Source organism: Oncorhynchus masou, chromosome 15, assembly GCF_036934945.1.
Source record: "Oncorhynchus masou masou isolate Uvic2021 chromosome 15, UVic_Omas_1.1, whole genome shotgun sequence".
NCBI classification, from domain to species: Eukaryota; Metazoa; Chordata; class Actinopteri; order Salmoniformes; family Salmonidae; genus Oncorhynchus; species Oncorhynchus masou.
In genome coordinates, this window is record NC_088226.1 from 16,286,867 (window position 1) to 16,519,475 (window position 232,609).

At 43.5% G+C, this 232,609-nt stretch overlaps 7 protein-coding genes, 1 long non-coding RNA gene and 2 other non-coding genes across 20 annotated transcripts; 6 read left to right on the forward strand and 4 right to left on the reverse strand.

The window, feature by feature from the left end:
- Positions 1-26,783: 26,783 nt before the first annotated feature.
- Positions 26,784-30,619, forward strand: LOC135555756 (gap junction gamma-1 protein-like). Its single transcript, XM_064988457.1, has one exon. It carries the CDS (start codon positions 26,785-26,787, stop codon positions 28,234-28,236), a length of 1,452 nt encoding a protein of 483 aa, XP_064844529.1. The 5' UTR covers position 26,784; the 3' UTR covers positions 28,237-30,619.
- A 15,402-nt stretch (positions 30,620-46,021) lies between these two features.
- Positions 46,022-57,999, reverse strand: LOC135555757 (alpha-2,8-sialyltransferase 8F-like). 6 transcript variants are annotated; one of them, XM_064988465.1, is made up of 8 exons: positions 57,741-57,999; positions 49,475-49,558; positions 49,254-49,331; positions 48,407-48,551; positions 48,198-48,310; positions 48,004-48,096; positions 47,370-47,843; positions 46,022-46,964 (listed from the first exon to the last, which is right to left on the reverse strand). In XM_064988465.1, the coding sequence occupies exons 2-8, from the start codon at positions 49,516-49,518 to the stop codon at positions 46,883-46,885; spliced, it is 1,029 nt and encodes a 342-aa protein (XP_064844537.1). In that variant the 5' UTR covers positions 49,519-49,558; positions 57,741-57,999; the 3' UTR covers positions 46,022-46,882. The 6 variants fall into 6 exon arrangements, with proteins under 6 accessions (XP_064844537.1, XP_064844533.1, XP_064844532.1 ...); XM_064988461.1 differs by lacking the exon at positions 57,741-57,999 and adding an exon at positions 51,504-51,770; XM_064988460.1 differs by lacking the exon at positions 57,741-57,999 and adding an exon at positions 51,075-51,770.
- Positions 58,000-79,942: 21,943 nt separating this feature from the next.
- Positions 79,943-82,604, reverse strand: LOC135555758 (large ribosomal subunit protein eL19-like). Its single transcript, XM_064988466.1, has 6 exons — positions 82,509-82,604; positions 81,387-81,493; positions 81,111-81,233; positions 80,850-80,970; positions 80,345-80,455; positions 79,943-80,147 (listed from the first exon to the last, which is right to left on the reverse strand). Exons 1-6 carry the CDS (start codon positions 82,511-82,513, stop codon positions 80,021-80,023), a joined length of 594 nt encoding a protein of 197 aa, XP_064844538.1. The 5' UTR covers positions 82,514-82,604; the 3' UTR covers positions 79,943-80,020.
- An 11,271-nt stretch (positions 82,605-93,875) lies between these two features.
- Positions 93,876-131,350, forward strand: LOC135555759 (voltage-dependent L-type calcium channel subunit beta-1-like). 2 transcript variants are annotated; one of them, XM_064988467.1, is made up of 14 exons: positions 93,876-94,127; positions 97,780-97,866; positions 114,406-114,525; positions 114,876-114,998; positions 115,302-115,438; positions 115,923-115,990; positions 119,384-119,412; positions 123,141-123,221; positions 123,326-123,384; positions 123,534-123,643; positions 126,059-126,210; positions 126,345-126,440; positions 126,646-126,831; positions 129,072-131,350. In XM_064988467.1, exons 1-14 carry the CDS (start codon positions 94,038-94,040, stop codon positions 129,624-129,626), a joined length of 1,893 nt encoding a protein of 630 aa, XP_064844539.1. In that variant the 5' UTR covers positions 93,876-94,037; the 3' UTR covers positions 129,627-131,350. The 2 variants fall into 2 exon arrangements, with proteins under 2 accessions (XP_064844539.1, XP_064844540.1); XM_064988468.1 differs by having other exon boundaries at positions 93,876-94,121; positions 126,646-129,151.
- A 4,372-nt stretch (positions 131,351-135,722) lies between these two features.
- Positions 135,723-141,145, forward strand: LOC135555760 (ADP-ribosylation factor-like protein 5B). Of its 3 annotated transcripts, none has more exons than XM_064988469.1 (6): positions 135,723-136,125; positions 136,893-136,953; positions 137,063-137,210; positions 137,710-137,793; positions 138,842-139,048; positions 139,186-141,145. In XM_064988469.1, the coding sequence occupies exons 1-6, from the start codon at positions 136,080-136,082 to the stop codon at positions 139,507-139,509; spliced, it is 870 nt and encodes a 289-aa protein (XP_064844541.1). In that variant the 5' UTR covers positions 135,723-136,079; the 3' UTR covers positions 139,510-141,145. The 3 variants fall into 3 exon arrangements, with proteins under 3 accessions (XP_064844541.1, XP_064844542.1, XP_064844543.1); XM_064988470.1 differs by having other exon boundaries at positions 138,897-139,048; positions 139,186-139,358; XM_064988471.1 differs by lacking the exon at positions 139,186-141,145 and having other exon boundaries at positions 138,619-138,971.
- Positions 141,146-141,533: 388 nt separating this feature from the next.
- Positions 141,534-141,605, reverse strand: trnac-gca (transfer RNA cysteine (anticodon GCA)). The gene has a single exon. It is a non-coding gene; the product is annotated as a tRNA-Cys (tRNA).
- Positions 141,606-148,387: 6,782 nt separating this feature from the next.
- On the reverse strand, positions 148,388-148,459 carry trnac-gca (transfer RNA cysteine (anticodon GCA)). The gene has a single exon. It is a non-coding gene; the product is annotated as a tRNA-Cys (tRNA).
- A 524-nt stretch (positions 148,460-148,983) lies between these two features.
- Positions 148,984-169,170, forward strand: LOC135555008 (plexin domain-containing protein 1-like). Of its 3 annotated transcripts, none has more exons than XM_064987385.1 (14): positions 148,984-149,115; positions 164,239-164,393; positions 164,953-165,096; positions 165,408-165,477; positions 165,663-165,785; positions 165,877-165,995; positions 166,123-166,222; positions 166,320-166,412; positions 166,569-166,650; positions 166,732-166,792; positions 166,911-167,037; positions 167,318-167,353; positions 167,441-167,598; positions 167,726-169,170. In XM_064987385.1, exons 2-14 carry the CDS (start codon positions 164,241-164,243, stop codon positions 167,843-167,845), a joined length of 1,386 nt encoding a protein of 461 aa, XP_064843457.1. In that variant the 5' UTR covers positions 148,984-149,115; positions 164,239-164,240; the 3' UTR covers positions 167,846-169,170. The 3 variants fall into 3 exon arrangements, with proteins under 3 accessions (XP_064843457.1, XP_064843455.1, XP_064843456.1); XM_064987383.1 differs by lacking the exon at positions 148,984-149,115 and adding an exon at positions 150,205-150,452; XM_064987384.1 differs by lacking the exons at positions 148,984-149,115; positions 167,318-167,353 and adding an exon at positions 150,205-150,452.
- Positions 169,171-169,575: 405 nt separating this feature from the next.
- Positions 169,576-213,280, forward strand: LOC135555761 (LIM and SH3 domain protein 1-like). The gene is made up of 7 exons (XM_064988472.1): positions 169,576-170,075; positions 186,565-186,659; positions 192,227-192,311; positions 203,670-203,777; positions 207,384-207,462; positions 208,233-208,345; positions 209,543-213,280. Exons 1-7 carry the CDS (start codon positions 170,007-170,009, stop codon positions 209,714-209,716), a joined length of 723 nt encoding a protein of 240 aa, XP_064844544.1. The 5' UTR covers positions 169,576-170,006; the 3' UTR covers positions 209,717-213,280.
- Positions 213,281-217,717: 4,437 nt separating this feature from the next.
- LOC135555762 (uncharacterized) lies at positions 217,718-232,290 on the forward strand. Its single transcript, XR_010457897.1, has 2 exons — positions 217,718-217,888; positions 232,191-232,290. It is a non-coding gene; the product is annotated as an uncharacterized LOC135555762 (long non-coding RNA).
- The last annotated feature ends 319 nt before the right edge of the window (positions 232,291-232,609 follow it).

The following is a 232,609-nucleotide window of genomic DNA, read 5'->3' on the forward strand; positions in this document are numbered from 1 at the left end:
CAGACGTGGCTGCATGGGCTCTGTCTCTCTCTGTCCTCGTCAGCAGGAGAGGAGAGCTGAGCACAACAGCCAATCTCAGGGGCCACCGCAGCAGAGACAACCTGTTACTCCCCGGCAGCCAGACACAGCTACACAGAGAGGGAAGGAAAGGCACAGAGAGGGAGACATTTGATTTGCTTCTTTGCTGACACAAGTGTTTTAGCTTATAATATTAATTCATGTCAAATCTATGTCAAATCTGACATAATGATCTTTTAACGAATAGATGTGAATGAGCAGCTGAAAACATACAGTACACTGTATATGTCTAGTCTGAAACCAAGGGCCTTGCAACTCTGAGTTGTCCAAGAGAATCCTTTCGGTCAATTGAGCATCTTTAAGGGTCTACCAAAATGGTAGAGAGAGAGAGACAAGCTGGTACAGGGTTATTTTTAGCCACTGCTACATGTGCAGTAAGGGTTATTTTTCAGAGACATCCCATTGTCTTTGGTCACGTAGCTGTCCATCCCAACTCCATATGGTGGATAGGCAGACAGGTGGATAGATCTCTTAGATGATATAGACATTGTCTCCAATGGGCTGAAATATTCAAGAGGGATTTCTCCCTTTATACTGCACATTCTCCACAACTCTTCTCCCTGAAATAGGCTACTACTACTATGCTGATATGCCATCAGCTTTGTAAGCATGCATATTTTCCTGGCCTGTCTCGCTGTGGTGTGTCAGTTAGAAAATGACTCTGTTATACTCGAAAGATATGGGTATGGTTGTAGAGAATCCAAGGACCGTGAATGTAAGAAGAAACCTTAGGTGCTAGCTTAAGGCCGGAAGCAACCGCTACCAGCCTAAAGAACAAGGATGAGGCAGATGTCCAGGTTAAGGGGAGTTTAATGGGAGGAGATGTCCACATTCATACACACATCTGACCACTCTTGGTTCAGATAATTGAGAATCCCATCCAGTGAGAACGGACATTAATTGTGTCTGAGAATGATTGTGGTTCTGAAAAGGATAAATACATGTAGGCTGTAGCACTGATATGACATGCATGACATGAAAGTACAAGCTAACGTACAACACTGTAAAAAGGCCTAGCATAAATGAACTAGTAAACGGGCTCCATAAGTTCGAGGTCCTGTTTATAAACGAATATATAGGATATACAGCAATGTAGAAATGTCTACAGAATATAGACCAGATTATAAACCGGGTGGTTCAAGCCCTGAGTGCTAATCAGCTGAAATCTGTGGTATATCAGACTGTGTACCACAGGTAGGACACAGAATTACTATTTACCGGTCAAATTATGTTGGTAACCTGTTTATAATAACAAAAAGGCCCTTCGGGGGGTTGTGGTATATGGCCAATACACCATGGCTAACGGCTGTATCCAGGTACTCTGTGTTGCGCCGTGTGAAAGAATAGCCATTAGCCATGGTATATTGGACATATAACACACCCTCTTTGGCCTTATTGCTTAATTATAGCATGAGCATTATACAAAAATAATATAGCCTGGCACCATGCATGAGAAATGCTATCAAAGGGCTAATCGCTAATAAGCATGCTAAATCCTAATGCATTCTGAATACAAATGCTAATGCTAGCACACGCTAACGGGAGCGCGAGCTAACTAACAAGCTCAACACAATACAATTATTTACAACAGACGCTACTTGGCTCCAAACCCACAATACATAAAGATCTCTATGTTAAACTGCATGCACAATAAAAAATCCAAACTGCAAAGGTATGTGACCTCATGCAGGAGGACGAGTAGCGTGACCTTGACCAATAAGAACTAAAATAAGTTGAGGACTTTCTGAATGACTGAAGAACACCAGTAGAGTGTGCTAGAACAGCTGACTGAAGCTGGCTGTTTTGACACAACTCTTCTGTCCACTTCTGTTCTTTCGCTCAACTTGTCTGGTTTCCTCACTCTTCTGCATAAGTCCATTTCTCTCCTCTTCAAACTCTAGGGAGTCAGCACCAACTACTTATGGAAGGCTACTCCATGATCTGAGTTGAGGCAGAGAGAAGGGGAGGTCAATTTGAAGGGTCTTAGCTATGGGTTACGTTTAAGGCTGTCACAGTAACATTGCCCTAATCTAGGCATCTCTTTATCACTCATTGACCTATTTTCTTCAAATCATCTGTCAATCAGTTGTCAGGCCCCTGTCAGATAATGACCTTTCATCTAAACAGATGATGGAACAAACAAACAAACAGACACAGCCATCAGCTACGCACAGAGGCAGGTCGAAGAAGTATGTGAACCCTTAGGAATTACCTGGATTTCTGCATAAATTGGTCATCAAATCTGATATGATCCTCATCTAAGTTACAACAATAGACAAACAAAGTGCGCTTAAACTAATAACACACAAATGATTGTATTTTTCTTGTCTATATTGAATATATAATTTAAACATTCACAGTGTAGGTTGGAAAAAGTATGTAAACCCCTAGTCTAATGACTTCTCCAAAAGCTAATTGAAGTCAGCTAACCTGGAGTCCAATCAATGAGATGAGATTGGAGATATTGGTTAGAGCTGCCCTGCCCTATAAAAAACACTCACAAAATGTGAGTTTGCTATTCACAAGAAGCATTGCCTGATGTGAACCATGCCTCGAACAAAAGGGATCTCAGAAAACCTATAGATGAAGAATTGTTGACTTGCATTAAGCTGGAAAGGGTTGCAAAAGTTTCTCTAAAAGCCTTGATGTTCATCAGTCCACGGTAAGACAAATTGGCTATAAATGGAGGAAGTTCAGCACTGTTGCTATTCTCCCTAGGAGTGGCCGTCCTGCAAAAATGAGTGCAAGAGCACAGTGTAGAATGCTCAACGAGGTTAAAAAGAATCTGAGAGTGTCAGCTAAAGACCTACATAAATCTCTGGAACATGCTAACATCTCTGTTGATGAGTCATCGATACGTAAAAAACACTAAACAAGAACGAACAGAAGAAAAAGAAGAAGCCACTGCTGTCCAAAAAAGATATTGCTGCACTTCTGAAGTTCGCAAAAGAGCACCTGGATGTTCCACAGCTCTACTGACAAGATATTCTGTGAACAGATGAAACTACAGTTGAGTTGTTTCGAAGGAACACACAACACTATGTGTGGAGAAAAAAAGGCACAGCACACCAACATCAAAACCTCATCCCCACTGTAAAGTATGGTGGAGGGAGCATCATGGTTTGGATCTGCTTTGCTGCCTCAGGGCCTGGACAGCTTGCTATCATGAATTCCCAAGTTTATCAAGACATTTTGCAGGAGAATGTTATGCTATCTGTTCGCCAATTGAAGCTCAACAGAAGTTGGATAATGCAACAGGACAACGACCCAAAACACAGAAGTAAATCAACAACAGAATGGCTTTAACAGAAAATACGCCTTCTGGAATAGCCCAGTCAGAGTCCTGACCTCAACCTGATTGAGATGCTGTGGCATAATCTCAAGAGAACAGTTCACACCAGACATCCCAAGAACATTGCTGAACTGAAACAGTTTTGTAAAGAGGAATGGTCCAAAATTCCTGACCGTTGTGTAGGTCTGATCCGCAACTACAGAAAACATTTGGTTGAGGTTATTGCTGCCAAATAAGGGTCAACCAGTTATTAAATCCAAGGGCTCACATACTTTTTCAACCCTGTACTGTGAATGTTTACACAGTGTGTTCAATAAAGACATGAAAACGTATGATTGTTTGTGTGTTATTAGTTTAAGCAGACTGTGCTTGTCTATTGTGACTTAGATGAAGATCAGATCAAATTTCTTGACCAATTTATGCAGAGGTCCAGGTCATTCCAAAGGGTTCACATACTTTTTCTTGCCACTGTACATCTGCAGTAAGGGTTATTTCTCTGAGACATCCCACTGTCTTTGGTCACGTAGCTGTCCATCCCAACTCCATATGGTGGATAGGCAGACAGGTGTATAGATCTCCTAGATGATATCAGAGATGGTAATTCATGTTAAATGGTTGACCAATCACGCTAAGTGAAGCTACTACACTGTTAGTCCTTCACATGCTAGATCTGATCAGACAGGTACATTGTCTCCAATGGGCTGAAATATTCAAGAGGGATTGATCCGTTTATACTGCGATCAGATCCCAGACGAATCACCAAACTGACGTCCTCCACAACTCTTCTCCCTGAAATAGGCTACTACTACTATGCTGATATGCCATCAGCTTTGTAAGAATGCATATTTTCCTGGCCTGACTCGCTGTGGTGGGGAGGGTCAGTTGGAAAATGACTCAAACACCGTCAGTCTACTCTTCTGTTCTCTCAACTTTTGGGCTTTAGTCACCCTGCATGAATCCCTATCTTTCCTCTTCAAACTCTAGGGAGTCAGCACCAACTACATATGGAAGGCTACTCTGAAGGCCCTTCCTGATTGATACTGTCTCCATGATCTGAGTTGAGGCAGAGAGAGAAGGGGAGGTCAGTCTTAGCTATGGGTTGCGTTTAAGGCGGTCACAGTAGAAACAATAGTTTAACATTGCCCTAGTCTAGGCCTCTCTTTATCATTCATTGACCTATTCTCTTCAAGCTGCCAGTCAGGCCCCTTCAACATAATAACCTTCAATAACAGATCATGGAACAAATTAAATCAATGTTTGTTGGTCGCGTACGCATAGATTTGCAGATGTTATCGCAGGTGCAGCGAAATGCTTGTGTTTCTAGCAACGACAGTACAGCAATACCTAGCAATACAAAACAATACACACATAATCCAAAGTAAAAAGAAAGAAATGAAGAAACGCCAGAATGAATCCAATGAACAACCCAAATAGCACTGCAACAGTAATCCAAATGAAATCTGTATGTATCTACACCAGAGGAATTTACACAAGATCTTCTAAGAATGATATCTACAATACATTAGTATATATATTAGAGTGAGCTATGTCAAGAATCCAGTATATAAATAAATATGTGGTGTGTATAAGCAGTGTCACTAAAATGCAATGTACAGTAGTAGAAATATTAGAATGGGCTATGTGAAGAATACAGTATATAAATAGACAGTTCAAAACCCCATAGCAAAATAGATAGAATTGCAGGAACTTAGCTTCCGGACCTGAGTATAAATAATCTATATGTATGTGATTGGTGTGTATAGACAGGATGAATAGAAAAGCTGTGTACTGCAGTAGTTATATAGGATGAGCCTTGACTAGAATACAGTATATACATATGAAGTGGGTAAAACAATATGTAAACATTATTAAACTGACCAGTGTTCAATCAATTTATATGGCAGCAGTCATTAAGATGCAGGATAGAGTACCGGGTGGTAGCCGGCTAGTGACGATGTCTGAGGTTCAGGACAGGGTACTGGGAGGAGGCTGGCTAGTGGTGACTATTTAACCATCTGATAGCCTAGAGATAGAAGTTGTTTATCAGTCTCTCAGTCCCAGCTTTGATGCATCTGTACTGTCACCGCCTTCTAGATGGTAGTGGGATGAACAGGCACAGCCTGTCGGCCTGCCATCAGCTACGCACAGAGGCAGGTTGACAACAACATGAAACGATTGGGCAAGAATTTTAAACAACAACAACAAACTAATGTGGTACGCTCGTCATTTTCCAACGGCCTTGTTACATCACCGCCATGAGCTAGCTCTCTCAGGATGGTCCGGTCCAGTCCTCTCCCCACACCCCCACAGTCTCTTCTCCTGCCCCAGTCTCTTTCCCTCTTTTCCCCCCCGAGTCATGTTTAAACAAAGTAATACAAGTGTGTTTCCATGGCCACGAGGTCTGGCGATTATCTGGTGGTGTGATAGATAGGGAAAAAGGCCTAAAGGGCTACGCAGATGCTAGCATGCTAGCTAATAATGGGCGTTAGCATCAAAGCAAACTTTGAGATTTAATGTTTTTTTAAAGAAAAGATGAGCTTGACAGAAGAGCTCAAGGGCTAACTTGAAATTGGATGGTCTCCACCGTCACATGGGAAGGGCATGGATTCGGGGAAGGGAGAGAGATGTGAGGGAAAAGAGCCTCTCACATAAACAGCCTTAACTCAAGAGTGTTTACAGTACGACAAAGGAAGGGCTGATGGGGAATGTGTTCTATCTGAAGGTGATAAAGTATATGTTTTGGTGTGGGGCATGGAGGAGAGACTGAGTAGGGGTCCTTGGCTGGGGCAGTGGAGTTATGTCTGGATCTCATCTCAGTCTACTGAACTTGGCAGCAGAGGACTCCTGGAGCAGCCGGTCCTCTCTCCTACACTCTCCACTCCAAGCCATCCAGTTATTGACCCAGTGAGGGACCTATACTGGAAAACTGGTCCGGTTATGTGTGCGGAGTCACTGGTAGCCCTGGCAAGGCTACACACATGAATACTATCTGGAGTCAGAGAGACACATAGTGAGCCAGGACTGTGCTTCTTCAGTCCAAGTCTGTAATCCTTCAGCGCGTCTCTGTTATCATTACTGGAAAGGAGCACACTTCTCCTTCAAACACTGGTTTCTGTGGAGAACGACAACAATGAGATTACATGAAAACTGAGACGGCCAATGAACATGCCTTTATTCGTCTGCTTGCCTGAACAATAAGCATCAGCGTGTGGTATTGGATGTGAGACTGCACAATGTACAACAGTAGTCCTTCAATAGTGTAGTCATGGTATACTCTTATGCTTTAGCCTACAACGTTTTTTTTTTTAGGTGAATAAGGGATTTTTTTTTGTGAATTCACTTTTGTTAACATTTTTGGGAGAGATCTGATGTGCCCCCATTTTCATTCCATAGTGACTCTACCCCTCCTCCCTTACTCTTCCACTCTGTACTCCATTCCTCTCTCCTCCCTGGTGCACACACAGTCTTTTGTGGAAGGTAAAGTGATTGCTTAGTTCAACATAATGCTTTGCATCTGTTGAATTTGGCTTCTATTAGTTTCAATTGAATAAGTTGGTGTTGGAATCTTGCTCTAGGGCCTTAGGGGTCTCACTTAATAAATCCAGGGGAAAGTCCTATACCTTTCCATGTTTTAATCCCTTACTTAGCTATGGGATGTCACTATCAATTACCTTTAACTATGAGCTGCGTTTTCCTCTTTTCTGAAACAGGGAACTCTTCCACATCAGAAACAGATACACTATAGCTTATAGGGCATCTCTACTGAATGTCTCTCAAATGCAATGATGTTGTTTGATAAACCTTGACCATGTTGATCATTTTTCTCTTAGAGATTTGGGTCCTTGATCAAAATTCCTAGCCACTTAAAGGCCTAGGCTATTGATGATTGAGTTAGAGACATGCGTGGCCACACAGTCATGGGTGAACAGGGAGTACAGGAGGGGCCTGAGTACGCACCCCTGTGGGGCTCCCTTTTTGAGGATCAGCGTGGTTGAGGTGTTGTTGCCTACCTTCACCACCTGGGGTCAGCCTGTCAGGAAGTCCAGGACCCACAGGGAGGGGGGTTCAGACCCCGAGCACTGAGCTTAGTGATGAGCTTGGAGGGCACTATGTTGTTGAAAGCTGAGCTGTTGTCAATGAAGTCAACAGAGGTACAGACCACTGGATCTTCAAGTTAACTCACCCTTCTGTATGTAAGATGTCTATTTTGACTCTGCCAGAGGGGGTAGCCAACATTGATTCATTCATTATTCAATGCTAATTAATTTCTGTAATAACTCATGCGTGTTTTGAAAGGATTTAGTTATTTTCACACCCCAAATTAAATGTTCACAGCTCATGACAATAGCTTATGTGCCAATTTGGCGCTAGTGAAAATATAATAAGTTCAGCTAATGACATGTTATAAAGTGAAATGTCAGGTGCTCCTCCATCCTATTGTTAATAATATTACACTCATTTCACTCACTAATCAATTTCTAATTTGTGTTGTTACGTTTTTACCATGCCATGATATCATCAATCATGGCAATTGGCAACACACCTTTTTGTATTCATTTCTCATTCAGTCATTTGGCTTTAATTTCAAAGGACATGAAACAGCCCATACAGATTAGCCCTCCGCTGGTATCTGGAACAGAGATGGTGAATATGTTCAGATCCCAGGTCAGTTGGGAGTGTTCAGCTCTGTGACAGAGCAACAGGGGGTGAGCACATTTAGCAGGTCTCAGGTCTGCTTTGGCCTCAGGCGATATACCAACTAACACAATAGAACTGGGCTTCTGGGAGCTTGAAATCATATCCAAATGCTCTTTATGGCCTCTCTCCTGACTCTCATGACCTATTTCTCCTATTCTCTTCCTTCCCATCCCATTGTCCCATCCCATTGTCTCTCAGGTTAATCTGGGTTTGCTCTGCTCTGACAGCGTTTTGCGGTTTGTCCAGTCATAAATCACCATTCCAATCATCTTTAGTCTATACCAAACACTGCTGTAATGGACTCACTGGAAATCAATCTCATCAATAAGGGAATCTTCCCCTGTGTGTGTGTGTGTGTGTGTGTGTGTGTGTGTGTGTGTGTGTGTGTGTGTGTGTGTGTGTGTGTGTGTGTGTGTGTGTGTGTGTGTGTGTGTGTGTGTGTGTGTGTGTGTGTGTGTGTGTGTGTATCGACCCTGGTTCAGACTCTGATTCCTGCCCTGTTTAATCTCCAGGGGCCTTTCCTGCACAGCTTGTTAGCAGCACATCTCACATCAGAGGCGTGTCTGCCTTAAAAAAATACCCCCCCCCCCCTCCCCGCCCTGAATTCAGGAGTCAGCTACAGAATAATGAATATGTGTTGGTCTGTATTTGGCAACATTTGATTCACCTAATTACTGAACACAGAGGGTAAGAGTTGAATGACATACTGCACATGCAACAAAGAGGAATAGACATACACACTGATGCTGTGTGTTTGATGTGGAAGGAGGGAGTCTATATCCTCAGGGTCTTTGGTGGATGATGAGGAGTTCTGGTGAGGAAAGAGGGGGATGGGAGAGGAGAAGAGAAGAGAGGAGGCCTCGGAAGAGGGGGATTAGGAAGGGGGGCTACAGCTACACTACAGACATGGTGTGGTGGACGGGGGCTGGGTAGCGAGGGGTGTTGGGGGATGGGGAGTTGGGGGAGGGGAAGAACCTTGTTAGAGAGCTGATGATTTCCCCTCTCGGAGTCCACACACACAGCTCCATTTTGTGCCCTGGATGAAAGGCTGTGAATGAGTTGGTAGGGCAGAATTGTGTCTACTGGGTCCATGGTGCCATGGGCTCACAGACAGACACAGCTTTCCATTCATACACACTCTACTGGCGTAAGACTGTGGGCTCCATGCGTGCTAGGCTGTCTTTGTGTGGGGGAGTTGGTGTGTGTGTGTGTTTCGTGTTGCCATGTGTGAGAATCGCTCAGCTTTCAGGTTTTTCTTTGCTAATGTATGTAGGTATGCATAGGGCATCATTTCACTATCTGTGGTTAGCACGGCTTAAAAGATAGTCGGCATGGAGAATGAGGGATGGGGGGATAAGATAATACCACTGAGGAGGAAGGAGAGAAGGGGTGGATGGTTCTCTCTATCTTTTTCTCTCTCTCTCTCCAAACCCAATCATCAAGACTCTGTCTTTCACCCCTCAGGCCCTTGTGGAGATTTCTGCATGCTTTGATGAGTGCGATAAGCTCACAGTGCCTCTTCCCAAAACGATGCAGTGACTCTCGTAGTGTGACCCTTATTTTACAACAGTGCCACATCACCCCCCCCCCAACGGAGTCTGTTTTCTATCACAGTGTATACATAGAGTTGTAATAGGAATACATTCCCATTCACATACTGCTGTGTAAGTCAAATGCAACACCCTGTACAGTTCAATGGTGTCCACAGAGATACCATCATATTTCTGCTTTTTAAATCTGTCAGTGTTTCTTTCAGATGACAGAATGTCTCTCACAGTACTAGAGACCCAGTGTGCAAGCTGCTGCAGCTGCTACACCCCCCACTCCATACATACACAGGCACACACACACACACACACACACACACACACACACACACATACATATACACTCACACACCCTCATGCACATACATACAGGCACACACCCACACGCCACCGCTGCACTCGTTGCCCCTCCCCATTTGTCTGATGTTTCGCTTTGCTTTAATAACAGGACTGATGCCATTTAAATCTCTCGCTTCAGTGGAACTCAGTGGAAATCCAGCGGCATAAGTGGGTTACTGAGTTTCTCCTTTTTCACCAAAATCTGATAAGGCAATGAATTCAAGTCACTGTGTGAGCGCAGCTATGACAAGCTGTAAATAAACCTTATATTATTAATACTAATAACACTACTGCTAATAATAGTAATGACATATCTTATGAGCTGTGTCCTGACTTGGTTTGAAGGAAACCTTGCCACCCTCACTGCCCTCTCTTCCCCTGCCTTCCTCCTAGGGGTTGTCAGCCACAGTACCCAGTGCCTAGGCTGTACCCCCAATTCACCCCAATTCCCCCCTCCCTAACCAGCAGCCAGACTGTGCACCTCACCCACCCCCCCTTACCCAGTGCCTAGGCTGTACCCAAATTCACCCCAATTCCCCCCTCCCTAACCAGCAGCCAGGCTGTGCACCTCACCCACCCCCCCTTACCCAGTGCCCAGGATGTACCCCAAATTCACCCCAATTCCCCCCTCCCTAACCAGCAGCCAGGCTGTGCACCTCATCCACCCCTCCTTACCCAGCGCCCAGGATGTGTCCCCAATTCACCCCATTCCCCCTCCCTAACCAGCAGCCAGGCTGTGCACCTCATCCACCCCTCCTTACCCAGCGCCCAGGCTGTGCCCCCAACTCCCTGGACATTGTGCATCCCAACACAGCCAGATGGTAGTCCATCTCTATAACTAAAACACATCCTCATTTAGGAAACAGATTTGACGTTAATGAGTCTACAGGATGATATTTAATAAAAAGAGCCCCTCCTCCTACATCTATGTTTTTCTCTACCAAACAACCCTCGTTCAATGGAAGGTATTTTAAGTAGTGCTTATTAATCAAGTCACCATCAAGTCAAATACTTTGCAAGGTATATTTAAATTTAGACTAAACAAAACCAGGAAACTGCTGAGTGATGTATTAAATCTTATTTGAATGGTAATGGTGGTTTGGACCTGGACATTATGCATCCCAACACAGCCAGATGGTAGTCCATCTCTATAACTAAAACACATCCTCATTTAGGAAACAGATTTGTGTTAATGAGTGTACAGGATGTTATTTAATAAAAACACTGTCTCTTACATCTCTGCCCCAAACAACCACTGTTCAATGGAAGGTGACTTGAGACCCACAGTATAAGTGCTTATTAATCAAGTCACCAAAAGTCAAATACTTTCAAAAATTGCCAAATCAATTAAACAAAACCTAAAACATTTAATAAAACTTATTTGAATAGTAAAATGGAAAATGGAAATGAGAGGGCTACTTACATGCTGTTGGGAAGGGACCGCAGCAGTAATTAAACTAGTTGATGTGTTCAGAGGCTTTCAGTGCAGGACAAGGGTTGAGGTGTTCAGAGGGTTCAGTGTAAGGACAGGCTCATCATGGATGGATGGTATTGGAGAAGAACTCTTCCACTGAGGGCAGGACAAGATTTGACTGGGAAGACAACAAACAAGAACACTACACAGTTAGACAAAAGAGTTAAGAATGAGTTAGTCCAAGCACGGATTAAAATCACATTGATGTGAAATAATGGGATTTAGTGATTGACTCTACATACAGTAATGAGAGAAAATTGAAAGGGAACATTCAATTTGTCAGATGAGACATTGTTTCAGTTCATATCAGGAGAGAGTTGACACTGGTGGTGGAGTGTTCATCCCCTCTTAGTCAGGGAACAGGAGGGGACTTGGTTGTAAATACAAATAGCAGCGCCATCCTAGGTTTGGTCAACAAGTTTGGGCAACCATGGAGTTAAACTCAGAATTGATATTCAAACACAGACTGCACATCTCGCCCACTTGACACATCAAAGTAGCCCAATAAACGTTCCTGAATAAAGCCCCGATCATCCACATACCTGATGATAACTAACAACTGCGAGCGACACCTGATGTCTGGGGTTTCATCCATTTGCCATGCGTCAACCTCTCTTTGAATCTCATTTTTAATGGATGATGCGATAAAAATGATCGGATCATTCTGAATTGATTTCTACATCCCGGAGAAGACAGTAGAAACTTCCATATGCTCAGCAAGTAAAGCATTGTAACATGAAATGACCTTTTCAAGTTGCACTAGTTGCCCTTGTTAGCGGAACTTTCCTTCTCATCATGCCCCTTTTCTTCACAACGTGTCCAAAAAGCCCAAAAATGGAGTATCCCTTTTTCTTCTTATTTTTTGTTGCGCAGTTTGAATACGCAAACCTTCGTCCATTACATGATCAATGTGTCTTTTTCTCAGAAGCTTGAATCTGATGTGTGCAATGAAAGGGGTTCTTCAACAACAATTCCACTATGTTGTTCCACTACAACGTTAGTGTTAACTAGCCATTCTGGCGAGAAAAAAACTCCACTCGTCTAGTATCTAAATCAAATCAAATCAAATGTATTTATATAGCCCTTCGTACATCAGCTGATATCTCAAAGTGCTGTACAGAAACCCAGCTTAAAACCCCAAACAGCAAGCAATGCAGGTGTAGAAGCACGGTGGCTAGGAAAAACTCCCTAGGAAGAAACCTAGAGAGGAACCAGGCTATGTGGGGTGGCCAGTCCTCTTCTGGCTGTGCGGGGTGGAGATTGTAACAGAACATGGCCAAGATGTTCAAATGTTCATAAATGACCAGCATGGTCGAATAATAATAAGGCAGAACAGTTGAAACTGGAGCAGCAGCACAACCAGGTGGACTGGGGACAGCAAGGAGTCATCATGTCAGGTAGTCCTGAGGCATGGTCCTCCGAGAGAGAGAAAGAAAGAGAGAAAGAGAGACTTAGAGAGAGCACACTTAAATTCACACAGGACACCGAATAGGACAGGAGAAGTACTCCAGATATAGCAAACTGACCCCAGCCCCCCGACACATAAACTACTGCAGCATAAATACTGGAGGCTGAGACAGGAGGGGTCAGGAGACACTCTATCTAGCTACTTACTTGCTACTAAAGTTAGCAGGGCACTAATGGCACTAACTTGACACCAAAATAAAGTTATAAAACCAAGAAAACAACATATAATCTGAATTTGAATGGAATAATATTTTTTTAAACGCTCCTTTCACTATTCACTATTTCAATATATCCAACAATGTCACCAACTCACCAAGCTTCTAAATCACACATGCGTAGTACTAGGTTCATTCTCTGATCCTTTGATTGGATAGACAACATGTCAGTTCATACTGCAAAAGCTTTGATTGGTTGGAGGATGTCCTCCGGAAGTGGCCATACTTACCATGTAGGTCTATGGAAAGAGGTGAGCAGCACGAGCCTCCTAGGTTTTGTAATGAAGTCAATGTAGTCAGAGAAGGATGGAAAATAGCTGTCCTCCAGCTACACCCTAGCGCTTTTGAAACTACTGTAAACCTTCATTGCAAAACAGTGGGTTTTATTCAGGTATTTGGTGATGTGAATATAGTTAGTGTATAGTTTTATCTAAAAATTATCACTTTTGTAATGTTATTTTATTTGTAGTTTTATTCACTGAGCAGGATGGTCCTCCCCTTCCTCATCTGAGGAACCTCCACAGCACCACACACACACACACACACACACACACACACACACACACACACACACACACACACACACACACACACATACCTTTCATGATCCCACCTCCCCACCCCCACACAGACACACAAACACACACACCACACACACACAAGCAATCTTTTACACACTTCCAACGGAACATCTATGAACCCCTTTGCCTTTACGATCCTGTCTGTCACAAACGATGTAAAAAATATTTAAGAAATAAAAAGAAACAATAAAACAACAACCTGTATTTAACCTTTATTTAACTAGGCAAGTCAGTTAAGAACAAATTCTTATTTACAATGACAGCCTACCCTGCCCAAACCCGGACAACTCTGGGCCAATTGTGCACTGCCCTATGGGACTCCCAATCCCAGCCAGATGTGATTCAGCCTGGATTCAAACCAGGGACTGTAGTGACGCCTCTTGCACTGAGAAGCAGAGCCTTAGACCGCTGCGCATGAATAGAGTTTCAGACAGGGGACAAATATATGTATACAATAACTCTCTAAACTGTACGCAATCACATGTGCATTCGCTTGTACACTCAAATGAACTCTAAGATCTCCTCCCCTCCTCCTTCCCCCATCCTCTCCCCCATATCTTCCTCCCTTCCACCTTCCCCCATCCTCTCCCCCATATCTTCCTCCCTTCCACCTTCCCCCATCCTCTCCCCCATCTCTTCCTCCCTTCAACCTTCCCCCATCCTCTCCCCCATATCTTCCTCCCTTCCCCCATCCTCTCCTCCATCTCTTCCACCTTCCCCCATCCTCTCCCCCATATCTTCCTCCCTTCCACCTTCCCCCATCCTCTCCTCAATCTCTTCCTCCCTTCCACCTTCCCCATCCTCTCCTCCATCTCTTCCTCCCTTCCACCTTCCCCCATCCTCTCCTCCATCTCTTCCTCCCTTCCACCTTCCCCCATCCTCTCCCCCATATCTTCCTCCCTTCCACCTTCCCCCATCCTCTCCCCCATCTTCCTCCCTTCCACCTTCCCCCATCCCTCTCCCCCATCTTCTTCCCCCATCCCTTCCACCTTCCCCCATCCTCTCCCCCATATCTTCCTCCCTTCCACCTTCCCCCATCCTCTCCCCCATATCTTCCTCCCTTCCACCTTCCCCCATCCTCTCCTCCATCTCTTCCTCCCTTCCACCTTCCCCATCCTCTCCTCCATCTCTTCCTCCCTTCCACCTTCCCCCATCCTCTCCCTCCATCTCTTCCTCCCTTCCACCTTCCCCATCCTCTCCTCCATCTCTTCCTCCCTTCCACCTTCCCCCATCCTCTCCTCCATCTCTTCCTCCCTTCCACCTTCCCCCATCCTCTCCTCCATCTCTTCCTCCCTTCCACCTTCCCCATCCTCTCCTCCATCTCTTCCTCCCTTCCACCTTCCCCCATCCTCTCCTCCATCTCTTCCTCCCTTCCACCTTCACCCATCATATCTTCCTCCCTTCCACCTTCCCCCATCCTCTCCTCCATCTCTTCCTCCCTTCCACCTTCCCCCATCATCTCTTCCATCTCTCCCTCCCCTCCTCCTGTCCTGCCTGCTAATGAGATATCTTTCTAGGAGCTCACAAGTGAGTCGGAGCTCGGGGGTGCGGAGGTGTGTGCCTGTGCACTTTCGTGTGTGTGTGTGTGTGCTTACAGTGCAGGCTGATAGTGCTCCTAGCCTCACTTCACCCCCAGGTCGACTCATTTCCTTCACACTAATTACAGACAAGAATCTCAGGAAAGCTTTTGGTGTTTAAAGGCTTCCATGAAATTACAGTTTTATGGTATGGTTAAAGTCTGCATCTAATAAAGTAATTAGATGTATAAGATATAAACTTAGAACTGCATACTTGAGTATAGGTATTTAAAGGTAATGGTTTTCTGTACCATTATATTGGTGTGCCTTTATTTATTAGATAATACATTTATCAATTATAATAATTTATAAATAAACCTGGCAAACTAACCAAGACCAGTCACAAGTGACAGATCACCACTAAGATAACAAGGCTACCAGACAGAGTCCACATTTGAAATAGGCTGTGGATTTGTGAGATGTGATTTGAATGTTAATACCCAGCGATTTGTCTTTCCGTGTGAGATGCTGTGAAATGTGGTGATGGGAATCGGTCCACTCTCAATAGAGAGATAAGAACAGAGTAGAGCGATAGCTCTTAACTCTCATTTACACTACACCGGAACCACTGGTGAGTGGATTCCTACAATACCAACAAAATACTTCTTATTATTCTCAGCAGTGAATGATTATAACACTATGAAGGTTTGAAGACGGGAAGGAAGGGATGGAGAGAAGAGACATTGGAAGGATGAAAATGCTTATTTTATTCATATTAATTGCTGATATTAATTGCTGTCTGGACACTTACTGTACCCTACATTCTAATCATGAAGTATTTCTTCCCCATACACTGTCTATTCTAATAGATTCTACAAGGTCAGTCCTTCTGCCGTGGACGGTTAGCAATTATACCACTTACATATATTACCTTCTTCCAATACCCCCTCTGTTACCACCTTCTCCCCCACCCATATCACTGTCTACCCCCCTCTTCTTCAGGGGGATTTACCATAGAACCCCACCCTACCCCCATCCATGACCCAGTTCTGAAGATATGAAGGGTAAGTGGGGAACATTGTGTTTGCCTCAGAGAGACGGGATGCACTCTCTCCTCTCTCTTTCACCAGCGCCTCACACTTGGTTAGACATACACACTGCTTCCTTGTTTAAGCACATGGCTCCGGGGTCATCTGTGTTTTGTGTTGTTTAGTGCGCTTGGGATTAAGCCAGGGCACTGGGACGCCAGCTCAGGTTAGTTTAAGGAGTTGCTAAAGGAGACTGAATAATAACATTAAGGAGATAAAGAGATGCAGAGAAAACACAGAAACAGGCTCAATGACAAAGGAGAGGCTGACTGGGCGAGGAATGTGGGCATGTCACCTCCCTATTCCACCTTGCTGTACCTTTTGTTTGTTTGTTTGTGTGTGTGTGTGTGTGTGTGTGTGTGTGTGTGTGTGTGTGTGTGTGTGTGTGTGTGTGTGTGTGTGTGTGTGTGTGTGTGTGTGTTTGTTGTGAAAGAAAGAACCAGACTGTATGTGTGAGCCCTTTTGTTTGTTTACTTGTTCATTTAATATTGGAGCCTTTGGCAAAATACAGTCTTTTATTGTTCCTTTAATACTGGAGCTCTTGAGGAGATAGTCTTTTCTTGTTCATTTAATACTGGAGCTCTTGAGGAGATAGTATTTTATTGTTCATTTAATATCAAATCAAATCAAATTTTATTTGTCACATACACATGGTTAGCAGATGTTAATGCGAGTGTAGCAAAATGCTTGTGCTTCTAGTTCCGACAATGCAGTAATAACCAACTAGTAATCTAACTAACAATTCCAAAACTACTGTCTTATACACACAAGTGTAAGGGGATAAAGAATATGTACATAAAGATATATGAATGAGTGATGGTACAGAGCAGCATAGGCAAGATACAGTAGATGGTATCGAGTACAGTATATACATATGAGATGAGTATGTAAACAAAGTGGCATAGTTAAAGTGGCTAGTGATACATGTATTACATAAAGATGCAGTAGATGATATAGAGTACAGTATATACGTATACATATGCGATGAATAATGTAGGGTATGTAAACATTATATTAGGTAGCATTGTTTAAAGTGGCTAGTGATATATTTTACATCATTTCCCATCAATTCCCATTATTAAAGTGGCTGGAGTTGAGTCATTGTGTTGGCAGCAGCCACTCAATGTTAGTGGTGGCTGTTTAACAGTCTGATGGCCTTGAGATAGAAGCTGTTTTTCAGTCTCTCGGTCCCAGCTTTGATGCACCTGTACTGACTTCGCCTTCTGGATGATAGTGGGGTGAACAGGCAGTGGCTCGGGTGGTTGTTTGTCCTTGATGATCTTTATGGCCTTCCTGTAACATCGGGTGGTGTAGGTGTCCTGGAAGGCAGGAAGTTTGCCCCTGGTGATGCGTTGTGCAGACCTCACTACCCTCTGGAGAGCCTTACGGTTGTGGGCGGAGCATTTGCCGTACCAGGCGGTGATACAGCCCGCCAGGATGCCCTCGATTGTGCATCTGTAGAAGTTTGTGAGTGCTTTTGGTGACAAGCCAAATTTCTTCAGCCTCCTGAGGTTGAAGAGGCGCTGCTGTGCCTTCTTCACGATGCTGTCTGTGTGGGTGGACCAATTCAGTTTGTCTGTGATGTGTATGCTGAGGAACTTAAAACTTACGACTCTCTCCACTACTGTTCCATCGATGTGGATAGGGGGGTGTTCCCTCTGCTGTTTCCTGAAGTCCACAATCATCTCCTTAGTTTTGTTGATGTTGAGTGTGAGGTTATTTTCCTGACACCACACTCCGAGGGCCCTCACCTCCTCCCTGTAGGCCGTCTCGTCGTTGTTGTTAATCAAGCCTACCACTGTTGTGTCGTCCACAAACTTGATTTGCAAACTTTGGGAACTCTTGAGGAGATACAGTCTTTTATTGTTCATTTAATACTGGAGCTCTTGAAGAGATACAGTCTTTTATTGTTCATTTAATACTGGAGCTCTTGAGGAGATACAGTCTTTTATTGTTTATTTAATACTGGAGCTCTTGAGGAGATACAGTCTTTTATTGTTCATTTAATACTGGAGCTCTTGAGGAGATACAGTCTTTTATTGTTCATTTAATACTGGAGCTCTTGAAGAGATACAGTCTTTTATTGTTTATTTAATACTGGAGCTCTTGAGGAGATACAGTCTTTTATTGTTCATTTAATACTGGAGCTCTTGAAGAGATACAGTCTTTTATTGTTCATTTAATACTGGAGCTCTTGAAGAGATACAGTCTTTTATTGTTTATTTAATACTGGAGCTCTTGGCAAAATACAGTCGGACAGTTTGTTTACACGTGTAGTGTTGTTTTCTCAAGTTGAGGAGAAATCCCAGATACCTACAGTGCCACTCAGCCCCAGAGAGGGTCAAGGAGAGCCTGCGAGATTGTTCAACTAACAAACATATGGAACAGCTTCATAGTTGCCTTCACTCCCTTTTGGATGCTGTAAAACACAGAATTCCTCACAATCTGTAGGCCTACTTTCCCACGAACACAGAGAAGCTGACACTTCTCCCTCCTTCCATCTGCCCCCAAATGTCTCCATCCATCTCTCCAAAGATGTCCGCATTCTCCACCCTGATTCCCTACTTGAACCACGGTCCAATATATCTGACTGGATGGGAGACTGTGCTTTTCATAGAAAAGGTCTGAGGTTGTCCAACACTGTATCCATGTTTACCCTCTAAGGAGAAAGATCTGTGTTATTCTTGGTGTCTCATAGTAAAAACAAGATCTTTTTATAGAACAGTTGAGGCCCAAATGAGGGTCCCCCCATCCATCTTCTCTCCACTGGGGAATAAACTGTTGTGTTTGCTTTTGATTTGTGTGTGTCTGTACATGCTTGCTAGTGCAAGTGTGTGTGTGTGTGTGTGTGTGTGTGTGTGTGTGTGTGTGTGTGTGTGTGTGTGAGTGAGTGAGTGAGTGAGTGAGTGAGTGAGTGAGTGAGTGAGTGAGTGAGTGAGTGAGTGAGTGAGTGAGTGAGTGAGTGAGTGAGAGAGAGAGAGTGACTGTGTTAACTATAAGTATGTACAGGTAATTGACAAAATAATGGAAACACTTTAGTAAATGAGATATACAAAGTATGTTGAAAGCAGGTCCTTCCACACAGGTGTGGTGCCTGAGTTAATTAAGCAATTAACATCCCATCATGCTTAGGGTCATGTATAAAAATGCTGGTCAGGCCATTATTTTGGCTATCGTGGCTATGCCCCCATAGGATGACAAGGCCTCCATCCACAGGGCACAAGTGGTCACTGAATGGTTTGACGCGGATAAAAATGAGGTAAGCCATATGCCATGGCTGTCTCGGTCCCCGGATCTCAACCCAATTGAACACTGAAGTATATAGGCCTCTAGCAGTATGTTTGCATTAGATATGCGGAGAGAACTGTCTGAGAACATGACATCAGCTCGTTGTAATGTGTGATCATAAACACTGATAACCGGCTCAGTTTAAACCCAGCTGTGTACACTCATTTTTGGCAGACATCCTTTACATATCTGTCTAATCCACTCCCAGGGTTATTGGTTGGTGCTTAGACAAAATAACAGGCAAGGAGACATGATAAGAATTCCTCTACTAGATATGAGGGGATTTTGAATATTCCTGAACATTTGACCAAGGGGCTAATCCAAACCCCCTAGCTCAGATGTGATAGAGTAACCAAGCAGGAGAGAAATCCTGTGGGTATTGCCTTAAGGATTTACCATTGCATTCCCCGCTGGCTAGAAGAAAACAACTTCCTCCCTCAGCCAGCGGCCTCCAACAGTCCTGGTTGGGTCTGTGCTCACTAACATTAAATCACACAGATGTGAATGACCTTTTGAGCTCTATCCTCTCTCCCTCTCTCTCTCCCCTTCTATCTTCCCCCCTCTCTTTCTTTCTCTCTCCCTCTCCGTCCTCATAAGCATTTACTCTGGTGTTCATTGTTGTCACACCGTATTGGACATTCTACTGTGCATAGTGCTATGTGTGTTAGGACTCTGTATTAGAAGATGGCTCTCTCACATGAACCTAAATATACCAATTTAACGGGGTTATCTCTTTCATATGCCATCCTTGCTGTCAGTCTAGCAAATTACTATGGTGTGTGTGTACTCGCGCGTGTGTGTGTACGTGCGTGCGTGCGTGTATGTATACTGGCTGGTGCCATGTGTGCGTTTATGCATATGCATGTGTGTGTGTGCGTGTGACGCGGACAAAGTCTTCACTACACTGAACTCTGGAGGTGAATCTTGAATGACGTAGAGAGGCCAGGTTGGCACTGACCCTTAGAACAAGAGCAGTTCCCTCAGAATGGTCCCCAACCACCATCCTCAGATGCAGAGAGGGAGGTCCGTATGGATAAAACAGAGCTGTGTGCGACGGTGTGTCGGTTTGTGTCCGTGTGTGTGTTGCTTGTGTGTGGAATGTGTGTGTTTTACATGTGCTGAAGCCTGTTTCTGATTTGGGGCGTACAATCAGACATCGACTGCCAACTCCCCATATGGTAGTGACAATTAGGACATGGAAGTTTGGAGTGGATACAGGAATGAACCTGAGGGAGATTTGGCATGGGTTAAGGAGTGAGATGTTGGGACAAGTGGGAGAAGGGAAGGGAGAGAAGAAGAATGAGATGTGATGACAAGTGGGAGAAGGGAAGGGGGAGAAGAAGGATGAGATTGTGACGAGTTGGAGAAGGGAAGGGAGAGAAGAGGGAAAGGCAAAGACAAAAGGAAGTCAACATTGATTTCCTGTTAGTGTCACATGTCGCCTGAGAGAGAGGCTGGCTCTCCCATGGCGAGCTCCAACAGTGTGCTTTTAATTAGGAGGAGGAGCAAGAGAAGGAGGGATGGAAGGAGGAATGGATGTGTTCACCAGGCTGGGACCGTGCCATTTTGTGTATATAGGCTTCATGCTACAGCACTTTCACTTCCGTGAAGTGTTCCCTCCCCAACTGGAGAGACAATCACTATTTCCCCCTCACAACTCACTGTGGATTTATGTTCATTATCCAACTGCCCGCCCACATTTTCCTTCTAATACACACAGTAGCAGTGTGTATGTGTGTGTGTGTGGGGGGGGGGGGGGGGCGTGTGTGTATTTATGTGTGTGCTTGTGTGTGAATATGCAGTCCCCAGCGGCAGTTAATGTAGACAAACAAATGTAAAGTCTCTTGTTCCCTTTGGGGGTGAGTGTCAATTCAACCTTGAGAGAGAAATAACACAAGAGAGAAAGAGTGAGATAGACACAATATACTGCCATGGGGAAAGAAAGATGAGAGAGAGAGAGAAAGGACTGCTATGGGGACACAGGAAAGGATGATATGAGAAAGAGAGAGAGCGAGACAAAGAGAGAGAGAGAGGACTGCAATGGGGACACATGAAAGGAGGATGAGAGAGTGAGATAGAGAGAGAGAGAGAAAGTGCAAGAGACGTGTACTGCCATGGGGAAAGAAGAGGGAGAGAGAGACAGAGAGAGCGAAAGACTGCCATGGGGACACAGGAAAAAGGAGGATATGAAAGAGAGAAAGCGAGACAGAGAGAGACAGAGACAGAGACAGAGAGATCCGATTGCCATAGGGCCACAGGAAAAGAAACAGGAGAGAGGAGAAAGAGAGATGGAAAATAAACATGCATAAGATAAATGGTTGTTCATCATGTCAGTTTAGTTGACAGTTTATGGTGACTCCATGTAGTTATTTGTCTAATACAGCCTATCTCCTGCTCAACAACACCCATGTAGGATATATCTGGATATATCTGGGCTCTCCTTCCATCCCATCCACACACCTCCATGCTCAGCTGGCCTGCCTTAGGACAGGGTTGGGGACAAATCCATTTCAATCTCATTCAATTCAGGAAGTACACTGACATTCTTATTCCAATCCTCTACTATGCTTTTCAATGAGGAAAATGTTGAATTGGAATTTAGGGCTCGATTCAATCCGTAGTGCAGAAGATCAGCGTTAAAGGCGATGCTTCCGTGTACATGGATACTGCATTCACGGTGAATGCTGCATATGTTGGCTCAATTGGAAATTACATTAACATTTCAACCACGCTACAACACAGACCTTCCATCATACGGACTGGATCTAGCCTTTGGTTAACTTTCTGAATTGACTGGAATTAATATGGAATTGACCCCAACCCTAGTCCCAATGCTCCCTTGTCCTGCCTCAAATCCAACCCCATGCTCCCTTTTTCTGCCCCTACTTCCAGCCCCATGCTCCCCTGTCCTGCCCCTACTTCCAGCCCCATGCTCCCCTGTCCTGCCCCTACTTCCAGTCCCATGCTCCCCTGTCCTGCCCCTACTTCCAGCCCCATGCTCCCCTGTCCTGCCCCTACATCCAGCCCCATGCTCCCCTGTCCTGCCCCTACATCCAGCTCCATGCTCCCGAGGAGGACCAGTGTTTCTCTGGCTGCTGAGGTTACATTGAGACACAGCTGTCCCCTCAGTCCTCACCAGGACACACACTCCACTGCTCTGCTCCATCTGTTGGGAGACTACATAGACAGATGGTCCAGAATATGTTGTGTATGAGGATGGAGTCTGGGGTTTCAAATGTCTGTCGGTCGGTCCATCCAGACCTGTTCAATGCAGGGTATGATATGATGGCGGTGGTGTGTGTCCATAACAGGGAATCTAGTGGCATTGCTGCATTATGATGCATCGTAGAAAGTGCATCATCACCAGGGGGGTGATTTTCACAGAGTCTGCGCAGTGTGTAGTAGAGATTAAACTAGGTTATGTAACCAGCTATCCCCTAGGACTCAGACCTAACCCATCTGACCTTGCTCCTAACCCCTCTCATTTGGGCCTTAGTTTGTCTGTTTGGCTCTGAGCTATGCTACGAGTGTTGTGGAGTTGATATAAGAGGAGTGCGTACAGAATGATGATACACTATTGCATGGTCTGTGACATCTCTGCCTGTGGCTTTAAAATCATTGATCCGGACTAAAAAAGTTCAAAAACACATTCAAAGGTTAGGGGTATTTTCTGCTAGAATGATTGAGAAAGGGAAGGCCAGGATGTGGGGGGTGGTAGGATGGTAGGGGGAGGCAGCTGGAGACGTGCCCATGTTGGAGGCTCTCGCATGGGCAGCTGGTGGTATGACGGCCCCAGGCTGCTAGTTCTTTCCATGGCGCTCCAGGCCTGTGAGTGCAGGAAGAGGCTAATCCTGACTGCAAGGTAGAGGACACTCTGGCCATCTAACATGGTGCCATCTAACATGGTGCCATCTAACATGGTGCCATCTAACATGGTGCCATCTCTCTGTTCGCATTCACTTTGTGTAACTTTTACAGTCATACATAACGTATTCCACCTCTAGCTCACACACACACACACACACACACACACACACACACACACACACACACACACACACACACACACACACACACACACACACACACACACACACACACACACACACACACACACACACACACACACACACACTTTGTTCACTTTCCTCCTCCTCCTCCACATGCACAAACACACACCTACACACAGATATAACACACACACATTCTAATCCTCACACCTTCCCATTCCAGAGAGACAGTATGTTAACATCCAGGGGTCTGTTACCCAGATCTTCCTTTCACATGGTGGTGACTCAATGACAGGTGTCACTCGAGATCCCCCTCTGCCACAGCTAGCGCTGACAGATAAGAGACTCAAAATACACATTCAAGTAACAGAAAACTGGACTGGGCTTACACAGCAGAAACTTCCAAAAATAACAAATGTATGGTTAACAGGTGCTGGAGCACTCGAAAAAAAAACAGGCAGACATATTTATCTTCTTACACTCGGGCTTTATTCAAACACGTATACTGACATCTGACAGATCCTCAGTGACGTCTTCCTCAGATGAAAAGATCTCGGTCTGTGTCACACTGTACTGTAAATTACAAGTCACTTAGTGCCGTTTATTAGCCTCGGACTGGGTGAATGTAGAGTATGTTTCTAAGTGTGTCTTGGCAATGTGAAATCATGTATTGAGCATAGCAGAGGGATAACGGTGATGGTTGTATAAAGACGGTGTGTTTAATGATGTCATGCAGGAGAGGAATGGCCAGAGCCAGACAAGAGTCCAGACAGTTGAAGGACAAACTGCCTAATGGCTCAATGTGTTGATGTGCAGTACTCACTTTTCCGTTTTGGGGAGGAATATATATATATATATATACAGTGGGGCAAAAAAGTATTTAGTCTGCCACCAATTGTGCAAGTTCTCCCACTTAAAACGATGAGAGAGGCCTGTAATTTTCATCATAGGTACACTTCAACTATGACAAACAAAATGAGAAAAAAAATCCAGAAAATCACATTGTAGGATTTTTAATTAATTTAATTGCAAATTATGGTGGAAAATAAGTATTTGGTCACCTACAAACAAGCACGATTTCTGGCTCTCACAGACCTGTAACTTCTTCTTTAAGAGGCTCCTCTGTCCTCCACTCGTTACCTGTATTAATGGCACCTGTTTGAACTTGTTATCAGTATAAAAGACACCTGTCCACAACCTCAAACAGTCACACTCCAAACTCCACTATGGCCAAGACCAATGAGCTGTCAAAGGACACCAGAAACAAAATTGTAGACCTGCACCAAGCTGGGAAGACTGAATCTGCAATAGGTAAGCAGCTTGGTTTGAAGAAATCAACTGTGGGATCTTTTTAAGTGGGAGAACTTGCACAATTGGTGGCTGACTAAATACTTTTTTGCCCCACTGTATTTACAGTGTTACTGTACTACTGTAATGTGAGACTGGTGTTAAAAACACTAGTACACAATTGTGGGAACATACACACTCACACACACACACGCACACAAACACACTCTAAAACAGCAGTATGCACAGCATTCCTGACATCTCCTCTATCCCAGGCAGGCCTTTTATGGTCACAGTGATCAATACTGCACATGTTTTATGGTGAGTCCAGGCAGGCAGCTTCAAACATTCCCATCTCTAACTCTCACTCCCTTCCTGCTCCTCTCCTCTCCTCTCACACTATAGGAGACACTAACCAGGGGTCTGAGGAGCTCCAGCTCAAGCTTCCCTATGGGCCCTGGTGAAAAGTAGTGCACAGTGTAGGGAATATGGTACCATTTAGGACACACCCTACAGTATGTCTACTAACAGCCAAGCATCCACTCCCTCCAGCGTTCAGCAGACCTGTATTGGCCTCCCTCTATCTGAGTTCCCAAACTATGAGGGGGAAGGAAGGCGCTGTGGAGCTCCTTTTAAACCTCAGCCTAAGCTCTTATTGCATGGTTGGGTTTACCTTTCAGTCCGACTCACAATGAGCCATGCACCATTGGAGCCACTTAGCAATGAAATATATATATTTTTTTTGGTGGTGTCACTCTGTGTCACTCTGTGCAGAAGGCAACCTGGCTCTGGACACCTGGCTAATGTGGGTCTGAGGTGACTCCATGCTCCACTTGTTTTGGCCAGGCCGCCTGCTGGTTTAACTGGTGCAGTTGGACTGGCTGCCTGGAGCCCACGGCTAACTTACATAGACAGGCTTCTCCTCTCCCACACACACATACATTTTAATACAGCACTACACACAACACAACACCACCACACTACACTACACTACACAATGCCATATACACACCAGAACAACACCGTTAAGTCAATACAATCTGCACCTCACACAGAGGAGGGAGGGATCACTAAGAGGATTCCCAAAAAGAGAGAGAGTGTGTGTGTGTAAAATGTGTTCTGTGATAGCTCAATTCCTATTGGGATTATTTTGGCTCCTCTCTGGTACATTTGAGCATCTTTTTCTTAGGTTTGATATCCTATTGTTTGGTTTGATATCCTACAGCCCCTCAAAATAACCCCATTTATTTCACTGTGCTGAAACTGTGTTGTTGGATTGGAACGTGTATTCTTTTGGGGTATAGCAGAGACTATAATGGATCTAATACATGTGGAGATTGCAGTCTGTCTCAATTTCAGAGAGAACACTTATTTGGATTTATGCTTTTCTATCTGTCTCCTCTCCTTCGTAATTCATCTCTGACTCCTGCTGTTGAACTTGAAGAAGCAAAGCTCATTGGTCTAACTCGACTATCTCTACATTCTCTGTCAAAATCCTCTCACTCATCCGCTTTCATGATAAGATATTGCACGCTCGTACTTCTTTGCTCTTCCTTCGAAATTTTTGAGACATGTTGGTAGACAGTACGTTATGTATAATCTCCTTTCATATTGACTAATTCTCTCTTTTTCTCTCTCTCCCCCTCTCTCATCCCTCTGTCTTCATCTCTCTCCCCTCCTCTCTCTTCATCATCCCTCTCTCTCTCTCTCCTTCCCCCCTCTCTCTTCATCCATCCCTGTCTCTCTCTTTATCTCTCCATCTCTCCCTCCATCTCTCCCCCCACCCTCTCTTTTCATCCACCCCTGTATCTCTCTCTCTCTCTCTCTCTGTTTCCATGTCTCCATGTAGAGTCTGTGAGCAGGTGAGTGCGGGACCCTGTCTGCCCCACTGTCCAGCGACATAATGAGCTGGAGCTTCCTCACGCGGCTGCTGGAGGAGATCCACAACCACTCCACCTTCGTGGGGAAGCTGTGGCTCACCGTGCTTGTCGTCTTCCGCATCGTCCTCACCGCCGTCGGGGGAGAGTCCATCTACTATGACGAGCAGAGCAAGTTCGTCTGCAACTCGGGCCAGCCGGGCTGCGAGAATGTCTGCTATGACGCCTTCGCGCCGCTATCGCACGTCCGCTTCTGGGTCTTCCAGATCATCCTGGTGGCCATGCCATCTCTCATGTACATGGGCTACGCCGTCAACAAGATCGCCCGGCTGGACGAGGACAAGGGCGGGGGAGGGTTGGCCACTGAGACAGTGGGAGGGGATGGAGGGGGCTACACCCACCGGAGGCCCAGGAAGATCTGCTTTGGGGCACGTCAGCACCGGGGCATAGAGGAGGACCAGGACCAGGACCAAGAGGATGACCCTATGATCTACGAGGTGCCTGAGCCTGAGCCTCCTCGCCGGGTCGACCCGCTGGCCCCGCGGCCCAAGCCCAAGGTACGCCATGACGGGCGGCGGCGTATCCAGGGTGATGGGCTGATGCGTATCTACGTGCTGCAGCTGGTGACTCGCACGGCGCTGGAGGCAGGCTTCCTGGCGGGCCAGTACCTGCTGTATGGCTTCCGTGTGATTCCTGTGTTCGTGTGCTCCTTCGAGCCCTGCCCCCACAGCGTGGACTGCTTCGTATCACGGCCCACAGAGAAGACCATCTTCCTGCGCATCATGTACGGTGTCACGGTGCTCTGCCTCACCCTCAACGTGTGGGAAATGCTGCACCTGGGCATCGGGACCATCTGTGACATCCTCCGCCGTCGCCGCTGCCCGCCCCAGGAGGACGAGTACCAGCTGGGGCTGCTGGGACCCAGCGTGGGGGTCTCCGTGGGGGTGCCCGGGCCGGAGCTGGGCGCAGGGGGAGGGGTGGTGGGGGATGGGGGTGCTGAGTATGTGGGGTACCCGTTCTCGTGGAACGCCCCGTCAGCTCCACCAGGCTACAACATCGTGGTGAAGCCGGAACAGATCCCTTACACTGACTTGAGCAACGCCAAGATGGCGTGCAAGCAGAACCGGGCCAACATCGCCCAGGAGGAGCAGCAGCAGTTTGGAAGCAACGAGGACAATTTCCCCACGGGAGGGGAGGTCCGCGTGGCCCTCAACAAGGACATGATCCTGCATGCCCATGACCAGCTAGAGGCAGCCATCCAGGCCTACAGCCAGCACCACAGGGCAGAGGAACACCTGGGGGACAACCATGATGACAAGCCCCAAAGCAACATCACCCAGGCACAGCCTCAGCCTCACAAGGAGCGCAAGCACCGCTTCAAACACGGCAAGGGTGGCAGCGGTGGAGAAGGGACTGGAAGCAGCAGCAACAGCAGTAGTAGCAAGTCAGGGGTGGGCAAGCCTTCTGTGTGGATTTGACCCCATACACACACAAATAGACAAACAGACACACACACACTCCAGCCCTGGCCTGAGCCAGCACTGACGGAGCCCCATATCCGTGTAGTGTATGTGTCAGTGAGGGAAGGGGTGGTCCCAAAAATGCCAGCGCCAGCCCTGAATGGAGGGCTGAGGTAGTGGGATGTCATGCTGTCTTTCTGTGGATATTTCAACACCATGTTGTGCCTTTAAAAATCCCACAAGCTGGAGGAGACTAGCCTACAGTAGTAATATGTCAGTGTGGACAGGTGAGGAGAGGTGTGTCAAGAGCACTAGGGATTTTTCAGCAGGCAGTTGTGTGTCTGGGTTGTCGCTGTCTAACCTACAAGACCCCAACACAACTCTCTGAAACAGTCTCTAGTATTTCTGAACTCTTCCAGTTCTGAAGCAGACACTTGTTCTCTGTTGTTTCCCTACTGTCCCGTCTTCCAGTAGCCTGACGACTCACACTAAATTATTCTGTAGTTCGCTGCATACTTTAGTCTGAGCCTGCCATTATTGAAGTCGTTTGTGGTGACGAAGGGCACGTGGGGCATTGTACAAACAAAGTCATTAGCGATTGGATCGTCTCTAACCAATCAGAGTCCATGAGGAATTTTCAAACTGAATGTGTTGGCATTCGGTGAAGGGTTGGGTAGGTACTCAGATCCAGACTCATTGAGGAGAAGAAACTAAAGTCTGTGGGTGTGGTGTCGCGTTTGGCCGGAGCAAGGATTCTGGGCAGCCAGACAAGTCTTCCAGAGGATATTGGGCTGAGAAAATTACTAAATCGTTATCACCATCTCTTTTTTGGGATTTCTGATCCATTTATTTATATCCCGTCCATTCTCTTGGTGATCCTGATTTCCATGTCACATTTTGATCAAGATAATCTGCTGGCTGACTTTCTGCAAAGTCACAGACTTCATAATACATTGGCATCAGAATGAATGGACATCATAATGCAATGACATTGCAATACAAAAGACCGTATAAAACAATGACTTTTAATGCAATGACATCATAATGCAATGAATGACATTGTAATACAAGGGCAGTATAAAACAACGACTGTATAATGCAATGACATCATAATGCAATGAATGACATCATAATACAAAGACAGTATAAAACAATTACTTTTAATGCAATGACATCATAATGCAATGACTTCCTAATGCAGGGATAATATTGAAAAGGTCAATCACAATGTAGATGTTCAAATTCCCTGAAGGCTATTGTCTGTCTATTTTCTCTCCAAGGTCACTGATGTTTAATGTGTGTGTGACTTTATATTTGACCCAGGCCAAGTCTTTGAGTGCATGTATCTTCCAGGTGGAGGGACTGATCATGGCTTGATCAGATGAAAGTGGTCAGGGAGATGGTTGATGGAGACAGTCTGGTGAAGAGGGCTACTCTCGTAGCCACTGGAGTTCTCCTCCTTCACAATGTGTATGAGAAGCAATTATTCTCACCATTAATTATTACCATTTATTGACAACTCCCTGTGTAAACCTGCACTCTTTTCACTTTATTTTCTCTGTGTTTCTCTGTCACTAGTTCTCTCCATTTTGGACCTGTGTAAGGTTTTCTCAGTACTGGGTTGACATTTTATCTGTCTGGTTATTGAGTGCCCCCTGGTGGTACAGCTTTTAAACTAAGGATTTATCATCCCGTTAGTACAATATTACTTACTTTAATTTGGTATCTTCCTAGTACTTACTAATTTCGAGTTACCAATGATCACCCAACATTCCAAACACCTGAAGTTAGTCTCTTCAGTTACACAGGAGCCCACTGTTTCCTTTTCAACCTCTTCCTTCCAAGAGCCTTCCTCACAGTGTTCAATATGAGACCAACAAGGCTGGAATAAAAACAGCTCTCCAAGCTAGCCGTGTTGATGAAGATCTGCCTCTCTGTTCTCCTCCGTCCAAGTATTTCTCTGAACTGCCATATAGGCTGTGTCCCAAATAGCGCCCTACTCCCTATGGGCCCTGGTCAAAAGTACTGCAATATATAGGGAATAGGGTGCCATTTGGGATGAAGCTATAGAGACCAAACACTGTTAGTGTGATGACGGCAGCGTCACTGCCATTGCCAAGACAACGTTAGGCTACTATGCAGCCAGGTTGTCATGTAGCTTTGCTAAGGAATACTGTGGCCATGCTACCTGAATCACAAAGGAGAAGAACCTGTGTGCTGTATGTAAGACCAATCCTTTGTATTTTTTTGTAAAAGTCGCTCTGTTTTCTATTATGTGTAAGTGTGTTTTGGTGTTTTGGGAGGTCTAATGTAGCAGAAGTTAAATTGGTTTCCGTTTTCTTTTTTTTGACCAGTGGTGTTTTTCAAACAAAACTTTTTTTTTTCTTCAATAAAGATTTTTAAAATAAACAATAAAGATTGTTTTTACAGATAATTTCTTATATAATTGTTTTTCTTTCATTGGATTCAAATTGTACAAATAATATATTTTTATAGGTACAATAGTTGTGTATCATGTTGTTGATGTGTAAAATAAAAAATGTAATTGCCAAATGTATCCTTGTTTGTAAATAGACTCGTATTTGCCATGTAGCAAACTTCTGGGCCCATATTCAGAAATCATCTCAGGGTAGAAGTGCTGATCTACATATGCCATGTAGCAAACTTCTGGGCCCATATTCAGAAATCATCTCAGGGTAGAAGTGCTGATCTACATATGCCATGTAGCAAACTTCTGGGCCCATATTCAGAAATCATCTCAGGGTAGAAGTGCTGATCTACATATGCCATGTAGCAAACTTCTGGGCCCATATTCAGAAATCATCTCAGGGTAGAAGTGCTGATCTACATATGCCATGTAGCAAACTTCTGGGCCCATATTCAGAAATCATCTCAGGGTAGAAGTGCTGATCTACATATGCCATGTAGCAAACTTCTGGGCCCATATTCAGAAATCATCTCAGGGTAGGAGTGCTGATCTAAGATCAGTTTGTCCTTTTAGATTGTAATTACACTCAGTGTACAAAACGTTAAGAACACCTGCTCTATCCATGACATAGACTGACCAGCTGAATCCAGGTGAAAGTTATGATCCAATATTAATCCCACTTGTTAAATCCACTTCAATCAGTGTAGATGAAGGGGAGGAGTTTTAAGCTATGAGACAATTGAGACATGGATTGTGTATGTGTGCCATTCAGAGAGTGAATGGGCAAGACCAAATATTTAAGTGCCTTTGAATAGGGTATGGTAGTAGATGCCAGGCGCACTGGTTTGTGTCGAGAACTGCAACGCTTTTGGGTTTGATGCTCAACAGTCTCCCGTGTGTATCAAGAATGGTCCACCACCCAAACCGCATACAGTCAACAAAAGTTCTGAGTAGTGCTGACCAGCTGTGTGTATAGGAGCGTGCCAGGTTTTGGGCATGGGGGAGAAACTGCCAAATCTTTCTTAGCTCTGCTCGACAGTAACTTTTCCCAATTTTAGGACTAATAATCCTGCTCTTTCTGTCCGAGTTGTACTGTTGGTTCACTATGGGTAGACCTTTCTCCTGATAGGCCTCTCTTAAATCTCACTAACCTATGTAAATCAATCAATTAATCAAATTGATTTATAAAGCCCTTTTACATCAGCCGATGTCACAAAGTGCATTGCAGAAACCCAGCCTAAAACCCTAAACAGCAAGCAATGCAGATATAGAAGCCAACTAACAGTACTTCATAACCTATAGTAAGCAATTCAAACGAGAAAAAAAAGCATTCCTTGTAAGTAATAATCCTAAAGCCTATTGTACATGTTCAGTGCCACGTGTCCATGGTTATAAGGCAGCCAACAGGCAGGCATAAATCACAGGAAGGACTCCGTCCAGTCAGCTTCTCTTCTGGCAGTGATTGGCTGATTGGTATGGACGCCAGGCAACCACTCACTCTGCTCTGATCCCAGCAAGCCGCAGGTGTTATATCAACCGCCCAATGAAATGAAATCACATTTTATTGGTCGCATACACATATTTTGCAGATATTAACGCAAGTGCAGCAAAATGCTTATGTTTCTAGCTCCAAAAGTGCAGTAATACCTGACAATACAAAACAATAGATACAAATCCTTCAAAAAATGACGAAAGGAATTAAGAAATATCAGAACGAGCAATGTCAGATTCAGGAATATAAATATTTCTGTGTATAGACATTATGGACTGTATATGAATAGAAAAGGTGTGTACAGCCGTAGTTATATAGGATAAGCTTTGACTAGAACACAGTATATACATATGAAGTGGGTAAAACAGCATGTAAACATGATTCAAATGACCAGTGTTCCATGACCATCTACAGTGCATTCGGAAAGTATTCAGACCCCTTCCCTTTCTCCCCATTTTGTTACATTACAGGCTTATGAGACTTAAATTGAGCTCAGGTGCATCCTGTTTCCATTGATCATCTTTGAGATGTTTCTACAACTTGATTGGAGTCCACCTGTGGTAAATTCAATTGATTGGACATGATTTGGAAAGGCCTACACTTTTCTATATACAATGCATTCATTAAATATTTAGACCCCTTCCCCTTTTCCACATTTTGTTACATTACAGCATTATTCTAAAATGAGTTAAATAAAAAAATCCTCATTCCTAGAGCTGGCCGCCTTGCCAAACTGAGCAATCGGGGGAGAAGGGCCTTGGTCAGGGAAGTGACCAAGAATCCAATGGTCACTCTGACAGAGCTCCAGAGTTCCTCAACCATCTCTGCAGCACTCCATCAATCAGACATTTATGGTATTGTGGCCAGATGGAAGCCACTCCTCAGTAAAAGGCACATGACAGCATGTTTGGAGTTTACCAAAAGGCACCTAATGGACTCTCAGACCATGAGAAACAAGATTCTCTGGTCTGATGAAACCAAGATTGAACTCTTTGGCCTGAATGCCAAGTGTCACGTCTGGCGGAAACCTGGCAAGATCCCTACGGTGAAGCATGGTGGTGGCAGCATCATGCTGTGGGGATGTTTTTCAGCGGCAGGGACTGGGAGACCAGTCAGGATCGAGGGAAAGATGAACAGAGCAAAGTACAGAGAGATCCTTGATGAAAACCTGCTCCAGAGTGCTCAGGACCTCAGACTGGGGCGAAGGTTCACTTTCCAACAGACAACAACTCTAAGCACACAACCAAGACAAAGCAGAAGTGGCTTCGGGACAAGTCTCTGAATGTCCTTGAGTGGTCCAGCCAGAGCCCGGACTTGAACCGGATCTAACATCTCTGGAGTGACCTGAAAATAGCTGTGCAGCAACACTCCCCACACAACCTGACATAGCTTGAGAGGATCAGCAGGGAAGCATGGGAGAAACTCCCCAAATACAGGTGTGCCAAGCTTTTAGCGTCATACCCAAGAACACTCAAGGCTGTAATCGCTGCCAAAGGTGCTTTAACAAAGTACTGAGTAAAGGGTCTGAATACTTATGTAAATTTGATATTTCAGGTTTGTATTATTTATTTATATCTTAAAAAACTGTTTTAGCTTTGTCGTTATGGGGCATTGTGTTTAGATTGATGAAGGGAAAAAACAATTTAATACATTTTAGAATAAGGCTGTAAAGTAACAAAATGTGGAAAAAGTCAAGAGGTGTGAATATTTTCAGAATGCACTGTACATAGGGCAGCAGCATCTAAGGTGTAGGATAGAGTACTGGGTGGTAGCCGGCTAGTAGCAGTCTGATGGCCTGGAGATAGAAGCTGTTTTTCAGTCTCTCTATCCCAGCTTTGATACAACTGTCTCGGCCTTCTTGATAGTAGCAGGGTGAAAAGGCCGTGGCTCAGGTGGCTGAGGTCCTTGATGATCTTCAATGTCAATCTCTCGCCTCCTTTTTTTTTTTTACAAGGCAATCAGCCCGCATTACATCCAGCACGGGAGAAAAAATGTTTTTTTTTCATTTAGATCCATTTAGTTTCAGTTACTTTAAGGGTCATTCTTGAATTACTGTGGCATTTGGGCAATGCATTTCAAAAATAAAAAATACATTTTTCTCTATATATTTGTTTTTACATTTGGGTACATTTTCCCATTCTGAATCAACTAATATGGTATATTAATAACTTTAAATCATTTTTACCATTATGATAACATTGTGCCACCAGTAGGAGTAGTAGCAATGATGGTGACACCAATGAGACATTTTAGGTAAATGAGGATTTTCTAAAATGGAGACCACAAGTGCTCAAATCTAAGTGAATCAATCCTTTAAAAACAATTTCCCTTCATTTAAATTGACTTATGCCACATTCGCGTGCTAGTCAGAACAAGGAAACTCTGAAATGTCTAACAGGTTGTAGTTATACACGTGCCCATGTTCCACCAGTTAGCAAGTTGGAAATGTCAGTTTCCTACTTCCGACTAGCATGTGAATGCAGCATAACACCAAGTGACACTTTGTATTTAGACACACCAAGTTATCAATGGAATCCTCAAATTTATGACATACTAAAATGGTATGATTAGCTAATAATTTTCTTTAATACATAGACCCCTCTCCCGATAACAGTTTGCCAATGGAGAGAATGCTCAAGGTCCTTGATATCCTTGCAATCAGTGATTTTAAAGGCGGTAACACCAATGGCATAAAACTGAGGGCCAACCCACCCGAGTGGCGCAGCGCTCTAAGGCACTGCATCGCAGTGCTAGAGGCATCACTACAGTCCTGGGTTCGATCCCAGGCTGTATCACAACCGGCCGTGATCGGGAGTCCCATAGGTCGGCGCACAATTGTCCGGTTAGGGTAGGGTTTGGCCGGGTGGGCTTTACTTGGCTAATTGCGCATTAGCGGGCCGGGCGCTTGCAGGCTGACCCCCGGTTGTCAGTTGAATGTTGAGTGTTTCCTCTGACAATTTGGTGCTTCTGGATTAAGGGAAGGGGTTAAGAAGCGTGGTTTTGCGGGTCATGTTTCGGAGGATGCATGACTTGACCTTCGCCTCCCGAACCCGTTGGGGAGTTGCAGCGATGAGACAAGATTGAAATTGGGGGGTAAAATAATAACAAATAATAATAAGCTGAGGGACTCACATTATACTAGTACAATAGTTTTTATTTGAATTGCCTTCTTTGTTTTTATTCATTTTATTCATATATTAATACTTTTGTTCACTGTCTAGCATTCAAAATGATAGATATCTCTAAATACCTAAAACATCACCTCTATACATCACTAGTGGGACAAACGAATTTGCAAGCCATCAGTAGTTTCTATAATACATACAAATAAATACATTGCAGTATAAAGGACTTACATGTTTTGTTACTAAATAACAGTTAAATAAAACGGAACATTTATTTTTTGTCATGTTTTGTCATGTTTTTGTTTTTACATGGTGCCAAAATCAAGAGGCAGCATCTGCCACCGCAATTCAAGAATGACCCCTAAAGAGGCAGGGGGAGAGCTGGGCCCCTCTTTGAAATCAAACTGTGTACAGTATATAGACTAAATGCCACAGAGAAAAGGCCCAGACTGGGTTCAAAGTGCTTGGGTGCGTTAGGGGCCCTTACAGGGTCTGTAGAGGCTCGACAGTGGCTCTATAGGGGCCTAGAGTCTATGTATGCATCCCAAATGGCACCCTATTCCCTATATAGTGCACTACTTTTCAGGTGCCATTTTGGGATGTATCCTGTATAAGCTGTGTGCAGTAGGGGGAAGCTGTCTCTATGTGGCCCCAGCCAGCAGAACCTCAGTGGGACCCGGTCCCAGGCAGTATAGGGGCCATCTCAGAGAGAAGGAAGGCTGAGGCCCCATCTGCTCCACATCTGAGCATCAGTCAGTGCGGACTGGGGTGACTGATGGCTCCAAGATGGGGCCTGTGTGGTTTGGATTTGTGTGCATGTGTACGTTCATGTAGGGGCGGACTGGCCACCTAGCATTTCAGGCAAATGCCAGATGGGCTGGTCCATTTTTAGCTCAGTGTGCTTATCTAACTTTTGTGCAAAATTATAATTATCTGGATAATAATGGGGGCCTCAAGGAACAAAATGGGCCGATGTGGGGGCCTCAAGAAAGAAACCGGTTTGGTGTCCTCAAGGAAAATAATTATCCGGTGTGTTATACAGTGCACACATTTTGTTTTGTTACAGCCTGAATTCAAAATGGGTTAAATATTTTTCACCAAATATCACCCATTTACACACAATACCCCATGATGACAAAGTGAAAACATGTTTTTGAAATGTTTGCAAATATATTGAAAATTAAATACAGAAATATCAAATTTACATAAGTTTTCACACCCCTGAGTAAATTATTTATTTTAACTTTATTTAACTAGGCAAGTCAGTTAAGAACAAATTCTTATTTTCAATGACCGCCTAGGAACAGTGGGTTAACTGCCTGTTCAGGGGAAGAGCAAGAGATTTGTACCTTGTCAGCTCGGGGGTTTGAACTTGTTACATTCTGGTTGCTAGGCCAACACTCAAACCACTAGGCTACCCTGCCACCCTCCAAATACATGTTAGAATCACATTTGGCAGCGATTACAGTTGTGAGTCTTTCTGGGTTGGTCTCTAGGATCTTTGCACACCTGGATAGTACAATATTTGCATATTATTCTTTTTAATTCTTCAAATTCTTCAAGCTATATCACCCATTTTCAAGTCTTGCTGTAGCTTTTCAAGACGATTTAAGTCAAAACTGTAACTAGGCCACTCAGGAACATTCAATATTGTCCTGGTAAGCAACTCCAGTGTACATTTGGTCTTATGTTTTAGTTTATTGTCCTTCTGAAAGGTGAATTTGTCTTCCAGTGTCTGCTGGAAAGCAGACTGAACAACAAAGGGGTTCATAACAAAGGGGCTGCATACTTATTGACTCAAGAGATTTCAGCTTTTCATTTGTAAATTAAAATGTATAACAATGTCTCAAAATATAATTGCACTTTGACATTATGGTGTATTGTGTGTAGGCCAGTGACACAAACTATCAATTTAATCCATTTTAAATTCAGGCTGTAACACAATAACATTTAGAAAAAGTCAAGGAGTGTGAATACTTTCTGAAGGCACTGTAAATGCCAGGGCCAATTTCGGGTCCTCATCCGCCCCTGCATGCTTGAATGTGTGTGTGTGTGTGTGTGCAAGTGGATTTGGGCACTCTTCCTGACTCTGTGTCAACATGGTCTCAACATAGTCCCATGGTGCTTGGTGAGTGGGGTTGGAACTAGATGGCGACGGTATTCAGCAGAAGTGCAGATGTGACACATCGCTTTCCCAGCACTTTTCATTCCAGCAGGAGACATAATGGCTTGTGATTGGCCTTGTAGGCTGTTTGTCTAACTGTGTGGGTTCTACATTAGACAGATACTTTTCTCAGACGTCACATTGTGTTGATGTCAGGCCCAGAATATAAACTGAAAAAAATAAAAGATCTCCAGTCAGACTGAATCAAAATGAAGTTTTGTCAACTGTGTCTACTCATCAGGAGGCTACATTATCTTCCTTCAGCATGTGTCTGTTGATGTCTATGTAGTTGAACCCTTTATGTACCCTTTACGCAGGGATCTATTTGTCTGATGATGGGTAGTCTGTTAGAGGTCCTCTATGTTTGTCTAAGTCACCTTTTGGGGATTTCATCACAAACCAACAATAGAAAAGCACCGTTTCATAAATAACATAATAACATTTGTGTTTTCTAGCCTTTTGTAAAGGATGTTTCTGAGAGTTACAGTTTGGTATCCCCATCAATGTACTGTATGTCTCCCTGATGCCTGTCTCTTCAGTATAGAAACACCACATCGCCAGAACAAGACAAGACTGACATGGACTTTTGGGATGTTGTTGTATTGTCCTCTTACTGTCAGTCGCGTTCCCGTTTGATTTTGATTGGTGGAGAGCAACGGGCTGTACGGTCCTATCAGAAGGATTACAGTCTTACAGGCTGATGCTGTGTCACTATTCCAGGGACCCATGAAGCAGACGGGCCTAATATGTCACTTCTTCTCATGTCAGCTATGTCATATTTATTTGGCAGTTGTTAATTTGGTGACAGTTGAGTTTCAGGTTGGTATGAGAACATTTCAATCCTTGAGGGAGGCCTTGATTGACTGTCACAGAGGCCCCACTGGTATAAAGCCATTCTTAAAATAGAGGGGATTTTCTATTTGCAATCAGCTTGCTTATAATATCATTAATCATACAACAATGCACCAGTCGGAGACGGAGCGGAGCTGAGAGCAGCAGTTGGCTCTACACTGAGGTCACAGTCCACATGAATGGAATCTCATGAACCCATGTTCTTGAACTGCAACATGTGAGGACCACTGCTTTCAAACAGTAACAAAAGTCTTTTCCTATTATATGTCCTCGCTGACTGAATTGGCAGTAAATAAGCTATGTTACAGGGATGCAAACTGGTGAGGGCCCAAAAAGGTGGGACTTTTTTTTTTTGCACTGAAACATGCAAAAATTCCATGCTACGGGGAAATGCAGGTTTTAACTAATTAAACAACAAATAATATGATCCACATGGTCAGGTTCTGTGTGTAAAATAAAAAGTGGTTAATGTGAACCTAACTCACAGCTAAAAAAATTGAAAGAATTTGTATTTATTATGGATCCCCATTAGCTGCACTCTACCTGGGGCCCAGCAAAATTAAGGCAGTTTATACCATTTTTAAAACATTACAATACATTCAGACTGTGTGCCCTCAGGCCCCTACTCCACCACTACCACATATATACAGTACAAAAGCCATGTGTAAGTGTGTGTATAATGCGTATGCTATCGTGTGTGTGTGTGTGTCTGTCCCTATGTTTGTGTTGCTTCACAGTCCCCACTGTTCCATAAGGTGTTTGTTTTTTAAAATCAAATTGTACTGCTTGCATGAGTTACTTGATGTGGAATAGAATTCCATCTAGTCATGGTTCTATTTAATACTGTGCACCTTCCATAGTCTGTTCTGGACTTGGGGACTGTGAAGAGACCTCTTGTGGCATGTTTTGTGGGGTATGCATAGGTGTCTGAGCTGTGCTCCAGTGGTTCAAACAGACAGCTCGGTGCATTCAACATGTCAATACCTCTCATAAATACATGCAGTCATGAAGTCAATCTCTCCTCCACTTTCAGCCAGGAGAGATTGACATGCACATTATGAATATTAGCTCTCTGTGTACATCAAAGGGCCAGCCATGCTGCCCTGTTCTGAACCAATTGCAATTTTTCCTAAGTCCTTTTTTTGTGGCACCTGACCACACGACTGAACAGTAATCCAGGTGCAACAACATTAGGGCCTGTAGGACCTGCCTACAGGTAGAGCAGCGCCTTATCATAGACATACTTCTCTCCATCTTAGCTACTGTTGTATCAATATGTTTTGACCATGACAGTTTACAATCCAGGGCTAAAGAAAGCAATCCGATGTTATTTGTTGCCTAGACTTTACTACAAATGACACTCAAGTCTTGAAAAAAAAAATACACTAATATTACAGTTAGTCATGACAGCCTTTATAATATAACGCTTGTGACCACACACATCTAAATATTGCACTATTTTTGCTCTATTATAGCGGCCACTGTAGACATCGATCAAGTGCACAAGGCTACATGTGTGCAAAAATAACATTCACAGAGTAAAACAATTCAAAAGTGGTACTGTCAAGTTCAACACAACAAAAGCAATATCTTTGGGCTACACTGCGTTAATACATTGTACACGTTCTGCCTGTGGACATCTGTTCTACAATGTGTCAGCAGAGCATGATGCCCTTTCTTGGCATAATTGATCTTTCAGGCAAAGAGTACACCTGCCATACCCCTTTCATCCACTGTATTGAAAAAGTGAGAAAGAGGGAAGTGTGTGGTGTTCCTTTCACCTTTATAGTGACATCCAGCTCCAGCTACACTTCATGCAACGCCTCATTTTCACCCCATTCTCTCATTCTGAAAATTAACCACATACTGTAGAGGGAAAACATTAGTTCACAAGATAGTAGTTAGTTCGTTAACATTTCACGCAGATTGACAGGGTCCAGTATGCAAATAACGCGTTATAACTTGAGGAACGAACGGCAAGGAGTCGTACAACGTCACCAGTTAATACTATAGCGAATTGGTTAGGTTACTAACGTTAGCTCATCTGTTGTTGTAACTTTAGCTAACACCATAAACTCAATTATTTGATCAGTTAAGTTGGCTAATGTTGCTCAATATATCTGACTAGCTAACGGATAATTCGATCCAGCAAGCAAGATACTTAACAATACTTGTTCCACCACAATTTCTCCCTCAACTCAAACTTTCCAAATGCCAGTTGTTTTTCGGTTACAGTTCATGAAGTACGCAACGTCACCTTCTCACCCCGGTCTCCTTACCTAATCGCTGCTTGCTGTGCGTTAACCGACAAAAAACTGCCTTCCCACTCTCCCGATGTCTCTTCAGTCGCGTGCGGCTTTCTGCCATGTGAACGATTGGCTGAGCCTTGGATACAGCATGTATTACTCCAAACGCGCATCACTCGTTCTCATACAGCTTGTAATCATCCCCCCCCCACCCACCCACCCACCTACCCACCCACCTACCTACCCACCCACCTCATAGCTTGGTTTTTGCTCTGACATGCACTGTCAACTGTGGGACATCATATACATTTACATTTAAGTCATTTAGCAGACGCTCTTATCCAGAGCGACTTACAAATTGGTGAATTCACCTTCTGACATCCAGTGGAACAGCCACTTTACAATATCTCCTCAGACAGGTAGGATGTAAAGGCTGACAAAACGGCAGTGCAAGACATGTTCTCCATCTCTGCTGTGGGTGGTGAGCAGAGGTAGAAAGAGGGCTCTGGATGGATAGGTGTTATAGCAGCATGGACAGCATGGACATTGCCATTGAGGGCTATGACGAGCCATTTTTCTACCTCTATGGTGAGGGCATTAAAAGTGAGCCATAGTCATCCATCAGAGACGGGCATGTTCACATGACACCAGATGTCCCAGCCCAGCGCCAGCCAGTCAACACAGGTGTGCGCTGTTGCTGTGAGTCACATTCCTGTTGTCTATGACTGGAGGAGGGAGTCTGTCTGTCTGTGGCTGGTTTGAGGTCAAGTCATACTAACTGTACCAGGCTATTATCAGTGGAAGGAAAGGGGAGTTACAGAAGTACAGATCTGGCAACAGAGTTATGCCAGAAAGGGGAGGAAGATTTAGCTAGTCTTTAAAATACTTTACATTGTTATTCCCTCTCTTGCTCGAGGAGCAGTGTGTGTGTGTGTCACTCCTGGTGTTCTGTTCGAGGGAGAGGCTCCCCAATGCCACAGTCTTCCCATTTCTCAGAAGCGCTCTTGAAAACGGCAAGGAGACGAATGTTCTTTTATCAGAAATAATATGATAGGAACCAGTAACCCTGACGACGAAACCAGATGATTATATTAGCATAAACAGAAACTGATCTTGAGACATTTGGCGACCATGAGGGTACAGACTTACTGCACCAAGCATGACAGCACTGTTTCAACATGAATGTTCCCTTCAGAGGCCAGTGTTGTCTTTAGGAACAATAGCGCCACCTACAGGCAAATGTCTATGCACAGACCCTGACAGACGCTTATAGCTTCAGAGTTATATTTTTCCCATTCTCCATTTCCTAGTATATTTATATAATGAGGGCGTAGATGCTCAAGGATGTTTGTGTTTGTGATGCGTGGGTGAACTCTGTTTCCTGAAACCTGAACCTAACCCACTACTTTCACAGCTCTACGCTGCAGCATCCATTCACAGAGAGAGATACTGCTGGCTCCATATCACGGTTACTATGTACAGAAAAGTAGTATCAAAAAACTATGATCTAAAAAGACACAGGAAGTGAGACAGACTTGCCTTTAAAAGCTGCTGCTGTAACTTTCTCCAGATGCAGCATCACACTACGATTGAAACCAGTGAAGCCTGAACGAATCTAACAGAGCCAGGAGCAGGTGAACTACAGACTACCAGACAGAAGGCCGGGCATTAGAACAGACATCTGAAGTCTGGTGTAGCTAGAACACCACTATCGCCCATCATCATCACCACTATCGTCATCACTCTTCGTATCATCATTGGACATGATAGAGTGAAAATGGGAGACTGTAGAGGTAGAGGGAGGCAATGAGGGAGAGATGGAGGGAGGAGTGGAAAAGAGAAGGGCTTGGTGTAGCAGTTGGGCAAGGGATGAGGGACATGCGATGGAGCAATGGCGGGAGGACTAACGAGTGAGGTAAGGAGGGAGGAACGTGACAAAGGGTGGAGTGAAGGGAGAGAGGAGGCTTGTGTAAGAGATGAGGAGAGGGAGGTGGGAGAGTTGAGGAAAAGAGAGGTTAAAATCTCTGGCCAACTCTCTTCTCTGTATACATCAATGATGTTGTTCTTGCTGCTGGTGATTCTCTGATCCACCTCTACGCAGACGATACCATTCTGTATACTTCTGGCCCTTCTTTGGACACTGTGTTAACAACCCTCCAGACAAGCTTCAATGCCATACAACTCTCCTTCCGTGGCCTCCAACTGCTCTTAAATACAAGTAAAACTAAATGCATGCTCTTCAACCGATCGCTGCCTGTACCTGCCCGCCCGTCCAGCATCACTACTCTGGACTGTTCTGACTTAGAATATGTGAACATCTACAAATACCTAGGTGTCTGGTTAGACTGTAAACTCTCCTTCCAGACTCACATCAAACATCTCCAATCCTGAGTCAAATCTAGAATTGGCTTCCTATTTCGCAACAAAGCATCCTTCACTCATGCTGCCAACATACCCTCGTAAAACTGACCATCCTACCAATCCTCGACTTCGGCGATGTAATTTACAAAATAGCCTCCAATACCCTACTCAATAAATTGGATGCAGTCTTTCACAGTGCCATCTGTTTTGTCACCAAAGCCCTATATACTACCCACTACTGCGACCTGTACGCTCTCGTTGGCTGGCCCTCGCTTCATACTTGTCGCCAAACCCACTAGCTCCAGGTCATCTACAAGACCCTGCTAGGTAAAGTCCCCCTTATCTCAGCTCGCTGGTCACCATAGCAGCACCCATCTGTAGCACGCGCTCCAGCAGGTATATCTCTCTGGTCACCCCCAGAACCAATTTTTCCTTTGGCCGCCTGCCTTCCAGTTCTCTGCTGGCAATGACTGGAACGAACTCCAAAAATCTCTGAAACTGGAAACACTTATCTCCCTCACTAGCTTTAAGCACCAGCTGTCAGAGCAGCTCACAGATTACTGCACCTGTACATAGTCCATCTATAATTTAGCCCAAACAACTACCTCTTCCCCTACTGTATTTATTTATTTATTTACTTTGCTCCTTTGCACCCAATTATTTTTATTTCTACTTTGCACATTCTTCCACTGCAAATCTACCATTCCAGTGTTTTACTTACTATATTGTATTTACTTCGCCACCATGGCCTTTTTTTTGCCTTTACCTCCCTTATCTCACCTCATTTGCTCACATTGTATATAGACTTATTTTCCTACTGTATTATTGACTGTATGTTTGTTTTATTCCATGTGTAACTCTGTGTTGTTGTATGTGTCGAACTGCTTTGCTTTATCTTGGCCACGTCGCAATTGTACATGAGAACTTGTTCTCAACTTGCCTACCTGGTTAAATACGGGTGAAATAAAGGCGAAATAAAATTAAAAAACAACATTCGAATGGTGTGGAAAGCATATTGGAGTGGGGTTGAAGAAAAGTATTTAAGGGATAATCAACTAGGGTTTATGTGTTCCATGGAAATAATGAACGAGGTGGAAGGTGTGTTCCATGACCCGCTAGTTGAGTGGAACTGACCTTCCACTGAATTGCATTATTTTCCAGAGAACGCATAGAGCCCCGAGTTGATTATCCCTTTTATACCATGGCTATAATTTAACACATTTGCGTTAGAAATGTGTTCATTTGACGCTAGAAATGATTTCAACATCCACTGAAGTAGCTAGCAAGTTTACTAGATAGCTACAGTAGTTGTCATGGTAACCAAACAAACAGACTTGCTAGTTTAGCCAATCAAACCATCAGTCTGAGTTTACCACAATGAAAATCTAATAAAAAAAATGCCAATAGTGTTTTCATTTCGACTTTTGCTTTCAAAACAGTCCAAACATATAACATGTAAGAATGAACTATAGCCATTGAATTCTACCTTCCAAATATATCTTGCATTATGGGGAAATAATACAAGCTCTAGAATGCCCTTCTTACCCATGCATCTAGTTTTAACCTATTACTTACAGCAGCTACGGTGCTAATAAGTGAACTGTCAATCCTACACCCCCCCCACCACTCCCTTGCTAATGTTGTTATTTAGTAACAGCACAGTTTCTTTACTGTCACCATGGTCACAGGGGGAGAGTATTTGTTGTTATAATGCTTTGACCTGTGAGAGCTGGTAACCATGGAAACCCTTTTTGAAAAAGGACTCCCCAGAAACGTTTAAGGGTGTCATCACTTCCCTGGTCTCCTTCTGTTCCCACTTCTGTGTTTTTGCCCAAGGCTTCTGTGTCTGGGAGGTTGTGTTGCATTGTGCCAGTGTGGGCATGGCACGACCCAGAGAGCCAACCGGGAGACTGAGGCCTGAGACTGAGAATGGGGCCCAGCCATCTTTGTGCTACATCCAGGACTGTCAAATGGTACAAAGAACCAGAATGGAAGAGATTTCTGTTTGAAGGGTTATGTAACATCAGTGTGTTTATGTTATTTATAAAACACACTGTGCCAGGTCACTTTCAAACACTGGACTAACATTGGACTAATGACACTCCCTAGATCCTTTTCACATTTGTTTTAAAATGATGTGCAAAGACAATTTCGTGCTCCAGCATCATTACTCTGAGTTAGTTTGGCCTGGGTAAGGTAAGAACCCCCCTTTGTTGTTATTTTATGTTTACAGAATCATCGAAACACTGTTTTTCTTTCCCAAAATGTATTTTGAAATGATGAAACAAATAGTGTTGGTATAGTAGTAGGGTCATTCCAGGAAACGAGTCCCTTCTGGTGACCTAATGAGACTCTTAAGGAAACGTTCTCTAAAGTTGTGGGAACATTTGTTGTTAGCTGGGTTTTGGATAGTCTAACTTGGAGAGAAAATAAACGGTTTTATTTCACCTAATTTGAACATTCTGTCATGAAGAGCACATGTTCAACTTAATAAAAAGTGTGTTTTCCCATCATAAGAGGTTAAAAAATGAATTAAAAAATGACTATAGTCAGTGCCTATTAAGTGCCAAATAAAGTATCGGGGTTAACCGCGACAGGGTATACCATTTAATCTGAAATCAGCCATTTCTCCTTGTGACAGGAGGAATGGAAGCTTGTTGTGTGAAACAGAGAAGGGCACTTTTACAAAATGTATTTTTTTTAAATAATTCTAGCCGGTTCCCATATGGGTAACAGGGTTGACATGTTATGTTCCACCCACTCAGTTTTCCACCACAAAACACCAGAAAATAGCCAAAAAGAGTAGAAGCAGCTCTGCTTTTACACTATGACTTGACTATTAGATATTCAAGGTCTCTTTTCAGAAACATTTTTAAAAGAAATTGTTTCACCATATTAAAACGAGAGTTCAGTTCATGTAACAGGGTTGACCTTAAAATGACGGCCAAGTTCTTTTTTTTTTAAACCTTAAAATTAATGAACTAAATCATGTGAAATAAATAATAACCTTCAGAAATTACTTTGTTAAAGCAATAAAATAACTAAGGGCTTTACAATGATGGTGAAAATTGGTTAAGTGGGGTTAAGTGGGTTAGAATCCTTCTTGAAGTTACAGAGGGTGCACAAAGGGCGATCTAAAATTCTCAGAAGTCTTTATTCATTAAAAAAAATATGATTTATTGAATTTTCCATGTGGTCTATATTAAAGGGCACTTCATTTAATTTAACAGTCTTTCAAAATTCAATATTGGTGCACAATTTCTACTTAAAATATCAAAGAGACAAAAAAGGGACTCATTTCATGGAAGGACCCAGTACCACATTGAATGTATTATACACTATGTCATAATGAGATATAACACATTTAATCATCATTGATATTAAATAGAAATCTGAATGTAACAGTCCAGCTAAGGATTGCCCAATCCAGGAGGTATTAGATTGACATGACCATACATTCAGTTAACTCTTAAAGGCTTGCATGTGTTTTTTTGGCTAGGGTCAGGAATGTGAGTCATATTAGGCACTACACTGACCCCCTCTGTAGTTGGGAAGGCCTCATCTAAACCATACATGTTCCAAAACACTTTGTATTTAAAAAAGTCCAACAAAACAAAAACATTCTCTAGATTCCAGCTAGAATACTTGATGATAAATACATAATTGTACACCTATACAGTATATGATATGCATATTTCATGTATTTACACCCATTTTGGGTACAGTACAAATTATTTGATTGCAGATCAACCTGTTCTGCAGACTCTCACACTGAGAATCTACAAACGGCTGCTGGGAGACTAACAGTCCCAGTCTCTCCCTTGCTCTTCCACTGTGACCAGACATACGTCACATAAAACATGCCCCTGTGCTGAATACCTGTTATGTACTTGAGTGAAGACCCAAAAGCGGTTTTAACAGAAAACAGAGTTCTTTAATGAAAAACAGGAATGGCATAAATCCTCTTCCAACGTTGTCAATGGAACAAAAAGAACGTTAGTATAATGCAGGATGCACCTGCCAGGCAGACTCCGACAGGATAGGACAAGGTGGAAGCAAACGAGACGACAGCTTGCTTCTGGCATCAAAAACACAAACAAGAATCAGACACTGAAAGTAGCAGGAACAGAGAGAGAAATAGAGACCTAATCAGAGGGGGAAGAGAGAACAGGTGGGAAAGAGTGAATGAGCTAGTTAGGGGAGATGTAGAACAGCTGAAGAATGAGAGACAGAGAAGGTAACCTAAAAAGACCAGCAGAGAGAGACAGAGTGAAGAGAAAGGACAGGAACAGACATAACAAGACATGACAATACCAGCATGTTCTGGGCCAGTCGGGGCCATCCCATCTGGCAGGTAGCAAAGACATGACTGGGTAAGTGCATGACTGGGTAGGACTCCTGAGAGAGCCTATAGGAGAGCCCTATGTCCCTGTTGTGTCTGTCCTAACTGTAGGTAAAGTTCCAGTAAAGGGGTGGGGCCTACCTGGCCATGGGCGCACACTCTCCCAGGTGTATCCTGAGCACGCCCTGGCTGTGGAGTCTAAGCAGGTGGTCAAACTCAGCGGGCATAGCGTGCACCGTCTTCTTACTCTGCCTGTCGTCGTAGTAATGGTTGGTGAGGGGCTGGTGTCGGAGGGGGTGTTCATTAAAGGGCCAGAACCCATAGAGATGCACGTTGGCACACAGCTCCAGCGCCAGGCTAGCCACGATGAGTCCTGTGCTGAGGCGTACCGTCCGCAGGCCCTGGCCCTGCCAGAAGTGCGCCAGACTCTGTAGGTACTCTGGGTTGAGGAAGACAGGCCGCAACGGGCTGTCAAAGTCCTGGATGGTGTAGAGGGCCCGCAGAGACACAGGCGTGTTGGGGCCATACGAGAAGGCTGGCAAGAGCATCAGGGAGTCGCCATAGCTACGCAGGCTCTCCACGAAGGGCCGACGACGCTCCTGCAGTCCCCCATATCTGAGAGAGGATGGTATGGAGAGAAAAAGAGAGCGGTGAAGAACAGCTGGAGGAGATGAATTTGATCAGCACCAGAATATATGATCAGGTAATTTCTTAATCCACCATAAAACACCAGGTGATAAGCAGTATGAGAAGCCCAATGAACTCCGAAACTCACTTCTCCATGAGGATGCTGGGATTAGCTGTCACCAGGTCTGTCTTGTTGCCCACGTCTCTCTCATAGCCGTTCTCCAGAGGAGGGAGATTACACCTGAGAAAGGGAGACATAGAGGGAAGTGGTCAGTGAATTTGTTTCTAACAATGTTTAAGAGGAAAGGGTAATTATTGTGGAGTAATTCTTCTGTCTCACACCTGATAACAAACTGGGCGGAGTCGATTTTCTCTCCACAGCTGCTATTAGCTAGGATTCCTCCATTCCCAACAACAGAACACGTATCCCATGTTGTATTCACAAAAGGATCCTCCTGTAGGCAACAAAACGTGTCATGTCACTCTCTTTCTTAAACACACACTCACACACACTAATCATTGAGGTGACACTCTGGACCAGCTCAACAAACCTTAGCAAAGGTGCTGAACAGTTCAGGGGTCACCTGAAGAGGCTTCCTCTTCTCTCCATCGTACACAACCTTTGACCCCAGAGGAGTGTTGGCCTGTGTCACCATAGCCTTGGTAAGTCCATGACATCTGTTACTCAGAAGAGACCTGAGAACACAACAATAACCTTTTGATTATAAGATAAAGACACAGTATTAAAAGCGAACTGTAAATGAGTCATGTACTTCAAACACACATTTCTCTTATTTTGAAACAGTCTATTTGATAAGTTAGGTATAAAAACCTACTGGTGATAAATGTAAGAAAAAATCAGATATAGGAATACATAAACAAGGCCTCATCTTCATCTTGATATAAATATATAAATTGGAAAGGAATGTTTATTGAAAAGTATTGTCTTTTAGAATGTTCTTCCTTTCAAGTGTTTATTCATTTACAAAGTTCCTTACAGTTCTCTTTGGTGTTGTTTGGTGTGGTCGAAGTCTCTGTATACTCAGCTTCCTGTCTCCGCCAGAATTAGCCTGCGGAGACAGGAAGCTGAGGAAGATAGCCTTGAGAAGGGAAATACCCACTGACTGACTGACGCATTGTGTCGCAACAATCTTATATAACGCTGACCTCTACTTCTACTGCTACTAACAGCATGAAAAAGTAAACGCTAACATTTCACAGGTCACTTCTCCTGCTTTGAAGCACACTTCCACGTGCTTTGCATCTCATTCTCCTAGGAGTAGAAAGGAAACATCACCTTTGTTATGGTTAGTGACCCTCACAAAGTGGTCTTTGGCTCATCTTGGCTGGCTTTTAGTGGGGTTCAGAGTCTGGGTTTATAGTGTGGTGATGTTTCACCTGAAATTTCTGAACTTGTCCTCCTGCTTCTTCCAGCTGTGAGAGTAGCGCTCCACCACTTTTTCAGTAACTGTATCCCTTTGACACACACATAGACACAACACAGAACATGCAGTTATGAACCATGTAATGAAGTTAAGAACAGTAGAGAGACCGATGAGGTGGTTGTTGAGCAGAGAGGATTGTGGGTAGTGGTTGCCAGGGCGTGTATCTAGTCTCACCTGCAGCCCTTGCATGTTCCGGAGGGGACTGGCCCAGAGTTCATAATAGTATCTTTGTGGGGGGGTCTGCCAGGTTGAACATTGCTATGTACACCAACAGGGACAGAGGAAGACAGAGAGAATAGAAGGATGAGTAGACCTCTGTTTGAACCCAGTACACCACTTATCTTGTCAACGCTTGTATAGCTGCATTGTTTGCTGTTGTATTTGCAGTGTATTGCTTGAGTTTACCATGTTACCTTCGTTGAATTAATTGTGCTGATGTGGTAATTTACAGTGTGTTTACATTAAACCAATAGCTGAATGTTGTGCATACTATAAACAACAACCTGGTGAGCTAAAGGGTTACTGAAGGGTAAACACAGATGTTTAAGTGTGTTTTACTCTTCAAACAGGAAACCTGAACGCTTGAAGGAGTTTTACAGCAGCATTACAAACGGCAGTGCCAACCCCAAATTAACTGAAAGACAAGGGACTTTATCAAAAACAGTCTGAGAAGAAATCCAAGGGCAAAGGTCAAGCCTGAAATTACTACATACAGATAATCCCCCTTGAAGTGAGCTATAAAGAGATATTTTAAGAACACACCACAGAGGGTACATGGGTTTCCCTGCTCCACAATGTGACACTCTTGTAGACAGTTATTTATGGCGGGATAATTGTCATATCCTGCAGATGGTGAATGTCAAACAACACTTAGTTCTATGATTCATCTGAGTCTAACGGGCGACATCTTCCTTTCCCACAGAAAACAGATCACTATTTCAAATCAACGTCTAACAGAGCACACCTACAAGCACATGCTAGGTTCGTATGTTTTTATAAAACAATGGGTCGAGGGGAGATAAATCTGCTATAATATTTTTTTTGTGTGAGTATGATATTTCAAAATGCACCAACGTTGAGCCTTCCATGTGCCTTTGCAACACCTTCCTCTTATTCTACCTACACTGTCAAATAAACAGTTGAGTTCGCTTCAGCACAAGTTGTAAAATTAGAACAGGTTGTCCAGAGTCCATTAATAGTGGTCTGGTTTAAATCCACAGTCAGTTAAAGACTTTGGGATTTATGATTTGAAATACATCAGCTCTGCTGGGGCACAAACAGAAGTTTCTCTCTCTCTCTCTCTCTCTCTCTCTCTCTTCCACCACATAATCAGGGTGTGTCAGTGGTTTAATTAAGATACCCACAGTAACAAGCATTGAGAAAAACCAACCATTGCTCTGAGGAGAGAGAGAGAGAGAGAGAGAAGAGATAAAAGGGGAGTTGGTGGAGGGGGTACCAGTGAACAGGCATAACCACCAACACTAAACATATCATATTTCACCCCCTGCTCAACTCTTAACTTGTTCCAGTAGAGCAGCTACTCACACCAACCGATGTGAAACAATCACACATTAAAAGCAAAAGTGTGGAGACTCACTCCCTTCTGTCCTCTCTGTGCCTGTCTGGAGTATATGATGCTAGCTACCACCAGCCAGGCCTAATCCCCCAACCTAGCCCGTGGCTAAAGGCTCCAACACCTGCCCATTCGAGAGGGAGGAAGTTGGGGAGAAGGGATGTGAAAGGGAGTGGGACTCACCGGTCTCCGAAGACATACCAGACGAGTGCAGTCAGGACAGTCCCCAGGATGGACAGGGTGAGCATAAAGCAGAACAGTCCCCTCATGCCTCTCTCCCCCTACTACGTCCTCTGGCTGGCCCTCTTCTCTCTCTCCCTCTCTTCTAGTGTCCCTCACTCAGCACTGACACATTAGTTTGTTTTGGCACCTTTCCCCTCTTTCATTTTCTTTTTTTTTACCTCTCATGCACCCTCCTCCCTCCCTTGCTTTTTCTCCCCGATTGTACTTCACTGCTCACTCTCGCTCTTTCTGACTGGTTAATCTTTCTGTCTCACTCACTCCCCCCTCCTTTTCCACCCTCTCTTTTTCTCTCTCTCTCTCTCCCACTCGCTCTCTTTCTGAGCGTTTCCAGGCACACCGCTTCTGTAAGCAGGCTATCATATCTCTGTCTGTGCCCTATAAAAATACCTCATGCGCCTCTCTCCTTTCTTTCTCTCCTTTCCCCCCTGTTTTCTCCCTCTCCACTCGGCTCCTGTAGAACTACAATGTCCGTCTTGTCCTCACGCCCTCCTTTACGTAGATTGATGTGTCTTGTTTCCTTTCATCTCTCTTTCTGGCTTTCTCTTTCTCACTCCTTCATTGAGAGCACACCATGCTCTTACTTTCTGTCCACTGTAGTCCCAGAGCTCAAGCTGTTGCTCCTTCTGCATTTTCCAACCCCACCCCTGAGCCCCAGCCTTCTCTGCACTTTCCCCCGCCCTCCCTCTCTTCCTGTAATATCCGTCCCACCCCCATCCGAACCCCCTCTTCTCTCCCCTCCTCTGCATGTAGAGCAGCCAGTAATATAATTCCCTGGTACTGAATTAGCCCAGGGTCTGCCTCTTGACTTGTGTGTATGAGTGTGTGTAGTGTGTGTGTGTGTGTGTGTGTGTGTGTGTGTGTGTGTGTGTGTGTGTGTGTGTGTGTGTGTGTGTGTGTGTGTGTGTGTGTGTGTGTGTGTGTGTGTGTGTGTGTGTGTGTGTGTGTGTGTGTGTGTGTGAGCGTCTGCTTGGCAGGGATTTATTTTTCCCCTAGCCAATGATGGTCAGAGTAGGCTAGGGGAAGGGGCTATCGGCCAATCAGATCGACGGTTTCCCTGTTCTCTATCTCGTGCCCTTCTTTGACTGCCCCGTTCCATATCTGGCTGGCTCTGCAAGTTTACTTTCCAGGTGGTTTGCAGGCTCAAGCTCAACTTTGTTTACAGCATCAGGCATCAGTTCTAAGAAGCTATTAATTAATACAACTTTTCTCACCCTGAGAGATGATGAGAGAGAAAGAGGGAGAAAAACATATACTTTGTGTACAACGCAAAACCCCAAACAATGCATGCAGAGCAGAATTAGGACTATATCTGCTAGTTATCAAAATGTAATTCTACAACCACCTAAAAGGAAGCAATGCCCACACATTCCACCACAAAGCCCTCACCTACAGAGAGATGAACCTAGAGAAGCATCCCCTCAGCCAGCTGGTTCTGGGGCTCTGTTCACAAACACAAACAGACCCTACAGAGCCCCAGGCCAGCAAAACAATTAGTCCCAACCAAATTATGAGAAAGCAAAAAGATAACTATTTGACACACTGGAAAGAATCAACCAAAAAACAGAGCAAATTGGAATGCTATCTTTTCCTAAACAGATAGTACACAGTGGCAGAATAACTGACCCCCGTGACTGACGCAAAATTAAGAAAATCCTTGACTACGTACAGACTCAGTCAGCATAGCCTTGCTATTGAGAAAGGTCGCCATAGACAGACCTGGCTCTCAAGAGCAGACAGGATATTTGCACACTGCCCACAAAATGAAGTGGAAACTGAGCTGCATTTCCTAACTTGCTAAATGTCTGACCATTTTAGAGACACATATTTCCAATAGATCACACAGACCCACAAAGAATTTGAAAACAAATCAAACATAGATCAATTCCCATTTCTGTTAGGTGAAATACCACAATGTGCAATCACACAGCAAGATTTGTGGCCCGTTGCCATGAGGAAAGCGCAACCAGAGGAGCACATTGTAAATACCACCAACATTTCTCTATTTTTAATCTTCCCCCACTATTCATATTACAACTATTTACACATTGCTAAAACACTGATAATATAACACTTAAAATGCCTTTTTGAAACCTCTTTGAGTGCAATGTTTACTGTTTATTTCTAATAATTTTGCTAAATATGTTTCTTCTCACTTTCGTTTATTGTTTATTTCACTTGCTTTGGCAATGTGCACGTATGTTTCCCATGCTAGAGTGGTAGAGGGCTCAGGGATGAGTAGTCTGTGCTGATGAGCTGTGTGTGATGAGAACCTGTTTGTGACATAGCACTGGAGCCAGTTCAATCACCCGGGAAACTAAAGCAACACCCCCAAAATGACTGAGGGGAAGAAAGAGCGAGGAAGAAAGAAAAAAAGAAAGTGAGAAACAGATGTCCTGAGGAATAATACTGGTTTGTATGGGATCCTGTTGCTTTGTAAGAAACCTGTATCCACCTCTCTCCTGTTCTGGTGGAGAGAGGGGGGAGTCTGGAATACAGAGGCAAAGAGGTGGAGGATAATGTTCAGGGTTTGGCTTTAGGAAAACCGTAGGCACAATGAACAATAAACACCTAGCTAATAGAGGCCACACCTAAATCATGTGTATTATACACCATATATACAAAAGTATGTGTACACCCCTTAAAATTAGGGAATTCGGCTATTTTAGCCATACCCGTTGCTGACAGGTGTATAAAATCTAACACACAGCCATGCAATCTCCATAGACAAACATTGGCAGTAGAATTGCCTTACCGAACAGCTCAGTGACTCCAACGTGACAATGTCATAGGATCCCACCTTTCCAACAAGTCAGTTCGTCAAATTTCTTGGCCTGCTAGAGCTGCCATGGTCAACTGTAAGTGCTGTTATTGTGAAACGTCTAGGAGCAACAATGACTCAGCCAGAAAGTAGTAGACTACACAAGCTCACAGAACGAGACCACCGAGTGCTGAAAATCGTCTGTCCTCGGTTGCAACACTCATTTCCAAGTTCCAAACTGCCTCTGGAAGCAACGTCAACACAATAACTGTTCGTTGGGAGCTTCATGAAATGGGTTTCCATGGCCGAGCAGCCGCACACAAGCCTAAGATCACCATGCGCAATGCCAAGTGTCGGCTGGAGTGGTGTAAAGCGCACCGCCATTGGACTCTGGAGCAGTGGAAATGCGTTTTCTGGAGTGATGAACCACGCTTCACCATCTGGCAGTCAGACGGACAAATCTAGGTTTGGCGGATGGCAGGAGAACGTTACCTGCCCGAATGTATAGATGCCAACTGTAAAGTTGGGTGGAGAAGGATTAATGGTCTGGGGATGTTTTTCATGGTTTGGCTAGGCCCCTTCGTTCCAGTGAAGGGAAATCTTAATGCTACAGCATACAATGACATTCTAGACAATTCTGTGCTTCCAAGTTGGTTGCAATCAGTTTGGGGAAGGCCCTTTCCTGTTTCAGCATGACAATGTCCCTGTGCACAAAGCGAGGTCCATACATAAATGGTTTGCCGAGATTGGTGTGGAAGAACTTGACTGGCCTGTACAAAGCCCTGACCTCAACCCCAATCGAACATCTTTGGGATGAATTGGAATGCCGACTCCGAGCCAGGCCTAATCGCCCAACATCAGTGCCCGACCTCACTAATGCTCTTGTGGCTTATTTTTAACAAGTCCCTGCAACACTGTTCCAACATCTAATGGAAAGACTTCCCAGAAGACTGGAGGCTGTTATAGCAGCAAAGGGGGGACCAACTCCATATTAATGCCCATGATTTTGGAATGAGATGTTCAACGAGCAGGTGTCCACATACGTTTGGTCATGTAGTGTATGTGATCAGATTTTATCAACAAGAGATAAGTCCTGTCTTTAACTTCCAGGGAAAAGCCCCATTGATTATGAGTAGGGCTCTGTCTTAAAAGCTACCGTTAATCTGGGAAGTTGCCCAGTAGGCTGGACTGTGCAGTCTTAAGCCTCCCAAAACAATAGAGCTCTAAGAGAGGTTCTCCTGGCACATCTCACAGTATGCCCCTGCCCATGCAAAGATCCTGCTCAGTTATATAAGGGCACTAAATGTGCTACATTATGATTATGTGCAGTAAGGCTAATAAAAGATCATGAAGATCGGTCTGTTAATAACACACACTAGGACTAATAGTGTTGCTAATGTTGGAGCTCACTGAGACAATGAGGGAGCATAAGGGCAATCTGACAGTGCTATTAGCTTGCTCTGTGTAGGCAGGGAGGAAGGTGAATGGGTGAGTTGTGTAATGTTTTTGTGTACGATGACTGGTGTCTCTATGCTATGCTAGGCTCATGGATTCAGAGATTTATGTAAGCAGCTGGGCCTCCCATGGGGAATGTTTGCTATGTGTGTGCTGTGTGTTCCATTGGCCTAAGCCGCTGTACCATCTGGGCTTGACGGTGGTCAGGAGGAGGGGTGGATGTTATGTCCTTCTAGTTCCGTTGTGTCATTTCCTATTGCAGACAGAAGAACGGACAGACAGACAGACAGACATACACGGACACACGCCGACTCTTCTATCTCCTATACACAGATAACAGTATTCCCTCTCAGATAATAATATGTATCCTTTCATGATAGAAGAGGGAGTTCTGGGAAAGCTCTTTCTTCTTCAGACTGTATGAACTATGAACCTTGTGTAGACGCCAGATAAATGACTCAGCCCTAGAGCATAAGGCCTGTGTGGAGAAGTACACGGCAGCATGCATGCCTACAAAAATGATATGATCGGAGAAGGACTGTGAAGCACTGATAAGAAAAGACAGCTCTAGCTTGGAACTCTAAAAACAACAAAAGCAGCAGGCAGCAACACTGAGTATATGATATGCTGATAGTAGAAGGAGGCAGTGTTCTCTCTCTGTCTCTCTCTCTGTCGCTCTCTCTGTTGATAAAAGTCTCATCTCATTTTCCCCGTGTTACATGCTGTCCCACACACAGCACTCCAAGCCACATTAATTCCTTCTTGTTCCAAGCAAAAATACTTTTTTTCTAAGGGCACATTTCTAATCTTATTAAAGCCTCGCTCTCTGGGAACAACCTGCTCTCCTCTCCCCCGCCTCCCTCACTTCCCCCGCCTGACTGAATAATTCATAAATTATCAATCTAATTCAATTGAGTATACTTTAAAGTGATTAATCTATTATTCAACAGAGAGAGGAGGAATCAGTCCAGTACACTCTCAATAAATTATCAAGATTTGTGAGTGTGTATGTGTGTGTTTACTGTTGACCTATTACAGTAGATTTGTGTATGGATAAAGGTCTGTTTGAGAGTTCTAGGTTTATCATTAATGGTTTTCTGTGTATTTAGGTGAGTGTATTTTGTACCTGTATATTTGTGTAAGTGTACATAAGTGCTGCTGGTCTTGATTGTCAAGGTGTTGGTTAAGTGTTGCTGTGTATGTTTCCAGGCTGATATAGCCCAGCTGTTCCACACAGGGAGCCTGAGAAGGAGCTTAGCTGTGGGGGTGGGATGGAGGGGAGGGGCAATTACTTCCTGCCTGTGCCCATGTGACATCACACGGCATGGCTGGGCAGCTTCTGGATACAGGACAGACGGTAACAAAAGGACCCATTGTCCCCCGGCAAATCAAATCAAATCAAATTTTATTGGCAGCATGCACAGATTTAGCAGATGTTATTGTGGGTACAACAAAATGCTTATGTTCCGAGCTCCAACAGTGCTGTAATATCTAACAATACACACAAATCTAAAAACTAAAAGAATGGAATTAAGAAATATATAAATATTAGGACGAGCAATGTCGGAGTCCAGAGTATAAATATATATGTATGTGATGGGATGTATAGACATTATGGACAGTACAGTGGCTTGCGAAAGTATTCACCCCCTTGGCATTTTTCCTATTTTGTTACCTGGAATTAAAATGGATTTTTTTTGGGGGGTTCTAAAGTTAATTTTTCATTTCACCTCAGCAAGTTGGACTATTTGTATATGTCCATTACACGACATCCAAATATAAAATCAATTTAAATTACAGGTTGTAATGCAACAAAATAGGAAAAACACCAAGGGGGATGAATACTTTTGCAAGGCACTGTATTTGGATATAACATGTAGTATATCTGTAGAACACGATAGGACAGAATAGTATATGTACAGCAACAGTTAAATAGGATAGGCCTTGACTACAATACAGTATATCCAGTGTATTTGGAAATATTCAGGCCCTTTGACTTTTTCCACATGTTGTTACTTTGTTATTCTAAAATTGATAAAATGAAATATTTTCCTCATCAATCTACACACAATACCCCATAATGACAAAGTGAAAACAGGTTTTTGAAAACAGAAATACCTTATTTACATAAGAATTCAGACCCTTCGCTATGAGACTCGAAATTGAGCTCAGGTGCAACCTGTTTCCATTGATCATCCTTGAGATGTTTCTACAACTTGATTGGAGTCCACCTGTGGTAAATTCAATTGATTGGACATGATTTGGAAAGGCACACACCTGTCTATATGATGTCCCACAGTTGACAGTGCATGTCAGAGCAAAAACCAAGTTTTGAGGTCGAAGGAATTGTCTGTAAAGATCTGAGACAGGGGGGCCCACAATGCAAATAGTCCGTGTAGACATCTGATTACCTGTTCAGGAGTCTTATGGCGTGGGGGTGAAAACTGTTGAGAAGCCCCTGTGTCCTAGACTTGGCCCTCCGGTACCATTTGCCATGCGGTAGTAGAGAGAACAGTCTATGACTGTGTTAGAGGAATTTTATTCCTATATGTTCATTAAACAATTCAATTATAACAAAGCAAAACACCTGGTCCGTTTCTAAGAATTTGTAAGATTCTTATTTGCATAAAATAGATAAAGATCAGTCTCAAGATTAATCAATAGTGTTTATTCCCGAGAGCTCTGAACATAATCCCATGTACATTAGTTTATATAACACACATTGCGTCATGTCTTACGAAAATGTCCCCCCACCTCCTGGATCATGTCAAAACTGCTTTTCAATTCTGTTGCAACACATACACATTGCTTATCTTCTGCTACCATATGTTACACAATCTACTGCACGCCCAACGGTTTATCCCCTCCCTGGTTGGGGACCAGACATATTTCTTGTTGTTAGTTTCACTGTGATCACGAGTTGTCTGTAGACCAGGGGTGTCAAAGTCAAATGGACGGAGGGCCAAATAAAAAATTTAGCTACAAGCCGAGGGCCGGACTGTTCGAATGTTCATTGAAAAATTTTTAAATGACGCATATAGTCTAGTGAACCTAATTGAACCTACTGAAAACCTAACAAATATATTCCAATATGATCAGATAAATAAAGCAATATTTTCTTATGGCTCTGTCAGTAATCTTTAATTTTCAACAGACACAAAAGACAAATTTCCTTTATATAAAAATCCCCATAACATGAACATTAAATGAAAGAAACCGGTATTCAAGGCACCATCAGTAGCCTATATTTTCTATTTTAGCAAAAGTGGGCTAAATTTACTTCAAAGAAAAAAACAATAATAGCAATTTTCTATCATCCACTCAACTGAAATATTTTTAAAATATAATTGGATTGAAATACAATAAAATAAAGTGCAAAAATCTATTAATCAAAAACAACACTTTGTTCCTCACGAAGCTCGAAACATCTTTGAAGCACCTTTCCCTGGCTTAGCCATCGCACCTCTGTGTGATAAGGCAAATCACCATGCTCCGTTTCTAACTCCGTCAGAAATGCCTTGAACTGGCGGTGATTCAAACCTTTGGCTCTGATAAAGTTAACTGTGCGTGATGATGCTCATTACATGCTCCATTTTCAAGGCTTTACCGCACAACGCTTCCTGGTGTATGATACAATGATAAGCTGTCAGCTCACCTGTCGCGTTTTCCTCTTGCATCTTTTCCCGTATCTTCGCCACCAGTCCGCTCCTGTGTCCACACATCGCAGGTGCTCCGTCGGTTGTCAAACCCACGAGTTTTCCCAAGGCAGCTCCATCTCATTTACACATCTTGACACCTCTTCATACAAATCATTAGTTGTGCCATTTACTCCTCTGTCATAGGCTGGAGTCCACGGATGAAAATTGACAACTGGGCAATGTCAGAAATGTCGGTGCTCTCATCCACAGCCAAGGAATATGCAATGAAATCTTTTCCCTTTTTCACAAGCTGCTCTTTTAGATTGATGGACAACTGCTTTTCAATGGTGTTTCTGCTCAGACTCACATTTAAAAAGAGTTGCCTTTTTCTGGGCAAACCGTCACAAACTTTAATCATGCAGTTTTTGATGAAATCCCCCTCCGTAAATGGCCGGGCTGATTTAGCGATCTCTTCTGCCAAAATAAAACTGGCCTTGACAGCAGCCTGGCCTTGTGATTTGGCTTTTTGAACAGACGAGATTTGAGGCCTCGTTTTAATTCCTCTGCCTTTTGTAGCCTTTGTTCCATGTCCATATTCTTGTTTTTGTCCGCGTGTTTCGTTTCATAATGTCGTTCAGATTATACTCTTTCAGTACCGCCACACTTTCTCCACACAGAAGACACACAGGTTTTCCAGCTACCTCCGTGAACATATACTCCGACTCCCACCTTGTTTGAAACCCCCGGTTCTCAGTGTCCACCTTCCGTTTTGCCATTTTTGATGGGTATCTGAAAGTTAATTTTACTGTGATGCTGACGACTGCTGTGCCAATAAATATTGAAATGAAGCAGCCTACTGCTCGGTGCGTCACCGTTGCATTGTGGGAAATGTAGTATTGGTGCGTGTAAAAGAGTTCTAATAATAAATCAAGATCATCCCAGGGGCCGTAAAAAACCTTCTCGCGGGCCGGATGTGGCCCGCGGGCCTTGACTCTGACATATGTGCTGTAGACCCTTGCTCTTGGCTTATGTACCAACATATTCTTCAACAGACAACAGATAACTCTGTGAGTTATAACTCTACGCCAAATGTATACATTATTTAGTCATTATTGATAAAAATCCTTCAACAGACTGGGGTGGCTGGGGTTGTTGACAATTTTTAGGACCTTCCTCTGACACCGCCTGGTGTGGAGGTCCTGGATGGAAGGCAGCTTATCCCCAGTGATGTACTGGGCCGTACGCACTACCCTCTGTAGTGCACTGCGGTCATATGCCGAGCAAATGCCATACCAGGCAGTGATGCAACCAGTCAGGATACTCTCGATGTTGCAGCTGTAGAACCTATTGAGGATCTCAGGACCCATTCCAAATCGTTTTAGTTTCTTGAGGCGGAATAGGTTTTGTCGTGCCCTCTTCACGAATGTCTTGGTGTATTAGGACCATTCTAGTTTGTTGTTGATGTGGATACCGAGGAACTTGAAGCTCTCAACCTGCTCCACTACAGCCCTGTTGATGAGAATGGGAGCGTGCTTGGTCCTCCTTTTCCTGTAGTCCACAATCATCTCCTTAGTCTTGGTTGCGTTGAGGGATAGGTTGTTATTCTGGCACCACACGGACAGATCTCTGACCTCCTCCCTATAGGCTGTCTCGTCGTTGTCTGTGATCAGGCCTACCTTTGTTGTGCGTCGGAAAACTTAATGATGGTGTTGGAGTCGTGCCTGGCCATGCAGTCGTGGGTGAACAGGGAGTACAGGAGGGGACTGAGCACGCACCCCAGTGGAGCTCCAGTGTTGAGGATCAGCGTGGCAGATGTGTTGCTACCAACCCTTACCACCTGGGGGCAACCCGTCAGGAAGTCCAGGATCCAGTTGCAGAGGGAGGTGTTTAGTCCTAGGATTCTTAGCTAAGTGATGAGCTTTGAGGGTACTAGGATGTTGAATGCTGAGCTGTAGTCAATGAATAGCATTCTCAAGTAGGTGCTCCTTTTGTCCAGGTGGGAAAGGGAAGTGTGGAGTGGATCTGTGGTCATCTGTGGATCTGTTTGGGCAGTATGCAAATTGGAGTGGGTCTAGGGTTTCTGGGATAATGGTGTTGATGTGAGCCATTACCAACCTTTCAAAGCACTTCATGGCTACGGATGTGAGTGCTACGGGTCTGTAGTCATTTAGGCAGATTGCCTTTGTGTTCTTGGGCACAGGGACTATGGTGGTCTGCTTGAAACATATTGGTATTACAGACTTAATCATGGACATGTTGAAAATGTCAGTGAAGACACCTGCCAGTTGGTCAGAACATGCCCGGAACACGTCCTGGTAATCCGTCTGGCCCCGCAGCCTTGTGTATGTTTACCTTTCTAAAGTTCTTTCTCACGTTGGCTATGGAGAGCGTGATCACACAGTGGTAAGGAACAGCTGATGCTCTCATGCATGCCTCAGTTTTGCTTGCCTGGAAGCGAGCATAGAAGTGATTTAGCTCGTCTGGTAGCCTCGTGTCACTGGGCAGCTCGCTGCTGTGCTTCCCTTTGTAGTCTGTAATAGTTTGCAAGCCCTGCCACATAAGATGAGTGTCGGAGCCAGTGTAGTATGATTCAATCGTAGCCCTGTATTGACGCTTTGCCTGTTTGATGGTTCGTTGCAGGTGATAGCAGGATTTCTTGTAAGCTTCCGGGTTAGAGTCCCGCACCTTGAAAGCGGCAGCTTTGCCCTTTGGCGCAGTGCGAATGTTGCCTGTAATCCATGACTTCTGGTTGGGGTATGTATGTACAGTCACTGTGGGGACGACGTCCTCGATGCACTTATTGATAAAGCCAGTGACTGATGTGGTGTACTCCTCAATGCCATCGGAAGAATCCTGGAACATGTTCCAGTCTGTGATAGCAAAACAGTCCTGTAGTTTAGCATCTGATTCATCTGACGACTTTGTTATAGACCGAGTCACTGGTGCTTCCTGCTTTAATTTTTGCTTGTAAGCAGGAATAAGGAGGATAGAGTTGTGGTCGGATTTACCAAATGGAGGGCGAGGGAGAGCTTTGTACACGTCTCTGTGTGTGGAGTACAGGTGATCTAGATATTTTTTCCTTCCTTTTTTCCTTAACATGTTGATAGAAATTTGGTAGAACTGATTTATGTTTCTCTGCTTTAAAGTCTCGGGCCCCTAGGAGCGCCGCCTCTGGGTGAGTGGCTTCCTGTTTGCTTATTTCCTTATACAGCTGACTGAGTGTGGTCTCAGTGCCAGCATCTGTCTGTGGTGGTAAATAAACAGCCACGAAAAGTATAGCTGAAAACTCTCCTAGGCAAGTAAGTGTGGCCTGCAATTTATCCCAATATACTCTACTTCAGGCGAGCAAAATCTAGAGACTTCCTTAGATTTCGTGCACCAGATGTTGTTTCCAAATATGCACAGACCCCCCCCAGTGTGCTGGTGCAGCGTATATCCCGCTAGCTGAATATCCATGTCGACATTCAACCACGATTCCGTGAAACATAGGATATTACAGTTTTTGATGTCCCGTTGGTAGGAAATTCGTGATCGTACCTCGTCTAATTGATTGTCCAATGATTGCACATTGGCGAGTAGTATTGACGTTAATGGCAACTTTCCCAGTCGCCTTCTCCGGGTCCTGACCAGGCACCCGGCTCTTTGTCCTGTACCTGCGTCGCTTCCTCTTGCAAATAAAGAGGATGTCGGTCCTGTGGAGTGTTTGGAGAATGTCTTGTGCATGGTCTTTGTTGTAGAACTTTGTGTAATCCGAGGTGAGTGATCGCTGCCCTGATTTCCAGAAGCTCTTTTTTTGCCATAAAATACGGTTGCAGAAACATTATGTACAAAATAAGTTACAAATAACGCGAAAACCCCCCCACATAATAGCACAACTGCTGCCATTTCTTCCGGCGGCCCACGTTGGGGGCACCGTATTTTCTTCAAAGCATGCAAACAAGGTGTTTAGCTTGTCTGGGAGCCAGATGTCAGTGTCTGCGATGTGTCTGGTTTTCCCTTTATAATCTGTGATTGCTTGGAGTCCCTGCCGCATACGTCTCGTGTCTGAGCTGTTGATTTGCAACTGCACTTTGCCTCTGTTCTGACATTTCCCCTGTTTTATTGCCTTATTGAGAGCATAACTGGACTTGCCGAGGTTAAATGTGGTGGTTTGCACTTTCAGTATTGCACGAATGCTGCCATCTATGCACGGTTTTTGGTTTGGATCAGTTTAAATCGTCACAGTGGGAACAACATCCCCTATGTACTTCCTGATAAACTCAGTCGCCGTGTCAGTGTTATTCTTAGAGGCAACCCAGAACATATCCCAGTCCACGTGATCAAACCAATCTTGAACCATAGACTCTGATTGGTCAGAACATTGTTGGACAGTCCTTACCATGGATACTTGAGTTTCTGGAGCAGGCGTGATCTGATTTGACGAAGGGACAGCGGGGGCCTTGTAGCCGTCTGAGAAAGGAGAGTAGCAATGATTGAGTATTTGGTTCCATATTTGTAGCATGCAATGACTATGTTAAGTTTGTGACTACAAACTCATTGGATGCATTTGCAGTTTGTTTTTTAGGATGATTGTAGGATTTTTAAGGAATTTATTTGCAAATTATGGTGGAAAATAAGTATTTGGTCAATAACAAAAGTTTATCTCAATACTTTGTTATATTCCCTTTGTTGGCAATGACAGAGGTCAAACGTTTTCTGTAAGTCTTCACAAGGTTTTCACACACTGTTGCTGGTATTTTAGCCCATTCCTCCATGCAGATCTCCTCCAGAGCAGTGAGTGATGTTTTGGGGCTGTTGCTGGGCAACACAGACTTTCAACTCCCTCCAAAGATTTTCTATGGGGTTGAGATCTGGAGACTGGCTAGGCCACTCCAGGACCTCAAAATGCTTCTTACGAAGCCACTCCTTCGTTGCCCGGGCGGTGTGTTTGGGATCATTGTCATGCTGAAAGACCCAGCCACGTTTCATCTTCAATGCCCTTGCTGATGGAAGGAGGTTTTCACTCAAAATCTCACGATACATGGCCCCATTCATTCTTTCCTTTACACGGATAAGTTGTCCTGGTCCCTTTGCAGAAAAACAGCCCCAAAGCATTTCCACCCCCATGCTTCACAGTAGGTATGGTCTTAGTCTTTGTCCTCCAAACACGACGAGTTGAGTTTTTACCAAAAAGTTATATTTTGGTTTCATCTGACCATATGACATTCTCCCAATCTTCTGCTGGATCATCCAAATGCTCTCTAGCAAACATCAGATGGGCATGGACATGTAGTGGCTTCAGGAGGGGGACACGTCTGGCACTGCAGGATTTGAGTCCCTGGCGGCGTAGTGTGTTACTGATGGTAGGTTTTGTTACTTTGGTCCCAGCTCTCTGCAGGTCATTCACTAGGTCCCCCGTGTGGTTCTGGGATTTTTGCTCACCGTTCTTGTGATCATTTTGACCCCACGGGGTGAGATCTTGCGTGGAGCCCCAGATCGAGGCAGATTATCAGTGGTCTTGTATGTCTTCCATTTCCTAATAATTGCTCCCACAGTTGATTTCTTCAAACCAAGCTGCTTACCTATTGCAGATTCAGTCTTCCCAGCCTGGTGCAGGTTTACAATTTTGTTTCTGGTGTCCTTTGACAGCTCTTTGTTCTTGGCCATAGTGGAGTTTGGAGTGTGACTGTTTGAGGTTGTGGACAGGTGTCTTTTATACTGATAACAAGTTCAAACAGGTGCCATTAATACAGGTAACGAGTGGAGGACAGAGGAGCCTCTTAAAGAAAAAGTTACAGGTCTGTGAGAGCCAGAAATCTTGCTTGTTTGTAGGTGACCAAATACTTATTTTCCACCATAATTTGCTAATTAATTAATTAAAAATCCTACAATGTGATTTTCTGGATTTTTTTTCTCATTTTGTCTGTCATAGTTGAAGTGTACCTATGATGAAAATAACAGGCCTCTCTCATCTTTTTAAGTGGGAGAACTTGCACAATTGGTGGCTGACTAAATACTTTATTGCCCCACTGTATATATATATATATATATATATATATATATATATATATATATATATATATTGAGAGCATGTGACAGATCATGTGACACTTAGATTGCACACATGTGCTAATTATTAACTAATTATGTGACTTCTGAAGGTAATTGGTTGCACCAGATCTTATTTAGGGGCTTCATAGCAAAGGGAGTGAATACATATGCACACACCATTTTTCTGTTTTTTTTTTCTTCTCACTTTTGTGTATGTATGTCCATTTAAAAAAAACTGTTTACCTTTATTTTACTAGGCAAGTCAGTTAAGAACAAATTCTTATTTTCAATGACGGCCTGGGTTAACTGCCTGTTCAGGGGCAGAACGACAGATTTGTAACTTGTCAGCTTGGGGATTTGAACTTGCAACCTTTCGGTTACTAGTCCAACGCTCTAACCACTAGGCTACCCTGCCACCCCATGACATCCAAATGAGTATCAATTTAAATTACAGGTTGTAAAGAAACAAAATAGGAAAAATGACAAGGGGGTGAATACTTTTGCAAGGCACGTACGTCTTGTGTCTGAGCTGCTGAATTGTGACTACACTTTGTCGCTATACTGACATTTTGCTTGTTTGATTGCCTTGCGGAGGGAATAACTACACTGTTTATATTCTGACATATTCCCAGTAATTTTTCCATGGTTAAATGCGGTGGTTCGCACTTTCAGTTTTGTGCGAATGCCATCCTCTATCCACCTTTTCTGGTTAGGGTAGGTTTTAGTCATCACAGTGGGTACAACATCTCCAATGCACTTCCTTATAAACTCACTCACCGAATCAGCGTATAAATCGATGCTATTCTCTGAGGCTGCCCAGAACATTTCCCAGTTTTGTGACCAAAACAATCTTGAAGCGTGGATTCCGATTGGTCAGACCAGAGTTGAATGGTTCTTGTCATGGGTACATCCTGTTTGAGTTTCTGCTTGTAGGATGGTAGGAGCAAAATGGAGTCGTGGTTGGATTTGTCCGAAGGGAGGGCCTTGTATGCATCGTGAAAGTTAGAGTAGCAGTGATCCAGTGTATTTTCCACAAGAGTGCTAGAATCAATATACTGAAAGAATTTAGGTAGCCTTGTTCTCAAATTTGTTTTGTTAAAATTCCCAGGTACAATAAAGGCAGCCTCAGGATATATGGTTTCCAGTGAAGTTACTTGAGGGCTGTCGTGGTATCTGCTTGAGGGGGGATAACAGATCCGCTTCGGGAAAGTCGTATTCCTGGTTGTAATGTTGGTAAGTTGACGTCGCTCTTATGTCCAATAGTTCTTCCCGGCTGTATGTAATAACACTTAAGATTTTCTATGCTAACAATGTAAGAAATAATACAATACAACCACCTGCCAATCACACTCATAATCATGCAATCCATACTCATTATCATCCATACACAATGCTGATAATCCTATATGCCTCTTCCGGTGCATTCACAAACACAAACAGCCACTCACACACGAATGCACACAGGCAGTGACACCCACCTTCTCCCCATAGCACCTGATACGTGTAAGTGTGTGTGGGTGTGCTGGGAGAGCTGGCAGAGTGTACACCTGTTACATTAGACCCTGGTCTGAGCTGAACTGGTCTGAACTGGCCTTAGTAGAGCAACATGGAGTGACTCAAACCAGACCAGAGCTGCTCCATCTTATCTCTCTCCCTGCCTGTGTCTGCTTTATGAGACTGGCCTGGATTGCAAGGTCACTGCCAAAGAACCAGCCGGCCCTCAGAGCCATACGAAACATACTTTACGTATTTCCAAGATATATGATACCAACTAAAGGTTTAGTTACTTGAGACAGAAACAAAAGTAGGGAGGTTGGTGGGGGAGGATGGGTGGGCTTAATCCGTTCAGTCGAGCAATCCATAGGACGATGGTAGCATTTTAGCTAGCCCTTCCCCTAACCCTAATTCTAAACCTAACCCAATTCACCTAACTTGCTACGTAAATGTACCTAACCTTTGTCGTTTCAGTTCTACTAACCTTTGTTGTTAGTTCCCCTACAGCGGCTCAAGCAACCTGTTCTCAGATAAAGACATGCAATACTAAACTTTGTACAATATGTATGATAAGTTTTGTGATCCAATTCCTATGCTATGCTATTATATCACCGACGAAGACATATGATACTATACATCCACTAATTTGTATGACATTGTACAACCGCTATTAAATTCATAATGTAAGCTAACGTAACATATCATACTAAATGCAGTGTCACAGATTTACGTACAGAATAATACGAATTGCACTGAGACCACGTTGAAAGGCCAGAAGCTGTATAGGGAACACTGGATGAAGATCAGTGTGCCTGTGAACCTGTGTGTTTATCAGTGACGCCCATAATACATTTGGAAAAAGTGAAATGCAAAACCAGGCTTGATAAAGGCAAAACACATTACATGTCTTGGACTGGCGGAGATAAAGATCATTAATAACGAATTGCAAAAATCACTGAAGTTGGAGACTTATATCTCCCTGACTAACTTTAAGTATCAGCTGTCAGAGCAGCTTACCAATCGCTGCAGCTGTACACAGCCACCTACCTCATCCCATATTTCTTTTTGTTTTTATGCTCTTTTGCACACCAGTATTTCTACTTGCACATCCTTATCTGCACATCTATCGCTCCAGTGTTAATTGCTCATTTGTAATTACTTCGCCACTATGGCCTATTTATTGCCTTACCTCTTTACTTCATTTGCACACACTGTATACAGATTTTTCTATAGTGTTATTGACTGTACGTTTGTTTATCCCATGTGTATCTCTGTGTTGTTTTTGTTTCACTGCTTTGCTTTATATTGGCCAGATTGAAGTTGTAAATGAGAACTTGTTCTCAACTGGCCTACATGGTTAAATAAAGGTGAAATAAAATCAAATAAATATGATTTATGAATGCAGAGTAGTCAGAGATGTTGAACCTGAGAGTTCATTAAACAGCAGCTATTCATAGAGAGCATAATGATGTTAATAACTAATTGTTACAACCTGGCTCAAGATTGTAACAAAAAATGGGAAACCACACGCTGAGTAAAGGAATAACAAAAGGTATTTATTTCACTAATAAAGTAAACACTCACAACAATAATCCGATGAGGCATGAAGGTCAGTAAATTAGGTGTCAACTGCCATAGCCACAATGAAACAACCAAAGGTATGCATGGTGAGAGGAATCTCTAGCTGAATGGGGAATAACACACAGTGGCTTTATGACACAGCTGAACTTTCAGAGGTGTGCCCCATCAGCACTGACGACACTCCCAGCTCCATCCACCTCACCTACTACACCCACCAATCTCCTGCGGGGAATAACCGCAGCAAATCCCAGGAGACAAGAGCAGGAAGTGGCCGTCACAATCATGTATAGAGCGTTTCACTAATTTCAGTAGAGGATATTTCTGCTTTGCAGTTCCTACCTGCACCTGGATGAAGTGAAGCCTTGGCTCTCAGATAGTAGGTCCATCCTGCGCCTCACGGAGCCCAGACTATAGGGTCTTCCCAGTATGAGAGGAGTTGCTAGAGTTATTGAATAAATCTTTTTCCATAAAGTTAGAGCGAATTAAGATGGAATCTCAACGTAATTTATAACATCCTACAAAACCTAGGGTATCCATCAAACTAAGTATCATTGCGGGATTAATGTGGTGTAGTAAAATAATTGAAATACGTTGCATGAGAACATAATCTGTTTTTATTAAAAAGTGCAAGATCTGTTTCCTAGTCAATGAATGTCGATTTACCGCGTTGAATGGTAATCTATTCCTTTTGCGTATGTAAGAATCTCTGCGGAGAAACGCTTGGACCTTTAATTAAGGCTATTTTCTGGGAATTGTGCCGTTATTATGTGCCTGATGTTATGACTACAGACAATTGTAAATTGGGTTATTTGCGGGATTTCAATAGCATTGGATCTATGTTATTGACTAAAATCTAGGTTTCTGTTGGTAATTAAACTATTGGTATTTTTTGCCAGGACAGATACAGTCGCCAGTGTTTGTTAAGATATATACTGAACGTTTTAACAGTTTGCTTAGTTCAAATTGAAAGGCCAATTTATTCAACATAAATAGCGAGCCGATTTCGATGTAACACGTTGTCTGTCACCTGAATGGTCTGCTGGAATAACATATTGAGAATGGAGTCCTATTTAATGAATTAAAGAAGAGACGGTTACCTAAATCTAATGATTTCTAATAATAGCGAATAGGTGATTGCGATAGAACTGTTCCCACCGAAATGTTTTTTTTTTCTTCTTATGGATTGACTGATGAATTTTATAAATTTGGCGCATTACATGTTACTTTTAAAGTCTTGGACATTTCATAAGTAGGAAGCCGAAAGAGAAGAGATAATTGAGGCAAACGCAGAATTTTTTTTGATAATGGGTTATATTTCTTTCCTACTGGTAAATGTAGCGGAAATGTAGCCTAGTGGTTAGAGCATTGGACTAGTAACTGAAAGGTTGCAAGTTCAACTCCACGAGCTGACAAGGCACAAAATCTGTCGTTCAGTTAACCCACTGTTCCTAGGCGTCATTGAAAATAAGAATTTTTATCTTAACTGACTTGCCTAGCTATTTTAAAGGTAAAAAAAAAGAATAGAATAGTTAGTCGTGCTTGCTGGGCTGTAAGGGATTCAGTGGGATATTTGCAGTAGAGGTCTGAATAGTTGAATCGGAAACGTTCTGTGATCATTTATGATTACCTAAACTATAAAACCCAGAAACAGTAATACCAGAGAATTTGAGCAGAAGTTAATGTATTCTACGTTTCCATTACGTGGAACAGTGTCGTCATTAAAGTGGATTGCAGGTTAGTTTGGACAATTATGTTGATGAGACAGCAGCAACTTTTTAACAAGTATAGAACCTTTAAACAACAGATTTATATTTGTACTAAATTAATGCAACAGGTTGAAATTATTAGATTACTGGAAAGGGGTTAGGGGTTTGTTAATTGTTTATTTTAGGTGTTAGTTTCACTAAATGAAACACTGTATTATGAGGTTTTTGAGTAGCATTATTCCTTCCGGGACTGATGGAAGTCCCCTACAGTATGTACAGTGGGGCAAAAAAAGTATTTAGTCAGCCACCAATTGTGCAAGTTCTCCCACTTACAAAGATGAGAGATAGTCCTGTAATTTTCATCATAGGTACACTTCAACTATGACAGACAAAATGAGAAAAGAAAATCACGTTGTATGATTTTTTTAAATGAATTTATTTGCAAATTATTGTGGAAAATAAGTATTTGGTCACCTACAAACAAGCAAGATTTCTGGCTCTCACAGACCTGTAACTTCTTCTTTAAGAGGCTCCTCTGTCCGCCACTCGTTACCTGTATTAATGGCACCTGTTTGAACTTGTTATCAGTATAAAAGACACCTGTCCACAACCTCAAACAGTCACACTCCAAACTCCACTATGGCCAAGACCAAAGAGCTGTCAAAGGACACCAGAAACAAAATTGTAAACCTGCACCAGGCTGGGAAGACTGAATCTGCAATAGGTAAGCAGCTTGGTTTGAAGAAATCAACCGTGGGAGCAATTATTAAGAAATGGAAGACATACAAGACTACTGATAATCTCCCTTGATCTGGGGCTCCATGCAAGATCTCACCCCGTGGGGTCAAAATGATCACAAGAATGGTGAGCAAAAATCCCAGAACCACACGGGGGACCTAGTGAATGACCTACAGAGAGCTGGGACCAAAGTAACAACGCCCACACTACTCCGCCAGGGACTTAAATCCTGCAGTGCCAAACGTGTCCCCCTGCTTAAGCCAGTCCATGTCCAGGCCCGTCTGAAGTTTGCTAGAGAGCATTTGGATGATCCAGAAGAAGATTGGAAGAATGTCATATGGTCAGATGAAACCAAAATATAACTTTTTGGTAAAAACTCAACTCGTCGTGTTTGGAGGACAAAGAATGCTGAGTTGCATCCAAAGAACACCATACCTACTGTGAAGCATGGAGGTGGAAACATCATGCTTTGGGGCTGTTTTTCTGCAAAGGGACCAGGACGACTGATCCGTGTAAAGGAAAGAATGAATGGGGCCATGTATCGTGAGATTTTGAGTGAAAACCTCCTTCCATCAGCAAGGGCATTGAAGATGAAACGTGGCTGGGTCTTTCAGCATGACAATGATCCCAAACATACCGCCCGGGCAACAAAGGAGTGGCTTCGTAAGAAGCATTTCAAGGTCCTGGAGTGGCCTAGCCAGTCTCCAGATCTCAACCCCATAGAAAATCTTTGGAGGGAGTTGAAAGTCTGTGTTGCCCAGCAACAGCCCCAAAACATCACTGCTCTAGAGGAGATCTGCATGGAGGAATGGGCCAAAATACCAGCAACAGTGTGTGAAGACTTACAGAAAACGTTTGACCTCTGTCATTGCCAACAAAGGGTATATAACAAAATATTGAGATAAACTTTTGTTATTGACCAAATACTTATTTTCCACCATAATTTGCAAATAAATTCATTAAAAATCCTACAATGTGATTTTCTGGATTTTTTTCTCCTCATTTTGTCTGTCATAGTTGAAGTGTACCTATGATGAAAATTACAGGCCTCTCTCATTTTTTTAAGTGGGAGAACTTGCACAATTGGTGGCTGACTAAATACTTTTTTGCCCCACTGTATGTTAAGGGAGACGTAGGAGATCATGTCTCAAACAACTTATTATTAAATGCCTGGGATCAAATATCACCGATTCCTTATGCTGAGAATTTGACTACATTTGCCACAGAAAGTATTGGATTTGGATTTATTATGGATCCCCAGCAAGCACATCCCCACTACTCTTCCTGGGTTCCAGCAAAATTAAGGCAGTTCATACAATTTTAAAACATTACAATACATTCACAGATTTCATACGGTACCAGGGTGAGATGGCTCCAGTATGGAGTTGGGGGGCCAGACACTGGTCTCTACACAATTAGAACTGTTTTAACACCAGATACTTTCTGCTGTGATTTTCTAGTATCTTTCATACAAATTTTAACCTTGTGACCCATTCCATACATCTGTTGTGTGTCGTGGACTTAGCTATAAAATTCTGTGGCTCAAACCAGCTCATTGAGTTCTCAGTGGTCACCTCCAGGGGGTGATTACTGACGAGCTCCATTACTGCAGTAATTAAGTAATAAAGTTTGATTGTTTTGAAGAAATCTAAATGTCTCTCCTTTTGATTACAATAATTCCACCACATTCACCTTCCAACCCTAAGCACACAGCCAAGACAAAGCAGGAGTGGCTCCGGGACAAGTCTCTGAATGTCCGTGAGTGTCCCATCCAGAGCCTGGACTTGAACCCGATCGAACATCTCTGGAGAATCCTGAAAATTGCTGTGCAGCAACACTCTCCATCCAACCTAACAGAGCTTGAGAGGATCTGCAGAGAATAATGGGAGAAACACCCCAAATACAGGTGTGCCAAGTTTGTAGCATCATACGCTAGAAGACTCAAGGCTGTAATCACTGCCAAAGTGCTTCAATAAAGTACTGAGTAAAGGGTCTGAATATTTATGCAAATGTAATATTTCAGTTTTTTATTTTTAATACATTTGCAAATATTTCTACAAACCCTGTTTTTGCTTTGTCATTATGGGGTATTGTGTGTAAATCGATAAGGAAAAAAATATTTGATACATTTTAGAATAAGGCTGTAACGTAACCAAATTTGGAAAAACTAAAGTGGTCCGAATATTTCCCGAATGCCCTGTATATCCTCTAAATCCGCTGGTGGGCCATACATCACAACATGTGAAATGTTACGGAAATCCAAACCCATTCCCAGGGATGTTGTTGCCACAACAACTCTATAGTTCCCATCCCCATTAAGTGAAGACACCACTCTTGTCTTGTTCTTTGGTAGAGTTTTACTATGATACATCTCAATAAGTAGGTGTTCAGCTTCATGTTCAGGATCTTTGTCAACCCAAGCGATTTGCCCAAGCTCAGCTTTTAGATAAGCAAACACCTTTCCGAGTACCTCGAGTGAATGACAGTAAATAAATCAAGGCAGTTCAGGTCATTGGCAGGAACCTGCCGCAGTCCAAGCATAATGTTTGGACTGACAGCTACTTGAGTTGCCCTCACCATATTCAGGATCTTGGTTAACAGGCGTCTGGACTCAAGATCACTACCAACACCGGTGTACCTGGAAAACACAGCAAAAGCAGGATTATTATATTTTTTGGGGAACATTGTGTACACATAATGGATCTCCCTAAAAGAACAGTCATTTTATTTTATTGAGTATCAAAACAGAGTTGTGTGGTTTCAGATAGTTTAGCAGGAAGCAGTCACAGCAAAGATATTTAGTAATAGTTCAATAGATATTAAGCTATTCAAATAAACTATAATGACCAACGAGGGAGAGGACAGGAAGTTAACAATAACTTTTTATGCAATTTGAGTAGTGACAAATTCACGCAACCTTCTTGGTTGAGACTGTAGCTCTCCAAGCCTTTTGAAGCTCTCTAAATGCTGGCTTTCCTTTTCAACCCTCTCCCCTGATTAGGCATAAAACAAACCAGATAAAGAATCTTGATGAGTGTCTAATGACTGACGTTAGTAATGCTAACTATTTTAGTTCCATAGCAAATGAGAGGTGTATATGCAAGGTTTCTAGCCCTATCTTCCTTGATATAACAATAGCCGAGACATTTCATTAGCCATCCTTCACAGCCATACTAATTAGAGGTCGACCGATTATGATTTTTCAACGTCGATACCGATACCGATTATTGGAGGGCCAAAAAACTGATACCGATTAATCGGCAGATTTTTTTTTTTTTACATTTATTTATTTGTAATAATGACAATTACAACAATACTGAATGAACACTTATTTTAACTTAATATAATACATAAATAAAATCAATTTAGCCTCAAATAAATAATGAAACATGTTCAATTTGGTTTAAAGAAAGTAATATGTGCCAATATGCAATATTTGCCATGTATGTGCCATGTAAAATGTGTGCCATGTAAAAAAGTTAACGTTTAAGTTCCTTGCTCAGAACATGAGAACATATGAAAGTTGCTGGTTCCTTTTAACATGAGACTTCAATATTCCAAGGTAAGAGGTTTTAGGTTGTAGTTAATATAGTATTTATAGGAATATTTCTCTCTATACCATTTGTATTTCATATACCTTTGACTATTGGATGTTCTTATAGGCACTATAGTATTGCCAGTGTAACTTCCGTCCCTCTCCTCGCCCATACCTGGGCTCGAACCAGGAGCACATCGACAACAGCCACACTAGAAGCAGCGTTACCCATCGCTCCACAAAAGCCGCGGCCCTTGCAGCGCAAGGGGAATAACTACTCCATATCTAAAAGCGAGTGACGTTTGAAACGGTATTAGCGCACACCCAGCTAACCATTTCACATCGGTTAAACCAGCCATTAGGCTGATAGGCTTGAAGTCATAAACAGCGCTGTGCTTGCGAAGATCTGCTGGCAAAACACACGAAAGTGCTGTTTGAATGAATGATTACGGGCCTGCTGCTGCTCAGTCAGACTGCTCTATCAAATCAGACTTAATTATAACATAATAGCACACAGAAATACGGGCCTTTGGTCATTAATATGGTCGAATCCGGAAACTATCATTTCAAAAACAAAACGTTTATTATTTCAGTGAAATACTGAACCGTTCGGTATTTTATCTAACGGGTGGCATCCCTAAGTCTTAATATTCTTGTTACATTGCACAACCTTCAATGTTATGTCATAATTACGTACAATTCTGGCAAATTAGTTCGCAATGAGCCAGGCAGCCCAAACTGTTGCATATACCCTGACTCTGCGTGCAATGAACGCAAGAGAAATGACACACTTTCACCTGGTTAATATTGCCTGCTAAACTGGATTAGTAGTTATAACTAGTGATTATGATTGATTGTTTTTTATAAGATAAGTTTAATGCTAGCTAGCAATTTACCTTGGCTTCTACTACATTCGCGTAACAGGCAGGCTCCTCGTGGAGTGCAATGGTTAGAACGTTGGACTAGTTAACTGTACGGTTGCAAGATTGGAACCCCTGAGCTGACAAGGTGAAAATCTGTCGTTCTGCCCCTGAACAAGGCAGTTAACCCACCGTTCCTAGGCCGTAATTGAAAATAAAAATGTGTTCTTAACTGACCTGCCTAGTTAAATAAAGGTATAAAAAAATGTTTAAAAAATAAAACATCGGAAATCGGCACCCAAAAATACAGATTTCCGATTGTTATGAAAACTTGAAATGGGCCCTAATTAAACCGGCCAGTCCGATTAATCAGTCAACCTCTAATACTTATCATTTATTTATAGGCTACATGGACCTCATCCACTACAATTCCGAACAGTCTTTTCTTGTAGACTTCAGATGCCGGCATGTTCCTCCATTTGTCATTGAGGATCCACGCTTTGGTCTGTCAAACAAACTGACAATGGCCGTCCAGTATGTCAGTGTTATTGTTCACCCCAAACTGCATCGCCTACTTTACCTGGTCTTCCATCAGCACGATCAACGGAGATATGACAATGATTATAGGCCTTTCACAACCCCCAAAAAATTGCATCAGGGGGCATAGCCGTGGGAAGTAAGGGTGCTGACAAAAAAAACGAATCTAAAAATAGTCGCATTTGAGAAGTCGCTGGGGAGATAAGTGAGCCACAGAGTGGATGTGATGTTTGTGAATAGCTTAGCCAAGCAAATGCATTTGGACAGTTAGCATTTTCCATTTGGCTCTATACACCAGCATTTTAGATTAAATGTTTCATATGAGGCGACAGTAAAATCACCTTCTGATGGTGATTGCATTAATATCTGTTTTAAACACTATGCACCTAGTCCCCCATTCAAAGTCATTTGGACAAATTCACTTCTAGTGTATTAAAGTACTCAACTTTAGTATTTGGTCCCATATGCCTTGCACACAATTACTACTTTGTGACTACGGGAGGCGAGTTTAGTAGGAAGGATAGAGCACCCTACTTCAGCTTCTGCGGTCTTTGTGCACAAATGTTGGAATAACACTTGCACTTTTTCTACTAGAACAGACTTTGCTGATAACTACTTTGAGAAAAATGTACTTACTATGATGTGGTTGTCTCGCCAAACTAAGTCAAAAACCAAAGTTCTCTTAATCCCAATAGCACACAGTGTTTACGGTTCTTTAGTACCGTTCTTATTATTAAAAAAGATGGTTAGATGATAAAAGTAAAACAAAACAGAAGGACAGGCTGGGGCACACTCACACCACTAGAGTCCATAGGTGTTTGGCATGGAGCGTTGGTCGCGTCAGCATCATGGTGTTCTGATGCAGTAGTCGTTGCCTCAGCAGTCTTGTCATAGCAGGCCACTTCTGGAGAGGGTGAAGAAAGCTTCATTAGTAACATCATAGGGGCCAGCTTGAGCCTTTTGGGGCGCCTAAGAGAGTTTGGACTGCGGGGTCCCTTGCCCTCGTGGCAAAACATTTGTGCTTCACAACATACTCTTTGGGCTTGGGCTTGGATTATATCTAGCTTTTTAAAAGACATCTGAGCTGGTGATCCAGACGCTACACTTCCATTGATGAAATTAACAGCACTATATACAGTTGAAGTCAGACAGAAGTTTACCTTAGCCAAAATGATTTAAACTCAGTTTTTCACAATTCCTGACATTTAATTCCCTGTCCTAGGTCAGCTATGTTCACCACTTTATTTTAAGAATGTGAAATGTCAGAATAATAGCAGAGAGAATGATTTATTTAAGCTTTTATTTCTTTCATCACATTCCCAGTGGGTCAGAAGTTTATATACATTAAATTAGTAATTAGTATTTCTTTCATCACATTCCCAGTGGGTCAGAAGTTTACATACATTCAATTAGTAATTAGTATTTCTTTAATCCATCTGGAGGCATTTTGCCTCAATAAGTGAGCCTCCCTTCAAGTGGTCCTTTATTTCTTTCATGTTAACAATTTCTTAAACTTATATAATAACTCCCTTCCAGTTTGATCATGCTACTATCAACCACACATTTACATACCTGCTTGAGTTTGTGAGCCTTCTCATACGAAGAACTTTAGCAGAATCAACCTCTCCTACTTTTCTCTCCAAATCCCCTGGTCAACTTGTTCAGACTCAGTGACCCCATCCTCGTCCTTAAATTTCACCAACACCATGAACTCCACTTATCTCAGTACAACACTGCGAACCTAAAATCCCTCATCGCAACTCTCCTCCGACAAGAACTCCAAAGACTCCTCATATGCTTCCTCTTCTTAACCTTTACTCTCACTACACTACTTTTCCCAGTCTACTCCATCCCGTCTTCTTACCCCCTACCTTTCCAGACATCTCTGCACCAGTAACAGTCCAGTGTTGCTCAACCACCTCCACAGGATTTCTCTCTCCAAACCACTTTCATGTTGGCTAAAATTTTGGCAACTAGACATGACATTGAACAGATCTTTCACTGGTCTTCATTCAGCACATTCAGGTGCGAAACATGTATTTTGAGGGCTTCCTTTGTGCATGGGGCAGCTCATCAACCTCCCATACCCATTAGGTCCCCAATTAACACTCATTCACATGAAACAAATGTTCAAATGGGATTAAACAATTCAAAGGAAGTCACAGAAGCAAACCAAAACCCAGTACACTAAATAAATAAATATTAAAGCGCCTAAGTAGGGAAAAGGACTAAATATAATCATAGGTGACATATGCACTAACTGTCACTCTGCATGAGTCTGCTAAAATAATCAAATCTAAAATTGCAGTGTAAGGCTGACCTTTAAAATATAATTGTTCATCTAAATCAGCATACAGTGGGGCAAAAAAGTATTTAGTCAGCCTCCAATTGTGTAAGTTCTCCCACTTAAAAAGATGAGAGAGGCCTGTAATTTTCATCATAGGTACACTTCAACTATGACAGACGAAATTAGGAAAAAAAATCCAGAAAATCACATTGTAGGTTTTTTATGAATTTATTTGCAAATTGAGAGATATTGATTGATGTTGTCCAACATTTGTGATAAATTGGGGTTTGGTTAATCGAACTGTTCGATAAACCAAACTTCATTAATCTCGCTCTCTTCTATCAGAATGTAGGAATAGTTACTATTGTGACTCTTGATAAGTTATTAGGTCCCACACGTGAGCGAATTATCGGTCCTTATGACTCTTGACTTGTTAATGAACCTTTCCCTTGCTGATATTCTTACTATAATTTTGTCCTACGGTATATTCTCACAATCTACGTATATACCTCCTTTCCGTTAGTTTCCCTAGGTTCACAAATAGTTTACATTCATTTGTAATAGCCCCCTATATCTCGTCTCTTAATTGACCCACTAATATACTATTGACCAGGTTCCACCTTAGATCTCAATATTAATTTGTTTACATTGGTAGTGCAGATAACCTAAGTCGTTTCGGACCTAAGTCGCTGAGGACTTTTCCCTTCCTAGGTGGCTTCTAAATCCAATTCCTGTCTTCCAATTGCATAGGACACTACCTATATCAGGGTCGTCTACACAAAATTCTAGACAGGTCATCAGATCAGAATGCCCCATGGATTTAAAAAAATCAACGCCCAAACCACACAAGAGTCATGAACCATATTCCTCCAAATGTAGCGCGACCGTCAATTCCCCAAATAAAGTTTTACTGACCTTGTTTGTAGGCTGGGAAAAGCAATGTTCGTGAGATTCTGTCACCCTTATATATATATCGGCCTGTTTTTAAACCCCAATTTTCAGGGGCCAGGTCTTTAAATAACGGGCCAAGACCGGCCCATGCACGGGGCAGGCTTCCAAATTTATTTGCGAGAGCTCTCAAGTTTTCACAAATATATTCCTTCTTATACCATCCTAAACTACACACATACATACCAACATGGATTTTCTCAGTCTAACCAGTTTATAACCCCTCAGTTGACAGTTCCAGGCTCCCCCAGACACCATAACCCTGGAGGAGCCCTCCCTGTGCTCTTATCTCCACATACATTCCTTTCTTCCTAATGAACAAACATTAATACAAGACAGGGTAGAATTCTTGACAGTTATAGTGCAGTATACCTCATTTAGTCATTATAGATAAAAAAATCCCATAACACAATGGGAGTCATATTAGACTGACTAGTGTTGCGAAGTAGGTGCCACAGTGACCATGAGATCATAGCAATAATTCTACAGGATCTGTTTTGTACAACAGGTAGTCCTACCAGGGTCGATGTAATGATAGCTTATTCCAGAGGAAATCACACTAAAAGGATTGAAAGTGCACAAGTCATACAGCTTTTCATTTTTTTACTTGCAAATGTTTGATAATTTCATCAAATAAACAATTTCACCAGTCTTTAGATGAGTCAGCTATTGTATAGCTGAAAAGTACATTCTTATTCAATTCCTTTACTTAGATGTGTGTATTAGGAAGTTGTGGAATTTTTAGATATTGCTGTACTGTTGAAACTAGACTCAAGCATTGCCCTACAGTCGCATTAACATCTGCTAACCACGTGTATGTGACTAATAAAATTTGATTTGAAAAGGGTAGGGATACTGTCAGTTGGACAATAAAGGGTACCACATACAACCACACCCCGCATATCCAAACCACTTGAACATCACCAACACTAATCACATTCTAACACCTTGTGACAAGACAGTTCTACCAACAGTCCTCATAGCTCAACAATGTGGATTCACAAGTTAATAAAAATACCAAGATTCTTAGCTTGTCATACAGCAAATGTAAGGTCATGTAAGGCAAGCTTTTTGAAAAGTCTGGACTGAGGAAAAACAGTGAGCTCAATCACACAATGTCATTGTGTAGGGCAGGTTATATCCTTGTAAATAGAAGTAATCCAATGACAGTTCAGAACTTCCCACACAATTGATAAACCCATGAAACCATGTCAGGTAGTGTATGTCACAGGTGTGATCAAGTAAGAGTGGACACAGGGTTGTCTTTCATACACTTTTTATTGTCAACACTTGACAGAGGGAAGGGCAGGAGGTGCATGCCAGGGACAAGAAGCTGTTTACTTCTTGGTGGTCTCCTCCTCCTTTGACAGGGTCTTGATGATCTCCTCTTTCTTTGCTGCCAGGCGCTCCTCTCTGCGCTTACGGGCCTCCTTTGTCTTGGAACGACGGGCCTCAGCCTGGTCACTGCAGAGAGAAAAGTGGTCAAACACTGACTTATCTTTTGGCTGAACACAAATGTACATCTTACCATCTATAAACACTCCCATGTAAAGATCTGCTTTCAAGTGCTCATCAGCTCAGTTCCTTCTCCGCTAATACAAAACATTGCACATAGACTTTTCTAAGGCAGATGGGAGTTGTAGTTTTGGTTTTAGACTTACCACAGAAGCTTCTTGCGGGCCTTGTCTGCCTTCAGCTTGTGGATGTGCTCCATGAGGATACGCTTGTTCTTGAACACATTACCCTTCACCTTAAGGTAGAGACTGTGGTACCTGCGGGGAAGGGGCAAAACAAGATGAGCAAATTAAATCTACAATACACGCTTTAAACAATTCAATAAATACAAAATGAATAATTTAGCAATTAATGAACTACATTTGAAATTCCTTCCTAAATCAAATAGGAATTTGAACAGGGGTTAATCAGATAGCCAAGAGAAACATGACATCAAATTTCAACAAAGTTTGCAAAATCATTCTCAGGAAACATTTTTACCATTATAACTCTGGGTTGATTGTTAGCCATTATCGCTAGCAAGTTCAGCCTAGGCTAGTAGTTAGCTAGTTCAACACAATCCATGTGCAAGAGACATCCTTGAAATAGACACAATAGGAGTTGCTATGCCTTGTGAATCTGTATACTCGAGGGTGGATGTGGAGAACTTACATGTGCCTGTCAATCTTATGGGACTCCCTGTAGCGACGGAGAAGACGACGCAGGATTCTCATGCGACGCATCCAAGACAGCTTCTCTGGCATACGGGCGTTGGCTGTACCCTTTCTCTTACCTGGTAGGGTGAGCAGAGGAAATGATGGTGTTAGGCCTGAGATTAATACACCCAATAATTCACAATCCTGTTTTCAGTACAAATCAGTTGCGTAAATAAAAACATCACTAGTCGATATAGCTACCACAGCATTCACTCACCGATTCCTGTGTGCCTTCCCTTGCGACGCGCCAGCGTGTTCTTGCGGCAGCGGGCGCGAGAGTGCACCGTGACAGGCTTGCGGATGATAAGACCATCCTTTACCAGTTTACGGATCTGCTGGCCTGAAGGGGGACAGAAAATATGGGTTAGACAAAGCAAAAAAAAAAAAAAAAACAGTATTCAGTCACTACTGGGTAGATTATGCACAGGCTACATTAACTTCATCACATAGTACCAGAATAATGTGCAAAACAACAAATTGGCTGAATCCTTACGGGAGTTGGCGTTAGCAATCTCATTGGTCTCGTTGGGGTCCAGCCATACCTTCTTCTTGCCACAGCGCAGGACGCTGGAGGCAAGCCTCTTTTGAAGCCTGAGCATGCTGGGTTAGAAATGAAGAGTTAGCTAACGCATAACTATGTTGCTAACAACATTTTTACCTTTATTTTACTAGGCAAGTCAGTTAAGAACAAAATCTTATTTTCAATGACGGCCTAGGAACAGTGGGTTAACTGCCTGTTCAGGGGCAGAACGACAGATTTGCACCTAGTCAGCTCGGGGATTCAAACCTGCAACCTTTCGGTTACTAGTCACACGCTCTAACCACTAGGCTACCCTGCCGCCCCAACACAACTTAGATGTTTGTAGTGTGAACAGGGGCTAATTTGAGCATAGTTTGCGAAACCATTCTCAGAATCATCATATCCTTTATCCTATATAACTCCGGGTTCATTGTTAGCCATTAGAGCTAGTTAGATGCTAATGACTAAGAGTTACCTTGGCTGCAATTGGGCTAACGTTACTCGACGTCGGGCTAGTAACGTTAACTACTAGTCGTATAGCTAAATATCATCCACACGGTTACGGTTCTTAGAAAGTGACATGCTTGACACTGAATCTTACAAGACACAAGTAACCAGTTCGCTAATACAAAGTACCGGGGAACATCAGTCAAAATCGTGAGACCAGTGTCCAAGTATGTGTAGGTAATGTTAACTGGCAAATGCTAACAAAATGTGGTAGACCAAATGTCAACACTCAGATTATATGGAACATGGATATCGTTGATACTAACAATATGGGAATCAGACGTGTTTTAAACGATCATTATCTAGTCAGCTATGATAGCAAAGGGGTTTAACTCGCATTTGTTTAATGTTAGGCCAGAATGCCTCCTCTCAGAAATCTTGGTCGACAACATGGCCTCCCTGGCTCCAAACATCGTGCGGCACATTTAAATGAAATGTAGCTTTTCCAATATGAAATTTGTTAAGGGACTTTGACGGTAGTGTCGCGTAAAAATGTTGGGACAACCTTAGTAAACGTTTAATGGGCAATTAATGTTTATTTTATAAAAAATATGCGAATTTGGACTCGCACAAAGTCGGTTGGCTTACCTCATGGCTGCTACTGCAATAGAAAAAGGAAGAGTCGAGGGACGGACAGGGCCGTACCATTAAAGCTACAGGAGAATCCAAAATGAGATATACAGCGATTATTTTGTGAAATAAATGGAATGACACACATATAATATTTTTCATGTGAAGTGTTAGCATTAAAGTACTAATTGGTAGAGAGAGCGAAAGTAAGAGAGAGCAATATTGTCTGAAATCATAAGATAACGTAAATAGAAAATATGTTCTCCCCTTATCTGGGAATAATAGTATATTCCAAAGGTGGGGAGTGATTTCGCACTGCATTGTGGGTGAAATCATACAAAATGCAGCTCACTACTCCTCACAGGAGAACAATGTCGAAGCCAAAGACTAAGACCGCTGACTGACACTGTCAGAGGAAACGTTTCTGTAAGGCTACGTTTAGATAAGCAGCCCAATTGTGATCTTTTTCCCCCATTAATTGGTCTTTTGACCAATCAGATCACCTCTGATAACATATGTGAAATATTTGATATATAGAATTTACTTTTACTCAAGTATGACAATTTAGTAGTTTTCCCCATCCCTGTACTTAAGTACTTTTAAAACAAGATACTTTTCGACTTTTTTTCGAGTAGTATTTTACTGGCTGACTTTTACGTGAGTCATTTTCTATTAAGGTATCTTTAATTTTACACAAGTATGACAACTGAGTACTTTTTCCACCACCTTGAAGGAGACCCTAAAGTTGAAGCGAAGTTTGTGTGACATGAATGCATTGTGTGATTTCCTCTCTGAACTGAAAGAGATGGAGACCCGCACACTGTTGAGAAAAATAATAAATCCAGAACTGAGGCTTGAATGCAAAATAAAGATTTTTATTAGAACATCATGATGCCCCCCAAAAAAATCATAAATGGAATGTAAAAACAAAACAAACGTTTTGGTCTCAGGCCATCCTCAGTGTAAATCTTCAGCAGCACTCACACCTGGCTTCCATTTCAAGGATAATTGCATATGCTCAAGCAAGACAGAAAATCAATACATCTGTACCTAGTACAACATAATGCATGTTCTAGATTATATACAAAAGGTACAAATGCGGACAGAGAAATATCATCAATCATTGCTTTGACATAAACCATGTGAACATTTCCTCTGAATAAATAACACAGGATTGTAATAGAGTATGAAGCTAAAGAGACCACTAGATGGGGCTATCGGCCACCAATAAGAGGCAATATACCAGCTACAGGTATTCAATAACAATTCTTACTTAATAAAATAAAATGTTATTTGTCACATGTAGTGACGATTTTGGCATGTAAATCTTGGTAGGGCAAAAAAAAGTGGATGCATGCCAACAAAGCCACTATAAAATACAACACTAAACAATACATGAATTGCACTATAACAGTGACAAACGGTGCCCACAAACTGTTAGGACCTACAGAAATCTGTTCCAACAGCAGTTCCAACATCTTACCACTGCTACACCTGGCTATCAGCGGAGCCTTGTCTGGCAGTGAAACAGTTCATGAAATGCTTACTTACAGGCTCTAACCAATAGTGAAAAAAGGTATTAGGTGAACAATAGGTAAGTAAACAAATGTGGTTTCGAATGACAATTGAGATGTACAAACTATTACATAAGGGGATGACAAGCAGATAAGAGGCAACCCCTAATTTCGATTAAGACATTAATGAGCAAGCTAGGACGGACATAGTCAATATAACTATTTGTTTAGCACTTTTGAAATGTACAGCAGCAGAATTCAGAACATGGGCCGTTCTTACAGTGTTCTCCCTGTACACCAAGTCAGAACCATATGATAAATAAAGGGGGCATATAAGCAGGCAATATTACAATATTCAGTGATTACATTTCTCAAAAACAGGTTATAGGCTACATGTGCACCACCAAGTCAGAACAGTATGCCTCTATGGAGGCACCTAAGGGAATATAATTTTCTAGCTCTACCCTTAGACTTGGCAGTGACGTAGTGTCCCCATGAGTGACAGAACACTGATCCAATCATGGTGCAACGCTCCGTATTTTCTGCTGGCTTGCCCCACCACCACAGAAAGCACGGAGCTAGGCTGAAACACCTGCATTTTGGAGCTGCCTTACTCAAGAAAACAAAAAAGAGACAATGTTTGTATGCTGATGAATTAACTCAATGATATATGTATTATTTTACATTCTTTGCCAAATCTTTTCAGTCTCCTGTGGCAGAAAAGGCATTGTCATGCCCACAACTTTTTTGGTGTGTTTGGACCATGAGAGTTTGTTGGTGATGTGGACACCAAGGAACTTGAAATTGTCGACCCGCTCCACTACAGCCCCGTCGATGCGAATGGGAGTGTGTTCGGCCCTCCTTTTCCTGTAGTCCACAATCATCTCCTTTGTCTGGCTCACATTGCAGGAGAGGTTGTTGTCCTGCCACCACACTGCCAGGTCTCTGACCTCCTCCCTATAGACTGTCTCATCGTTGTCGGTGATCAGGCCAGCCACCGTTGTGTCATCAGCAAACTTAATGATGGTGTTTTAGTCGTGCTTGGCAATGCAGTCCTGGGTGAACAGGGAGTATAGAAGGGGACGAGGCACGCACCCTTGAGGGGCCCCTCTGTTGAGGATTAGCGTGGCAGATGTGTTGTTGCCTATCATTACTACCTGGGGGTGGCTAGTCCAGGATCCAGTTGCAGAGGGAGGTGTTTAGTTCCAAAGTGATTAACTTAGTGATGAGCTTCAATTGGAGTATGGTGTTGAATGCTGAGCTGTAGTCAGCATTCTCACATATGTGTTCATTTTGTCCAGGTGGGAAAGGGCAGTGTGGAGTGCAATTGAGATTGCATCATCTGTGGATCTGTTGGGGAGGTATGCGTTTTGGAGTTTTTCTAAGGTTTCCGGGATGATGGTGTTGATGTGAGCCATGACTAGTCTTTCAAAGCACATCAATGCCTGATGGGTGGAGAGTTGTGAAGTATAACATCCACCTGTTATGTACTTGAGTGAAGACCCAAAAGCGGTTTTAACAGAAAACAGAGTTCTTTAATGAAAAAACAGGAATGGCATAAATCCTCTTCCAACGTAGTCAATGGAACAAAAAGAACGTTAGTATAATGCAGGATGCACCTGCCAGGCAGACTCCGACAGGATAGGACAAGGTGGAAGCAAACGGGACGACAGCTTGCTTCTGGCATCAAAAACACAAACAAGAATCAGACACTGAAAGTAGCAGGAACAGAGAGAGAAATAGAGACCTAATCAGAGGGGAAGGGAGAACAGGTGGGAAAGAGTGAATGAGCTAGTTAGGGGAGATGTAGAACAGCTGAAGAATGAGAGACAGAGAAGGTAACCTAAAAAGACCAGCAGAGAGAGACAGAGTGAAGAGAAAGGACAGGAACAGACATAACAAGACATGACAGTACCCCCCCCACTCACCGAGCGCCTCCTGGCGCACTCGAGGAGGAAACCTGGCGGCAACGGAGGAAATCATCGATCAGCGAACGGTCCAGCACGTCCCGAGAGGGAACCCAACTCCTCTCCTCAGGACCGTACCCCTCCCAATCCACTAGGTACTGATGACCACGGCCCCGAGGGCGCATGTCCAAAATCTTACGAACCCTGTAGATGGGTGCGCCCACGACAAGGATGGGGGGGGGGGAGGGACGAGCGGGAGCGCGAAGAACGGGCTTAACACAGGAGACATGGAAGACCGGGTGAACGCGACGAAGATAGCGCGGGAGAAGAAGTCGCACTGCGACAGGATTAATGACCTGAGAAATACGGAACGGACCAATGAACCGCGGGGCCAACTTGCGAGAAGCTGTCTTAAGGGGAAGGTTCTGAGTGGAGAGCCATACTCTCTGACCGCAACAATATCTAGGACTCTTGGTCCTACGAAGCGGCCCTCACAGTCTGCGCCCTATTACGGCAAAGTGCCGACCTGACCCCCTTCCAGGTTCGCAACGCTGGACAAAAGCCTGAGCGGAGGGGACGCAGGACTCGGCGAGCTGAGATGAGAACAGCGGAGGCTGGTACCCGAGGCTACTCTGAAAAGGGGATAGACCGGTAGCAGACGAGGGAAGCGAGTTGTGGGCGTACTCTGCCCAGGGAGCTGTTCTGACCAAGACGCAGGGTTACGAAAAGAAAGACTGCGTAAAATGCGACCAACAGTCTGATTGGCCCGTTCGGCTTGACCGTTAGACTGGGGATGAAAGCCGGACGAGAGACTGACGGAAGCCCCAATCAAACGGCAAAACTCCCTCCAAAATTGAGACGTGAACTGCGGGCCTCTGTCGGAAACGACGTCAGACGGAAGGCCATGAATTCGGAAAACATTCTCGATAACGATCTGAGCCGTCTCCTTAGCAGAAGGGAGCTTATCGAGAGGAATGAAATGAGCCGCCTTAGAGAATCTATCGACAACCGTAAGAATAACTGTCTTCCCCGCTGATGAAGGCAGTCCGGTGATAAAATCTAAAGCGATGTGAGACCACGGTCGAGAGGGAATGGGAAAGACGGCCGGCAGGAGGAGAGTTCCCAGATTTAGTCTGCGCGCAGACCGAACAAGCGGCGACAAATCGACGCGTCACGTTCCCGAGTGGGCCACCAGAAACGCTGGCGAATGGAAGCGAGCGTACCCCGAACGCCGGGGTGGCCGGCTAACTTGGCAGAGTGGGCCCACTGAAGAACGGCCGGACGAGTACAGAAGGTTCCTAGGACAAGCTACGGAGTGTGAGCGAGTGCTTGCTTTACCTGCCTCTCAATTCCCCAGACAGTCAACCCGACAACACGCCCCTCAGGGAGAATCCCCTCGGGGTCGGTGGAGACCTCAGAAGAACTGAAGAGACGAGATAAAGCATCAGGCTTGGTGTTTTTGAGCCCGGACGATAAGAAATAACAAACTCGAAACGAGCGAAAAACAGAGCCCAACGAGCCTGACGCGCATTAAGTCGTTTGGCTGAACGGATGTACTCAAGGTTCCTATGGTCAGTCCAAACGACGTAGTCGTCCCCTCCAACCACTGTCGCCATTCGCCTAGGGCTAAGCGGATGGCAGCAGTTCGCGATTACCAACATCATAGTTACGTTCTGACGGCGATAAGCGATGAGAGAAAACGCGCAAGGATGGACCTTGCCGTCAGAGAGAGAGCGCTGAGAAAGAATGGCTCCCACGCCCACCTCTGACGCGTCAACCTCAACAACAAACTGACTAGAGATGTCAGGTGTAACAAGAATAGGTGCGGATGTAAAACGATTCTTAAGAAGATCAAAAGCTCCCTGGGCGGAAACGGACCACTTAAAGCACGTCTTAACAGAAGTAAGGGCTGTGAGGGGAGCTGCCACCTGACCGAAATTACGGATGAAACGACGATAGAAATTAGCGAAGCCCAGAAAGCGCTGCAGCTCGACGCGTGACTTAGGAACGGGCCAATCAATGACAGCCTGGACCTTAGCGGGATCCATCTTAATGCCCTCAGCGGAAATAACGGAACCGAGAAAAGGGACAGAGGCGGCATGAAAAGTGCACTTCTCAGCCTTCACATAAAGACAGTTCTCCAAAAGGCGCTGGAGGACGCGTCGCACGTGCTGAACATGAATCGAGAGAGACGGTGAAAAAATCAGGATATCGTCCATGTAAACGAAAACAAAATGTTCAGCATGTCTCTCAGGACGTCGTTAACTAGTGCCTGAAAGACAGCTGGAGCGTTAACGAGGCCGAAAGGAAGAACCCGGTATTCAAAGTGCCCTAACGGAGTGTTAAATGCCGTCTTCCACTCGTCCCCCTCCTGATGCGCACGAGATGGTAGGCGTTACGAAGGTCCAATTTGGTGAAAAACCTGGCTCCCTGCAGGATCTCGAAGGCTGAAGACATAAGAGGAAGCGGATAACGATTCTTAACTGTTATGTCATTCAGCCTCGATAATCCACGCATGGGCGCAGGGACCCGTCCTTCTTCTGAACAAAAAAAAACCCCGCTCCGGCGGGAGAGGAGGAGGAGACTATGGTACCGGCGTCGAGCGAAACCGACAAATAATCCTCGAGAGCCTTACGTTCGGGAGCCGACAGAGAGTATAATCTACCCCGGGGGAGTAGTTCCCGGAAGGAGATCAATACTACAGTCATACGACCGGTGTGGAGGGAGAGAAGTGGCTTGGAACGACTGAACACCGTGCGCAGATCGTGATACTCCTCCGGCACCCCTGTCAAATCGCCAGGCTCCTCCTGTGAAGAAGAGACAGAGGAAACAGGAGGGATAGCAGACATTAAACAGGTCACATGACAAGAAACATTCCAGGATAGGATAGTATTACTAGACCAATTAATAGAAGGGTTATGGCGCACTAGCCAGGGATGACCCAAAACAACAGGTGTAAAAGGTGCAGAAAAATTAGAAAAGAAATGGTTTGCTATGATTACCAGAGACAGTGAGGGTTAAAGGCACACGCTGAATCTTGGGGAGAGAACTACCATCTAAAGCGAACAAGGCCGTGGGCTCCCCTAACTGTCTGAGAGGAATGTCATGTTCCCGAGCCCAGGTCTGTCCATAAAACAGCCCTCCGCCCCAGAGTCTATCAAGGCACTGCAGGAAGCAGATGAACCGGGCCAGCGGAGATGGACCGGAAAGGTAGTGCGTGATCCAGAAGGAGAGGCCTGAGTAGTTGCGCTCACCAGTAGCCCTCCTCTTACTGATGAGCTCTGGTTTTTACTGGACATGAGGTGACAAAATGACCAGCGGAGCCGCAGTAGAGACAGAGGCGAGTGATTCTCCGTTCCTTCTCCTTGGCCGAGATGCGGATACCCCCAGCTGCATAGGCTCAGCATCCGAGCCGGCGGAGGAGGGTGGCAGTGATGCGGCAGGTGGCAGTGATGTGGAGAGGGGAGGACGCGAGCTCCTTTCCACGAGCTCGGCGACGAAGATCAAACCGTCGATGTAGCGAGAGCTATTGTCCAGACTGGAAGGAACCTCCCGGGAGAGGATCATTACGAGGAGACCCTGGGGGTGGCGTTCCAGTCACAGGATGCGAAACTCAATAGAATAATCCGTTATGGATCGATTCCCCTGACATAGGGAAGACAGGGCCCTGGAAGCCTCCTCCCCAAAAACAGAACGGTCAAAAACCCGTATCATCTCCTCCTTAAAGTCCTGATACTTACACTCATCGCCTCCCAGATTGCCGTGCCCCACTGGCGCCCGTTGAAATGCTAGGCGATGCGGGCTGCGCTCCTGGAGTAAGTGTTGGGCTGGAGAGAGAACACCACATTCTCACTCATAGAGTAACACGGCGGGTTTTGATCCTCCGGAGACTCGGAAACCCTGGAAGTGGGCGGTGGAACGAGGTGGAGTTGGTGAACCTGTCTTGTGTCGGAGACTTGGACGGCCAGGGTCTCAACGGCATCGAGCAGCAGACAATTCCTCCTCGTGTCTGATCGCTCCCTGGATCTCGACGGCGGAGTGAAAAGGGTCCGGAGCCGCTGGGTCCATTCTTGGTCTGATTCTTCTGTTATGTACTTGAGTGAAGACCCAAAAGCGCTTTTAACAGAAAACAGAGTTCTTTAATGAAAAAACAGGAATGGCATAAATCCTCTTCCAACGTAGTCAATGGAACAAAAAGAACGTTAGTATAATGCAGGATGCACCTGCCAGGCAGACTCCGACAGGATAGGACAAGGTGGAAGCAAACGGGACGACAGCTTGCTTCTGGCATCAAAAACACAAACAAGAATCAGACACTGAAAGTAGCAGGAACAGAGAGAGAAATAGAGACCTAATCAGAGGGGAAGGGAGAACAGGTGGGAAAGAGTGAATGAGCTAGTTAGGGGAGATGTAGAACAGCTGAAGAATGAGAGACAGAGAAGGTAACCTAAAAAGACCAGCAGAGAGAGACAGAGTGAAGAGAAAGGACAGGAACAGACATAACAAGACATGACATCCACCTGCATTCTGTCTGGAGAAGACTAAGTTCAAGATTACTACACTACGTGAATGTTTTATCTGCTGTGTAGAACAGGAGGACATGGAGGAGACGGGTTGACCAGACTGAAGCCATTTTTCCATAAAACTTCCACCTGCAACTAGTCTCTGCCACAAGCTTTCACCTTCAGGAGTGAAGCCGGGGAGCTAACCTGCTTGCTTTGTTCATGTTCAATTTGATTTGATTTGACTTTGGACTTAAATGCCCTCGAAGCCATTCAGGCTACCCAGCAGCATAGAATGCAACTGACATCTCTCTTCTTGATAAGAAGGCATGCCAAATGGGTTACTGTAGTAATTGTCTTGACCAAAAAATAACTGTATGACATTGTCATCTGAATCAGGAATTGAATGGACATCAGTAGGCAAACAGCTGGAGAGAAGGATCTCACCTGAATGCTAAGCCCTTCTGCAGCCCAAATTAATGAGTCAATTAAGCAATAAGGCATGAGGGGATGTGGTAAATGGGCAATACACCATGGTTAAGGACTGCTCTTAAGCACGACGCAACGCGGAGTGCCTCGATACAGCCCATAGCCATGGTATATTGGCCATATTCCATGAACCCCCGAGTTGCCTTATTGTTATTATATACTGGTTACAAATGTAATTACAACAGTAAAAATAAATGTTCTGCTATACCGGTGCTATACGGTCTCATAAACCACTGCTTTAAGCCAATCAGCATTCAGGGCTCAAACCACCCAGTTAATAAAGGCACATAACTTTCCCATTAACCGCTAATCAGATGGGATGGGGTATTGCTGCAGAATGCTGTGGTAGCCATGCTGGTGAAGTGTGCCTTGACTTCTAAATAAATCACAGACAGTGTCACCAGCAAAGTGATCACACCACCTCCATGCTTCACGGTGGGAACCACACATGCGGAGAGCATCCGTTCACCTACTCTGCATCTCACAAAGACATAGCGGTTGGAAGCAAACGTCTCATATTTGGACTCATCAGACCATAGGACAGATTTCCACCGGTCTAATGTCCATTGCTCGTGTTTCTTGGCACAAGCACGTCTCTTCTTATTATTGGTGTCCTTTAGTAGTGCTTTCTTGCAGCAATTTGACCATGAAGGCCTGATTCACTCAGCCTCCTCTGAACAGTTGATGTTGACATGTGTCTGTTAATTGAACACTGTGAATAATTTATTTGGGCTGTAATTTCTGAGGCTGGTAACTCTAATGAACTTATCCTCTGCAGCAGAGGTAACTCTGGGTCTTCCTTTCCTGTGGCGGTCCTCATGAGAGCCAGTTTCATCATAGCGCTTGATGGTTTTTGCAACTGCACTTGAAGAAACTTTAAAAGTTCTTGACATTTTTCGGATTGACTGACCTTCATGTCTCAAAGTAATGATGGACTGCCATTTCTCTTTGCTTATTTAAGTTGTTCTTGCCATAATATGGACTTGGTCTTTTCCAAATAGGGCTATCTTCTGTATACCACCCCTACCTTGTCACAACACAACTGATTGGTACAAATTCATTAAGAAAGAAAGAAATTCCACAAATTAACTTTTAAAAAGGCACACTTATTAATTGAAATACATTCCAGCTGGTTGAGTGAATGCCAAGAGTGTGCAAAGCTGTCATCAAGGCAAAGGGTGGCTACTTTGAAGAATATCAAATATCAAATATATTTTGATTTGTTGCACACTTTTTTTGGTTAGTAAACACAGAAAAAAGAAGAAACGTCCTCTCACTGTCAACTGCGTTTATTTTCAGCAAACTTAACATGTGTAAATATTTGTATGAACATAAGATTCAACAACTGAGACATAAACTGAACAAGTTCCACAGACATGTGACTAATAGAAATGGAATAATGTGTCCCTGAACAAAGGGGGGGTCAAAATCAAAGTAACAGTCAGTATCTGGTGTGGCCACCAGCTGTATTAAGTACTGCAGTGCATCTCCTCCTCATGGACTGCACCAGATGTGTCCGTTCTTGCTGTTAGATGTTACCCCACTCTTCCACCAAGGCACCTGCAAGTTCCCGGACATTTCTGGGGGAATGGACCTAGCCCTCACCCTCTGATCCAACAGGCCCCAGACGTGCTCAATGGGATTGAGATCCGGGCTCTTTGCTGGCCATGAAGGAACACTGAAATTCCTGTCTTGCAGGAAATCACGCACAGAACGTGCAGTATGGCTGGTGGGATTGTCATGCTGGAGGGTCATGTCAGGATGAGCCTGCAGAAAGGGTACCACATGAGGGAGGAGGATGTCTTCCCTGTAACGCACAGCATTGAGATTGCCTGCAATGACAACAAGCTCAGTCCGATGATGCTGATGCTGTGACACACCGCCCCAGACCATGACGGACCCTCTGCCTCCAAATCGATCCCGCTCCAGAGTACATGCTTCTGTGTAACGCTCATTCCATCGACGATGAACACAAATCCGACCATCACCCCTGATGAGACAAAACCGTGATTCGTCAGTGAAGAGCACTTTTTGCCAGTCCTGTCTGGTCCAGCGACGGTGGGTATGTGCCCATAGACAATGTTGTTGCCGGTGATGTCTGGTGAGGACCTGCCGTACAACAGGCCTACAAGCCCTCAGTCCAGCCTCTCTCAGCCTATTGCGGACAGTCTGAGCACTGATGGAGAGATTGTGCATTCCTGGTGTAACTCGGGCAGTTGTTGTTGCCATCCTGTACCTGTCCCGCAGGTGTGATGTTCGGATGTACCGATCCTGTGCAGGTGTTGATGCACGTGGTCTGCCATTTCGAGGACGATCAGCTGTCCGTCCTGTCTCCCTGTAGTTTTGATGTCTTCGCTACTTTTCTACAATGTGGAAAAAAGTCAAAATAAAGAAAAACCCTGCAATGAGTAGGTGTGTCCAAAGTTTGACTGGTACTGTATTTATGACCATTATAACAATGTAGTGCTCATATGGGGGAAATAAAATGCAATGTACCTTTGTTTTTCGTGTCTCATGATTTTAATGTAATGAATATTGACTTATCTGTATAACATTGGAATCAATGTACCGTATAATTATCATCTTCAGGACTATATTGATGCTTTTCATGTTTCTCTGATCGCATTGAGATTAAGTGAGCGATGTGATAGATATAATGTATATAAGAAAAAACAGTAAGCCAACAGGCTACATATCCTCACTGATGTACCACTGCCGACAAGTGCCTACAGTGCTACTTGAAATGAGGTGAGCATCTAAAAATGCGGATATAATCTGTGGTTAGACCAGGTTGCAACCTAGTCTAATTGCCTTACCTATTACCCAATCACAAGACATCCCTTCCGTGTTGGTCTCTCGTTGATTAATCAGTGATGAGGGTGGGGCCTGGACAATGGGGTGTGGACCTATTCGGTTCGCAGCTGGAATCTCGAGTGGAGCGCCCGGTCCGTATTGTCTGAGTGAAGAGACAGAGGGTGGTGGGCTAGGATAGACTGTAGACGACGCCGCTGTTGCTATTGTACTTCGCTTGGGAAGCACCCTCGGGGAAACAACGGCAAGTAATTCGTTGACAATGACAATAGCGATACCATCATAAATATAGGAATTAGAAAATAGGATTAAAAAAGTAAATCAATGGTACAGAAAAGTAGTATGTCCAGGACGCCTTCGACCTCAACCCAGGAGATCCAAATGGACATGTTTGATCAACATCCACACGCACAGGTAAGCAATATGCTACAACTCAAGCCGACTCGGGAAATCCCACCGTAGGTTTGATGGAGCCAGTCCGCCTGTTGCTGAAGCTTTTTGTTTAGACATTTTGACTGTCCAAAGTTTGACTTGTCATAACAGGGAATATACAAGCAGGGAAGCAGGTGAACGAACCAGCTGCGAATAAGATTTAATGGAGTGGGTTATAATTCCATGACACGTTTTTGTTGCTATGTGAATTTATCAGTAGGCCTAATAACCAGGGTAATAACAAAGTAATGCACGTATTCTTCATCTAGTAAAATCATTGGTTTGTTCACAGTGGGCCATTAATATGGTAACTGTGGCTGCTGTGTGTCTCTTCTTCCGTTTCTCGTTACCATCTGCAGCTGTTCCACTTTCAAATAGAACCACAGGAATTATAGACTATGACATTTTTTATTTTTTTATATATATTTTTTTTACAATTTATGTGTTGTAAAACTGTGTATTTATGACATGACAATGACTATTTTTGGTTTGACCATTTGATGGTCAATAATTACACAAAGCTGCCTATTATTGTAGGCTAATGCTCAATGATGATTGAACTAACTCTGTCCGCAATTATAGCGCTATGTGCTACATGTTACTAGATGGATGAAGTCCACAAGTGATGCAAGCCACGCCCACGGATTAATGGACTGTGTGGACAGTGGACACGATTTTCTCGCTCATCCGTTTTGCCTTCATGCAGGAGTAAGGACACCAAACTCTGTTTAATGGCTTTATAGCCTACTCGTAGCTATTGCATTGTTATTTCTTTGCTGCCAGGAACTGTCATGGACTCAAGGTGTTGCTGATTAATGATGAGGATCACGAACATCCTTTTTCCAGAAATGAGAGGGGATGAATGCCATACACACTGGCAGACACATTTAATGGAATAAGATCGCACATAATTATCATATCATGTGTTATAATGCTCTCCCTTAGAGCCATGCCTTTTCTGCCCTCCAAAAAAAACAGCATATTGGCTTTTGATAATTGCTATATCTGTGCTCATGCAATGTTTTCTTACACAACACTTGTTCTTTTAGAACTTTAAATGTTCGGAATGTAGCTATAAATGGCATTCGGGAAGATACAGTATATGTTAAAACTGGTTACGTGGGCATACTTGGTCATAAAATCGAATGGGGGGGGGGGGGGGGGAATGAGAATGACCAGAACAAACCCCTCCCACGCTAATGACCAGAACAAACCCCTCCCCACGCTAAGCTCCATCGTTGTCTCTCCACGGAAACCGCGACATCACAGAAAAACAACACGTGCTGTATACAACCCAACACCTCAAGCCATGCCAAGTATGCTTCCTGCATGCCTCACTCTCCCACTCTCTCCATCTCTCTCTCCCTTCCCCATCATCCCCTCACTTCCCCATCATTATTTCTCTCTCTCTCTCTCTCTCTCTCTCTCTCTCTCTCTCTCGCTCTGCCTCGCTCTCTCTCGCTCTCTCTCTCCCTCTCTCTCTGTGACTGTTTTTAGATGTCAGATTTCTATCCCTTACGTGTTAGTGCTCTGCTGAGAGACAGATGGACCCCCTCCTTGTGTAATGGGGTGGGGAAGGGTTTGTGTGTGGCACTCGGATCAATTAGATATAAAGTTCACGCAGACCTGCGGCGGTTCACGCTGGCATATTTATAACTCAGCTGTGGAGAGACGACCGGGGGACACACTTGTAGACTACGTCCCAAATGGCACCACATTCCCTACATAGCATACTTATTTTTGACTGAAGCCCTGTGGGTCCTGGTCAAAAGCAGTGCACTATATAGAAAAAATGGTTCCATTTGTGACCGTACTAGTAATATCCTGGAGGAAATGCCCCCCAGCAACACTGAATGGCAACAACCAACCCCAACAGAGATGGAAATATATGAGCAGGCGCCGGAGAATGCTGAACTGATCTATATCAAGCCTGGATACAATAGCTCAGATTATAGATAGTGTTTGTTCTTCTGCATGCAGCACCAGCGGAGGAGTGCTGTTGCTGTATGTTTGCCTAGAGAATGTTCGACTGTGCTCTGTTAATGCTGGAAGATGGAGACACACCACAGGCTTGTCCTCCCATCCCTCCCCAGTTTACAGTTCCTGTCTAACAGAGCAGCACTCGCGTCGCACCCCCCTCTAATTAGTCACTTAGCCCTGGAGGTTGGTTACCGACAGGAAACCTCCCCTCCCTACTTCCCCTCTATGGCATTTCCCTGCCCTTTACTATAGCCAGCCTCTCCCCATGGTCAGCTCAATACACCCCCCCCATTTTCTACTACTCACCTGTCAAGGATGCAGAGATCGTGTTGCGCTTTCTCTTTTCTTCATCCTCTGAATATGATCTATAGTGTGTCGACCACAGTTGATGCTGCCCATGTCCGGGCCAGTATTGTTGCGGCTGTTGAGGGCACGGCAGCCTAGCCTAGTGGTTAGAGCGTTGGACTAGTAACCGGAAGTTTGCAAGTTCAAACCCCCGAGCTGACAAGATACATATCTTTCATTCTGCCCCTGAACAGGCAGTTAACCCACTGTTCCTAGGCCGTCATTGAAAATAAGAATTTGTTCTTAACTGACTTGCCTGGTTAAATAAAGGTAAAATAAATAAAAAAATGTTTAGAAGTTGTCAGCACAGGCAGAGACATACCTCTCAGTGATGATGAGAGATGGGAGGGGAGCTGGACTACAGCTTGACTCAAACTCTCTGACAGCTGGCCCATGCCACACACTGAGGAGTATGCTGATGATACCTGTTGTAAAGTGTACTGCTCTGATAAATTTGGTCATAGCTGTGGGCGCAGGTGTATGAAGGTTGGGTTGCTGGGTGCAGATGTGTGGCGGCAAACTGTACAGTTGGTGAGCATGATTTTGTGAAAGAGAACGAGTAGGGCTCTGAGAGGTTATTGATTGCAGGAATATGTCCCATGTGGGTGTCTACCTTTTGAACACTGCACGTATTCATGCATACAGTAAATGTGTGAGTGTATTGTATGTTCCTATGTACTATTCTTGTGGCCTCCGCACAGGCAGCGGTCCCTGTCCATCTGTGCACACAGGAGCGGCACAACCCACTAGTCTGATCCATCAGGCTTCCTGATTGCCAACAAATGCAATTATCCGGCACTGCGTATCCATGGTGACGTGGCCAGGGTGGGCTCTAATGCAGTGGAGGGCCCTGCACAAGCCAGATAGGCCATTTGCCAGGGATCAGCCAATCACATTACAGGGTCCCAACCTACATGAATAATGACAAGTAATGGAGGTAGAACATGAAGCTGAGCTAAGATGGTGGAGTACACTGGTGCTGGGAGAGGATCAGGACACATTGTCTCCTCTTAACTCCCATCTCTGGCAGCGCTCCATCTGTTCTGGTCATTGTCTTCTATGTTCCTGAAGCTCTCCTGATCATAGAGTTCCAGTATCATAAACAATTGAATTTTGTGGACTTAAAAGTCTTGAGATGAATTTACCGCTCGAACAAAGCTGGGAGGTTTCGTAATGTTTTCTCAACAGAAAATATGTTTGTGAACAAAACTTTGTTCAAGTGTACTTTTTTATTAAGACTTGCTTTGTGAAGCTTCTTCTAATGTCTCTTTTTTTTGGTTTCTTGTCTCCTTATCTCCCTTCCGTCTAGGGAAAGTATTCCAAACGGAAGAGCCGCTTCAAGCGCTCCGATGGAAGCACCTCCTCTGACACCACCTCCAACAGCTTTGTCCGGCAGGTAAGACCCCCTATTTGCCTTATGCTGTACCTATACTGTATATTAGACTGCCTGATTCCTCTGGTGATTAGTTCAAGAGATTCATAGGTGAGAATAGCCCGATGGATGAGTATGGATGTTGCTGCAGCGCTGTTAGCGCCTTCTCATATAAGTCACCCAAACACATTCACATGGGCACTCGCACACAGCCGTCAAAGCTCTCTGCAGTTTTACTTACATTACACGTTGTTATCCTCTTTCTCCTCCCCCTTTCCTTCTCTTCTTTCTCATCTGTGCAATAGCTGTCTTATTTCTTTTTTCCTTGACCTATCTCGGTCACCCCTCATTTACAGTGCCTTGCGAAAGTATTCGGCCCCCTTGAACTTTGCGACCTTTTGCCACATTTCAGGCTTCAAACATAAAGATCTAAAACTGTATTTTTTTGTGAAGAATCAACAACAAGTGGGACACAATCATGAAGTGGAACGACATTTATTGGATATTTCAAACTTTTTAACAAATCAAAAACTGAAAATTTGGGAGTGCAAAATTATTCAGCCCCCTTAAGTTAATACTTTGTAGCGCCACCTTTTGCTGCGATTACAGCTGTAAGTCGCTTGGGGTATGTCTCTATCAGTTTTGCACATCGAGAGTCTGAACTTTTTTCCCCATTCCTCCTTGCAAAACAGCTCGATCTCAGTGAGGTTGGATGGAGAGCATTTGTGAACAGCAGTTTTCAGTTCTTTCCACAGATTCTCGATTGGATTCAGGTCTGGACTTTGACTTGGCCATTCTAACACCTGGATATGTTTATTTTTGAACCATTCCATTGTAGATTTTGCTTAATGTTTTGGATCATTGTCTTGTTGGAAGACAAATCTCCGTCCAGGTCTCCGTCCAGGTCTCAGGTCTTTTGCAGACTCCATCAGGTTCTTCCAGAATGGTCCTGTATTTGGCTCCATCCATCTTCCCATCAATTTTAACCAACTTCCCCGTCCCTGCTGAAGAAAAGCAGGCCCAAACCATGATGCTGCCACCACCATGTTTTACAGTGGGTATGGTGTGTTCAGGGTTATGGGCTGTGTTGCTTTTACGCCAAACATAACGTTTTGCATTGTTGCCAAAAAGTTCAATTTTGGTTTCATCTGACCAGAGCACCTTCTTCCACATGTTTGGTGTGTCTCCCAGGTGGCTTGTGGCAAACTTTAAACGACACTTTTTATGGATATCTTTAAGAAATGGCTTTCTTCTTGCCACTCTTCCATAAAGGCCAGATTTGTGCAATATACGACTGATTGTTGTCCTATGGACAGAGTCTCCCACCTCAGCTGTAGATCTCTGCAGTTCATCCAGAGTGATCATGGGCCTCTTGGCTGCATCTCTGATCAGTCTTCTCCTTGTATGAGCTGAAAGTTTAGAGGGACGGCCAGGTCTTGGTAGATTTGCAGTGGTCTGATACTCCTTCCATTTCAATATTATCGCTTGCACAGTGCTCCTTGGGATGTTTAAAGCTTGGGAAATCTTTTTGTATCCAAATCCGGCTTTAAACTTCTTCACAACAGTATCTTGGACCTGCCTGGTGTGTTCCTTGTTCTTCATGATGCTCTCTGCGCTTTTAACGGACCTCTGAGACTATCACAGTGCAGGTGCATTTATACGGAGACTTGATTACACACAGGTGGATTGTATTTATCATCATTAGTCATTTAGGTCAACATTGGATCATTCAGAGATCCTCACTGAACTTCTGGAGAGAGTTTGCTTCACTGAAAGTAAAGGGGCTGAATAATTTTGCACACCCAATTTTTCAGTTTTTGATTTGTTAAAAAAGTTTGAAATATCCAATAAATGTCGTTGCACTTCATGATTGTGTCCCACTTGTTGTTGATTCTTCACAAAAAAATACAGTTTTATATCTTTATGTTTGAAGCCTGAAATGTGGCAAAAGGTTGCAAAGTTCAAGGGGGCTTTCGCAAGGCACTGTATGTTGCTCTCATAAACACAATTGATGCCTCTGCTGTTCTCCCCAGTGGACGCCCCCACCTACTCAGGACTCAATGTTTTTCACTATGAATCAACAATAAACTGGTCAAATCGATGCAGCTTGGATAAGAACAAGGCCGAGAGTGAGAGAGTGCATCTTAGGGACTCCAGGAGATAGATCCCACCAGTCCTGATTGTCATGTCCTGGTTCCAGGTCCTGGTGTAGGGCTCAGACCCTCCCCAGCACGCCCTCCCCAGGTTCCCCGTGGTTCATTGATCAACACTGTCAGGGTGAGCCCCTGGGAGCCTGCTATTCTCCAGCAGGAGACACAGGCTTTAGGAAATACGTTTCCATGGGGGAAACGCACCACACAGAGACTTCCTTTATGGGAGGTCTGGAGAGAGGGGAAGGTGTTTAAGGTGACACACGTGTCATCTCCATCACAGCTCATCATGCGGACGTGACATTTTATTAAAGCGGCCTTGTGTCATGCCACCATGTGTCCCCTTTCCCTCCCGACCTCTTCATTTGAGGTAGGGGACGTTTTGCCCCTGCCTGACGACATTAACCTGCTCGCTATGGGTGTCACACAAAAAAACTCCCCTCTCAGGGGAGGGAGTGTAGCCTTCCTGTGGATTCTAAAGGTTAGCTAACTTCATCCTCTGCACCCCTCCCTCCCCTACTCACTGGCACATCTCCTCATTAACTCTCTGTAATTCTGCTCTGAGCAGGACATGTACGGTAGCAAATGGATACCAACCTGTATACAACCTCAATTTGCAGTAAATCCTTCATTTACATGTCATAATGCACTATGTAGGCAGGCTGTGTTATGTCTATGTATGCAGCTAGCTGCACTGTATATGTTTGCCCCCTTCTTGCGCAACTGCGAGCTGAACACTCTTTCAAAGCTTTAAGTCTCACACACACACACACACACTGTCACACAATCAGCCAGCGGTGAAGCCGGTACACCGGTCTGGTTTCCATGGCAACCGGCACACCGAATCTCCCCTCTGTGTGCAGGCGCAGTGGGATGGAGAGGAGGCGAGGATGTTTAGATGGATTAGTGTATGTGTGTGTGTGTGTACACAAGAATAGAGTACTTTAGATACACAGGGAGTGGCAGGCATGTAGTAATGAGCACCATTACTAGCTGTGATTGTAACCTGGGAAATAAGAGGCAATATGGATGTGAAAGACACAAGATGTAGATCAGATGCACCTCTTGTGACCTCCTTGCCTCTTTGGAATTGTTCATTGCTGTTTCAATGTCTGGGCTGACTGAAGATGATTTGAGGATTCAATTCTACATCTCTCTCTTTATCTATCAATCTCTTTGTCAATTTCTCTTCTCTCTGTCTCTCTCTTGCACACACGCACACACACAGATGGGTTTTTGTGATCAATACAATTGACTCTCCGGCTGTCCGGCAATGCCCTCCAGCTATTCTACCATAGAGACATGAGATGAGCTGAACCCTACACAACACAGTCAACCTGGCATCTCCGGGGGCTCATTCGCCGGGGTTCAGTTTCCTTCTTTTGCCATTCCATTTAGAGCAACTGTGTCAGTCCAACGCTATTAGGTCATGATTAATCATTATTTTTGATGGCACCAGGGTCAGGTCAATTGGCTGTTTCACAATAGAGGGGGCGACTTGTGTTACGTAAAAGAAAGCTGCTCCAAGCTCAGGACAAATAAAATAAACGCTACGACCGCAATGTTCACAGGATGAAGCCCATCTTAATAATACACCCTGAAATCACCTCTTCTCATTTGAGTGAGGAGAATTTGATAAACCGATAGTAACAATTTCCTCCGTCTGATTGGCAGTTAGTCATTTTTCCTCATTTCTTTTTCGCCCTCATATTTTCTCAGCTGTGTGGGAGAGAAATCCTGCTATGGTGTATGTTCCCTTTCCATTGGAAGGGAAAATGTAATCAGTCCTTCTGTCAGTGCAGCCTGGCAGTCGGCTGCTTCTCTTTGAGGCGAGGGAACCAAACAGTAGTCTGAGTGGCTGACACTTGGGAGTGGCTCTGAGAATACTAGCCTGCCTGCCTCTCTCTGGCAATCTGTTCCTCATGCTGTGGACCTGGCTGGCTGGCTGCCTGTTCATCACCAGTCAGTCAACCACTCCTGCATCGCTATGGCGAGGCACCTGTCACAGTGTCAGAGGTTGCCCTCTGCTGGTGGAATAGAGAGACACCAGACACCCTGCTCTCCTTAGTTTAGGCCTAGATTCAATCAGATCAAGCGTTAACCGATGACAGCCGACACCCACATAGCTGATGTACACTGGCGTAGCACTCACCCCCTATTTTATAGTTTAAAACAATTATTTTGTTGCATTATTTGAGCTTAAAATGTCCATTTTAATTTTTACATTTTCAAACTACTTTCAATATGATTCATTTCCATGTCTGCCCTATGCCTGGAAATGCAAAGGATCCCAATTTCATAATAAAAATGTCAATAATGGATATTAACCAAAGAAGTATCTTTCTTGTGACTATAAAGAATATATATTTTAAATTGTTATTCCTAAAAGATGTGTTTGGAGATTTGGCCAACAGCGTCAGATTTGTCTAAAATCCTTATTCATGTCCTCATTACATATAGGGCAATGCATGGTCTGGAAAGTTCTCTACTTTTGATAGATTTAAACAGACAATATGGGAATCACCATGGTCACAACCATAAACTGTCAACGCCATCTGGAGTATGAATGTTGGTCCAAATATGTTACATTTAATTAGCTTTTGTTCATAAAGCAACCGAGGAAAAAACAAATTGCTACGGTCTAAACCACTTGAAAGAAGTGAAAAATGCAATTTTTGTTAACTCTGTGAAACATCAACACTATCAGAGTGCTGAAAGATCTGATGGAATGGTCGTTTTTTATTGGGGATTTTCAAATGAATGATGTTCCATATTTTACAGATGTTTGTGTTGGACTTTTGTTTTTAGAGGCAAAAATATGTCTGTCTTGAGAAGTTGTCAACTCCGTCAGTGGCTTGCCAGCTATGTCTCAACCTATATCTTAACCCCTGAAGATGAAAATGTCATCGCTGTTTTCCATCATATGCTTAAACAGTCAAAGTATTTGCTTGCGCAAGGCCTAAGGGTTTGCTTTATACATTTTGTTTTATGTTCTACATCTATAGAAAAACATGCCAAAAATGCTAAAGAAATTAGCCCTGCAGCATTTAATAGTGCTATTGAACTTGGATTACATATTTGAATAATCTAACATTAGCTTTAGAATTGCTTGGGCCTTGCGTGGAGGCCCCGCTAAATGGTGCTACGCCACTGGTGATGTTTTGGCGGTGTCATAGGTGGAACTGCGGTGGAACCGCGTCAATTCAATGAGCAGCTGCTCTTGTGATCATTGTTACGAAGCCACATCTTTTCAACTCGCATTAGAAATTGAAAAACAAGAAAGTGTAGGATATATGGAAATCATTAAAGAAAATAATGAGGATTTCTATCAGCCTTATCGAGGTGTAGATTACATCTCACATTCCAGTGTTCCAACTTGTAAACATGCTCCGTGCAGCCAATGGCAATGTCCGCTTTAGGTACAGTATAATGCGAGGAGCCACTTGTGGGTTGGACAGCTCTAACGCAGTTCCACCTCCGACACGTCAAAACATCAGCTATGCGGATGTTGACTGAAGCAGATATGATTGAATTGGGCCCTTAGTTTAACAGGCTGGAGCCATTTTGACTGACTGACTGACTGCCTGGCTGGCTGCCTCACTGGGCCAAAGAGTTCAAGTTCAATTAATCTTCACTAATCTGCCGAATTGTCTTGACTTATTTGCTGACTACTTGAAATGACCTAAGTTTGCGTACCTGCTTTCAGGTTGATGAAGTATGATCATTACTGAAGGAAGTATGATCTAAAGAAGAAGGGACATGTTCATGATAGTAGAAGCTGAAATAATCCATTGAAGTGCAACACTTTAGAACTGAAAGCTAGTAGGTATTGTATCTAGTTTGTGTAGCTGGAACAGGTATGCCAACTGTTGCCTGAACTTAGTCAAAGAGATTTTAGAATAAACCTGTGTGGCCTTGAAATGTGTCAGTTTTATTTCCCTTGTCTTTAGGGGACACTCACCTCCTATGTGCTGACTGGTTCCAAGTGTGCTGTCATATTATTGCGCACTGGATGTCCTTGTTGCTGCCACTGATACACTGTTCACCCCCCCAATCTAGTCACTTCCTCCTCTCTGACCCCATATCATCCCCTTGTTTGATGTCCTGTTCTGGGTATAGAGAGAGGGAGAGGGCAGGATAGAGGACAGTTTTTTAAACCCCCCCCCCACCCCTGCCCCAGCCTCTCTCCCACGTCAGTGGGGGCATTGAATGACTGACGGCTGCATACCAAGCCTCCTTCTGGGGCTCGCTGTGTTGCGTTCACGGTCTTGTTTCTGTCCTGCCTGGGCTAAATATAATTCCCCAGTTTGCAAATGTAGCACAAGTCCTGCAACCCCCCCCCCCCCCCCCCAGCTCCCTCACTCCCCTCTCCTTTCCTCATACACAAGGTTCAGGCTCTTGGAGGTGGGGGGGGGGGGTGTGTTAGGAGGGTTAGGAGAGCACTCTCCTATTTTCACACATACAGTACTCTCTCTCTGTCTCTCTCTCTCTTTCAGACACACACACACACATACTTTTGGACTTACACACTTACACTTGCCGGCACGGTCTCTCTCTCTCTCTCTCTCTCTCTCTCTCTCTCTCTCTCTCTCTCTCTCTCTCTCTCTCTCTCTCTCTCTCTCTCTCTCTCTCTCTCTCTCTCTCTCTCTCTCTCTCTCTCTCTCTCTCTCTCTCTCTCTCTCTCTCTCTCTCTCTCTTACACACACACGCACACTGCTGGTCGTTGGTGTGGACTGTGGCTTTGCCCCTCTGGTTTGCCGTGGTGTGGCAAGCACGGAATGGAGCAGACCGACAGGTATCGCAGGCCCGGCATGGTAAGACAGACCTGGCTAAACCTAAACACATTACACTTTTGGTGAGTCTGTTTTGGCACCTGGTCCGGGAAGGGCGCCTTGCCGTACTGTAGTAGTGTGTGTGTGTTGGTGTATGTCTGTGAGACTATGTGGGCGTGTGTGTCAGAGAGGGTTGAAATTTAGGTTGGTGGACAGGATACTTTAACTTAGAAAAAAGTTTTTGATGCGCCATTTCCTGGTCTCTCTCATTCTCGCTCTCTTTGATCCTCTTCTTTCGCCTGCGTTGTGTGATTCCATTTTGGGCTGGGCCACAGCTGCAGGGAGGGCGCTGAGTTTTTAATTAGACTTCCAGTCCCCCTGGTAGACTGCCTGCCTGCTGAGGGACCCGCCAGCCTCACCGTCCCAGACCCTAGCCCCTACAGCCATTTTATGAGGCTTCTTTCTCTCTCTCTCTCTCTGTCCTGTCCCAGCTGGTCTCAGCCTGGATCCCCAGAGACGTAGATCACATCGTGCCTAACGTCAGTGTTTCCTAACAAAGTGTGTCCATAAAGAATGTAATGGTTTTGACCTCTACAAGTTTCAGACCGAGTGCTACATTTATGTTGCTGATTTCTTGATAGGTGGACCCCTAGGAGGGTATTTTCTGACGTTTTTAGTGCTTTTTATTGTTACAGTTTCTAGGCGTATTATCATTGTTTTGGTTGTTGTTTTGGTTTCAGAGAACCCTTTTTTTTTAAATGCTGTAGGTCTCAACAGTATAATTAGACTTGCCTAGTACTACTATCTGCTATTAGCTTATCCTTTTTCAAAAAGTTATTGTTGATATTACTTCATTAGTGCCCACTTTGAGCTGAATCACACCACTCTGTGTATTTGCGGTGAGGTCTGTACATGACCCACGTCTTTTTGTTTTTGTCTCTTTCCGCAGTGTAGGGCCTTTTTTAGATAGCAGTTCACAAAGACACGGTTGTCCGTCGTCCAGCCCATTGTCATGACAACGGCAGGCATCGTGTGCCAAGCACATGGCCATTTAGACATTGGGAAGCGCCACTGGCCATCGCGAGACACGGAACGTCTCTAACGCTCCTGTCTTAGTACACTGTTGGCTACCAATCTGGCATTCTGCTTCTCAATACCTGTTGCTTTTTTAATCCTCTGGAAGAGTGTTGCTTTTTGTTGTTGCTTGTTGTTCTTCAGTTCCACCGCTGACTGGTGTTGTTACCTACTGTTTATGCCAGTGCTGCTGTTGTGGGATGTGAAAACTCATGTAGAATAGGGATTGAGCCTGGGCTGATCATTCTGTCCCGTCTCCCTCTCTGCTGGCAGTCTGAGTGTGTGTTTGCCCTGTCTCTGACTGTGTTTACAGCTGGGCAGACTGTTTGCTCCGATCACACAGAGGGCTGGAGGGAGGGTTGGAGGGAGGGCTGGGGCAGAAATACAGCCTAGGGGAGTAGCGAGAGATTGTGATCTTGTCAGGATTAGAATGTCATAATTAATCATACCGGTGGTTTGGACCCTTATTGTATTTCACTTCGGTATCTTTTCTTGCCATCGTTTCGATCTTATTTCACTCTGCCACACACACCGCCTTCTCACTTTGAATCGTAGTCTGTTTTTATCTGTACATCTTTATATCATCATGACGGCGAGGCATATGACTTGACAACACGTATTCTATGTTTTCAGACAGTCATAAAGGAGGACACTAGATGGATGCATATAATATTCACCCACACATACTAGATACAGGGAGCTCTGAAAGTATCGGGATAGTGACACATGTTGTTTTGGCTCTCTGCTCCAGCACTTTGGATTTGAGATGATACAATGAGGTTAAAGTGCAGACTGTCAGCTTTAATTTGAGGTTATTTTCATCAATATAGTCGGGTGAACCATTGAGAAATGACTTCACTTTTTGTACATAGTCCCCCCCATTTTAGGGGACCAAAAGTATTGGGACAAATTCATTTTTATGTGTATTAAAGTAGTCAAGTTTAGTATTTGGTCCCATATTCCTAGCATGAAATGATTACATCAAGCTTGTGACTACTAATTTGTTAGATGCATTTCCTGTTTGTTTTGGCTGTGTTTCAGATGACTTTGTGCCCGATAGAAACAAATGGTAAATGTATTGTCACTTTTATTGAAAATAAGAAATGAATGTTTTCGAACACACTTCTACATTAATGTGGATGCTACCATGATTCACGGATAATCCTGAATGAATGGTGACTAATTAGGAGTGAGAAAGTTCCATATCATGCATCTGTAACTTATGTGGCGGTAGACTAGCGGTTAGTGTTGGGACTGTAACCGAAAGGTTGCTTGTTCGAATCCCTGAGCCGGCACGGTGGAAACATCTGCCGAATACCCTGCGTCTGTAACTTCTGCTGTAGCCTGTAGATGCATTCTCCCTCCTCCATCATGCCATCACGGATTGGAACAGTAAGGGCTTCATTGCATCAGAAGAGGCAACATCATTAACATAATTTCTCCCCTCAAGGCAATGCTTTTCACCCCTCATTATTCAATGATCTTGTCTTTCACACTCCCACTCTTTTCCCTCAGTTTTCAACTGAAAGCATTTCTTACTGTAAATTCTATTTAATGGATAAGGATATATATGTGTGTGTGTGTGTGTGTGTGTGTGAATATTTGCAAAGAAAATCTAGTTTGTGAAACCTTCTGCCATGGCTCAGCTTTGAAGTGATTACCCATATCCTCGTCCTCCTTCTCTCCTCCACCGCGACTCTACCTCTTCCTCCTCCTCCTCCCTTCTGGGGAGGCAGGTAGTCTAGCGGTTAGAGTGTTGGGACAGTAACCAAAAGGTTGCTTGTTTGAATCCCTGAGCCAGCAAGGTGGAAAAATCTGCCATTCTTCCCTTGAGCAAGGCAGGTAACCCCCACAACAGCTCCTCCTCGGGCACCAATGATGTGGACATCCTGTCTAATAAATAAATGTATTTGGTGCCATATGTATTACTGACTATTTCTTGTGAGAACATATATACGAATCTTGTCAAATTCTTGTAGAACTTTTTCATACGGGTATGGAGGGACATTATCAGAGATGTGCGTATTATGAAACATTCTGTCTTATTGATTTGGTTGGGACCCAGTCATCGTTATGTAAGTCTATGGGTCCAGCTCTATAGGCAAAGCCTTGAAAAAGGATGTTTATCAAATACAAGCTCAGCTGTCGCCATTAGTAACCAGTTGAGTGTGTTTCTGAGAGCATGTTAATCTAGCCATTTCTTCTGCCTTCACCACTTCCAAAAGTGAGCGGTCCTATTCTGATTCTCTCTCTCTCTCTCTCTCTCTACTAAGCAACTGGGCTGGTTACTATGACACTACTGGGAACTCTGGCCTGGCCAATGGGCGAGCAGCTATGGGATCAGGTGGTCTTTAGCTATTTTGAACAGGAGCTGTGAGCAACTAAATTAGTGACAGAATCCATTGACAAAGAGAGGGAGTGGAAGAGGGAAGGACAGTATGCAGTAAAGGAGCATGTAGAGAGGCGATGGGAGAGAAAGGTGGAGGAGAGAGAGGACAGTAGGAGAGAAAGCGTAAGGGGGAGGGTAAGAGTAATTAGAGGTATTCATACTGCCTGTTGATCGGTACATCACCCTGGTCTCTGCCTCACACTCCCCCTCCAGACTTTATTTGTTTAGTCAAGGATTGTTTAAGTCCCTAATTGTGTCTCCCTCTCTCTTTTTCTCTCCATCGATTTCACTCCCGTCTTTCTGTCTTTCTATTCTGCGGGTTTGTTATGTGGCGTGACCAGGTTGAGTGAGTGAGTCACGCATACTGTAAACACACGAACGCGCACACACACACACACACACACACACACACGCAGACTCACTCATCCCTCTTGCTCCCTCTCTGCTGCTTTCACTGCATCACAGACCTGTTGCAGCAGTCAGGGAGTTGCTGTTCTGTGAGTTATTCTGAGGCAGTAAGCTATTCTCTCTTTATTCTCTCTCGTAGACAGACACAGTCCTCTTGGTTCCTCATCTAGCTTAATTAACCTTTCTGTAATATTCAGCTCTCCATGTTGGGATGCACCTGTATGGGTTAGAGGATGACTCAGAGCCGGTAAGTGGCAACGGCTATTATCATCATTATTAAACACTGCATGTCTGTGTCAGGGAGATGGGCAAGGGTGTGTGTTTGTGTTAATGAAACAGGAAGCAGGGATGGTCGGGTGGCTCCCCTGGAAGTGTAACTGTTGCCTTGGTTACCGGGCGTGGCATTGCTAAGCCACTGATGATTTTGATGCGACAGGTGGCTGCACTAGAATCGACGTTCTGTTTGTTATTCATTCAAACCGTATAAAGTGACACAGTAAATATCAAAGTACCGATCTCTCTCTCACATACAGCATTTCTGTTTGTCAGCGGCAGGTTGCCCTAGTGTACATTTAGCCCTTCAAGTCCTGTCTGGTCTCTATTGCTCTGGAGCAGAGATGGAGGCTGAAGCCGCTGAAACATCCCCTCCAACCCCTGAACCTGTTTACCTTCTGGGGCATTCTGGGACTCGACCCTTCTTTTAATTTCTTCTCTTCTTTTCGCACGGTTCTATGCGCAGCAACAGTACCTGTAGTTGCTGTTGTAACAGCCAGATACCAATAGGGAGTCCGAGTTTTCTGATTTTGTTATGGCACATACTTATGTGCTAATTACCAAATGCCCACGTATTTGAACTCGTATTTGAAATCATTACATATGGTGGATGTCAATTCTCACCACATTCTCACCTCTATTTTAAAACCCCACACCTAATGACTCACTCATTCTGCCTCGCACATTCAGCTGTCCGCATTCTTGTCTGCACCTCCCACGGGTGTATGCAGCAAGCGAGCGAGAGAATCTGACACCTGGAAAAACAGAACAAGTGAGATAGTTACATAAAGAGAGCACTCAAACATTTGACAAGTGAGCCAGGCTGTACTCCCAGTGCTGGGCTGTAGTGTACAGTATACCAGGCAGGGAACGCTCCGCTCTGAGCAGAGCCCCCCCAAGAGAGGAGGCCAGGCCAGCGTTTTTATTGTGTGGTATGGGTGGATTAGGGTCAGCCAGAGAGGCTCAGGTTACCAGGCATCACGGGTGGTGGAAGTGGACGAAACCATAGCCACTTCATGAGTAATTTATCAGTGCTAATATTAAATCCGGGCCTTTTTATCTCTATCTCCCTCTCTCTCTGACACGCCCACACTCAAACACATCAAAGCGCCTGATCAGATGTGATTCAGGTTTGCATATGTGTTTTGATGCATCCACTTCACACTCATATCACACCAGCCAAGTGTTATGTGCCAGACAGTAATGTGTGTATTTGATGAGTAGGCTTGAATGCAGGCAGGCAGGCAGCCAGGCAGGCAGGCAGCCAGGCAGGTTCCCTTTGTGCCTCCGGGTTATTAATAAAGGGTGAAACAAAAGAAATGCCACAGAGAGGTGGACCTGATGACAATTATAGGTGATTGTTTGGGATATTTGCCTCAAGCCATTCAAAATGAGGTAGGCACCAGGCAGTAGTACAGAACACACTACAGTACATATTAAGGTCTAAACAGAGATGGACAGAACACACTACAGTACATATTAAGGTCTAAACAGAGATGGACAGAACACACTACAGTACATATTAAGGTCTAAACAGAGATGGACAGAACACACTACAGTACATATTAAGGTCTAAACAGAGATGGACAGAACACACTACAGTACATATTATGGTCTAAACAGAGATGGACAGAACACACTACAGTACATATTATGGTCTAAACAGAGATGAAGCAAAGCATAGTGAGATGGGAAAAGCCAGGCAGTGGAAAATAACATGTTGAGAGAAGGGACAGAGTGAAGGAGAGAGAAAGCGGAGGGAGAGAGATCCCAGGGGAGAAAAAAAAACGGATTATCACGTTGGGCACAAGGCCTTGATTGTGTAATACCACAGAGATGAAACGGGAAGAACATTTCATATCACCATTATAGTGACCAAAGTGATCACAGTTATCAGTATTATCGCGGTTTTGTTCAAATATGCTGGAAATCGTTTCATATTGAAAACTAACAAACAACAAATACAATTAGCAGCACGATGCACTTTTTGTGTGTATAAACGTTAAAATAATAACATTTAGCATTAAAGATGGCACCATGTGGCCATGAGAGTTTGACGTTTCCCTAGTGCAGGTTTAAATGAACACAACCTTAAGTAAGCAAATCAAATAAAGAAACAAACAAATAAAATTAGCAGCACTCACTTTGTAGTGAGGCACGGCAACCTCCATCAGCCTCAGAAAGCCAGGCCTCTCAATTTGAAATGGCATCATATGTCCTTTGCGATGTAATATGAAAGGCCTGCAGTGAGGTCTTGGAGCATTTTTTTTGATGTGGGTGCATGAGCTGTCTGTGTCACAACTGTAGATGAGGGAGCAGTAGCATGACTGGGTTTGCCTGCCGCAAGCCTGTAAACGAGGGAATGGCAAATGTACTTATTATTATTATTGGTGTTTTATTATAATTATTCACTTACACACACACACACACACAGTCAATCTTCTGTGTTGCATTTGAGTGTATGCGATGACATCCATGCACTATTGACATAAATACAAAATGAATCTTAAGAAGACCGTTATAGTAATTGCAATGAGCCCAACAATTGACCTAAATACAGAAGTCTTCTATAGGATTCTATAGTGTTTCTGCTCTCGGAACACTTTTACAACCCAAGTCGACGTCTGCCGGATTTTTAAATTAACAAAATATGTTGATTGGGTGACTAGACTCAGCAAAGAAATAAACGTCCTCTCACTGTCAACTGCGTTTATTTTCAGCAAACTTAAACATGTGTAAATATTTGTATGAACATAACAAGATTCAACAGCTGAGAGACAAAATGAACAAGTTCCACAGATATGTGACTAACAGAAATGGAATAATGTGTCCCTGAACAAAGGGGGGGTCAAAATCAAAGTAACAGTCAGTATCTGGTGTGGCCACCAGCTGCATTAAGTACTACAGTGCATCTCCTCCTCATGGACTGCACCAGATTTGCCAGTTCTTGCTGTTAGATGTTACACCACTCTTCCATCAAGGCACCTGCAAGTTCCTGGACATTTCTGGCGGGAATGGACCTAGCCCTCACCCTCTGATCTAACAGGCCCCAGACTTGCTCAATGGGATTGCGATCTGGGCTCTTCGCTGGCCATGGCAGAAGACTGACATTCCTATCTTGCAGGCAATCACGCACAGAACGAGCAGTATGGCTGGTGGCATTGTCATGCTGGAGGGTCATGTCAGGATGACCCTGCAGGAAGGGTACCACATGAGGGAGGAGGATGTCATCCCTGTAAAGCACAGCGTTGAGATTGCCTGCAATGACAACAAGCTCAGTCCGGTGATGCTGTGACACACCGCCCCAGACCAAGACCGACACTCCACCTCCAAATCGATCCCGCTCCAGAGTACAGGCCTCTGTGTAATGCTCATTCCTTCAACGATAAACGCCAATCCGACCATCACCCCCGGTGAGACAAAAACACGGCTCGTCAGGGAAGAGCACTTTTTTCCAGTACTGTCTGATCCAGCGATGGTGGGTTTGTGCCCATAGGTGACGTTGTTACCGGTGATGTCTGGTGAGGACCTGCCTTACAACAGGCCTACAAGCCCTCAGTCCAGCCTCTCTCAGCCTATTGCGGACAGTCTATGCACTGATGGAGGGATTGTGTGTTCCTGGTGTAACTCAGGCAGTTGTTGCCATCCTGTACATGTCCCGCAGGTGTGATGTTTAGATGTACCGATCCTGTGCAGGTGTTGCTACACGTGGTCAACCACTGCGAGGACGATCAGCTGTCCCTCCTGTCTTCCTGTAGCGTTGTCTTAGACATCTTACAGTCTGGACATTGCCTCCTTGCAGCATGCCTAAGGCACGTTCACGCAGGTGAGCAGGGACCCTGGGCATCTTTCTTTTGGTGTTTTTCTGTAGAAAGGCCTCTTTAGTAGTGTCCTAAGTTTTCATAACTGTGAACTTATTGCCTACCGTCTGTAAGCTGTTAATGTCTTAACGACCGTTCCACAGGTGCATGTTCATTAATTGTTTATGGTTGATTGAACAAGCACGGGAAACAGTGTTTAAACCCTTTACAATGAAGATCTGTGAAGTTATTTGGATTTTTACGAATTATCTTTGGAAGACAGGGTCCTGAAAAAGGGACGTTTCTTTTTTTGCTGAGTTTTCATAACTTGTTATCGTGTGCAATGGGCGAATAGTCTGCAGACACACAAAGCAGCTGAACAACGTGTCGTGTTTTTACAAGAGTATGTAACACTGAAAGCTTCAGTTTCCGTTTTTTTTTTGTTGCATGTTCTGCAGACAGGGTGACCATCTTAAATTAAGTTTCCCTCAGCACTCTTGTGAAACCCAAAATACAACCACACTTCAGATTTGGTCCTCTTAGAAGGCTGAAAAATCTCCCCAGCGCCGTCACTGCCTTCCGCCATGTTTTCACACGAAACAAAATCCACGTTGCATGCTGCCCCTGCGTCAGAAGGTTGCTAACTTTGGTTGATGCTGGACAGTATTTACAGTGCCTTGCGAAAGTATTCGGCCCCCTTGAACTTTGCGACCTTTTGCCACATTTCAGGCTTCAAACATAAAGATATAAAATTGTATTTTCCACAATCTGTGGAAAGAACTGAAAACTGCTGTTCACAAATGCTCTCCATCCAACCTCACTGAGCTCAAGCTGTTTTGCAAGGAGGAATGGGAACATTTTTCAGTCTCTCGATGTGCAAAACTGATAGAGACATACCCCAAGCGACTTACAGCTGTAATCGCAGCAAAAGGTGGCGCTACAAAGTATTAACTTAAGGGGGCTGAATAATTTTGCACGCCCAATTTTTCAGTTTTTGATTTGTTAAAAAAGTTTGAAATATCCAATAAATGTCGTTCCACTTCATGATTGTGTCCCACTTGTTGATTCTTCACAAAAAAATACAGTTTTATATCTTTATGTTTGAAGCCTGAAATGTGGCAAAAGGTCGCAAAGTTCAAGGGGGCCGAATACTTTCGCAAGGCACTGTACCTTGAGTTTTTAAAACTGTGGCAATGAAACATGGTTTTAATGATAATTAAAATTTGAAATGGTATACTAATAGTCAGGAATTTTCCCTTGGTTTGTTATGAAACCGGTAACTGTTTCATCCCTAATTCCACACACACCTCAACAGTCAACTCATTTCTCTCCCCCATGTCTGTCTGTTGGTGTTTGTTATGGGGAGGTGTGTGTGTGTGTGTGTGTGTGTGGTTCCAGTAATACTATTGCTGTCTTTATTGTCCTTACTAGCACAGGGGTTTTATTCAAGGACGTGTGGTCATGCCATAGAATACGCTTGTGTACACACACACACACACACACACGCACACACGCTCGTACAAACATACAGCACACTAGAAAAAATGACCATGCCACTATCTCCCACATTCTCCTTCTTTCCTTCTCTCTATTCCTCCTATCTCTCTGCCCTCTTTCTTTCTCTCTCTCACACATAAACCCTCACTCACTCTCTCACTTCCTTACTCTGTCCCTGTGTGCGTGTGTGTGTGTTGCAGGGCTCTGCCGACTCCTACACCAGCCGGCCGTCGGACTCAGATGTGTCCCTGGAGGAGGACCCAGAGGCGCTGCGGAAGGAGGCAGACCTACAGGCCCTCGCCACCCTCGAGAAAGCAAAGGTCAGAGGTCACCAATGCCCTTCCCTGTGACCCTGTCCCTCTGTTATACAGTACAGCCATACAGAACAGCACAGTCTTTAACCATTCACCCCGACCCTAACTATACACCTGACTATTCTCGCTAACAGTGTCCCCTCAATATTTTAGGCACACGGTTAACACATATTATAACATATATTTCTATTCAATTAACATTCATTAACAGTCTTTGTGACATAATAGACATTGAGCGACATGAGTTTAGTATCTCATCCGGTCTTGTCCACCCTGTCGCCCTCATGTCATGCGTCATTCTTATCCTCTATTCTCATTCTTTGTTCTGCCTTTTTTTTTTGCTCCCACCTCCCCAGACCAAACCAGTAGCCTTCGCTGTGCGGACGAATGTGGGCTACAACTCTGGGCCCAACGACGACGTCCCAGTGCAGGGCATGGCCATCTCCTTTGAAGCCAAAGACTTCCTACACATCAAAGAGGTACCAGAGCTGCGTAAACAACACTGGGCCGCCTTATTTCTTATTGTTAGATTGTTTCTGAAGATGAGTCAGTCCCCATACCCTTGAGCTTTACGAAGACGGCGGGATATTGTTCAGTTATAGTATGAACATCCGGTTCTATATATATATATATATCTGATTGATGTGTCGATAAGCAAGCTAAGATGGCGGCGGTGGTTGCCTTGGCAACAACAGCAGGGGCTCTGAGCGAGGGAGGAGAAGACCGGTGTGTGTATTATTGGGTGGTATTGAGGTGTTTGTCTGTCTGTGTGCTCTGTGCAGAAGTACAATAATGACTGGTGGATTGGGCGTCTGGTGAAGGAGGGCTGTGAGGTGGGGTTCATCCCCAGCCCAGTCAAACTGGAGAACACCCGGCTACTGCAGGAGCAGAAGATGAGACAGAACCGCCTCAGCTCCAGGTACTGGCTGCTGCCCACACCCACGTCCCCTGGCACACATCACCCTGTCACTTTACGGCAACATAGATCAGTTACCTATCGGCTCCGTCATATCAGAGCTGTTATCCAACAGGGTTGGGCACAATTCGAATTGAAGGCAGTTCATTCAGAAAGTGTTTTGAATTTGAAATAAGTAGCGTCTACTTTTCAGTTTATTTGCGAAGTCATTGAAAATAAATGCCCTTTTTTCGATTATTCAATTGTCATTTTAGTTTACTTTCTAAATTGACTGCCTTCAATTCGAATTGAGCCAACCTTGTTATCCAATTAGCTTCCACAATGCATGCAACATAATACAGTACAATGATCACCAAATCAACAGTCACTACTTCACAATTAAAAATAGGAAAAGTTCAATTTATTTTCAATGACAATTTTTTTTCAGTCCACCTCACTTTTCACCAGCAGACATCCACTCATTGTTCTCTCCTCCACCCTCTTACAGTAAATCTGGTGGCAGCTCCAGCCTGGACGTTGCCACTGGAACACGCAGGCCCACCCCTCCTGGCACAGGTAAGGTCAGGGGTGGGAGTCATCTTCACCTCTCGGCTGGCTAGAAGAGACACACACACTACAGCACTGTGTGTGTGACGATAGATATAGCCCTCTGTCGCGGCCTGTCGCTAATATTCCGTGTAGATTTTAATTGGATAGTTGGTGATCCATGATGAAACGGATATCTGCAGTGTGGAGGGGAGCGTCTCAGTGGGTGTGCTGCTGATACTGGAGTGAGATAGACAGAGAGAAGGAGAGGGGTCCTAGCAGGTCATTAGTATGGCTAACAGGACCAGCCTGAAATAGAGCTGAGGGTATAGTGCTCCTCTCATTAAATCTGATCACTACGCTTGGCCAGACCAGGGAGGCATCCCAAAGGGCACCCTGTCCCCTACACAGTGCACTAGTTTTGACCAAAGCCTTGTTGGCCCTGGTAATGCTTTAATAGGAATAGGGTCCGATTTGAGACTCAGCCCATACCTTATGTGTTAGCACTGAGCAGCAACAGTGTAGTTCAGTTCAGTCATGCTGCTGGATAGACAGTACGGTTCACTGAGACGGAGGGAAATAACTAGACATAGAGACAGAAGGAAAGATTGATGGTGTGGAATTACAGAAATATATACACTACTGTTCAAAAGTTTGGGGTCACTTAAATATCCATGTTTTTGAAAGAGAAGCACATTTCCACTAAAATAACATCAAATTGATCAGAAATACAGTGTAGACATTGTTAATGTTGTAAATGACTATTGTAGCTGGAAACGGCAGATTATTATTATTACAGAGACCCATTATCAGCAACCATCACTCCTGTGTTCCAATGGCACATTGTGTTAGCTAATCCAAGTTTACAACACCAGTCTCAACGTCAACAGTGGTGACTCCGGGATGCTGGCCTTCTAGGCAGAGTTCCTCTGTCCAGTGTCTGTTCTTTTGCCCATCTTAATCTTTTCCTTTTATTGGCCAGTCTGAGATATGGCCTTTTCTTTTCAACTCTGCCTAGAAGGCCAGCATCCCGGAGTCACCTCTTCACTGTTGACCTTGAGACTGGTGTTTTGCGGGTACTATTTAACGAAGCTGCCAGTTAAGGACTTGTTAGGCGTCTGTTTCTCAAACTAGACACTCTAATATACTTGTCCTCTTGCTCAGATGTGCACTGGGGCCTCCCACTCCTCTTTCTATTCTGGTTAGAGCCAGTTTGCGCTGTTCTGTGAAGGGGGTAGTACACAGCGTTTCTCGCATGGAAGAGCCTTTATTTCACAGAACAAGAATAGACTGATGACTTTCAGAAGAAATGTCTTTATTACTGGCAATTTTGATCCTGTAATTGAAGTCACAAATGCTGATGCTCCAGATACTCAACTAGTCTGAAGAAGGCCAGTTTTATTGCTTCTTTAATCAGAACAACAGTTTTCTGCTGTGCTAACATAATTGCAAAAGGGTTTTCTAATGATAAATTAGCCTTTTAAAATGATTAACTTGGATTAGCTAACACAACGTGCCATTGGAACACAGGAGTGATGGCTGCTGATAATGGGCCTCTGTTCGCCTATATAGATATTCCATTAAAAATCAGCCGTTTCCAGCCACAACAGTCATTTGCAACATTAAAAATGTCTACACTGTATTTCTGATCAATTTGATGTTATTTTAATGGATAAAAAAATGTGCTTTCTTTCAAAAACAAGAACATTTCTAAGTGACCCCAAACTTTTGAATGGTAGTGTACATGTTTTTATCAGATAAGAATTGACTGGGAGTGAGTTCATTGAATAATTGAATTGAAGACAGACGGACTAGATCAGACACGTAGATTGACTGCAACTGGCGTTGTTTCTCTGTTGATGGATGACCTAACAATGATGGATGTGTTACGTTAAAACACGACAGTTATAGTATGGTTCTCTGTATCAACCATATTTGTTATACCTGAACTGATATACCAAACCCCTCTTCCTGCCTGGCTGTGCCGGCTTAAAACACCCTTACCCACATCCAAAACACAGAGCCCTCACCACCGTAACCAGTCCCAGCACACAGCAAACCCCTCTTCCTGCCTGGCTGTGCCGGCTTAAAACACTCTTACCCACATCCAAAACACAGAGCCCTCACCACCGTAACCAGTCGCATCACACAGCAAACCCTCCTCAGGGCAGCTACACACCTTTTTCTGCCTCCACCTCCTAGCACCTCTTCTTCTCTGCTCTCTCTCTGCTCTTTCTCTCTCTTTTTCTCGTCTCCGCCACTTCTTATTCAGCAGTGGATAGCTCTCTCTTCCACCTCCTTTCTCTCCACATCTCTCGCTTACTCACTGTTCTGTTTTCGATCGCTGTTTTTCTGACCTGGTCATACACTGATTTCGTAGTCACCTATTGACTTTTTATTTCAGCACTGTTATTTCTGGTTCAGAACGCTGTCATTTCTCCCATTTCTAGATCTCAGATCGGAGTCTGTCCTACTCTCTGCTTTTGATTGCCTTGTCTTTTATTGATTACCTTTCTTATCATGCCTTTCTTGTCCTCCTTTTTCTCTTTCCTCCTTTTTTCTCTGTCCTCGTTTCTCTGTATACATCTCCACTTTTTCTTCCTCTTTCACTATTGCTCGATATTCTTTCTCTCTCTCATTCCCTGTCCTCTCTCTCTCTACCCCGCCCCACCCCTCAGCTCATGTGGACATGTCCACGATGGCTTTTGACCTTGACCCCCTGGACCTGGATGCTGAGGAGTCCCCTGAGCCCCAGGGTGACCCTCGCTCCCCCAAGGGCAGCGCAGGCAGCGTCACCTCTCCCCAGGGCCAAATCCACCGCCTGCCCTTCTTTAAGAAGGTAAAGCCCTCCAGGGGCCCCAGGCACTACGGCTGCTTCCCCTCCCCACCTCCCTTCAACCAAACCCCCCCCTACTGCACGCAGCTATGGCCCAGTCCTAGGCTATAATAAACTTTGTCTGTCCCCACTAGCCCCTCCTACACCCCTCATCTCTGACTTACTGCCCTAAACTGACCCACCGTTCCCGCCGCTAGCTAGCGCCTGTCTGACTCCCTAATCGCGATTGGCCCCTCTGTCTCTGGTCACCATGGTAACACCGAGTTATGTTTGCCTGTGCGTTTCTGCGCTGATCAACTGGGGGAGGGGTTGAGCGAAAGACGACCCTGGACATGTTCATACATTCACCGATGCAAAAGCAATGTATGGATATTCGTCGACGGTGCGACTCTAAACAATAAATGTCATTATTGATCAGACTACAATGGGTGTGGTCTCCGCTGTACTATTGAACAGCTCCACTCCCAATTCCCAACTAATCGTCACCTGTCAATAACAACACGTCCTCTGTCTCTTGTGCTTTTTGTCTCTTTTTGTCCCTTTCGCTCTGTCTTCTCGTGGGGGTTGTGTGCGGAATGGTACTGTAGGTGGTCCGGCTAAACAGAAACAGAAGTCGGTGAGTCGGTGCTGCCCTTTAATTGACCTTTACCTTCTGTTCTGTCTCATCCTCCTCCTCTTCCTCTCTGTTGTCTCTCCATGTTTCTCAGTCTGCTCTCGTGTCAGCTTATGCTGGAGAGAGTGGGAGGTGACTGGATTTGAACATTTCCTCATTTTTGTCAAGTTTTTCACTTATTCCCCAAGAAGAAGATTTCCGTGTTGCAGTTGTCCCCAGGGATATTGTGTTCCAAAATGATCAATGAAGAAATTCTGGGAAATTATAGGGAGGAACTGTAGGAAGGGAAATGTTAGTTCCACCCCCCAAAATGCCAGCAGGGCTTCCATTTGTCTCTCTCGTCAGAGCTGATTGGGTAAACACGGGCTGTCAGTATGCAGTCAGAGCTGATTGGGTAAACACGGGCTGTCAGTGTGCAGGCGTGTCACGGCCCCTGTCACACACGGTTCTGGTGAACGTTAATGCTCCCTGATGTGTTTTCATTCCCATTCTGGATGGCTGCTTTGAGTGACAGCCAATAGCCTATCATCAGCCCGCCTCGCTATCCCTCCCTATTTCAGAGCTGTCAACACAGCTTTGATCCCGTAGATACAGGAGACTGTGGAGGCAGAGGCATGCTTTGTCCTCCAATAGCAAAAACTCTTTCTATAGATTACGTGAAAGTTCATGTTATTCAGAAGAAGCGACATAAATGGTGATCCACAGTACATCTCCCTCAGCACTGCCCCTCTAGAGATGAGCACCGTTTGGAAAAGTTCTTAAGTGTATTTTTTAGATGTAGTGAATCGTAATGAGGTGAACTGCGTCCACTGCCTGGTTGTGGAGGTGTGGCTTTATATAACGGAACTTAGTGGAGGAGCGCTCTTCAAGCCTCTATACTACTGCTCTCAGTGCACTAAAGTGCTGCATGGAATACAGAGGAGAAGGCGTGCTGAGAATACAGAGAGCTGACACCGAATACACACGAGCACCCTACAGGTGTAGGATCTTAATTGGATCCCTTTTTGTTGCTGAGAATCTTGAAGCTCATTTGCATTTCCTGCAGCGTGATTTACATAAGTTTACTGAAAACCCACACTAGCACACCGTTATATTAACAGTATTGCACTCTTCATGCACACTACTTTTGGCCAGCTAATAGACTAACCATGGATCAACCAACGTTATGGACTAAGCCTTCAAATGGGTCAAATGAAGAGCCTACATCTGTATTCTCCTCATGCCTTCCTCTGTTAGTGGATAGACCATGGGACCTGTTCTCCTCTCACCTGTCATTCCAAAACAGGAGGCTTTCTATAACAGAGCAGATGCTTATAGATGCGGTGTTGGGTAGATGAATCATGCTCCTCATGATTCATATTGATGGAATGTTAATGTATGCATTTTGTTTTACTTGTTAGAATATTGATTGACTGTGTGTGGGTGTTTTGCGTAAGAGTGCATGTCATTTTCAATGTGATTTGAGTGTTTGAAGTAAGTGTCTTGAGAAATGTATGCTCTGTATGTTGGTTCAAAATTAGGTATATTTTTGTAGGTTTAGTGTGTGCTTGTTTTCCGTTTTCTCTGGGCCTAAAAACCCATTTTGCTTGGTGTCTATCTGGCTTCTTTCTATACAGCAAGAGGGGTCTACCACACAGATACAGTGGGGCAAAAAAGTATTTAGTCAGCCACCAATTGTGCAAGTTCTCCCACTTAAAAAGATGAGAGAGGCCTGTAATTTTCATCATAGGTACACTTCAACTATGACAGACAAAATGAGAAAAACAATCCAGAAAATCACATTGTAGGATTTTTAATGAATTTATTTGCAAATTATGGTGGAAAATAAGTATTTGGTCAATAACAAAAGTTTATCTCAATACTTGGTTATATACCCTTTGTTGGCAATGACAGAGGTCAAACATTTTCTGTAAGTCTTCACAAGGTTTTCACACACTGTTGCTGGTATTTTGGCCCATTCCTCCATGCAGATCTCATCTAGAGCAGTGATCTTTGGGGCTGTTGCTGGGCAACACAGACTTTCAACTCCCTCCAAAGATGTTCTATGGGGTTGAGATCTGGAGACTGGCTAGGCCACTCCAGGACCTTGAAATGCTTCTTACGAAGCCACTCCTTCGTTGCCCGGGCGGTGTGTTTGGGATCATTGTCATGCTGAAAGACCCAGCCACGTTTCATCTTCAATGCCCTTGCTGATGGAAGGAGGTTATCACTCAAAATCTCACGATACATGGCCCCATTCATTCTTTCCTTTACACGGATCAGTCGTCCTGGTCCCTTTGCCCCAATGCATGATGTTTCCACCCCCATGCTTCACAGTAGGTATGGTGTTCTTTGGATGCAACGCAGAATTCTTTGTCCTCCAAACACGACGAGTTGAGTTTTTACCCAAAAGTTCTATCTTGGTTTCATCTGACCATATGACATTCTCCCAATCTTCTTCTGGATCATCCAAATGCTCTCTAGCTAACTTCAGACGGGCCTGGACATGTACTTAAGCAGGGGGACACGTCTGGCACTGCAGGATTTGAGTCCCTGGCGGCGTAGTGTGTTACTGATGGTAGGCTTTGTTACTTTGGTCCCAGCTCTCTGCAGGTCATTCACTAGGTCCCCCTGTGTGGTTCTGGGATTTTTGCTCACCGTTCTTGTGATCATTTTGACCCCACGTGGTGAGATCTTGCGTGGAGCCCCAGATCGAGGGATATTATCAGTGGTCTTGTATGTCTTCCATTTCCTAATAATTGCTCCCACAGTTGATTTCTTCAAACCAAGCTGCTTACCTATTGCAGATTCAGTCTTCCCAGCCTGGTGCAGGTCTATAATTTTGTTTCTGGTGTCCTTTGACAGCTCTTTGGTCTTGGCCATAGTGGAGTTTGGAGTGTGACTGTTTGAGGTTTTGGACATGTGTTTTTTATACTGATAACAAGTTCAAACAGGTGCCATTTAATACAGGTAACAAGTGGAGGACAGAGGAGCCTCTTAAAGAGGTTACAGGTCTGTGAGAGCCAGAACTCTTGCTTGTTTGTAGGTAACCAAATACCTATTTTCCACCATAATTTGCAAATAAATTCATTAAAAATCCTACAATGTGATTTTCTGGATTTTTTTCTTCTCATTTTGTCTGTCATAGTTGAAGTGTACCTATGATGAAAATTACAGGCCTCTCTCATCTTTTTAAGTGGGAGAACTTGCACTATTGGTGGCTGACTAAATACTTTTTTGCCCCACTGTACATACTGAGAGAGTTATCTTTGACTGGAGCCACAGTCAGGTATGCCTTTTGGCTGGACAAAAGCTCCTGAGAATTTTAAGATATCAATAATGGCTCTTACCATTCTCCATAGCTCATTCTGATCCAGTTGAATTATAGTTTATTTCATTTGCTATGACTGGGAGAGCAGACTTGAGAAATGGAAATGAGTGCTTTCTGTGAACATTTTTTTGCGCTTGGTCTATGTGCTTTTATCCTCTCCAAGAAAATAAATGGTCTCTGTCTGAAAAGCTTTATATATCATTCTGACTGTACAGAGAGAAGGGAGAGTGTTGACATAATGTTGATTTATGTGTGTGTTTCTGTGGCTGTAGGTTGTGTAGAATCCGTACGTGTGCGTACAAAGTGGCTATAGGTTGTGCGTCTCAGAGTATGCGTGAGCTCTGTTCGTGTGTATGCCTTTGTTCAGACACAGTGGTTATAGTGTCTCACCCCGCTCTTGGGGCTCTCCTGTCTGACTCAGATGGAGCATGTCCCCCCTTACGACGTGGTCCCCTCCATGAGACCCATCATTCTAGTGGGGCCGTCACTGAAGGGCTATGAGGTAAGGCTACTGTGTAGCTCAATCTCCCCAACTGTCTTCATGGTTTATTATACCGGTCATATCCCCACGCCTCAGTTGTTCTTCTTCTCCTCGTCTCCCACCAGGTGACTGACATGATGCAAAAGGCTCTCTTTGACTTTCTCAAGCACAAGTTCGAGGGCAGGTGAGTTTCAGGCTAGCCAGAGAACATGGCTGAAATATTTTTACCATATTTAGTAAAGGTTGAAAACGTCTTCAACTTAGTATTTCGTTTAACCTGCTTTAAGATGTTTCCAGTTCTCAGCCTTGATTGGTTGATCGTGTTTCTTCCAGGATATCCATCACCCGGGTGACCGCAGACATCTCCCTTGCCAAGCGCTCGGTCCTCAACAACCCCAGTAAACACACCATCATCGAGCGCTCCAGCACCCGCTCCAGCCTGGGTAAGACAGGACCAGTAGGGCAAGACATCCTTGTACCTTTCTTGTACCTATAAGAAAACCATTGATCACAATAAGCGCCAGGACTGGCTCTGTGCCTTTCCAACACACACCCTCGTGATCCATTTCAAAAAGCTTTGTTAGTTCATGTCTCTTATCATACGTTGGGCTATTGTGTTGTTACCTTTCACTGTCAGCGTTGTCATATATCAATCTTAGCTTGTGTAAGTATTTGATCCGGCTGATGACCTGCCTGACTCTAAATGAAATACCAGTTTGTACTTGGACAGTTTGTACTGTCACCGAGTATTGGGATAAAGATATTTAAAAGTATTGTTTCTGTTGGTGATAGCTACCTGGTCAGCAAAAGGTCAGGGAATATTGGATGTTAGCATCTATTGATAACATACAGGAGGGAGCCTCATAGTCAATTGAATTGAATTACACAAATGTTTTTACTTAGGTCATCAATCCGTTCCATTTGGCATAGATAGTCTTCGATATCAGTGAGTAGGGCTAAGCACAGGACAGCAAGGCCCCTCTAGAGGAGAGGCTAGCTGAGCAGAGAGGGGCAGTGTAGCCTGCCCATGGGAACCTGAAAGGGTTGTTCTACCTTTAATTACTCACTGCCCCTCTCTGATCTGGCCTCTTCTCTTTCTCCATCCTGTCTTTTCCTACCCTCCACCCACCTGTCCCTCTCTCCCACCTTCCCTCCACTTGCTCTGCGTCTCTCAGACGTACTGGGTACGTATGCTCTCAACCCCACGAGGAAGACAACCAAGAGCTTTTTTTCCTCTGTTCTCCTCCCCTGTCGGTCTCTCACTACTCTCCTCATACACTCATACCTCATGCATCTGTCTGCCTGTCTGTTCCTCACACATGTATGTGAAAGCCTGTTGCTTGCAGTAATAACAATTTGAACTAAGGCTTGGAAAGAGTAGACTAATTACACAGCAGAATGAGTGCTCGGTGGGTCTGGTGGCTCTAGGCTGCTCAGCTGAGCGTCTGCCTGCTGTCTGTCTGTCTGGGGTTATGGGGAAATGTGATAGCGGGCCTGGGGGGGCAACTGTGATCAGGGAGGAGTGTACAGGGGAAGTTGATACTCCCCCCCTCCATCCCCCATTGCCTCCCACCCTGTGACCCAGAATTAGGGACCCGACTGTAAAGCAACATGTAACAACACTTTACCTACAAGGAGCCTGTATGCATACTGAAACTCAAGCACAATTAGACTTCATGTGTTTTATATACCGTACATCATTGGTTACTACCAATCTCTGATACAGGGAACACATTCTTCACAGAGATGCAGTGTAAATGGAGGGAATTTGGAGGTTAATAAAAGCTAGGACAGTTTGTTAGGTTTTCATTACTTTCGGTAAAGTTCATTTCTCTTATCTCTCTGCGGAGCTTCTGGTCGCTGCCTTCCACCTGCAGGTTTAATTCCCTTTCTACTTCAGCCCTTCAGAGGGAGACCGTCTGAAGCCCACAGCCCCTCTGCAAATGACCTGTCCCCTGTTTATGTAATTGTGGCTGGGGTTGCTACCAGAAGCTCCACAGAGAGATAATGTAATTGTGGCTGGAACACCCCCCCCCCCCTCCAAAGAAATTGAACACACATCTGAGCGTATGATAAATGGGGACAGCCACACTGTTAAACCCATACAGGCCGTTCTAGGGTTTTGCTGAAGGAGACTAAGAGTGTACAAAGCCGAGAACATCCAAGCCGACTAATACGTCTGCTCTGCCTGATAGCTCTCACAGCGAATGCTATTCCACTTCATCACTTTCAGATGCTGTTATTCGTTGACATGTTCAGGACGGTATATCAAGTGCCACCACATGCATCTCATTCTTACAAGCCTCCTTCCTTCCCGAGTTTGAGTTGATGTAAAAAAAAAGGTTGTGTTAGAGACGATGTTTGCCAGTTGCAAAACATCAGTTACTGCTCGTTGGAATGTGGCAACAGAATGAGAATGACCTTATGTTCCATTTAGTGGTGTGGAAATGGAATATCTAATGTGATGGGTTGTTTCACATGCACCGAACCTCTTGCCAAAATGTTGACATGCATGATAGTGTTAACACGCCACGTTTGCATGTGCGTGTATGTATCCTGTTTATTTTGAAAGTGTGTGTGTGTGTGTGTGTGTGTGTGTGTGTGTGTGTGTGTGTGTGTGTGTGTGTGTGTGTGTGTGTGTGTGTGTGTGTGTGTGTGTGTGTGTGTGTGTGTGTGTGTGTGTGAAATATGAGTTATCAAAGTGGCAATAGTCACACGGATCTCCCTGTATACTCCAGAAGGGATTTAAATGTGTACAGAATTGAGATTTGACAACCAATTCAATTTGTATACTCTGTGTGTTCAGACACCTACTACACCCTGTTACTTATTGCATTTCCATGTTCTTTACCACATAGCGGAGGTGCAGAGTGAGATTGAGCGTATCTTTGAGCTGGCCCGCACCCTGCAGCTGGTTGCCCTAGACGCAGACACCATCAACCACCCCTCTCAGCTGGCTAAGACCTCCCTGGCTCCTATCATCGTCTACATCAAAATAGCCTCACCTAAGGTACCCCCTGAATTTGTGGTCGATTGACTTCCTCTATCACGTCCTACTGAAATTGCATGTATGTGACGGAAATGTCTGTAGATGTGACATCTCTGTCAGTGACCAGCTGTGTGTTGTTGCCTGTTTCCCTTCAGGTCCTCCAGAGGCTCATTAAATCCCGGGGGAAGTCCCAGGCCAAACACCTGAACGTGCAGATGGTGGCAGCAGACAAGCTGGCCCAGTGCCCCCCTGTGAGTGTCTGTCTGTGGCCCTGGATTCCATGGCTGAAAGGCACATGTTCTTACATGCTGTTTGCCCTGAACAAATTAATTCACAATTACCAGTCTGAACAATGGCATTGGCTTAACATTGAAATGAATGCCCTTTTAGGTAGCTGGCTGAATCTGACATTGACAGGTGAGACACTAACATAATGTCCCTCTGTGTTGTATGTAGGAGCTGTTTGACATCATCCTGGATGAGAACCAGCTGGAGGACGCCTGTGAGCATCTGGCTGACTACCTGGAGGCCTACTGGAAGGCCACCCACCCCCCCAGCAGTAACCCCCCCAACCCCCTCCTCAACCGCACCATGGCCACGGCCGCCCTGGCCGCCTCCCCAGAGCCCGTCTCCAACCTGCAGGTACAGGTGCTCACCTCCCTGCGCCGCAACCTGGAGTTCTGGCCCGGCCTGGATGGCCCCGGGGCCGAGCATGGGAAAGTGGCCGAGCACGCCCTCTAAAGGCCAGCTGTGGGGGACAGGGGACGGCTCAAGGGGAGCGACACCGCCTTCCTAACCCAAACCCGGCTGCCTGCTCTCCAGATATATCTCCTCCCATCCTCCCTCTCTCCATCCCTCCCTTTGACCTGAAAGAAGAAACCTAATCACATTGTTTAGACCACATTCTCATTCATAATACTGTATAGAGAAACACTCCATACATGGAGAGATGGAGGGGGCTGTTAACTGGAGAGTGTATACTGGGTCCATCACATTGGATCCAATTGAGCACAGACATTTATATTCATACACACACACACACACACACACACACACACACACACACACACACACACACACACACACACACACACACACACACACACACACACACACACACACACACACACACACACATCAGAGTGCTCAGAACAATATAGGCCCCACACATTACTGTGAAAGCCTTCTGCATTAGAAAACACCCACACACAAACAGAGAGCTTCGTCCTCTTCGAGAAAACCTCTCTGCAAATGACACAGTATGTTAGAGCAACACACACAGCAAAATTAGCAAAGGAGAGTGTATATGGGCAGGACACTGGTTCCAGACCAAACCAACACTGGGGAGGGTTTTCTGTGAGAATAACACACACACACAATCACATTGGAGTTGTGAAATTAATTGACGGCGCAGTTATTGGATGAAATGAAAATCCTCCATCTGTCCATCAGTCAGAGAGGTACAATACCTCTGTCTCTGGTCTGCTGCCGATTCCCTGTTTACTGTAATTGGTTGAGAAAATGGAGTTGTGTGCCCCTTACCCAACCTCAGGGCTCCCTGCCTGGCCTCCTTTCTTCAGCACTCCTTTATCGTCTGGGAAACGGTGTCCAGTTTACTTCCCTTCTCCGTGTTGCCATGGCACCGTCCTTGAAAAGGAGCGAATCATCTCGGCCGCTTGGCCAATGTGTGCCTTGTTGTTGTGGCATCATTTCTAGTTTTCTGATTTGTGTGGCGTGGCAGGGATGGGCTGTGTGTGTGTGTGAGAGCATGCATATGCGTGCGCGTGTGTGTGTGTGTAAAGTGATGTGGGCCATGACTAATAGGAATGTCCTATTTCATGAATTCACACAGGAAACTCTAACCAGCAGAAAAATGATAATCTGGGTCTCATCTCCAATCAGCCACTGGCTTCAGCCAAATACATACAGCATGACTCATGACGGTCATAGTCTAAGACCTTGTAAAAGTGTCCGAGCTGCTTCCATATATCAATGAGTTATACCCACAGAATTGATTTAATCGTGTTCATTTAGACATAAATGCACTATTATGAACAGTGCCTTCTCTGATTCAGTAGGTCATATTTGATATGGTGTGGCTAGCTGTACATTGTCTTAAGTCAGATAGCGCGTCAATTCCGCCTGCACTGATCTGTCTCGGCTGAGGGCCGAGCGTTGCGTGGGAGTAACACAATCTGACAAAAGAGAATGGCGGCTGTATAGATTCATTAGAATTCATTCAGTTGGAGGAGATTTTGTTCAGTTATTATTTTACTGTCAATGGGTGTGACTAAGCTCTGCCTATTCAAAGTCATTAGCAAGGAATCAGCCAAATGTTGGCTTCACCCAACTCTAAAGTGTCTTGTTCAGTGTGCTGAGTTAAACAGAATGTAATACTTACTACTTAGGATGAGGAACATGCTTGTGAATGAAGAGATATCGCAATTAGTTGAAACATCATTTTAGCTGCTGTGAAAAATCAGCCATAAGAGGGCGCTGTTGGTTTTGCAGCCAGGAGCTGAACATGGTGTTTTGCTTGCCTAATGACTGCATAGCTGTTTCTCTTACAGATGATGAATGAACACATTTCTGTAGTCTATGGAAAAGAGTCTGCGTGCATGTATTAAATACAAAAAAGAATGTCACTTTGACCAAGTAATTATTTACACGGTGTGTTTTAAGTACTGCATAAATATATCCATTGTTATACTGTAAACCTCTATGTGTTGCATTGTGAACTGACTGACTGACATTACTGATATCCTGTTTGATCTAACTGCACCCTAACCTGTCCTAACCCTGTTGACTAACCCACTGCCCGGGCCTTGTTCTGTCTCACTGTGTCTCTGCATGGCGTGTGGTGTGGGCGGGGCTCGCTGCAGGGGCCGTACCTGGTGACCGGAGAACAGAAGCGGGAAGGGCCTCTGTCGGAGTGCGGTGGTAGCGGCAGTCTCCATGACTACCAGAGTGACCAGGGAGGGAAGCAGCAACCGCAGCAGCAGAAGCAGCAGACCTACATGCACTCCTCACGGGGCCAGCTACGGGCAGGGGGTGGGAGGGGCCTGTCCCGGCAGGACACCTTCGACTCTGAGACTCAGGGCAGTCGGGACTCGGCCTACACTGAAGCAGGGGACTCTTGCATGGACATTGAGACCGACCCCTACGAGGAGTCTGAGATGTACCGCGGGGTAGGGGGCGGGGGCAGCCGCCTCCACCTGGCCCAGCACCATGGCCGGCAGGCCTCCTGGGAAGACGAGGGGGCCGAGCCGGACCAGGAGAACCTCAACCACCCTCCCATGGCCTCCCATACCCAGCCTGGGCAACATGGCCGGGCCAAGCTAAGGGAGAGGTACTGCCAGGAACCCGGGGACACCGGGGCGAACATGGGCCGCAACAAGAACCAGGAGGACTGGGGGAGGGACGTGTACATCCGCTGAACACACACCACAACATATGGGCTAGGAGGCTGACGGACAGACTGGGGGAGGAAGGGGAGGGAGGGAGGAAGTTCACGGTGAGGGCTAGGGGGTTAGCGGGGAGAGGAGGGTGGGTTTGGGGGCCATGCCAATCAGAGGCTCATGAATTAATCTGTTTACAACCCTATTAAAGAGGTACTTTTCTCATTGTTGAGTACGCTGTAAAGAAGAAAACAACTGCCAGACGCCATCCACCTCATCCAGATATTTTAGCTATATTCAATTAATTTATGTTTTGAGAAAAAAAGCAGTTTGGTTGGTCTCTTTTTAGTTTATTTTGTTAGTACTACTGCATGAATACCATGGAATCCTACTGAACTGACAGCACGAGGACAGTTATCATTATGATTATGAATTCATCATTGTGTGATCTGTATGGCTTAATCGCTGTAGTGTAGAATGTGAAGGCTGATAGAGCTGTAGTCTGTCGTGTCTGTCCTCTGCAGTCTTAAACAGGGTTGTATGTCCCATGTACAGTACAGAGCATCAGGGTCTCTATCCCCACAGCTTCAGGCTCAGCTTCAGGATTCAGACACTTTCAGGATGGATCCTAAGCTTTTTGAGTCCCTCTCCTCAGATTCCTCATCACCCAGACCTTAAAAGCTATCTGGATGGAAAAGTTGCCATAATGTCTTCAGAATAGTTTGAGATAATTGGTTTCTTCGTTTGACGCTTAGCTTAATGTTAAGAATAAAAGGAAACACCCCAAAGATACTACTTCTTCTTCCCTAACTGACTTCAGCCATAGCATTGAAATAGAACTGTATTTTTTCTGGTTGTCCCCATCTGTTTACTGCTATTTTAGGGATACTGTCTGTCTGTGGGTGATAGCTTTGCTCCTGTAATGTACATTTGTCTTTTTGAATGTGGTACAGTTCATAAGCAGCACTACAGTAGTAGTCGCGTGAATGACATGTCCTACCTAATAGTCTCTCACACCCTCAGACTTTACTTCAAGAACTCCAATCACAAGTGCCGGAATGTTTCGCCAAGCCACGTCCACCATTGTCATGGCGGGATGTCTTATCTCTTGTCACACTCACTGTTTTCATATCTGTGTGTCTCTACTGTATGTGTCTTCTTGGCTTACTACCCTGCACTGTAGCCCACCCTGTCGCTCCAGCACGATGTCCACCACCATCTTGTTTTCTCTGCACCAGCTTTGTGTTGTCTGCGTGTTACAGGGCACACTAACAGTTATGTAAGTGTTGTTTTGCGTGGTAAATCACCCCAAACGTTCAACCAAACGGCTAGCTTGTCTGAATGTCAGATGCCATGCACTTCACTTCTTGATTTCTGACTGACTTTAGTGGTGTTTTTTTCCTGTGGACATTTGCATTTTATAAGGTCCTCAGTTCTTTAGCGCTAGTGAGAAGAGTGTAAAGGGGGGGGTGGAGGACAGGTACAAAACATGGTCTTTAACTCAGTTAACTAAATGGAGGATCCACAAATGTCTTTGGTGGGCTCCTTCTGCCCACCCCTTCAGTCAAATACATCAATATTAAATAATAATTAATAAATAATGTTTATTGTTGCGTTATCGCAATTGTTAAAAAGATGGAAGAACATGTATCATTGGTGCCTGATTGTAGCTACATTTTGCTTTTTCTGCCTTTCATTTTTAATCTGTGGATAAATTCGTATTTTAATTAAAATTTTAATCAGAATAAAAAGGTGCTTGGGAATTTCATTGTGTCACTCCTTTGATCAAATCAAATTTTATTGGTCACATACACGTGGTTAGCAGATGTTAATGCGAGTGTGGTGAAATGCTTGTGCTTCTCGTTCCGACAGTGCAGTAATATCTAACAATTCCACAACAACTACCTAATACACACAAATGGAAAGGTATGGAATAAGAATATGTACATATAAATATATGGATGAGTGATGACCGAGCGGCATAGGCAAGATGCAATAGATGGTATAAGATACATTACTCATCCTATATGTATATACTGTAAGATCTGTAAACATTAAAGTGGCATTATTTAAAGTGACTAGTGATCCATTTATTAAAGTGGCCAATGATTTAAGTCTGTGTGCAGCAGCCAATCTGTGTTAGTGATGGGTGTTTAACAGTCTGATGGCTTGAGATAGAAGTGTTTTTTCATTTTTTTAAATGTATTTTTATTTCGCCTTTATTTAACCAGGTAAGCTAGTTGAGAACAAGTTCTCATTTACAACTGCGCCCTGGCCAAGATAAAGCATAGAAGTTCGACACATAGTGGGGCAAAAAAGTATTTAGTCAGCCACCAATTGTGCAAGTTCTCCCACTTAAAAAGATGAGAGGCCTGTAATTTTCATCATAGGTACACTTCAACTATGACAGACAAAATGAGAAAAAAAATCCAGAAAATCACATTGTGGGATTTTTTTATGAATTTATTTGCAAATTATGGTGGAAAACAAGTATTTGGTCACCTACAAACAAGCAAGATTTCTGGCTCTCACAGACCTGTAACTTCTTCTTTAAGAGGCTCCACGCAAGATCTCAAAATGATCACTCTGCAGAGAGCTGGGACCAAAGTAACAAAGCCTACCATCGTGAGATTTTGAGTGAAAACCTCAAAGGGACCAGGATGACTTTCCATCAGAAAACCTCCTTCCAAGGGCATTGAAGATGAAACGTGGCTGGGTCTTTCAGCATGACAATGATCCCAAACACACCGCCCGGGCAACGAAGGAGTGGCTTCGTAAGAAGCATTTCAAGGTCCTGGAGTGGCCTAGCCAGTCTCCAGATCTCAACCCCATAGAAAATCTTTGGAGGGAATTGAAAGTCTGTGTTGCCCTGCAACAATCCCAAAACAGCACTGCTCTAGAGGAGATCTGCATGGAGGAATGGGCCAAAATACCAGCAACAGTGTGTGAAAACCTTGTGAAGACTTACAGAAAATGTTTGACCTCTGTCATTGCCAACAAAGGGTATATAACAAAGTATTGAGATAAACTTTTGTTATTGACCAAATACTTATTTTCCACCATAATTTGCAAATAAATTCATTAAAAATCCTACAATGTGATTTTCTGGATTTGTTTTCTCATTTTGTCTGTCATAGATGAAGTGTACCCATGATGAAAATTACAGGCCTCTCTCATCTTTTTAAGTGGGAGAACTTGCACAATTGGTGGCTGACTAAATACTTTTTGCCACACTGTACAACAACACAGAGTTAAACATGGAATTAACAAAACAGACAGTCAATAATACAGTAGGAAAAAAATAAAGAAAAGTCTATATACAGTGAGTGCAAATAAGGGAGTTAAGGCAATAAATAGGCCATGGTGGCGAAGTAATTACAATATGGCAATTTAACACTGGAATGGTAGATGTGCAAAAGATGGATGTGCAAGTAGAGATACTGTGGTGCAAAAGGAGAAAAATAAACAAATACAGTATGGGAATGAGGTAGATAGATGGGCTGTATACAGATGGGCTATGAACAGGTGCAGTGATCTGTAAGCTGCTCTGACAGCTGGTTCTTAAAGCTAGTGAGGGAGATGGGAATGTCCAGCTTCAGTGATTTTTGCAGTTCATTCCAGTCAGTGGCAGCAGAGAACTGGAAGGAAAGGCGACCAAAGGAGGAATTGGCTTTGGGAGCGACCAGTGAGATATACCTGCTGGAGCGTGTGCTACGAGTGGGTGTTGCTATGGTGACCAGCGAGCTGAGATAGGGTGGGGCTTTACCTAGCAGAGACTTGTAGATAACCTGTAGCCAGTGGGTTTGGCGATGAGTATGAAGCGTGGGCCAGCCAACGAGAGCGTACAGGTCGCAATGGTGGGTAGTATATGGGGCTTTGGTGACAAAATGGATGGCACTGTGATAGACTACATCCAGTTTGCTGAGTAGAGTGTTGGAGGCTATTTTATAGATGACATTGCCGAAGACTCAGTCTCCGTCTTCAGTCTCTCGGTCCCAGCTTTGATGAACATACTGACCTCGCCTTCTGGATGATAATGGGGTGAACAGGCAGTGTGGTTGTCCTTGATGATCTTTTTTATGGCCTTCCTGACATTGGGTGCTGTAGGTGTCCTGGAGGGCAGATAGTTTGCCCCCGGTGATGCGTTGTGCAGACCGCACCACCCTCTGGAGAGCGGTTGAGGGCGGTGCAGTTTCCGTACCAGGTGGTGATACAGGCCAACTGGATGCTCTCAATTGTGCATCTTTAAAAGTTTGAGGGTTTTAGGTGACAAACCAAATTTCTTCAGCCTCCTGAGGTGGAAGAGGCACTGTTGCGCTTTCTTCAACACACTGTCTGTGTGGGTGGACCATTTCAGTGTGTCTGTAATGTGTACACCGAGGAACTTAAAACTTTTTCCTTCTCCACTACTGTCCCGTCGATGTGGATAGGGGGTGCTCCGTTTGCTGTTTCCTGAAGTTCACGAAACAGCAGAGGGGGCCGATAATCACTGATGATTATCAGAGACACACACTTGCACATCCTCCACATCTAGGGAGCTGTATGACTAAATACATAAGTTTGCCATTTAAATTAGCTATACTTTAAATGATCACTCAATTCTTGCACTACAAGTAACTTAGGTATATTGCTGATTGAAGCCGTTGTCAAATAACAGAAAACCTCATCAGGCGCATGTCGTAACAATACGTATAACAGCTGAAGCTTGCTGTACTTTACCTTTTGTTACATAAACTATGGCTTAAAATATGTTTTCTGTGTCCCTTGCGAAGGCAAAAAAGAAGAAAGCCTCTTAAGAACTTGTGGTTTTAGACTCATCTCTGGTTGAAAACCCAACAGCCGCAAGACTCAGCTCAGCGCGTGACGTGCCCTGGATTGTCATGCCTACACTGTGGAGGAAACTATTTGGTTTTGTTTTTAATTCCAGGCATTTTAAAAAGAAGCAAGAACCATATAATGTTATGTGGAAGGAAGTAGTTAAGTAAATATCTAGAAGTTTGGGTGCGGTGAATACCATGTAACTAAATAGGGGTCTGATCAGTGTTCGGATTAGGGTGGATGTCAGTGTTGGCGATATTCAGTAGGGATCCGGCTATGATATTCAGTAGGAGCACTAGGGCATACACTTCACAGAGTAACTAAGATATGAGTGTGATAATACCGTTTTAAAAATATATTAATGTGAATGAAATGGAAAAATAGAACAGCTAGTGATCCTGAAGTTACATGGAAAACACATTACCCCCTGCACTGCCATAAAGATCCAGAATTCTAAGCAGAAGCCTCATGTTGTTGGACTATCACTTCTACCACCAGGACATTTTAACTTGGGAAAGTCAAGCCCTGAAGTTAATTCAAAACATATTCTCATTCACAGGAATAGAAATGGAATTCCAGGGGAATGTCACAGTCATTGTTTTACTTTTGGAAGCCATCAATAAATATCACCTGTAGAATTCCCCTGAAATGAGGCTTGGTCAAAGTTCACGGTACTTTACGGGGCAACTAAGATATTAGTGCATAGTGCCATTTTTAAAACAATTGATGGATATTCATGTGATTGAAGGGGATCAGCTAGTGACCCTGCCCACTGGACACAGACATCAATTCAATGTCTCTTCCAAGTTGGTTTAATGTAATTTCATTTAAATGACGTGGAAACAACGTTGATTCAACCAATGCGTGCCCATGGGTGAGGTTTACATGCAAAAACATTACACACTGCACTGTGGTGAAATAAAGATCCAGATTTCTTAGCGCCTACGGTTGTGAGACATTCCCACTTCTGCCATCATTGTAGACAATATTTCAAATTGGGAAAGTCATGCCCTGAAGTTTATGATTAACACAATCTCAATCACAGGAATAGAAAGGACATTCCAGGTGAATGTCACAGCCATTGTTTCACTTTTGGTTACTAAACATGTAGAATTCCCCTGCTTGAGATTAGGTTTGATAAACTATAAAGTAGTTCCGCGTCCATATGTGGGTGATGGAGTTGTCCTCGCATTCATCAGCGCTCTCATTTCAATCGTCACATTTGCGTCATGTTTTGCTACAGACGCGTGGCCACGCCCGCTTTTAGCTTCTGAGGAATTCCTTTGCCCCGCCTTTTTCTGTGACTCGTTCCAATCATCCCCCAAAATCTAGCTGGCTAAGTAAAAGAATGCATCGCCTATTTTGATCGCAGAATCAATTTGGTATCGATAGACAACCCATGGGCACATATCTCGTTTTGTTTGTGTCGACGAACGTCAGAAAAAATACCTTTCTAGGTTGTGCTACCTAATGTTTTCAAGGTAGTTCGCTTAATAGCCTCGATGCACAGAACAGGGTTAGTTATCAGTACAGTTATTTAGCTAGCTAACGTTAGCTATCTTTGCTTGAAGTGTGGGTTGCCTATTGTGCTAGCTAGCCAGCTACCGTTAACAGCTATCTGATTTGCTCTGTTTGAAATATTTTCATATTTCTTTATTCTCATCACCGGTGGATATGGGACTACTCTTTACCAAGTTGATGACTGTCTTCGGAGACAGAGGTAATCAGTTGTATGCCTGGATACATTTAGCTAATTTACTGCTATTATTGTTGCTCCTAAGTAACGTTAATCTCCACTCCGTGCCTGATAATATCTGCTTGCTTGGTTTGATAACGTTAGCTGCTTTGTAGCAGAGTGTTGTTATGGACTGGATTTAAATTATAAGAACGCAAGAAAAACTGTTAGACGTGATTTTCAATAACGTTAGTGACAGTTTAAAAAATTGTTAATTTCGGCATAGCTAAAATTGTAGCTAAATTTCTAACTACACCGGGCACATTCCAATAACTGGTTAATTTCTGTCGGACACGAGCTAGTCCGTACTGGATGTTCTGTTCACTGTGTCAACGTTCTGCACACGTGTCCCGTGTAATTATCTGTTTTCTATGTAGCGGTAGTGATAGTGAATTGCATTAATATTATGTAACCAATAACATTTTGTCAATCAGTACTGTTTACCTCGTTGATGAGATGATGGCAGGTTAGGTCGCTGGGGTTGACTATCAGGGTCAAATGGCCCTTGTTTTACCTAATAGTAACACTGCAAACAGAGGTTTTCACCCCTTTGGATAGTAAAGATGTCTGCCCATGTTTTTCATATCTGGTATTTGAATCCATGGCTAGACCCTTCAAAGAGAGTCCATCAGTCAGATGTGTTGTCATGGTGATGTTTGATTAGCTTTGGTGGTCACAGGTCTGTGAATGGCAATCTGTGTGTCTGTTGTGTAGAAGTGTGTAAATCACTTTCCTCTTTCCTTTTCTCATAGAACACAAAGTGATCATAGTGGGCCTGGACAATGCTGGGAAGACCACTATCCTTTACCAATTGTGAGTGATATCAAAATAGATTTGTATAATTCATGATCACATAAGTCTCAAATTTATGCAAATTCTATTTATAATCACTTAGTCATAACAATCACTCTGTTCCTCTCAGCCTTACCAAAGAGGCGGTTCACACCTCCCCCACCATTGGCAGTAACGTAGAGGAGATCTCTGTACGCAAGACCCGCTTCCTGGTGTGGGACATCGGAGGCCAGGAAAGCCTGAGAGCCAGCTGGAACTCCTACTACTGCAACACAGAGGTACGGATCTCTTGGTGTGTGTGTGCCGCAGACTGTCTTTGTTCGAGGAACAGCAGGTGTGTTTTTTATGTAACAAAGTGTGTACAGGTTGGTTTCTGGCCAGTTCCAGCTGGAGTAGAAATAGAACCCTGGTGAAGGTGCTAATGCCTAAACACTTTTTGCTTTAACTTCCCTTTCCCTCCGAGACTGTCTGAATAGCGACAGCTGGAGACGAGATGTTTTCCAGCTCTCCAACGATTAGGCCAACACTGAGTTATTACACTTCAACCAGCAGCTGATTGTTGTTGTCATTGATAAGGCATGGGAACAGCTATTACATCATCTGTTACAGAACTACCCATATCAGTCTGCTGTCCTGAGTATTCCTCTAACACACTAGACTGTTACTGAAGTCATGTTAAATGTTGATGAGATGAGAGCACTCAGAGCCTGGGGTACAGATAAGTGAGTAAGTTGGTCCTCTTTGGCCAGGGTATTCAGTTGTTTTGTCTCTCTTTAGATTGTGATTCTGGTTGTGGACAGCACAGACCGCGAGCGCCTAAATCTGAACAAAGATGAACTTCACCGCATGCTTGCACATGAGGTAACAACCACCTGGGGCTTTTGGGGGGATTATGGGAAGGGGGAGGGAGGGTCAGCTCAACCTCACTGTTTAGATTTTTTTTCTTTCTGAAGACCAGTTTCAAATGCAGGAAAGTACACTTCATTTTTAACTTCCTTTTTCCTGTATGTGACACGCCAGAAATATTAGCCGATTGTAATTTCCTTATTGTATCAACAGGTGGATGATTGAGGATTACTTTTAAGAATAAGGGCACTTTGTTTTCTAGGTGGTTCACGTACCATTGTCACTCACCTTATGTATCTTTTTAAAGATGCAATATACAGAAATCAGCCATTTCCTGGTTGCTAAAATTGGAATAGGTCACCTAATTTCAGTTTGTGACAAACAAGCAATCTATAGTGTAGAAAATTGTTGTACCATCCAAACAGCTGTGAAATATCTTTTTGATAGCCAAAAATATTATATTTTTAGCTGTTTGAAGCTGGTGTATAAAATCGCTTCTTAGACTTGCTTTCAATGAGAATGACAGATCTATAACTCACATTTATATGTGAATTTGATCAGGTGGCCCAAAAAGTGACATATTGCAGCTTTAACATGTTGACGCGTGAGCTGTGTTCATGCTCTCAATATGACTCATATCACCACTACAGAGCAAACAAACTGATTGCAAAACCATGATGGTTGTTTCAACATTTCCCCTGTGTGAATCAGTGTATTGACAGCTGAGCTGTTCAGTTTCTGTTCCGCTGATGCTGCTATTTTCTATTATCTGAGACGTCGCAGCAGAGAGATTCTGTAGATTTCCACAGGAAACTCCTGTCCTGTCTGACTGGTGTGTAGGACCTACAGAATGTAACCCTGCATTTCTCTCCTTTCCTGTCTGACTGGTGTGTAGGACCTACAGAATGTAACCCTGCCTTTCTCTCCTGTCCTGTCCTGTCTGACTGGTGTGTAGGACCTACAGAATGTAACCCTGCCTTTCTCTCCTGTCCTGTGACTGGTGTGTAGGACCTACAGAATGTAACCCTGCATTTCTCTCCTTTCCTGTCTGACTGGTGTGTAGGACCTACAGAAGGTAACCCTGCCTTTCTCTCCTGTCCTGTCTGACTGGTGTGTAGGACCTACAGAATGCGGCGATTCTAGTTCTGGCCAACAAGCAGGACATGAAGGACTCTATGACAGTGGCAGAGATCTCCCAGTGCCTCACCCTCAGCTCCATCACAGCCCACTCCTGGCATGTACAGGCCTGCTGTGCCCTCACAGGGGAGGGGTGAGTACACTGCATAACTACAGACACGCCTGGGCCTCCTCCGTGTGTGTATTATAACATTCTCATAAATAACCTTAAGTCACTCAAACACAGTTTAATTTTCAAAACCATTTCCATCTCTTTCTACTAACCTCCAGACTACCTGCCAGTCTGGACTGGATGAGGTCTCGTGTCCTGGCCAGTTAAAACTCCTTCCGCGGGCTCATCCCAATTGGAACCAGGACAGCTATCCTTTGATCCAACAAACACAACCTCTCAGACGTCACAGCCAAAGCCACAGTGCCCAGATCAGGATCTCCACTATCTGCATTGACACTGCCCCTCTGAGCCCCAGGGGTGACCCCAGTCCTGCCCTGTCACCCTCATGCCTTACCCAGCCCTTAGTGTGTATGCCAGGGCTGACCAGAGAACAGGTCTTCCTCAGGATAGAGGAGGCCTGGAGGAACCTGTCAGAACCTTAGCTAGACATGCCAGAGTGTGCCAGTGTGCATGTGCGTTAGCATCTGTGTGTGGTGTGTGTGTGTGAGACTCCGTTCTAGAGGTCCACCATGTTTACATAAGAATCCCTACCTGTCAGACCTGACTCCATGAGGATGACACAATATGCCCCACATAAGCTGAAAAGGGACCTATCACAGTATTTAAGCCTCCTGTCCTCATGAACTCCACAGAGGTAGAATGGGAGGTCGCATTGGATTTCTTTAACATACAGATTTGTACCTCTGACCTTGAGGAAAACCACAGTACAACAGGTTAAGAGGCCAGACCTAATGGTGATCAGACTGGTGCTCAGCCTTTTAAGCTAACAATGCACAAATTACTTGAAGTATTTATATCAAATAAGAAAAAAGGGGGTTGCTTGACAGTGTAAAATAGTAGCATGCTTTCTGTAAAAAGCAAGATGACAAACAAGTATTGTCTGATTTTAAAAACAGGTTAATCATGTATTTTTATACATATACAGTGGCTATGTATTTTACGGTACAAAATATTTTTTGTACAAATAAATGTTATTATTGATAAACTGGTGACTGGGCTGCCTTCTCTGTAGTATGGGAATTACACATGGAACAATTTGTGAACGCCTGAACCAATGATGTATATACTGAACAAAAATCTGCAACAATTTCAAAGGTTTTACTGAGTTACACTTCATAGAAGGAAATCAATCAATTGAAATAAATGTATTAGGATTTCACATGACTGGGCAGGGGTGCAGTGATGGGACGGCATAGGCCCATCCACTTGGGAGCCAGGCCCAGTAAATCAGAATGAGTTTTTCCACACAAAGCGTTTTTTACAGTAAGAAATATTCCTCAATACCACCCCCTTCTCGGGCGATCCCACAGGTGAAGAAGCCGGTTGTAGAGGTCCTGGACTGGCGTGGTTACACGTGGTCTGCAGTTGTTAGGCCCGTTGGATGTACTGCCATATTCTCTAAGATGATGTTGAAGGTGGCTAATGGTAGAGAAATGAACATTCAATTCTCTGGCAACAGGTCTGTTCAACATTCCTGCAGTCAGCATGTCAATTACACACTCCCTCACAACTTGAGACATCTGTGGCATTGTCGTGTAGCAAAACTGCACATTTTAGAGTGGCCTTTTATTGTCCTCAGCACAAGGTGCACCTGTATATTGATCGATCTGTTTAATCAGCTTCTTGACATGCCACACCTGTCAGGTGGATGGGTTATCTTGGAAAAGGAGAAATGCTCACTAACATGGATGTAAACAAATTTGTGAACAACACATTTGAGAGAAATAAGCTTTTTGTGCATATGGAACATTTCTGGGATTTTTTATTTCAGCTCATGAAAAAATGGGACCAACACTTTACATGTTGTATTTGTATTTTTGTTCCATATATATATGGAACACTCCCATGCAGATTTTGTATTTGCCAAGGAAGGCAGATTAATGTTCTGTATTATGTCTGATTAGATGTTAATAGAGAGAAACTGCTTGCTTGTTTAAGGCTAAAGTGATTTCGGAATTGGGACCAGATTTTAATTAAACTCACATTTCTATGTACATTTCGTGGGGTTGCCGAGGTGCCTTATTGCTATTGTAAACGGGTTACTAACGTAATTAGAGCAATAAAAATAAATGTTTTGTCATACCAGTTGTATATGGTCTGTTATAAACAGGGTGGTTCGAGCCCTGAATTCCGATTGGCTGGCCAATATACCACGGCTAAGGGCTGTTCTTACGCAACGCGGAGTGTCTGGACACAGCCCTTTTAGCCGTGGTATATTGGCCATGTATCACAAACCCCCAAGGTGCCTTATATTAGCTGGTTACCAACGTAATCAGAGCAGTAAAAATAAATGTTTTCTCATACCTGTGGTATATGGTACCATGGTTGTCAGTCAATCGGCAATACAAGGTTTATATTCCGAACATTTAACAGCTGCACTACACTTTATTTACTCGTCTTGATAACACCAGCCCCTCCACAGCTCGCGTATTAGCGGGTTCAAAATAGGGGGCATCCGGATTTGAACCGGAGACCTCTTGATCTGCAGTCAAATGCTCTACCACTGAGCTATACCCCCAGTGTACTTCAGTAGCAAAATACAAGCTAATTATCCTAAGGACCATGTTCGTATATTAGAAAAGTATTGTTTTATGCGGTAGTTTTTATTTTCGGCACAAAGAAAATGTATTTCGCGGGTTAACGATGTTTTTCAAGACGTGTTCGTCTGTTAGGAGAGCGCACACTGCACTCGTTTCCTCCACTAGGAGGAGACAAATACATGTGTCTCTTGGGTGCTTTCAGTACTGTAGAGTACACTGTATTTTATATATGCTATCAAGGGAGAAACGAATGTTAGTGTTTCTTTGTATCTTTTTGTCAGTAACAACATCAGTCGGCTCTCATGCATGCCCAATGATATATATATATTTTTTATGAATATGCATACACCCTAAACACATTAGATAAAAAGATGGTTTGGTCACAGTGGTAAACCTCAGATAGTAAAACTCTAGTTCTGTCGTGCATTTCATTCGTGCATTTGCCATAAAACAACAACAATAACCACTCACATGACACATTTCGACCAGTTTAAGTTTTATGGTGTGTATAGGGCAGGAATTGATGATGAGACAATTAAGGGTGCAGAATGTTGTTAAAACTGTGACCGTGGAAACCAAAAATGTGCGAAAAGGCCTGTTGGGAAGACAATGCAACAACAAAAAACAGCTCTGCAGGCCTTATTACATCCCAGCCACTTGAAATGACACTTGAGGATTATTTGCATTACAACAAGGAGATTGCATTCCTCCGAATTTCAAAAGTAAATCTGGTGGTGATAGAAACGTGTACATTTGAAAATAGAGGAGAGCCGCACACTCTAGGAGCTCAGATGCAAAGAATGTAATATCCAGCGTTTCGACAGCCAAACTGTCTTCATCAGGCTGTCGAAACGTTGGATATTACATTTTTCCACCTGAGCTCCTAGAGTGTGCAGCTCTCCTTTATTTTCAAGTGTTCTACTCCGCTCGCCAGCACCTCGCCTAAATAGGCGTGCGTTTCTTTTTCTTCTAGAAACGAGTAAATGACTAGAGAATGACTGACAGTACAATGAATGACCTTCCATCAGGCATGTCTGATACACTTCCTCAACAAGGGATTTTAAGGAATGGGTACCATTTTAACAGCTAGTTTCTCCTAAGTGAAGGACAATCCTATGGGTTATATCATGTACAATAAATATAGGCCTGATACTATGGCGGCAACAATGTCTGACAGTAATAAACCTAACCCTTTTACAATAACAGTTATGATCAGGTAACATGTTTTAGACTACCAGCTGATACTATGAGCTCCCATTGCTATTGTTTTTTAAAATGGTGTCTTGTATTTAAGATTGTCCACTGTGTGGTCCCCAAATACTTATGTAACTACTTCGACTTGGTCAGGGATAATCATAACTATTCCACTAGAAGGAGCAGTGGTGTAAAGTACTTAAGAACTACTTAAGTCGTTTTTTGGGTATCTGTACTTTACTTTACTATTTATATTTTTGACTACTTTTTTAAAGAAAATTATGTACTTTTTACATACATTTTCCCTGACACCCAAAAGTACTCGTTACATTTTGAAGTATAATTCGCACACTTATGCTTAATTTGTAATGATGTCTGAGTGTTGAAGTGTAAAAATGGCACCATGTGGTTTGCTTAATATAATAAATTATAATAATATAATTACTTTGACTTTTACTCAAGTAGTAGGGAAAATGTATGGAGTAAAAAGTACATATTTTTCTTTAGGAATGTAGTGAAGTAAAAGTAAAAGTACAGATACGCCAAAAAACTACTTAAGTAGTACTTTAAAGTATTTTTTACTTAAGTACTTCATACCACTGCATACTGTTTTACCCACTTTAAATTTATATACTGTATTTTAGTCATGGCTCATCCATTATAACAATCTCCACAGAGGAACTCTAGAGCTCTGTCAGAGTGACCATCGGGTTCTTGATCACCTCCCTGACCAAGGCCCTTCTCCCCCGGTTGTTCAGTTTGGCCGGGCGGCCAGGTCTAGGAAGAGTCTTGGTGGTTCCAAATGTCTTCCATTTAAGAAGGATGGAGGCCACTGTATTCTTGGGGACTTTTAATGCTGCAGAATTTTTTTAAATATCCTTCCCCATATCTGTTCTTTGACACAATCCTGGCTCGGAGCTCTACAAACAATTCCTCATGGCTTGGTGTTTGCTCTGACATGCACTGTGAACTGTGGGACCTTATATAGACAGGTGTGTGCCTTTCCAAATCATGTCCAATCCACAGGTGGACTCCAATCAAGTTGTGGAAACATCTTAAGGATGATCAATGGAAACAGGATGCAGATGAGCTCAATTTCGAGTCTTATATCAAACGGTCTGAATACTTATGTAAATAAGTATACATTTTTAATAATTAAAAAAAACGTTTTTGTTTTGTCATTATGGGGTATTGTGTGTAGATTGCTGAGAAAAAAAACAATATTTTATCAATTTTAGAATAAGGCTGTAATGTACAAAAAGGTGGAAAAAGTCATGGGGTCTGAATACTTTCCAAAGGCACTTCAGTATTTATATTGAGGACTCTGACATTGCTCGTTCTGCTATGTCTTATTATTTTTTCTTCTTTTGGATTATGTGTATTGTTAGATTGCTAGACATTGCTGCACGGTTGGAGCTAGAAACAAGCATTTCGCTACACCTGCGATAACATCTGCAAAACTGTGTACTTGGCCAATAAACTTTGATTCGATTTGTTCATTTGGATGGATATCAATGCTAAGATATGTCGTCTAGGTTCTTAGAGGGTATACACTAACACAACATTTGTTTGATAAATTGTATGTGCCACTCAGTTCCATAGTCAGTAAGGGCCCGATTCCAACATAATACATTATGCCTTTCTTACATATGCACTTCCTACCCACTTCTCAGTAGTTGGTATTCAGACTTACCTTATGAAGGTGCGTAATGGGCTTTGCAGGTGTGGTTCTCCTGTGCATATGCTGAATGAATGTAATTCAAACACTGAAAACCCTTTAACTTCCCAGCCGGCAGATTTTCAGGGTTTTCAGTACATTTATCTTAAGCCATCCTTTCAAATACAGTGTACCTTTAAATTAGAATTTTGATGACAGACTCAATAGAATAATCCAGAGAATGGCTTCAGAATATTAGGGATCAATGAAAGAAAGCCATTGAAATATATTCATGTTGATCTGTCGTTTCAGCACCAATTGATAGATTTAAATTACTCTGTTGTCACCGACATTTTCAACCGCTCCCTGACCCAGTCTGTAATACCTACATGTTTCAAGCAGACCACCATAGTCCCTGTGCACAAGAACATCAAGGTAACTTGTCTAAATGACTACTGCCTGTAGCACTCACGTCGGTAGCCATGAAATTCTTTGAAAGGCTGATCATGGCTCACGTCAACCTCATCATCCCAGAAACCCCGAACCCACTCCAATGCACATACCGCCCAAACAGATCCACAGATAACGCAATCTCTATTGCACTCCACACCGCCCTTTCCCATCTGGACCCCAGAAACCCCGAACCCACTCCAATGCACATACCGCCCAAACAGATCCACAGATAACGCAATCTCTATTGCACTCCACACCGCCCTTTCCCATCTGGACCCCAGAAACCCCGAACCCACTCCAATGCACATACCGCCCAAACAGATCCACAGATAACGCAATCTCTATTGCACTCCACACCGCCCTTTCCCATCTGGACCCCAGAAACCCCGAACCCACTCCAATGCGCATACCGCCCAAACAGATCCACAGATAACGCAATCTCTATTGCACTCCACACCGCCCTTTCTCATCTGGATAAAAGCTCAGCGTTCAACACCATAGTGCCCAAGAAGCTCGTCACTATGCTAACATGATAACAAGATCGCACTCGTCACGTGCGCGAGCGTTGCAAAAATAAATGTACATGTACATGTTATTCAATCATTGCACCCACACTGCTCGCGTGCGCCATGAGCGTCTGAGTAGCCAGGTGCTAAAATAGAACTTAGTTCTATTTGTGACGTTCGACGCACTGCAAGTCCTGTCTCTCCCATCTTCTCATTGGTTTTTAGGGATATATATACCCACGTGGGTGATTGAAAGATGAGCTGAGGTCCACACTCCAGTCCAGTCGGTTGTGGTAATGCACCTTAAAGTTGATAGCCCACCTCCATAAAAAGTCTAAAAAAGAAGAAGAAGCCTGAGGAGAGGAGAGATTACTAGAAAACAAACGTTTACCCTTTTATCTGTTGATTAATTGTCGGAGTAGAGGACCTTGTGCATTTCAGGTAAAATGCAACCTAATTTTTATATCCCAAGACAAATTAGCTAGCAACAGCAAGCTAGCTATTGAAATTGCCATAAATGTTTAATGCTTTTCAACCTGTCCCTGAATATAGTTGGTTCAGAGTTTTAATATTTAATATGTTTTAATATTTCAAAATATTTGGCGTGGGCCCTCTGATACTCAAAAAGTTCTAAAGATGCACCATTGAGAGCCCCTTGACTGGCTGCATCACCGCTTGGTATGGCAACTGCTCGGCATCGGACTGCAAAGCAATACAGAGGGTACATCTCTGGGGCTGAACTCCCTGCCATCCAGGACCTCTATACCAGGCGGTGTCAAAGGAAGGCCCTAAAAATGGTCAAAGACACCAGCCACCCAAGTCATAGACAGTTCTCTCTGCTGTCGCACGGCAAGCGGTACCGGAGTGTTAAGTCTGGGACCAAAAGGCTCCTGAGCAACATCTTCCCCCAATCCATGAGACCGATAAATAGTTAACCAAATAGCTACCCAGACTATCTGCATTGACCATTTTTGCACCAACTCTTTTTGACTTTATGCACACACACTGAACTCTACCCACACACTCACATGTACTTACACTGACACTCCAACACACACACACACACACACACACACACACACACACACACACACACACACACACACACACACACACACACACACACACACACACACACACACACACACACACACACACACACACACACACACACTCACTCACTCACTCACTCACTCACTCACTCACTCACTCACTCACTCACTCACTCACTCACTCACTCACTCACTTACTTACTCACTCACTCACTCACTCACTCACACATAACACGTACACACAGGCACACTGTCACCACACACATTTCCACACTCATCACATATGCTGCTGCTACTATCTATCCTGTGGCCTAGTCACTTTACCTCTACAGTATATTTACATATCTAACTCAATTTCCTCATATCCTTGCACATCAACTCGGGTACATAGCCAAGCTATCATTGCTCATTTTGTATTTATTCCTTATGTTACTCTTTTTTTCTATTATAATTTTGGTTTTGTTGATCGTATTCTGCATTGTTGGGAAGGGCACATAAGTAAGCATTTCACTGTTAGTCTACACCTGTTGTTTACGACGCATGTGACAATAAACATTTTCTTAGTTTAGATTTGATCTTATTTCGGGATGAGAAAAGTATTTATGAATCATTCAAAAAAGTGGCTTTGAGAGCCTTTGCACACGAAGGAAAGAAAACGGTGGTTTGATTCCTTCAGAAAATTGGCACATTCAGTTCTTAAACCCGTGGTAATGTTGGGAAATTATTGTACGTAGAATTATAATAGGGAGAATAGTGTACAATAGTAGGCTATACCCTCGTCTATTGCTGCACTAACCATGGAACTGTGTGGTGACACAGCCAACTATTGCACCATGCATCAGGTTCACACTGTTAAGGCTTTAGTTGGCGCTCAGCTCCATAACCATTTCATTAGCTTTAGCTTACTTGTCGTTTAATTAAAATATATTATCAACTGTTACTAACGATCTTCAGCAACAACCAGGTGGCCGTGGCGGCGCTTACAGGGGAAGAAAATGTGGATAAATGAAACAATGTAGTTAAATGGAACGATAATGTAGGCTGTACCAACTGAATGTGTGTTGTTGAATGTGTGTTGTTGTCAGGAATACTGACGGTCAGTACTGATAGTGTAATATTAATCATGATAGAAATAGGAAACAGAGAAAGTCGGGGTAGCCTATAATTAAGACATCCGAGTGTTCCCATCCCTGCAAGTTTCAATACAATGCTGTATAATTTCAGTTCTGCATAATGGCACAGCATTTCAGAAACGTTACTGTGGGAAAGTTGATGTGTTGATATGCTCCAGTTTGCAGCCATATGACTGGTTCAACATTTGTCTCGCGATGATAAGGTCAAATATATCTAAAAGAGGTGTCGTTTATATTTACAATTCCCTTATCCAAACAGATTACTCATTTACCTAGCTCTCATTTACCTAGCTCTTATTAACAGCTCTTATCAAGTTGTAAATTACAGTGCATGAAGAATGGTGTTACTGTATTTCTACCAGGAAAAATACAGTAGATGCTTTTTCCCACTTGGAACCGCTAGGTTCTCTAGACCTTATTCATTGTTTCCTTCTCCGCAAAGACGGTGGAATTATTAGGGAATTAAGTCAAGGTCAGAGTCCGAATTATCTATAGACACATTTCCACCACACCTTCATTTATTTGATCTCCGCCCCAAAACAAATAGCAGGTGAATAGCATGCTGTTCTCAAGCTTAAATTCTAGGTCAGAATACACGTAGAGAGAAAACTGCGTAAAAAGGGAATTAAGCTCCATTAACTCAGGTCTGAATCGGGCCCATGTTTATGATGGCCTTACCTACCCATTTAGACACCATTCACTATTCACCAACCCACAATTGATAATAACTATTAGACCTGTGATTGATATGTATCAAAGAAAATGAGGGGGCACCCGGATTTGAACCGGGGACCTCTTGATCTGCAGTCAAATGCTCTACCACTGAGCTATACCCCCTGATAGAAGGACCTGTCACGAGAGGTATTTAATAGGTTAGAGCTACTAGAAAGTGTATGTTTTATTTTATTTTTATTTAACCTTTATTTAACTAGGCAAGTCAGTTAAGAACAAATTCTTATTTTCAAGGACGGCCTACCTCGGCGGTGTGTGTGTGTGTGCAGGGTTGGGTAGATTACTTTCTAAATGTAATCTGTTAGTTACTAGTTACCTGTACAAAATTGTAATCAGTAACATAATTTTTGGATTACCCACATTTTGTAATGTAATCTGATTACTTCCAGAACACAGAGCCAATATTTACCCAGCCGACTGCACAACACAGGAGGATCAGATGTACAGACACATGAAAGAGGAACAGAAAAAATGGAGAGAGAGAGACAGGATGACAGGAGAGGGCTACTAAAAAAAGAGTTAATGAGGAAGATGGAGAGAGAGAGCTGTGTTAAATGAGAGGGAAAGAGTACAGAACTGAGTGGGTGTTTGTAATACAGGAGAGGATCTGAATATGAGAAATAGTTTGGGTTGAAGTGAATGACACTGGAACAGCAGAACATTCTTCGGAAGTTTGTACTTTTACATCCAGATCCAACATGTTATTGACCTCTTTGAATCTCACTGACTCATGGAAAAGGCTGAATGACCCGCAGCATAATGTGAGTCACTTCCAATTCAAGTCTCTCCCTCTATTTCTGCTGTAATTCCCCAGATGACCAGTAGAGACCAGTGTAAGCAAATTAAATTGTGGGAGCTTATTCAGAACATGCTCGTAGAAATCTGTTTACAGTAAAACCAAGATTTATCTTTTCATTGTGCAAGAGAATAGTCAACTCTATTGTAACATTCCAATGTTCAATTACATTCTGAGTATCATGCCCTACTAAATATGTCCCTAGGCCTAGTATGTAGGCTACATTTTCCAGCAGTGAATCTTGAAAAGTCTCAACTGTCATTTCCTCACCAGCGTTCTCTAGCCTGATTTTTCAAAGTGGAACTGATTGTAATGGAACAGCTGAGAGAGAAGCGGAGTGATGGTGGAGACACACAGTGTGTGTAAAGGAAAGCTTATTTGAGCAGTATAACAGGCAGAGCTGCTGTCGCATGTGCCTGGAAATTAAACCATAGCCAAACAAAACCAGACATGCCCCTTTTTCATATGACCCACAGAACGTATGCTAAGTACTCAGACAATATGTTTGTTTTGTATTGACCAGATAAACTTTCATAGCAGTGGGCATGGAATACCAAAACTAAAGTGCTTATGGACAGTACCTGTATATGTCATTGTGGTAATCATCTGGTATGGTGGCTGTATGGTTAGAAGCACTGTTAACCGCTTGTTCTTCACTGCAGTTTATAACCAGAAGGTCAATAGACAGATTCCGGGAAGAGATTGTACTGTTTTTACTGCATTCATTTAATTCTCGGCAGCAGCCATGTCTGAACACAAAGGCACTATATCACTGTCCAAGGCAAGGAGATGGTATGGCATCTACTATTGAGTTCCCTCAGAGATAAGAGAGAGGGCCCCACTGTGATTCCAGACGATTTCACTAGAATCCAAGTCCAAATATGGAAGGAGAGAGACAAAGAGTGGGGCACATCAAAGCAAAGAGGATGAGAACATGAGAGAGGCAGGACACGCAGGGAGAGAGAGAACACTTTCATCTCCTCAGCTGCTACGCCTGATCATCCCTCTGTCTTTGTCATTGCCATGGCAACAGAAGAACAGCATTGAGAGGGTGCTGTAGAGGGAGAGAGAGTGTGTAACTGGAGAGAGCATGCGAGGGAGGGAGAGGAGAGGGAGCTACAGGGTGACTGGGACCAGGAGAAACTCTGTGGCTGAAAGAGAAGAGAGGGAGAAGAAGGAAGAGAGAGTGAAGAGAGAGCTGTGTGTTTTTGTTGTTGCTGAACAACATGTGTCTCAGTGTGCTGCTGCTCATCTTTCTCTCCCAGGCAGAGTTGGGGAGAGTTTGGGCTCAGCAACAAACAGGTAAGCTTTTCTTTCTCCCCTACCTCTCCTGTGTTTTCCATCCTGATTCTCTTGTCTCAGTGTACTTCCTCACCTTTTCTCACCTGTTGTCTCCTCCCTCCTTCTCTCCTCATTTTCCCCATGCATCACTCTCTTCATACCACTGGAAGTTGGTGGCACCTAAATTGGGGAGGATGGGCTTGTGGTAGTGGCTAGAGCAGAGTTAATGGAATGGTATCAAATACATCAAACACATGGTTTCCATGTTCGATGCCATTCCATTCGCTACGTTCCAGCCATTACTATGAGCCATCCTCCCATCAGCAGCCCCCATTGCTTCACACAGCCTCTCTTCATGGCGCTCGGGTGTTGTACTTTCTGCCGTACAAAATACCACCTCATCCAGGCGCTTCTCTCCCTTTTTAAAATTCCTGAATCATCTTTTATTTACATAACATATGCCATTTACATCTGTCCATCTCTCTTTCCCCTTCATGGCTCTCCCACGTCCATCCGAAGATGTCACAACAACTTATGATCACATGGAATAATAGCAACTTTTGTATTTAACATGAAAGAAAAGCTGTAAGCGTTATGGCATTCTTTTTTATTTAGTATTTCATGGCTTCAATAACCTACGTACAGATGTCTTTGAAGACACTGTTTTTCGCTAATTTACTTATATAAGGGAAATGGTACAGGTTCATGATTGTGTTTGGAAACGGGCATACCCTTATACTCTTTGTTTGTGCAGAAAAGTTAGTTCCTAGTTTGCAATGAAAGTGTGACCATAAAAAAACACCATGGTCCAGAAACGTGCAAATGACTCAGAATAACAACCCACAAAACAGCATTGTTTCTGCCTAACATTAGATTTGGATTTCTCCCTGCCACTCTGCTAGCCTAAAAGTCAGGCGGTCCAGGGTGGGAAAGGAGAGGTGAACAGACAGAGAGAGAAAAACTGTTGGGGAATGTAGTCAAAAAAAGGTGTTAGCTTGATGAATCGTGTGTGTTTTTTAAAATCCTTTATTTATCCAGGTCTTTCTCACTGAGATAAAAATCTATTTTTCAAAAGACACCTGGTCCAACAGCAGCAGGGGGGAAAAGATTCAGACACAACATTGAACAAAACTATAGACACAAATACAGTACAACAATGACATATTACATGTGTGTTTGTATGTATGTGTGTTGAAAGTGTATGCATTTCTGTGTGCTTGGGGTGTGACAGGAATGCTTGTGGACCGATGGAGGGGGATTCATTGCGATGTGTTTCTCCTCCTGGACATGTAAAGCCTTTTTATCAGAGATGGAGTACTTAGATTTGTCTCCACCACTGTCCCACCACTGCACTCCTCTTTCTATGATCTCCTCACTTTTCAATAAATCCTGTAACCATTATTAGCCAAATCTCTGCTCCCAATTCCTATTTGATTTCACTAGTACTCTTCGCTGACTGTCTTCCTCTCGTGACCTTTGTTTTGCTCCAAAATCCCTTGAGGAAAGGCAGATGCATCCCATTCTCCTGCCCTGATACTATCTACCACCTTCAAAACAACAACAGCTCTTCCCTGATACTATCTACCATCTTCAAAACAACAACAGCCCTTCCCTGATACTATCTACCACCTTCAAAACAACAACAGCCCTTCCCTGATACTATCTACCACCTTCAAAACAACAACAGTTCTTCCCTGATACTATCTACCACTTTCAAAACAACAACAGCTCTTCCCTGATACTATCTACCACCTTCAAAACAACAACAGCCCTTCCCTGATACTATCTACCACCTTCAAAACAACAACAGCCCTTCCCTGATACTATCTACCACCTTCAAAACAACAACAGCCCTTCCCTGATACTATCTACCACCTTCAAAACAACAACAGCCCTTCCCTGATACTATCTACCACCTTCAAAACAACAACAGCCCTTCTGATACTATCTGACCTTCAAAACAACAACAGCCTTCCCTGATACTATCTACCACCTTCAAAACAACCACCTTCTACCACCTTCAAAACAACAACAGCCCTTCCCTGATACTATCTACCACCTTCAAAACAACAACAGCCCTTCCCTGATACTATCTACCACCTTCAAAACAACAACAGATACTATCTACCATCTTCAAAACAACAACAGCCCCCTGATAGTTCTTCCCTATCTACCACTTTCAAAACAACAACAGCCCTTCCCTGATACTATCTACCACCTTCAAAACAACAACAGCCCTTCCCTGATACTATCTACCACCTTCAAAACAACAACAGCCCTTCCCTGATACTATCTACCACCTTCAAAACAACAACAGCCCTTCCCTGATACTATCTTCAAAACAACCACCTGATACTTCTACCACCTTCAAAACAACAACAGCCCTTCCCTGATACTATCTACCACCTTCAAAACAACCACCTTCAAAACAACAACAGCCCTTCCCTGATACTATCTACCACCTTCAAAACAACAACAGCCCTTCCCTGATACTATCTACCACCTTCAAAACAACAACAGCTCTTCACTGAGCTAAATGAATTGCTTTTTGTGTTTATCTTACACAGCATAAAATTAGATTATTTTATTTTTACATGCAGTGTAAAAAAAGAAGAAGCTGTTTGAAATAGGATCAAGTGGAGCTACCCCTCGAGAGCTTTCTGCAGCATCTAAACCAGATTATGAAAACACAGGTTGAGGGATGAAAATGAATAGTGAGGCTGCTGACCTCAGAGCTTGGCTCTCTGTTCTTTGTCCTGTTGAGAATTTCACTTAACAAATGACTTGTGTCTGTTCCAGCCATACTGGGGCCAAGCCTGAACAGAAAAAAAAATGGAATGGATAAATCTGGATATACTAAATATCTGTGTGGCTGACATCCATAGATGTGATTTCACTGTCGTGGAGATTTTGATCTGCAACAGCAAGGGTCATTGTGACATCGATAAAGACACTTCTGGCAAGTTTCAAGAGAACAGAAGGATTCGTGAAGTAGGGAGAGAGGAGCAGGGAGGGAGACAAAGATCCTATTCATTATCTCCAGCACCATACCAGTGTTCACGTCACGTGTTCACGTCACGTTTCTATGATCTGTGGTCAAAAAGAGAAGAAGAAGAAACGTCTGAAAATAATGGTAATCTGTGACATCACAGAGTAGGATTAAAAGAAACAAATTAAAACAGTGATTTTCAAAACCTTGTTTCTAGCCAGAAGGGGGGGGGGGTATTTTATTGCTCCCCATGTCACTGTGCATCTCATAGTGTTTGAAAATCACCGTTTCTTAAGTGTTTTAAATTTAATGGTGTCATCGGCTAGAACATTATAACTTTATATTTTTTTTCTACAAAGCATAGAAATTCTCCATTTTCACGTATGTAGAAATATTGTGCTGGAAATAATGAAAATGAGGTTGAAAAGTGGTAGAATTGCCCTTTAACGATTCTCTGGCAGAGTTAAAGAAAATTATTTTCTGGATGATGAGGTGTGATGTTGGCATTGGGGAATAAGACATGGTTCAGCACTGATCTTCATTGAGCTGCCTGACTTAGTTCGTTATGGGCTTTGTCTTATCGTACAATGAAAACCAGAATTAATTCCTTTACCTCATCCACTGAGAGATTGTGTTTCACCATAACAAAGGAAGTATGAGGTCATCACTGCTCTCTTGTTTTCATAGAAGAGATCTTGGTGTTTTTTCAAAATGTAAAATCTCTTGTTTCAGCATAACACCTGCTACCTTATAGGCTTTATCATATATACGTTTTTGGGTATTGTGCCACCCACCAAGTCTTATTTGACTGATATGAGCAATGTGTTCAAGTTATAACGTGAGGACAATTTGCTTGATGCAAGTTTTTCAGACTCTTCACAGTCACTTTCTGTTGGCATTCTGGATGGTGGTTGTTCCTCTTGTGGTTCTGACCCTACAATTACCACTGCAGCTGTAGTGAGTGAGTGTGTGTGCATGCAGTATGTGTCAGTGTAAAGCAGGGATGGGCAACTGTTGGCCTGCAGGCCCTTTTTGTAGGCCTGCGGACCAAAAAAATAAATTATATATATATTTATATTTAGGAACTCAGTTGGGTCTCAACTTAATGTTGAGAGTTAGAATAATAGAATACACAAAGTTCAAAAATTATACTTTTTCTCTCCACTTCATGGGAATTAGTTATCACATTTGAATTGCGTGAAATTAGGTATAAAATTGCAGGCAATGCCATGACCTGGTCACAAAGCCTAATAATCAACGTACATTTCAATAATCCATAAGAATGGCTGAAGAAAAATATTTAGCAATATTTTTGCCATATTAGGTCAAAAGTTCACTTTTTAATTCAGGTATCAATGATCATTTGCTGTGGGTTTCGTAGTTTCAAGCTTTTATTGTCACGTGCACAAGCACAGTGAAATGCCTTTCTTGGAAGCTATTTCCTAATGCATTAACCAATATCAATGTAGTGCTATAAAATAAAGTAGAACAAAAACACACAGGAAATAGAAACAAGAACACTGCAAAGTAAGTATGCTATGCACAGGGTCAGTGTCTATATCATATTTACAATGTGCAGGGATACAAGAGTGATAGAGGCAGACATGTATAGGAGTAAGGTGACCAGGCATCAGGATATATGATAACAGAGTGTCAGTGTGCGTGTCATGTGTGTGTGAGCAAATTAAGTGCATGTGCTAGAACGTCAGTGGGAGTGAGTGTGTAGAGTTCAGTGAGTGTGAATAGAGTCAGTGCAACATTTAAAAAAAGAATTCAGTCATATTCATATGATCGGCCACATTGAGTTGATCTGTGGAATTAGTGTGGCATCCGGCTGATCCTGGGCCAGCCCTGGCAGCTGCTCCCATGCAGGAAAGGGTGTGCCCTCTCACCCCCGGTCTGACTGACCACTCACAGAAACCGGCCTGGAAATATGGGCTGAGTGGTTTCTTAGCATCAGGGTTATTTTAGTGCTCAGGCCAGAAGACTGTTTGACTGTCTATCGGCCTATGAGTTGTAGTTTAAACTTGACCATGTTGAGAGAGGGTGTGGTATAGTTTTTCTCCAGACCTGACCTCTGTTTTAGACAATTAAAATCAAATGAAAGGAAAGCCTGAGGTCTGTGACTAAGTGACAGTTGCCTGTGTTTCAGCAGGCCAGAAACTCAGTGTGGGCCTTATATTATAACAGAGGAGGTGTTTATGTTATAATGGTATTCTCACTTGTCATATCCTATTTCTCCTCTTGTCATCAGGCATTCTAATACATCAGTGGTTGAGAGGGCTCGAGAGGTCGGCAGGGGGGGAAGTCAGTTGGGCTTTCAACATACCTTTAAAACTTGTAATAGTAGAAGGCACCAAATTGGGTAGTGCATCTACAGTTTTCGTCTTGTCATGTCAGTCATCGCAGACGTTAGAGAGATATTTATAACTTGTCTGAAATGTCCAGATCAACTAGCCCATTTTAGCTAAAAAAGAAATGTAGGTCGATTTTTTTGCCCATTGATTTTGTTGTAATGTTTGAGGCACTCACTTGTCGTGATGTGTGTTTTGTCCTATATTTTAAATTAATTTAATTTTAATGTTTAATCCCATCCCCGCAGGAGGCTTTTTGTAAATAAGAAGTTGTTCTTAACTGACTTGCCTAGTTAAATAAATAAAAAAGTAAAAAATTAACTCAGATATCACATGAACACTCAACAGGATGTTTCGCCAATGATGGAAGGGGGGCCAGAGTGAAAAAGTTTGGGAGCCACTGCAATACATGATTTATTACCCCCGCCTGCTGGTTTTAAAAACAGACGTTCTAGAACACTATAGTCACATATGCCTGATTCTTCAACTGGCTCTGTATGTTCTCTCTCCCATCTGGGGAGATGACCCTGGATTGTAGAACTGTGTTGGAACTGGGTTCACAAGAGAATTGGATGTTGTAGCCATAGAAATAGAATGGTCCTATATGTTTTACATCACCAACCATACCACACCTCATTTCCCCAGAAACATGCTGCAGTGCTGGCAAACACATACGTCTATGGGGAAAACGTGACACCAAAGATCCAATTGGACTTTTGATATTTTCTTTTGCAGAGACGGTCCTCGTACTTTCCCTCAAAAAGAAGAGCAAGGATACAAAACAATCTAGGACCAAATCTCCCTCGTAACACTACCCACTATCACAGGCCTCTCACATTCTTTTAGCATTTTAATTGCCCTTAAATTGCCCTTAAGTCCCCTCCATTTCCTTCACAGCCCTCTATATACTCCTTATCTCGACTTGAAGCCTCTTGTAGTATTTAATTGTTCTCCCCCTGCTCTGTAGAGTTATGCCGTATAATTACTAGCCTTGGTGCTAGTCTGTTTGTTTCTGCTCACTTGCCAAGCAGGCAGTAGGTAACCTGCCTGTTAAGAGTGTTGGGACAGTTACTGAAAGGTCGCTGGTTGGAATACCCGAGCGGACTACCTGAAAAATCTGCCCATGTGCCCATGAGCAAGGCACATAGACCCGAATTGCTCCTGTTAGCGCCACTGGATAAGAGTGTCTGCTAAATTAATGTACATGTAAACACCTTTTGGAATTGTCATGCCAAACATATGTTTGTCTTGACAATGGAGTAGGCAGAAGCACAAACAGATCTGGGACCAGGCGATAAGAATGCATAGGAATTTAACTTAGAGTGATTTATAGGATCTATATCAGTTATGGGATGTAAGAGCCTTTAGCACAATTGCATCCAGTTGGACAGTGTAGTACATGCTTTCAAGATAGGGGTCATTATGTTTTAGTGCTATAAAACATAATAGCATTTCCTTTGAAATAGACCTCGGCTAGAGCCAATAAAAACATACCGTGTAAGAATCTCAAACGATAACGTCGACAAAAGAAGACATTTACGATTTACAAATAGGATGGAGTGATAAACCCCTGATCGCCTGAGTCTATTTGAGATGAGGGGCATTAGATGAACCTTAGCTGCACTTAGACCCTCTTCACTCCATTCTCTCAGTAATCATCCTACCAGCAGGATGGAACACATGCAAAACAGTCTGGATGGAAGAGTGACTCTTTACCACAAACAGTCATTTAAATCAAATCAAATTATATTTGTTACATACACATGGTTAGCAGATGTTAATGCGAGTGGAGTGAAATGCTTGTGCTTCTAGTTCCGACAATGCAGTAATAACCAACGAGTAATCTAACCTAACAATTCCACAACTACTACCTTATACACACAAGTGTAAAGGGATAAAGAATATGTACATAAAGATATATGAATGAGTGATGGTACAGAGCGGCATAGGCAAGATGCAGTAGATGGTATCGAGTAAAGTATATACATATGAGATGAGTAATGTAGGGTAAGTAAACAAAGTGGCATAGTTTAAAGTGGCTAGTGATACATGTATTACATAAAGATGCAGTAGATGATATAGAGTACAGTATATACATATGAGATGAGTAATGTAGGGTATGTAATCATTATATTAAGTGACATAGTTTAAAGTGGCCAGTGATGGTTGTTGTCCTTGATGATCTTTATGGCCTTCCTGTGACATCGGGTGGTGTAGGTGTCCTGGAGGGCAGGTAGTTTGCCCCCGGTGATGCGTTGTGCAGACCTCACTACCCTCTGGAGAGCCTTACGGTTGTGGGCGGAGCAGTTGCCGTACCAGGCGGTGATACAGCCCGACAGGATGCTCTCGATTGTGCATCTGTAGAAGTTTGTGAGTGCTTTTGGTGACAAGCCGAAGTGAGACCTCTTCCTCCACCTCCTGCCCTCTTATCAGAATCCTCTAGACAGGCAGGCTCCTCTTGTTGGCTTGGTGATAAGCCAGTGATTTAAGTACCGATGGCCTTGAGAGTTTTACTCTAGACCACTGAACTGATCAGAGCTGGCCAACTACAGCCCAGCTCCCTCCACACCCCTCCCTTCCAAAACATGACCACTCATTGCAATGCAGACCATCACAGATAGAATAAAGCTATACATATTGTGCCAATGCATGTCTGTTGCTATGTTTTACATACCATAAGAGGCACCTTATAACAATGACCACCTTGTATTTTATGCAGTCTCTTTTCCAACGCCCATCTCCATATTCAGCAGTCATGTTTCATTGATGCTGTAATGAAACAAAAGATGGCACATCAAGAAGAAATATCGTATTCGGAGTGCGTGCAAATATCAGACAAAATGAGCCCTGACAAATATGGGTGGTGCCAGTATGGTCAACACATTGCTAGTAATACTCATCCTGTGGCCGTGGTTTGATGAGGGCTTTGGATAGAATATCACTAATCGCTGGTGAAGTGATCACTAGAACCACATTTTGAGGTGTTGTGAATGAATGCACTTTCATGGTTTGAGCAGCTGGCCTGTGTTTTTTACCCAGTCTACTAATTTTCGTGTGTGAGGTATGCCAACTTAACCGATAGGTTATATCACCAACACCTACTTTATGTCTCCTACCCACCCACACAAACACTTGTGGCCACCATAGAATCAGATCATTGCCAACACACATTCCACTTGCAGGTTATTTCAGTGTTTGGTTTAGCTTTCTATTTATATACTAAACATAGGCTTCTTTTCAGATCTGTCAGAGACAAGCCACATGGACACAAACTGCTAGTGTTTGTCAAGCACCAGATTATCCACTTAGGGTTAACTATACCTAAACATTCTGAACAGTTTAAATGAATGAAGTGATTTGACTCAGAAAAGGGCAGTTGATATGAAATGAACACCTGTTTGTGCCAGCCAGGGTTGATTCCACCCTGTCGGTGCAACAACAAAATCCGGTACTAAAAATGGCCATGTTCTGAGTTGGAGTTCTATCACACACAGGATACGATTACAACAAACATCTCTTTCTCTCGCTGATCAAGTAAGAAAATTCATACGTGACCAGACTGCAGACTGTGTTACATGCCTGTTACCCAAGTCAGTTTGATCTGCTCAACAACAGTTATTTTCAGAGAGAATTTGCAGCAGCGTGCTTGACCACGGCATGTTCGTGGTGATTCCACCGGGAAGAGTGAGATTCACAGATGGAATCTCTTTGCTTTTTTGTTTGCCATATGCCTACCGATATTCGAAAACTTCCTTTCATCTATTGAAAGCAAGAGACAACACATTACATGTATACAGTACAAGAAGGTTCCTAAATTTAGGGTTAGAAGAGACACTCCGTTTAAAAAAAAAAACAACAACACGTGCGGTAATGTTCATATAGTAAATGTGACGTCATGAACACACCCCCTCTTCCAGAGTCCGACGAAAAATTCCTAAAAGTTGCGCAACATTGACGCTGTCTGAATCAGGAAAGCAAGTTCATCAGTTAAAAACTCATCATGTAATGACGTTGACAATAAGTGAGATTGTCAACGTTGGCTGGTGTGTTTATGGGTATATTCAATATCTCCCTATCCCAGTCTGCTCTCCCCACATGCTTCAAGATGGCCACCATTGTTCCTGTACCCAAGAAGGCAAAGGTAACTGAATTTAATGGCTATCGCCCCGTACCTGCCACCGTAGACCAACTTCAATTTGCTTACCGCCACAGTAGATCCATAGACGATGCAATCGCCATCACTCTGCACACTGCCCTATCCCATTTGGACAAGAGGAATACCTATGTAAGAATGCGGTTTATTGACTATAGCTCAGCATTCAACACCATAGTACCCTCCAAGCTCATCATTAAGCTTGAGGCCCTGGGTCTGATCCTCAACACTGGGGCCCCACAAGGGTGCATGCTCAGCCCCCTCCTGTACTCCCTGTTCACCCATGGCTGCGTGGACAGGCACGCCTCCAACTCAATCATCAAGTTTGCAGATGACACAACAGTAGTAGACTTGATTACCAACGATGACGAGACAGCCTACATGGAGGAGGTGAGGGCTCTGTGAGTGTGGAGCCTGGAAAACAACCTCTCACTCAACGTCAACAAAACAATGGAGATGATCGTGGACTTCAGGAAACAGCAGAGGGTGCAACCCCCTATCTACACCGACAGGACCGCAGTGGAGAAGGTGGAAAGCTTCAAGTTCCTTGGTGTACACATCACAGACAAACTGAAATGGTACACCCACAAAAACAGTGTGGTGAAGGCGCAACAGAGCCTCTTCAACCTCAGGAGGCTAAAGAAATTGGCTTGTCACCTAAAACACTCACAAACTTTTACAGATGCACAGTTGAAAGCATCCTTCCGAGCTGTATCACCGCCTGGTACCGCAACTGCACGCCCACAACCGTAAGGCTCTCCAGGGGGTAGTGAGGTCTGTCCATTGCAATACCGGGGGAAAACTACCTGGCCTCCAGGACACCTACAGCACCCGATGTCACAGTAAGGCCAAAAAGATCATCAAGGACATCAACCACTTGAGCCACTACCTGTTCACCCCACTATCATCCAGAAGGCGAGCTTAGTACAGGTGCATCAAAGCTGGGACCGAGAGACTGAAAAACAGTTTCTTTCTCAAGGCCATCAGACTGTTAAACAGCCATCACTAGCACATTAGAGGCTGCTGCCTATAGGCATAGACTAGAAATCACTGGCCACTTTAAGGAATGTAACACTAGTCACTTAATAATGTTTACATATCTTGCATTACTCATCTCATATGTATATACTGTATTCTAAACTATTAGACGGTATCTTAGTCACTTAATGTTTACATATCTGGCATTACTCATCTCATACTGTTTTCTATACTATTTTACGGTATCTCATTCACTTAATAATGTTTATATATCTGGCATTACTTATCTCATATGTATATACTGTTTTCTATACTATTCTACTGTATCTTAGTCCGTTCCGCTCTGACACTGCTCGTCCATATGTATATAGTCTTAATTCATTCCTACTTAGAGTTGTGTGTATTGGGTATATGTTGTGTAATTTGTAAGATATTACTTGTTAGATATTACTGCACTGTCGGAGCTAGAAGCACAAGCATTTCGCTACACCCGCTATAACATCTGCTAATCACGTGTATGTGACCAATACAACTGGATTTGATTTAATTTGATGATAATACACAAACTAGTCCAATGCAGATAACAAAAAAGAAAAATGGTTAATATTCAAAGTTGACCTAACCTCATGTTTTATCTTCTGAAGGCTGAGGGATGGGCCTAGAGAAATGTAACCACTCTCAAATTCATAGTCAGAGTTATAACTGTTAGGCCATAATGACCATCGTTATGTTTGGGGGAAAAGGGGGAGGCTTGCAAGCCGAAGAACACCATCCCAACCGTGAAGCACGGGGGTGGCAGCATTGTGTTGTGGGGGTCCTCTGCAGGAGGGACTGGTGCACTTCACAAAATAAATGGCATCATGAGGGAGGAAAATGTTTTGGATATATTGAAGCAACATCTCAAGACATCAGCCAGGAAGTTAAAGCTTGGTCACAAATGGGTCTTCCAAATGGACAATGACCCCAAGCATACTTCCAAAGTTGTGGCAAAATGGCTCAAGGACAACAAAGTCAAGGTATTGGAGTGGCCATCACAAATTCCTGACCTCAATCCTATAGAACATTTGTGGGCAGAATTGAAAAAGTGTGTGCGAGCAAAGAGGCCTACTAACCTGACTCAGTTACACCAGCTCTGTCAGGGGAAATGGGCCAAAATTCACCCAACTTATTGTGGGAAGCTTGTGGAAGGCTTCCTGAAATGTTTGACCCAAGTTAAACCATTTAAAGGCAATGCTACCAAATACCAATTGAGTGTATGTAAAGTTCTGACCCACTGGGAATGTGATGAAATAAATAAAAGCTGAATTAAATGGTGTATGTAAACTTTGGACTTCAACTGTATAATTTAGTATTTTGATCGTTTGTGCAATTAATACAATCCCTCAAAAATGTACGTGTCAGCAGTCAAGTTTTGAAAATAAAGCTTGATGTACAACTTTATCTCGCAACTGTATTCTACACAGAAACGCACAATAAAACAATCTAACGCATGGACAATGTTTTGTGCACATAAAACACAACACTGCTGACATAAACGAGAAGGCTTGGATGTTGCAACCAATGCTAGCCAGCATCTGCATGACACTGGATGGCGACAGGCCAGCAGAACTAACAATGGAATCTAGCTAGCATAGACATCTCCAGCACCACACATAGACAACATCTCCAGCACCACTCATGTAAAACACCTCCTGACTTATATAGATGAACTGGCAACTAACCATCTCAATGATGAACTGGCAACTAACCATCTCAATAACTGCGATAAACAAACAAATAACAAAAATGACAGCAACAGATCATGACCAGACTGCACTGAGAAATGTCCCAAACCAAACAAAACACTTTCTGCTTTCAGCCCCCTACTCAAAGTACTTTAAAAGACGCAACTAAACAAAATGTCCAGTGGAGGGCTCTACATCACAACGTGCAATCAAAACCTGAATGAGGCTACGGCCACACATGGAAAATTGAAAACGGATGAAATCGTATATGCATTCTTGTTGAATCTGTAATTTCTGTAATTTCCAAACACAAAATCTCGATGTGGCTCCGGCCTGAGAAGCAGAATAACCAGATGCATTGTGTCCTCAAGCAGAGTGATGTCCCCACATGTGTTATCTGATAACCACGGAGGTCCTCCGAGATTGGTCCCTCCTAATCCCAGATGATTTCAAATCCACATTGAGTTATTTGTTTGGAAAATGTTTTAGCAGAATGTTGTGGAACATATGCTGTGTTGTAAGTAGCTTTGGGAACTGCTCACAACTTTGGATCCAAGAGACAGAACATTGCAGTCCGTGGGATATGCAAGACAAGGAGAGGAGGAGGAGGAGGAGAGAAAAGCAAAACGGCAGACAAACAAGAAATCCTCAAGGCCTTTCTAGTTTGTTGTATTGTGATTAGACTGTGGTCCAGCCAACACACGTCTTACACGTGTGTGTGTGTGTGTGTGTGTGTGTGTGTGTGTGTGTGTGTGTGTGTGTGTGTGTGTGTGTGTGTGTGTGTGTGTGTGTGTGTGTGTGTGTGTGTGTGTGTGTGTGTGTGTGTGCGCGAGTGCATGCATGGGTGCGTGCAGGTGCAGTTGTAGGAAAAAAGGAGTTCAAAGTTGAAATGCATGCCAGCATTCCCTCATGGCCAGAGATATGTTAATGCTATGTTCACTTTCAGCCCACAATATCCAAACCATTGCATTGAGTAATACACACTCGGTTCAGGATTATGCAGTAACCAAAAGCCAGGGTTGGGGAGTAGTGAACTACATATAGTTCAACTAGTAATTAAACTACATTTTGCATTAGCTTTGTGATAGTTTAGCAAAATTCTCCTCTTGGTAGTGTTTTCAGAAGAGAATGACTTTTGTTTTGCCATGGGTGTAGCTACCTACGGAAGTTTTTTTTGCAAAAAGAAAATATGGGGAATGTAGGCAAGAATTTCCTTTCTTTTTCAGCATAAGACCTGCCTAATTCTCACTTTAAACTGATTTGTGTTTAATGGGCTAAATTATACATTCTGTTAACATCTGACTCCAGAGTGTTCTGTTCTTCCAATTTGTAGTCCATGACATTTCAGATTTAGATATGATAATTTAGTAGTTTTGATGTAGTGAACTACTTTTTCAAAGTAACTTCAGTTAAGTCAACTAAATTTTTCTTAAGGCAAGCTTTAGTGGAGCTTAACTTCCACCCGTGAGAAGTAATTTGAAGTAGCTTCCCCAACTCTGCCTAAAGCAGATGCTTGATTTGTTTATAATGTGACCGAGTGGATTCCGACATGCACCTTCTGATTGACACTGACTTGATCTGTGTCACTGACTCTCTGTGTTTTGGACAGCGATGAGGTATCATGTGACTGGACAGCAGCATGATGAGAGGCCATCACACAGGACCCCCAGAGAACCGTGGCTGGGTGACGCCAGGGTGACCAGGGAAGTACTGGGAGGAGGACTGACCATCGACACCCTACCAGACAACATGACACACTTAGTGGTGAGTGGCGTTGCGGAAGTTGTCCAACAACACACTAGTGTGGACAAGATGTGTACGTACAGTATGTCAACGCGAGATTCACTTGTTCCAGTTGTGGTGGTAGAATACTGCTCCCTGCTGGCCTTATATAAAACAAATCAATGTTGAAATGCATTAGACTGCAGAGGGTATATTGAAAAGAGTTGAACAATGTAGATCAAATCAAATTGCAGTCAATCAGTTCAACCTTCCTGCTGAAATGTACACTCCAAGACATTCAAGGATATCCTAAGGTTTCTAAAAGCGTATCCGCATAACTTATTTAGTATGCACCCTGCATTCTTTATATTTAGTATCCCTCTCTTTTGATACTACTATGTAATAAACTGGAGACTGGAACTCAATGTAGAATGTGTGTTTGTTTGTTTATGTGGGCTTGCATTCAAATGTTGCTTTCACTGTTAACCCTGTTGTTCATTATAACATTTCATCTCCACTCCCCCTCACACCATTATTCTATCTCTCCCATCTCATCCCGCAACTTCCCCTCTTGCACTCACCTCTACTGTTTCCATAACAGGAGGACACTGGTAGGTATTACTCATGGCGTAGTTTTGGCCCCGATGACCCGCGCACAGATGAACTCTGGGTAGATCTAAACGACCTAGGACATGGCCAAGTCAGAATGCATGGCATTTTGTCCAATACACACAGACAGGCTGCGGTGAGTTATACACTTAGATAACACACACACACACACACACACACACACACACACACACACACACTCACACTCACACTCACACTCACACTCACACTCACACACACACTCACACTCACACACACACACACACACACACACACACAGACACACACACACACACACACACACACACACACACACACACACACACACACACACACACACACACACACACACACACACACACACACACACACACACACACACACGCGCACGCGCGTACGCTCATGCACATTTAATTTCCCTCCCTCTCTCTCTTCCTCCTATTCCAGAAGGTTGCCCTCTCATTTGACTTCCCCTTCTACGGACATTATTTGAGGCAGATTACCATAGCAACAGGAGGTACATTTCATATTCTTTTGACACTTTGCAAGTTGTTCAAACTCAGATGGAGCCACTTATCACATTTCTTCCTTTCTACTTCCTGCTTGTTACTTACGTTAAGCATAGAAGGAGTGAACTATTGTAACTACCAGTTGCCACTTGGCATGCATCTCCATAGAACCCTGACCTCTGACCTTCTTCAGGGTTTATTTTCATGGGAGCGGTCACACACCGCATGCTGACAGCAACACAGTACATCGCTCCCCTCATGGCCAACTTTGACCCCAGCTTCTCTAAGGAGTCTACTGTGCAGTACCTGGACAATGGTAAGCCATAGAGTAACATTCAGGCAGCGCTTGTTATTTGACTTTTGACCCTTGGTTGACCTCGGTGTGACCTGTCCTGTACTGACCCCAGGTGAGGTGTTTGTGGTGCAGTGGGAGCGGGTGAGACTCCATGGAAGGGAGGCAGAGGGGGCATACACCTTCCAGGCTGCCCTGCACCTCACAGGGACCATCACCTTCAGCTACAGAGATGTGAGAGAGACTTACAACATGCACACTTATGAACCTTGTACAACACGTCTCTGATTTGAATGTATTTCATCTAAACGCCAGGCACACTCTGTCAATTCTTCTCTACCTGTCTCTCTCGCTCTTCCAGATACCTTTGCCAGTGGAGGTGATAAGTTCTGCTGAGCACCAAGTGAAGGCAGGGTTGTCAGATGCATTCATGGTGAACCTGCCTTCCCCTCAATCCTCAGGTTAGAAGCAAAGGTTCCCTAACCCACATCCAGGTTGGCAAGTCTTTGATGTCAAAGACTTTTGCTAAAATGATCTGAAATGATATCTCTCACATAGATGCCCAACGTCGGCTCTACGAGTACCATCGGGTGGACATCGACACAACTAAGATCACCAACAACTCTGCCTTTGAGTTCACTGCATTGCCTAGTAAGCAATTAATCTCTATCCCTCATACAGGCCTCTCAGACATTTCATCCTCAATAACCAGTCACAGGCACAGCTTAGTATAATGTTAATGCCAATGCCAGTCATGTCGCTACAGAATCAAAACCCAGGTCTCTGTCTCTCCCTCCCTCTGTCCAGCCTGTCTGCAGCATGACAGCTGTGAACTCTGCCTCACGTCCAACCTAACCTCTGGCTGTACCTGGTGCAATGTCCTCCAGAGGTGAGCAGGAGAGGAGTGTAGATCCCTACCTGAATAAATGAGTCCTTGTTGCTTTGTGTTTGACATCTGTCTCTGTTTCAGGTGCTCAGACGGAATGGACAGACACAGGCAGGAGTGGCTGGACTACGCCTGTTCAGAAGAGGTAGAATTGGACAATGTCAATGAACGTTCACATACTTTACATGTACTGTACATCAAATGTAAATCACAGTCTAAGCTTACTCTGTTAAAACCACAATTCTCATCCATTATATGGACAGGCAAAAGATGTCACCTGTGAGGATTATTCCAAGGGGGGACCAGACAGCTCTATTGGCCCTTCAGTTCCCTCAGACTCTGAGGTCACCACACTCCTGGGGCCCCTACCAGAAGGCCCTGCCATGGAGAGTAAGTCAAGTGTGTAAATGAGTGTGCCTGGGAGGGTTTGTATCGGAGTATCAGTGTTCAACTGTGCCTGCAGCAGTGTTATACAGAGCAAGAACAATGATGCCATAGTAATGCTCTAGCTCTCAGTGTCTGTTTTTAGCCAGTGCCTACAGTAATCTGAGTGTTCTTAGAACATGCAAAGAAATTGCACAGAAATGGAGTTCAGGAAAATAACAATGGAAGCAGTTTGAGTCCTAACTGTTCAATATTCAAACTGATCCTAAATTTGATCTTACTGCAGATAACACCAAACGTGTGATTCTATACAATGGTAAAGGTGGGTGGATCTTGATTCCCTTTGAATTGTGTGTATGGAGCTATGTTACAGGATTTTGATTGTACATTGTCTCTCTTTCCTGGTTAGACGTGAAGACAGGCCCTCCGAGACAACACGACGGGTCAGCTCACACAGGAGTTATAGTAGGTGTAGTAGCTGCATTGGTGCTACTGCTGGCTCTTACACTGCTGGCTCTTTACATCAACTCTCATCCTTCCGCTGCCTCACCACTCTACATCCTACAGGTTAGTAACACTATCAGGGCTCACATTCAACCAGCTCTGTCAGTCTGTGTCCTGCTAGATGTAGACTTCTACTCCCATTCTCTTTAACCTTTTCAAAACAATGACCTGTTTGATCTTATTTCAATAGCGACGCAACAGCTACTGGCCCTCCATGAAGTTCAGGAAGCAGCGATTCCACTCCAACTACGCAGAGGTGGAGGTCGAAGGTCACGAGAAGGAGGGAATCATGGAAGCTGGACAGTGCTGACCTGACTGAGGAGCAACTGGATGATGAGGAGAGAAAAATGAGTTTGTAGTAGAGGAAGGAGAGAGCTTAGAGCTACACACACATTCCCTACTCCATTACACAAATAATGTTTTTTCTGTTCATTCATTTTTCAATAATCACTTCAATATAGTCCCTGTCTTTGTTGGCAAAAAATATGTGGGGTATTGTATATACTTTTTAGTGGACAAAGTCTTAAACTCTTCTCGTACACATCCGTGACTCAGGTTTTCGGGAAAGGGACAAATGAGAAGAGGCCACTTTTAGGCTTTGCTAGAATTTATTTTTTGAGTTCCAAGTTTCTCAGCAGGTACGGATTGCTGTCTCACCATTTACCACACACCTCCATGGGATATGTAACTGGAATAAACTGTGATACATTATGGCTATCAACATCCATGGAAAAAAACACTATAAGGGATTCTGTATCCCTGCACTTCCATGACAAGAACGAAGACCAGTTGACAATGTTCTTCAATGATAATCTCTGTACAGTTCATGTTTGAATGTTTTGTTCCTGTATTGCTTTTTTTTATATACCAGTCAAAAGTTCAGACACACCTACTCATTCAAGGATTTTCCTCTATTTTGACTATTTCCTATGTTGTAGAATACTAGCAAGACATCACAACTATGAAGTAACACATATGGAATCATGTAGTAACCAAAAAAGTGTGAATAAAATCTAAATATATTTTATATTCTTCAAAGTAGCCACCCTTTGCCTTGATGACAGCTTTGTACACTCTCAAGTAAAGGGTGGCTACTTTGAAGAATCTCAAATATAACATGTATTTTGTATAACACTTTTTTGGTTACTACATGATTCCATATGTGTTATTTCATAGTTTTGATGGCTTCACTATTATTCTAAAATGTAGAAAATAGTAAAAATAAATTAAACACCTTGAATGAGTAGGTGTGTCCAAACTTTTGACTGGTACTGTGTATGCCAAGAATGTATTTCATAAATTGATCAGAGGCAATTCAATGCTCTTCATACATGACTTTGACCTTCCAAATTAACCCCAGATTGAGGATCATGTTTTGAAATACAGTAATTTGAAAGAATAAAGCCATTAGAATGAATAATGTTTAATTATAATGTCAACCAGAAAAGGAGAAAACTCAGTGGGCCTATAATTTCTGCATCCTGACCAGTGAAACCAATTCTGATTTGTGACAGCAGATGTCACCCAAACCAAACTCATTTGCAACTGTATTCCATGTAGGCCTTCACAACAGGCTACATACATATTGTAGCAGATGGCATGATCATCATGTGGAATAAAAAGCGTTGGCGTGTATTCTAGATACTTTTTCTGTATGGCATGTTCACGATGTTGTCGTGCGCTTGTTCCACCGTGATGGTGGTTTCCACTAGATAGCACATCCACAAAGTAAAATGGGCTTTATCAAACAAATTCATAACAACACAAAATGAGTTTGTTGGTCTTAATTGAGGATTAGGGTTAGACATACGGTTATCCGTGTGGTTAAATTGAGGGATAAGGTTGGATTTAGGTTTAAAAAATCAAATTGGAAGAATATACATTTTAGTAATAGGCGGAGTTTATGACTTTGTGGCTTTGTGACCAGTGATAGTGGTGTGATAAATCTAGTTCCGCATTCCATGGAATCAACCAACTAAAAAGCATTGGGTAAAAGCATTTATGACTTTGTGGCTGTGGTAACTAGTGACGACCAGTGATAGTGGTGTGATAAATCTAGTTCCGCATTCCATGGAATCAACCAACTAAAAAGCATTGAGTATTTGCGTATTTGCGTTGGATTTCAGTATCAAATATAGTATACGCTGATCGATCTCCATAGATTGATATCCGATCACGGAATTTATCCAATTATTAACGTCGCCTCTGAAATCAAGCGTCTCCTTGTGGGACCGCCCCCTTTCTTTTCTCCTCGGGAGCGCGGCATTGGAAAGAGAGGCGCCGTGCCCGCGCTTTACGTCTCTAGTTCGTGTACTGACAGCCAGCTGTGCGGATAGAACGACAACAATCTGCGGGATTTGATCAATCCAGCCGCCAAACTTGACCCGTATTGTTTGGGAAGAACACTTTTACTTGACATATATTTTTGTTTTGATCGTTTAATTTATCCGACTACACAGCATTCCTCAAACATGAATCCGTCGTGTGGCAGATGTGGCACAATCGTGTACCCCACGGAAAAAGTGAATTGTCTGGACAAGGTAAGGGAACAAATATTTATAACCAAACATTTGAATTCGCAGTCCCCTGCTTCTGTTTGTGTATTATACATTCAATTTTCAATACAATTTTCTTTAGCGTGTTTAATGATTTGTGATGCCGGGGCAGGTAGGCTAACTAACATTAGCTCGATAGCACGTTACCTGTCTGTGTGGATGTGATTGAGAAAGACTAATAACGTTAGCTAGCTTGCTCTTTTGATTTGTTGATGAACGTTTAGCTCACTAGCTAATTAGGTTTACTAGTTAGTTAAGTTATCTAGCTAACTAGACGTTTTAAATTCTGATATTTTTATTTCACATTTGCCACGTTGGATTTTCACAGATGTCAATGCTTGAACGAAGTGTTTCCTGTTTTCACCACAAACAAGCCAGTTTCGCTCGCTGCGTTAACGTCCTATTAGCTAGCTAACGTTATCAAAGACAGAACTGTCGTTAGCATTGCCATAAGCCAAATATAAGACCAGTGTCAGTGTCAGATTGTGATTGATGGCATACAGCGATAAATTATGATTAACTAGTTTGCTTGTCACTAAAGATGAACTTTTACTCCATTGCATTCTGAAATCTTTTTTACTAGATTAGCCCAAATTGTTCATTTCAGTTCTAGCTAGCGAGATTGAGTATGTTCGTGATTTCAAAGTTATTTGCTAACGTTAGTTTCAGTTCTCAAGCAAATCCAGAAATAAACATGTGACTCGTTACCATCGCGAATTTCATAGCCAGAACTTCCTGGTGTAATTTGTGTCAGTGTCAATTTGACTCAAGCTAAGCATCTTGGTTTTTCAGGTTGGAACAATAATTTGGGGTTGTTCAGTTGCAATAGAGTGCCTTATCAAAATCCACTGTTTACTAGCAGCTCACACAAGCTACTCCGGAAAGGAAGTGTAATCTATCAGGGTGTGGAAGATTTAAAACTCAAAGGGAACAGAGCCATGCTTCACACGTTAAGGGAAATTGTCAATACTTTTTAAAAAGTAAACACAATGTCACACCATCCATCTGTGAGGGCTTTGTGTGCACGCACAGGCTAGCAAGTGTAATATAAAACAGTCACTCTACTATTGTGGTCTTGTCTGTTTAGTCTCTTGTCACTCAGTACTGCAGTAACACATGTTCTGCAGCATGTTGTCTTGTGTAGCTCATTGTTATTTATGCTGTCAACGGAAATGACACTACCTTTATGGCACATGTAGCCAAGTGGTTAGAGCGTTGGACTAGTAACCAAAAGTTTGCTGGATCGAATCCCCGAGCTGACAAGGTAAAAAAAATCTGACATTCTGCCCCTGAGCAAGGCAGTTAACCCACTGTTCCCCGGGCATGGTAGACGTGGTTGTTAATTATGGCAGCCCACCTGAACCTCTCTGATTCAGAGGGGTTGGGTTAAATGCGGAAGACACATTTCAGTTGAATACCTAGTCAGTTGTACAACTGAATGCATCTCCCTTTCCCTTACACTCTTGTCAATCAAGCTGAACCACACAATCCCTGTACCCACTTCTTTTTGCACACAGGATAGGCCAAGGCTATAATAATCACATATTCTCATGTGGTCCCTCTTTGTGTAATTTGAAGGTCTGTTACTTTTGCTGCCAGAGCGCACTGAGCAGAGTGCACATTGTATTACTCTAGTGGAGGATGTGGGCGGGGTCACCCTTTGTGGTGAGAGAAGGATGCATAGGCATTTTCTACACACTCTCAGCCAAGTAATGCCGGGGGGGGGGTTACAAATTGTCTACTGGACATTGAGAAGGCCTTGTGGAGTCGTAATGGGTGTAATCTATTTGGGTCGATAGATGGAGCGTCTGGTGAGAGATGATGGCGCACATTACCAGACATCAGAGATGCCGATACTTGTGTGCACTGCACGCCCATGGGTTTGAACTCCTCATACTCCCTGTTGCGAAAGAACAAGGCCCTATTTATTGTTGTTCAACAGGATGGAGATGAAATTGACAACCCTGACCTTGGATTGAAATGTAGATCCTAAAATAAAACTATCCCGTACATATTCATGTAAACTGTTTTTGGGTGTTCTGGCTAGAAATCAGGTGAACTGAAGATTAAGCAGAACCGCCGCCGTGTTCTCTGGAAAATCGTGAGCACGCTGCCCCGAAGCAGCGCACATTCCGTCAGACAGACACTCCCATAAAAATGTGCTCTGTCAGAGGCCTGCTGTGCTGCCTGTTCTCCCCTCTGAGCCCAGGGAGCGTCTGTCTGTCTTAGCTGCTATTCCGCATCAGCGCTCTCCTCCTCAGACATGAAAACAACCTCCCTATTCCCCTTCTGGGCACTGGCTACCCTTCTCGTTTGTTTAAACCAGACGAGGCCAGCCGTGACGGGCGGCAGTTTTTCCAGTCTGGTTCAGGTGAAGGCAGCCAGGGTAGTCAAGGCTGCAGCGTGCGGTTCCCTCGGCAACCGCTGAATACTTGCTTACCTGACAAACTGTCTTCTTGTGTAATTGTATGGGGGCTGTGCTGTGGAGAAGCTGGGTCATAGATGCTAGTTTGTCTGCCGTCCTGCATTTCATTATAGTGGGACGGGGCTGGGATCTGCAGGAGGAGGGGGCACCTGAGGTTGAGGGGTAAAGACAGGAAATGTTATGTGAGACTTAAGAGATTAGGGATACTTATCTGTTTTGCTTTCAATATGTTGACATTGCCTGTTAGTAATGCAGTACTATGCTTCAGAGATTTTTGACAAGTCCTCCTAGCTATCGAAACAGATGAGTAATCTTGAGGACCAGGGGCCTCACTGTAAGGGTTATGTTAACTGCAGGAGATGGGATTTTGCCAGATAGTAGGTTATTCATAACCATAGTGCTGACTGTACACACTATGCAAACCTGGTTTAACCAAGCCCGGAAACATGGCTGTGTGCATATTGGATTTGTTTGACTGTGTGCAAGACAGATGATAATGTGTGCGTCTGTGTTTCTGCGTTCTGGGAGTCTCTGTTATATTGATGGAATGATTTCCTGTGTGGGAGATTCTGTATACAGGTAATCACATACTCAATATGTGCCTTCTACCCTGTGTCTGTGACTCGTGCCTATACTTTTCTTTCATTTGGATGGATGTTCTCTCTCTCCCTATGGGCAACCCGTTCTGCAAGGACACTGCCTGCCTGCTTTATCAATATTTCATTGGCATAAATACCACTATACGTCTGCTCTGTGGCTTCAAACGTGTGTACCTGGGTGTGAGCGGCCCAGGCAGTAGGGTATAGGATTTATCTGTTTCTGCCCAGCAGGGAAGAAGCTCACAGATAAGTTCCTCTCCTCTTTGAAAAGCAGAACCCCTCGCAGGGAGAGTAGGGAGAGAGAAACCTGTGATCTTCTTCAACTCTGGAAGAAGGGCTGGTTCAGGGAGGGGAAGCGTGCACATAAGGCCCTAAAGAAGAATAAAACAAAGTCTCTTGTGTCCTGTTCCAACTCAAATATCGACTCTTAACGTGCAAGGTAACATGTCGGAACGCGTAGATAAGCTAACTTGATAAAAGCTCTTTAAAAAGATCATTCAATGTCACAGCCTTGGATTTTTGGTTTAGGACTCAGTTTTACTGATTTTCTATATATAAGCCGTAGCTGACATTAGGGCAAGGCGGTATACCGTATTTTACTATATACCGGTATTGGTGCATGGACCGGTTTGGGTTTTTATTTTACCTTCTATCACGGTGTTTGGTCTGTTAAATGTGATGCAGTGTGGCGTCCATTTTTATAGTTTACTCCGCTACTTGAGTCATCCCTCTCCGCTCTCTCTCACTCTCTCCACGCCGCTTTCCACACAGACCTAGTCCCACACCATGTCACTCAAGGAGTGCATTTGTTGTTGCTTGACCACGGGACACTTTCGTTCAGTCTGTGGGCAATGCGGCACATGCAACAATGTTTCCAATTTGATCTTAATATAAATCCACAAGTGTTGTATAATTACAATATTAGTTTCTTTCTTTCATCTGTAAACAGCTAGTTTGTATTTTCTTAGCAATTTAAGCTAAATTGTGTTAGCCACTAATGCTAATTGCTAGTTAGCTGGCTAGTGCTGGTGCAGGCCTAAATCAGCAAGTTGTTTGTGCAACAGTGTCTTCTAAATCAAAGAGGAATAGGCGAAGCATGAATATGTTGGCTATATGAATAAATATTTAATGTAGCAAAAAAATTATAGGGTCCCCTAGGAAACGCGTAACATAACTTTGGTTCCTACCCTGTCACAATAACTCATCCATGGCATTTTCACTCGTTGTCATGTCAAACAACATTGTATTCAAAGTGACTACTATTATTTCTATTCTAAATATAGAATTATAATAAACATAATATTTCCATGATTCCAAAAGTTCACCCAAGTGTTTTGATCTAGAATATGTGTTGCCACCCTAGGGTCGGTCACACTCAAAGTACATTTTCAACTTGAATTAATCAAAAACATAAAATACCGTCAAATTTGAAAAATGGCATATGATATTTTGGTCAAATCGCCCAGCCCTAGCTTACATGCTGACCACACCGCTCGTGTTTCAAAATACTTTTACACATACATGTTATTCAATCATTGCGCCCACACTGCTCGCGCGTGCCAACGAGCATCTGCGTTGCCAGGAGCTAAAATAGAAGTCAGTTCTATTTGTGACTCTGAATGCGGTGCAAGTCCTGCCTCTACATTTACATTTACATTTAAGTCATTTAGCAGACGCTCTTATCCAGAGCGACTTACAAATTGGTGAATTCACCTTCTGACATCCAGTGGAACAGCCACTTTACAATAGTGCATCTAAATCATTAAGGGGGGGTGAGAAGGATTACTTATCCTATCCTAGGTATTCCTTGAAGAGGTGGGGTTTCAGGTGTCTCCGGAAGGTGGTGATTGACTCCGCTGTCCTGGCGTCGTGAGGGAGTTTGTTCCACCATTGGGGGGCCAGAGCAGCGAACAGTTTTGACTGGGCTGAGCGGGAACTGTACTTCCTCAGTGGTAGGGAGGCGAGCAGGCCAGAGGTGGATGAACGCAGTGCCCTTGCTTGGGTGTAGGGCCTGATCAGAGCCTGGAGGTACTGCGGTGCCTCTCCCATCTCTCCTCATTGGTTTATAGAAGCAGATACCCATGTGCCGTCTCCTCATTGGTTATACCCATGTGGGTAATTTGAAAGATGAACTGAGGTTGGTCAGTCATGGTAATACACCTTTTAGTCATGGTATGGTAATGGCATGGTATGTACAGTCATGGTAATACACCCACTGGCTACAGGTTATACACTCGTAGCTAGCGCTCCAGCAGGTATATCTCACTGGTCACCCCCAAAGCCAATTCCTCCTTTGGTCGTCTTTCCTTCCAGTTCTCTGCTGCCAATGACTGGAACAAATTGCAAAAATCTCTGAAGCTAAAGACACATGTCTCCCTCACTAGCTTGAAGCACCAGTTGTCAGAGCAGCTCACACATCACTGCACCTGTACATAGCCCATCTGTAAACAGCCCATCTATCTACCTACCTCATCCCCATACTGTATTTATTTATTTATCTTGTTCCTTTGCAATCACCATATAAAGTCTAAAGAAGAAAAAGTCTGGAAGCAGGTGCGATGACTAGAAATTATACTGTTGACCGTTTTATGTGTGGATTAATTGTCGGAGTGGAGGACCTTGTGGATTTCATGTAAAATAACAATTCAACGTTTATATCCCAGGACAAATTAGCTAGTAACAGCAAGCTAGCTAAATAGGACAAATTAGCTAGCAATTGCAAGCTAGCTAGCTAAATTGCCATAAATGTTTAATGCTTTTCGACCTGTCCCCAAATTAATATAATTGTTTCAGAGTTTTGGTATTTCCACCTGCGTGTCGTGATCACGTTTGGTCTGGGGGGACAAAATCAATTTGCGTGAGAGTCTGATTTGGGTATGGTGTTATTTTTGTAGGGTAGAGGTTAAAATAACAAGACTTGAGAAAATGGCATGTATAAAAAGGGAAAGCAAGGCTCATCTCATCAGTGACATTCCTTCAAGGTGCATTTTAGATCAAATTGTGTCAATTTTTTTATTTTATTTTTTTACATTTTAGTACCCCTTTCTGAAATTGGTTATGGTTAGGTCAAATCATGTTCCAGATATTATAAAATATAACCCTGGAGGATAAGATTAAGATTTATTGTGCCTCCTGTTTAAAATTATTTAATTAAATTGGGACTGGAAAAATGCTTTCAGTGTAAACTGAAGCGACTAAACGCAAATATATAAAGTATGTAGAACGGGCGGCAGGTAGCCTCGTGTCTAGAGCATTGGACGTGTAACCGAAAGGTTGTAAGATCAAATCCCCGAGTTGACAAGGTAAAAATCTGTCATTCTGCCCCTGAACAAGGCAGTTAACCCACTGTTCTTAGGCCGTCATTGAAAATAAGAATTTGTTCTTAACTGACTTGCATAGTTAAATAAAGGTAAAATATTTTTTTTTTAGAAAAGATTATGAACCTATATTTTTTTAAATAATTGAATCTTTGAGAACTAACAATCAATGAAAGCTAGACGGTAAGGGAGAATTGACCATTCCAAAAAGAATTGATTTAGCAGTGTAGGTTTGATGTTTTAGCAGAAGAACCCTGCATTAGCCATGGCAAAATGCATAACATTGCAGAAAATTGGCTTTATAACAGCAACATTGTCTCATCTCTATGGTAGAATTGCAGGAAAATGGCTTTAAAATGTCTCTCAGCTCCATAGGTAAGCAGGCCGTCATTGTAAATAAGAATTTGTTGTTAATTAACCGGCTTGCCTAGTTAAATAAAGGTCAAATACAAAAATGCATTAACATAAATGTGTAGAATTGCAGGGAAATGGCTTAGAATTCTAAAAGAAGTAATAAAAAATTCTGCCGCACTAACAATTTACTGCACCCCCTGCGACACCCACCCCCTTAAGCTCCTTTTGATCCAGACACAACCCTGCATGGCACAACGTCTTAGTTAGGTCAAAGGTCAGAATGCAATCTGTTGACTGAACCAACAGATACTGCCACCATCATTTTAAGGCAAGCTGAGAGGTCAAACTCAACTCCTCCCCTGTAGCCGAGTCATGTCCACTCCCCCGCTCATCATCTTGGCTGATGCAGTCACACCCCTACAGGCACAAGCCTCATACACTGTAGCTCTGCAAAAAACATATGCAAAACCCCTCTCTCCCCAAATAGCCCCCCCCCCCCCCCGGCTATCTCATCAGGATCAACAGTGCCAACTCTCTGCACGCTAGTCTGCCTACCGCCTGTCAGCACTGACTGAACCGTTCTACAGACACTGTTTATAACAGGCTCATTCAAATACACGGCGTCAATGACTAACACTGATGATCTGTCAGTTGATCTTATTCAAATAGGCCTTTCTGATACGGTCTGATCAAACAAGCAAGTCATATAATTCAATGTTTTTCCACTGAAATGAGCTTAGGCCTATTTAAATGGTTGGGCAAAATTTAGATGGAATATATTTTAAAATCTGATTAATGTTGTCCGATGGGTGAGCGGTTTTTTCCAGCCAGTCGCCTCCATTTGTCCATGATGGAGTCAGTCACCTGAGGTAGTGACTCATGCGTTGCTTCCCTGGTCAGGTGACTTGGTAAGGTAGTTAGTTCTCTGCTCTGTATGTGAGTCTATGGAACTGGGACACCCATTGCTCTCAATACTATGGCGCTATTAATAGGAATACAGAGAGATTTGATTTTCCTGTTCTCGGTGTGTGAGATGGAGGATTTAGGAAAAGACTGTGGAAAAGGGACTGTTCAGACCAACTGTAAATTCACAGTTCAAGCTGGGTGTGGGCTTCCTGTCCAGAAACAAGTGAGTCAACATTCTACCAAAATGCTCTGAGTCTCTCAGCTCTCCACAATCGGGGATTTCAGAATGGTTTGGTGCCGGGCAGGCAGTGTCTCTGTCTAAGCACACTACAGCAGATCTCCCCACACACACCACAAGTGGTCTGTTGATGCGTGTTAAGTGCATATTTTAGCAAGTGCTGTGCTTCTCTACACAGTAGAGGTCGACTGAGTATGATTTTTCAACGCCGATACTGATTATTGGAGGACCAAAACAAAAGCCGATACCGTTTTTTTTGTTTTTTTGTAATGATGACAATTACAACAATACTGAAAGAGCACTTATTTTAACTTAATATAATACATCAATAAAAAATAATTTAGCCTCAAATAAATAATGCAAAAACAAAGTGTTGGAGAAGAAAGTAAAAGTGCAATATGTGCCATGTTGCAGTTGTGCCATGTTGCTCAGAACATGAAAGTTGGTGGTTCCTTTTAACATGAGTCTTCAATATTCCCAGATAAGAAGTTTTAGGCTGTAGTTATTATAGGAATTCTAGGACTATTTCTCTCTCTACCATTTCTATTTCATATACCTTTGACTATTGGATGTTCTTATAGGCACTATAGTATTGCCAGTGTAACAGTATAGCTTCCGTCCCTCTCCTCGCCCCTACCTGGGCTCGAACCAGGAACACATTGACAACAGCCACCCTCGAAGCAGCGTTACCCATCGCTCCACAAAAGCTACTCCAAGTCTCAGAGCGAGTGATGTTTGAAACGCTCTCCGTTCTGTATTTTATCTAACGGGTGGCATCCCTAAGACTAAATATTGCTGTTACATTGCACAACCTTCAATGTTATGTCATAATTACGTAAAATTCTGGCAAATTAGGCGGCCCAAACTGTTGCATATACCCTGACTGACAATTTAGTTGACTAGTGATTATGATTGATTGTTTTTTATAAGATAAGCTTTTTTTAACTTTTGTTAAATCATAGCGTTGCTAGCGCTAGATAAACTAGTAATATCATCAACCATGTCTTAGCTGCATTACCATGTCTTACTGCATTCGCGTAACAGGCAGTCTCCTTGTGGAGTGCAACGAGAGGCAGGTGGTTATAGCGTTGGACTAGTTCACTGTAAGGGTGCAAGATTGAATCCCCCGAGCTGACAAGGTGAAAGTCTGTCGTTCTGCCCCTGAACAAGGCAGTTAACCCACCGTTCCTAGGCCGTCATTGAAAATAAGAATGTGTTCTTAACTGACCTGCCTAGTTAAATAAAGGTATAAAAAAATAAAACCAGCTAAATTTCCGATTGTTATGAACTTGAAATGGACCCTAATTAATCGGTCCATTCCGATTAATCGGTCGACCTCTACTCCACAGCACTACACAGCTGATCAAAGCTTTATGATTAGTTGATTATTTGAATCAGCTGTGCACCCCTTGGGGTCCTGAGGACTAAGTTTGGGGAAACCCTGAGTTAGTGGCAGCCAGATGTGGGCTCACTGAGGCAACACACACACAGTGAATGAGTGTGTGTGTGTCAACCTTGTGAGTGTAGTAGTGTCCCTATCGGGTGTGCACACAGCCAGTCAACGTGTCTGGAGTGCCTCCTATAGCCTGGGGTCTGTCCATACTGGCCGGGGTCTCGGCCACAGTCTGAGGGATCATTAGGCTGACCGAGCATGTTCACAACATTTAGTACTGGGCCCCCGCTGACAGACACGCATGCCCTGGAGCTGTGCTGATGCAGGGAGACAGTCCTGCTTTTTACTGGATCACATTTTCTCGGCCTTGGTTTCTGCAGTGTCCTGATTCTCTTACTTGACAGCCTGATCCAGCCTCAGCACCCATTCAGGCCCCAGCCGGGTTTGTCTGGAGTCTGAACCCTGACAGTCTCGTTGCCTCGTTCTAAATGAATCGCCCCTCCTCTCCTTGTCTCTCGGTAGTGTATTGGTCCCAGAGATGGTCATGGGATCTGTGGGAGGTGTAGTCCTGACCTGGTGGGTTAGCAGGTTTCGGTGAAGGCCAGGTATTCTTGTTGTTGTTGTTGACACGGCTGCAATCCAAGCCTGTTCTCTATGGAACTGTAATTCACCCAAGGTCAATATTGCGTTTACCCCGGTAAACACAGGGTCAAAGTCCACTGCTGCCATTCAGCTCATCTTTACCCCTCTGCTTGCGGCATTAGCACCCGCAGTCACACACTCCTCTATTGGCTCTCCCTTTGTTCTATTTGTTTATCCATCACTTCTCAATAACACAGATTAGGATTACAGATTAGGGGAGATGCCCGGAGGGAATGTAGAGAGTATGGCAACAGAGAGGCTGGAGTTGAGACATGAGATTGGGATGAATATTTAGACAGGTGGACAGACACCTTCTAAAATGGCCACCACATCTGGAAAAAGCTGAGGCCTAGATTTAGTAGAAATGTAAACTACCCACACAGTGGTGGTGTTTGATCTGTCAGCGATTTGACATGCCAGAGCCACAGAGAGGGAGAGGCAAAGACGATGCATCTGCCAGTGGGTCCTTTCTCTCTGACTGGGCTTGTGTAGTGTGGTTGGGGTATAGGTTTGGCCCAGTGTTGCTGGCTGGCTCTGGATCAGAGCTCCATTGACCAGGGCCTGTGTCCCGAATGAGCCCACTCCTTTGTCTGCCTCAGCCTGGCTCTGCTGGTCAGCAGCTTCACACACACACAGAGTCCTGGGTGGTCTGTCGGTAAAGGCCAGTGTGAGAACACACCAGACCAGACTTGAATTCTGAAAAGGTATCAGAGAGAATGGAGTCGTGGATATCAGGCAAAAGCTTTTGTCCCGTAGTGGATAAACTGCATCCAGGAATCCTTGCTATATGTTCTGGAAACACTCCTTGTTCTACAATCCTCCCCTAGTCACTGTAGTTGTCTTCTCTATTCCATAGTGTTGTAATGTGTATCCGTGGCTGTCATGGTGGCTATCCTTACCCTCTCCGGACAGTGAGGAGAGATGATTTATAGTGTGCTGTATCAGTATTATTATAATAATATTACTAATAATAATTAGTAGTAGTAATGTGCTGCATGCTTTTAACCCAGTCTGTATCACTGTAGTGTGTGTGTGTGTGTGTGTATATGTATGTGTACATACACACACACAGACACACACAGACACAGAGTGGGGCAAAAAAGTATTTAGTCAGCCACCAATTGTGCAAGTTCTCCCACTTAAAAAGATGAGGCCTGTAATTGTCATCACAGGTACACTTCAACTATGACAGACAAAATGAGAAAAAAAAAATACAGAAAATCACATTGTAGGATTTTTAATGAATTTATTTGCAAATTATGGTGGAAAATAAGTATTTGGTCACCTACAAACAAGCAAGATATCTGGCTCTCACAGACCTGTAACTTCTTCTTTAAGAGGCTCCTCTGTCCTCCACTCTTACCTGTATTAATGGCACCTGTTTGAACTTGTTATCAGTATAAAAGACACCTGTCCACAACCTCAAACAGTCACACTCCAAACTCCACTATGGCCAAGACCAAAGAGCTGCCAAAGGACACCAGAAACAAAATTGTAGACATGCACCAGGCTGGGAAGACTGAATCTGCAATAGGTAAGCAGCTTGGTTTGAAGAAATCAACTGTGGGAGTAATTATTAGGAAATGGAAGATGTACAAGACCATTGATAATCTCCCTCGATCTGGGGCTCCATGCAAGATCTCATCCCGTGGGGTCAAAATTATCACAGGAACGGTGAGCAAAAATCCCAGAACCACACGGGGGGACCTAGTGAATGACCTGCAGAGAGCTGGGACCAAAGTAACAAAGCCTACCATCAGTAACACACCATGCCGCCAGGGACTCAAATCCTGCAGTGCCAGACTTGTCCCCCTGCTTAATCCGGTACATGTCCCGGCCCATCTGAAGTTTGCTAAAGAGCATTTGGATGATCCAGAAGAAGATTGGGAGAATGTCATATGGTCAGATGAAACCAAAATATAACTTCTTGGTAAAAACTCAACTCGTTGTGTTTGGAGGACAAAGAATGCTGAGTTGCATCCAAAGAACACCATACCTACTGTGAAGCATCATGCTTTGGGGATTTTTTTCTGCAAAGGGACCAGGACGACTGATCCGTTTAAAGGAAAGAATGAATGGGGCCATGGATCGTGAGATTTTGAGTGAAAACCTCCTTCCATCAGCAAGGGCATTGAAGATGAAACGTAGCTGGGTCTTTCAGCATGACAATGATCCCAAACACACCGCCTGGGCAACGAAGGAGTGGCTTCGTAAGAAGCATTTCAAGGTCCTGGAGTGGCCTAGCCAGTCTCCAGATCTCAACCCCATAGAAAATCTTTGGAGGGAATTGAAAGTCCGTGTTGCCCAGCAACAGCCCCAAAACATCACTGCTCGAGAGGAGATCTGCATGGAGGAATGGGCCAAAATACCAGCAACAGTGTGCGAAAACCTTGTGAAGACTTACAGAAAACGTTTGACCTCTGTCATTGCCAACAAAGGGTATATAACAAAGTATTGAGAAACTTTTGTTATTGACCAAATACTTATTTTCCACCATAATTTGCAAATAAATTCATTAAAAATCCTACAATGTGATTTTCTGGATTGTTTTTCTCATTTTGTCTGTCATAGTTGAAGTGTACCTATGATGAAAATTACAGGCCTCATCTTTTTAAGTGGGAGAACTTGCACAATTGGTGGCTGACTAAAATACTTTTTTTGCCCCACTGTGTGTGTGTGTGTGTGTAGCTATCTAGCTATCTAGCTATCCTGAATTAACACTTTTATTTTAACTTAATAATATACATAAATGAAATCAATTTACTCTCAAATATATAATGAAACATGTTCAATTTGGTTTAAATAATGCAAAAACAGAGTGTTGGAGAAGAAAGTAAAAGTGCAATATGTGCCATGTAAGAAAGCTAACGTTTAAGTTCCTTGCTCAGAACATGAGAACATATGAAAGTTGGTGGTGTCTTTTAACATGAGACTTCAATATTCCAAGGTAAGAGGTTTTAGGTTGTAGTTAACTTCTTGAAACTCCCCATCCCGGATCCGGGATCGTGACTAAAGCCTCAGGCTCATTAGCATAACGCAACGTTAACGATTTCTGAAAATCGCAAATAAAATTAAAATAATGCATTTGCTCTCAAGCTTAGCCTTTTCTTAACAACACTGTCATCTCAGATTTTCAAAATATGCTTTTGAACCATAGAAATTGACTAATTTGTGTAAGAGTATGCAAAGCTAGCATAGCATTTTGTGTAGCATGTAGCACGCAACATTTTCACAAAAACCAGATAACCAAATAAATAAAATCATTTACCTTTGAAGAGCTTCTGATGTTTTCAATGAGGAGACTCTCAGTCACATACCAAATGCGCAGTGTTTCCTGAAAGCTTCTGTGTGTAGGAGAAATCGTTCCGTTTTCTACATTGCGTCTGACTACCGAAACGAACCGAAAATGCAGTCACCTACAACGTCAAACTTTTTCCGGATTAACTACATAATATCGACCGAAACATGGCAAACGTTGTTTGGAATCAGTCCTCAAGGTGTTTTTTCACATATCTCTTCATTGACATGCAGTTCGTGGAAGCTTGCTTTACTCTCTGTATCGTATGGAAAAATACTGGCAGGTGACTTTTGCGCACCAATTTCGGCGCAGGACACCGGGCGGACACGTGGTAAATGTGGTCTCTTATGGTCAATCTTCCAATGATCTGCCTACAAATACGTCACAATGCTGCAGACACCTTGGGGAAACGACAGAAAGGGTTGACTCACTCCTCTCGCGTTCACAGCCATATAAGGAGATCATGGAAAACAGAGCCTCAAAAATCCTTGTCATTTCCTGGATGCCATCTCATCTTGGTTTTGCCTGAAGCTCACGTTATAGGGCACGCACAGAGAAGATCTTTGTATTTCTGGACACGTCAGAGTGTTTTCTTTCGAACGGTAGCAATTATATGCATAGTCGAGCATCTTTTTGTGACAAAATATCTTGTTTAAAACGGGAACGTTTTTCATCCAAAAATGAAATAGCGCCCCCATAGATGTAAGAGGTTAATATAGTATTTATAGGACTATTTCTCTCTGCCATTTTTTTATTTCATATACCTTTGACTATTGGATGTTCTTATAGGCACTATAGTATTGCCAGCCTGATCTCGGGAGTTGATAGGCTTGGAGTCATAAACAGCGCTGTGCTTCAAACATTGCAACGAGCTGCTGGCAAACGCAGGAAAGTGCTGTTTGAATGAATGCTTGCGAGCCTGCTGCCGCCTACCACTGTTCAGTCAGACTGCTCTATCAAATCATAGACTTCATTATACGAGCCTTAGTTTCCGGATTTGACCATATTAATGACCTATTATTTCAAAAACAAAATGTTTGTTCTTTCAGTGAAATATGGACACATTCCATATTTTATCCAAGGGGTGGCAACTCTAAATATTGCTGTTACATTGCACAACCTTCAATGTTATGTCATAGTTATGTAAAATTCTGGCAAATTAATTACTGTCTTTGTTAGGAAGAAATGGTCTTCACACAGTTCGCAACGAGCCAGGCGGCCCAAACTGCTGCATGTACCCTGACTCTGTTTACACTGAACGCAAGAGAAGGACACAATTTTCCTAGTTAATATTGCCTGCTAACATGAATTTCTTTGAACCAAATAGGCAGGTTTAAAAAATATAAACTTGTGTATTGATGTTTATGGTTAGGTACATTGGTGCACCGATTGTGCTTTTTTTGCAAATGCGCTGTTAAATCATCACCCGTTTGGCGAAGTTGAAGTCGGCTGTGATTCGATAAATTAAGACATCACATTGATTATATGCCACGCAGGACAAGCTAGTTTACCTAGTAATATCATCAACCATGTGTAGGTAACTAGTGATTATGTTAAAATTGATTTTTTTTTTTATAAGAAGTTTAATGTTAGCTAGCAACTTACCTTGGCTCCTTGCTGCACTCATGTAGCAGGTGGTCAGCCTGCCATGCACAATGATGTCTCCTCGTGGATTGCAATGTAATCGACTATAATCGGCATCCAAGAACGACGATTACCGATTGTTATGAAAACTTGAAATCGGCCCTAATTAAACGGCCATGCCAATTAGTCGGGTCAACCTCTAGACCTGATGGATACCCCCAGCCGTAATGCCCTTCTCCCACCACAGGGACACTGCACAATTTACTGTGTGTGTTTGAATGAATGTATGTTTGTCTATCTGCTTCAGTGGGCTGTCTTATTTATGTGCTTTGTGTGTGTAGGCAAGTAGTGGAACATGTTTAGTGAGAGGGATAAAAAGGAATGGCTGAATAGAGAATACTCCAGAGCCCCGTTAATAAAGACTGTATCTTTCTCTCCTCTCTCTCTCTCTCTCTCTCTCGCCTTCCCTTGATAGCAGGAACGGCCAGATCATTGCCTCACTCCCTGGCGTTACTCTCATCCACCCCTCCCTCTCCTCGCTTTCTCCCTCCTTTCATGTTCCTTCCTCTTTCCCTCCAGCCTCCCTCCCTCGGTCCCCCTCTGAACCCTCAGGCCACAGATCAGACTTCTGTCGAGAGAGAGGGTGGGAGACTAAGAAGGATAGGGCTGTTGTGAATATGGATGGAGGGAGAGAAGGAGACCAAGGCTTGCAGAGCTGAACGGACAGAAAGGAAGAGAGGGGGTCAAATCAAACTGAACACGAGTCTTTTCCAGCCGTCAGTCATCCCATTAAGACAGCTCAATGTGCTCTGTTAGCAGTGTTGTGAATGGCTATGGGTGAGTAGGGTCAGGGCAGGGAAACTGGGTCAGTCACAAGATGTGTGTGACGCGTGTGTGTGTTTCTGATTAACGTTAGATCTCCACACAAGGCCAGGGAATATTAAGGCGGCGTGACTTTGAGGCCTTGATTATGCTGCCAGCTAGGTTAACAACCTGTCAGGACATTTAGCTCTTATTTAAACACTGTGTGTATCCTCAGACGTTTGCGTCATTGTGCAACCTCTTCAGAGAGTGGCTGACCATTACGAGTAGCGTTAGTGGAGTACCAAGAAGGTGTGCTGGATGCCTGGGGCGGTTGGAATGACTTTTCAAATGCACACAACTACCTCTCCATCCACCATGGTAGAAGGGCTTTCTGACAGGATGCTCAAGCCAGCAGGTTTGATCTCTAAAACACGACCAAAACTGTTCAGGGATCCTCAATGCTGCTTTGTTCTATGAGGGAGTTAACTTTTACAGAAGATGGGTGGGGTGTCATGGTGGACGTTGGCAGTTCTCTCTAAAAGTGGATGTGGCTCTGCTCTAAACGGTGTCTCGTCAGCCACTGGGCTTCACGCATGGGTTTTGCAAACACGCCACACGTCCTGTGACGTGGCTTATAAATAACCACTGTGTAGACATGCCCAGAGAAAGAGGAAGTTGTCTGGTGACCCTTAACCCCTCTGCGCCTGGACAAACAGACCTCTCTCTTTCTCCATTCTCCCTCTTTCCTCCAGCTAAAAAGATTTATTATGTTCTTATTCATCCAAATATGTAACTTCCTGGTGTGAATATGCTGCGTGGTTTAGGTCCTCCATACTAGCATTGAGAACAGTGAAATGAATGTCTAATCTCTCTCTCTCTCTCTCTCTCTCTCTCTCTCTCTCTCTCTCTGACAGTACTGGCACAAAGGATGCTTCAGCTGTGAGATCTGCAAAATGACTCTAAACATGAAGAATTACAAAGGCTTTGAAAAGAGACCATACTGCAATGCGTAAGTAGTCCCCAAACCTGTGTGTGTGGGTGTGAGAGACGTAATAGAGGTTCGCAAAAGGCTCAGGTGTTTGTCCCTCACACCAAACAGAAGTGGCTGATTTAGCCTATTGCGGAAGACTGGTCCAAAGACTGACCCAAAGTGGTGTGTGTGATGTTCCAAACCCAGCTGTGTGTACTTCAGAGCGCTATAGAGGCTCCTCAGTTCCTCCCTTCCTTATTTCCTCGCCTCCATTTCTGTGTCTCTGGCTCACTGAAGAGAAGAGAAGAGCTGGGTGTGGGAAAGGGCATGCTTACACCCCCTCCTTGTCAGGGGGCCAACAAGGAAAATTCCATAAGTTCCTCAGCAGTGACACACACACACACCAGCCAACTCATGCTTCACACACACACTCCCACTCAAGCCCACGCTCCTACGGCTGGTTAGGAATCCTTGGAATTCCCCTCTCTCCGCCGCCAATCCTTTCTGATTGTATGTTTGGGGAAAGAAGGCGTGGCCAGTTAGTGACACCCTTCCCTCACGTACACACAGTTAGTGACATGCACTCAATAACACGTCTGGCTAGGAAAACACTCTTTAACTAATGATACACAATTGCAACCTTCTCCTCCGCTTCTCAATATGTTTGTCCATCTGTCTCTCTGCCCAGAATCCAACCAGGAAAACGCACACACAAGTTCATTTTGAATACTGGAGAGTAGGGATTATCCCATGAACTTCCTACTTCTCCAGTCACTCTCTTAGATCTCGATCTTTCAGGGAGATCATGCGGCTTTGCCTTTAGCAGGATCATCTCTATTCTCTCCTCAGACCTCCGTTCTCGCTCTCCCTCCTTCAGGAAGCAGGCTCCTCCAGACTGTTTATTGCTCTTCTTTCCGTTTGTGTAAATCCCTGTTCATCAGAGTAAACCCCATCAGCGGAAGAGCCCCCCCCCGGCTCTAACTCTACTATAACTGTGTTGTGGTTTTACTGTGATCATAGCGTAGTTTTCTCTCTGCAGTGGATAGAAGTTTGTTTTCACTGAAAGCTGCCCACCCACAGCTGGGCTGAGAATCCCTGTGCCCTGATTAGTCGGCCAGCTCACAGGGGGATTGTAGGAGATTTAGGAGGATGGACAGATTGGAAATTCTTCTTGGCAATTTTGTTTCTGTGGTGTTTGAGAGCGCCTTGGGCAAGCTACTGTCATACTGTTGTTGTTCTCATGACCCCTGGATTCACAAACGCTGTAAACAAACTTTAATTTAATCAATAGTGTTTATAGAGGCAGTTTCACCTTGACCAGTCCCACCATGTTCCATAGCAGGCTAATTCAAATCTGGACCTCCAAGTCAGTTCCATTGTTGATTAGGCCTGGGAACTGCCAGAGACCTCACCATACGATATTATCACTGTACTTAGGTGCACTTACAATATGTATTGCGGTTCAATACTGATTTGATGTTCCAAAAATAATTCTCTGTGTGTGTCTGCTGAAGAGAGACGGGAGCATGAGGAAATGAGTTGTTTTGATCAGTCATAGAAAGAAGTGCTGAAAACCATGTTGGCTCACTGTTTAAAAAAAATGGAGAACAAACTATTGGGTGAAAATGACTGCCGTTTTGGCGCAGGTACAGCTGAGTAGCACTAACGAACCCTACCTAGTTTTTATTTTATATATACAACTCGGTGCTTTGAGTCAATCTTCCCTTCTTACTGGTGACTGCGACACCAGGTGGGTGAAATAAATTGTCAGAACGGGTAGAACAGAAACCCAGCAGAACTCCGGACTTCCAGGCTCAGATTTGAAGAGCCCTGTTCTGTAGTAACACAGTTGGCATGTTTTACATTCAATTTGTGTCTTTAACTGTATAGTTAATGAATAACAGAAGTCAACACAAGCCATTCTTTCTGAGAGAATTACATAATCCCAGTGTTCTAGCAGTTACTTTTCACAGTTTGCCCAAGTGCTCAGTGCCAGGTCCTGATCGACACTGACGGGATAAGTACCCAGTCAGTGAAATGTCTCAGCCAGACATGTTTTAACATTTTAGCCTCTGTGTCATGGCTTCTTCTGTCAGTCTCCCTGTGTGGACGCCAGTCAGACGGCTCAGTCTCAGCGCCGTCTCTCTGTGTTCTGCCATCTACACCAGCTCAGTCCCGTAAGATAAAGCCAGGCTTACTACACACCTCCTCTATAGTACTCTGCCCCAGCCTACCTCGGAGTCGCTTCCATTGATGTTTTCCCCAACCACGATCCAGGGCCACTTCGGGTATTCTCATCCCATCGAGGGTTAGGCTAATTAATTTAGCATTGAGGGTAAACTGATCCTAGATCAGCTACTTTGTCCTTGAGTGCCCCATATGGACAGGAGTGGGTGTGGCCTTCCAGAAAGTTGTTTTCCACCTGCTCCTCATTCCACTATGCCGGTAACCCTTGCTCTCTTCAGTAGTTAGTTAGTTCCTGTTCTATCATGTTCTACTGGAGAGAGCAAGGGTTACCGGCATAGTGGAACTAGGAGCAGCTGGAAAAGAAGCAGTCGAATAATGTGTGTTTGTGGTTGTCATTGATAGCAGATGGAGGCAGTGTGTGATTCCTCACCTTGTTCCACTGCAGCCTGACGGATAGATGAGTGTTATTGGTTACTGACGCAAGATGCAAGACTCATACATGTACAGGCATTACATAGCCTTCACACACACATTCCTGTATAACTGGTCCCCACAAGTATAGTTTAAAGTCGTGTACACGCGCACACACGCGCACACACGCGCACACACACCAAAACAAACTCAAACCCACAATGAGTATCAAGTATCTGTGTGCCAGCTGCACACTCGTCTCTCTGTTCCATGATGCAGCAGCCTAAAGCACAAAAGAGGCTCTGTAGAGCACACACTGGCCACAAACCAACCAGACACACCCGTATCCCCAAATAAAAACTACAAATAATCTATTATGACTTTTAGAATGAAGTGAGTGGAGTGCACCTCAGTTTCCCCAAGCCGCCCAGTCACAGTCCTAGAGCTCTATAGAACAGTAGATTACAACAGGATGCTGGAACCAAACGTTACACATGGCAAACTGAGGCTTCAGCTCTAACCCTGACCTAAGCTGCCGCTAGCACAGCCAACCACTACATTTGAATGGAATTTGATAGCAGTACTCTCTCTGCCTTTTCAGGAACGTGTCTGAGCACACACAGACCTGTGTGTGTGCTTGCACGCTCTACTGCAAGGAAGGTTGCAGGTAGCCAGCCGTTAGAGGTAAGGCAGCAACCGGAGGGTTTCCAGTTCGAATCCCGGGTCCAACAGGACAAATTGTCCAAGAAGTGAGCTGGCAACCAGAAAGTTGCAGGTATCAAATCCTAGATGCATTTGCCTGCCGTTGTGCCCTTGAGCAAGGTCCTTAACCCCCCACAACAACAGCTCAGTGTGGCAGCCCCCCACACCTCTCCAACAACCCTGTATGTGTGTCTTTTGGAGGGGTTGGGTTAAAAGTGGACGTTACATTTTGGTTGGACCTTGTGTACAATTGACCAGTTTAAGTGATCTTAATATCACACAACCTGTAAAGTGCTCTTCAGCACTTTCACTATACTCTGGGCTCACACTCCCTCTCTGCTGTTTGAGCTGAGCTGTGTGTGGGTTTAAAAGTGCTTGTTAGTTCTTTTCTCATTCCTGGTATTAGATAATTGCACAGCATTCTTCAGAAGGCCTCTTTGTTTGAGGCTTTGAGCTCGTCCGTCTCTCTACATCAGTTTAAGTATAAATTAAATTACCAAGTTGTCAAGGAAACACTAAACACATTGCCTAACTGGGATACCTCGATGCAGGGGGTGGGGGATTGAGGTCGTCAGGGTGGCCCTGGGGCATGCTGGGTAGTGGAGTCCATATGAGCAGCTAGATTCAGTTGAGGGAAACAAATGCTTTGTTTGCAAATTATGTCTTGAGTGTTGGAGTGTGCCCCCGGCTATCCATAAATAAAAAAGGAAATTGTGCCGTCCTGCTTGCTTAATATAAGGAATTTGAAATGATTTATACTTTGATAATTAAGTATATTTAAAACCAAATACTTTTAGAGGTTTACTCAAGTAGTATTTTACTAGATGACTCACTTTTACTTGAGTCATTTTCTATTAAGGTATCTTTTACTTTTACTCAAGTATGACAATTGGAAACTTTTTCCACCGCTGTTTTCTCCACACCTGCTATGACTCTCAACCAGGCATTTAGTAACCTTGAAAGAAACATCCCCACCCCCACAACGCATACCCTCCTGCCAGTCCTGTTGACGGTGACAGGGGCCAGAGATGTCATCTGTCTAGATGGGTTCCTAATTCACCCTGGAGACAGAGGTTTATTTGAGCTGCCTTGCTTTTCTTAAAATTCTAGACTCTTCAAGTTAAATCTGGACCTCAGAACCAGTTCTGTTGCCTTTAAAAAAAAAAAAAAATCTTCCCTTCTTGACTGATTTTTAGACCTGGGACACCAAATGGGTGCAATGAATTATCAGGTATAACAGAACCAGCAGTAGTCTACACCTGGTAGGTCAGATTTAAATACACCTTTTTCTAGACCAGTGGTTCTCAAACTGGGGCCCCCGAAAAGGTTTTGGGGGGTCGTCAATGTGAATCTGAATGGGGGAAAAAATACATTTTTTTTCCCCTTTATTTTTACGTTTGTATTTAATATTGATACCTTTGCCCATTCGACCTGGTTACTAACATAAGTTTACAGTATTGCATCAAATGATTGTCTCAAAAACATAATCTGTGCTTCAGAATACCAATGACCAGTCATCAGCATTGGTGCACAAGGGTGGGGAAGCGCATAACCAGAATGGTGACTAGAAAGCACTTGCCTGGCAAAAACAGTACATTTATATTATCCACGTAAAATACACTTCAGCAATCTGCTATAGTCACGTCTTTGCAACAGCAATAGGCTACCTGGTGATTTCATTGATCATTTTCATATTTCAGATGGGCCTAATTTGAGTGTGTTGTCATCATTATACCCCAGTGGTGGTACTGGTTGTATGTCTGGAGATGTGGCTGTATTATCACACTACCGTCGATAATTATGGGATGAAGATGTAACATTCTGGCGAATGGATTCCGATATTTGTGAGGACGAGAAAAGCTACAGACCGATCACGCGTCCGATCCTGTAACCCGCGCTGCGTACAGGTAGGCCGTATGATGCTGCTTGGCCGGGACTCCAGGGAAGTAAACATGTTATCCCTCGTTCCTATTGGCTGCTAACATGAATGACATTCAGTTTAAAATGCAGGTGTAAAACTCATTTCGTGTGTCTTAAAGTCGACCAAATAACTGAACACGACAAAGTCTACACCTGTTGTATTCGGCGCATGTGACAAATAACATTTAACTTGATTTACCTTGTGTTTTAGGGCTGTAATAACCGGTGACGTTTGCGCAATGCACAGTGATTTGTGCATGTGCGTGAGAGCAGGTTGCGAGCTTTGAACCACTCAAAGGGGGTGAGAAGCACAGTTCTAGATGGTGTGCCTGTGTGAATACCCTGTGCTAATGTTTTCCTCCTCCCTCTCCTGTGTGTTTTTACAGACACTACCCCAAGACAAACTTTACCTGCGTGGCCGACACTCCCGAGAACCTCCGCCTCAAACAGCAGAGCAAGATGCAGAGCCAGGTAACTAGCTACACACCAGAACACACACACACACACACCGGTAATCCCAGTTCACAGGCCTCGTAAGACCGTCAGTGTGGAATTAATGATCCTCATATTGATATTGTCTATGATGCTCTAATGATCTATGATGATGCTTTAATGGTCTATGATAGGGCTGGGCAGTATACTGTATTTTACTATATACCGGTATTGATGCAGGGACCGGTTTGGGTTTTTACTTTACCTTCTAAACCGGTATTTGAATGTTTGGTTTGTTAAATGTGATACGCGGTGTGTAATGTCAATTTTTAGAGTTTATTTCGCTACTTGAGTCATCTCTCTCCGCTCTTTCTCTTCGTGCCACTATCCACACAGACCGAGCCACCTTGTCACTCAAGGAACACATTTGATGTTCCTCAACCAAGAGACACTTGCGTTCGGTCTGCATGGTCAATGCTGCACATGCAACAATGTTGACGACAACAATGCTCTTTTCACTTTGCTTCTCAATATAACTCCACTAGCGTTCGAGAATGACACTTAGTTTGTGTTTCTTACATCGGCAAACAGCTAGTTTGTCTTTTCTTGGCATGTTGCCCTAAATCTTGTGAGACGCTAATTGTTAGTCGCTAATGCTAATAGCTAGCTAATAAACGTACTGAGTAAGAGCAAACGTAGCAAGCTAAATCAGCATGTTTGTGCCACGGTATCTTCTAAATCAAAGAGGAATATGCATAGCAAGAAAATGTTACCTACATGAAGTAGCTAAGAGAACATGCAAATGTAGCCAAAGCTTATAGGGTCCGCTAGGAAACGCATATCAAAACCTTAGTTCCTACCCTGTCACGATAACTCTTCCCTGGCATTTTAAATCATTGTCATCTCAAATATCACTGTATTCAAAGTTGCCTGCTATCATATTCTAACTATAGAATTACAATATTCATTCTATTTCCACGATTCCAACAGTTTTGCTCTAATTCGCAAGACAAATCGCAATTGCAAAATCTGTTTAAAAATAAGTCCTAGATTATTTGCCCATATCGTGCAGCCCTATGTGGCAGTGTGGAAATGATCTCCATTGAGCAGTGGTGTAAAAATGCTTTCAAGTACTACATTCTTTTTTTTAGTATCTGTACTTTACTCTTTATATTTTTGACAACTTTTATTATTACTTTACTACATTCCTAACGAAAATACTGTACTTTTTACTCTATACATTTTCCCTGACACCCAAAAGTACTCATTACATTTTGAATAATGAGCAGGACAAGAAAATGGTCCAATTCACGCACTTGTCAAGAGAACATCCCTGGTCATCTACTGCCTTGGATCTGGCAGACTCACTAAACACACATGCTTTGTTTGTAAATGATGTCTGAGTGTTGGAGCGTGCCCCTGGCTATCTGTAAAAAAGAAAATGGTGCCATCTGGTTTGCTTAATATAAGGAATTTGAAAGGATTTTATAATTTTACTTTTGATACTGAAGTATATTTCAAACCAAATACTTTTAGACTTTCTCAAGTAGTATTTTACTGGGTGACTTTTACTTGAGTCATTTTCGGTTAATGTATCTGTACTCAAGTATGACAATTGGCTACTTTTCCCACCACTGCAATTGAGTGCAGGAAATGCAGAAATGATAAAAGTGCTGACATTTGTTTTGCTTGAATTGAACAGTATAAAACAATGAGAATGGAGAAATACATTCTAAGTGATTTCAATGAGTATGTGTTGCCACCTGAGGCTCACTCAATACTCATTTTATTATTCAAAATCTAAAAATAGAGATATGCCATTCATTTTTTAATTTTTTAAATACGGCGATATAATATTTGGTCCATATCGCCCAGCCCTAATCTATGATGATGCTCTGGCTCTAATGATCTATGATGATGCTCTGGCTCTAATGATCTATGATGATGCTCTGGCTCTAATGATCTATGATGATGCTCTGGCTCTAATGATCTATGATTCTCTAATGATCTATGATGCTGCTCTGGCTCTAATGATCTATGATTCTCTAATGATCTATGATGCTGCTCTGGCTCTAATGATCTATGATTCTCTAATGATCTATGATGATGCTCTGGCTCTAATGATCTCTGATGCTGCTCTGGCTCTAATGATCTATGATTCTCTAATGATCGATGATGCTGCTCTGGCTCTGATCTATGATGCTGCTCTGGCTCAAATGATCTGATTCTCTAATGATCTATGATTATGCTCTAATGAGCTATGATGCTCTAATGAACTATGATGATCATTCCTGTTTGTGGAGACACTCCTTTAAACGGCTAGCATTTGTTCTCTCGCTCTCCTCCCACATGTTAGCATGCAGTCGTCCTCTATCTTCCTGCTTGGTTCTCTGCCTGTGTCATTGCTGATTCTCCTCCAGTCATGGTTCTCCTTTTCCTCCCCTCCCCCACTTTCTCCTCTCACTCTTCTCTTTTCCCCTCTTTCGTTCATTCATATTTTACCTCCCCCAGAAGAGACAGTCCCCCCCCCTCTTCATGACGAAGAGCCTGTCTCTATTGGCATTCCTCTCATTTCCCTCCTCTTCAGATTTCACTTTCTCTTCCTCCTTCGACCTCCCTCCTCCTGTATCAGTGTCTTTCTGTCTCTTCCTCTCGTAAAGTATTGTAATGAGGTGTGACAGACCTCCCTACCCTGCTACCATAGCAATAGGGTTCCCGTGGCAACACTGCAGGCAGTGGTGAGGGGATAGAGAGCGGCCCCAGTTCACCACACACACACCCTCCACCTCCATTCGCCACTCTAACACTCAAATCATGAGCTGGCATGGTCACACACACACAGACGTACAGTAGCTAGCTACAGACACACACACACACACTTGCATGTTCACAGCTTCCGAGACACACGGACAGTTTGAGTCAGAGCCTATTTCCTGTCTACTCCTCTAATATTCTATGACAGGGCCTCTGCTACGGCCACACAGTGTGTTCAGGAAACGTCTATGGGAGGCTCACAAAGGACCCTTAGTCAGCCACCGGTACATGGAGTATTTCCCACACACTTACTCAACTCACACACAGCTACATTTACAAATCCTTTAGTTTATATTAATAATGTTCTCAAGTGTGATTATGATACGTATGTAGGAGGACCGGTTATTCGTAGTTTGTTGAACAGACTAACACCCCATGTAGAAAAACACCATCTGTGCCGGTCTCTCTCTTCTCTTTGATCTCTCTCCCCCTCCCCATATAACACACACACACACACTCTGCGCCAGCTCTCTTTGCCACAAGAGTCATGTGGACTGGAAGCGATAGTCCGACTCAGTCCCGATGCCCCCTCACTAGTGTCTCTCGTTCCATCTCGTTCTGTATAAAGTAAGAGGATGACTAGATTTGGAGAAATGGCCACTGCAGTCAGTCACAGTCCAGACCCATGCTGATTAACAGCACCACCACCAATCTGGATTACATGCAGAGGGGATGGGGCGTGTGTTTGTTTCTCTCTGTGAGTGTGCTTGTGTCGGGTTTAGCTGTGGATTAACAGCCATACTTGACTGACTGTCCCAGTGTATGTAGTCTGCTAACCAGCTCCCAGGGGGCTCCAAGAGGACTGGGTGGATCCTAGAAGTCCAGTAAACAAAGGCTGAGACAACATGGCCACACAGAGATAAGAGACCAGCCACACACACACACAGAGGCTAATGAGACAACTGACAGATGCTGGAGCTAGTATCTACAGCACCAACCTACAGAGGAGATCAACCAGCTCCACATCTCTGCTACGTGTAAACAGACACCGCCTACATCATAAGACAAAGTGCAGTAGCTCTAAAACGGACACACACACACCACCAACTCTTAGTGCACAGAGAGCAAGTCTCCAATCTCATTTTATTATAGCAATAACAGGTGACCCAGTTTGGGTATTTTTTTTATTTTTCTCCCCTCTTTCAAAATAGACTGTTATTCTGGTACTTCCTGTGATAGAAGGCTGATTTCTATCGGCCAGGCTCTGAGGCCTGGTGGCTGCTGGGAGATCTGGACATGGTTTGGAGAGAGGTGGGGGGGGGGGGGATTTGGGGGTATTGATAAGACTGTGGGTGAAAGGTTATGAGAGACAGTTGGCCTTAATAAAACTGTCTGGAAAATGCATTGGTTTGTCCAACTGCTAGAACAGGAGAGTTGGGGTGTAGAGTTGAAGTCGGAAGTTGACGTACACTTAGGTTGGAGTCATCAAAACTTTGGCAAGTCGGTTAGGACATCTACTTTGCATGACACAAGTCATTTTTCCAATAATTGTTTAGTCAGATTATTTCACTTATAATTCACTGTATCACCATTCCAGTGGGTCAGAAGTTTACATACAGTAAGTTGACTGTGCCTTTTAAACAACTTGGGAAATTCCAGAAAATTATGTCACGGCTTTAGAAGCTTCTGATAGGCTAATTGACATTATTTGAGTCAATTGGAGTTGTACCTGTGGATGTATTTCAAGGCCTACCTTCAAACTCAGTGCCTCTTTGCTTCATGGGAAAATCAAAAGAAATCAGCCAAGCCCTCAGAAAAATTGTATACCTCCAAGTCTGGTTCATCATTGGGAGCAATTTCCAAACACCTGAAGGTATCACGTTCATCTGTACAAACAATAGTACGCAAGTATAAACACCATGGGACCACGCAGCCGTCATACCACTCAGGAAGGAGACTCGTTCTGTCTCCTAGAGATGAACGTACTTTGGTGCGAAAAGTGCAACTCAATCCCAGAACAACAGCAAAGGACCTTGTGAAGATGCTGGAGGAAACAAGTACAAAAGTATCTATATGGACAGTAAAACAAGTCCTATATCGACATAACCTGAAAGGCCGCTCAGCAAGGAAGAAGCAATTGTTCCAAAACCGTCATCAAAAAGCCAGACTACGGTTTGCAACTGTACAAGGGGACAAAGATCGTACATTTTAGAGAAAAGTCCTCTGGTCTGATGAAATAAAAATAGTACTGTTTGGCCATAATGACCATCGTTATGTCTGGAGGAAAAGGGGAAGAACACCTGCAAGCCGAAGAACACCATCCCTACTGGGAAGCACAGGGGTGGCAGCATCATGTTGTGGGGGTGCTTTGCTGCAGGAGGGACTGGTACACTTGGACAATGACCCCAAGCATACTTCCAAAGTTGTGGCAAAATGGCTTAAGGACAACAATGTCAAGGTATTGGAGTGGCCATCACAAAGCCCTGACCTCAATCCAATAGAACATTTGTGGGCAGAACTGAAAAAGCGTGTGCGAGCAAGGTGGCCCACAAACCTGACTCAGTAACACCAGCTCTGTCAGGAGGAATGGGCTGATATTTACCCACTTATTGTGGGAAGCTTGTGGAAGGCTACTCGAAACGTTTGACCCAAGTTAAACAATTTAAAGACAATGCTACCAAATACTAATTGAGTGTATATAAACTTTTGACCCACTGGGAATGCGACGAAAGAAATAAAAGCTGAACTACTACTACTATTCTGAAAGTTCATATTCTTAAAATAAAGTGGTGATCCTGATTTCTTTTTTTTAAAATATTTTTTTAATATATGTATGTATATGTATTTTTTTACTAGGATAAAATGTCAGGCATTGTGAAAAACTAAGTTTAAGTGTATGTTAACTTCCGACTTCAACTGCATTTAGTAGACAACAGTAGAGGGATTGGCAGAAGATCTGAAAGGAAGTCAGCAGTGCTCAATTTGGTTGCCCGACTGTTATGATCACACAGTGCATTCGGAAAGTATTCAGACCCCTTGACTTATTCCACATTTTGTTACATTGGTACCTTATTCTAAAATGTGTTCAATTGTTTTTTCCCCATTCATTTTCACCATTCTACACATCCCATGATGACAAATCAAAAACATTTTTTAAAGAAATGTTTGCAAATGTATATATTTCTATAAAAATTTACATAAGTATTCCGACCCTTTACTCAGTACTTTGTTGAAGCACCTTTGGCAGCGATTTAGTCCCTAGTCATCTTGGGTACGACGCTACAAGTTTGGCACACCAGCATTTGGGAAGTTTATCACATTCTTCTCTGCAGATACTCTCAATCTTCTGTCAGGTTGGTTGGGGAGCATTGCTGCACAGCTATTTTCAGGTCTCTCCAGAGATGTTGGATTGGGTTCTAGTCCGGGCTCTGCCTGGGCCACTCAAGGACATTCAGAGACTTTTCCCGAAGCCACTCCTGCGTTGTCTTGGCTGTGTGCTTAGGGTCATTGCCCTGTTGAAAGGTGAACCTTCGCCCCAGTCTGAGGTCCTGAACACTCTGGAGCAGGTTTTCATCAAGGATCTCTGTACTTTGCTCTGTTTATCTTTCCCTCGATTCTGACTCGTCTCCCAGTCCTGGCTTCTGAAAAACATCCCCAAAGTTTAATCCTGCCACCACCATGCTTCACTGTAGGGATGGTGCCAGGTTTCCTCCAGTTGGCATTCAGGCTGGAGATCAAGCTTGGTTTCATCAGACCAGAGAATCTTGTTTCTTGTTGTCTGTGAGTCCTTGAGGTGCCTTTTGGAAAACTCCAAGCGACCTGACGTGCCTTTTACTGAGGAGTGGCCTCCGTCTGGCCACTCTATTATAAAGGCCTGATTTGGAGTGCTGCAGAGATGGTCGCCCCTTTGGAAGGTTCTCCCATCTCCACAGAGGAACTCTAGAGCTCTGTCAGTGACTATTGGGTCTTTGTCACCTCCCTGACCAAGGCCATTCTTCAATTGCTCAGTTTGGTCAGGCAGCCAGCTCAAGGAAGAGTCTTGGTGATTCCAAACTACTTCCATTTAAGAATGATGGAGTCCACTGTTCTTGGGGACATCTTTTGGTACCCTTCCTCAGATCTGTGCCTCGACACAATCCTGTCTCGGAGCTCTACGGACAATTCCTTCAAACTCATGGCTTGGTTTTTGCTCTGACATGCACTGAACTGTGGGACCATATATAGACAGGTGTGTGCCTTTCCAAATCAATTGAATGTACCACAGGTGGACTCAATGAAGTTGTAGAAACATCAAGGATGATCAATGGATAAAGGATGCACCTGAGCTCAATTCCGAGTTGCAAAGGGTCTGAATACTTATGTAAATAAGTTATTTCTGTTTTTAATAAATGTGCAAAGATTTCTACAAACCTGTTTGCTTTGTCATTGTGTGTAGATTGAGGAATGTTTTATTTCATCAATTTTAGAAGAAGGCTGTAACGTAACAAAATGTGGAAAAAGTCAGAATACTTTCCAAATGCATTGCATGCCCAGAAAATCAAATTGGCTGTTTACACGCAAAACATATGTACACTTACACACGAGAGGAACCAGAAAGATCAAATGTTGAAAAGAGAGAGAGTGTGTGTGTGTGTGTAGCCTATATCTAGTAATTGAACACGAATGGGACCCACACGTCACACACACGTTGTGAATCATGGCCCAGTCATCTCCTGCCTATCCTCACAAGGTGGTGGGGGGGGGGCGCGACAGGTCAGCACTCTGTAGAGCTGTCTCAGTCAAAAAGCAGTCAGGTGACCTGTGTGTTCAAGGAGCATTTAGAGCCGCAGTCCCCGACCAACATGTCAGGATGGGTTTCAATCTGGCCCAGAGTGCACCTCTACATACTTTCCTGTCTTCTTTACACTTTCCTGTCTACCAATAAACCCATCAAATACACAGGGAGTGGGACTGCCCCAATCCTTAGAACAATGCTGGCTGGCTGTAAGAGATGAGTGTAGTCGTAGTAATATAATATATAGATTGTATTTCTGTAAGTGTGAGACTGGTCAGAGTGCTGCTTGGTAATGGATTACTGCAGCAGGCTCTTCCAGGGGTGGGCGGGCGGATATTAGTTGTTGGTGCAGTCTAGCACCAGAGAGAAGTGATTGTCATTGTTGACATGTTACTGGGACTGTTATGTTTCATAAGGAACCTGAGTATGTACTTCTGTGTGTGAATGAGTTGGTACTTAATTAGTGTGTTTGTTTACTGTAGTGTGTGTATGAATGCACAAGTGTTGCCTCGGTGGTACAGTAGGCCAGCTGTGTGTGAGGGAGAGCTGCTGTGTTCATTGTCATTAGAGTGATACCCATGGGCTGGCCACTTCCTCTCATATTGAGGGTCACGCTGGGAAGGGAGGGGAAAGCACGCACAAAGGCCTATGCATCAGGGTTTCCGTTAACTGGTAAAGGCCGGTTTTTGGCCGCAATTTATTTATTTATTTTATACATTTAAAAAAAGCAGATAAATAAAATTGGCACCAGCCAATTTTCCAGGAGAAGAAAAAATCTCATTGTGAAATAATGCTTATTAATTTATTTATTTTTTTTAACTATTTGGTAGAAATCCCAGTCAATGTAAATACTTTTGACTGGTCATGGTCATCGGTCTGTAAATTAATCTGTATAATTTAGGCAAATTTAAATTGCCACATGTCAGATGCTGAAGCATCTCAAACAGCAAATGCATATGGTGCTTTAAAAACAACTGGAAACTTCAGGTCGGTAAGTCGGTTCCATACTTGGAATTCTGAGTTGGATTACTGTTCCAAACTGGTTTTCCCAGTCGGAGCAAGTTGTTTTTGTTTTTTTTTGTCGTCGTCCCACCCCCCAACTGTTCCCAGTTGACGCCAACACACTGAAGTCCGATATTTCCCAGCTTCGAGTACCCAGTTGTTTTGAACGCGACAATAGGCACCGGAAGTCGGGGTTCATCAGACTATCACACACCACTTTGCAATGAGCTGGAGGCAGTATGCATTTTGAAAAAATATACTTAATTGTTTGAAACCTGAACTTTTTACTACATACACTCAGCAAAAAAAAAAGAAACGTCCTCTCACTGTCAACTGCGTTTATTTTCAGCAAACTTAGCATGTGTAAATATTTGTATGAACATAAGATTCAACAACTGAGACATAAACTGAACAGGTTCCACAGACATGTGACTAACAGAAATGGAATAATGTGTCCTTGAACAAAGGGGGGGTGGGTCAAAAGTAACAGTCAGTATCTGGTGTGGCCACCAGCTGCATTAAGTACTGCAGTGCATCTCCTCCTCATGGACTGCACCAGATTTGCCAGTTCTCGCTGTGAGATGTTACCCCACTCTTCCACCAAGGCACCTGCAAGTTCCTGGACATTCCTGGCCCTAACCCTCACCCTCCTATCTAACAGGTCCCAGACATGCTCAATGGGATTTAGATCCGGGCTCTTCGCTGGCCATGGCAGAACACTGACATTCCTGTCTTGCAGGAAATCACACACAGAATGAGCAGTTGGCTGGTGGCATTGTCATGCTGGTGGGTCATGTCAGGATGAGCCTGCAGGAAGGGTACCACATGAGGGAGGAGGATGTCTTCCCTGTAACGCACAGCATTGAGACTGCCTGCAATGACAACAAGCTCAGTCCGATGATGCTGTGACACACCGCCCCAGACCATGACTGATCCTCCACCTCTAAATCGATCCCGCTCCAGAGTACAGGACTCGGTGTAACGCTCATTCCTTCGACGATAAACATGAATCCAAACCATCACCCCTGGTGGGACAAACCCAGGATTTGTCAGTGAAGAGCACCTTTTGCCAGTCCTGTCTGGTCCAGTGACGGTGGGTTTGTGCCCATAGGTGACGTTGTTGCAGGTGATGTAAGGCAGGTCCTCACCAGACAACAGGCCTGCAGTCCAAGCCCTCATTCCAGCGTCAGTCCACCATCTCTCAGCCTATTGCGGACAGTCTGAGCACTGATGGAGGGATTGTGCGTTCCTGGTGTCACTCCGGCAGTTGCTGCCATCCTGTCCCGCAGGTGTGATGTTCAGATGTACCGATCCTGTGCAGGTGTTACATGTGGTCTGCCACTGCAAGGACGATCAGCTGTCCGTCCTGTCTCCCTGGGGTGCTGTCTTAGGTATGTAGTATGGATATTGCAATTTATTGCCCTGGCCACCTCTGCAGTCCTCATGCCTCCTTGCAGCATGCCCAAGGCACATTCACGCAGATGAGCAGGTACCCTGGGCATCTTTCTTTTGGTGTTTTTCAGAGTCAGTAGATAGGCCTCTTTAGTGTCCTTAGTTTTCATAACTGTGACTTAATTGCCTACAGTCTGTAAGCTGTTAGTGTCTTAACGACCGTTCCACATGTGCATGTTCAATAATAGTTTATGGTTCATTGAACAAGCATGGGAAACCGTGTTTAAACCCTTTACAATGAAGATCTGAAGTTATTCGGATTTTTACGAATTATCTTTGAAAGACGGGGTCCTGAAAAGGGGGCGTTTCTTTTTTTGCTGAGTTTATTATGAGGCATGTCTTACCTTGTTTCAAAGTAGCCAAGCCAAAATCATGCAATTATTTAAAATAAACTCTTTAATTGGCCTGTATCCAAAGGCACGATTTTAGTTGTATTAGCAACCCATGTCTAACGGATGTTTTCACCTTTCACATCAAACTGCTCACGTGCGGTGCGTTGTCCCCCAATTGCATTATGGAACCAACATTTGCGTGTGTCCAACTGCCTTGTGCGCATTGCTGCAATTGTATCATGTTAAGAATGAATAGTATCAACATTGTATGCTAAACGTTCTGATCTGTTTCATCAGACTCATTGTTTTTTAACAATTTTATTATTATTCATTTATTGTTATATGTAGCCTAGGCCTACTGCTTGTATGAATTTGGGATCTATCTTCCCACAACTGTCCCAGAATTTGTTTGGAATAGGCCATTTCTTTCTCAACAAACTGATCAATAGAATAGGTCAACTTCTTTTTTAACTATGGGGGATAGTAGATTGACATAGGCTAGTGATTTTCCTGTTCATTAGGCCTACTTGTCTTGTTGGCTGAGGTGTCCTCTGTTGTACACACACACCTCTTGGTGTGACCTTATTAGGCTATGTCAGCACATCCTGTGTGTATGGTCTCTGCCCTGGCAACAGGAAGTAACTCACCACCACTTTTGAGGGAGGGTGGGCGGGCCGCGCATGCTAAAAGTCATTAAAACTATAGCCTGTTTATTTACATTTCATGTCTAGTTAGATCTACATATAAACTAATCTTAATTACCTCAACTCAGTACTGGTACTCTGTTTTTAGCTATGTTGTTGTTACTCATTGTGTATTTATTACTTGTTATTGCTTTTCTGTTTTCTCTGTGTTGTTTGCACCCGTAAGTAAGCATTTCACTGTTAGTCTACACCTGTTGTTGCTGATGTAAAAATGGCTTTATAATTGCATTTGATTTGTTTACAAAGCATGTACCGAAATAAAATGTGGTTTGATCTTATTTTTTACTCTTTTGAAACGTTTGACTCTTGACGTGTGTGTTAGGATTTACAATGACTATACAGTGTGGTCTGACCGGGTGTGATTGTGTGTGTGTTCCAGGTGCAGTACAAGGAGGAGTTTGAGAAGAACAAAGGGAAAGGTTTCAGTGCTGTGGCCGACACGCCAGAGATGCAGAGAATCAAGAAAACACAGGACCATATCAGCAACGTACGTCTATCTGTCAACGCTCACATGCAGTACCTGTCACATGACAGGAACAACAACCAGTCCATCTCTATCCCTCACCCTCAGGTTGTCTCAAATGGAACCTTGGTCAAAGTAGTGCACTATAGGGATCAGGGTGCCATTTGGGACTCAGGCCTGTCTTTATCCCTTACCTGCAGTGCTGGCTCCTTTGACCGCTCACGCGCTCTCATATATATATATATATATATATACATATACACACACACACACACACACACACACACACACACACACACACACACACACACACACACACACACACACACACACACACACACACACACACACACACACACACAACATGGCCAAAAGTATGTGGACACCTGCTCATTGAACATCTCATACCAAAATCATGAGCCTTAATGTGGAGTTGGTCCCCCCTTGTTGCTATAACAGCCTCCACTCTTCTGGGAAGGCTTTCCACTAAATGTTGGAACATTGCTGCGGGGACTTGCTTCCATTCAGCCACAAAAGCATTAGTGAGGTCGGGCACTGATTTTGGGGATTAGGCCGGTCTCACAGTCTGCGTTCCAATTCATCCCAAAGATGTTCGATGGGGTTGAGGTCAGGGCTCTGTGCAGGCCAGTCAAGTTCTTCCACACCGATCTAGTCAAACCATTTCTATATGGACCTGCACCGAACCCGAACTTGCCCGAACCATGAAAAACATCCCCAGACCATTATTCCTCTTCCCCTGAACTTTACAGCTGGCAGTATGCATTGGGACAGGTAGCGTTCTCCTGGCATCCTCCAAACTAAGATTCGTCCGTCAGACTGCCAGATGGTGAGGAGTGATTCATCATTCCAGAGAACACGTCCACTGCTACAGAGTCCAATGGCAGCGAGGTTTACACCACTCCAGCTGACGCTTGGCAATGCACGTGGTGAGCTTAGGCTTATATGCAACTGCTCGGCCATGGAAACCCATTTCATGACGCTCCCAATGAACAGTTATTGTGCTGACGTTGCTTCCAGAGGCAGATTGGAAATCCGTAGTGAATGTTTCAATCGAGAACAGATTATTTTTTTTAAAGAGCTTCAGCACACATCGGCCCCGTTCCGTGAGCTTGTGTGGCTTCGCGGCTGAGACGTTGTTGTTTCGAAACGTTTTCACTTCACAATAACAGCACTTACAGTTGACTGGGGCAGGTCAAGTAGGGCAGAAATTTGACTAACGGACTTGTTGGAAAGGTGGCTTCCTATGACGGTGGCTCATTGGAAGTAACTGAGCTCTTCAGTAAGGCCATCATATTGCCGGTGTTTGTCTATGGAGTTTGCATGGCTTTGTGCTCGATTTTATACACCTGTCAGCAACAGCTGTGGCTGAAATAGCCGAATCCACAAATTTCAAGGAGTGTCCACATACTTTAAACCATTTAGTATGTATGTGTGTTATGTATGTATTCATGCACGTCCTTACCACTCTGATGTGCAGATTGTCTCTTAGTCCAGAAGTGCTGTGTGAAGCCTGGGCACAGGGTGATGTTACTTTGTCCCTCTGTGGTCCTCTGTTGCAGAAGGCTATTGCCTAAGGCCTTGCTTGCTTTGGCAGACCAAGGACACACATCCTGACATGGCAGAACATAGTTGCCCTGCTCTGTCTTCTCTAATGACTTAATGAGTGTGGAGGGTGTTGGTTAATTACTGCTTTCATACAGGAACAGATCCTGTGTGTCTGAGACAGTGGAAACAGACACACACACACACACTTATTACCACACACACACATATCAACACTTCTACAACCCCAGGCAAATACAGAGAAGAGAAACCTCATGAGAAGTCTGTTAGTGTCCCAGCTGTTAACAGTGTGTGTGTGAGGACAGACCAAGCCAAGGGGTGCGGCTGATCTCTTTCTCTCCCTCCTTTCCCCACTTTCTCTCCCTCCTCCTCGGATGGACCCACACTCAGTAGGTCAGAGAGAGACATACATGTCCAGCTCTCTTTGAGATGTGAGATGTCCTACTCCAGCCCCTTCTCGTTCACAACTGTCTGTCTGGACTAGTCCCCGTCTCTCGCTCTCCTTATCTCTCTGTCATATGACTCTAATTCACATTCATTTAGAACGTTCACTAAATTCTCCAGCCCTCTCTCCCTTCCTACATCCTGTAACTTTCTACTGATTCATGTAGTGAAGGTTAAGAGGAAGGGGGGGGGGCAATTGTGTGTCCAGGAGTGAGACTGGCATGGGCTGGGCTTTTCCTGTTCTCTCACACACACACACCATCTGTGTGCAACCTTCGCCTTCAAAACAAACAGAAGTAATGTCAGACTCTCTCACGTAACATATTGAACATGTTGCTCGCTCTCTCACATTAAAAAAACTGTCTTCTCACGGTCACTGAACGCAATATCCTCACTCACGCTTAACACGGTCTTCTCCTCCGCTTAACACGGTCTTCTCCTCCGCTTAACACGGTCTTCTCCTCCGCTTAACACGGTCTTCTCCTCCGCTTAACACGGTCTTCTCCTCCGCTTAACACGGTCTTCTCCTCCGCTTAACACACTGGCCTCTTTCACCCACCCAGGGCGGGAGGGAGGGAGAGAGGGGGCAGAATATAGGCTGTGTCAGTCTTATCATTCAGGCTGGGAATAGTAGGGCTGTTATACTGCAGAAAAGGATCTGTCTCTCAGGTTTATTGGTCATTTGGAGATGAATGCTGTCTCTCTGTGATGTTGGCTGGGTTGTTATATTAGGGCTGGTGCTGCTGGTTGTGATGCAGCTTTGATTTACCTGAATAAACAAGGAAAGCATGTACTGCTATCCAGGACCTCTATACAAGGCGGTGTCAGAGGAAAGCCCTACAAATGGTCAAAGACTCCAGGCACACGAGGCTGTTCTCTCTGCTTCCGCACGGCAAGCCACTATTTGCATTGCAACAACCCCCCCCCTTTCACTTCTGTGCTACTCTGCTATTCATAGTCACTTTAATAACTACCTACATGTACATATTACCTAGACTAACTGGTGCCCCCACACATTGACTCTATACCGGTCCCCCCTGTATATAATATCGTTATTTTACTGCATTTCACTGTAAGGTCGGCGCATGTAACTAAAAGGTCATTTTCACCCAGTATTTTTGTTAGACATGATATATTTTGCACCATTCTTTTCTGTCTTCCTCCTTTGGGTCTCTGTTACTTTTTCAATTTCTTCCACTTTTTCTCATTTCACCTGTTCCTGGTGATGTGTCAGCAAGGGTTGCTAGGCAGCGCTGAGGTCACCCAACTTCCGGCTGCGATGTCATTTCCTGTGTCAGCAGGCCTATTGTAGAAATGGAGAAGCACATAGCTTAGCACTGTAGCGCCCCACCTATTACACACGCAGCCCTACTGCCTGGAGAGGGATATGGAGACACCTACTGGACATGACAGGAACTGCACTTTATTTCCCTGCTCTAAATAGCTATCTGCTGGACTGGTACAGTCAACAGGATGCAATCTGAATTTTCTTATCAAACTAAGCAGCACCATACATGACGTGTTATATCTAGCCACTATGTGTCAGAGCTAAATGACAAATGTCACAATGTAAATATAATGTGTGTGTGTGTGTGTACACAGATTAAGTACCATGAGGAGTTTGAGAAGAACAGGATGGGAGGAGAAATCCCATCTCCCCAGCCCAACAGCCCCAATCCAGGTACACATACTCACACACTCACTCACTCACTCACTCACTCACTCACTCACTCACTCACTCACTCACTCACTCACTCACTCACTCACTCACTCACTCACTCACTCACTCACACACTCACACACTATGAAAATAAATTTATTAAAGATGCACGATGACATTTCCTGGTTGCTAAAATTCCAATGGTCTGCCTAATTTCACAAGCAAGTAAAGTGTAGAGAATTATTGTACCATCTAAAATATATTTTTCAAGACCAAAATTTGATTACATTTTGTAGCTTTAACATCAGTGAGAGTAGACACATGGTTACATTTATCCCTGGGCATAAAATGTTTGATTTTTCTGCTCTGTGGACAGTTCCTGTTTTTTTTAGCACACCTGAATACAATGACTGTGAGCTAGTGGTTAACCTGTGCATTCACTATGTACATGTTATCACCTCTCAATATCACAGAGTCATTGTTATAATAATTGACTGAAAGGCGCTAAATGATGGTTGCAAGTTTTGACTTGCTGTGCTCTGGAATTCTCTGTATCAGAGCCCTGGGGCTGACCAATGAGGTGCCAGTTAGATGGAGGGATAGGGGGGGAATACAGCAGGGGGGGGGGGGTCAGAGTCCCGGGGAATGGGGGATCCCATTTGTCAGACTGAATAGCCAAAAATGTCTATCCTTCACTCTGATTCAATCTCTCCCTCTCACAATTCTCTCTCCCCAACTCTCTCTCTCTCTCTCTCTCTCCTCCCCCTCTCCTTTTCCCCCTCTCTCACCAGTGTTCCAGCAGCCCCACCAGCCCCCTGCTGCGTCTAAGAACTACAGCTATGAGTCAGCAGCGGCTCCTGGACCAGTCCGTCAGGTGGCCGCCGCCCCCCCTCCCAGCTCCGGGGTGAGACAGAACCCTCCTCTCTCTTGTGTTAGGATCCATCCCAAATGGCACCCTATTCCCTATTTAAAGCACTGCTTTTTTTTTTACCAGGGCCCATTGTGGCCCGGTCAAAAGTAATGCACTATTTAGGGAAAGGGGTGCCGTTTGGGACATAGGCACTGTTCTCTCTGCATGGGGGCCTCCACTGTGCCTGGCTTTGCCTTGTAGCAGAGACTGACTGTCTTTGTTGAAGGTGGTGCTATAGGAACTTCATGTTCTCTTTCTCTCCCTTTCTCCGTACCTTCTCCCTTCCTTCCCTCCTATTCCTTTACATCCCCTCACCCTCCATCTCTCTCTCTCTCTTTCACCATCTCTCTCTTTCACCCTCTCTCTTTCACCCTCTCTCTCTCTCTCTCTTCACCCTCTCTCTCTCTCTCTTTCACCCTCTCTCTCTCTCTTTCACCCTCTCTCTCTCTTTCACTCTCCCTCTCTTTCACCCTCTCTTTCACCCTCTCTCTCTCTCTTTCACTCTCTCTCTCTTTCACTCTCTCTCTCTTTCACCCTCTCTCTCTCTTTCACCCTCTCTCTCTCTCTTTCACCCTCTCTCTCTCTCTTTCACCCTCTCTTTCACCCTCTCTCTCTCTTTCACCCTCTCTCTCTCTTTCACCCTCTCTCTCTCTTTCTCCCTCTCTCTCTCTTTCACCCTCTCTCTCTCTCTCTCTCTCTCCCTCTCTCTCTTTCACCCTCTCTCTCTTTCACCCTCTCTCTCTTTCACCCTCTCTCTCCCTCTCTCTCTACCCTCTTCACCCTCTCTCTCTTTCACCCTCTCTCTCTCTCTTTCACCCTCTCTCTCTCTCTTTCACCCTCTCTCTCTCTTTCACCCTCTCTCTCTCTCTTTCACCCCCTCTCTCTCTCTCTTTCACCCCCTCTCTCTCTCTCTTTCACCCACTCTCTCTCTCTTTCACCCCTCTCTCTCTCTTTCACCCTCTCCTCTCTCTCTCTTTCACCCTCTCCTCTCTCTCTTTCACTCTCTTTCACCCTCTCTCTCTCTCTCTCTCTCTCTCTCTCTCTCTCTCTCTCACCCTCTCTCTCTCTCTCACCCTCTCTCTCTCTTTCACCTCTCTCACCCTCTCTTTCTCTCTCTTTCACTCTCTCTCTTTCACTCGTTCTATATATATATATATATATATATTCTCCCCCTTCTCTTCCTGTGTGTAGAAGCGGTACCAGGCGGTGTATGACTATGCTGCAGCCGACGAGGACGAGGTGGGCTTCCTGGAGGGAGATGTGATCGTGGATGCGCAGGTGATCGACGAGGGCTGGATGTACGGCCGTGTCGAGCGCACTGGCCAGCAGGGCATGCTGCCTGCTAACTATGTAGAGGCCATCTGATCTGAGAAGGAGAAGTGTGGGAGGGAGGGGAGAGAAACAAATGAAAAGCCCAGTGCCATCTCATCTTAATGCCGCTTTCTATTTCTTTCACTCGTTCTCTGATCTGTCCTGTAAGACCCCCCCCCCCCGGTGTGCTCTCCTCCAACGACAGACTCTCTGTCTGTGCTGCCGTCTCTGTCTGTTTGTCTGCCTGTCTCTGTCCCAATTCTTCGGTCCACTAAAAAAAGCAGTCACAAGTGGAATTTAAGTCTTACAGAAGTAACATGCCTCCATCTTACAGGCTATATATACGTCAGGGGTCATAGTGTATCACAACTATCCTAGCTACAGCACTTAATTTTCCAGCAAACTATGATGCAAAACGATATGAACCTCCCCCTTTGTCAATCAAGTTGCCATGACAGCAGAGAACTGAGGCCAATGTGGTCATGAGAAAATGAGTTTGGAATGTGGGTGTGGCATCTTCAGAAGTTGGTTTTTTTTTTTTCTTCTTTTTTCCGTTTTTGAAACTGGTTGAAATTGGTCTGACTGGAAGCTCAGTGTAGAATCTTACTATATCTGGGCAGTTAGAACTCAGCTTGAATATTTGACTTGTGTACATTCCATTAACCATCAATACCCCATTGTTGTCGCATCAACCAGTCAGTGAGCAGTCTACAGTATCAGTCTTACCAGAGAGGTCTTATATATTTCTATAACTACACGTACGCATTTATCAATAGTACTTATCTGTTACCTCACCTGTCTTACCCTGTCCTGCACTGCATTGTGGGTATTGTTCTGAAACTCAACTGGAATCCTATCTAAACTGAAGAGCGCCTCCTGCCTTGCCTTGTACCTCAAGTTCAGGCAATTGAAGTACAGGAGGGATCAGGGACGAGTTAGTTAGGGGACGTGGTTACAATCTTCTTTCAATCATGTCATCACCTTAGTCAGTGGGTGTGAAGCTATTCCTCATTCTTGCTGTCTCCCGCTCGCAGCCTCATGCCTTCCGACAGACTTACAGGAAGATGAGTGACGTGATGGTTGGAGGGGGTCTGGGGCGGAGAGAGGGGGTAGGATCAGGCCAGGTCCTGCCCCTATTCCAAGAGAACCAACATCCGAGTTTATCAATCTTAAGCGCGAAGGCCAAACACAATTCCCAAAACAATTCTGTATTGTCAATCTTTTCTCTTTTTTTTTTTCAAATTATTATTATTTTTCACTTGTTTTGTTATTAAACATTCCAGTCCTTTGTTATGAGAAGTGTTGAACGGGGGTCAGAAATCCAGGCTGTGGTAAATGTTGGTGTTTCTATTTCCTATCATGCTGTTTTTTTTTCCCCCTTTTGCTTTTGTTGGTTTTGTAAGAGGCTTATTTTAAAAATGTCAATGTATCAAATACATTTCGGAAATAAAACGGCAACTCGATTTATGAACCAATAAGGCACGCTAGTTTTGTCTAGACGTGTGCGTATGCTGGGTTAGCGATCCCACAGATTTAGATCCATGGGGTAAATCAACCATCATGGGTTATGTATTTGTCTGATAATTCCTCAACCCAATTTGCCTGTTTTTGTCCAGTCACGAGTTGGCACAATATCTCGCCCGGTTCTCTTTTCCTTGAAACTCTGAAGAGTGGAGAGCAATGTTCTGGAGTGCCACTGGCTCATGAATATTCACATGCTCATTAATGAGCAGTCGTCATGGCACATAGTAACATTAGGCCCCCGCTCTCTCGCCCGCATTTATAGATAATCTCTGACATTCTATAGGCACACATTTCCATAGGACATTCCTTACCCATGTAGTGGCACGCCTGTGTTGCACAGAAAACTGAGAAATGTTACGCGACAATGGCGTAACTTTCATAGTCGTAGCTACGAGATCCGTCTGGATGTCCTGTCAGGGGCAGGTTCTTTCAGTGCCGACGGATCGTTGTACATTCCGTGTCCTGAGGGACCGTGTGAGGCTGGGAGAGGGACGCAGTGAACTCCTCCTCGACCGCTTACTTCTCCCCTTCCCTTATCTTTCCCACCCTACTGTTTTTTTTCCCTTCTGATGCGCTGTGACTGTCACAGATGAGGAGGGGGGGGGGGGGGTGGAGATGGGATTAAAAGTCTTGTTCCACTTTATAAAAACAAAGCCGTACTCCCGCCGTGTAGCCTGATTTGATGGTGGTGTTGTACAGTTGTTTTGGGTTGTGGGTCATGGTGCTGGGGAAGGAAGGGGCTTTTGCCTGCAGACTAGAGCTGTAGTGTGGAATGATTTTGATCTAATGAGGTGAAGGGGCAGTATTAAGGGTAAACGGTACCCTTTTTAGTACCAGTGTGGTGGGACGTGTTGGACAATAAGTAGGTGTTGACCGTTCATATCATTTTGGCTTCAACTTTGTAATGTGATGAGTTATAACAATGATGCTTAAATGAATTAGAAGGAACACAACGCACACCTCAACCCGACTAGATAATCAGATTGCCATGCTGATAAAAAAAAGGTAAGTCTAGGCTGGCATTTAGCATCTATGATCTCTACTTGACAACTGGACATTTTTAAACTCGTACACTATGAAGGGCAGTTTTGGGGCAGAGCCATTTGAAGTCTCACTTGCTTTGCTGCAGTAACTGAAAAAAGGGTGGGGAGGAAGAGGTGGTTTGGCTTGACGTGAATGGGGTGTTGGGAGTTTTTATGAATCTGGTTGGCCTTGTACAGTATCTGCAGTCAATGCCTCTCAAAATAAAATTGCCTGGGCTACTTGGAGGCTTTGGTGTGTTTCATAGATGGGGAATCAACCAAGCCTACGTTGGCTGCCACAGCTGCTTTTCCTTTGCAGTGATGTGGATTTGTTTTAGTTGCTAGGGGGATTTCGGAGTGAGGTGAATGATGGTGGTAGTTGGAGGGAAACCAATCCAAAGTGGCTAAAGACAAGCCAATTGCGTTTTTGTGCGACTTGAGTGATGATAGACCACAGCGGCAAGGTGTAGACATTATTATTGTGCCATGTTATTGTCTGTATTGAGCTGGATGGGGCTAGGAAAGGGATGCTACTAGGAAAGTGTACTACTAGCCCCTAACCTGCGGTTTGTAAGGAAAGACTTGGAATCTGCCAGGAGACCAATATTCTCTTCTGCTTTGGTATCACTCCTACAACTCTGCAGTATCATATCTCATACCATCACCTTGTTCTCCTCCCCCAATGTATGTGGTCATATCAATCCTATGGCCAAGAGTCCTCCAACCTTCTACCCCAATTAAAGACTCCTATGTCCTATGCTTCTGATGAATCAACCATTCCCTGCTTTTGTATGATACTGGTATAGGAAGTGCAGATATAAATCACATCAAGCAACCACAAACACTGACCTAGCATTCAGACCGATGTTGTGCATTCCATCAAAAAATGATTTTGTTTTGATAGCATTTTTGTTATTCAGATTTTTTTTTACATGCATATATTGACATTCTTAAAAGAAAATCAGGCTCCAGTTGAATTTTAAGGAACTGATAAAAGCATCTCATGTTGCCCTGTTTCAGCACTTCGAATTGTACTTAAATATTCTACAGATTAAATAAAATGTCATTTTTACTCGGTAGCGTCCAGTATTATTTGCTTCCTTCAGTGTAAATCCTTCCTCATTCGGTGTGATTCCTTGTCTATATGACTACGACTTTGCTGAACACTAAATTGCATGTATTAATGCATATGGGACTGGGCCCTCAGCAAAAATAAATGTCCCATGTTTTACGCTACTCCCTATCCTGGTTTTAATGTCTACCCGTATGCTTCCACGCGTACAATACTATAGAAAGTATAGGGCGGGGAGGGGTATATTCTGCTCCGGCTATTTCCGATCTCCCCCGATCTGCGCCGGTTTTGGGGGGTATATTCTGCTCCGGCTATTTCCGATCTCCCCCGATCTGCGCCGGTTTTGGAGGGGTATATTCTGCTCCGGCTATTTCCGATCTCCCCCGATCTGCGCCGGTTTTGGGGGGGCTTCCAATTTCTTCGTCGTGTGTTCTGGCGATACATCTGCATCCTCCATTTCTGGCATTCTCATCATGTTGGACATTTTAGTGTTGATGTTTTTTGCTATCATGGGACTTGTTTTCCTATCCTACATAATTTACATGTTATGATGTGTGTCCGGATTTTGGACCCAGCCGGTGAGCCGCTCCTACATCCGCGGTACCCATCGCTAACAATGGTAAGTAGCGCACACAGATGAAAACGTCAGCCTCTTATGCTCTTTAGTTATTGAATTGTAGGTTGTAAAATTGCAAAGATACACAAATGAAAGATTAAGTTGTATATGACAGATGGTTCTGAAATATTGATGGGCTATATATTCATATTTTTGAGAATCTAAAAACAGTTTCTAGTTAGCGTTATGATACGATGTTGGTTCATACTATTAAAAATCTTTCCACCGGTATTTATTTTAAATTATGACGCTATATTAATGGTGGTTAAGGTGTTGGGAACTCCGTTTACCCTGTGTCCCGCATGATAGAAATAACAGGAAAGAATAACACTGACGGGGAGCATAATAAATGTGACACCTGCGCATCCTGCTCAATCTCTGTTCCAGGGAGGAATGCTCTTCAACGTGGAGGAGAAGGGGGGCTTTACTGCTCCTCTGGGGGGAATGAAGATGGCCCATCAGAGGGGGAAGACCTTGTAGGGTGGATAGACTGGCAGCTGGTGGACACTTCTCTGTTGGTCTCTAGATTCAGCCACCCGACTATGATGACCCTTATCGAGATCTGGTCTCCTGTACCCCAGTAGGCTCCAATAGGCAACCCCTGTGCCCTACTGACTCCTCTTCTAAAATTATGATCTGTGTGTAGAACGCATAGGAGTTAGTAAAGATGTCAAATTGGTAAGGATGTAAAGAGTAAGGTTGTATTGCAGTAGTATTGTTTGTGCCTATTTGACTACACTGTGAGGGTTAACACTAACCCCCAAACTGTGTAATGTACAATATCTCCATGTTAAGTGCATGGTTTTTTGTGTTAGGCTATATAAGTAAGTCAAAGGATAGAGACTTCATCCTATCAGGCTGAGATGCTCTTGATTGACCTCTACTTGATCGAAGCGTTGAAGCAGGACTATGTCCTCTCTGCCCTTTTTTACAATCAGTGAACCTAAAAGGCCAAGGGGTTGTGTTAATGCAATAGCTTTTAGCCACAGTCACACAGAGATTATATTGGCATGTCAGTACTAACAAAAAATGTATACATTAAAAGTATTAGCTAAACTTTTTTTTCAGAAGCTCTGTTTGTCTTCCTGGAAGAGAGGTATTCCATCTAATTATTGCATTAAATTGATAGGATTCGGAAGTAACTCACATATCATCACTCTTGTCACTGTAATCATGAATGACTGATTTATCTTACAGTATTGATAAGTCGAGTGGTCCACACACTGAATGCATGTTTTTATCCCTCAGATTCATCGCTGCAGTTTGTTTTTCTCACACAAACATAAGTGTTATATTTATCAGAGCCAAGGCAAATCCCGATATTTTTGTGTGAAGCCATTGAAATAAAGGTTTGCGCACGAAAACCTGGCTAACTTTATTTCACTTCAAAATGTGTGAATGTGCATAGGTATGCGAGAGGGAGTGAATCATTTGTAGGATTTTTTTAAATGTTTGCCTACATTTGAAGGTTTGAGTACAGAAGAAACAAGATCGCAAGCCAGCTGTTGACATAAGAGGGATTGTGTGTGAACCTACAGTGTACAAGATATATTTTGCCCTCAGAACAGCTTTGATTCGTCAGGGCATAGACTCTACAATGTGTTGAAAGCGTTCCACAGGGTTGTTGGCTCATGTTCACTTCAATGCTTCCCACAGTTGTGTCGAGTTGGCTGGATGTTCTTTGGGTTGTGGACTATTCTTGACACACATGGGGAAACTGTTGAGCGTGAAAAACCCAGCAGTGTTGCTGTTTTTGACACAAACCGGTGCGCCTGGCATCTACTGCTATACCCCATTCAAAGGCGCCTCAATCCCATGTATTTGAACCAGGTCTGTTTGGTTATAGGGTTATTTGAACTAATATTTTTGGAATTAAGTATTTTAAAATCATAGGCTATTTCAAGGAAATAATTGTAACCTATTTTCAAATACTTCTATAGAAGTACACTGTGTATGTGCGCACACGTTCCCTCATGTCAACATGAAGCAATTGACACAAAGTCCAGCTGGCTTGCGATCTTGCAATTCTACACATTTTGCCATTACATATGTTATATGTTCATCTGATATTTGAGTGAGAGTGACTTACAAAATCAATGGGGGCCCCCTGGAGGTCAGGGCCCCTGGGCACATGACTTGCATTCCAGATAAACCATTTTTATTTTGGGGTGGGAGGCCCCCTAGAGGTTGAGGGATACGGTATTGAGTACAGTAGATCAATAAAGCGACAATACTCTAGCACATGGTTTCCCAAACTCGGTCCTGGGGCCCCGCTTGGGTGCACATTTTGGTTTTTGCCCTTGCACTACACAGCTGATTGAAATAATCAACTCATCATCAAGCTTTGATTATTTGATTCAGCTGTGTATTGCTAGGGCAAGAAACTAAACGTGCACCCAAGCGTGGCCCCAGGACCGAGTTTGGGAAACACTGCTCTAGCAGGTGTGAAAGCTGCATAAGCTGAAAAACCTTGCTCGTGCATAGGTCAAATGTAGCTTTGTGATGCTCATTTGAATTTCCTGTGTTTTTCTGCTTCAGACAAATGATGTCTCTTAAAACATTGTTTTTGTAGTTTATCATACTCAAGAGAAGGAGCATTTGACCAGCACGAATTCATGTACAAACATTATTTTTCATTGGCTGATCAATTAAGTTCAATGCAGATCTCCAAACACATTCACCATCAATAACTAAAATAACAAATTGAGTTTTCAAAGATGATTTAATAAACACACAGTCATTTTAAAGCCTGTGTATCATTAAAGTAATAGTTGTGAAGTATAAAAAATGATCCATCCAAACTAATGCTGAAAACGAATCACCACACCATCTATATATGATCTGTTGCGTACATGCTTATTCCATCAAGATAGATAGAGATATCTAGGTGGACATAACCCGTTTTAGCATGGACATTGGCATTGAGGACTTCCAGCATTTTAAAATAGTCAACTGGGTGGGTTGGGACATGGGAGCAATCAGCCAATGATCAAATTGTTGCCTATTGTTTGGCTTTAAGCTACAGTGTATTCGGAAAGTATTCAGATCACTTGACTTTTTCCACTTTTTTTTCCACAGCCTTATTCTAAAATTGATTACATAGTTTTTTTTCCCTCAATCTACACACAATACCCCATAATGACAAAGCGAAAACAGGTTTATAGAAATGTTTGCAAATGTATAAAAAAAAAAGTAAAAAATTAAATACCTTATTTACATAAGTATTCAGGCCCTTTGCTATGAGACTCGAATTTGAGCTCAGGTGCATCCTGTGATCATCCTTGATGTTTCTACAACTTGGAGTCCACCTGTGGTAAATTGATTGGACATGATTTGGAAAGACACGTACAGTGCCTGTCTATATAAGGGTCCCACAGTTGACAGTGTATGTCAGAGCAAAAACCAAGCCATGAAGTCAAGGAATTGTCTGTAGAGCTCCGAGACAGGATTGTGTCGAGCCACAGTTCTGGGGAAGGGTACCAAAACATTTGTTCAGCAATAAAGGTCCCTAAGAACATAGTGGCCTCCAGCATTCTTAAATGGAAGGTGTTTGGAGCCACCGATACTCTTCCTAGAACTGGCCTCCCGGCCAAACTGAGCAATCGGGGCAGAAGTGCCTAGGTCAGGGAGGTGACCAAGAACCCAATGGTCACTGACAGAGCTCTAGAGCTCCTGTGGCGATGGGACAAACTTCCAGAAGGACAACCATCTCGGCAGTGCTCCACCAATCAGGCCTTTATGGTAGAGTGGCCAAACGGAAGCCACTCCTCAGTAAAAGGCACATGACAGCCCGCTCGGGGCAAAGGTTCACCTTCCAACAAGACAACGACCCTAAGCACACAGTCAAGACAACGCAGGAGTGGCTTCGGGAGAAGTCTCTGAAAGCCTGGACTTGAACCCGATCGAACGTCTCCGGAAAGATCTGAAAATAGCTGTGCAGCGGCGCTCCCCATCCAACCTGACAGAGCTTGAGAGGATCTGCAGAGAAGAGTGTGAGAAACTCCCCAATAGGGTTTTTGAAATACATTTTCACAAATGTCTAAACCTGTTTTTTCTTCGTCATTATGGGGTATTGTGTGTTGATCGATGATGATTATTTTTTTACATCACTCCATTTTAGAATAAGGCTGTGATGTAACAAAGTGGAATAAGTCCAGGGTTCTGAATACTTCCCGAATGCCCTGTTTATCAAAGATGGTGGATAAATTAAATTCATGTTTTTTTCCCCCCAAGTAGGCGTGCCCTCTTTCGCATGAGCTGTGATCTCGCACAGGAACGCATGCTCAAAGATGGTCACGCGAGAGAGAGTGCCCACTTAAGCAGACAGGAACCATAACAATTTTCTTCAATGGGAAACTGCCCATTGGTGATATTTTAAGGTATCCAATCGGGAGAAACTCATCCCACAGTCAGAGCAGGAGTAGGGCTTCTCACCTGTGTGTATACCTTGGTGGTTTTATAAGCTGCCCAGTTGAGAGAAACTCTCCCCACAGTCAGAACAGGAGAAAGGCTTTTCTCCAGTGTGCACTCTCTGATGAACTGATGGAGCTTGTGATTTTGTGAAGCACTTCCCACAGTCAGTGCAGTATTACGGATTCTCTCCCATGTGTATTTTTAGGTGTATTTTTCTTTGCTTTGATAGAAATGGGAACATCTCCTCGCAATGTGGGCAGTTGTGAGACCTCGTTGCTCTGTGATCTTTCTGTTGTTGCTCTCTGGATGTAGAGAATGTCTCAACACAGTCTCCTGTGTGAACAACATCCAAAGAACAAGTCAGTTGGTGTGATATACACAGTGTACAAAACATTAGGCACACCTGCTCTTTCGATGACAGACCTGACCAGGTGAATCCATGTGAAAGCTAAGATTCCTTATTGATGTCACCTGTTAAATCCACTTCAAGTCAGTGTAGATGAAGGGGAGGAGACAGGTTAAAGAAGGATTTTTAAACCTCGAGACAGTTGAGACAGATTTTGTATGTGTGTCATTCAGCGGGTGAGTGGGCAAGGCATAATATTTAAGTGCTTTTGAACAGGGTAGGGTAGTAGGTGCCAGGCGCACCGGTTTGAGTGTGTCATTAACTGCAACGTTGCTGGGTTTTTCCACACTCAACAGTTTCCTGTGTGTATCAGGAATGGTCCACCAACCAACTCGACACAACTGTGGGAAGCATTGGAGTAAACATGGGCCAGCATCCCTGTTGAACTCTTTCGACACCTTGTAGGGTCCATGCCCCAAAGAATTGAGGCTGTTCTGAGGGCAAAAGGGTGTGCAACTCAATATTAGGAAGGTGTTCCTAATGTTTTGTACACTCTGTGCACATGACTTATAGATAGACTCTACAATACAAAGGGGGAGTAAAACGGATCTAAAAGTGGATGACAGTCAAAGAAAATGACCTGCCACTCACTATCACCAGGGTTAGCAACTACACAGACTCATTTCATAGAACTTCAAATCACGGGCAGTTTGTCTACTTCATTTCTTTAAACTACTCCTTGAGCACTCCAGATAGCACAGTTCATAAATCAAATGCAATGCTGGACAGGTTTGAATGTTACTGTCTGGGTGCACAGTGATGTGGGCTGATGTGACCAAAATGCCAGGGCTGAATTTTTGTCCCAGTCCACCAATGCATCCAACACAAATAAAGCTAGCTGGCCTTGGTGACCGAGTTCCGGTCGTAGTGACGTTGTTCAAGGGAGGAGGAAATGGTGGCCCTTCAGAGGGCAAGAATGCAATGTTTGTTAGGAGAAATGCAATATTATCACAAGGAGGAACGAATACAGAGGAGGAACGTTGGGAAAGAGAGGTTGAGGTTGAAGAGAGTGAGGGTGGTAGAGGGTGAATCTGTTGAAGATGTTGGAAAAAAGGGAGATGGTAGGTCAAAGAAGGCTGCTGGCAAGTGCAAACAGAGTGAGCTGTACGCCTTATCCAGTTATGGAAGTGAATGATAAAAAGCAACATTGTGCTGCTCTGTTTGTTGATTTTATCAAAAGACATTTGATTCACTTGACAAATTGTTGAAGGGGCAGTAAATCTTTCTGACAGAACAAAATGTGAATATACTGACAATCACAAGTCTAGCTTTCTTGAGATTAATAGAGGTGTGCCTCAGGGTTCTTTAGAGGTGTGCCTCAGGGTTTTAGCTCCTGTGTTGTTCTCAATTTGTATTAATGATTTGGGAAATGGGATGTAACCAGCAAAGTTACATCTACACAGTAGCATGCCGTCGTTCTGGGGCCTGGGCCTTCAGTGAAGTCCTATACAGTCCCACCCGAATTAATCCACCTCTTATTACCATCATTATGATGCCATGGCTCTAGACACTATATATTTAGACAGAAACGCAGTATAACCAGGCGTTGCGTCACCTTGAAATTTACATTTTTATTCAGAGAATTGCAGGGGAAGAGTACAATACCTTTTCATTGTGCAGCTTCGTTGCCCTGTGTGCTTGTTCGTTGAGCTGTAGATCCACTCGGGTGTCCCCAAAAGTTTTCAAAAGCACCATTGTTTGTAAGTGCCCAGCTGTACTTTGGTGTCTCGTTGCTGCCTTGGTTAGACAACTCAGGTTTGCAAAGCCAGTGTGGCTCCAAACACCAAATCGATCACTTGCAAATAATAGGCATTCCCAGCAGTACAGTTTGCAGTGCTTCTCGGAGCCTGTCTTTGTAGCGTCGGCGTCTACCTCTCCTGACAATGTCTAACTTTTCTTGAAAAGTTTGTCTTGAGAATGGCGTTATAATTATATCCTCGACCAAATCGATATCTTCTCCTTCCGCCAGTGTGGGTTGAAAAAACAGCTTAGTAGTAATTCGTTGATCAATTTCAGTTTCCTAGTTCTGAGACCTGCCCATATAGGACCTGCCTCTCAATATTGGTAATCCAATCAAAAGACGTGCAGGCACTACGCCTGCTAGCTGGCTCCTGTGTAACACTGGAGCCAGCCAGCAGGCGTACAATAGCCAACTCTAAAGCTGATTGGTTGGCACTACATTTTAATTTCCATTCACTTTAAGATACAAGCGCCCGCACTGTTGATTCTGAAGGCCTGCGGGCAGATTTTAGACCCCTGGCAACACATGATGGCTGAATATGATTGGATAAAATATCTAAGACCAGCCCTCCAATACTCAACCTGGGGCTGGAAGCAGTGCAACCAAGAGGAACGCTATGAAATGAAGAGTGTAACTCTTACTCTGGGTAATAATTTAATACATATTTGTGGGAAAATATATTTAAAAACAAAATTATATTCTGATGATGTTTCGGCCAGCAGAGAAGGCCTTGCTGGCCCTGACGGCCCACCACTGCATCTACAGTATATGCAGATACAGTCATATATTCATGTGCTCCTTCTCTGGTTCAGGCTGTTGAAGAGCTCCAGACTGCGTTTCAGTCACTGCAGGCCTCCCTTTATGATCTCAAACTGGTCTTGAATGTACAAAAAACAAAATTCATGACCTTCACCAGAGCTCGCACTCAGCCAAAGGTCAGCATTGTCACATCTGGTGGTTTATCCATTGAAAAAGTGTCATCCGACAAATACCTAGGTATATGGTTGAATGACAAGTTGTCCTTTAAAGTTCACATTGTGTGGGATCTTAAGTTGAAATTGGGTTTTTATTTTCGTATTAAGACTTACTTCCAGCTTATGACTAGAAAGAAGCTTGTACAGGACTGTTTTCTCTCTGTAATTGATTATGGTGACTTGTTCTATATGTATGCAGCCTCCTCTGTCTTTCAGAGACTGGGCTCTGTTTATCATGAATCCTTGCGCTTGTACTAAATGGTGGGTTGGACCTCACTTTATATGCGCAGAAAGCTACATTTGTATGTGTTCATCTACAAAGACATTTTGGGTAAACTCCCTCTTTACCTCTGTAGTCTGGTCTCCTTCACCACCAGCAGTTACCATACCCGGTCTGTTTGGTGGTTGCTACTGAAAGTCCCCAGGACATTTACAGTATTAGTCAAGACTGCCTTCTCCTCTTGTGCACCAGAGGCATGGAATAGTCTACAATCCATGCTTCATCTAGATATGTTAGTGCCACTGAATGAATTAACATTTTTGACGGGAGACTCTTATAGAGGAGTGTAAAGGCTTTTTTTTTAGGCTGGATCATGTTGTTGAATTGTATTGTTGTATGTTTGAATTCTATAAAGTATTGATTGTTGCTGCCTTTCTGGCCAGGTCTCCCTTGAAAAAGAGACTCTGGGTCTCAATGGGCATTTCCTGGTTAAATAATGGTTAAATACATTTTTAAAATGAGTGCGAATTACCATAGGTGGCAGGTTTGGTGAGGTTCTTGGAGTCCGAGCCCTGCACCGATTGTCAGGATAAAGACACGTCTGTTATTTTTGGAGAAATTGAACACCCGCCTTTTGGCTGATCAATATGTGGGTGAAAACGGAATTGGGTGCTGTGGAGTCGGTGGAGATAACCGGAGGTGGGCTTGTGATAATTGTTTGTGTTTCTGTCGGTCACAGGGAGCGGGCACTCCGCGCCACACGAATGGGGACAAACGGTGACTTGTTTTTCCCTCAAGAACATGGCGCCATTGAAAGGAGTGATTACTGGGTTAGCGGTAAATGTGAAGGTGGACCAGATGAAGGTGAAGCTTCCCGGTGTTTGTGATGCTCGTCGTTTGGTGCGATGCAGACAGGGTGGCGTGAGTTTTGATGTTGAGGTCTTTGCCCGACAAAGTGATGTTAGGATATTTCAGTTATCCCGTATGAGCTTCTGTTGCCAAATCCATGACTTTGTTGCAGGTGTCAAGCTTATGGGCATGTGGGAGGGAGGTTCCTAGGTGTGAGAAGAGTGCAGAAGGGCATGAGACAAAGGATTGTGTAGGATTGTGGAAAGAAGCGCTATTTGTTAAATGTAGGGGTGCTGGGGGTGAGAAGTGTCCAGTGCGAGAGAGGTAGGTTGAGGTTACCAGGGTTAGAGTAGTGCAGAGGGTGTCGTGTGCTGGGTCAAGGGTGAGAGATCCTGAGAGGATCAGTGTGAGTAGTAGATCTGTGTCAGCACAGAGGGATAGGCCAACGAGTGATATACGATTGGCTTCTTAGCATTTGTAGCAATGGTTTTCAACTGTACCGCAGGGATGGGATGTAAATCACAGAAAATAGAGGTTGTGGTGGCAGCTGCAGAGAAGTATTTGGGTGAAGGAGATTTGACGTCAGAAGAGTTACAGGTGTGTTGATTGGTGGTGTCTCTGGGTTATTAATGAGTGTAGGGATAGATGGCAGGGTCGTTTTATTTATTTATTTATTTATATATATATACACACACACACATTTGAAGTCGGAAATTTACATACACCTTAGCCAAATACATTTAAACTCAGTTTTTCACAATTCCTGACATTTAATCCTAGTAAAAAAACCTGTTTTATGTCAGTTAGGATCACCACTTTATTTTAAGAATGTGAAATGTCAGAATAATAGTAGAGAGATTTATTTCAGCTTTTATTTCTTTCATCACATTCCCAGTGGGTCAGAAGTTTGCATACACTCAATTAGTATTTGGTAGCATTGCCTTCAAATATTTAACTAGGGTCAAACATTTTGGGTAGCCTTCCACAAGCTTCCAACAATAAGTTGGGTGAATTTTTGCCCATTCCTCCTGACAGAGCTGGTGTAACTGAATGAGGTTTGTAGGCCTCCTTGCTCGCACAAGCTTTTTCAGTTCTGCCCACAAATTTCCTTTGGGATTGAGGTCAGGGCTTTGTGATGGCCACTCCAACACCTTGACTTTGTTTCCTAAAGCCATTTTGCCAAAACTGTGGAAGTATGCTTGGGGTCATTGTCCATTTGGAAGACCCATTTGCGACCAAGCTTTAACTTGTCTTGAGCTGTTGCGTCAATATATCCATATATTTTTCCTTTCTCATGATGCCATTGATTTTGTGAAGTGCACCAGTCCCTCCTGCAGAAAAGCTTGTGTAACAGTATAGACTTTACGTCCGTCCCCTCGCCCCGACCAAGGACGCTCTGCACACATCAACAGTCGCCCTCGAAGCATCGTTACCCATCGCTCCACAAAAGCCGCGGCCCTTGCAGAGCAAGGGGAACCACTACTTTAAGGTCTCAGAGCAAGTGACGCCACCGATTTTGAAACGGCACTAGCGCGCACCACCGCTAACTAGCTAGCCATTTCACATCGGCTACACTTGCAAGCTTCCCCCTTTTTCCTCCAAAATAATGATGGTCATTATGGCCTAAGTTCTATTTTTGCTTAATCAAACCAGAGGACATTCTCCAAATAGTACGATCTTTGTCCCCATGTGCACTTGCAAACCGTAGTCTGGCTTTTTTATGACGGTTTTGGAGCAGTGGATTCTTTCTTGCTGAGTGGCTTTTCAGGTTATGTCAATATAGGACTTGTTTTATTGTGGATATAGATACTTTTGTACCTGTTTCCTCCAGCATCTTCACAAGGTCCTTTGCTATTGTTCTGGGATTGATTTGCACTTTTCAGAATGTGTCTCCTTCCTGAGCGGTATGACGGCGGCGTGGTCCCATGGATGTTTATACTTGTGTACTATTGTTTGGTACAGATGAATGTGGTACCTTCAGGTGTTTGGAAATTGCTCCCAAGGATGAACCAGACTTGTGGAGGTCTACAATTATTTTTCTGAGGTCTTGGCTGATTGCTTTTGATTTTCCCATGATGTCAAGAGTTTGAAGGTAGGCATTGAAATACATCCACAGGTACACCTCCAATTGACTGAAATGATGCCAATTAGCCTATCAGAAGCTTCTAAAGCCATGACATAATTTTCTGGAATTTTCCAAGCTGTTAAAAGGCACAGTCAAGTTAGTGTATGTAAACTTCTGACCCACTGGAATTGTGATACAGTGAATTATAAGTGAAATAATCTGTCTGTAAACAATTGTTGGAAAAATGACTTGTCATGCACAAAGTAGATGTCCTAAATGAATTGAAAGAAAAGCACATTCTGTCAATTAAAATAACATCAAATTGATCAGAAATACAGTGTAGACATTGTTAATGTTGTAAATGACTATTGTAGCTGGACCCTGCTGATTTTTTAAAAGGAATATCTACATAGGCGTAGAGGCCATTTATCAGCAACCATCACTCCTGTATTCCAATGGCACGTTGTGTTAGCTAATCCAAGTTTATAATTTTAAAAGGCTAATTGATCATTAGAAAACCCTTTTGCAATTATGTTAGCACAGCTGAAAACTGTTGTCCTGATTAGTGAAGCAATAAAACTGTCCTTCTTTAGACTAGTTGAGTATCTGGAGCATCAGCATTTCTGGGTTGGATTACAGGCTCAAAATGGCCAGAAACAATTAACTTTCTTCTGAAGCTCACAAGTCCTCAACTGGCAGCTTCATTAAATGGTACCCGCAGAACACCTGTCTCAACATCAACAGTGAAGAGGCGACTCCAGGATGCTGACCTTCTAGGCAGAGTTCCTCTGTCCAGTGTCTGTGTTCTTTTGCCATCTTAATCTTTTTTTTTTATTGGCCTGTCTGAGATATGGCTTTTTCTTTGCAATTCTGCCTAGAAGGCCAGCATCCCGGAGTCGCCTCTTCACTGTTGACGATGAGATACTCGAGATACTCTAATGTACTTGTCCTCTTGCTCAGTTGTGCACCGGGGCCTCCCACTCTTTCTATTCTGGTTAGAGCCAGTTTGCGCTGTTCTGTGAAGGGAGTAGTACACAGCATTGTACTAAATCTTCAGTTTCTTGGAAATTTCTTGCATGGAATAGCCTTAATTTCTCAGAACAAGAACAGACTGACAAGTTTCATTAGAAAATTCTTTGTTTCTGGCCATTTTGAGTCTAATCCAACCCAGAATTGCTGATGCTCCAGATACTCAACTAGTTTAAAGAAGGCCAGTTGTATTGCTTCTTTAATCAGGACAACAGTTTTCAGCTGTGCTAACATAATTGCAAAAGGGTTTTTACTAATGATCTATTAGCCTTTTAAAATGATACACTTGAATTAGCTAACACAATGTGCCATTGGAACACAGGAGTGATGGTTGCTGATAATGGGCCTCTCTATGCCTATGTAGACATTCCATAAAAATAATCTGCCATTTCCAGGTACAATAGTCATTTACAACATTAACAATGTCTACATTGTATTTCTGATCAATTTGGTGTTATTTTAATGGACAAAAGATGTGCTTTTTACGTAAAATTTCTAAGTGACCCCAAACTTTTGAACAGTAATATATATATTAGGGGAGACCGGGATGGTTGTAACACTTGCAATTCCTCAAATCAGGAGCGAAGTAGAATTGCTTGATTCACTGTGCTCATGTTCAGTTTAGTCCTGAACCCTCATGTGAAAAAGCAAGTCCCTGTGATAAACTCTGCAGATTATATTGGCAGAAATCTGATTTTTGAGGTAAGAAAGTAATTATTTTGACCAACTTTGTTTTTGTGATTGCATGAAGTGCTTTGTAGTTCAATTAATCAAACTTATATCAGGTTGATAACCAGTCTGTGTAGAGATATTTGATGCAAGTTAGCAATGCTAATGTTTTAACATTTAGCTAAAATAGAAGTTTGCTAATGGCTGCAAGGGTTTGGGTTATTTGTAACAACTTGTGAGAAAATGTTACAACTAACCCTGACTAAAACTGGATGTTTTTGGTACATGATTTCTTTTACTTTCAGCATGCCTCTCCGCTCTTTGAACAGAATGTCAAATGATCTAACAGAGCAGGTGAAATCAAATAGATCAGTTGCAAAGTTGTATGGCATATGTCATGTGATGCTGTGCAGATCCTGCAAAAAGAGAAAGCTACTGGAGAAGTGGCCGAGAGAGCTTGTAGGCTACCATCTTCATTGATGAGCAGGAGCTGAAGTTGTCTGAGTATCTCTTGAGGGCAGCTGATTTATGCCCACTTCCAGGCCATCTCTCCAGCTGCCTTCCAGGCCAGCTACATGCCTGAATACCCTTCTGATTTCAACCCAGTTGATGTACACCCATTCAAGCACTCAGAAGGAAAACATTATATTTGCTCTCTGCCTAAAAAAACTTCTGAAAAAAGTAAGGCAAAACAAACCACACCGAATAACAACTAAAAACTGTCCTGCTTAAGAAAAAAATACAAAACAAAGCAGATTGAACCAGAAGATTCAGATTCCTCCATCGAGGAAAACTTTAACAATTCCAAGTCCAAGGAGGTCTGGTTGCAGTGCTGGGAATGTAAAGTATGGGCCCACCAAGCCTGTACCACTGTCACAACTGTGACTCTGATTAAGTGAACATGTCCAACATTCAGTCACACACACACCAGAAACGTTCAGGTGTTTGGTTTAGCCTAGTTGTTGTTTGGTTGAGAAAGACCCTTTAGTGGAGTGTTAAATAATGAACATTTTATTATTTAGTTCCATTTCCTCCATGAACGAAGCAAACTATTTAGCTAGCTACCAACCCAGAAAAATAGTCTTTATAGCAAGAAAGTTGTGTCGATGATTTTATAACAACTGAGTAAATTCATTAGATAAGCTAGTACAGCGGGGGTCTCGAGTTCGGCTTTCCGACTCTCACAACCCGAGCTACCAGAAAGGCTTTGTTTATAAACATTCTGATTTGGTCTGTACTAGACTTGGTCATCATCACTTATGGATGTATAACTTATGATGATAAACCATCTGGTTCGAACCATCTGTTCTTGCCTTGTTAAAAAGAGGTTACATCAAATAAAAACAAATACCATGATAAACAGATTTCCCCTTCTTCTCTTCCTCTTCTTCATCTTTAATGTTGACATTCAGTCTGAGTGTTGGACTGCTGTCTTCCAGCTTCACTGATGCCATTTCTGGATCCAGGGGTGTATTAATTAATCGGATTGCGTTGCAAAACGTTTGGTCAGTAGCAGTTTACTCGAGAAAGCAAACAGTTCAAAACCGGAGGGACCTATCTGAACTTGTCCAATATAAACTCCTGTTTTTGTTGCAAAACATTTTCCGTTTGGATTAACGGGTTCAGTTTTAAAAACGTTTCGCAACAGACAATGTTTTGCTACAAAATCTGATTTATGAATACACCCTTCTCCTACAAACAGTAATTTCAGTTACCCAGAAGGACATTATTGCTAAATTACACGCAGAATCTGCCCACGAGAGGTTATGCATAACAGTGTTTGCAACAGGAGGCTCGTGATAATGGCTGGAGCTGAATAATTTGAATTGTATCAAATACATGTGTTTTATACCAAACCATTTGCTCCGTTCTGGTCATTATTAGCCATCTTCCCCTAAACAGCATCCACTGGTGTTTGCCCTCACTGTCAATCTGGCAACACAGGATAGATCCCAGTCCAGGGGTGCGTTCAATTCAATTAAATGTTTGCTATGTTGCGTGACTGTTTGTACTGCACGAAGCGTTTCCCCAAAACATTCAACCCACAACCCAACCCCCCCCGTTTCTCAACTGATAATTTAGAACAGCACTGTTTCCGTTTAATTGAACGTTGCACATCGTTTTTCCGTACTTAACACAGCCATGAATAGACGTTTGAGTTCAATGTCTTGGTCCTCCCCTGGGTGTGCCACCTTCAAAAGGACCATCAATACCCAGAGGATTACAAGACTATTTAGATAATCAATTGGGCATTTCAACAGCCTGGCCCTCAATATAGACCTGGACATATATTGTTTACCTGGCTACTGTTTCAAATGCTAACTTTTTATCATTTGTGGCACAAAGTCAACAGTAGCTATATTAGTATTTTTGCGCTTCATGTCCAAGTCATCCTAAAGTGTTAAAGTATTGTAACGATACGCGCTATATGAGTGACATTACGATTCCAACCAAGTGGGTTAACCCTATTGGCACAATGCATAGGATGTTTGCCTTTCACGCCAGGCAAGCCAGGTTTGCTTCTCTGCCCCGCAGTTTGCTACATTGGCGTCAGAAGTGGGATAGTGGGTGTGTGTGCCTTTCCTGTTCGGAGAGGCAGTGTAGAGATCCTCGCTATATGAACCATGTTACAATTCCCACAAAGTGGATGAACCTTATTGGCACGATTCATAGGGTGTGTGCCTTTCACGCCAGCGACTCGGGTTTACTGCCCCACGGTTTGCCTCAGTTTCTAAACATGTATTGTGTAACTCAACATTTATTGTGTAACTCAACAAAGTTACTTATAGATGATAAAGCATGGATTACTGTCATAAAGACTGCTTACAAGATAAGGAACCCAATATGTAATTTTGTAATATGGGTGAACTATCCCTTTAATGTTATTTAGGCTATCCAGTTTTCTTGAAGACAATCATGTTTACATTTTTTAAACAAACAACAAGCACATTTATCAACCCCCTCTCCCACCTTCTTATCCCCTCTCATCCCCCACTCCCTCATCCATCCGTGATAATGGTATCGGCACTCCAGGCTTATCAGAACTGGTTCTCATAGACAGACAGACAGACAACGCAGTATAATATAGCTGATATACGGCCCTCAAATTCAAATTTGGACCTTGAAGCCAATTCAACTTCTTTCTTTTTTATTCTTCCCTTCTAATTAGGGACTGGTTTAGATCTGGGAATGAGGGATCATCACTCAATGGGTGGGCAGCTTCTTCATAGTCTAATAGTGGCCTCCTGTCTTTGTCTCCTCTCCTTCGTTTGCACTGATCTGAAAACACAGGATAGGTAGCATCAACATGGTGGATGGGAATTTGTTCTCAGCTATCCAGGTATTTCACACAGGCATTTTGTGTGTACTGAGATGCTGCACAGTTAATGATGACAGGTCCTGCCACGTAAGCAGTGCAACTGTTATTTGTGGTGCTGGCGACATCTTGTGGTTGGCTCATGTAAATCCAATCACAACCGCAAAATATAAACGCAACATGTAAAGTGTTGGTCCCATGTTTCATGAGCTTAAATAAAAGATCCCAGAAATTCACTCCACCAATCAGTCCTTTATGGCAAGACGGAAGCCACTCAGTAAAAGGCACATGAACGCCCAATTGGAGTTTGCCAAAAGCCACCTAATGGAGAAACAAGATTCTCTGGTCTGATGAAACCAAGATCGGCCTGAATGCCAAGCGTCACACCTGGAGGAACCCTGGCACCATCCCTACGGTGAAGCATGGTAGTGGAATTATCATGTTGTGGGGATGTTTTCAGCTGCAGGGACTGTGAGACTAGTCAGGATCGAGGGAAAGATGAATGGAGAAAAGTACAGAGATCCTTGATGAAAACCTGCTTAGGAGCACTCAGGACCTCAGACTGAGGTGAAGGTTCCCCTTCCAACAGGATAACGACCCAAAGCACACAGCCAAGACAAAGCAGAAGTGACTTAGGGACAAGTCTCTGAATGTCCTTGAGTGGCACAGCCAGAGCCCGGACTTGAACCCGATCAACATCTCTGGAGAGATCTGAAAACAGCTGTGCAGCAATTCTCAACATCCAACCTGACAGAGCTTGAGAGGATCTGTAGAAAAGAATGGGAGAAACTCCCCAAATACATGTGTGCCAAGCTTGTAGCGTCATACCCAAGAACTTGATGCTGTAATCACTGCCAAAGGTGCTTCAACAAAGTACTGAGGAAAGGGTCTGAATACTTACAGTACCAGTCAAAAGTTTGGACACACCTACTCATCCAAGTGTTTTTCTTTATTTTTACTATTTTCTACATTGTATAATAATAGTGAAGACATCAAAACTATGAAATAACACATATGCAATCATGTAGTAACCAAAAAAGTGTTAAACAAATAAAAATATATTTGAGATTTGAGATTCTTGAAAGTAGCCACCCTTTGCCTTGATGACAGCTTTGCACACTCTTGGCATTCTCTCAACCAGTTTCACCTGGAATGCTTTTCCAACAGTCTTGAAGGAGTTCCCACATATGCTCAGCACTTGTTGGCTGCTTTTCCATCACACTGCGGTCCAACTCATCCCAAACCATCTCAATTGGGTTCAGGTCGGCTGATTGTGGAGGCCAGGTCATCTGATGCAGCACTCCTTCACTCTCCTTCTTGGTCAAATAGCCCTTACACAGCCTGGAGGTGTGTTGGGTCATTGTCCTGTTGAAAAACAAATTATAGTCCCACTAAGTGCAAACCAGATGGGATGGCGTATCACTGCAGAAGGCTGTGGTAGCCATGCTGGTTAAGTGTGCCTTGAATTCTAAATAAATCACAGACAGCGTCACCAGCAAAGCACCCCCACAACATCACACCACCTCCTCCATGCTTCACGGTGGGAACCACACATGCTGAGATCATCCGTTCACCTACTCTGCGTCTCAAAAGACACGGCAGTTTGAACCAAAAATTTCAAATTTGGATTGTGTACTTTGCTTGTGTTTCTTGGCCCAAGCAAGTATCTTCTTCTTATTGGTGTCCTTTACTAGTGGTTTCTTTGCAGCAATTCGACCATGAAGGTCTGATTCACACAGTCTCCTCTGAACAGTTGATGTTGAGATGTGTCTGTTACTTGAACTCGGTGAAGCATTTATTTGGGCTGCAATCTGAGGTGCAGTTAACTCTAATGAACTTATTCTCTGCAGCAGAGGTAACTCTGGGTCTTCCTTTCCTGTGGCGGTCCTCACGAGAGCCAGTTTCATCATAGAGCTTGATGGTTTTTGTGACTGCACTTGAAGAAACTTTGAAAGTTCTTGACATTTTCGTGATTGACTGACCTTCATGTCTTAAAGTAAAGATGGACTGTCACTTCTCTTTGCTTATTTGAGCTGTTCTTACCATGATATGGACTTGGTATTTTACCAAATAGGGCTATCTTTTGTATACCACCCGTATTGCAATTGGCTCAGAACAGGGCAGCACGGCTGGCACTTTGATGTACACAGAGAGCTAATGTGCATGTCAATCTCTCCTGGCTGAAAGTGGAGGAGAGATTGACTTCATCACTGCATGTATTTATGAGAGGTATTGACATGTTGAATGCACCGAGCTTTCTGTTTGAACCACTGGAGCACAGCTCAGACACCTTCCCTACAAGAGGTCACAGTCCAAGCCCAGAACAGACGGTGGAAGGCACACATTACTACATAGCTCCATCACTACATAGAACTCTATTCCACATCAAGTAACTCATGCAAGCAGTAAAATTTGATTTAAAAAACAGATTTAAAAAAATGTGAAGCAACACAAACATATGCACAGACATGCATACACACACACAATAACATACGCACTATACACACATGGATGTGGTACTGTCTGAGGGCACACAGTGTGTTGTGAAATCTGTGAATGTATTGTAATGTTTTTAAAATTGTATTATCTGCCTTGGTGTTGGTGGACCCCAGGAAGAGTAGCTGCTGCCTTGGTGTTGCTGGACCCCAGGAAGAGTAGCTACTGCCTTGGTGTTGCTGGACCCCAGGAAGAGTAGCTGCTGCCTTGGTGTTGCTGGACCCCAGGAAGAGTAGCTGCTGCCTTGGTGTTGCTGGACCCCAGGAAGAGTAGCTGCTGCCGTGGAAGGAACTAATGGGGAACCATAATAAATACAAATACCTTGTCACAACACAACTGATTGGCTCAAATGCATTAAGATGGAAATTCCACAAATTAACAAAGGCACACCTGTTAATTGAAATGCATTCCAGGTGACTACCTGCTTGTTGAGAGAATACTAAGACTCTACAAAGCTGTCATCAAGGCAAAAGGTGGCTACCTTGAGTCTCAAATCTTAAATATATTTTGATTTGTTTAACAGTTTTTTTGGTTA

Bases quoted from the DNA above. Each gene is read 5' to 3' on its own strand.
- LOC135555760 (XM_064988469.1), top strand. From the start codon at position 136,080: ATGGGACTACTCTTTACCAAGTTGATGACTGTCTTCGGAGACAGAG. The intron at 136,954-137,062 runs GTGAGTGATATC...TGTTCCTCTCAG, and splicing joins ACCACTATCCTTTACCAATT to CCTTACCAAAGAGGCGGTTC. The intron at 139,049-139,185 runs GTGAGTACACTG...ACTAACCTCCAG, and splicing joins TGTGCCCTCACAGGGGAGGG to ACTACCTGCCAGTCTGGACT.
- LOC135555757 (XM_064988458.1), bottom strand. From the start codon at position 51,142: ATGAGGGGACTGTTCTGCTTTATGCTCACCCTGTCCATCCTGGGGACT. The intron at 49,332-49,474 runs GTGAGACTAGAT...TGTGTGTCAAAG, and splicing joins GGAACATGCAAGGGCTGCAG to GGATACAGTTACTGAAAAAG. The intron at 46,965-47,369 runs GTAGGCCCCACC...TTTTGATGCCAG, and splicing joins GAGTGTGCGCCCATGGCCAG to AAGCAAGCTGTCGTCTCGTT.
- LOC135555008 (XM_064987383.1), top strand. From the start codon at position 150,377: ATGTGTCTCAGTGTGCTGCTGCTCATCTTTCTCTCCCAGGCAGAGTTG. The intron at 165,996-166,122 runs GTGAGAGAGACT...TCGCTCTTCCAG, and splicing joins TCACCTTCAGCTACAGAGAT to ATACCTTTGCCAGTGGAGGT. The intron at 166,793-166,910 runs GTAGAATTGGAC...TTATATGGACAG, and splicing joins ACTACGCCTGTTCAGAAGAG to GCAAAAGATGTCACCTGTGA.
- LOC135555759 (XM_064988467.1), top strand. From the start codon at position 94,038: ATGGTACAGAAAAGTAGTATGTCCAGGACGCCTTCGACCTCAACCCAG. The intron at 123,222-123,325 runs GTAAGGCTACTG...GTCTCCCACCAG, and splicing joins CGTCACTGAAGGGCTATGAG to GTGACTGACATGATGCAAAA. The intron at 123,385-123,533 runs GTGAGTTTCAGG...TGTTTCTTCCAG, and splicing joins AAGCACAAGTTCGAGGGCAG to GATATCCATCACCCGGGTGA.
- LOC135555758 (XM_064988466.1), bottom strand. The intron at 80,456-80,849 runs GTAAGTTCTCCA...CCTTCCCCGCAG, and splicing joins CATAAGATTGACAGGCACAT to GTACCACAGTCTCTACCTTA. The intron at 80,148-80,344 runs GTAAGTCTAAAA...TTCTCTCTGCAG, and splicing joins GCCCGCAAGAAGCTTCTGTG to TGACCAGGCTGAGGCCCGTC.
- LOC135555761 (XM_064988472.1), top strand. From the start codon at position 170,007: ATGAATCCGTCGTGTGGCAGATGTGGCACAATCGTGTACCCCACGGAA. The intron at 186,660-192,226 runs GTAAGTAGTCCC...GTGTTTTTACAG, and splicing joins AAGAGACCATACTGCAATGC to ACACTACCCCAAGACAAACT. The intron at 203,778-207,383 runs GTACGTCTATCT...GTGTGTACACAG, and splicing joins CACAGGACCATATCAGCAAC to ATTAAGTACCATGAGGAGTT.
- LOC135555756 (XM_064988457.1), top strand. From the start codon at position 26,785: ATGAGCTGGAGCTTCCTCACGCGGCTGCTGGAGGAGATCCACAACCAC.